Below are 240,689 nucleotides of genomic sequence, written 5' to 3'. Positions count from 1 at the left end.
TTCTCGATTTGATTACAAAAATGTGTGATAGACGGACATGGTTATATCGACTCAGGAGCCGGTCCTAAGCATTATTGACAAAGACGCCATGAGAACTTATAATTGCATGTTCCACAGTGTAGCGTAGGGTATAAAATGTAAATGACGATCTTCGTGTGGGTCGTATATTTATTAAAAAGGGCGATTTGTATACAAATGTTATTGTATAATCAAAAATTACTTATTGTTTGATGTGTTTAGAGGTTCAATGTGTACCATTCGACTATTTTGGGCTTACTTCAGCAGTAATTCTGTAATCAGATAGATCGGAGTTAATTACTAAATTTTCGGCAGTATGTCTTCATCTACAAAATAGCAGATTAACAGCAATATTTTGCAGTATCCCAATAAGTAAATCGAAATCTAATATAGACATATGTTCCTACAGACGTTATACGTTATGGCGGCCGTGTTGGTAACTCTGTGAATGAATGTGGTGGTGAGATTTGTGTATGACAGTTACTATTATACTATTATCCTTGCCCTTTGAATTGAAGAGTAAAATCATGATGTACAAATCCAAACTAATACTTGGACACTCAACAGGTTGAAATTCAGTTTCTAATCAATTCTCGAAGCGGACGGTTGTAAGTTGATAACGCCGAATTAAAAGTCTCACATTCGGTCATTTGTTTAATGTCACATCAAAATTCTATACTTTCAAGTTTATGCGTCTAGCCCTAGGAGTGACAACATCCAAAGAATTTTAAGCATTTGATTGCAAGTAATTAACAAATATTTAGTGCTTTACGTATGTATATCTCCAATGTCAACATACACACAATCGAAATAAAAGTGAACGTTAAGATTTAAAAAGCAGATACTAAGACAATTTTACTATGTTGGGCCTTCTCAGTAAAAATTGAAGTGCAGAAATACTACTAAAGAAAATATGCTTTATCGCAAATTATCCAAAGCATTATTTAAAAAATGTTACCTTCTCTAAAATTAGTTATTCGAAAACTAAAGTCTGTGTAGAACAATACTGCTCTGCCCTAAAAAAACAAATTTATGGAATAACTCGAAGGAAAAAAGTCGGCGAATATTGAACCAGATTACAAAAGGATAAAAAAGGCTAGAAATGTAGCGTACCCATATTCGAATATCCTTTTATTAAAAACATTTGAACATATTTAGATTTGTATTGCCATTGATGATCTTTTTATATTTCTGCGAAAAATATTGCCTTTGGAGCTAATGACATGCTTGAAAAAAAAAAAAACTATTTACACACTGAAAAAACAGTGAACTCACCAGGAAGAAAACTTTTGATTAATTTTAGAAAATTTTGAATAGTTTTAGAAACAGCATTACAAGCGCTGGCATCACGCCGATATCACAAAAATAAGTAAATATTTTTCGACAAATTCAAGAAATTTTATTAGACATAAATAATTTTTTTTCACTTTTTAAAGAAAATTTTGCAGTTAGAAGGAAAAAATTGGAGTTCAAAATTGCAAGAATGTCTTTAGTGACATACGAAGTTCATGATGGACGCTGTTGTAGTAAAATTTACAAATTTAAAGAAATAATGAACTATTTTGTGAGAAGTACGAATTTAGTAAAACTTTTTACTTCATTTGTGTATAATTTTTTCCCGTCTTTTAGTTCATTTAACTAACGTACGCAAAAAATTATTAGAGTAAATGAAACTTTCTCCAAATATAATAATTTCATGAACTAAAATATAGTTAAATTGGCTTTAGTGAAATAGTGAGTTCACTTTTTTGAGTGCATTATCACTGAATTAATTAGGAATCCTCGCTGAAGTAAAGGTTGACTTGTCGGAAACAAAATTTTAGACCAATGAAATTTTGTTTTAAGGTGGGTATTAAGTTCGAGTTTAGCCGCTAAAATCGTCATTTTCACGATTACTTTTCTTTAATAATCCATTTTATAAAACATTAATTTTATAAAAAGTTGCTGTGGGCTATTTCCTGTCAAGATATAATAAAATTTGCATCAAAAAGGTATAATTTTATACGTTTTTACAGATTTATTGTTGATTTTGGCGGCTAAACACGAACTCATACCCACCTTTACTTTTAAAAATTTTCTTTGTGGCTTTACTCTAAACAAAAATTTCTTTGGCGTTTAACACTCAAAATGAGAAAAAATGTACACACAAGAAGTATACATATTATATTCGAGTTTCGTACAAAATACACACAAAGAAAATTTACTTTCCTCCGAACTAAATTTTAGACAAATGAAATTCCCCTTTCTTAAGGTATACTCTTTGAGAGTAATTAAACACGAATTTATGACAAACATTTCAACGATAGTATCTAAACTTTTTTCTTATTTTTCAAGAAAGTTTTTAGTGCCCCTTGTCTAAAAGTCCGTCTTGAAGATATTTTTGGAAATTGTTAACTCCAATTTATATTCAAATTATGAAACTTTTTTTCGTAAATTATAGAAGGTATTTGCGTAGTTTTTATCGCCATAAATTCATTAATAAATTTTCAAAAACATTTTATGAAAGATGTAAATAAAGTGTATACTTCACACACAAAAAAATCAGAGAAATTATACTATCAAAAAAATAATTGAAAGCCAATTAAAAATTTATTAAAAAAATTAATTTATACTGTTCATTTCATCCCTGCCAACATTTTTTGAATTTGGGGACGCTTCTGAGAATCCCCACTACGTTGAAAACAGTCGTATACGATATCCAAAACTCCTCGGAAAAGCGCCGTCACTATTGAGGAGTTGTACCACGCCAAGTTACTACAAAAAAGTATCGCATGAGTGCAATTATTAGGTGCCCTTCTGGATACATTTAGAAGGACGCCAATAAGAGCCCCTTCAAACAATCAGACAAAGTGCATTTTATGATAGTTGTAAAAGAATCATTGTGGTCAAGCAAAACACGATTGTTTAGATGTTTATTAATTTTATTAAACATTTTATTTTATTAAACATATTTTTATGCATTAATAAAAGATTGATGTTGAGTTACAAGTTGCAAGTTACATGTTGGAGCGTCTATCAGCCAGTGCTATTATTCCCAATGGAGGCACGGTGTCTGGAAAAATATTTGAAAAACTATCACTTTATTCCATTTGGAAAGTCAAAAATTGTTCACCAATATATGTACCTTTCACAATTTTAAGCTAAATAACTATGTTTTCAGCACTTCATTATCGTTTTTATTTAAACAAATTATAAGAAGCTAGTTGTGCTTGGTGTTTCACAAAATATAAAATGACTCTTGTAACAATAGTGATGGCAAAATACTATCACAGTTGGCGATTGTTGCAGTGTCACATACGAGTCTGTGGTAGCGATGAGGATGAAATGGAACTTTGAAATGTTGGCAGGGATTTGTGATTGATGTTTGTTTCAATTAAAAAATTATTGAATCAATTAAATTTTTCATTGAATATTTTTTTAAACTCAATTAAGACTTTAATTGGAAAAATTTTCGTAAAATATTTTCTGTGTTATTGACATTTGCCAAGTTCTACGATCTAGAGCACAAATTCAAGAAAAATGGCGATCAATTTATATCGTGAATATACCAAAAACTCTCAGAAGTGGACAATTTCCGTGAGAAATTTGATATAATATCACATTAAAGTTAGACTTTTGTAATTGTACTCCTTTCAATTAAAGACACGCAAAAAATGGCACACGGGTATATTTCTCCTAAAATTTCATACGATGGTCAACAAAACAATTTAGTTATTAAAAAATGTTTATTTTTGCCGTAACTAAAAAAACTGTTTATTCTAATATGTTAGAATATATTATGTTTGGACATCACATTTCCGTAAATATAATATCTCTGGATGCCAAGTTCTACGATCTAGAGCACAAATTCAAGAAAAATGGCGATCAATTTATATCGTGAATATACCAAAAACTCTCAGAAGTGGACAATTTCCGTGAGAAATTTGATATAATATCACATTAAAGTTAGACTTTTGTAATTGTACTTTCAATTAAAGACACGCAAAAAATGGCACACGGGTATATTTCTCCTAAAATTTCATACGATGGTCAACAAAAAAATTTAGTTATTAAAAAATGTTTATTTTTGCCGTAACTAAAAAAAACTTTATTCTAATATGTTAGAATATATTATGTTTGGACATCACATTTCCGTAAATATAATATCTCTGGATGCAAACATATATTAATTCGGATTTTTTTATTTACACAAAATTTTTTACACTTCTCTACAAATTCTCTACAATTAAAATTTAAATCGGCTAACGCCCTGGAACGAAACACAATGTTAGTAAAAAAATATGGGTTAAACTTAAAGCCATTTTTATTCAATTTGGTAAAAGTGCATTTATGATTTATCGGACGATACATATGTATTAGAGGTATACATAGGTCAATTTGGGGCAGTTTTTGCTGCTTAGCAATGCCGATTTTATAAGGATATGGACCAGATCTCGCCAAGATAGGTGGCCAATTGTGGGTTTTGAAGCAATATTTGGCCGAATCGAGCGACATTTACACAAGTCGGGGCCTTATCTAAATCTCAACCGTTCTGTAAAAACTCTAGTATTACAGTGCGTAGGATTTGACTACAATTTGGATAAATCCTCACAGAATTTTGTGTAAAATGTGGGTATTTTGGTCATATTTGCTGGAAGAAGCTTTGAAACACTCAGAAATGTCACCAGCATTACTGAGATGGGATAATCCACCGCTGAAAAACTTTTTGGTATTTGGTCGAAACTGGGTTTGAACCTTCAATCCTGTGTATACGAGGCAGGCATGCTAACCATTGCATCACGGTGGCTCCCTAAATATTCTACCTGATTTCCCTAAATGAAGCGAACATATGTATGGGACTATATGGAAATATTAACCGATTTAAACCAAATTTGGCACATATCGCTAAAATGTTAATAATTAGGGTGAAACTTCCATATAAGCGTATTTCGGGCGGAAGATATATGGGAGCTATATCTAAATGTGAATCGATCTTGACCAAATTTGACCTGCATAGCAAAAAATCAATGGTCACGATCTAAAATGTTATGGTATTGGTCAAAAATGTTTTTTTTTCCAGTTTAAAGAACAGGGTCCCAACCTAAAATGTTTTAATCTTTAAGGTGAGTATTAAGTTCGAGTTTAGCCGCTAATTTTCACTAAAGTGAAAACTAAATCAGTAAAAACAAGTCATAAAATTATACATATTTGTTGTAGATTTCATTATAACTTGATGGGGAATATCCCAAAGCAAATTTTCACAAAGTTTGTATTCCTTAAAATGGATTATTAAAGAAAAGTAATCGTGAAAAAATGACGATTTTAGCGGCTAAAGGTAAGTACTATGTTCGCTTTTCGCGTTGAAATTTTCGTGGTTACTTTATTAAAACAGTTCAATATAAAGCAGACAAATTAACTCAATTAATGCGTAGTTTCTTGTTCCTCTAGATTTCGGCAAGACTTTACAGGAATAAGTTTGTTTTCATTTATAATTTTGGTTATTTAAGGAAAAGTAATCGCGAAAATAAAGTGGTTTTCAACTCGAAAACCGAACATAGTACCTACCCTAAACTCGAACTTAATACCCACCTTTATGAAAAAACTTTTTTCGTCGTCGCAAAAAGGACACCACTTGAAAAAGAAAACACAAAATTAACTTTATTTATTTGTTTTTATTTATTTATAAACGAATTCATTGTTTATTTGTATTTATAATGTCGTGCAAGCAAACATCACATATTTATATACGCTCTATTTTGGTTCAATTTCAACAATTCCATATTTACTTCGTGTCCATTAAATGTACCAACGCAGACATCATGTAACTGCAAATAAAAATAAATTATATCATATATCAAAATGCAGAACAAAAACAGGTACATTTTCTTCAATTACACTTTCCTTTTTTGTCTTCGCACCGCAAAATCTACTCAGAATTTCATTTTTTCTCACAAAAAATACATACGTTTATTCAAAACAAAAGTATATACACCAATACACATTGAAAGACGAGTTGTCTTTTCTGAGGAAAGAGTTTTAAATGAGCGAAGTTTTCTTTGACTCAAAAAATCTCTTTAAAAGCAAATAAAAAAAATGGAGACAATCAGCCCGAAAATTCGAGCTTATTTGCTCATAAAGAAAATAATTTGTAACAAATTTCGTTCAGGAGGAAAGAATTTTTTCTTTGGGTGCAGACAACACAGCCATTGAATAAAGACCTATTCAGTTCAACTTCACTTTAAAGTGCTAGATTTTTGTTCCTACACCAATTAAAATTAAGGACGGCAAAAAATATGTTGCCTTGATGTTACACCACTTTGCATTTTCGCCCAAATGATTGTGACATTCGAAAGTTATTGCTAATTCATAATATTGTGAGGGATACAGGACCAAAAAGCAATGACAGTGTTCTTCATATCTTGCAAACCATTTCGGGAATGTTGCACCTTTTTACCAATCGAAATCGCCATAAAACATTTGGGAAGCGGTATGCTATTTTGGGACGTCTTCGTAATTCTGCCAAAAGTTTAAGTTTTTCACAAAAAAAGTATACATTTCAAATATTTTTGTTGTGCTTACGAAATAGTGGTGGTTTCACTTTTTTGTTTGAATGAAGATATTCCCAGAACTATATAAGATACTAGAATTAGATATATGATGAATTATTCATATCTCTATCCTTTGCAATTATAACGCATTTGGGAAATTAAATTGATTGCGTAAAACATCACTGTGTAAAGGTGATAGGTATTGGATGTGAAAGAGATATTGTTGTGAAAATAAGCATATATTTATGAAGGACATATATATGTATGTAAGCTGGGCTATAAATTACAAGCCCGCGACTGCTGAATGGACTTCTTTTAAGCAAATGAAAAACAATTTTCAATGTTATTGCATTGTGACCGGTAAAGTTGGTAAGCAATCAAATAACGTTTCCTTTTCGCTGTAAGGAATTCTGTTTGGAAGAAAAGTATATACTTTTTGTGATAAACGTTGATTCTTTAACAGGATGTAAAAAGAATTTAATTAAGACAAACTCCAAAAAATGATTTCTGGCTAATTGCATCTTCCCTCACATCTTTCTCACTTCCACAAGTTTTTTTAGTTCTTACACTCAAAAAAAAAAGTTTACTTGGATCCGAAGATTTTGACCTTCTCTTAAGGATTTTGGTATTGATTCCGTGCCAAAGATGCGGCTTCTTTAAAATAAAGGCATATTTAGCGACCTATATTGCCTTGAATCTAGGATCAATAAAATTAAAATTAGATTCAGATCTCATTTATCGAATTTTCATTTTATTTTCGTGGTATATTTATAAAGCTATTCACGTACAAACAAATGCCTGTTTAAAAATCCAAATTATAGCGGATACCTCAAAGTAAAAATGTTTTCTTAATTCCAAAAAAACTTTAAACCAAAGATGCTAAATCCTCAAAATAAGTCTTAGCATATATTTGAAGCTTTTTTATCTTAAATCTAATGATTCAATATATCAGTTAATTTAAGGAAGATTTCTTCTTTAAATCAAAAATGTGTTTCTTTATTTTAAGGAAAATTAGTCTTAATTCAATAGACATGGGACTTTAACGGAGGGACGCCAATTTACAAAATTTGTGTCTAAATTTAATGAAAAAATTTTTGAAGCAAAGATTATAAACTTTATTTTAATTAAAATTGCATTATTTTAAGGAAATTTGTCCTTAATATTTTGTAAATTTCGCATCCTAAAATTTAGGTTGCGTAATCTTTAATATTACGTAAATATTTTTTTAGTGTTGTTGGCAGCTATAGATATATGAAAACAAATATAACAATACAGGTGACGCATACAACGCTGAGAATATTTACAAAAGCTAAAAGAAGTAAGCGAAGAATATTCTTAAGAGAGTACAGAAAAGCATTTATAAATGTCTATGAAAAAAAATTATTCTCCAATTTGTTGGTTTCTTAAACGTATTTGATGTTCGAGATTATTAATAAAACTATATTAATATCGGGATTAGATCCATAATTATAATTTAATCAATTTGTCAATGCACAAATAAAAGAAGTTACAGATCATTAATAGACGTTTAACAAACGACATACAATTTTTTCGTTCAAATTCCAAAATATTTGTTGAGGCATAAACGAAACATTCAACAACAAATATTTTGTAATGTTTGATGCTCAACAAATTACTTACAAATTAGATTGTTGAGAACGCAAATTATTTGTTTCTGATGGTTAAGCTTGTTAACAACTTAGTTGTAGTAATAATAATGTCTTTATTAGTTTTAAATTCGTACTCCCCTAGAAGAAATTCCATAGTAAAATTCCATAGTTTGGCCTATTTAATAAAATAGTTCTTCACTTTATTTCTGAGTGTAGTAAGGTACAGTTTTTGAGGATCTTTAATTTGCGTTAAATTTAAAATTTTGGCAAATAAGACAATCTATATCAAACCTCTTTTGGAATCTTCCACAATAGAATTTCATATGTTATGATTTTATTTAAATGTCGGCATTAAGTTCGAGTTTAGCCGCTAGGTTCAAAATGATGACTCCACTTTTTCAACATTTTGCAAAAAAAAATAATATATGATTGAATAAGTTGTTTGGCAGATATGGAGAACGGTAAAAGATAATTGCACACGTACGCGAACCTTTTTCTAGAGCTTTACAAGTTCTATCCAGCAAAAAAAAAATCATCGAAATCTGTTCAAAATTGCGGTGTTAAAGCTAAAATAAAATTTCATACCCCCGAGGTGACCAACTTTCAACAGGTCAGTACGTGTACCCACAAGTTTGCAAACTTAGAGAAAACATAAAGAAAAATTATGTTGAATCTTTATCCATTCAAAAGTTGCAGAAAAAGCGATTTGGAACCACTGTGCGGCGGCGGCTTGACGGCTAAGCCGATATAAATTCGTCTATTCAGCGGCGCACAATTATCCATTATAAAATCAATTTGGCGTCGACTGCCAAAACTTGGCCCTAATTGATTGTAGGTGAAAAGTTAATAATTTTGGCAAAAAATATAACAAATTATTAATATACGATATATATGATATGATTAATTGGCGGATAAAATTGTGTCGAGGTGTCGGCGTCGACTGCCAAAACTGGTCGCCGGCACGACTCGGCGGCTTCATTCTCTGATAGTATTTATGTTGAGTGCAAGTAGAATATGACAAATGTTGAGCGATTGATTTATTTTTCATACATTGCCAATCACTCACGCAATAACTCACTACGACACTCTTCGTTTCCCTTCTCATATAAAGATGTCACTATTTTATTCCATGAACCAGAAATTTTAATAGCCTTTTAACGTTCTATGTTGTACTAGGATTCCTAAAGCATCGAAACAATATGCTGAACGGTAAACCAGGCGATTCGGCAACAACATTTTCAACTCCAACAACCGATGGCTCAGACAAAACTATAAAGTCGATTTTATGCCACCCAAAATTCAAAACGAACAATAGGGATGATGTGATGAAAGTAGTGGAAGCTAACAAGAATATTTGCCCTGATATGACAATTGCAGAATATGAGAATATAAAGGACGTGGCACAGGAGACAAGTAATCAACAGCTACACTTTGATAAAATGTCCTTGCATTCAGTAAGCTCTGAGGATGTATCGACGTCTAAATATGTACGATGCTGCAGCGCTGCAGCACGCAATCCAGCCATAAAGACCGGGCGACGCATTCAACTGATGCAGGTAATTTACTTTAATGAAAACAAGATGAATCCATTAAAAATTGTTTATTACAATCGGTTGAACACACCGATAGAACAATTATCGACTCAAGCATATATATTTTCAGAATATATATTTCAATTGAATGTAATGCACATATTATTTCACCCATAATAATTTTTTAAGCCAAAATAATTAATTCATTTCTCTATTGTTTAAATAAATCTTTTAATATATTTGTATTGCTCTCCGCTATTTTATTATTTTTGCCCTATTTGTTTTGGTGCCACAAGAAGAATACACAACTAAATGAGTAAATTCAATAATATTTAGATTTAAACATTTCAAAATTTTAGATGCCTCGATCATGTGCCACCCGCATATCATAATGAATGTACGCACATTTATCCACAACAAAATATGCTTCTCAAGTAGAGCACCATTTGCTCTCATTTCATTTTCTCACTGGGTTATGTTGATATCGTTATCCAGTGTTGCCAGGTTAGGGGTTTACCCCCCAAATTTAGGGGTTTTTTCACGTTTAGGGGGATTTTTAGGGGTAAAATTTATTTGGGGGGATTTTTGGGGGTACAAAATTCTTTCAGACCTTATAAAGTGGAGCAATTCTCAAGCAAATTCGGAACAATTCTAGCATGAGTTATGAGAAAAAAGATGCGGAAAGTCAACAAGAAGATCCTAAATACAAACAAGTATCCAATAGCATATTATAACCTAACCTAATATTTGACAAAATTAAAAACAATCGTATTTTAACTTAGCAGCTGAAATCTTTTCAAGAGCAAGCTCGCTTTTTAAATTGATATACATATTGTATTATTACATCCATAGAAAAAATAATTTCCTCAGGGATGAAATTTTAAACAAACGAAAATCTCTTTTGTTTTATTTTCTTATTTAGCAAATTTTATTTTTTATTTACTTCAAACGAAAAAAAAATTAGCATCAAAAGAAAACTTAGTTTTTCTAAAATTTCGTTTCTCAGGAAAGAACTCTTCTTTCAGGATATATATTTGTGTTAAATTTAATTTTTAAAGTGTATCACTACAGGATTTTTTTTCACGTAATTTTGGTACCACTTTTTGTACTTTTATATTCTGAAATTTTTTGGGGGTTTTTGAAAAAAGCTTAGACCAATTTAGGGGTTTTTTTTCTTAAGATTTGGGGGGAAGAATCAAAAATCACCTGGCAACACTGTCGTTATCTATCGTTATCTATCTCTGTCTCTCGCTCTAAAGATATATATTTCTAAACTAACATATGTTTGCATCCAGACACATTTTATTTAAGAAAATGAGATGTTCCACACATAACATGTTCCAACATATATGTCACAAACAGGTTATACTTTTTTATGAACATCATATGTTTGCACTTAAAATGTTAATTAAAAATAATATGTTACAAATTTAAGTTCTATATAATATTCACGCCGAAACATATTTGCGCAGTCATGTGATTCAATTTCTTTTTGGATATCGAGAATTTCTGTACAAATCAATGACTTTGCTTTAAAAAACGTGTGGATTTACAGAATTTCATATTCTTTTACAAAATATGGTATTTTATCAATAGAAGAAAGGAAAGAAATCAATTTAAAGGTAACAAAAAAATCATTCCTTAGTAGAAGAAAAAGTGCAGAGTGCTGCGATCATTGGATCATTGATCCAATTACTTACCAATTGGAATTGTTTATGTTTAAATGATTTGGAATATATTTTATTAAGGACAAATTTCTTTAAAATAAAGTAGTTTATTAAAAGAAAGTTAAAAATTGCGTTAAACATGTTAAAGTCGTATTTCAATGGCATATAACTTTAAGGAAAATTTTTTCCTCAAGTAAACAAAAAATCATTTTTTATTTAAAGACATGTATTATATACATTAATTGAGATATTGAACCTTGGGACTAAATTTAAGAAAGCTTCAAATATAGACTTGCAATTTTTACATCTTTGGTTTGATTGTTTTTATAATTTATAAGAAAATAATTTGTACTTTGAAGTTTACTGTAATAATATGAAGATTAGCTGAATTTTCTTTATAAATTAAAATGAGATATCGCAATTTTAATTTTATAGAGCCTAGATTGATAGCTACACGGACGAAAAGACTGTTTTTCACAGACTTGGTTGAAAAATTATATGTTTGGAACTCAATTTTTTTAACACAATATTTTTGAGTGCAAGTTAATGAACTAGCGTAACATGTCTGGGATATAATTTTTTTGCAAATATTATATATTTGGATGCAAACATATATTAATTTAGAAATAACCTGTAAACATATATAGAGAGTATGCTGCAGGTAAAAGAATGGATGTAACCAATTGGCGTCTTAAAAGCATATGAAAACAAGAGAATGTCATTAATTTTTTCTATCAGTGTATGCCTAAGGTGAAACATAATATATTTGAACAATACAAACAATATTTGGAACAATCCTGAAAATATATATGCTTGAAGCAGAATGTAGATAGAAAATTATTTTAACAACAACCGAATATAATTTAATTTAATTTTTGCACGATGTAGTTAATTCTTCACATAAACAGTTCATTTTTTCTGTGTGGAAAGCAAAAACAATAGAAAAAATGTTGGAATTGGACGAGGTTTACATAAATAACATTTATTTTTAGTATTTATTAACAAGAATTATTTCCAAATTTATCGGGCCCAATATCTTTTATTTTTGGTTTAATTTGTGGTACAAGACTCGAATACGACAAGTATGAACCTATCGTCGGAAAAAAGCATGTCCAGTTTTAAAGATTTTGTGTTTACACTAATGCTTTTGGTATTTATAACGAGCCAAAGAAGCAGATAATTGGAGTAAGGACACATTTAAGACACAATTCTATTTAAAATATGAGTTTTGCGCACTTGATTCTAGGAAACAAATTTTAAATTATTAATTTGTTCAGTTTTTTTCTCGATTAATTAATTTCCAAATTCAGACTCTCAAGTAGAAATTATACTATATTTCAAGTAAAAAACGACTTTAAAATAAAGTGTTTTAAACGCCTTTTAGCTTTATAGTCAAGTTTATTGACTTTTGGACAAGGAAAAAACTTTATATGAGAGAAATGCGTCTTCTATGTTAAGCAAAATTCGCATTCGCATTTTAAGGATATGAAATCTTTGGCCTCACGACAATATTTTTTTCAGTGTAAGTGTGCAACTCACTGTTTCTAATGTTCCATCTTCTTTCTCTATTAATTTTGACGGAAAGTTCCATACATTTTTTCGTTTAAAAGAAACCTTCTTTTGTACCTGGAACTACAGTGGAAAAAAAAGCATGCCCAGTTCCAAAGACTTTGTCTTTACTTTAAAAGTTTTGGTATTGATTCCGAGCCAAAGAAGCGGAGAATACAAGTAAGGATACTTTTAAGGCACAATTCTCTTTTACATTTGGGTTTTGTGTACTTGCTTCTAGAAAGCAAATTTTAATTTTTCGCTTTTTCAACTTTTTTTCTTCATATGCTATCAAAGCCTTTAAAAACGAGTTAACGACAACCTTTTTTTCTAAATTAAGACTCGATTTCCAGTAGAAATTATGCTATGTTTCAAGTAAAAAACGTCTTTAAAATAAAGTGTTGAAAAACATGTTCTATATTTAAACGATTTTTTGCTTTGTAGTCAAGATGCAAAAAGATAACAAATTTAAAGACAATTTCATTAAATTTAAAGAATTTTTCTGAATTATTAAAGTCAAGTTAACCTTAGCCCAAACATTTTTTCTTTCATGTTATGATACGCATTTTTAAGTCAAATATTTTAAAGACATGAAATCTTTGAACTCACGACAATATTTTTTTTCAGTGTAGGTGCCTTTGAGTATCTCCCTAATTTGTTTTCAGTTCCTGTTTCCCAGTTTGGTCAGGCCCAGAATCCGGTCTCCTTTCGTATATTTTCTATTGCTTTCAATATGACAGTTTCCCCGCTTTATATTGGCCGTTTTGTTCACATCCTAGAATAGTCTTAATTTTGTTCCGAATATTATCCAGTCAGAGTGGTCTATTCACTTTTACCTATGGCACTGAAAATGTATATTTGATGAGACGTGACTTTTCTTATGTATTTTGAACTGCTGAATTCGAAATTAGAGGTGTGCGCGTGAGTGAAATTTCACTTACACTCACGCACATTCACGAAGTCAAATATTTATTCACGCACGCTCACGCACGATAAGTGTCGTAGCCACTCCCAGTCACGCACATTCACGAAATGAAAAGCAGTAATCACGCACGCTCACGCACGAAGTACTTTTACAGACTCACGCTCACGCACGATTCACGACAATTCACGTGACTCACGACAAATTCACGAGACTCATGACATTTTCCCATCGGGAATGAGCAAGGGTAATAAAATGCATAAATAAAATATAGTTCGACAACTAAATCCATTTCAGTTAACATACGAGTAAGAATTAAATCTTGATTTTTTTCGTGAGCGTGATTTTGCAAAAATTTTATTCACGCACATTCACGAACCGATTTTATTACTCACGCACACTCACGCACGACATATTTGTTTTAGTCCCATTCACGCACATTCACGAGAGTTGCTTCAGATTTTATTCACGACTCACGTGATTCACGCGTGAATCACGCGTGTCACGATAATTTCGTGTCACGCGCACACCTCTATTCGAAATTACATTTTGTAAACTAGTGTTATTAGTCTACGTGGTGGGAGTTATCGCAGTGACTCTGGACAAAAAAGAAAGCATTTTGGTGGCAAATAATATGTATTAGTATAAAAATGTTAACATGCATACTTTGTTGCGAGTTGTTCAAGGTTTCTGGATCAAGACTGTAGCCAGAGAAAACCTTTTAATACTTACTGATATAAGAATTAATAGCAGCGATTGATACAGCTTCGTTTTCATGTATCTTAACCAACGGGGTTGGCGCATTATTCATAGCAGTATGACCAAAACCCGTGTGGTAACCAATTTTACCGTCCAGGTATCAATATAGAAATTTATAAGGGACAATGATACAGAAACGGTATCAAACGTTGGCGATACTTCCAACACCCGGCGTTATTGATGATTTTAATTCTATGGAATGTAATAATTTAACGATTAAAATAAATATTATATAGAGAACTCTAATTTTAGATGATCGTATTGCCGTTTATACCAATCCTGGCCTTGATTGTTCAAACGTCCATATCACTTCATGATGTTCTCGAATACCGAGTTGAAGTAGCTGACATAGAAACACAGGTAAGTACATAGCTACATGCAGTTCTTCCCAAGACATTAATTTCAATGTACCATATATCCAAGAATGCGCTCAGTATTGGTTTCACAGTTTTCCCAAACTAATTTTAAAATGTTACTGGGTATTAAAGTAACAAGGACATGTTTACATATTGAAGATATTAAATTATGGAAAAATGTCAGATTCCTATCTACATCAGCCTAGATATATAGAATCAATAATTTCAACGTTTATTTCATTTTTTCTTATTTTTTCAAGTGAAATCCAAAGTAGTTAAGTAGCACAACATCGCCGTTTGGCGACGCTTTTTTGCTGGGCAGGTGTATACGTACATACATTCATGTAAGGGTGAATTCCTACATGCAGGGTGTGACCATAATCACTCCATATGTACACTCTTAATGTTTCAGTGAAGGATAAGAAATGCATCAGCATATATTTCAAAATGGACATTATTTGATACTTACTTGGTAATTAAAATTTATCGCATCAATTCAATCATACGCCTTGACGGTGTCACTTCAAAGTTCATTGTGGTATATTCATATCATAGACATAAGCGAGGATCATGCTTAAAATGCTTTAAAATCCTGTATACTATAGGCACGTTTTTACAACAAATCATAGAACTTTAATAACTTTCAGTTCATTTTTCTAGAAAATATTTCTTCCATTCGCATTAATGTTGCCTGAGAGATTGGTTGTAGACGATAAACTTTTTTCCATTAATTTAAAATTCGAGTTCTTTAGAAAACCCTAGATACAATTCCATGTTCTATGTTACATAGAAAATAACGTACCTCGTAATTTATACCAATTTTTGAACTTCACTAGAGCTGTCATTCGGGATCGATTTTTATAAATCCCGGGGTTTCAAAATATAGAATCCCGGGATTTTTTTTCGGGATCCCGAAATATTCGGGATTTTTTTAAATATTCTAAGTAATAACAATCTACATCGCCTAAATCTAGTTGTATATTAAAACAATTTAGTTTAATTCAATTTTATTAACAAAAGAACATAAGAGTAAATTAAAAATCAATTTCAAATTGCTATCATACTTAACGAACACTTGTCCAACCCAACAAATAAACAAAAGAGAAAAAACCTCATGTACAATAAATTCTTACTCAGGGTGTAGCATATATGTTTATAAACTCATTTTATTTTATGAAATCTAGGTTAGGTTAGGTGGCAGCCCTATGTATCAAGCTCACTTTGACTATTCAGTCCATTGTGATACCACAGTGGTGAACTTCTCTCTTATCACTGAGTGCTGCCCGATTCCATGTTCAGTTCAATGACAAAGGACCTCCTTTTTATAGCCGAGTCCGAACGGCGTTCCACATTGCAGTGAAACCACTTAGAGAAGCTTTGAAACCCTCAGAAATGTCACCAGCATTACTGAAGTGGGATAATCCAACGCTGAAAAAGTTTTTGGTCTTCGGTCGAAGCAGGAATCGAACCCACGACCTTGTGTATGCAAGGCGGGCATGCTAACCATTGCACCACGGTGGCTCCCTCTATGAAATCTAGGGGCCGTTCGCACTGAATGAAGACTCCAATTTATTAATTAATAATGCTAATTGCAAATTTAACAAATAGCAATTAGTTTTCGGGATAGTTTTAATCCCGCCCCGAAAATCCCGGGATTTCGGGACGGGATTTATCCCAGGTAACAGCCCTAAACTTCACATTAATTCATCACACTTACAACTAGTTAGGTTAGGTTAAAGTGGCAGTCCATTGGGATACCACATTAACTAAAAGTACCTATTACAAATTGGCATGTCTAGTTTTAACCGCTGAACCTTCTCGTTTATTTTCTTCTGTTGAACCAACCAGATTGTTCCAAAAACACAAGCAGACTGCTTAAGTTAACTTTTTCCAGGTCCGCCTTTAATCTAAAGCTATATGTCCCTAAAATTCGCTTACGCCTTACACAAAAAGCAGGACACTCACACAAGAGGTGTTTAATTGATTCCTTTTCCTCCGCATAATAATGGCTCATACAGTAATCATTATACCTCGCGCCAATAGTTTTTGCAAAATCGCCTATCAGGCAGCGGCCCGTTATAGCAGATATCAGGAGTGAAATCTGACGTCTTGAGCACACAAGCATATCTAGTGTGCGGTTAGTTACTTAAGTTAGGTTAGGTATAGTGGCAGCCCGATATTTCAGGCTCACTTAGACTATTTAGTCCATTGTGATACCACAGTGGTGAATTTTTCTCTTATCACTGAGTGCTGCCCGATTCTATGCTATGCTATGATAAGCGACCTTCTCGCAGTGAAACCGCTTAGAGAAGCTTTGAAATACTCAGAAATGTCACCAGCATTACTGAGGTGGGATAATACACTGAAAAACTTTTTGGTGTTTGATCGAAACTGGGTTTGAAGCCACGACCCTGTGCATGCAAGGCGGGCATGCTAACCATTGCACCACGGTGGCTCCCTACTAACATAGTTACATAAATTTCCAATACATTTTTGCAAATCTGGAAATAATTATTATTTTGAACACTTTTGCTGGACATTCGACTACTTAAATAATTTTGCGACTCTGAAATAATTTAAAATTACAAATTTCAATATATACATAAATTATTGTATAGTGTTTCCTTCCAGTCAATTTAATTTTATTAAAATAATGAAGTTTTACCTAAATGTATATTAACCCTCTAATGCCCCAATTTTTTTGCCGGCTGATTAAATATTCAATGTTAACGACACAAAAGCAAGAAAACGAAACAAGAAAAATTTATGCGGTAAAATTCAGTATATGCTACAAAGCATCTTGACCAGATTTTATTAAGTTTTCTTTTTATTTTACCCATATTTGTTGTCTTAAGGTGTGTTTTACTAAAAGCTTCCTGATTTTACGAAGACCGCCTAAAGGCGGGATTGGGCATTAGAGGGTTAAAATGACCATAATTTGACCCTTAGGACAGTTTTAATCCTAGTTTTAAGTTTTTACTATAGTACAGGAAGTTTCAATCAAAGAAAAAAAATCTACTACGGTTAAGTAAAATCATAAATAAACCCGACATTAAGCTAGTGGAGTTAACAAATTCCAACTCTTCTAAAAAGCGAACCGCCCTAGTACAGGCATGCATACAATGAGCCAACGTCGGGATAATGTGTAAGTAGGACTGTATTTTTATACTATTGTGTGTCCAGAGCAAGCTGTGGAAGAGCAATATCAATTGCGTGCAAATATTTATACACACCATCGCACAACCATTTGTTTTCGTTAGAGAAACAAACGGAAGACGTATATATATACCAATATACCAAGTGGCAGATTTAAGTTGGTTATACGGAGTTATCACATAATATTAAATTTAATATATGTTTAATTATTGGAACAAAAAACAGGTAGCGCATAGTTTTTTATTACATTTTTCATGTTTCTGATCCTTTGTATTCCTTTTCTCAAATTTTACTTTTTATATTCAAGAATTTTTATTACACTTTTATTTTTTATGTAATTTTTAAATTTTAAATAGCTTTTTTACTCAGGCTGATATTTGAACCTGGTTATGTTGGCACTATAACATAACACATTAGCACACTAAAAACGAACCACATCTTGCGTTAAAATGTCAATGCAAATGTTTGTAATATGATCCTAATATCACACCAAGGTATACAATTCTAACTACTTTCCGAAATATCATTAATTTTGAATAAAATATAAAGAACACACACGGACGAAAAAGACTGTTTTTCATATGTTTGGGTGTAAAAATTATATGTTTGGAACTCACATTTTTTAACACAATATTTTTAAGTGCAAGCATATAATGTTCATAAACTATCATAATATGTTTGGGACATATATGTTAATATGTTAGAACATATTATGTTTGGGACATAAAATGTTTGTAAATATAATATGCTTAGACGCAAACATATATTAATTTGGAAATAGCCTATAAATATATATGTGCTTAGAAAGAGAGACTTAGGGAGTATGCTGCAAGAAAATAATGGAAGTAACCAATTGGCGCCTTAAAAATATATCCAAACAAAGACAATTTAATTAAAATTTTTTACTACCAGTGTATGCCCTATATTTTTAAATATTGTTTTTAGTTGTCTTTTCTCGGTGTATATTTTTGTATAAATATTCATTGATATCCTATTCTTTTTTGCTACAATTAATTGTGACGTTTTTCACATTTAAATAGAAAAAGTGTTTCTCCGCATTTCCGTCCGAAAAATAATAATGACCTGTAAAGACTAAAAATCGCCAAGTTGATAATAAAAACCCAGAAATAGCCTAATGTGAAACGCATTCTTCCGCTAAATTAAATAAAAAATTTGGGGAGAACTAAGCCAAAGGGATCCCACTTTTTATTGGGTATGTGAATAATTATTATTTTTACCATTTTCTTAAATTATCTTCAAAGGAGAAATATTTTATTGTATTTTGGAGTACCACACAGCTGTAGTAATAAGTTTGGATTTAAATTGATTAAGTATTTGTTGTTATATTTACAAGTTCTTGGTATGTGAATAATTTTGTTCCTGTTTGTACATATCTAATCCCGTGATGTACAAATAAATTTTATGGTTACGCGAGGATATTTTCTGTTATTTGATTCACATACGAGCAATTACAATTATTGTTCCGAGATGCAAACAAGTAACTAATTAATGAAATAGTTTTCTGGTACCAAAGAGTTAAGCGAATATATCACAAATGATGTCCTAGTGATGTAAAAAGTTTCCTTTAAAATGGTATCGGCGGCCTTTAAAGGGAGGTGAAGAATAAATAATTGATGGTTTCACAATCGTATTGCTAGGTCACGTGCCGAGCATTCATCTTAATTTCAATGTAGGGTCTGCAGAGCTGTTAAATATTGGCTTCGTAGCACATCGCTACCTTCAGTCCACAGAATTCCAAGATGAAAACCATAGCTTTCATGTGGTGGTCAATTTATCAATTTGTTAGTCATTCGCTGACTCAATAAATTGATAAATTTACCAGTCGACTTAGTCGATATGTACATTTTTATGTTTGATTTAAGGTTACCATTGCCACAGATTTGGGAAAAGTTGTTACCCATTTGCAGTTGGAACGGTCAGAGGTGGCATTTTACATATTTACGAATGGTAGCAAGGTTCGGTAAGTTCACTAACTTACACGAACGCCCACAAATATCTGATGTGTTTCCGTTACAGTTCAAATCTGACCCAACGCTTTGCTGTTACAGACCAAGCACTGAGTAACATGACCACCTGGAGTGAGGTTAGCGTACCCACGTCACCAGATGATGACGATTACGAAGTTTTATTAAATCGCACCGAATTTCAATATCGTCTAAATGAATTTAGGTAAATCCTTCACGATAACGATTAGAGTGTCATTCACGCAAGCCTATGTGTCACATGTGGAATGTAATTAAAATGCAAATTTTACCCATTTCATTGCCATGCACGCCACAGAGACAGGGTACGCGCTGAGCCAGAGGATAATTCAATCACCGATGTCATGAACTGGTATACATCGATTAACAAGGCTCTGCTACATCATCTATCGGAACAAATCAAGGAAGCTGACAACAGCGGAGTGTGGAGGTGTGTATTCTGTATGTGTCCTTAGATTTCATTTTGTTATCCATCTCGGTTATTGTAGATATTTGGTGGGCTTTAAAAATCTTCTCAAAAGTATAGAGTGCCAAAACATTGCCTCCTCATATGGCATAAAGTTTTATGGGCGAGGTTCTCTTGGCTCCGATGGATTTGTGAATTTCATACGGTATGAGTTTCTTGCAAGGGAATTCATCAACTCTACATTAAATTATGTTCCATCATTAAGGGATATGTACACGAATATCACAAGAACGGAAAAATACAAGAAGATGAAGGCAATGTAAGTCTCTTGTTCTATTGCGAAGTGAACCAAGTCTATTCCCAGATTTGACCCAATGTCAAATATTTATTCTTTTCTTTCAGGAGTTCAATGGTACTGAAACAAACTGGGCGAAATGTATCTGATGAACAAAGCGCCATTGAATATTATGATTCGATGCACAACTATACCGACGATTTGAGAATACTGCAAAAGGATTTAAGGCTGCAAATCAAGTAGGTAACATTTGATAATACCATGCGTTTCTTTGTATTATTATTAAGTTGAGAAGATAAACATACTGTCTGTGGGACGTATCATAGTTTATCTTCATGGTGACAATATTTGTTGATTTTTTAATTTATGTACTTACATAGATTCTTTTTATAAATTCTTATCAAATGAATAAACTTTTTTTATTGTGTAACAAAAAAATTACATTTCACTATTCATTTCCATTGAGTGAGACGAAAACGTCTCTCAGAAGCTGATTAGCTATCTATCGTTAAATATATTTCCAATCGAAGACTCTTTCATATGAGAAAAAATTCCCTATGAGAAATAAAGTTGTGGTTTTTCTAACTTTCTTTCTTACTGTGACCATCAATTATTGTTTGTCAGTCGCATCTCTTCTCATACACAAAAACAATTTAATTAAATTAATTTAATTCAATTATTTTTGTAATTGATACTATCATTTCTGTGATTGAAGACATTTATATTAAAAAATAATTGCATCAATTAATTTCGTGATTGAAGGCAAAAATATTGTTTGTGTGTAATTTGTTTAGTTAACCCCACACATACTCATAGCTATCTCTTTATATGATTCACCGGTGTCGTTTCTCCTTTTCATTATTTTCTAAGACGATTTTTTTAACAAAAATAAAAATTTTAAATTTTTAATTGATACTATCATTTCTGTGATTGAAGACATTTATATTAAAAAATAATTGCATCAATTAATTTCGTGATTGAAGGCAAAAATATTGTTTGTGTGTAATTTGTTTAATTAACCCCACACATACTCATAGCTATCTCTTTATATGATTCACCGGTGTCGTTTCTCCTTTTCATTATTTTCTAAGACGATTTTTTTAACAAAAATAAGAATTTTAAAGCTTATATTTACACAAAAAATTGGGAAAGAACCCACGAAAAAACACACTTCAAACGATTTGGTCTTCCATAAACCTCTAAGCAGTTCCTCGAAAGTGTGTACTTCTAAACAATTCTAGTACTGTCATAAATGCAACAAATTAATTTTTCGCCGTTAAAGGCCGGTACCATGTTCGGTTCGATAAATCCTAATCAAATCTAGATGAAAAGGACAATGCGTATCAATTGTGTTAAATTATCTGCTTTTGATCGCACTATTTTAATAAAGAAAGCGCTGTAATTTCAACATTGTATTCCATTTTGCGCTATAAAATAATGTTAAATATTTTGGAGCGGGAAAATAAATTAATTACACTGAAAAAACAATGAACCCACCAGGAAGAAAACTTTCGGTTAATTTTAGAAAATTTTGAATATTTGTAGAAAATTTTAACTAAACAGTATTAACATACAAACGTTGGCATCACGCCGATGTCATAAAAATAAATAAATATTTTTCGACAAATTCAAGAAAATTTATTAGACATAACTAAATTTTTTTCACTTGTTGAAGAAAATTTTGTAGTTTGAAGGAAAAACTTGGAGTTCAAAATTGCAAGAATGTCTTTAGTGACATACGAAGTTGATGATGGACGCCTTTTTGGTAAAATTTACAAATTTAAAGAAATTCTGAACAATTTTGTGGAAGACACGAATTTAGTTAACCTTTATGCTTCATTTGAGTATATTTTTTCCTCGGTTTTAGTTAGTTTAACTAACGTACACAAAAAATTAAACTTCCTCCAAACATTATAATTCCATGAACTAAAATAAAGTTAAATTGGCTTTAGTGAAATAGAGAGTTCACTTGTATATTAGAGTGTATATTAGATTAAAAGAGCCGTAGGTGTTTTTAAACATATTCTTCATTTAAAAAAAAATCATATTAAGTGTGTATTAAGGTCGTGTTTCATAGATGAAACCCAAAAATTCTACGATTACTTTCCTTTATTTTTGATACTTTAAACCATTCTCTACAAGTTAAATTAGTTGAAAACGAAAAGAATGTAAACGCGGCCTTATGTAATAACGTTAATCCATAAGATTTAACGTCTATGGATTAACGTGTCTCAGAGTGTTTCAAAGCTCCTCAAAATGGTTCAGCTGTACAAATTTGGTCCCGAAATTGTTTAATAGAAACTTAATTTCATTTTTGCTAAGGAAATACGTTGGAGAAACATTGAAGGAAGCAGCTAAAAATGAAGCCCTTGGCATTTCAATATTGATTGTTGTACTATGTGTTTCACCTATAATAATAGTCCTCGTAAAGAATGCAGCAGCCACCATACAGGTTAGGGGAAAAGATTTAATAAGACAGAAAGTCTGTTTGCATTGTTGTTTTTTCTTTCAGATGTACGCCCTAAACTTGGCCGAAAAAGCCAAGGAATTGAAAAGGGAAAAGCGTAAAAGTGATTCCTTACTCTTCCAGATGCTGCCTCCCAGTGTTGCAATGCGGTTAAAACACACTCAGCAGGTGAGTTTAAGGATAAATTCAATAATATTTTATCCCTCGCGTTCATATTCCTATTTGTATATCTCATTTCTCTAATGCAAATTCGTATTCTTTATGGCGAAACATAAATAAAATACACTTGTGTCATACTGAATTTAGGGACGATTAAAAAATGTAGCCTTTAACATGTAAACTTATTTACTTCAGCACGTTGCATACGATTCAGACCAAAAAATTACCGTACAAAAAAGGTTAGGCATGTTTTGGTGTGCTCTTCAATTTTTGGAATCAAAGAGAAGAAACTGTAAAAATTTTGATATATTGACTCTGATATTTGGCGAGTCTACACTGAAAAAACAGTGAACCCATTTCCATTGCAAAATGAACTAAACTGTAGTAATATTGACCATGATTTAGCCCTTAAGATTTTTTTCAACTTGCCTAGTTTATAATTCTCTTAAATTTTAGTTCATCTATAACATTCTATTTTAGTTCATTTTTACAACACCATAAGATTTATATACCCCTACCAAGTTAAAAAGTCAATATTCTTTTGGTTTACTTGCTTATTTTGTGGGAAACCCGATAATAAAAATTGGTTTACAGCCTCTTTAAAATGTCGACAACTAAACTATTTTTAAATCAGTCCTTCCACAGTACAGAGAAATTAAATAATTAAAGGAACAACAAATCGTTTTACTATTATGAAAATGTTCATACATTAAAATTAAACTTTCTTTAAGCAAAAGTACTTTATTATAAAAACTTATGATGAAAGTTCTTAATACAATGTTTTTTGTGAATAAAAATTATGACCACGTGGAACAGAGAGTAGTTCATTTGAACCCGCTGTGTGGACATTTTGACTTATCCTTTTTTTATTCATCGTAGGTAATTTTTTCACATATCTTGCTGGAAAAAATGGAAGCAATAATGAAAATTGTTAAAAATTAACACCATGTAATGAAATATAAGTTTTTAATTCTTTATATTAGCTTGTAACTTACCATATTTGGGGGCATTTTATCAAATGGTGTAAGGAATTCAACTTTTCTTTGGAAAACGTATCTCATAAAATTTGTACCTGAAACAATTAGAGAAATAATGAAGTATTTTATATAAACTCATAAAACTGTGTTGTTATCGATGTGAAGGATATAATAAAATAAATATTCTAGTTGAAAGAAAGACAAAGTTTTAATATAAAACTTACCAATTCTCTATTAAATTGTACGCTGAGGGGAAATATAAAAAGTTGTCCAAATTTATTTGGGTTACTCTGAAATTAAATATATATTTTTTACATTAATTAAAATTATTAAGTAGGTTTCCAAAAAATCTAATGACAAAAATAATAATATGCATAAAAATATTATGGTTAACCCTAGGCAGTCATCATTTGTCAAAATGACGACACGTAATTTCATTTTCGATTTAAAATGCATTTTAGTCTTTTGGAAAATGGTAAATTTAAGTTATACTAATTCGACCGTTTTATGAATTTTTGTGTTATACTACTTAAAACCAAATTGAATAAGAAAATAAATTCAAGTTTGGTTCACTTTTTCGCTCACGATGAAAGTTATAGCGTCTTGAAATGAGCCGTAGTCAAAATGACGAAGGATGACGTTAATGTACAAAAAATAAGGATGACTGTACAGGGTTAAAAGAAAGTTAAGGAATCCTTACCAATTCACTATTAAATTACAAGCAAAGGAGTACTTAAAATTTTTCCAAATTTTTAAGGGGTTATTCTGAAATTAAATATTTGTTTTTTACATTAAAAATATAACATTGGTTTCCAAAAAATTTGATTAAAGAAATACTAACATAAGGTATTAAAAACCTGTAATTTTGATGATAAAAAGGTCATAAAAACGTAAATATTCTAGTTGAAAGAAAGCCAATTTTTAAAAGAAAACTTAACAATGCTCTATTTTTTAAATTTGTTTGAATCCATCTGGAGTTGCTCTGAAATTAAATATTGCTTTTACAACAAAGAAAAACATTAAACTGGTTTCCAAAAAAATTAATTAACAAATAATAATATACATAAAAAAATATTCTTTTTAAAAGAAATCCATATTAAAAAAATACTTACCAATTTATGACTAAACTGTACGCTGAGATATAACAAAAATTTTCCAAATTCATCTGGAATTGAATATTAATTTTTTACATTGAATAATAAAAATTTCAATACACTTTCAATTTCAACATATTTTCCTAAATATTCTTAATAACTTTTTTCTAAACTACCGTTAATATATTAATAACTTTCATTTAAAAGGTTTAATAAACAAACACCAATATATGTCTCAAAAATCCAAAATATTCCATGCCTTTATATTCCCTTGTTGCATACCTACTTAAAAGATGCAACAACCCACGCCAACGCCAATTGTACAACTGAAGCATGCCAAACAAAACCAAGCAAAGCCAAAACATCCCTACAACAACAAAAACACATGTGCCTTTATTGAAAACAACACCTCATCCAGACAAAAACCATCAACGAATAACAAACACACGCACACACAAACCACTAAATGAACAAAAATAAAAACAACCCCACGCTCATGTATACACAACAAAACTCAAGTAACATCATCTTTACATTAATCACATTCCACTATTCCGATAAAGATCTCTGTACTATGCATTAGTTCATCGCATCTGCTGACAATTTACTCTAAGAATAATATTCGTAAAGGCACACCAGTTTATGAACGATGAAACGTTTAACTTAAAGTTTGCAAAATTTTCATGAAATGTTATCTACCATTTTTGACGAAAATGTCTATAAATTTAATTACATGTGAACTAAAAATATTTCATTGGGTAATTTTTTACCAACAATTATTAACTATAGGAATGGTCAGTAAGAAATTGCTATCCACTTTCAAGTTCATTTTTCGTAAAAAAATATTTTCTCATACAAAAAAATCTTATAGTAAATTGCACTTATTATTTAGAAAATACTTTACATTTCACAAGTAGTTTTATAGCATGACAAACGAATTTTTAACTACCAGTTAAGAAATTTTTTAAGGAAATTTCCATCGTATTTTGTAGGCCATGAACTAAACGATTGCTACTTAGAATTTGTAAAATTTCCTTTCGAGTAGTTAATTTTCGTTGAAGATACGAAAAATGAACTAAAATTCTGGAAAATTCTTGTAATAAATTATTGTAAAAATCTTCTTAAATTTACGAGACACTTTTTTTCTGTGTATTATGAGCAGAACAAAAAATCAAAATTTCCTTTCACCCAACTTTGAAGAATTGTTGAACGAAAAGCTTTTTGCCACGATTGATGAGAAAATCGAACCAAGAGCGTTTGGTTATATCAAAAAGCTCGTCAGAAGTGTTTATATTGTATCTGAGGTTGATTAATTTGAAAGTTATTGTTGAATAAATAAATAATTTTGAAAAAAAAAATAATTTTTTTTTTTGTCAAACCCCGTATACAGGATTTTTTGAGAAATTTTCCTTAGTTATTTGCAATGCAAATTAGCACTATTTTTTGCACAGACAATTAGCTCTCACTGAATTATTTTTTGTTATATTCAATAACAATTTTTAATAAACATATGGTTTTTTATACCCTGCGCCACACTGTGGAACAGGGTATTATAAGTTAGTGCAACACCCAGAAGGAGACGAGATAGACACATGGTGTCTTTGGCAATAATGCTCAGGGTGGGTCCCTGAGTCGATATAACCATGTTCGTCTGTCTGTGAACGCATTTTTGTGATCAAAGTCTAGGTCGCAATTTAAGTCCAATCGCCGTCAAATTTTGCACATGTTCCTAATTTGGGTCAGAATAGAACCCTATTGATTTTGGAAGATATCGGTTCAGATTTAGATATAGCTCCCATATATATCTTTCGTCCGATATGCACTAATATGGACCCAGCAGCCAGAGTTTTATACCGATTTGCTTGCAATTTTGTACAAACTTAGTCGTATAGTCAAGTGTGCAAAATTTGATTGAAATCGGTTCAGATTTAGATATAGCTCCCATATATATCTTTCGCCCGATATGGACTTATATGGCCCCAGAAGCCAGATTTTTGGCCGAATTTGGTTGAAATTTTGCACTAGGAGTACAATTAGTAGTATAGTCAAGTGTGCAAAATTTGATTGAAATCGGTTCAGATTTAGATATAGCTCCTATATATATCTTTCGCCCGATATGGACTAATATGGTCCTAGAAGCCAGAGTTTTGGCCCAATTTTTTTGAAATTTTGCACTAGGAGTACAATTAGTAGTGCAGTTAAGTGTGCAAAATTTGATTGAAATCGGTTCAGGTTTATATACAGCTCACATATATATGTTTCGCCCGATATGGACTAATACGGTCCCAGAAGCCAGAGTTTTGGCCCAATTTGGTTGAAATTTTGCACAGGGAGTAGATTTATCATTGTAACTATGCGTGCCAAATTTGGTTGAAATTGATTCAGATTTAGATATAGCTCCCATATATATCTTTCGCCCGATATGGACTAATATGGTCCTAGAAGCCAGAGTTTTGGCCCAATTTTTTTGAAATTTTGCACTAGGAGTACAATTAGTAGTGCAGTTAAGTGTGCAAAATTTGATTGAAATCGGTTCAGGTTTAGATACAGCTCCCATATATATGTTTCGCCCGATATGGACTAATACGGTCCCAGAAGCCAGAGTTTTGGCCCAATTTGGTTGAAATTTTGAAAATGTTATTTCTATAAAAAGTTTTGTCAAAATTTTATTTCTATAGCAAATTTTGTCAAAATTTTATTTCTATAAAAAATTTATTCAAAATTTTTTTACTATAGAAATATTTTTTTCCGTAGAAAATTTAGTCAAAATTTTATTTCTATAGAAAATTGAGCCAAAATTTTGTTTCTATGGAATATTTTGCAAAATTTTATTTCGGTCTAGCGAACAACATTTCTTAAATTATATTTCTTTGATGTTCCGCTTCAATTGTTTTGGAGAAATTAATGTTAAAAATAACAAAGTTTGTTGTTTTAGCAAACTGACTTTTCAGCAGACTTTTCTGTTTTTCTTTGCAGATAAAAAGAATGAATTTCAATTTGCCTTTAATTTGTTTTCATTCCTTTTTTCCTTTGGTAAAACCCCAAATTTTTTAAAACGTTTTTAATGCAGATTTGTATTCTCGTCCTCCAAAAATAAATTGAGTCAATTGAGTGTGATGATTGCGATTATTGCGCAGGCCAAATACACAAAATCATTGTGAATTGACTTTATACGTCTATACATTACTTTGTCCATGCCTATATCCATTTTAGTGCCAGGAACTATTTCGACGCAAACATTCACGCATTTTTGCGTGAAATTCATACACACAACGGAAATGTCTGTATGAGGTTGTTTATATATGGGGTTATTTTATATGAGGTGATTTTATATATGGGCTAGTCATAGGAGGGAAGTACTCCATTTTCACATCTATAATTCTGGCTTCCGAAGTTGGGCCTTAGCATTTTGCTTGAATTCATAGATATATAATATACACTTTTAACAGAATTATTACGTTCAGGACTATATTGAATGATCGAACAATATTATAATTTTACAGATTAATAAAATGTGTTTTTTATTTTGTTTACAATGTCAATTCTCGTCAATTAGGTTCCAGCTGAGCTCTACGAATCAGCCACTGTTTATTTTAGCGATATTGTGGGATTTACTGAAATCGCTGCGAGATGTACTCCCCTAGAGGTAAGTATTTATTTGCATTTTCGCTAGAGAAACTCGTATCTTCGTTTCTATTAGATATAAAAATCAGTACGGGTTTCAATTTGATATGCAGATTTATAGTTTATTGCGATTGGCAACTGCTAACTCTCTTGAATGCATAAGTGAAGATTAAAACTAAAGGCAGAATTTACATATGGTTGGACATTGTTATTTTGAACAAAACGATCAGAAGATTAAGAGGACAAATTTGTTGAATTTCATAGCGTAAATGTTTTCTCCGTAATGCGCTTTACAGACTATCAGTTATTCCGGACGGAATGTCGGTGTTTGTAAAGAATCTTACAGTGTGTCGGATCGATACGACTTGTCGGCGATGACTAAATAATCGGTAAATGTGTTATCGATCCCATAAACATGCAGCAGTATCGATTACTCCTTCGGACTTAACTTATAATGTGCACAATATATGGGATATGTTCGACACGAGCACTGTCGTCCGGAATAACTGATAGTCTGTAAAGCGCATAAAGTGGACAAGATTATATTCTACTGATATCTAAAAATTCAATTCAATATTCTTGTATTTAAAATAGCCACACGATAGACGATTTAATTTGTATAAAGAAATTCAAGTTATATTTGTGAAGGTTTTAAAAAAACTAGTATACATATAAAGAAAAATTCAATTCAATTCAAAGTCTATTTAGGTTTACATCAAAGTTATTATTTCAAAGGCTCCTATATTAAATCATAAATAACAAGTGTACCGGTTGCAGGTGTATACCTCAACAAATATGAATAACATTATAAATAACATTTTAGTATTTTATCGGAAAGTTGGTAGTACAGAGTTCAACAGTAGTTTCTGTAGACTTGTCGGCCCATATGGTGGATTACCTTGTAACATTTTCAATAAAATCGATGGGGGTATTATATAGTAATATTGCTATATGAATATCGGCAAAGAGGATTGCCTTGTGCTAAATTTTGTAAAATCGTAAGGGATACCTATATTTGATATAATGTTATGTTATGTGGTTGGCTATACTCGTACTGTATTGTTTTTTTTTTTATTTTTATGAAAAAATCTATAGTTTTCATTATAATCGACTGGCGTGTTTACAGAAAGTGAAAATCCTTAGATACACTTCTTTGAATTTATGTACATGTCCGCAACACAAAGAAACATTTATTAAACTAAATCCACAAACTTCTTACCGCAAATAGTTTGTCCTAAAAAATAAACTTTAGTTTTACATTAGAAGGGTACATTTTTCAGATAAAAATGTGAACTGTTTGAAAAAACGAGGACATTTTACAAGATTCCAATATGTTACGTAGCCGTGGTCTACACATCTTAGTTTTTGTCAATACTGGTACATAGAAGCTCGTAACGATTCTATGGCTGTCATTCCCAAAGTGAAACCACTAGGAGCAATTTTTAAACCCTCACAATGATTTTAACTTGTTTTGTAGGTGTTTCAGTACCTCTGATACAAAAGAATCAAAATTCAATAAAAATTAACAATACATTCTTCCATATTCGCACGTGACTCGTCTGTAATATGCTGACTAATGCCATCTTTTCTGTTAATATAGGTAGTCACATTTCTCAATTCCATATATCGTGTTTTCGACGAACGTATCGAGTGCTATGATGTTTATAAAGTGGAAACCATAGGCGATTCATATATGGTGGCCTCTGGACTACCGGTTGAAAATGGTGAGTACACCGAAAAAAAAGTTTACTATTTTTTATGAAAAATGAACTAACCCATAGTAAGAATGACCATGATTTGGCGCCAAAGATTTTTTTCATCTAGATAAGTTCATGATTTTCTTAAAAATTAGTTCATGTATTGCATCGTATTTTAGTTCATTATTACTATGCTGTGGGAAGAATATAGTTAAACTAATTCAAAATATTCCTGCTATCCGGAAAAATGAACAATTTTTTGGGAAACTTGTATTAAGAAATTGGTTTGAAATAAACTGTTTGTCGGTATAATTTTCAAAAAAGTAGAGAAATTGAGGAATCAAAGGTACAACAAGCCTGTATACAACTAAGAAATTTTTCGTACAAAACAAGTCAATTTTCTATAACCACCAGTATTTTATTTCAAAAAATTATTATTATATTACACAAAACTATGGCTTATGATATACAATAAAGGAAATATTTGTATTCGTACGTTGGATGGATATTACTCAAAAGAGTAATATTCAATGTTATTAGGACTAACTAATTAATTTAAATTTCCATGATTCCTATCCATATGAAAGATATATGCGGCATAAGTTGCTATATTCATTCAATTGTTGTCCAATTTCATCGATTTTGGCTAACTTTTGTTGGGCGGATTTGTCTTATAAGCATCTGCAATTGCAAAGTTATACAAAATATAAGAAAAATATTATCGAATTCTATTGTTCATATTTTTAACTTACGGCTTTCAAGAGTATTTTCTAGAGCCAATAAAGATGTCAGCTTAGTTAGCATTAAACAGTAAGAATACTCCAAAAAATTACCATTACAAGGCCTGTCTACCTGCAAATAAAAATAATTATTTTTAATAAATTGAAATTTTGGTTTTATTAAAAACGGACAAAATACCGTTTATAGAAAAACTTACCACATTGAAAAATCCATCCAGTAGGTACATTATTAGAATCACATCCATGGACTAATGGGGCGTTATTGAAATTATTCTCAGAATATATTTGAAATAAAAAATATTATAAAATTAGACATAATTTCCACTTTTCAGTATAGCATTTAATATTTAAGGTGGATATTAATTTCGAGTTTAGCGGCTAAAATCGAAATTTTCATGATAAGTTTTCTTTAATAATCCATTATAAAAAAATAATCTTTATAAAAAACTTGGTTTGGGCTATTCTCCATCAAGTTTTATGTAAATTTGTATCGAAGACGTATAGTTTTACACTTTTCTTAGTGATTTTTTTTTAATTTTAGCGGCTAAACTTGAACTTAGTACTCACCTGTAGGAATTGCTGTAACATAAAAAATATAGATTCAAAAACAATTGTTACATCTCCAACCTGTGATCCAGATGTAGAATAAATATAAATCATCCTATTACGACTCATGTTGTATATTTTTTATGTAAATCAATTAAAAATCCGTACTAATTTTAAACTATTAACAGAAATATACAGTTCCTTAATCTGTTATTTGTTTTTTTTATCAATAAAAAGCGTTTTTGATTACTCGAACATCACATCATTCACTTCTCAGTTTCTAAAATATATTTTCATTAATAAACACCAATACCGCACGTACAATTTTGCAAAATTAAATCCACGTGTGCACTTCATAAATGCATCAACAGAACTGAATGTAGCAATAAAACTCAAAGACACAAATAGTCATAAAGGATACATACCGTAAAGAAAAACAACTCCACACACACACACACACACGATCCCTTTCTGATCTCGCTATTGCAAGAAAACAACTCTCACCACAAAACATACAAACAACACACAAGGAACATTCCATTGTCTCTAGAATCAAAACAATCAACAACAGTATAAATGACGCAATAACAAACACAAACAATCATACGAGATATACACAAAATGTCTCTAAAAACTCCCTCACATGATGCACTCACATTTTCCAGTAGCACGTTTATTGATTAGTTGGAATTCTATCTATAAGTTAAGGTAAAATATATACCAAATCTATGAGGAATCTATAAAAAATTATATACACCCGTCAAGGATTATATTAACTACTTTTTATTCTACTTCATCTAAAATGTTCCATGTGAGGAAAAACACTCCAACATATAATAAAAAGGGAAATAATCTGTAGGAAGTCATTATACGAATCGGTAATGTCGTTAAGTTAATTTTTACTACAAAAATTTTTTTCCATACAAAATTTTTTCTTAGTAAATTGTCCACATTTCACATCATTCACTTCTCAGTTTCTAAAATATATTTTCATTAATAAACACCAATACCGCACGTACAATTTTGCAAAATTAAATCCACGTGTGCACTTCATAAATGCATCAACAGAACTGAATGTAGCAATAAAACTCAAAGACACAAATAGTCATAAAGGATACATACCGTAAAGAAAAACAACTCCACACACACACACACACGATCCCTTTCTGATCTCGCTATTGCAAGAAAACAACTCTCACCACAAAAGATACAAACAACACACAAGGAACATTCCATTGTCTCTAGAATCAAAACAACCAACAACAGTATAAATGACGCAATAACAAACACAAACAATCATACGAGATATACACAAAATGTCTCTAAAAACTCCCTCACATGATGCACTCACATTTTCCAGTAGCACGTTTATTGATTAGTTGGAATTCTATCTATAAGTTAAGGTAAAATATATACCAAATCTATGAGGAATCTATAAAAAATTATATACACCCGTCAAGGATTATATTAACTACTTTTTATACTACTTCATCTAAAATGTTCCATGTGAGGAAAAACACTCCAACATATAATAAAAAGGGAAATAATCTGTAGGAAGTCATTATACGAATCGGTAATGTCGTTAAGTTAATTTTTACTACAAAAATTTTTTTCCATACAAAATTTTTTCTTAGTAAATTGTCCACATTTCGTAGTAAGATTTTTATATTGTCCATGTATTTTTATAATAGAATCAACGATGCATTAACTACTGTGTTGGAAATTTATTTAAGGAAAAATCCTTCCCATTTCTTAGTTAGTGAACTAAAAAACATTTACTGAATTTTTATAAGTTTTCCTTTAGCTAAGTTAATTTTCGTTGTGGTTACGAAAAATGAACTATATTACAGTAAATTTGTTGAACTATGTGAAAGTTACAATGGTCCTTAAATTTACAAGACACCTTTTTTTCTGTGTATTTGATTTTGGCATTTATACTTTTTCATGCGAATAAATTTATCTGTCGTACATCAAAAAATTGTTTACGTAGTTTATAATACTATTAAACAATAGAATAAATTTATAAATTTGTTGGTCAAACTTAGAACCAGTTAGTTTAATTTATGTGTGTGAAGATAAATTTTAAAATTTAACTTTAACAGAGCAATTTTAACAGGTTAACAGAGCTATGTTAACGGTTAACAGAGCTCTTTTATGTAAAAAAATTGGAAATTTGAATTTAATTTTAGATTAAAACTTAAAAAATGGCGTTGTATGTGCATTGCAATTAAAAAAACAAATCAATAATAATAAAAAACACAATGAGTAATAACTAACTTAAAGGAATATTAGGAATATATCTCAGAACTGTTAAAGAATGGCTGGTTGCAAAAATAAATGGTAATAAATTGATTTGTTTAAAGTATGAAATTGGAGATAGATAGGTTGATAAAACTGGTACCACATAAAGCTCTCGTCGAGTGCTATCAGATAGTACAAGAGTTATATTCCAAATTCATTTCAGATGCGAGAAATTTTGAAAGTTTAGAAATCTGGAATAGCCCACTGTGCTGGAATGGAAAAAGATAGGTTAATGAAACTGTTACCACATATAGCCCTCGTCGAGAGCTATCAGAATATATTCGTGTTGTATTCCGAATCCATTTCAGATTCGAGCAATTTTGAATGTAAAGTTAAATGATAAAAATCTAAAGTGGCCCACTGTGCTGGATTACAAATAGATAGGTAAATGAAACTGGTACCACATATAGGCCTTGTTGGGCGCTATTAGAATCTACAAGAGTTATATTCCGAATCCATTTCAGATTCGAGAAATTTTGACTCTAAAATTAAATTTTAAAAATCTAAAATGGCCCACTGTACTGGAATGGAAAAAGATAGGTCAATGAAACTGGTACCACATATAGCCCTCGTCGAGAGCTATCAGAATATATAAGCATTATAATTCAAGTCCATTTCAGATTCGAGAAATTTTGATTCAAAAGAAAAATTTTATAAATATGAAATGGCCCACTGTGCTGGAATGGAGAATGATAGGCCACTGAAACTGGTTTCACATATAGCCCTCGTCGAGAGCTATTAGAATGTATAATCATTACACTCCAAATTCATTTCAAATTCAAGAAATTTTGAAATTAAAGTTAAATTTAAATTTGAAAAATATAAACTGGCCCACTGTGCTGGACACGAAAAAGATAGGCCAAATAGCCCTTGTCGAGTGCTATAAGAATCTATAGGCATTATATTCCGAATCTATTTCAGATTCGAGAAATTTAGAAATTAAAGTTAAATTTTAAAAGTCTGAAATGGCCCACTGTGCTGTGGAATGGGAGAAAGATAGGTCAATGAAACTGGTACCACATATAGCCTTCGTCGAGAGGTATCAGAATATATAATTGCTATATTCTAAATTTATTTCGAAATATTGTCAAAATTAGAAATAAAATAGACATATTTTCCTTTTGAAATTTACCTCTGTGACTGCGTAGCAAAATGTGTTAAACCTCGCTGTTATTAATATAACATAACATACTTTACTCAGAGAGTCGCTCTCTTGATTCGACTCTCAACAGATATTGTGAAAATAACATAGCAGTGGTACCAGTTTCATGTGGTACCAGTTTCATTAACCTATCTTTCCCCATTCCAGCACAGTGGGCCATTTGAGATTTTTAAAATTTAACTTTAATTTCAAAATTTCTCGAATCTGAAATGGACTTGGAATATAATGCTTATATATTCTAATAGCTCTCGACGAGGGTTATATATGGTACTAGTTTCATTAACCTATCTTTTTCGTGTCCACCACAGTGGGTCATTTGAGATTTTTAAAATTTTACTTTACATTCAAAATTTCTCGAATCTGAAATGGATTCCTAATATGATGCTTATATATTCTGATAGGTCTAGATAAGAGCTATTATTGACGTTAATTTCATTCGCCTATCTTTTTACGATTTTGAAAAAATTTAACTTTTCTATTTTAAAATTTAATTTCAAAAATATTTGAGTTAATAGTGAGACACTGCTATGTTATTTTCACAATATCTGTTGAGGGTCGAATCAAGAGAGCGACTCTCTGAGTAAAGTATGTTATGTTATATTAATAACAGCGAGGTTTAACACATTTTGCTTTTGGCAATATTTCGAAATAAATTTAGAATATAGCAATTATATATTCTGATACCTCTCGACGAAGGCTATATGTGGTACCAGTTTCATTGACCTATCTTTCTCCCATTCCACAGCACAGTGGGCCATTTCAGACTTTTAAAATTTAACTTTAATTTCTAAATTTCTCGAATCTGAAATGGATTCGGAATATAATGCCTATAGATTCTTATAGCACTCGACAAGGGCTATTTGTGGTAGAAGTTTCATTGGCCTATCTTTTTCGTGTCCAGCACAGTGGGCCAGTTTATATTTTTCACATTTAAATATAACTTTAATTTCAAAATTTCTTGAATTTGAAATGAATTTGGAGTTTAATGATTATACATTCTAATAGCTCTCGACGAGGGCTATATGTGAAACCAGTTTCAGTGGCCTATCATTCTCCATTCCAGCACAGTGGGCCATTTCATATTTATAAAATTTTTCTTTTGAATCAAAATTTCTCGAATCTGAAATGGACTTGAATTATAATGCTTATATATTCTGATAGCTCTCGACGAGGGCTATATGTGGTACCAGTTTCATTGACCTATCTTTTTCCATTCCAGTGCAGTGGGCCATTTTAGATTTTTAAAATTTAATTTTAGAGTCAAAATTTCTCGAATCTGAAATGGATTCGGAATATAACTCTTGTAGATTCTAATAGCGCCCAACAAGGCCTATATGTGGTACCAGTTTCATTTACCTATCTATTTGTAATCCAGCACAGTGGGCCACTTTAGATTTTTATCATTTAACTTTACATTCAAAATTGCTCCAATCTGAAATGGATTCGGAATACAACACGAATATATTCTGATAGCTCTCGACGAGGGCTATATGTGGTAACAGTTTCATTAACCTATCTTTTTCCATTCCAGCACAGTGGGCCATTCCAGATTTCTAAACTTTCAAAATTTCTCGCATCTGAAATGAATTTGGAATATAACTCTTGTACTATCTGATAGCACTCGACGAGAGCTTTATGTGGTACCAGTTTTATCAACCTATCTATCTCCAATTTCATACTTTAAACAAATCAATTTATTACCATTTATTTTTGCAACCAGCCATTCTTTAACAGTTCTGAGATATATTCCTAATATTCCTTTAAGTTAGTTATTACTCATTGTGTTTTCTATTATTATTGATTTGTTTTTTAATTGCAATGCACATACAACGCCATTTTTTAAGTTTTAATCTAAAATTAAATTCAAATTTCCAATTTTTTACATAAAAGAGCTCTGTTAACCGTTAACGTAGCTCTGTTAACCTGTTAAAATTGCTCTGTTAAAGTTAAATTTTAAAATTTATCTTCACACACATTTTAATTTTCAATTTTAATTTTTCATTTGAACCGATTTGAAGGTTAAGTTTTGTTTGCCTTTATTACTTTTGTTTGCATTTATGCACCCAAAGAAAAATCACTTTTCTCCGCACGCAGAAGAATATAATCACTTGCTGCACTCATAGAAAAAAGTCTGCTAAAAACAGCAGTCGATGTCTGCTGTTATATTTGTGTACTTCAGGGCCAAATGAATAACAATTTATAAAATTTTTAGGTTATAAATTTTTCCACAAAGCATATTTAAGAACCAAAGGTAGTTTTTGGTATATTTTTGCACTGTAATATACTTACAAGCTCCTAAATACGATCAGCAAACATTTTGTTTGCTGTTATGCCTCAATTCGATAAATATTCAGATTTTTGTTCAAATACTATAGATATTCATAAAATATTGGTTTAATTATGTTGGGATAGCTCCTAAGTTGAAATTTTTATTTGTTTTAGACAAAATAAAACATATTTTAGCGTAATCGAGCTTCAAAAATAGCAGAAAATGTTTGCTATTTCAGCAAACAGTGACTGCTGTCCCTTTTTCAGCAGACTTTCTGCTGTTTTAGCAGACTTTTCTGCTGTCCCTACTAACAAATTTCTTTGGGTGTAGAGCAAAATGTTATTTTTGGATAGAGAATGTGGTGACAACTTGGTTACATACTTCTTAAATATGAAAGTTTTAAAAATCAATTTACTTTTTCATTAATATACTAAATTACACTCAAAATGTAAATTTAATAAGAGGAGACTTTAATTTACTGAATTTGAAAATTAAGGTTACACATTTTTTATGGAACAGTTTTTGAGATATCCCGTTGTTTTTAGTTTTTCGTCCTTTTTCCACTAGACAAACCATATCTCAAGCTAGAAATGTCCAATTATATCGTTGTTGGTACTTAAAGGCAAGATATTGTGATGACGAACAAACTTGTACAATTGGATCTGTGATAAGTTAAGTTTATACATTTCCGGCGGCACAGAGTCGCTGTAAAACACTATTTTTTGAAAACTCGCCCTATTTGATAGATAAATTTTAAACCATTTAACTTTGAAATTTTGTGAATAAATTTTGAGGCGCGTGTAGAATGTAAACGTTAATCTTTTTGTGCATTTCATTTGAGTTTTCCCAATTTTAGACCAACCTAATTTGAATCATGGTCAGACCAACTCGTTAAACTTAAATCATGTATTGGCTAAGATAATAGTAATTGATTGGATTCTTCCTTTGGTGTTATTTGGAAGATAAGCACATACCACTTCCAGAGAAAAAGGCTAATTTGCCTTGAAAGAAGCACAATTATGCCCCTGTGTAATGGAAATTTTTTACCATCGCCTATTTGGTCCATACATATTTGAAATGTTCCATATTATAATAAGAAGAAATAACAAAAACGTCCTACACAATCTTTATTCAAAATCGATTCCTATAATGCAACTACCCTTTAGGAAGCTTTCGTTCACAAACGTGCATACAAAAAAATCTTTTTCAAACACGACATTAATTGATCCATTTAATTTTTTAAGTGAAATGTCTTCAATCACGAAAATGATAGATTTAATTGGCATTGAAAAACACTTGATTAAAAATTAATAATAATGACATTGAAAAATACTTGATTAAAAAATTAATTGATTTCATAAGCAAATTTCAATTAATTTATTAGTTGATTCAATTAAAAATTTAATTGATGTTGATTGCAAAACTCAATTAATTTTTTCATTAAAAACGTAACTATTTGCAATTACTTTCTTAACTGACTTATGGTTTTTACTTTGATTACAAAATTGATTATTTGAACTAAATTTTTAGTTAAAAATTAATACAAAAACTTTCTACCACTTCTTTTAATAGGCTTAGTTTCCGAGATTGATTAAAAAGTTAATGGTATGAATTAATTTTTTAATTAAACATTTTAAAATTTTCAATCATTGGCTTAATTAACTTAATGTTTCTTTCTTGATTAAAAAGTTAATTCTATCAATTACTTTATTAATTAAAAAAATTTCAACTTCAATCAACTTTTTAATTGGAAATATTTTATTGATATTTTTCTGTGTATAATAAAATGTTTATTTTTCTTCCCACTGCATTTAGGTAATAAACATATTACTGAAATCGCAACAATGGCCCTTGATTTGCTAGATGCCTCTTCATGCTTTAAAATACCCCGTTCAGTGGAAATTTTACAAATTAGATGTGGTGTTCACACAGGACCAGTTGTTGCCGGTATTTATTCATATGATAGCTTTTTAATTATGTATTTATGTGTATATGTTTGTGCTTATATAATGCCACAGGAATAGTTGGAACCAAGATGCCACGTTACTGTCTATTCGGTGACACTGTCAATACCGCATCCCGCATGGAGTCAACTGGGGAAGCGCACAAAATTCACATAACCGAAGAGATGAATCATGCCTTAATGAAGGTGGGTGGCTTTAGAACGGAGCACCGTGGTCTCATTGATGTTAAGGTTGGCACACGCATTCTGTCATCTTTGTACAAACTCTCTTAAACTAACATGTCTATGTCGTTTCAGGGTAAGGGACTCATGAGCACCTACTGGTTGTTAGCGTGTAAAGATGGTCCTGTTAAAGTACGTGAGGAAATTGCCTGGTTTGCAGACATGCAGCCTGTCTTTTTGGAAAACCTGAAATTGGATCCCACCTACAAGCAAAAGAAACAGAAAAAGTGAAATACAACTCATAATTATTTGATAGATGTAGTTTCATCGACCTCCAACCTTCACCACCGGCATTAACTCACCATCATCTGATTACACTCAAACATAGTAATCATATGATGTGTATTTTCATATGGATTATGAATGAATTCAGTGGGTGATAGTCCAACACCACCCACCGAACCAGACATTTGTCAGCAAAATACAAAACGACGCAACTGATTATTGAATGTTATTGTCAAATACGTTAGAAAAAATTAGAAAGTTAACAATATGTCGTAATTAGGGCTGTCATTCGGGACTGATTTTTAAAAAAACCGGGATTCGGGATTTCAAAATATTGAATGAAATGAAAAACAAATGGTAGCACTTAGTCCAATTAAACTTTATGAAGAAAAGAACCCCAACAAATTAACACAAAAATAAATTAGAAAGTAATTTTATATCGCTATCTTACTCCAAAAAAAATAGGGATTTTCATTATACTTAGTACGTTTTCGTTCTTCATAAAAGTATCAAGCATCTAGAGTTATGCGCTTTTCAGACTATCAGTTATTCCGGACGACAGTGCTCGTGTCGAACATATCCCATATATTGTGCACATTATAAGTTAAGTCCGAAGGCATAATCGATACTGCTGCATGTTTATGGGATCGATAACACATTTACCGATTATTTAGTCATCGCCGACAAGTCGTATCGATCCGACACACTGTAAGATTCTTTACAAACACCGACATTCCGTCCGGAATAACTGTCTGTAAAGCGCATTAATCAAATAAACGCGATGAAAAACATCTCTCACAGTCGACAGTCGTCTAAGGGTCGTTTACACTGAATGAAGACTCCAATTTATTAATAAAAATCTTAATTTATGCCGAATGACAGCCATACATACATCTCATACACACATACACCCCAATGAGTGCAGCTCGATTCTATGTTCAGCTCAAAAAAAGAGGAACTTGAAAAGTGCGAGCCCGCGGTTGAAACCATAGGATTAACCGGGTTAGCATGCTCCGAATAAGGATTCAATCCCAATTTCATCCGAACACCAAATAATTTTTCAGAAGTGGTTTATTTCCTTTCAGTAATGCTGATAACCATAGATTATAGATTACATAAATGATTCACTGCTGTTTGACAGCTCCGAAAATTAAAAATAAACGAAGAAAATTTATTATGCACCCGATGATTGACAAAAACAAAATGCGACAAAAAAAAAAAACAAATGTTTGGAACTTACTCTTTATGCAAAAATTAAAACGTAATGTGAGAAAATTAATCTTTGGAAGTGGAAACATTTTTTTCCAGAGACAAATGAATTATCTACACTCATAGAAAAAAGTCAGCTAAAAACAGCAGTCGATGTCTGCTGTTATATTTTTGTACTTCAGGGCGTAATGAAGAACGATTTATAAAATTTTTATGTTATAAAATTTTCCCCAAAGCCTATTTAAGAACCAAAAGTAGTTTTTGGTATATTTTGCATTGTAATATACTTACAAGCTACTAAATACGATCAGCAAACATTTTGTTTGCTGTTATGCCTCAATTCGACAAATATTCAGATTTTTGGTCAAATACTATAGATATTCATAAAATATTGTGTTAATTATGTTAGGATAGCTCCTAAGTTGACATTTTTATTTGTTTTAGCCAAAATAAAACATGTTTTAGTGTAATCGAGCTTCAAAAATAGCAGGAAATGTTTGCTATTTCAGCAAACAGTGACTGCTGTCCCTTTTTCAGCAGACTTTCCTGCTGTCCCTACTAACAAATTTCTTTGGGTGTATCTAACTCTATTGTTTATGCAATCTATGAATTAGCTAGAGCACTTTCTCCTTATATTTTTACCTTTTTATAAATAAATTAAAAATGTTGATGTTCATATTTGCACTAAAAATTCAAACACAAAAAATTTTTACTGGCTGTTTATTTGCCTTTCAACCTACGCGTTATAGATTGAAAGGGCTTTGAATGGAATGCCTTATTTCACACGTTGATGAACATAAGGGCTTTTGAGTTTGATTTCGTTTGGTTATCGCGCACGTCCTATAGCGCGAAGCCTAAACCTTTCTTAAAGAAAAGACGTTCGTTTAATTTTCTTTTCTAAGAATTTATTGGTCTTCGTGACCTTCTTCTTTGACAATTCAACCGTAACTAACTCTAATAGAGAAAAATTCAAAGTTAATTTACAAATTCCGTTAACACGGTAAATCTTAACGAAAACAATAGAAAAAGGATAAATAAAAGTAGAAAATGAAATTCGATAAACTTAAATAAAGAAAACATGACAAACATTCTCTTAGAAAACAGAATATTCAAAACTTAAGAGAATACGGAATTATTAAATAAAAGAAATAAGAAATTAATATAGAAGCAATAAAATGTGTTGTTGGAGCGGATCCTAGTACGCTCTCCAATAAAATTGAAATAATGTTGTTGAACTCGCTTCAACACTGGCCAAAATCTACCCTCCTCTCACCTACTTGGGTAGTCCATGGCATTTTTCGATGGCTTTTCTTCTAGTTGATCTTATTTCTTACGTTAAAGTATCATCTTTACGAACATGAAGAGAAACCAAACGTTTTTTCATAGACATTATAATACATAGATAATCCACTATTCTTTTTAAAAAAATGTGTCAGTTCCAAAAATTAATTTTCTGACATTTCGTTTTGATTTTTTCGTAAAGAGTCAGTCCCAAACATTAATTTTCGCGCATTTGCATTTGTGTTGTTCGTAAAGAGCAATGCTGCTCAAAATTAAATTTCGTATATTCGCGGTTTTGGTCACAATTTTTTGTTCAACTATGAACTTTTAATATATTAATTTATTTATAAATCCTCTGGTGCATCATAAACGGTGTAATTTTGTGTAAAATTGGCAAACTGCAAAAAGGAAAACGAAAGAGATTGTAAACGTGCCCTTATTTTTCCCGTTTATTCTTAATCTTCGGAACTGTCAAACATAGTTTGACACCCATGGCTCATCTATGTATTATAATGTCTATGGTTTATACTTTTCTGACGGCAAAGAGTCATTTTCATTTTTTTTAATTCGCCCTATTTTCATAGACATATTTTGAACCACTTAACTTGTCACAGATCCTTACATTCAAGTACCAATTTGTTTAGTGAAATAAGGCCGAAAAACTAAAAATAACGGGATATCTCAAAAACTGTTCAATACAAGCATTTTTAACTTTCATTTTCGAATTTAGCAGATCAAAATACGTAAGAAAAGTCAACTCTCATCAAATGCACATTTTCAGTGTAAACTACTGTAATTACTGTTCGGTAATGGAGTAAATTATGACATTTTCTACATGTATTCCTTGGAAAAAGTTAATTTACTTTATTAGTATAAGTATTAGAGTATTTCATTGTATTTAATTAGCCAAGTCGGTCTTTTAAAGGCTTTGAATTGCTTAAATAAATTGGTAAATATTTTGACGTTAAATAATTTAGTTTTAATAGAAATTTAATGAGTGAGTAGCAAAACATCCTTAATAATTTTACTTCAACAATATTCCTTCCGATTCAAGTAGTGGTCATCGTATAGCATGCGGTAATTACTCGTCATATTTTAAATCATTAGTTTCGTTGAGAGGTAATAATTATTTCCGATATTTGGTTACCTGAGACAACGATAAACATGTCCTTTTTGGATCCGGAAGTGGTGCAAAATTGGCACAGAAGCAATGAATTTAACATGGGCTTGTCTTAGGACAGATGTTAAAATTAAGAAAATCTTTGGAAGGACATTTTTGGGAGTGCTTTTAAAGTTGTGCCTTCAGAACAACTACCAATTTTTTTGCTGGGATATTACTTATTTCCTTGGACATGCGTACGTAAATTTAATGCAGAGCGATGCCAATTAATAAGTGGTTATTTTTGCTGGTGCAACTTCTAACTGTACAATGTGCAGTTCGCGTTAGGAACTTAATTGTCAAAATTATATGTCCGCGATGGTAGATGTTTACGCGAGACGCGGGTGATTCACGTGAATCTGAACAAAATTCAAGCAACTCTCGTGAATGGGACTAAATCAAAAATGTCGTGGGTGATGAATGACAATGACATTTTTGCATATTCTCAAACTCGCGAAAAAATCAGACTCCAGCTCGAGGATTGTTTGAATCTTAATGGTTTTATATTGTGAATGTGCGTGAGTTTCTACCACACATATCGTGCGTGAGTATACATTTTAGCTCGTTTATAGACCCAAAATACCTTTAGATTTCAAGTTTCAAGCAAATCCCATGAAAATTGGCGCATATGCGCTTAAGAAATTGGGGAGTTCGGTGTATATAAAATATATATCAGTATATGTAAATAATAATAAACCATAACAGGGACCGTTATTAACTATATTGAACACATCACTGTTGGGATTTAAAGTAATCTAATTTCAGGCAAATCATTAGGATGTGTGTCTTGTCTGCAAATGATCATGGGTTCAATCCGGAATACTACAAGGTTTTAAATCCTTTCAGTAATGATATTTGCATTTCTAAGTGCTTCAAATCTTCTCTTCACTCACGCGTTCGGAGCTCCGGCAGGAAATTTAAGATGTCATGTGGAACCAAAAATGCCTTTATATTTCCAAATTTCCACCGTATTACATAAATAACAAATAGTTACAGGAGTCCAGAATAGAGGCGTGCACGTAACAAAAATCGAAAATTTGGGAACTCACGCGTGAATCGCGAGTCATGCTCATGACAATGTCGTGGGTGTGCGTGAGCGTGTCACGAAAATAATTTCTTCATGAGTGTGCGTGAGTAATGAATTTCGGAAAAATACGCTCACGAAAATAATCCCGTGTGTCATTAAAATTGAGCAAATGGAACAAATTCGTTAATATTACGAAATTGTTCCTATATCTAAAACGAATACCACAAAGGTTTTACAACTCTTATTTGCAATTCCGCACTCTCAAAAGTGAACTTCAACCGTAACATACGACTCAAAGGTGAGTAACTAAAATTTTCTTGAATGAACCGATTTTCGTGAGTCACATTTCTGATAGTGAGTGTGGCTCTTTTTCGTACGTGAGTGAGTACAGATTTATTTTCGTGAGTGTGCGTGAGTCTTCAATGTGGGTTTTTTTAATATTTTGCAGCTTTTATTGAGCAAAATCACTTGACAGGAAATATGATTTAAGAAAACAATCTAAAATTTGAACAAACATTTTTTTCTGACTGGTGTATATGTTTAGGGGTGTGCACGTGAGTAATATTTTACTCACAACCACGCACACTCACGCTCACGAAAAGAAAATTTGGACTCACGCACGAAAATGTCGTGACTCACGAAAAATACCGTGACTCACGAATAATTTTATGAGTAATTTACCTTAGGGATGTGTCTGAAAACTCATAGCATCCCGCCGTCACTAAAATTGAAAATGAATTCAACTCGTAAGCGTTTTATGTCCGTGGGCGGGATTATTTTCGTGAGGGTATTTTCCCCAAATTCATTACTCACGCACACTCACGAAGAAATTATTTTCGTGACTCACGACAATTTCTTGACACGTACACACCTCTAGTCTATGGTATTTCCACATGTGGGTCAGAACAACAAACTTTTTGAAGAATGTGTGTTGTGTGGTGTACTGTGCGGTGAGACCCAGAACAGATGCATATATGGTACTCTCCACCATTGGATTTCGAATGAGGCTTTATTAAAATGGTATTTAATTACATTACACGTAGTCGAATTCGAGATTGATGGAAACAAATTGTGCACATCTTTAATAATCATAACATAATGAAGCCAAGGAAAAAAACATAACCGGGTTTAAATTTCCGGGAGGTTATTTTTTGTTGAGTTTGCAGCAGAACGTGTAACATTTTTATGATTGTTTTTTACGAAAGGACGATGTTTTAGATTTTGCAAATTCGCCAAACAGAAAATAGAGTTGTGTGTATATGCTTGTCTTATGAGAGGAAAATGTTCTTTAGGACATGCAAATATCTTAATGGACATTTCTCTGCAAACGATCTCATCAATTTCTTAGCATTAGAAATCTATCAGTATGGAACATTAATAACGATCAATAGATTTTACATTAAACATTTTATTCTATATATATACAAATATATATATATATACTTATCAAATATAATAAAATATTCTCATGTTCGAATATCTATTTTTACATTTGTTTCACTTAACGTATATAAAATTGAGAAAATATGTAACAATAATAATAATAAAGGTAATAATATAGACGATGTATTTTTACATAATGTTACATTATTGCTATCATCTATAACAAAATTCGAATGCACTACATTTTATATACTTTATATTATTTTAAAAACTACTATATATTAATAGAAAATATATGATGAATAAAATAAAGGATTGATGTTTCACAAAAGCTCCGGTCTTTTACCTTTTGGAACACTTCCAAGAATGATAAGGTATTATATGATATTTTGATTAAAAAAAATATGTGTCTTATGCCAAAAACTACTAGGTGTATACATTGTTCCATGTGTATACATTTATTTATATATCATCACTGGCTTATAATAATCTTAATTGCGATTTATTGTTCTTCAATTGAAAATTATGTACAAAATTTTGCTTGTACACAAAAAATATGTTGGGAAAGGGATGTTATTCATACCTTCTTATTCAAGTATGTGTATTTTGGTTTTTTGTTTATGTTTCTCTCAGTAATGTAGTGCATTGTAACTAAACGTATATAGTATGCAATAATAAATCGAATATTATTATGCACGAAAATAATTATATGATGTTATGTACTTATTTATTTGCTAGAGTTTATGCCTAGTTCATCCATTTACGACAATTGGGAGCACCACACATGCATGGTATTTTGCTACCATCATCTTCTATGTCGAATTTATAGTCATAAGAAAGCTGCGAGTGATGAAAATTATAGGGACATTAGTGCCTGTATTGGATGGAATTATTTTTATATTTACCTCTTCGCTACGGTTAATTCTGCGCTTAGCAAAGATTATAATGCGCAATTCACGGTCGACTTCCACGATCTCTGTAACGCAATTGGGATTACATGAATGATTGATGTATCGGGCCAATCCACCACAAAGGGTTGCATCGACCACGCGGTCTTCATCCAAACGAAACATGTATATGCCACGATTCTGAAAACCAATATCAGATTTTTTTGTTTTTAATGAGCAACTGTTTGTAGAAAAGAAGAGAAATACTTACCCTAGCTTCGTATTGTTTCTCTCGTATTTCGGAAACCTCTGAACGTATGACCTCACCGATATATTCTATAATCATTGTGTGTTTTTCCATGTCGCGAGCAGCATACAAACCTAAACCAGCTATTTTCGATCTAATAAAGAAAAATGAAGAACGTGGTAATTTCAGTGTGGTCTGATTTACGTTGCAATTACCTTGCCAAATAAACATTATTCCGCCATTCCTGCTTCATTTTTTTATATTGAGAACTCTTCGAATGTACAAATTGTTTGCTATATGGACATGTGACCTCACCAGCTGCGGCTACAGATGGTATTGTCCCTTGATGTCCATGGCCGCTTAAAGAGCTGACCGAACTGCAAGTCCTCTGAGGGTGATGTCTCTTCCAGCCCATAAGTTGACGTAGTTTTGGCTCTGTGCGAGCTGCTCCTGAGGGATTTAGGGCTAGTGGTAGATCCAACAAAGGATTACGACCATACTTGAAGCGATAATTTGTTAATGTTTCCACTCCTGGTAGACTCTCAATGATCCGAACTATGGCGGGTTCTGTCAAGCCAAACAAATCTTCGCCACTTATAAATTCGGAATGAAGCTTGACTAAATTATGCGATCTGCGTATTTCGGCGACAGCTTGAAGAACATGATGCCAGACCGACTTTGGCGATATGTCACGAAGCTCAACGTCAGGCTCGGAAGGTTCCTGTACAACAATTCGAAACTCGGGGCGACCAGCCACTTCTGCTATAGAACAAACGTACCGGCAACGCTTGTTGGGACGACGCATTGACCAATAAAATCGGATCTAGGCGGAAATAAACAGGCATTTTATAAAGAACAAAGCATAGCAAAAATTACTTACAATTTTATATCCTATTGGATAAATGCAATTTGTTGTATGGAAAGCTTCCAATTGATGTGGCAGCAATTGACCAACATTCAAGAAAATAAGGCTGCCGACACGCAATACATTTACCATCTCTGAATGGTGCATTATTGCAGCGACCTGGCGATTCTCGTCCCGTTCGACAAAGACTCTGCGTGGGACAGAGAGGGTTAGCAGCTCTTTATCTTTATCACTTCGCGTTGCGTGAGCTTGACAATGAATTGTTTTATTTTGGTAGAAGACACATTGGTCACGTATGGCACAAGGTAAGTGGAATACGGCACCACAGCGAGTTTTGTAGCACTTCACTGTTGCTCCTAACTGCTGGCAAGTGTTGCACGATTGGTTAAGACCAACTTGTAAGGCTGTATGGAAATTCATAAGACCCCCACTTATTGTTTCGTACACTTCCGTCGACCAAAGAGCACAGTTCAAGTGCACCCATTTGTCGACATCATAGTTTAACAGACGTGAAGGTCCATCCGAAACACCATCCCCAATTTGAGAGCACAACACACAAGTTCGACGATCTTCAATAATTTGCTGGTTGGGTTCGTTTAAGGTACTTAAAGTGGTGGAGACAGTCATAGTAATGTCCATTTTGAAAAGCATATCTCGTATCTCTTTCTCTGACATCCGTTTGACTGGTGTTGAGGTTTGAAAACACTTGGGATTATAGTAACGAAAAGATATTTTTTGCGCCTTTTGTTCGTGTTCCGCGGGTTTCACTATGTCCATTGCCTTAACGTCATTCTTTTCTTCCAACAAATTCGAAATATCTGGCTTTATATCCAAAATCTCATTCATGAAGTCACTTTCAAATGATGTTCCTTCTTGTGAAGCTAATACTGATTTTATTGATGAAGCGCTCAGTTGCTTCTTCTGGCTGCTTAGACGAAATTGGATAAAACAGATTTTGCTGCAAAAATACCGCGGCTGCGTTGGATGCATTAATTTCACTTGTATTGAACTCTTGGTATTATCATTGTAATTTTTCAGACAACGACCCTTAATTGCTTTGCCACAGAAACGACACATCTTTGATCGCCCATTAAGGATGTCTTGAATCGAAAGGTTTCTTAAGGCCGTTTCACGATCACTCACTGACATACCAACGGCCTTTTCGTCTAAGTCAGTGTCTGTGTCTTCTACCACTTTGTACGGTATTGGCGTATTTATTTGCAGTAGATTTGCCAAGTTTTTGAGAACATCCAATAGACGCTCTGCCGACGAACTAGGCAATGAGATAATTACGTTTTGACTATTCGGGCTGTTTTTCATGCTGGGCGAAGGAAACGTTATTTAAATTAATAGTTTTGACAAATGGTCTACATTGCCTCGAAAGGGCAACATGTTGTTTGTTTTATCTATTACTTACCCGCCTTTAAAGTCCATCATATCGTCGTGAAGATCCTTCATGTGAATTCCATTATCAGCGTCGTTTTCTAAAGGTTTTAGTGGAGTCTTCTTACGTTTGGTTATTAAAGCCATTGAATTAACCAAAGGTATCACAGGCGACATTCGACCCATACGTTGTTGGGTGCTACTCATAAGGATTAAACCAGGGAAAGTTTCCTGTTGCAACATATTCAAACGCATGGTTTTTACTGGATCCACCGGCATCAAGAGCTTATTGTTCACTATCTCCGGTGTATCTACAGCTCGCTCACGGTAGATCTTTGTCCAGCTGCTAAGCTTTTCATGTTCCGACTTGTAGGTAAACGACGAAAATTCTTGGTCGTAATAGTTGTTTTGAATAGAGGATGATGTACTTGGGTCATCGCTAGATTTATGTCCCTGTATCTTTTTCAAATTGTAAAAAGGCACTTTATTAGGTATATATCCCGCACCAAAAACACCATCTAATTCTTGCTCAAAGAGATTTCCCCGCTCACTTTGTCGGCTTTCCTTATGTGGGGAACTACTCGAGCTAGTACAATTTCGCCAACCATACAAATTGCACACACCATAATTAACATTCAATTGAGGTTCCAATACTTGCATTGGAGGCATTTGTCGCAAATGAAGCATCATGTTCTCAATAAAAGAGTCATAATCCTCTTCCAGCTTAAGAGATTTTCGAGAACGCTTTTTATTGTTGGCCGCATTTAAAGCAGATGTTGTACCTACTGGAGTTGTCGAGCTGATGACCGTCGTTTCTTTGGCATTAACGGTGATCTGTTTGCGTTGCTTCTGTTGGTCACGCTTCCTTTTTTTACGATTGTCACCGTCCTTAGTAACGGGGCTTGGTCCGGATGAAGGGCTATTGGCTTGGGACTGTACTTGAGCCTGTTGCTGCTGGAGCAAAATTTGTTGTTTGTTTATTATATTTATGGGCGGCTGGCACTCGCCGGTGGGCGTTGAAGCCACCGAATTGGAATTAGTTGGTGTAGCCGTCGACGACATGGGACTGGGCGTGGTACGTTGTTGCCGATTTTGATGTTGTTGGTGATGGATCTGCAAAGGCATTTGTTGTTGGTGTGTTTGATATGTTTGCAAAGTGCCTGTCTCATCTACTTCCATTTTAACCGCTTGCATTACCAAAGATTTTGTAGAGTCCTGTTGCTGCATGTTATGATTTGAAGCAACCGGATGAGTTGCAATTGATTCATTTATTTTATTGTTGTTTGTCGCACCACTTTGATCCCCCAAATTTGAATCCACCGTCGTACTAAACATTTTGCTTTGTTGTTGTTGTTGTATATCAGGTATTATTTGCTGCGGCTGTGTTGCATGTGCAACGACCATGTTGGAAGTCGATGAATTTGAAGAGTGGGAGGTGACATGGGTGTTGATGCTGACAGTATTTCTGAAAAATATAGAATATATTTAAACTAATAAATCGGTAAGGTAAATGGATTGGTAGTTTAGCTTACTTTTCTTTGTTGCTGGCTGTACTGTACACTCTAGCAGCAGAAAATTGTGGCTGCACCTGATGTTCCTTCTTTGCTTCTTGAACGTACTTCCCAATCTTCGCACTGTGCGATGTATTCTGGGTAAAAGCTTTGAACGTCGATTGACTGAGTATTTGCTGCCCAGTCGTAGTTGGAGAAGTCAAGTGTTCAAATTGTTGCTGCAGCTGTGACTGCTGGGGTGTTAGTTGCTCACCACTACCTTTGTTATTCGCAGAATCTCCCGATGAAGGCTGAACAGACAAAACCTCAACATTTGATTCATTTGGCTCAGACAATGACTGTGGCTTAGAAACGAAGGACGTTTCTTTCGAAATCAATGGTGAAGAGACAAATTTGGGTTTATCAGAATTTTGAATGAGACCCTTCGAGGAAGCCACGAGGGCAGGAGTAATGTTTGACGTAGCTGTTGTGACTACTGAGCCAATTGTACGCGGTGATGAAGGTGCGGAAGAGTTTCCAACACTCAAAGCGCACAGTTTTGTGCTTTCTAATTTTGAATTTTGAGATAGTGTTGTTGACACCGTGGTTGACTGTGTGGGTGTCGATGGTGTGTGGGTGCTAGACTCACTAGCAGGGACTGGTGGTATAACAGGTCGGGCCAATTGTGCTTCCAATGAACTTACAAGCCCCAGACTGGGAGCTCTTACATTAATCACTTTTCGACCGGGTAAAACATTTGTCGGGTTGCCAACGGGTCCAGACCGTGATGTTTGATTATTAAGGGGCGCACTATTTGAATTCTGCAGAAGCTGTTTTAGAAGAACGTTATTGCTTTCTTCCGATTTAGAAGTGTTTATAGCAGTCATTTGATGTTGATGTTGTTGGACTTGTTGCTCTGTCGTGGGATGCTGTCTCTGATGTGACATCAACTGATGGCGCTGTTGCTGTTGTGGGAGCGATTGAATTTGTTGAACTTGTATTTGTTGTTGCGAGTGCTGATGTTGAATTTGCAAATGAACCTTGCTTTGTTGAGAGGATGAAGAAGACTGCTGATGTTGCAATTGTTGCTGTTGGGATTGCTGTTGCATATGCTGATGTACGCTTTGATGAGAAACTGTTGTCTCCATATCACTTGCCTTCTTTTCCTCTTCGGTTTCAGCCTTCGGCTTAGAAATTTGAACGAAACTACCGCCACTACTGCTATAGAGCCCACCAGGAAGTACTTGGATAATTTTGCGATTTTGTACAATGCTTGTTTGTCCCATTTGTGTCGAGGTTTGTTGTTGATGTGTTGTAGTCACAGAATCCTGCGATGAATTACAGAAATCACTAGAAACGTTGGCTTCTCCATCATTGTGCGCAACAGTTGAAGATGAAGCGGATGCGGATTGAGCTGTATTCGTTACAGTAGATAAAGCATTAGGATTTATGCTCAAATTCATACGTGCAGTAGGGTTAGTTCTGTTCTGGTTGCTATATGCAGAAGTAGTTACACATAATGTCGTTTTAGCGCCTGCATTGGTAAAAACTTGTTGTCCAGTCGAGGTTTTGGCCAGCATCAATGAAATGTTTCGGGGAAAACTTGTTGCCACAGTATTGGCTCCAGATGTGGTGTTTATGTTTGATGAGTTCACATTGGCAAACTGAGACTTGGTCAAAATCAGTTTTTGTTGACCTCCAACGGCATCAGCCATGCTTAGAGACACTGTGGAGACATTGCCTGATGTAGTCACCAACTGAGGCGAATTCTGTCTGACTATACTTATTGTGGGGCAAATGTTTATTCTTTGTGGAGCTTGCGATTGGCTTTGTTCGCCAGCTTCGGTATTAGTTGTCATAGATTGGCGTAAACTAGCCCCGCCGACATTACCAGCCGTAGAAGTGTGGACAACTTTAACGCTAGCTGGCAAAAAATCCGTGGATATAATGGAAGGGCTTGCATTTTCTGCTCCTCCAGATCCAGTAATATTCTTATTTATTTGACATTTTTCTGTTATTAATATGGATTGATCGGATGTGGATGAAGGCACAGTTGTTTGTGAAGAGGTTATAATTTCCTCGACATTCGTACTCGAGGAAGTCTTTATAATGGCACCCGAAGGTAAATCTTTGACGAAATTTAGTTGCTGCTTCTTTTGAGGTGACTGCACTTGTCCTGACATTTGTGTTTGACTACCCTGCTGCAAATCTGATTTTGTGGACGTTATAGTGACAACTCCTGATGTTTGCTGAAGCATGGTGGTTTTATTTGCTTGCACAGTTTGAAATTGTAATGGAATTTTCTTGCTCACTACCTTGGCTTGTACAATTTTTGCAGAGGACACAGGCTTGATTTGAAGTTGTGATAATGATACAAAAGTAGGCTGGCTCATTTTGTGTCCCCGTTTGATATTTAATATTTTACTTAGCTGTGTTTGTGGCGATTGACTTGTATTTGTCTGGATGGTATGGATAACACTCTTCGTGCCATCTGCTGACCCAACTTGAGTCGAGGAATTACTTCCAGTTTGGTGAATAATTTGTGATGAATTTAGTGGCTTTAATAAAGGCACGGATATTGTTGTATTGCCTATTGACACTTTGGCAGTAGTTTGAGTAACCTCTGGCAATAATTTCTTTGAGGAAACTACTAATGATTGATTCTTGACTGGACCACTCTGCAGACTTTTCAAACTAACAGTTTCTCCACCCGGCCCAGTAACGTTGCCCACCGAACACACACGACTATAGGTGAATGTGTTTTGGGGGTTTATGGACGTACTTGAAGCAGTCAACAAAATTTGCTGCTCTGGCTTCTTTTCCCCAGCTGCCATCATTGAAAATTTGCCAGAACCTTGTGAGTCGCCGCTTGTAGATATCAATTTCACATCGATTCCATCTCCAAAACTCTTTTTTGTGGCTTCGTTCATTCCAATTTGTAGTCGTTTTGATGTCTTGTTACTCATAGATGTCATAAATGTCGACGCTGTTGAACCACCTCCTGGATCGCCCTCAAAATGAATAATACGTTCTTCCATGGTGACATCGTTGCAATCATTAGCTTTGCCAGGCACTTGTTTTCTTATAAGGACCATTTCTTCGCCACCACCGGACGAAGAATACGTTTTAGTGTTATTTTCCATGCCACCACAACTTTCCTCACTGAAGGCGCCAGTACTGGCACTGTCTTCGATAATTAGCTGGTATTGTTGTTGATGGGTCCCCGGGGTCCCAATATCTCCGCTAATCATTTTTCTACCCTTTATTTTTTTTGTCGCTATATCTGAAGTCGTTCCAATGCTGATTAAACTTGAAGACACATTTGTGGCAAGGATATTACTACTCCCACTCTTTTCCAATCTAAACTTTTTGCTTTCATCATCATGGGGTTCATTCGAAGATCGCTTCATTGCGTTAGTATGACTCGGTGTGTGAGACATTGCAGCGATATGTGAAATAGTAAATTACTTTTTGTTTATTCCGTCACCAAATATACCTCATTTCTTGCAAATCGTTAATTTTTGTTTATTCCGTCAAAATATATACCTCATTTCTTGAATTAATTTTCGTTATCGATAATCGAATAATCGATAGCACTAAATATGCCAGTGATGCTATGTACAAACATGGACGGATATGCACTATTTTCGCATAATATGCCTCTAGATTTTGAATTTCAACGCATAGAGGATCAAGAATTCCAAACGGTTGTTCCGCCTATATGGGGGTTATATAAAAACTTGGACCAATATAGCCCACTTTCGAACTTGTCTTGCAGACAAAAGGCAAGCAAATCGTTTTAATTTTCCTTATCGATAATCGAATAATCGATAGCACTAAATATGCCAGTGATGCTATATACAAACATGGACGGATATGCATCGATAGCACTAAATATGCCAGTGATGCTATGTCAAACATGGACGGATATGCACTATTTTCGCCATACCGTAATATGCCTCTAGATTTTGAATTTCAACGGATAGAGGATCAAGAATTCCAAACGGTTGCTCCGCCCATATGGGGGTTATATAAAAACTTGGACCAATATAACCCATTTCCGAACTTGTCCTGCTTGCAGACAAAAAACTAACCTGTGCCAAATTTCAACACGATTGCACCATTATTGAAGGCTGTAGCGCGAGTATAATAGACGGATATGATAATATCGTCTTAGAATTTATCTTTTACTAAGAATATATAAACTTTATAGTCGGAAATTGGTACAAATGGCCAATAAGGGAAGTATCATAGGACTGGTACAGGTGCTCCGGTTTGTCACAATTCCAAAATTTGCATATATTTCTTTGTTTTCTTTACTATCATGACCAAAATTGACTGAAGTACAATTGTCAGGAAAATCTGTTGTTCAACATTTCCCACGGTTCTTTCCATACGATTTGATTTCAAGTAATAGTAATCTCTAATTCGTACAATTGTGTATTCTGTACAATTTTATGTACATTTTTATTCGATTTTCGAAATTTAATTCATTTCGATTAATATCGAAAATCGATTTTTTTATTAATACACGCGGTGGAACGCCTTTTGTTTTTATGAAATAACGGTATTTGAAAAATTGATAATCATTGTCGTTCAAATTGTCTGTTGTAAAATCGTTTGGCGAAATTATTAAATTAAATTAATTAAATTTTGAAAAATCCAATTTCAAAAATGGAAGTGGAAAACTTGGAATACGTAATATTGTACGAAGACGACATTGGCGCTTGCGAGTACGTTATTGAAAATGCCAAGGAGGAGTATGTACCTGAAATGGACTCTTACTCACCAGATAATGATGTGCAGGATCAATATTATAAGAGCACTTGTGGAGAGGGTGTGTATATTTTTATTTGTTATAATAATTTAGTGCATACGTTTGCCAGAAGACAATATTGGCAGGGGGTCCCTGAGTCGATCTAGCCATGTCCGTTTGGCTGTGAACACATTTTTGTGATCAAAGTCTAGGTCGCAGTTTTGAGTCCAATCGGATGTTTCTCAAACATGTTTGAAGTCGATTGGATCTACAAGTTGGTGCAGGGCATAACCCTGCCAGCATTTCAAAGTTCCATTTCATCCTCATCGCTACCACAGACTCGTAAATGTCACCACAACCATCGCGAACTGTGATGGGGGAAGCATATCAAAAAGTAAAAAATGTACATGAAAGTATTTTGCCATCACTACTGTTAGAAGAGCCATTTTATTTTTTTTTTTAACGCCAAGCGCAACCAGCTTGTTATATTTTATTTAAATAAAAACGAAAATAAAGTTCTGAAAACGTAGATATTACGCTTAAAATTGTGAAAGGTATATGGTGAACAATTTTCGACTTTCCAAATAGAATAAAGTGATCGTTTTTCAAATATTTTTCCAGACACGCTGTCTCCATTGAAAATAAACAAACTGACTGATAGACGCTGCAATATGTAACTTGCTACTTAAAACTCAACATCATTCTTTTATTAATGCAAAAAATTGTGTTAAATGTGATGAGATAAACCGAAAAATGTTATATTTATAAGAAATTATAAATGTTTAATCAAATCAATAAATATCTACACAATCGTGTTTTACTTGACCACAATGATTCTTCTACAATTACCTTAAAATGCAATTTTTTTGATAGTTTGCAGGGGTTCTTATTGGCGTCCTTCGAAATTGATCTAAATAGGCACCTAATAATTGCACTGATGAGAAACTTTTTTCGTAGTAACTTGGCGTGGTACAACTTCTCAATAGTGACGGCGCTTTTCCGACGAGTTTTTGATGTCGTATATGATTGTTTTCAACGTAGTGGGGATTCTCAGAAGCGCCCCCAAATTCAAAAAATGTTGGCAGGGACAATACTTACCAAACAACACAAAATAATTTTTCTATTTTCCCGGCTTGTACTTTTCTAGCAATAATTATCTAATAAACACTAGCAAAAGAGTAAAATGCACTTTGCTTAAAATTGCAAAAGAGTAAAAGTGAATTTTACTCTCTTTGTTTAAAATTACAAGTGAAAAGTAATCGTGAAAAATGGCGATTTGGCGGCTAAACTCGAACCCACCTTAAAAGTAAATTACCAAAAAGGGTTGTTTGTTCACAAATGTTGTTGCATAATCAAAAAATACTAATTGTTTTTAACGTTTTAAGTTTCATAATGTGTACCATTTTACTATTATCCATTTGATGGAGAGATTTCATAATTTTATTCGGATCAGCAGAAAATTTGAGCAAACTACCCTGCCAGCATTTCAAAGTTCCATTTCATCTTCATCGCTACCACAGACTCGTAAATGTCACTACAACCATCCTACTGTGATGGGGGGCAGCATATCATAAAGTACAAAATGTACTTCATACATGTATTTTGCCATCACTACTTTTACAAAAGCCATTTTATTTTTTGTGAAACGCCAAGCGCAACCAGCTTGTTATATTTTATTTAAATAAAAACGAAAAAAAAATTCTGAAAACATAGATTTTACGCTTAAAATTGTGAAAGGTATATTGGTGAACAATTTTTGATTTTCCAAATGGAATAAAGTGATTGTTTTTCAAATATTTTACAGACACGCTGCCTCCATCGAATAAAAACACTGGCTGATAGACGCTGCAACATGTAACTCGCTACTTGTAACTCTACCTCATCATTAATGCAAAAAATTATGTTAAATGTGATGTGATAGTGGTATAAATGTTATATTTTTAAGAATTTGTAAATAATTAATCAAATTATTAAATATCTAAACAAACGTGATTTACTCGACCACAATGATTCTTTTACCACTATCTTAAAATGTGCTTTTTCTGATTGTTTGGAGGGTCTCTTATTGGCGTCGTTCTAAATTGATCTATAAAGGCACCTAATAATTGCACTCATGCGAAACCTTTTTGTAGTAACTTGGCGTGGTACAACTTCTCAATAGTGACGGCGCTTTTCCGACGAGTTTTTGATATCGTATATGATTGTTTTCAACGTACTGGGGATTCTCAGAAGCGCCCCCAAATTCAAAAAATGTTGGCAGGGTACAGACTTTTCTGCAGTTGTCTACTGTTCCAAAATAACAGATTGTTTGCTGTTTAATGGTGGGTATTAAGTTCGAGTTTAGCCGCTAATTTTCACTAAAGTGAAAACTAAATGAGTAAAAAACGTCATAAAATTATACATATTTGTCGCAGATTTCATTATAACTTGATGGGGAATATCCCAAAGCAAATTTTCACAAAATTTATATTCCTTAAAATGGATTATTAAATAAAAGTAATCGTGAAAACATGACGATTTTAGCGGCTAAACTCGAACTTAATACCCACCTTAAAGGTGAGTATTAAGTTCGAGTTTAGCCGCTAATTTTCACTAAAGTGAAAACTAAATCAATAAAAAAAGTCATAAAATTATACACATTTGTTGCAGATTTCATTACAACTTGGTGGGAAATATCCCAAAGCAAATTTTCACAAAATTTTTAAAATTAACTCAATTGATGCAATGTTTCTTGTTTCTCTAGATTTCGACAAGACTTTACAGGAATAAGTTTGTTTTCATTTATAGTTTCGATTATTAAAGGAAAAGTTATCGCGAAAATAAAGTGGTTTTCAACTCGAAAACCGAACATAGTACCCACCTTAAACTCGAACTTAATACCCACCTTTAGCAAAAAATCTGCTAAAACAGTTTTGTTTGCTGAAAAATAACAGACTGCGTTTGCTATTAAGAACAGACTTTTTTCTGTGAGTGTAAGTGCATAAAACTGGAGAATTAAATTAAAATGAAGAAATGTCTTAATTTTCGTTATCGATAATCGAAAAAAAAATCAAAGCAATACTAATAGCGTTGCCATATTTCCTGTAAAATGGTGAATCGATTACGGTTACAGACGATAATCGATTACCACCGATATCAAACGATTATTCCGTAATCTACATGACGAGGCCTTCGTGTGCGGCCCTTTAGATCATAAGATATGTTTTTTTGTACATAATAGGGCTGTTTTCTTTTAGCACTGGATACCCTAAGCCGTGAAAGACTAAAAGAAAACAGAGTACTCGTTTATCCAGGACATCTCCAAAAATATGCAACACTGTCATCAGCTGTTCAAAAACAATCACAGAAAAGAAGTGAAATCTTGCATTTTTAATGTATGAAATGCTCCAATTAGTAATAAATATGTACTGCTGCGATTATTTGTGACACTATACCACTTTTAATTTCATGTTTTTCGATAAATTATTCACAATAAAGTGCTGTTGTGAATCGATGAAGCGTCACTTTATCAAAACACAATCTGGCAAGATCGGCGCGACTTGCACTGATGAGATGTTCTGGATAAAACACCAGTGCAACGATGTTCTGGATAGCCCATACAAATGCTGTATCCAGTGCAAAAAGAAAACAGCCCTAAAGGCCGGTACTATGTTCATTCTTGCGAAAAATTTTTATGGAAACCATTATTTCGCACATAGAAAGCAGCGTTTTTTTAGGTAGCTTGGAGCGCTATTTTACAGGGAGCGATATTGGATTAAGTTGGTGGTTGTTGCTGGTTTTTACAAAATAACATTTTATTTTTCCTTGGGCAATTGATCTGCTATTCCTTTGATCCTTTGTATAGTTTCGGAACAAAAATATGGTCCGTGTTTGATTTATAAACCCGCACAAATAGTTTTTAATAAATAAATTATTTCTTAATTCACATTGCAAATGGCGCCGTGCTATAAACGTCAGTTTTTCAACACGAAAAAACAAAGTATCACAAATGGAAAAAATTTCGCAAATTTTTCGCATTTTTTGGTTTTGTATGGAGTTTCAACGCGAAAACCGAACAGAGTACCGGCCTTAATATAAAAGATGTTTGTATAGCGTCTAATGCGCATTACAGACTATCAGTTATTCCGGACGGAATGTCGGTGTTTGTAAAGAATCTTACAGTGTGTCGGATCGATACGACTTGTCGGCGATGACTAAATAATCGGTAAATGTGTTATCGATCCCATAAACATGCAGCAGTATCGATTATGCCTTCGGACTTAACTTATAATGTACACAATATATGGGATATGTTCGACACGAGCACTGTCGTCCGGAATAACTGATAGTCTGTAAAGCGCATAATGCGCATCCAGACTATAAGTTTATCCGGACGACAGTGCTCGTGTCGAATATATCCCATATATTGACCACAATATATGTTAAGTCCGAAGTCATTCCGTCCGGAAAAACTGATAGTCTGGACGACGCCTTAACGTGATCGATAACACATTTATCGATATTTTACTTAATTCCGACAATTCTTAAAATCCTGTAAAATTCTTTACAAACACAAAATTCCGTCCGGAATTATTTAAGGCCTGGTTATGCACCTAAAAATGTAGCGTAGCCGTAACATAACGGCAACGTATGATTTTTTGACGATTAGGTAACTTGAAAAAAAACGTACCAACAAACTATCAAAAACTGGCAAAAAAAATATTGTTTTTTTTTACATTTTAAATGAATTTCACGAAAAATATTAACCCTGCCAGCATTTCAAAGTTCCATTTCATCCTCATCGCTACCACAGACTCGTAAGTGACACTGCAACAATCGCCAACTGTAAGTATGTTCTATGTAAATGAAAATGGAGTTGAAATTGTTACTACCCAATAAACACAAACGTTTGAAAAATGCTAAATTTCAACAATTTTTCAAACATTTTTTCAAAGGATTAGTGTAATATTCAAGTTGAGAAATTGTTGAGAAAATCGCGTTCTCAACAAAAAACAGACATTACCCTCAACAGTGAAATTCAACACATTAGCAATAATATCTCAAGTGTTATCCTCAAATTGAAATGCATTGCTACTCAATAATTTGTCAAACAATTTTCGATGCGAGTCAAATTCAAAATTAACATCGTTGCAAATACTTTTCAACCTAAATTTGTATGAATGATATCCCCACTTCAAATTGAAAGTCAAAGCCAAAATTCTATGAATTTTGTATAATTTATTCATTTTTATCAAAATAAAATATATAATAATACACTACACTACATAATATACTACAATACCAATTGATAAATAATAATCTTATTAAACATATCAACAAATAAGAACAAAAAAAACAACAAAACTTTAAATATCTTAAACATTATTAGTAAACACATAAAACGGCATTAAAATTTAATAACATGCGGCCAATTTGGAATTAGGAACGTACTGGACCGCGTGTTAGAATTGATTTCCAGCAGAAGCAATTCACAAAATATCCATTTTAAACTGATAATAGCATATGAATTAAACTGACGATGTGATGCACATTTTCATCCAGAAGTTGTTGATTTCAACAATTTGTTGCTTTTAACAATTTTAATTGGTTGCACTTGTAATGTTTCTGGAAACTTTTTCTTGTGATAAGCCACTCATTTTTCATTGGTCAGCTTCTTATTGTTTGCAAGAATGTAGCATCCAAAGATTTTAGTTTTCTGCAAAGAGATTTAAATTTAGTGACTTCTCTAAAGTGTTGATTTAATTTTTCATATTGATGTACCAATTATTATAAACTATTTGAAGCAGTTCCAGTTAATTGTCCACCATTTTTTCATTGGTCAGCTTTTTAATGTTTTTAAGAACGTAGAATCCATAATTTTAGTTTTCTGCAAAGAGATATACATTTAGTGACTTCCTTAAAGTTTTATTTAATTTTTTATTTTCACTTACCTATATTTATAAACTATTTGGTTATTTGTCTAAAATTTTCCATTTTTTTTAATCTCTTGCAATTGACCACGAACTTCGTTGCACAAATAAGTATTGAAAACCACATGGTTTTTTCGTTGCATTTTAGGGTAGTGTTTTGTCAAAGTTTTCTCATATTATCTTCAACACCTTTTCAAAGATTTCGTCAACATTTTGGCAAATTGGAAGTAATTCGCAAACAATTTGAAGATGTATTGAAGATGAGCTATTTCAAGTCAAGTTGAATTTATGTTGAAAATTATATTTACCCTCAAACTGAAAAGTTGTTGCATTTGAAAAACGCTCATCCTGTGTTTATTGGGATGTAAATGAAAATGGAGTTGAAATTGTTACTTCTTATACCTTAGCATTGAAAAGTCGCACAGAAAGTAATGCCCACAAATTTTCAACAAATAAAATCTACTACATAGTCATCTAATTGAATCTTTTATTGCAGATGTTGTCAAGGCGGAAGAATGTAGACAGAAGGAAGGAAGTGTATATCAGTCTTTCAAAAATTTCAAGGATCGCCATTTCTGGATAGATGTTAATTATTATAATAATATTATAAAATAGCCTTATTCTCAAATGTTATTCTTAAATATTATTACGAAATAGATATTGTTATAACATAGGAAACCAATGAAAAGTAGTGGTTGCGAAAATTTTTTGTGGCATATTTTTAGGAAAAACTAAAAAATGCATCTTCCTTTTATAGCTTACCAACGAATCAGGTGGTAAATAGGGGTGCTTATATGTAGATTACTTTTATAAATAGAAAATAAAATTGGCTTGTTCCATGGTTCCAATTACTGAGTAAAGTACAATATTCAATAATCGGCATCCGAAACCCATAAGCATCGGTAATGACATTGTAATAGGTTATCGTTATGTTTTCGTTTACTTTGTCATGTAGATAGCCAAGTACCTGTCTGCCTATGACACGCCAACGTGAAAGTAATACGGAAAATTGATCGGAAACGTGGAGTACTTGTCTCGACAAAATCGGTGGGATATAATCAATTTGGTAATGACGTTTTTTACCACTGGGAAATATCTTCTGATTCTCTTTTTAATTTTGTTATTTTCGTTTTCTATTTTACTTTTGTTTATTTTTTCTCTCTCATTATGCACAGTGGGGAGCAAAACCGAGTAATATTTATTAAATAGAAAATGTCTAGTTAAGCCCACAAAGATTGGACGGTTGATGTTCAGAAATAAATTATATGGTCAGATGAAACAATAAACAGCTCTCTAACCAATGTAAAAGAACATTACTGGTAACTACCTCAGAATATTACCGTTTTTGGAGACTTTGTCGTTACTAGAACATAAGAAGCCAGGGGCCAAATCACCGCAGTCGAAATCGAGTACTTCGTCTTTGTAATGTAGTTTACGCGGATCACCGCGCAGTCGTTATCGAATTGTTTCTACTCGAAGTTGAACACGATAAGTAGCATGCTATCGAAAACGAAGTATGTAGTGATTTTTGAGCAGAAAAAAGGTAAACAAAAAGAAAAAAGTTGGTGAAAATGTAAATATTATTCCATTTTAGCAAAATACATTTAAGAAAATATATTACTTGCATTTATGGAATCGGATCAAAGAAAGGAATGCTCAGTAGCCGCTTCAAAAAAACTTATTTTTTCAAGAACATATTTAAAAGCTTCTTTTGACATATGAAAACGTCTTTTAAATCTATGGATGTTAAAAACACAATACTCTTACTCTACTTCAGGCAATGCTAAAGGACTGCTTTTGTCACGAATATTTTTCCTTATTAATGCCACTTTGTACTCATCGTCTGAATCCGAAAACGAGGAAAAAACACTTGGATTCATAATATATTTTTACACATATATTTTAACACACAAAAACAATATAAATATCTCAGAAATAACATAATTTGATAACAAAACATTATTTTGAAATTCTACTCTCTTTCAATTTCTTATTACCATACCATATTATCGAATGCGGTGATCCAAAAATTTAATGCGATCGAAATGTTTCTCTATACGAAACAGAACTCGATGACGAATGCGGTGATTTGGCCCCAGATTGGCAGCTGTCCACCAAGGAATGCGATTCAAGATATGCACACATCTGATCCTTAAGAATTATCTCAAACGCCTTAGACAAAGCAGGTAGGACACAAATCGGTCTAAAGTCTGAGCATTCCTTGCCAGAAGTACCCTTCTTCCGTAGAGGAAATACCTTAGTCAGCTTCCAATTCGCAGGGAATATTCCAGTCATAATAATCGTATTGAAAAAATGTAGAAGATGTCGGGAAATAAATGGATAAATCAATTTAATAAATTTCACCGGAATAGAATCATGACCTGTCGCATTCGACTTCATACTAAATAATCAACACATCGAAAATTAAAGTCATCACTACGGTTAGGATAATTAGGTCTACTGAAACTAGAAGAAGAAGACGACGACACGGAAGTAAAACATATATTCATACGCCATACTCCCTTTTCGCACGTCTAATCATTCTTCGAGCCTCAGCTCTGTATCCAATGTATATATCCTTATTTCTAGCAGTCTTATTCTCCATATATGCCCTATAAGCCAAATCCCTATTGGCAATAGCAGCCCTAATCTCAGGCGTGAACCAGGCGCGTCTGCTCCGACTAACTTCTCTAACTCTTTCAGGTACAATGTGTTGAGTACAGTATAAAATGTCGTTTGTACTGTACAAACTGACAAAATCCGCATTAACAACATCCTCCACCAAGATATTCATATCAATTGCACTATAGTCTCTAAATGTGGTGTAACAGGAAGCGGTATTGTTAGGTAATTCGTACTGGATTAATAGAAAAGCGTGATATGAATTCACCGCCGGGAAGTAAAATTGATTGCTTCTCAAGACAAGAAACTAGAGAATAATCGATTAACGACACAGAGTCACTACTACAGTTATAGTGAGTTGGCTTGTCATTATGAAGAACTGTGAGATTACACCTGGTAAGAAAATGCCTAATGCTGTCTGTTTTCTAAAAAAAAAATGTACATGTTTTGTTGCTTACCTTTCTTCCCTAGCACAGAGTGCTTGAACCGTTGCCTCCGCAACTATTTTGCTATATGGTAAAGGCTAGAGACCCATAATAAGTAATATTTTTTGCCCAAATAGATTTTTCATGTTTAATAATATTTTATTAATTTTTATAATTCTTCATTTGTCGTATTATCATTGTCGCCATCGTAGTTATAAGCGGTCATTTATTTTTCTTATTATGAGAGATAGTAAAATTTGTTGCTGCTGTGTTATTGAAATGTTTTCTTAAAAAGAATACAATTAGTGATTTTTTCAAGGTTTGTTATTGTGGTTTTATGTGTATATGAGTGAGAAAATTGTAATGAGATAGGTTTGAAATCCTGCAAGAACGAAATTCAATGGCCTCAGTTTATAATAACTGGGCCCTGATTTTAGGATAAGATCTCACGAGCGGTATTCTTCCGTCTGCTTTTTAGTTTAAAAGAAAGTGGCATTGATGTATGGCTAGCTCTTACAAATCTATGGTGATTTTGTTTATTTACTTTTGTTTTTTTTTTTTTATTTCAATATTTTCACAGGTTTTCACATACAACACAACAATTAAATTAACATATTTAGTTTCTCTTATCTAAGGATCGTTATGTCCCATGTGTTATTATTCATTTTACATATATTTTGTATGAAATATCAAGAAAGAAATCAATATTCATATCCTAACAACTTACATATCCGCCAGTTTAATGTGTTCTATCAATTTCAAGAATATTTCATCGCTGATATTATATTTCGTAAATTTCACTTTGGAAAACTGGTTACGAATAAAATTAAACATTGGAATACGTGTAGAGTTTTATGTAGTTTGCAACAATTTTTTTCTAATTACTTTTCATGTTCGGAAAATTATAAAAACATAATAAAAAAAATACACTTTAAACTGAGGGACACTTGCGTTTACTTCCAGAAATAACAAAAGGTACTTTAATACCAAAACATAAGTTGATATTCCCATAGAGGTTTTAATCGATTTTTTCTGCAATTAAAAGTGAAAATGTTAACGTAATTTTTTAGCACAGTTCGTCCTTTTCCTTGAAAGGAACACACGTGTTAATTTCATTTGCTATTCGTAGAGCGAGTTTCAGTGTGTATTTTCTGGAAGTTGAATGTATATATATATATATATATATATATATATATATATATATATATATATATATATATATATATATATATATATATATATATATATATATATATATATATATATATATATATATATATATATATATATATATATATATATATATATATATATATATATATATATATATATGTGTGTGTGTGTGTGTGTGTGTGTTATGTAGGATTGAGTTTCATAGATGAAGAAAATGTCCAGCACTTTCATGTTTATTATAACATTTTTGTTTTTGAGTTATATAAATATATATATAAAGCTGCTCTCTACATTTCAGAATATTATTTTTAGGAAAGCAGTAATTTCTTTATATATGTTTGTTTTGTTTTTTGTTTTTTTTTTTTGTTATACAATTAAATTCCATAGATAGTTTCTTCTTTTCATCATACTTAAAGTTAAGAACATGCACGTTTTAATATAAATATTATTTTAATAAATTGTATACTCTGTCTTCTTTCAAGAACACAAAATATCAATATCGATTACATACATACACATATGGCCATAGCGTTTTTGTTTTGTGCCACAAATTTCTCTTAAAGTGTTATCGTGTAGATTTTTTGCTTTTATATAAATGCTTTGCCTTTTGAAAGCAGTTAAATATGTGTAATGTAAGTATTTAACCTTATTTATGGTTATAGAATTTTACATAATTTTAAGTCACCATTACTAATCTGTATGAAACTACAAGCAATGATTTCATACAGTGGGACTATAATTTCCCATCAGCTAAAGGTTACTCATATCATATAACTATCAAAAGCAATATTCATCACTATATTCTATATATTGATTGGTCACTGTTACAATTGTACATTCTGAAAGTTGGCCGACAGATATTCAAAATTTTTAAAATACTGAATATTGAATACTTAACAAATTCACATATTTCATCTGTGAGTTAATTGAATTGTTTTATGTCTATATGGATAAACCATCTATATTTTGCCAATATGTATGTATGTACTCATTAAATGGGCTAACTTATTTGTTTGTGTGTGCATTTTTTGCTTGTTTTGGAAAAGGTATAATTAGTAAGCTCTTTCATATCAAGTGGAGGATTAAGTAAAATACATAAAGTTAAAAATATACAAAAGAAAACCAAAACAGATTCTCTAAAATATCCTCCAAACTTTGGTTTATAATTTAGAAATTTGGTTAAGACAACATAAAAAATATTGCTTTTTTCTAAAGACTTTCTTCTCATCAATAGGATACTCTTTACTATAATAGTATTACAATATGAATGTATATTAGCTATAATGATATTGTTAATTCTTTTATGATTGTGCTAACATGTGGTTTTCTACTCTCTTTTAAAGACTTTTAGCTGTGTTCCCATTATTGTTTTTTTATTATGAAAATGAAAATATACTCATAACTTTAATTTTCATTATATCTACATGTAATCTATGACTACTAAGAGTAGTTGTTTGGATGTGGGTATGAATTTGTAGAATTGCCATTATCTATGATAAATATTTGGTAGAATACTAAACTTTATTCGTGTATGGCTCCTTCGTATTTTTGTCATTCTTATTCTATTTTGGTAGTTTTTTTATAATGAATATATGTATATTAACATGACTGAAAACATCTAGCTAATTAGATCTAACATCATAAAACATTTATATTTGCTTGTGTTTGTGTGTATCTATATGTCTGTTTTTCTGTGAAAATATAGTACTGGATTGGTTGCAATAAGGGAGCAAAGAATCGAAGAACTTTTACAACTGAACTTAATTTACAGCATTGTGACGAATGGTTGGCAAGTATGTGATCGCGTCGACAAAGTAAGTATGCATGCAAAAACTTATGGTTTCGCTGTTTTATTATAAATGTTCTATCATTATATAGTTTCAGATCGAAGAATTGTTTATCAAGAGTTAATGAGAAAGTTAGATAGGATTTGCAATCGTGATAATTGTCGATATAGGAAAATTGAATAAATCAAATGAATGATGTAGAAATAATGAAAAAGGATTAGCAATCGAGAGCAAAACAAAAACTAAACTTTCTTTGAAGTCCCTCAGGTTATAAAGGATTGTTTCTTTTTTTACAAAAAGCGAATAAATACTGAGATAATAGCTATATTTTAAATTTTGCTGCCTTATAGGACTAAAAAATTTGCTTTCTTGTAGCTGTACAATCTCCTTAATATTTGATGCATTCCTCTTCATTTCGCACAGTTTTGTATATATAATACTACACATGTATGTAAATGTATTTTACTTTGATACCTTATAGTAAACTATTAAATACGTGTAATTGTGCTTACATTGTTTTGTCAGTTTTGCTATTGTTGCTTTTAAAATTTCAATATTTACTAAAAAGAGCAGAGTTAAGATGTGTTTTACAGTTTCTAATATTTTCAAGGAAGGGTTGATGATTTCTCTTGGGGAAATCGTTTTTGGTTCAATGGCTGGTTGCTGGGGGTCTTATTTATTGGACTTTGATTATATTTTTCAAATCATGATCATGTCAATTCAATGCTTGCACAGCTTGGTTTGTGTAAATTGTTAATGTACTTGACGTTGGTTGTTACTCTCAAGCATCAGACTTCTTATCGTGTATCGGTGATATTGTTTTTGCTGCCAAAGATTTTTATCAATTGTGTTTCGTAGTCATCAATGTTACGTTTCATCAGATCCATACAAGGACCAAGCAATCTCTCAAACGCCTCCACCTCAAGAACTGTGATCAATGAGAACATGAAAATAAAACATGAATCATTTTGCATTCAAAACAATTTTTTAGGTTAGTCACAATTTAAATAAAAACGAACATATGAAAACACGCTTAATTAAAGTATTAAAAAAATTATCAGCATGCAATTTATTTTATATACATATATCCCGCCTAAACAGCTATGTTACAAATGTTTGTATACCATGTAAAAAATTATTATCAAGGAATTTTACTCTAATACAAACTAAGACCAAAAATATAATTTTGGTCTTATATTTCTCAAAACGATGGAAAATCTTCGAAGCCTTACCGTGAAACAATTACAGGCGAAATGCAGAGATCTAGGAATTGCAACTTCTGGGAAAAAGAGCCAGTTAATCGAGAGAATTGGAAATCATGAATTCAAAGGATTCCCGAACACGAATGAAATGGATCAACGAGTACAACAACTGGAGGATCTTGTGACAAGCATGAGATCGCAAATTGATGATTATAGGTCAGCAAATTTTAATCCATCATGTGCGTCATCGCCTCAACCACCATTCCTAACACCGGAACAATGACAACCAGTAAGTAGTGTGGTTAACGGCACACGGCAGGCGACTACAACGACAACTACAATTGGAGATATTGTGGTACCAACGATACCTCAGACGGAGGTGGTTCTAACGAATGTTCCATACGATTATCCAATGGGTCAAAACGTGCCAGGTGGAAATGTTGTAACAACGATACCCCAGATAAATTTGCTACCGACGACGTCATACTTTTGTACGACCAACGATAAGATTACACGATTGGTATACAGCCACCAACAGGTGACAGCCTGACATTCGATGAGAACGAAAGATTGTTGGAAGTTGTACGTAGACACAACAAATGTTTTACCGAGAAAATTTCTGATTTGGGAAAGTTCAATCTAGTGCAAATGGAAATAAAGGTAATCGATTATCGACAATTGAAACGCATCATTAGCAAGATACCGTATCCGATGCCAGTAATGGACGAACAATTCGCGCGCCTCTCCGGCAACTCGTATTTTACAATGCTAGACCTAAGGATGGGTTATCACCAAATTGAGATTAAGTAGGATTCTAGAAAGTATACGACTTTCCTAACAAACGACGGACATTACGAATTCAACCACATGCCATTTGGACTTGTGAATGCTCCGGCAGTATTTCAGTCGGTTATGAATAGCATTGTTGCGATGATGAATTCTGGTGAAGTCTTAGTTTATCTAGACGATATAGTAATTCCAAGCAAAATGATAGATTAAGAAATTGAGCGATTGGAAAAATTTTTGCAAATTATTGAGAAATGTGGTCTCACGTTACGTATGGAAAAATGTGTTTTCCTGGCCGACGAAATTGTGTATCTTGGCCACAAAATAAGTAAATTTGGAATCGAGCCTGGTGAAGCAAAAACGACGGCTGTAAAGAATTTTAAGATTCCAAAGAACGTTACCGAGGTACGCCGCTTTTTGGGATTGACTGGATTCTTCAGAAAGTTTGTGGAAAATTATTTCCAAATTTCTCGTCCTTTAACCAATTTAACAAAGAAGAATTCTGTGATTTTTGAATGGAACTCAAAACATCAGGAGGCGTTTGACAAATTAATCTCCGTTCTTTGTAATGCGCCAGTGTTGGCAATTTTTGATTTTAGTGCTGAACATGAGGTTCACACCGTTTTATTGCAACGTGGTACAGACGAGCGATTACACCCAGTGTTTTATTATAGTCGTCACTGCAGAGACAGAAAGTAAATACCACAGTTATGAGATTGAAGTTCTCGCCGTAGTCGAAACGTTGGAACAATTCCGAATATATCTTCTTGGGAAAAGATTCCGTCTCATAACTGATTGCGACGGCGAAAATGTGTACGAGAATATATTGCCGCATGCACGGAATGTTGTTATAACAAGGCAAAAGTAGGTAAGCCTGAGGGAGAGTTGCATTGTGATGAAGTAGAGCCTCTTTCATTTCGAAAAATACATATTGACCATCTAAGACCGTTTACTAAGAGAAAAAGTGGTTGTACACACGTACTGGCGATTTCAGATGCATTTACAAAATATCTCGTGGTAAAAGCAGTTAAAAGTACAAAGACAGCTCCAGTACTCAACGTTTTAAATGAATTATCAAGTTATTTTGGCCTTCCCCGATGTGTAGTAACGGACCGTGGCACAGCTTTCACTTCCAAGAGTTTTGAGGAATATTGCAAATGCAACGATATAAGGCATGTTAAGACAGCTGTGCATACACCAAGATCGAATGGGCAAGTAGAACGCGCCAATCAGATAATTCTTTCGTATCTTAGAACTGCCGATAATGAACCGAGGGACTGGGATATAGATTTGCACAATCTACAGTGGGCTGTGAATTCCCAACGAAATATTTGATTTTGAACCGATATTTGATTTTGAACCGATCGATTTAGTACGAAACCGAATCGCTGCTGCTATTCAAGACGATTTGCCTAACGACATCAAGGTACCAATCGAAGAAAAGAGAAGACTTGCTATGGTCAACATCGAAAAAGAAGGATAGAAATGGAAACAACGATTTGACGAAAGACATCGATCACCAACCATTTATAAAGAAGGAGATCTCATCGTGTTAGAGAACGAGCCACAAGCGACTGGTGACTCCAGGAAACTTGAGCCGAAGTATCGTGTCCCTTACATTATTTCTCGGGTGCTTGAGAACGACAGATATCTCGTCGAAGATATCCCTGGAATGCAGATAGTGCATGAAAGTTTTGCTCAGTCTTTAGCTCTGATAAAATGAAACGGTGGTGTCGAGATGCTCCTGAATTGGACTTCCAAGACGATGAGGAAGCTGAGGACAGCTTTATGTCAGGATTGGCCGAACTGTCAAGTACGAAATAATCATCGCTGCGATGGTGCAACTCTGTGCTGTCAAATTTGAATAAAACCGTCAATAGAGAAGAAGCTACGAGAGCGTCAACAACGAATTGAGTCACGTACACATATTCTTGTGAAATTGAATTACTTTATTAATTGTTTTACTTAAATAAAACCATTAGTTTATATAAAAAATACATTTGGGAATCCACGTTTATTAATTTTGGTGATTGTTTTCATCAAACGGCCATTACTTTGACACAATATTATTAAATATTTTGCAATATTATTATATTATTATATTATATGAATGCAATTGCTACCGTAACTAACAATATACAAACAGTATCCATATAAGGATCATGAGTTATTTAAAATATTTTTGAATATAATGTTAAGTAGATAGAGAATCTTGTTAGTAGTAAGTGATGTTTTATTTATTTTGAATTCTATGTGTAACAAGTATCACATCAAGTTGTAGTTCTTATGAGCATTTTATTTAATAACACACACTAGTAAATTGCAAATCTACATGATATAGGGTTAGTACTTTACCTCCAGAAAACCAGGAAATTAAATAAAATTAATTAAAAATATATACGCGAACTTGAAATGAAAATCAATTTATTATAATTAGTTTTAAGTATTTGTTATGTGAACAATATGAAGAAAAAAAATGAAAAAGAAATTTGATATTTGTATAGGACAAACTTGAATAAAAGGCAAACCAAACAAGATTTTGCCTAAAGTGGAAAAGTGATATACAATACGGTAAAATTTGATTAGATCACAAAATTTTTATTGGTTGGAATGCATACTTCCCACGAATATTCCATGAATTTCAATAGATGTCCACATATATTTATTTATATACATATATCATGAATAATTGAACCTTTTCTACACCTAGTAATGCATACATTTAATTTTCATGTTCACTAATTATGAAGATGTATATCCTCAAATTAGTCAAATATATATACAAAATCGGGAAAGTAGATACATTTGTTCTTACCATACATTTGTATCAACAGAGCCATTTCTTACATATAAACAGCAATTTGCGAGTTCAACCTGGGCTATTGTTTGTGTATTTTCTTTTCTTCCAGTTCGTTAAACAATTCTTCTTAAAATGAAACTACAGATATTGCATTTTATAAATTGTATCTATTAAATGTGGTGATGTGGAGATAAAAATAAAATAAAAAATTGCCTCATATACATATTGCTTGTCTTGCGAGTTGTTTTAAACGATACTCATAAACTCCCACCTAATATTTAAAGGCATCTTTTAAAAATCCCAAAATTCTTTCAAAGGCTTCCGTTTCCAAATCGTTTAATAAACAAAAACGGTTGTTACAAAATAATCTTGCTATTCTAAAAATATAATGCGTAAAACTTAAGCATTAACTATGTGATAATTTCAAATTTTCCAATTTGTTGAGTTCATAGCAATAAGAACGTATATCGTCGTCCAAAAAGCGATACTCGCGAATAGTGCGTTTAATAAGATTCGTACATGAGCCCAACAAGCGTTCAAAACATTCAGTATCTAAAACTAATTGTATGCAAAAACAAAGAACATTTGGAATATTTGGTTTGTGGTATCATGGTAGAATGTTTATTTCATGGAGAAAAGAACGTATCGTGTTAAAAGTGAATGAAAACAAAGAAGGAAAATAGAACTATTAAAAAATCAAAGGAATACGACAAATGAAACAATAAGCAGTACAACATATGAAACAAAAAGCAATACAATAAAACTACATAGAAGCTAAGGGACATTTGGAAAACCATTCAAATTCTGTACTAATATTGTGCAATAAAAAGATACTCACATGCGACTTTAACATCATCGCTGGCTGCATATACAGATGCTGCACGAGGGCGGTGTGTTACCAAGGCTAGCTCTCCGAAATAAGCACCTTTGCCAAGTTTAGAAATTTCTATCTCAGAACCATCTTGATCCATTTTGATAACCACCGTACCTTCCTCTATGAAATACATGCCGTCAGCAACATCGCCTGCAAATCCAATTACAAATAATAATAAGGATGCCAAAGTGGGGAATAACATGTATATCTTGAAATTATATTATGAAAGTTTCTTATTGTATTCGATATGTGTTGAAATTTTTCCAATTAAAAATTTTTTGAGCTCGCATTTCCATTGAAAGTCTTCACCAGAAAAATTTTTTTGACAATACAAAAAAGAAAAGAGAATATATACACAAGCTATTGAAATACGTACAAATTGGAAGTTACATTAAAAACACTTACGAAAAGAACAAAAAAAAAAAAAAAATAACCCAACTGTTGAGAAAAACCTAACGACATCTTCTGCTCTTTGGTTTTCATAGTCAGGTTTCTGTAGCTTTGTGCTAAATTGTCAGTGGCTCTGACAGACACTGACAGTTTGGAGCAATTTATTTTTAATGTAACATTCAATTTGTACGTATTTCAATGGCTTGTGTATATATTTCAGATAGATTTTCCCTATGTAGTCTTTCAATGAAAAGATGAAATATTGAATAAATATCGTTTTTATCAACAAGTTTTTAATTGGAAAAATACATCGAATTTATTTATAAGGATTAAGTAGTAAGTTATTTATGAATTTCAAATAAGTCTATAAAGTTGTGATGAATTCCTTTTTTCTCTTTTCTTTGTTTCTTCCTAATTATCATGATATCTATACTTCATCTATCTTATTATTTATAAGTATATTTTATAGATCTCTAAGCTGCTTTGATCAGCTTATATATAAGTATATTTTATAGATCTCTAAGCTGCTTTGATCAGCTGTACTTTAGAACAAGTATATACAGCAGTAAGTTCGGCCGGGCCGAATCTTAAATACCCACCACCATGAACCCAATATTAGAGTTTCCTTTGAAATTTCAGAAGGGCTTGAGGACTTGAGGACACTTCCCGAAGATAAATTTAAAGATTTCACCTATGAGGACTATATCAGATTCTGGATTTATAAGAACCATTTTTGTTTGGGTTTTAGAGGAATCATTAACATCTCTTGTAAGTGTGCATTATAAAATAACGTCTTGATTTGAAATCTTAAATCTGTAGATTTTCACCCGAGAAGTAAAATCTGGAAGTTTTATATTGGGTTTTAAGCAGTTTTCATGATCAGTGCGCCTTCTACACCCTCAAGAAGTGAAGTCGGTCTATATGGAGGCATTACCAAATGGACCGATAAAAACTTAATCCGATACACGTTTTTGTGAGCCTAAAATACCAGAATATTTACAATTTCAGGCAAATCAGATAAAAACTACGGTTTCTAGAAACCCAAGGAGTTAAATCGGGAGATCGTTTTTATGGGGGCTATACTAAAATATGGACCGATCTCACCATTTTCGGCACACCTCTTTATGGCCCGAAAATACCTCTAGATTTCCAATTTCAGGCAAATTGGATAAAAACTTCGGATTCTAGAAGCCCAAGAAGTAAAATCGGGAAATCGGTCTATATGGGGGCTATACCAAAATATGGACCGATACTAACCATTTTCGGCACACCTCTTTATGGTCCTAAAATACCTCTAGATTTCCAATTTCAGCCAAATTGGATAAAAACTACGGTTTCTATAAGTCCAAGACCCCAAATCGGGAGGTCGGTTTATATGGGGACCATACCAAAACGTGGACCGATGATCTCCATTTTTGGCACACCTTTTTACGGTTCTAAAGTACCTCTCGATTTCCAATTTCAGGTAAATTGGATAAAAACTGCGGTTTCTATTAGCCCAAGAAGTACAATCGGGAGATCGGTCTATATGGGCGCTATATCAAAATATGGACCGATACTCACAATTTTTGGCACACGTATTTGTGGTCCTACAATACCTCTAGATTTCCAATTTCAGGTAAATTGAATAAAAACTGCGGTTTCTATAAGCCCAAGAAGTAAAATTGGGAGATCGGTCTATATGGGCGCTATACCAAAACATGGACCGATACTCACCACACCTTGGCACACCTCTTTATGGTCATAAAATACCTCTAGATTTGAAATTTCAGGCAAATTGGATAAAAACTACGATTTCTATAAGCCCAAGACCCCAAATCGGGAGGTCGGTTTATATGGGGACTATATCAAAACCTGGACCGATATAGCCCATCTTCGAACTTGACCTGCCTGCAGACAAAAGACGGGTTTGTGCAAAATTTCAGCACGATTGCTTCATTATTGAAGACTGTAGCGTGATTACAACAGACAGACAGACGGACATCGTTATATCGTCTTAGAATTTCTCCCTGATCAAGAATATATATACTTTATATAGTCGGAAATCGATATTTCGATGTGTTACAAACGGAATGACAAACTTAGTATACCCCGTCACCATTCTATGGTGGTGGGTATAAAAAGGAAATCATAGTTCCATGATTTATTGCGATTACATTGTGTCACCTTACTTATACCTGTACATTTGGTTCCCCACCATATTATTATGCTTAGTATTTTTATGTCAATTAATCCTAATTTAGGTCCAGTTGTTAATAGCAACACATATTTTGCAAATGTCCTGCGTCCTTGTATAGGCAATTTTTCCGTTGCGCATATGAATTGTTGTAGTATTAGGCCCTCTTATAATGATGAACTTAAAGCCGTCTTCTGCGGTTCGAATTTTGATATCATTGGTATCTCTGAGACATGGCTAAATGGGAGTGTGTCTAGTTGTGCTATAGGGTTACCTGGTTATAGGCCGATTAGGAATGATAGGGCTGGTACGTGTAGGGGTAGTGGAGTTTGTATGTACATATCATGCAAGTTTGCTACTAAGGCTCTGTTCTGGGACCCCTTTTATTCATTTTGTATATAAATGATCTGCCCGATTGTGTGGACGACGGATTTTGTACCCCTTTTTTGTTTGCAGACAACATATTCTTACATTTCAGGTCTGGGAGGAATGACCCTGTTCTATTGCGGAATAATATACAATTTTGCCTTGATAGGATTTCTCAATGGTCTGCCGTGAATAATTTTGCCTAAATCCTGCCAAATCCAATGCTATCGCATTTGGGTCTTCGCATAGTTATTTTAATTACGATTTGTTAATTAATTACACTGTTATCGAATTTGTTAGTCATTTTAAGTGCCTTGGTGTTATTTTGGATCGGTTACGTTATTTGCCCCATTGGAATCTGTCCAACGTAAGGTCTTGAGTGTTCTATGGAGAATTTATTCTACGAACATTTACTTGCCTTTTAATGTCGCATGTACTGTACGGACTCGAGGTATATTCAGGCACTGCATAGAACAATATTGACTTTCTTGGACGTATTGTCAATTCTGTGGCAATATTTGTTTTTAGCATTAGGAGAAGGGAGCATATATCTGGTTTTGTTAAAGAATTGTTAGGTTGCTCTTTCAGGGATTTCATCACACTTCGTCCTTTTTTATAGGACGCTTAAGTGCGGAGTTGTTTTACCACTGTGTAACGACGCGTTTTCTTTTGTTCGGTCTGCAAGGGTTAATCATATTGATATTCCTCTGAGTAGGGGTAGTACCTTTGATAGATGTTTTCCAATTCGAGTTGCACGATGTTGGAATTATTTGCCTATTGAGTTCCAAACATTTTCGCACTCTAATAATGCTTTTAGGCTTAAGCTTTTGGAACATTTTGCCGGTAATAATGATTGACCTTCTACTTTGTGTTGCTTTAACATGGTTAATTGGGCATAACTTAATTATTATTATTTTTTATGTATTTGTAACGGCTGGGGAGCCAAATATACTATGGTTAAGTAATCGATTTAGTAATTCAGATAATCTATTGTTAAGGTTTTGAATTTAATTATTTCCTATAATTCAGGCATTTTGTTTTGCTATGTAATACATTTTTTTGCCTTGAGGCTTATGTATTATTTTGTGGATAAATAAATTTCGTACCTTGTTTAATAATCCTGTCATTTGTATTAAAGCGTTTTGTAACCAAAGCGTCTGCCAAGTTCATGCGCTCATAACTCTAAAAGTATAGACAATTACGTTAATTAATAGCATTGGATCAGCTGCATGGACGAAGATAGGGAATGTATTTCAAAAATAATTCAAAGATAAACTTCTTTGATCCTAAAAGTAATAATTTTGCAAAATTGTTTTTTCTTTCTAACATACCTGCAAAGTTTTTAGCATTGGTACACTATCCAGTAAAGTTTCGTACATTTTTCTCTTTTTAAATGCTGACTTCAACAATATCCGACGGAAAGTTTGTCGATCCATCGCCCAAAGCAATCCCTCCGAATCGGCTTGAATAGTAGCAGCTCTAGAAAACACCGTAATTTTTAAATTCTAATAATATTTATTAACGAAATATTTTCGTTCACGACTTACCTAGGCATATTGTAGAGCAGAGCCAATTCTCCAAATATTCCACTGTTTGTGTATGTGTGTACATGATTGTCATTTACAATAACTTTGTAGACACCCCTGTCGAGTAAACAAATTTGTGGAATTAAAGTAACAGATTAGTTGTGATTCTAATAAGGTGGCAAGCCAAACATTGCATTTCGCGGCCTTGGTATTCGGCCAGCGTTGCGTATGCGTATTACTTTGCTACACTGAAAAAATATTGACCGAATATGAACCTTTATTTAATCTAAATTGTATTAATACTAAATTATGTAAATTACGTGCTCTAAATTTATTTTAAAAAATATTTCTGGTTGATTATAGAACCGAAATTATGAATAATACGACTTAAAAATAAAGAAATTGTATTTAAAAGAGAGAACTTTTTTAAGATAAGTTCAATATTTCAATAGAAAATTGTCACGTGTTACCGCTTAAACCCTGAACGTGCAATAACAGCAGGAGCCAACGTACAGTAACAGCAGGACAAAAACGAACCAGAATTAGATATGTACCAGCAGTTAAAACGAGAAAACCCCTTCCTTATCTCACAAAAACATAAAATCTTATCTGAAATTCTGTAAAAATCACCGGAATTGGACGGTGGAAGATTGGAAACGATTAATTTTCCTTGCGTCAGACCAAATTACCCGTTTCCAATCCCACGGCGGCGGGTTCTGTGTACCGGATTGACCCGATGGACACCATCCATTGGTCAGCGGCTGCCACATCAGTGTACGTGTTGTTTCGTCCGTCTTTTTGTGTTGGAGAAGGTGCGTCCCGGGGAGCCTTCTCCGTTTGCTGTTGGTCCGAGCCGGGATAGAGGAGAACCCCGGACCATGATATTGTTCAGTCTGCCGAAACCTGATCCACCACCGTTCGGTATCGGTCAAGTGTAACCTGTGCTTGGAGTGGGTGCATTACCGGAACTGCTCCGGCTTAACATCGCTGCGGGAGTATAGTCATAGTGACTACGTGGCAGGATGCTGTGCCAGGGAGAAAACCCCTTCCTTATCTCACAAAAACATAAAATCTTATCAGAAATTCTATAAAAATCACCGGAATTGGACGGTGGAAGATTGGAAGGTTGGAAACGATTAATTTTCCTTGCGTCAGACCAAATTACCCGTTTCCAATCCCACGGCGGCGGGTTCTGTGTACCGGATTGACCCGATGGACACCATCCATTGGCCAGCGGCTGCCACATCAGTGTACGTGTTGTTTCGTCCGTCTTTTTGTGTTGGAGAAGGTGCATCCCGGAGAGCTTTCTCCGTTTGCTGTTGGTCCGAGCCGGGATAGAGGAGAACCCCGGACCATGATATTGTTCAGTCTGCCGAAACCTGATCCACCACCGTTCGGTTTCGGTCAAGTGTAACCTGTGCTTGGAGTGGGTGAATTACCGGAACTGCTCCGGCTTAACATCGCTGCGGGAGTATAGTCATACTGACTACGTGGAAGAATGATGTGCCAGCGATAGCAGCAGTCTGACTATGCGACCCCCCGACATCTCCCGTACAACAATATTCTCCGCCGCAGCATCTTACACCCAATATTGTTGTTCCAGTTCCGGATAGTGCATCGTTTTTGCAATTTAACTGCAACGGGCTCCGAGGTACGATTAGCGAAATCGTGGACTTTATGAATCGGAAAAGGATAAGGGTCGCGGCGATCCAGGAGACTAAGCTGAATTCCACCTGCAGTCTACGCCATTGTGATGGATACAATGTGCTTCGAAAGGATCGCACAAGTGGAGGTGGTGGCCTGGCTTTCATAATACACCGTTCCGTGCAGTATAGACCTATCCCGCTTGTGCCAGACACTAGTGACCCATATATGGAATGTATGGGGGTAGCAGTCAAGTCTGGGGCTGCCGAGATAGAGCTATACAATGTGTATATACCGCCGGTTGGTAGCTGTGCTCCAGGTTATTGCCCAAACATTGAGTGGCTATTGTGCGGGCATAACCGATTAGTTCTAGGAGACTTTAATGTCCACCATGAACTTTGGCATTCACTCCTACACACAAAAATTTTTTTTCTGATTCAATCACGAAATTAATTGATCCAATTAATTTTTTAATTGAAATGTCTTTAATCACAGAAATGATAGTATCAATTAAAAAATTAATTGACAGTCAATTAAAAAATTAATTGATCCAATTAAAAAATTAATTGATACTATTAATTTGTGTGATTGATTTTTGCTTCAATTAAAAAATTTGTTGAATCAATTAAATTTTTAATTGAATATTTTTTAAAACTCAATTAAGATTTTAATTGGATAAGTTTTCGTGAAATTTTTTTCTGCGTAGGTAATGACCAGAGAGGCATAGCTTTGGCAGAGCAGATAGATGACTCCACATTTTGCACGGTGAACGAGAGGCCCCCACGAGAATTATGGGTGACTGCAGCAGTTCGCCAGATTTATCTTTAGCGTCGCCTGGTCTGATAAATGACGTTTCCTGGCAACCCGTCATTTCATTGGGATCTGACCACCTCCCCATAATTCTCACCATTAACCAACCCTCCGATTTCATAACCTCTGAACGCCGGACGTTTATCAATCAAAAGAAAGCCATCTGGGAAGGCTTCAGAGAATACACCGATCGCCGCTTCAGTGAGCTCCCGTCCCCCTCTCATGTTCATGTTGCCCAGAGGGCGTTCCGGGACATAATCAACGCAGTAGCCGCTCGCTTTATACCCGCTGGTCGAATTGCCCAAGTGAGGCCCAACTTCCCAGCCGAAGCGGCGGGACTCGCAGACGAGCGTGATGAACGCCGTCGTGCTAACCCTGCTGATCCTAGAATCAGAGAACTAAATCTAGAGATTAGTAAGATAGTCGACGAGCACAAGAGGAACACTTGGTTAGAGCACCTGAAGCAATGTAACTTAGGCACAGGAACTGGTAAATTGTGGTCAACAGTGAGAGCCCTCTCGAACCCCGCTACAAGGGACGATGGGATTTCAGTCACCTTTGGCGACGTGACTGTGACTGATCCGAAGAGATGCGCCAAATACTTCAACCGACAGTTTGTCGAGCTTCCCGAGAGTGATAGAGCGAAAAGGAGAGTCACTCGTCGCATACGTGGTCTCCGAGCCGACGACACACCACAATTTACCGCAGCCAAAGTTACCAATGTCATCAACAGCGCGAAACCATCTAAGGCGCTGGGCCCCTACGGAATTTCAATGCTAATGCTGAAGCATCGGGGAATACTGGGAGTTGAGTACCTAACCAGACTCCTCAATTTGTCCTTGGAATCACTCATTATACCCGATGTCTGGAAGATGGGAAGAGTGATTCCACTACTGAAGCCAGGCAAAGATTCGAGTAAAGGTGAATCGTACAGACCGATATCCCTTCTCTCGCCAGTAGCCAAGACACTTGAGGCACTACTCCTCCCCAGCCTTGTGGAGAATTTTCCAGCTGCCCACCATCAACATGGATTCCGTAAGGTACACAGTACGACGGCACCCTTACATCCCATTTCGACACATATCAATAGGGGACTTAATCAGCCCAAGTCGTGTCCTAGGACGGTCCTCGTGGCGCTTGACCTATCGAAAGCGTTCGATACGGTCAACCATGCCACATTATTCGAGGACATCGAGATGACATTGTTGATGACATTTGCGATCGATTAAATGTCTATATCGCTGATCTTACCAGTTATTTCACTGCAAAAAATTTGAGGATATCTCCCACCAAATGCTCAGCCACACTATTCACTACATTGACGGCGGAAGTACGCAGGCAGTTGAATGTCAGAGTCGATGGCGAAACAATTCCAACAAAAATTACCCCAAGATTCTCGGGGTCACATTCGAAGCCTTATAAGTCGTCCGCCCATGCCACTGCAATTTGTGATAAGCTCCGCGGAACGCTGCCCTTAGAACTGCAACAGGATGTCTCCGTAGTACACCCCTGGATCACCTTTATGCGGAGACCAGTTTCATCCCAGTGCGTCGACACAAGGTTAATCCTGTTCTCGGAGTCCGACCGTCGCCCATAGCACCGGAGGAGAGAGACCTCCCTCGGCAGACAAGGGTAGTTTTAGTTATTACAATTTCATTTTGAAGTCTCTTCAAATAATACGTTTTGTTTTCAAAATAACTATTATTTTAGCTGATGGCCTCAGTTGTCGATATCAAATTGTTGAAAGGTAAGTTTGATTTTTTTCTTTTTATTTGTATAACATTTTAATATATTCTCATTTTTTTGGAGGCATCCCAGCAAAAATAAGGTAACCATAACTCATTACAATTTGCATTACCAGAAGTAAAACTCTCATTACATTGCGATGTTATAACTTATAATGACAATAGTAAATACTTCTCACTAATTTGTGACGATTATTCTCAAAATGTAATGCAGTTGACCGATAATGAGTTCATAAAATGGAATATATTATGGCATAATTAACTATAAATATCAGCATAATTGAGCATTTATATGTAATTTATGTAATCTAACGGTGATTCTGAAGATTTTTCCAAGTATTTCATAATAATTGTATTTTAAATTAATGTATGTACCCAGCTAAAACTCTCAATACCCGGTAATATTGTTGGTGAGCCTATTTAGAAAATAATAACCACTTATTAATTGGCATCGCTCCGGATTACATTTACATACATTTCTTTAAAGTGGATAGGAAGATTGGTGATACGTACGATTCAATGACATAGAAATTATCGCCATCGTCGCCTTGGCGGATAATATTTTCACCAGGCAAAACTCTTCTTTCGAACATGGCATCTAGAACTTGGTTCATCTGTAAAAGGAAGTAAAATATGACATTTTTAAAGATTGAATTTTTTCTATATTAAGGCGTAAAAAATAGAAAAACTAACCAACAAATTTCACAAAAAATTTCCTAATATTTTTATTCAAACGAAGTGAATTTTCTTGACAAAATCAGACAAGAATTTTTGAATTGAATACGTATCATCAATGCACTTATACAATTCTAGAAATTTCCCTTTGAATTTTACAGTTATTAAAGTGATCACAGTGTAGTAATGACTAAGGTTCACTGGAATTTGTGACTACTCTGTTCTTTAGTTTTTTTTTATACCCACCACCATAGAATGGTGACGGGGGTATAATAAGTTTGTCATTCTGTTTGTAACACATCGAAATATCGTTTTCCGACTATATAAAGTAACAGGTTGGCTGATAAGTCCCCGGTCTGACACATAGATGGCGTCGCTAGTATTAAATGCATATTATTTTTATATAGTACCAACTTTCAAATGATTCGTGTCAAAATTTGACGTCTGTAAGTCAATTAGTTTGTGAGATAGAGCGTCTTTTCTGAAGCAACTTTTGTTATTGTGAAAACAATGGAAAAAAGGAATTTCGTGTTTTGATAAAATACTGTTTTCTGAAGGGGAAAAATACGGTGGAAGCAAAAACTTGGCTTGATAATGAGTTTCCGGACTCTGCCCCAGGGAAATCAACAATAATTGATTGGTATGCAAAATTCAAGCGTGGTGAAATGAGCACGAAGGACGGTGAACGCAGTGGACGCCCGAAAGAGGTGGTTACCGACGAAAACATTAACAAAATCAACAAAATGATTTTGAATGAATAAAATGAAGTTGATCGATATAACAGAGGCCTTAAACATATCAAAGGAACGTGTTGGTCATATCATTCATCAATATTTGGATATGCGGAAGCTCTGTGCAAAATGGGTGCCGCGCGAGCTCACATTTGACCAAAAACAACAACGTGTTGATGATTCTGAGGGGTGTTAGCAGCTGTTAACTCGTAATACACCCCGAGTTTTTCCGTCGATATGTGGCAATGGATGAAACATGGCTCCATCACTACACTCCTGAGTCCAATCGACAGTCGGCTGAGTGGACAGCTACCGGTGAACCGTCTCTGAAGCGTGAAAAGACTCAAAAGTCCGCTGGCAAAGTAATGGCCTCTGTTTTTTGGGATACGCATGGAATAATTGTTATCGATTATCTTGAGAAGGGAAAACCCATCAACAGTGACTATTATATGGCGTTATTGAAGCGTTTGAAGGTCGAAATCGCGGCAAAACGGTCCCTTATGAAGAAGAAAAAAGTGTTGTTCCACCAAGACAACGCACCGTGCCACAAGTCATTGAGAATGATGGCAAAAATTCATGAATTGGGCTTCGAATTGCTTCCCCACCCACCGTATTCTCCAGATCTGGCCCCCAGCGACTTTTTCTTGTTCTCAGACCTCAAAAGGATGCTCGCAGGGAAAAAATGGTATCAAAAAATTGGAAGGTCGTTATAATCGTTGTATCGCTCTTGAAGGGAACTATGTTGAATAATAACAACGAATTTTGACAAAAAAAATGTGTTTTTCTTTGTTAGACCGGGGACTTATCAGCCAACTTGTTATACTGGAATTTTAGACCCATAACAAAGTGTATATGATTTAGTTTTATCGGTCCATTTGGTAAAGCCTCCATATAGACCGATTTCACTTATTGAGGGTATAGAAGGCGCACTGATCATGAAAATTGCTTGAAACTGAATGCAAAATTTCCATATTTTACTTCTCGTAATCATTTAAATAATTGGGATGAAAATCTACAGATTTTAGGTTCCAAATCAATTTACTTCATATTTTCCATATCGTTTCACAATTTATTTCACATTAATAGGTGTACAACTTTTTGGCTGACTGTACATGTAAACGTCTACATTGTTTTTTTTTTTAATGTGGTGTCATACATTGACTTTCCTGACACTAAGATGTATTGTATGTATTTTTTATTGAGCGGTTATGACATGCAGTTTGGCATGTTGTGTCGTTATTGTCCATCAATCAAGAAATTTACGTAGTTTTTCCTACATACTGTATGCAAAATACATCACTAAATTGAAGTAACATAATTAAACTTACCTGTTCTTTCTCTAATGAGCGAAATAGCAAAACATTCTTAACAGATTCTATGAGTCGAGCACGCTGCTCATCAGATTTAGGAAATACGGCAGTGGCTCCCTCATCGTCGTCGGCGTCGTTTTCAGGATCGTATGCCTCAGCGAACACAGATTTACGGCGATTGGAAAAACGCGGCACAACTGGTTCTGAAAAAGAATTAAACAAAATTAAAAATGGTCCTAATACTGTAACAACTAATCACGCGAAATTTTGGTTTCGTCGATTTTATTGGGTAATTTTGACGTCAAAAATTCAGCATGCACTAGAAAGTTAAGTGACCAACATGCCGATAAAAATGCAACAAAATGGATATATTCTTACTACACCATTTTCATAGCTATTATTATCATCGATTTATACACAAAGTCTTTAATTTCACATAAATAATCCAACAACAACTTTAAAAGAAGCCTACACTAAAAAGAAGCATACTCGGCTCCAAAGATTTTGTGTTTTCACTAATGATTTTGGTATTGAATTGTAGAAGTAAGGATAAATCTAAGACACAATTCTCTTTTAAATTTGAGTTTTTCGTACTTGATTCTAGGAAACAAATTTTAATTTACTCGTGCTATGACAACTAAGGTACACTGAAATAAAAGTACAGCATCAAATTAATTAAACAAAATCATCAAAAAATCTTCATCAAATTGATGTAGAAATTACATTGTTTTTATGAAATCGGTATTCAATTTGATGTTTTCTGTTTTCAGTTGAAAAACACCGTCATCAACTCAATGAAGAAACTTACATCAATTTTTGGTCATCATTTTGATGAAAATCGTTCATTCATTTATAATTTTCCGCCGTGTTGTAAGTGTAAACGGAGTGCTACACGCAAAAAAAACAATTCTTTCCTCCCAAACGAAATTTTAGACAAGCAAAGTTCGTTTCTCATTTGCTTTTCGCTGTAAGGAAGTGTATTTGGAAGAAAAGTATATACTTTTTGTGATAAACGTTTATTCTTTTCCAGGATGTAAAAACAATTTCATAAAAACTAACTAAAAAATTGTTTTCTTGCTAATTGCATTTTCCCTCTTAACACCTTTTTCTGTAATGCCAACAATGTAGAAGAAATTATACGATTTTATAAATTTTTAAATTTTTTTACCTTTCGCCTGGACGGAGAATCGAACCGCGGACCATGCACTTTGTAAGCCAACACACTAACCACTGAGCTATGTACCTGTTATGGTCATCAATAGATAAATATCCACACACACAAAAAAAGTTTTTTCTGATTCAATCACGAAATTAATTGATCCAATTAATTTTTTAATTGAAATGTCTTCAATCACAGAAATGATAGTATCAATTAAAAATTAATTGACAGTCAATTAAAAAATTAATTGATCCAATTAAATATTTAATTGATACTATTAATTTGTGTGATTGATTTTTATTTAAATTAAAAAATGTGTTAAATCAATTAAATTTTTAATTGAATATTTTTTAAAACTCAATTAAGATTTTAACTGGAAAAATTTTCGTGAAATTTTTTTCTGTGTATAAGTTATATTTATATAGCATAGCTTGCGGCGCCCACGAACCGTATAAACAAAGTTTATTTAACAGAAACAAACATTTTGTTTGGCACCGTGGAGCAGTGGTTGCTACGTCCGACTTGCATGTCAAGGATCGTGGGTTCAATCCTGCTTCGCCCAAAGTTTTTTTTTTGTTTTTTTTTTTTTACATATATTCCAGATATGTTCGGAAGATTCCGAAAAAATGTTCAACATTACATTGTAGTATATTAAATTTTGAACTGTAAAATGTGTCTTATTAAAGGCCTAAAGTCAGAAAAGAACAGTGTTTTATATAAACGAAATTTTTGTTTCAAAAATAACTTTTTTTATTGAAGAAATAAACATTTTGTAACAAACGAATTTTTTTGGTGATAAAAGTTTACAATTTTCGAAGCAATTCAAAAAACTCTAACAAAAGAAAAACGTTTTCGGTACACGTTTTCCAAACGTTTGTTTTTCTTTGCGTATATATAGTTCGAGAAATTTTAGCAATATATAAAAATATTTGTGGCGTTTACAAACATTTTAAAGGTTTCCAAAATAGTGATACGATATGTAACAGCGCATTCACATAAAAATTTCCTGTAAAAGACATCTTGCAAACGGTCATATATTTATGGAAATACATTGCTGCTCCAAGAGAAACTCCAACGGCCTGCGAGTTTAGCGATTTGGAAAAAAATATAGTAAACAAGAAGTATATACCACAAGAAGTAAGTAAGAATACGTCCAATATTTGACGAACACGATAACCATAGTTTATTGTTGTTATTGGAGATATCAATTTAGAAAATGGTGACTACAATTATTATATTTATCTAGACCAAGAGTGCTTTTATAATATTAAATCAGCTAACACAAAACACTTTTCGAAAATACTAATCATTTTAAGCGAATAATAATGACTTATATTCCAATAGGGCCAATAAAAAGATTTTTCATCTATAAGTATATTTATGTTAATATTATATGAAACGCTGAAAGCGTCTTATGTTTATGTAAATTTTTGATCAATATTATATGTATACTTTTTCCATTCACAAATCTAAATTAATATTGGAATTTATAATTCATTAATAATCGCAAGTGTAATGAATAATATTTTTAAGATTTTTTCTTAAATATAATATTTCCTAATTCACTTAAAATATTTGTAATTATATTGGATATTGTAAAATTTAGAACTAGTTTCTAAGGCGGAAACCAAAGTTCAATTCGATGTCAGTGTTTCATTGGTTAAATGTAAAATATACATTAGTTTGATGCAATGTAGTCATTGAAGTAATGTAATTTTAATGAATAAATTACGTACTTTTGATGAATACCTTTCATTGGAATGATGCAGAATACTCATTGTATAGAGACTATCGGACATCAATTTGAATACTGTTTTCATCGAAAGGAAGAAAAAAATACATCAATTAAATGACACTTTTTCTTCAAGATGATGAAATTATTTAATTAAATTGATGAATATATTTGATGAAAAATTGATGTAAAATTCTTCATTACGATGATGAAATGCGTTGTAAGCTCAAAATCGAAGAAACATTTCATCAAATTAATGTTGAAATTCATCATATTGATGAAGTTTTTTCGTTCAGTGTATTAAGCTTGCAAGGTGCATTTATTACATTTATTTTATAAAATTTTAAGATTTTAAAACCCCAAATAGTTAATTGCAGTTTCTACTTAGTTGTTTGGCTGCAGGAAAATGTCTTAAATACAAATAGTATGTCGATAAGCAATCATGAACGTTTACTCAGTAACCTACACTTTTATTTTCAATAATCAAACTGTTTTACATATCTTTAAGTTTTTCGTTATCTATCTTCGTCGCCATCTATATCTATTCTCTCTATTCTATCTCGCTCTCTCTCCCAAATCGGAGGCGCGCCCCAAGATTTTCGGGCGTAGAGTCATTTTTGGTTGAGCAGGTTTTGTGTCATTAAATTTGTTAAAACAACACAAATTTGTAAGTTCAACGAAACATCAATAATATACAACAAAAGAACGTACCATTCGTACATTTCGAAATGTTAACTTATAACCAGAGAGAGAAAAGCGTAGAAGTTGCATGCAGTGCTATAATTTATTGTAGGCTTATCATTATTAGTCGTTCAGTACCTTTATTTGCTACGGCTAAGTTTCTTGCTAAAATATAAGAACTACACCTTCAAAAAAATCGCTTCTGTAACATATACCCCACACACATTTTGCTTTAAGCACACATATTTTCAGGATTGGTCCAAACAAAATATTGTTTGCATTGTTTGCAGACAAGCCTTTGCGGCTTCGCGGGGTTGTGTATATTGTAATGAATTTTATTATAAATAAATATATATTATAAATTGGTTACTTCCATTATTTTACTTGCAGCATACTCTCTAGATCTCTCTTTCTAAACACATACATTTTTATAGGCTATTTCCATCTAAGCATATTATATTTACAAACATTTTATGTCCCAAACATAATATGTTCCAACATATTAACATATATGTCTCAAACATGTTATGCTAGTTTATGAACATTATATGCTCGCACTTAAAAATATTGTGTTAAAAAATTTGAGTTCTAAACATATAATTTTTACACCATTGTCCCTGTAGTATCCAATTTTGTCTTCACACATTTTAAAGAATTTTATATAAAATTTTATATTAAAATTCATTAACACTGTTATTTTTAATCATTGTTATTCATATTTTTATGGGTTTGTTAAAATGTTTTCTGTTTGTTCGGATTAAAAAAATAGTTTTAGGTTGGGGGCACAACGATATCGATACTGTTTTTGGGGGGCGCAAAGCAAATTCGGTTGGGAAGCTCCAACCGCACACCCACTCACAGAAAAAAAATGTCCGCAGTTAAAGTAACGCTAAATTTAACTTATTTTTATTGCAAAAAAAATTATTTGTTTGTAGTTAAATTTTATTATTATTGGCGAAATTTTCCACAGCCCAATGGAATTTTTGTTTTTTAAGTATGTGAGTATAAAGTTCAATGACCGCACACATAAGTTCAATATGAACTAAAGCAAATGAAGATTTGCGTACGATTCCCAAAAACAGTAAGAATGAACTACTGTATGCTTAAAATGGTCATGATTTGGCGCCAATGATTTTCTTCTTTAATTTTAGTTAGGTTATGTTAGGTTAGGTGGCAGTCCGATGTATCAGGCTCACTTAGACTATTCAGTCCATTGTGATAACACATTGGTGAACTTCTCTCTTATCACTGAGTGCTGCCCGATTCCATATTAAGCTCAATAACAAGGGACCTCCTTTTTATAGCCGAGTCCGAACGGCGTTCCACATTGCAGTAAACCACTTAGAGAAGCTTTTAACCCCTCAGAAATGTCACCAGCATTAGGTTAAAGTGGCAGCCCGATTAAGATTCAGGCTCACTTAGACTATTCAGTCCATTGTGATACTATTCAGTCCATTGTGATACCAGCATTAATGAGGTGGGATAATCCACCGCTGAAAAACTTTTTAGTGTTCGGTCGAAGCAGGAATCTAACCGACGACCTTGTGTGTGCAAGGCGGGCATGCGGGCATGCACCATGGTGGCTCCCAAAGTAAGAATGAACTACTGTATGGTTAAAATGGTCATGATTTGGCGCCAATGATATTCTTCTTTAATTTTAGTTAATTTCTTCCTCTATGAGAGGGCGTAATTTCGTGATCTGCAGTTGAAAAGTATAACAGGGCATTAAATTTCTCTAATATGTTATCATGCAGTATTTTCGGCGCTTCTCTAAAATATCATAAAGTTTGCGTCGGCTTGACCCAGTTCAGTTCTCTGCCAGCTTTACGAAACGTAAGAAAAATAGGTTCTAAATAGAACCTACTTTGTAATAACAAATGTTCTTTTATATAAATCTTTTCATTCCATTAAATTTTTGGTAGACAATTTGAAATTATAACTCCCGATTCCTTTATAATGAATTCATCAAAATAATCGCAACGTCGGTAATACCAAAGCTGCAGGCATTGTGCACATCTATACGGTTGACATTTGTTTTCTTCGCAGAAGAGAACATTTCGTCCTCTTGTATTTTCATTCTCTCTGGCAGTGTTATTTGCTGTGTTGCCAGATTGGGGGGTTTTCCCCTCGAAATTTAGATGTTTATCCACGTTTGTGGGTAATAATCCCAGCATGAATTTGCAGAAAAAAAGATGGGGGAGGTCAACCCAAGTTCCTAAGCAAGTATGTATTAGCATTACTTTCGCTACACTTTCAAATGCTTCTGTTGAAAGGGCATTTTCAATGTTCGACACAGTATAACAAATTAAGAAATCGTATGTTAACTTCAACAGTTGGAAGCATTGTAAGAGTTACACCTACAAGTTAAATTATTAAATTATTTACTTCCAACAATTTGTACACTGCAACTGCAGAAGATTTTGAATTTTTGGACTATTTTGGCGATTGTGTATAGATTTACTGAATTTTATTTTTGGTATTTTGCTACTTTATAAAGCGAATTTGTAGTATTTTCTTAATATTGGGGGTAAGGTTCAATAATTACTTAGCAACACTGGTTATTTGGAGAGAAGTTCACCAATGTGGTATCACAATGGACTGAATAGTCTAAGTGAGCCTGAAATATCAGGGTGCCACTATACATAACCTAACCTAACTTAACGCTGGTTTTTTGGTACTTTCTCAATTCTCTTAAGGTGATACCCACTAATGGTAGTTGTCGTTGTTGTTATTGAGTCCAGTCGCACTCAGTATGTGTACGGCCATACACGTTTTTGTGTCCGAGCATTGCTGCGTTGCCGATTGGTTTAACACTGCTAAACACCAATAATCAATATTGGTACACATATACTAGTGGTGTTTTGTTCCTGCATTTGTACTAATGTTAATGATCGCATTATAATTGGTGTCTTACTCACTCCTACTTACATTTGTGGGTAAGATTGCAATACGAAAAACAGCCATCGATATCGATTTATCCGAAAATCCAATCGTTGTCATTTTTTATATTACGCAAAAACCGGTTAAAATACAAATTCGTTAAAAATGAGCGCACCACAGCCGACATGAGACAAGAAAACCAAGATTCTCTCATCAACCTAACTTAGCCTTATTGCTCCATGTTTTGATTTTATACTCAAAGATATTTGTGAGAAGACTCAATGAAATTGAAAATCATTAAAATAACAACATAATCTTTGGATTTCAGTAAAGTAGCTATGTTACTTAGTTTTGCTTACCGGCTAGCAGAGATCCAGACATATGGGACGTCATAGTTATTAGTATTTCAGCAGGACCAGATATTGATAACGAAATTGGTCACAAAACCACTCTTTACCTCGCAGAGATACTATAGTAATGTTTATGAAAATTGCGGCCAATACGCAGTATTATTCAGTTGTCACTTTTCTTTAGAAAACATCTTGTTTAGTTCCACACTTATTTCAAATATTCTATTAAACTTATTAAAAAAAAAAAGCAAAAAAGAAATTAGAAATCGTTGCCCTAGCGCAATATCTTTAAATAAATGCCCTCTAATTATAAGATTTATTTGAACTTCAAAGGAAATTCACATTTCGGATTTTCAACCTCAGCCACACACATACCTTCACTACCCTGTAGGAAGACTGGGGTCTAGTGTCTCAAAGTCACCACTTTTGTAAACTATTATGGTGACATAGTCAACAAATTGTCAACACTTGGTAGACATTTTTGACAGCTGTAAAAAAATAATATGAACAAAAAAAATTAAAAAGACTAGTGAAAAAAAACAATCGTATATAAATATCGCAAAAAAAAACTTCGGAGAGGACAGTGAGCCTGTGCAGAGTATGGAGGACATTTTATCGCGACTTTGATGGATAGGACGAACAGAAATTAGAATTTTGGAGTTAAAATAGTTGTTAATCGAAACAGCATCAACCAGAAATTGGCCAGAGGAACTACTGGTTAATTTAAAGAAGGAAAACCTAGATATTTGCGGGTATGATAGGTAAAATCTGTTTAAGCAACGTATTATATTATATATTATTAATTTTTCTATTTTCAGTCGTTATTTCTAGTTGTGCAGAATTGTCAGATAAATGCCACAAAATAAGAAAGCTGGAAGCGATGACAACGGGTCAACTTGATCTATTTATTGAACTAGCTATAGGACCCATGTGTGATTTGATTTTATTGTATGTTAATCTTTTGCAAAAACACAAAATAAAAAACATAAATTAAATCAAAAACGTAAACTTACTTTTACAAAAAAAAAATCCAAAAGTGTTGACTAAAGTAACGATAAAGAACTACTGACTCATTACTTCCAATGTCTCCATAGGGCCCCATTAGTACCATCTAGTCAGTAGTTCTATTGTCAGTAGTGGATTTTCAATGACAAGCATATGTTAAATGTCTATAGCAAAATATATTGTGTGGGGTATACTTTGTCAGTAGTACAGGTGACATAGTCAATAGTGATTCATTACAGTTTCACTATTGACATTTCCTACAGGGTAGTTTTCCAAAAACACTTTCACACACAACATAAAAAATAAAAACAATAAATTTAGCTTTGTTCTGTTTCGCATTTACCAAATATCAAATTTTCAAACTATCATCCGCTTGATATTATCCTAAAAAATAAGTGTTAAAACTATTTTATTTAAGCTAGTATTTTTTCTTGATGTACTTTTTATAGTATGAATATCCAAAACGACACTCCTGAACTTTTAAAGCAATTTTAATAGCAAGATTATGATGATTCCATTGTTGGTTATGATGCTAACCAATGCTGCGCGAGAAAAATGTCCATGGATCAATGCAAGTCCATGCTCTTTTTTGAAGTGAAACGAAAGCAAAGTCTTGGCACACAACCCAAGGAACCAACCATCATACGATGTTTGGTCCTGGTGAAATCATCACAGAAGACGTGAACGTAGTGGGATAGTTATCGACGAAAAATTTATAAAATGAATTTGAATTGGTATTGAATAAAATAGCAAGAACTCTAAAGATATCAGGAATATGTTACGAGAAAGTTCTACACGCAATAAACAGTGACCCCACTAGGAAGGAAAATTTTGTTTAATTTTAGAAAAATTAGGATGCAGATGTCACGCCGATTTTACAAAAATAAGTAAATATGCTCGCTGGGAAGTGATGATCACAGAACTTGACGTTGCTTCACTACAAATATATAAATCAAAAAGTAATGATCCAAAAACTATCGCATTTATACATGCGCTATATATATATTTTTTTTTATTGTAAGAAATAGTTTCAAAGTTCGAGTTCGATATTGCTATAATTTTCTTAAAAACGTTACTTTTTTCCCTTCGAATCAAAGACCTGACTATATTTAGAGTTGACTTCAAGTTTGTATCATGTGGCAGATATTAATATTTTCGTACGTACTATATATTGTGACAATAGAATGCAAACATCTGTGTCATGTGAGAATAGACACAAAGAGAAGATGGTGGTAAAATTATTTTGATTAAAACTTTTAGAACAATCACACAGACATACACACACGGCATATATGTAGGACAAACGCTCAACCACTAACACACATTCAAACATCCATATTTTCTCCACTATATAGTTTAATGGTCCCAAATATTTTCATGACATGAAATTAAATGGCTTGGCACAATGTGATAACCGTTCGTTCTTTCTGCACACGCAAAACACTTTTGTAATAGAATGTGCTCTTCTGTATTTGGTTTGGTATATTCGGAAAATTTAATTATTAAATATTTTTATTGTATTTTTATAATTCGCCACCAACAATCCGTCCACTGTCGGGAGGGATGATCCTAAGGCCAAGAGTGACAAACGTTGACTAACTGAATCATTTACGTTGGCTATTACAGACAAAAGCTCATATGAGATGTAAAAGACCTATGAATATATCACATCACAGCACATCTACACCGTGCCTGCCTGTGTTGAATTGACCGACTAACCAGACAGAAGAACATATTTAGACTCATGGATTCAACAAGTCATCATTAACAGCTTGTTGCACACAGAAATCTACTCAAAATATGCTGAAACACTCACACACAATCATAAACATACTTGCATATACATAACTATGCTTCCCAATTTTCCATCAATGGAAAAAGGGAGGTTTAAAGGAAGGCCTTTCTGGGACAACATCCACACTGAAATTCAATGTATGTCACCAAGGGGTTAAATTTGATATTGGGTTTGGTTTCTCGTTCATAAACCTTCAAACAAAGGATTCATTCTCAATTTCTTTCGTTGTTAAAGCGACGCTAAAATTGGTTTAAAAAAAAAATATTTTTATTTTATTTTTGAGACAGTGAAATGTCTCAAAATTTTTTTAACTAAACATGCTTATCTATTGCAGAGACCGTACATTGATAACTAAAGCAGAAGAACATGTTGGTGCAATTTTCAAGAATAGTTAATTTTTGCTTTTATCATAAAGAAGAAATTCGTAAAAAATCCAAAAATGAAAGTACAACAATTTTCGCACGACGTAGTTCATTTTTCGTTAAAACAGTTCAGTTTTTTTCTGTGCAATTTGGCAATGACTACACAACAAAAAAATAATTCTTTCCGAAATTTTAGACCAATGAAGTTTTCTATTTAACTTTATTTAATTTGTGTTTTAGTTATATTTTCCCCAATATGAGAAATTTCACTTTGGTTACGTGAACTAACAACCGGGAAAATCATACACAAATGAAGCGTACAATTTTACTAAATTCGATTTAATTTGACCAAAAATTTTTCCATCTTGAATGGGTTGAGTCCGAAAGAAACAATTTTAGCAACAAACGAAAAAAGAAAAGGAATTAATATTTTGCGTGTAGGTTATTGTCTTCAGAATGTATATATACAGGGTGGCTCATATGTAATGTAACAAAGTAAAGCTCTATATTTTTCCATCTCTTTTATTTTATTGTTCCAAAGCAAAAATGTCGGAAATAACATCAAATTTTAGAATCAGTTTAGATTTGTTCGAATTTGGCACAAATTATGTCCCAAACCATCAAAATCTTCAAGAAAGTGGCTCTGCGGTACATTGAAAAAACAGTGAACCCACCAGAAAGATTTTTTTTTTTTAGAAAATTTTAATTATTTTTAGAACATTTTAACTAAGCAGTATTACTAACGCTGACATTACGCCACTATCACAAAAATAGGTAAATATTTTTCGACAAATTCAAGAAAATTTATTTGACATAGTTAATTTTTTGTAGTTTGAAGGAAAAAATTGGAGTTCAAAATTGCAAGAATGTCTTTAGTGTCATACGAAGTTCAAGATGGGCGCATTTATAGTAAAATGTACAAATTTAAAGAAAAAATGAACTTTTTTGTGAGAAGTACAACTTTAATAAGTCTTTATGTTTTATTTGTGTTTATTTTTTCTCCGTTAGAGTAAAGGAAACTTTTTCCAAACATGAACTAAAATAAAGTTAAATTGGCTTTAGTGAAATATAGGGTTCACTTTTTTTGAGTGTAGTTTGGTCCATTCCCGGTGAAGCGCCGTCTTGAGATGATCAACACATTGGTATACATTCTTGGTTTACAAATTTCAGCCAATGATGATAATTAAAACGAATCTAAATTATTTCCCAACAACTTCATTATTTAAATCAGATCAGATAGAACATACCAAAAGTCGGTTGGGCGAATTTGAAGATTATGAAAAGTCGAATTCGACTAGGACAAAATATCAGACATATTTTTAATTATCTAAATGAATTACTTTAGAATAAATTATATGGGTACCATTGGTGGACGTTAAATTTGACATTACTAAAAAGGCCTACCTAAATGATTTTATGTGGCCTAACTTCACATCTAGGATTATATGACATATTCGGCCAAAACATTGGTAAATACACACTGACACGAAGCGTTCTCTTACTAAAGTGGATGGACAGACTGAACTGTAGCAACCTGTTACACAAAACAAAAGCATCCGGCATCGGTCATATCCGACAAGTAGAGCAAAAGATGTGATGATGGTTCTCTGTCACATAACACAAATGAAGTTTTGTTTTTCATGCGAATATATCGATAGAACTACTTGATGGACATTTCACTAATACCCACTGACATGGGTGGACATCAAAGTCAATATTGACAACAATAGAATAGAAAGCGAAACTATAAGGCAGTATAGTATAATCCAGAGAGTGAAGAAGAATATGCAGTAGCGTGCAAAAGAGAGCACATGTTTTATACTTTTGAGTTGATGAGCCTATAAAAAAAATTATCAAACTCAATTTTTCTCTTTGCATTTTACTCATTACGAAATTCTAACAAATCTGCTGTGTAAATTCATTAAAAAAATAACTATGAAAGCTAGTAAAGTTTTATAAGCCCATGATGTTATAAGTACATCCCCCGCAGGTTTTTTCGATAGAAATTAATAATGAATGGCTATACCAGCAATATATCCTAGTCGGCATAATCCCCCTACCTCAATCAATCCCATCGATTCACGATCGATTCTGAAAAGACGGCTAAGAAAATATCCACCAAAAGTTCCGGCAACAAAATGCAACAAAATTTACGTTTATACAAAATCTTATTAGAATTATGAACAAACGTATTAAGTGCCCAAAAAGAATCATTGAGTTTGAGTACAGCTATTTTAACTCAAAAATACAAATCATGTGCTCTGTTTTGCACGCTAATGTACATATTACAGTATTCGTTACATTGAAAAAAAAAATATTGAATTAAAATAAAGAAATTATTTCTGAGTCTTTGGATTAAAAAAGAGCTTCAAACGTACACACAAAAAAATTTTTTTCTGATTCAATCACGAAATTAATCGATCCAATTAATTTTTTAATTGAAATGTCTTCAATCACAGAAATGATAATATCAACTAAAAAATTAATTGCCAGTCAATTAAAAAATTAATTGATATTATTAATTTGTGTGATTGATTTTTGTTTCAATTAAAAAATTTGTTGAATCAATTAAATTTTTAATTGAATATTTCTTAAAAGTCAATTAAGATTTTAATTGGAAAAATTTTCGTGAATTTTTTTTTCTGTGCACATTAAAGTTGTGGTGCTTTCTGAATATATCATTATTTTAAATAAATCGCGCTTTTGGTCCGCTATCAAAATTAAAATCCTTAAGCGAACTTTTTGAGTGGATCTTTGGTGTTTGTATGAAAACATAGCCAAAATTTCATTATACCACCACCACCATTGTTTCATTGTTTTTGTGTGAATCTACAGCAGTGTTGCCAGGTAATTTTTGATTCTTCCCCCCAAATCTTAAAAAAAACCCCCTAAATTGGTCTAGACTTTTTTCAAAAACTTTCCAAAAATTTTAAGTATGTAAAAAGTACAAAAAGAGGCCCAAAATTTCGTTAAAAATCCTGTAGTGACAGACTTTAAAAATTAAATTTAACACAAATATATAAACTGAAAGAAGATTTTTTTCTGAGGAACAAAATTTTAGACAAAATAAGTTTTTTATGCTAAAAATTGTCTTTTGAAGTAAAAAATAATAAAAATCATTAGATAAAATCATTACACCACTTGTCACAAATTCGTGTTCGACTCCTGCTTCGACCGAACACCAAATAGTTTTTCAGCGGTGGATTATCCCACCTCAGTAATGCTGGTTACATTTCTTTTCAGCTAAACTTCAAATATGCCTGACTATATACTCATATACTAACGGAGCTGTATGAAAATGGTCAATAAAAAAAATCCACAGATATTTTAAGAAAAGTGAAAAAAGAGAAATAAAAGCTGAGGTCCAAACACAATTACACTCAAACATTCGCAAACATGTATACTATTTTTAGATTTTTCAAGTATTATATATATGATGCTGATACCAAGAAGGCACAGTTTAACACAAAAGTCATATTCTGGACATTCGTTTTTGAGTAATCTTGAAAACATACCTCAGTAAAAAATAAAGTATTAATTACAAATTGGACCTCAGCGAGAACAAACCACAGAGGATCATTAACTTTACAATATTATGATAGTTTTACAGCGCTCATTGTTGGGGTTATTGTGAGGAACTGAACGTTTGATATTGAACTGAACGTTGGTCCAGATGACGATCTCGATGTTCTCCATGACATCTGAAAACGTTCGGGGTCACCAATTATAAAATTATATATTCCAAGCCTACTCGATTCAAACCAAGTAGTATGTGGGAGGTACCGCCTAAACTATAAGGTGCTGTCTGGACAACTAATAATGTATATTATGTGTATTATAATAAAATAAGAAATATTTTGTAATAACAAAATACAAAAAGCTTTTACAATGGACAGTCTCTTCCGATATAGTGGGATTTTGTTGTAACATTAAAACTTGTATAGAAATGAAAGAAACTTATTTCGATGTCAGTCACTATCGTAAAACAGAGTCACTATATGCACATGTTGGGTCAATATTCCCAGAATAAATACACCATCTATATTTGAAATTAAAGTAACTATCATAATAAATGTTGTCATTTTAATATTTCATAAACACATCCTTGCAATAATTATGAAAATATTTTGAAATTATACAATTGCAAAAGTGGTTATATACGATAAAATGACCCATTGTTTAAAAAAGGTTTACTTAGTCTAACAGTCTGTTGGAATGCCGGTATACAGACAAATATGACGATAAAAAATTAGGAAGAGCGACCTTCTTTTAACCGATTGGTAGGCCGTTAGAACCTGGGCTAGAACCCACGACTATATATATCGGACAAGGCAACTATTACTACTTCGTACCATATTTAAATAGGAGAATGCAACTTCCAAAGTAATTGAAAAATTTTACTTAAATTATTTAATTTCATAGTTTATTTTATCCAAACAAAAATATCAAAAATAAATAAATTATATTATATATTCTTCTCTACTTAGGCTAAATTATACCCCATTCACATGATACTCAAAATCTACTGAAAATGGGCTTGAAGTCCCTTATTTACAAATTTGGCCCAATGCACATTGGGCCAAATGACCGAAATCTCACGCATAAAATCAATTTTTGAACTTGTGAAAATTAAACATTTGGAAAACGAAACTACGAAAAAGTGGACAACACATTGCCAAAAGCAAATCCAAAATGTTAAAACAATATGACAACCCGTTTGGCCGTTTCAGTCCGACGAAGTGGCAACTCTTTGTTATTGATTTTTTTCCTTGAATTCATAGTTTAGCAAGGTGCTTTAGAGATTTTGCTTATAAAAAGTTTTTAAAGTTATAAACTTAATTTGAAATGTAAAATTTAAGTCAAGGTATGCACTTTTAGTAAAAATTAACAGCGATTGTAAATATTGTTTGGTTATTTAAGAAAAATGTGTGACAAAAAACATATTTTTTCTTTGCATATGTCCCATGTTGTCTGGAGTAGAACTTACTATATTGGAACGAATTGGTAGAGTTAGAAAGGTTGAGATGTTGTCTTTCTTGAAAACGTAAATTTGTCTGCTTATAAGTGCTAATGGAGGTACCCCATTATAATTATGGTGTTACAATCGAAACGCAAAAATTATTAAATATTGGATAGAAAACAACTCCCAGTACTGTAATAATAATGTAAAAAAGAGAGAAGTCTTCCGTGACAACTTGAATAAAAAAGTAAAATAATTGTCCAAGGAAATATAATGAAGTAGATTACTGAATTGAATTCATATATGGAATAATTTTATTGAACTTTTTTTCATTCATTTGGACAAATCTTACATATTTGAGGTAAACCTTTTACTTCAAATTTAGAACCGCTTACCTTCATTTTTAAGTACAATTTTATGTATTTATATAAGCAATTTTTTCTTCAATAAAAGACATGTTTTATTAATATATTAAATATATTTATTTAGAATCAACAGCATCGACTGGCCTTGAAATATTAAAACACATTTTTTTCTTCTTCTAGTACCTTTCACTTTGAAAAAGTTTCTGCCTAGCAATTTTGTCCACCTTTTACAATTTCAATACCTACAAATATAAACTAAAAAATCCTAAACCAATTTTTTCACAAAAGGTTAGCGTCACTGCCTATTACCTGATAATTGAAGATTCCAAAATGAAGTCGAATGAAGGGGTTGTTATACTGCTGGTGTTTTCTTTTTTTATAAACCAATTTTCAAAAAACGAACATTTTTCTCACTAATTTAAAATAACAAATATTTTATATATTTTATTTGTTTTTTATTATATTAATTTACTATATTATTTTTAACAATCTCTCAGTATACCATAACAACGCGATTCCAACTAAAAAAACAACCCACGCTCAAACAAATCGATTACATCGATGACAGGTATCAATTACAGGTAGATACAAAAAATTTAGGAAATTTTCCTAAATTCTAATAAGTGTGTTTTCTTAAGTTTTGAAAGGATTGAATACTTCTTAGTACGAAGGAACTAATAAACCATAAAGCTCGAAAAATAATTGTATAATTAGATATAATGCATTTGGACGTCAATTGCCTGTTTCGGTATCAGGCTAACATGAAATATAATATGAACTAAAATATTTTTCTATGCCAAGTGTTATTCGTAAAGCTTTCTATAATAAAGGAAGTCAGAATTATCATTTTATAAGAAATCTTACTAAATTTGAGGAAACTTGGTTTTAGTTCGGTTTTTGTTCATTTTTACGAATGCTTTGTTATCAGTGAATAAAATTTTCTTTTTCAGTAGTAAATTCTTATACCCAGAGAAGAAAACAGTATTAGTAAAATGCCATGCCTTATTCTAGTTAATGAACTATTCATAACTGCTTTCAGTTTAGGATTTTTTTACTGAAATAAATTTTATTATTTCACACAAAAATTTATTTGAATGGAAAGAAAATGGCTAAACTAAATTGATGAACATTTTTTCCTTTAGTTTCGAAGACACTTTTTTCTGGGTGCATCCTCCATTAGAAAGTGGGCGGATCGGTCCGAAATATTGATCATACTTTATTCTCATCCCCAGTGGTACATGTACAAAATTTCAGAGCTCTAGGCACTTCCTTTGGGTTGAAATACGCCCTTCACTTGAAAGTGGGCGTGGCGGATCGGACCAAAATTATGATTATACTTTATTCGCATCCTCAGTGTTAAAGGTACAAAATTTCAGATCTCTAGGTGCTTCACCAGGGATTGTCCATAGAACAAGGTACGATTCAGAAGAAGTACAAGTGTTTGTTTTGTTAGAGCTCACTCTTCTGAAGGACAAATAGGTAGTCTAAATGAAGATACAATTCGCGCCATGATATCGGATTCAATCACAGAGATGAGAAATGAACTAGCATCTTGTGGGCGCCAAGGGTCTACGTTTTCCGAGTGTAGAATGATTCGTAGGCCGTTAAATATTTGATTGTGGCTAATCTTTTTATTGTTTTTGTTTTACAATAGGATTCGAATGAATGAACTAAGTAAGAAACAATATTTTCAATGTCTATCTGTTACAAATAAAAATATTTGATTTTAAATTCTAATATTGCTAGTCAAATAGAATATTTAGTTCGAAATTTAAACGTAAATTCTGCTGTGGAAATGAAGTCCAGAATCGTTCCCTTTCTCATGATACTTCTGAAAGGACAATGAATATCATAAGGAATTTGAAGCTCATATTTTGAGGACACAAAAATTAAATTGGCATAGGGGAATTCATATATATATGACTACGAACACGTTTGGTGGGAACTTTGAACTTCGGTGTAAATTCGCCTACTTGCTGTTTGAAGGCAAAGTGCAGTATTGGCTCTGGAGATATAGACGGATACATTATTTAATAAACTGGGTCGATCTGACCGATTCCCTGAAAAGGCAGCATAAATCGTGTTATAGTGACTATGGCATAAGGGACGACATAAGACGACGTAAACAACGAACCAACGGATCATTTGACGATGTTTACGATGCGGTCGCGTTGTTGGCGGACAAACTGAATACACATACAACCGAAGAGGAGTTATGCGAAACATTAATTTGTAACCTAAAAACCGAATAATACAATTTTAACTAATATGTTTTGTACATGAATAGCTTTGTTAATATGTATATCGCAAAAAGAGAATGAAAAATGAGATCTGTATCATAATTTTAATTTCATAGAGCCTAGATTTAAAACTAAACAGTCTTTGGACAAAGGATCTACTTTTTATAGGGGACAACGGTGTCTCTCATTACGGTGAAACCACTTAGAGAAACTTTGAAAAACTCAGAATTGTCACCAGCATTACTGGGAGGAAATAAACCTTCGCTGAAATTGGGATTATACCCATGGCTCATTCAGGCTAGTCGCAAATATATAAAATACTAAATAAAAACCAAAACAATAGCGATGAAAGCAGTCATCTCATAGCCAATGAATTTCATTGTAAAAGTGACGATAAGAACTATCTAATAAAAATATTCACAATGGCAATATTTTGGAGTGGTATATTTAGATCATGTTGAAGTTTTTAAGCCACATCCCAATAAATGAAGCTGGACTTTGTCAATATGTCTTACAATTGAAGTAATAATTTATCCTATAAGGAAACTTATAAGAGAATGTGGAAATACGCGATACCTATCTTCCCGACAGAAATAAAAAAGTATTATATCTTATTTCAAGGACATCATTACTGCCTGTTCATGAAACACAAAATCGACTCAAGACGAATCGTTCGTCTAGATTGAAACTAAAATAACTTTAGATATATTTTCTAGAAAAATCCTGAATTTTGTCATGAACTCATTATTTATGATTTACTATCGAACATCGTATCAATTGGGATTTCACAGACTCTGGTTTTCGAGATATCAATATGTGATTTTTGACGAATCGTTCGTCTCGAGGCGAACGAAAATTCCACGAACATGCAGTTATATATAACCCTCTAATGCCCAAACCCGCCTTTAGGCGTTCTTTGTTAAAACTGGAAGCTATTTGTAAAACACACCTAAAGACAACAAAAATGGGTAAAATGAAACCAAAACATAGTCAGAACTCCACAAGAGAGTTTGCAGCACATACTGTATTTTACAGTATTGAGTTTGCTTGTCTCATATTCTTGCTTTTGTCTCATGAGCCTTGATTATTTTATCAGCTGGCGGAAAAATGGGATATTTTAGGATTAAACCTTTCTGAAGTGCACACCCATGCACTCAAAAAAAAGTGGTCCCTATATGACTCTAAAGGAAATTAATTTCTATTTTAATTCATGTTATTAATATGTTTTAAGATTTTTTGTATACGTTAGTTAAATTAACTGAAACCGTAGGAAAAATATTCACAAATGAACCATAAAGTTTTACTAAATTCGCATCTCCCACAATTTAGTTCAGAATTTCTTACCATACTTCGTATGGTACTAAAGACAGTTTTGCAATTTTGATTTTGCATCAATTGATATTCTTCAAATTTGGATGTCATGTTGCGAAGTACACAATGCAAATTTCTCTAATACAAAGATTTTTACTTGAATCATTGATTCGACTTTAAAATGGCTATGTTTACATAAAAAACAAAAATTCTATTGAACTGAAGTCGATTTGATTTTTTTTTTATTATTCTTTGGGGTGAGCTTTAATTTGATATTTTAAGTGATGAAAACAGACTAAAATACAATTGAATTAAAATTTGTGTATAAGGTACACAAAACCTAAATTTACAAGTGAATTGCGTCTTTAATGTATCCTTAGTGTAATTTAATGTGTCTTTGAATCGGAATAAATGCTAAAATAATTTAAGTGAAGACAAAATCTTTGGAACTGGGTAAGCTTTTTTCCAGTGTAGACATACATAAAATTTGTACATTAAAAAACAGTGAATCCTAAATTCATTTATCGCATTCCATTTTTGTCCAAACTGAAAAGAATTCCACTAGGTTATTAAACCCATCGATTTATAGGTGTCATCTTCATGGAACAAGAGTAGAAGACCAAGTGAGGAAATTAGATTAAAAACCTCATCAAGTGAATACATCCATTAAGGTCTTATTTTAAATACATCCTTGTTTGTTCCAACTTAAAAATAGACACAAAAGACCCAAGTACACATATAAAACCACATGGGGTACTTCTATGTGTGTATAGAATATTGCGGTGACGCGTGCCACCTTTGTTTCCATACTTCACGAACGTACTCCGAGTATACAAGAGAACAGTATAACGTGTTGCTGTTCATGTGGATGGGAAAAGCATTTTATGAGGTATTCAGCATCAATCAATATAAATATAGAAGTAAAAGGATATACATCCCCACCCACCTTTGAGTCTTACAAAAAAAAAACAAAAACAATTTCTATTCTGTAGCTAGGGCCCCTATATTTTACCAGAATTTATACTTGGATATAACCCATCATAGGACGTTTTTTGGAAACCTGAGAATATACTTTGTATCCTCTTACATCAGCTCAAAAATCGAATCAAATCGAAAGTAAAAGTAAACTGTTTTATAGAAAGAATAAAGTAATCAATATCGGAACCCTATATTGCTACGTCTGGAGTTCCCCAAGGTAGTATTCTTGGTCCTTTGTTATTTATATTATTCCTTAATGATGTTATATTTTGTTGCCATTTTGCTAACTGTTTGATTTATGCAGATGACATTAAGATATTTGCAAATATTAAGTCCTTATCTGATGTATTCTTGCTACAATCTGATTTGGATAGAATATTCTCGTGGTGTGAATTGAATTTATTGCCTTTGAATGTGTCTAAATGCGTATATCTATCCTACTCGAGAAGAATTAATGACCTGAATTCTTCATATTTTATAAATAATCAGGAGCTGCTAAAGGTTGATCATGTTCGTGATTTGGGGGTAGTTTTTGATGCTAAATTTTCCTTCAAATTGCATATAGATTATATAATGCCAAAGGCTTATTCGATGTTGGCATTTGTTAAACGGAATTCTAAGGAATTCGTAGATCCATATACAAGAAAAATACTTTACACTAGCTTTGTGAGATCTAGGCTGGAATATGCTGCCATTGTTTGGAATCCCATATATACTGTCCATTGCGATCGAATTGAAAAATTGCAGAAAAAGTTTATAAAGTTTGCATTATTGTCTGTGCCTTTTACTGATCCTTTGCCTTCATATGAAGCTAGGTGTAGGCTAATTCATTTGGATTCTCTTCAATCGCGTAGATTAAAGTTTTCAGTTTTGTTTATTTATAAAATAATTAATGGATTTATAGATTGTCCGTCTCTTTTAAAGTTGATTGATTTTAATGTACCAATACATTGTTTGCGAAAGCATGATTATTTTGCAATTCCTGCTCATAGAACAAACTATGGATCTTCGGAACCTATTTTAAGATCTCTTAAAGAATTTAATAATTTAAATAATAACTTTGATTTAGATTTTTCAATTTCCCTAAATAGTTTTAATTCTATTTTAGACTTAATTTATTTTAAGAATTGCTAGTCTGTAAGGAATGTATTCCATAGACTGAATAAATAAATAAATCGTGCGAAAATTTAACTAAATTGTACTTCACACTTTTTGAGATTTCAACAAAGTTTTGATAGAACCTGGAAAATTTAATGCCCTGTTGTAGAAGAAAAATTAACTAAAAGTAAAGAAGAACATCATTGGCGCCAAATCATGACCATTTCAACCAAAATGTAGTTCATTCTTACTATTTTTGTACTCCACTTTTTGAGATTTCCACTACATATTTTGTTGTCGAGTAATAAATGAAGATATACGCTATGTAGCAAAAACATTGTTAACATTTTCATGAATTTCCAGACCAAAAAATTTAAAATACTCATTTTTGATAATCAAGTATTTTCATGCAAACGAAACGAACTTTCAAAAAGAGAAAACCCCAAATTCTTTCGAATTGGTTTTCGTTCGATATACAGCAACAGGGCATAAAAGTCTTGGACTAATCAGTATTTTTTTTTTTTTTTTTGCTGACTGGCTGGACAGTTACTGTAATGGGAATTGGGTTATAAAAATTATAATAAATATTTTTGGTGCTTTTTGCCATAAAGGAGCTGGCATCACTGCGTTGTTCATACAAATTTACCAACATCGGGTAAATACTCAAAAATCATAACCAAAAATGAAATGTATCAATGACAATACTAGGGTTGGCGATCGATTGTCGATTTTATTGTTTCTCTCATCGCTTTTTTCGATTTTGTATTTTTTATACATTAGCAACTATCTCTTTGTCTCATAACTGCGTCATTCATCATGAAAAATAAAAAACGTTGAAAATAAAACGATAACTAATAACAGTTGGCATCACATAAATAGAGAGAAAGAGAGAACTTGGAAAAAAACGTAGAATTTTTATAGAATGGGTTTTTACTCCATTGTTATCAGCATCTCGGCCAGAGAATGAATCCGACTTATTTTTGTCGGAGGCAGCTGACACTAAATTTGTGAATCCGGCGGCGGCTGCTTGACGGTTAAGCCAACATAAATTTGTCTATTTTGCTACGGACAATTATTCATTATAAAACCAATTTGAAGTTATCCAATCGGTAATGAGATTAGTTGTACAACTAATCTTATAATCAAATTTACATTTCATTCAAATGTTCTGTGCAAAATGAGCAAAGTTATTATAGGAGCTTCATATTGATTGATTTTGTTTGGAAGGTACAACAATTATTATTAAATAATTTTTCTTATTTAAATTAATATTTTAGAATAATTGGCGGCTAAATTTGAGTCAAGATGACATATTCGGCGACGTTGTCGACTGGCAATAAATCAATCCCACGTCGGCGGGTTCTTTGCACCGGATTGACCCGATGGATTCTATTCACCGGCCAGCGGCTGCCACATCAGTGAACGTGTTGTTTCGTCCGTTTTTTTGTGTTGGAGAAGATGCATCCCGGGAAGCCTTCACCGTTTGCTTTTATGAATAGGAAGAGGATCAGGGTCGCGGCGATCCAAGAGACGAAGCTAAATGACACCTGCCTGTATCTGACGCCATTGTGATGGATACAATGTAAGGATCGCAATATAAGTGGAGGTGGTGGCCCGTTTCCAATCCCACGGCGGCGGGTTCTGTGTACCGGATTGACCCCATCCATTAGCCAGCGGCTTCCACATCAGTGTACGTGTTGTTTCGTCCGTCTTTTTGTGTTGAAGAAGGTGCATCCCGGGGAGCCTTCTCCGTTTGCTGTTGGTCCGAGCCGGGATAGAGGAGAACCCCGGACCATGATATTGTTCAGTCTGCCGAAACCTGATCCACCGCCGTTCGGTTTCGGTCAAGTGTAACCTGTGCTTGGAGTGGGTGCATTACCGGAACTGCTCCGGCTTAACATCGCTGCGGGAGTATAGTCATACTGACTACGTGGCAGGATGCTGTGCCAGCGATAACAGCAGTCTGACTATGCGACCCTCCGACATCTCCCGTACAACAATATTCTCCGCCGCAGCATCTTACACCCAATATTGTTGTTCCAGTTCCGGATAGTGCATCGTTTTTGCAATTTAACTGCAACGGGCTCCGAGGTAAAATTAGCGAAATCGTGGACTTTATGAATCGGAAAAGGATAAGGGTCGCGGCGATCCAGGAGACTAAGCTGAATTCCACCTGCAGTCTACGCAATTGTGATGGATACAATGTGCTTCGAAAGGATCGCACAAGACCTATCCCGCTTGTGCCAGACACTGGTGACCCATATATGGAATGTATGGGGGTAGCAGTCAAGTCTGGGGCTGCCGAGATAGAGCTATACAATGCCGGTTGGTAGCTGTGCTCCTGGTTATAGCCTAAACATTGGGTGGCTGTTGTGTGGGTATAACCGATTGGTTCTGGGAGACTTTAATGCCCACCATGAACTTTGGCATTCTCTCCTGGGTAATGAACAGAGAGGCATTGCTTTGGCAGAGCAGATAGATGACTCTACATTTTGGCCCCACGAGAATTGTGGGTGATTGTAGCAGTTCGCCAGATTTATCTTTAGCATCGCCTGGTCTGATAAATGACGTTTCCTGGCATCCCGTCATTTCATTGGGATCAGACCACCTCTCCATAATTCTCACCACTAATCGACCCTCCGATTTCATAACCTCTGAACTCCGGACGTTTATAAACCAAACGAAAACCAACTGGGAAGGCTTCAGAGAATATACAGATCGCCGCTTCAGTGAGCTCCCGTCCCAGTCTCATGTTCATGTTGCCCAGAGGGTGTTCCGGGACATTATCAACGCAGCAGCCGCTCGCTTTATACCCGCTTGTCGAATTGCCCAAGTGAGGCCCAACTTCCCAGCTGAAGCAGTGGGACTCGCAGACGAGCGTGATGAACGCGTCGTGCTAACCCTGCTGACCCAAGAATCAGGGAACTGAATCTAGAGATTAGTAAGATAGTCGAAGAGTACAAGCGGTTAGAACACCTAAAGCAATGTAACCTAGGCACATGAACAGGTAAATTGTGGTCAACAGTGAGAGCTCTCTCGAACCCCGCCACGAGGGATGATGGGATTTCAGTCACCTTTGACGACATGACCGTGACTGATCCGAAGAGATGCGCTAAATACTTCAACCGACAGTTTGTCGAGCATCCCGAGAGTGAGAACGAAAAGGAGAGCCACTCGTCCCATACGTGGTCTCCGAGCCGATGACACACCAATTTACCACAGCGGAAGTTACCAATGTCATCAACAACAGCGCGAAACCATCCAAGGCGCTGGGCCCCGATGGAATTTCAATGCTAATGCTGAAGCATCTGGCACTACTCCTCTCCAGCCTTGTGGAGAATTGAGGCACTACTCCTCTCCAGCCTTGTGGAGAATTTTCTAGGTGCCCACCTTCAACATGGATACCGCAAGGTTCATAGTACGACGACAGCCTTGCATGCCATTTCAGCACACATTAATATGGGACTCAATCAGCCCAAGCCGCGTCACAGGACGGTCCTCATGGCGATTGACCTATCGAAGGCATTCAATACGGTCAACCATGCCACACTATTCGAGGACATCGAGAATACGTCCCTACCGGCAGGAACCACGCGTTGGGTTCTGAATTATCTGTGCGGGCGCCAGTCGTACGTTGAATTCAGGGACAAGATGTCAAAACCCCGTAGAGTTAAACAGGGAGTTCCCCAGGGTGGGGTGATATCTCCGGCACTGTTTAATCTCTACCTGTCCTCAATTCCACCCCCTCCTGACGGCGTCGAGATTGTATAATATGCGGATGTACAATCCTCGCATCCGGGCCCATTGTTGATGACATATGCGATCGTTTAAACGTCTACATTACTGATCTTACCAGTTATTTCACTGCTAGAAATTTGAGGATATCCGCCACCAAATCCTCAGTCACACTGTTCACTACATGGACGGCGGAAGTACCTAGGCATTTGAATGTTAGAGTCGATGACGAAATAATTCCGACAGTGAACTACCCCAAGATACTCGGGGTCACATTCGACAGCCTTTTTAAGTCGTCTGCCCATGCAATTTGTAAAAGGCTCCGCGATAGAAACAATTACCTCAAGTCACTTGCCGGCAGTACATGGGGTGCGGACAAAGAAACCTTTTTGACTACCAATAAGACAATTGGTCAGTGGTAAACTATGCAGCGCCAGTGTGGACACCTCAGACAAGCGACACGCAGCGAAATAACATCCAGACCTGTCAGAACGCTGCCCTTAGAACTGCAACAGGATGTCTCCGCAGTACACCCCTGGATTTCTGGCATTTATTTCTGGCATTTTATGATTAAACATTCTCTTTGTGTTTTATTTGTTTGGTTCAAGTCGATCTGCATAGGTGGTTATTGTGAAGAAATACAAACGATGCGATTGGGATTCTGGGATTCATAAAACATTGCCTTATTGTTACCTACGATGTTATGCCTTTGCGCTGGCTTTTGAAGTACAATTTCACAACTCACTTGCGACTTACCATCATCATCTTCTTGAGACATCACACTGTCATCGACAGAACCACGATCATTATCACGGCTAAATCCAGTTTGTCTGCGTGATTCCTGCAACTTTGTAAAATATTCCACAGCAAAATCAACCACATCGCCCGGCTGTTCCAGCAGATAGGCAATGGAAAATTCTAGAAGAACTTCGCGTAGAGCATCGGGTACTTGGATGCGTTGCTTCTGTTCGTTCGACATTCTCACTTGTATGGCGATCTGAAAATATAATTATAGTCAATTAATAGAAATTATTAAATTAATAGCAAGATATCAATTCAGAATAGATTTATGGACATCAAAACATTTACTAATCATAGAAATATGTGGAAATTCACGAAATAAAATTATCTGTTATAAAAAAGCTTTAATCTAAGTCTTTCGAAGATTGTTATAAAGACAAAACCTGCTTTTCGATTTATTATTGGAATAAAACAACCCATTGTGAGGTTGTTCTTATTAGTTTTGGGGTTTCTTCGAAAATGCAAAGATTTTAATCTATCTGGTATCTGCTGCAAAACTTAGGGTTTGAAAAACAGTTTTTCGGAAGGTTCGAGTGTAGTTTACATTGGGTTTAGTGAATTACCCGAATTTATTCTGATAATTGGTTGATAGTGTTGTCAAATTTATTTGAGATATTAGCGAGTCCCATAGTGCAGAATTTTTTGTTCTCAAAAATGGTATAGCCTAAATAAAGACTTTCAGAAAACAAGAGCATTCTACTTTGCCAAAATGGACGATATACAGCTCAAAACTTTTTGACAAAATTTATTTTTATAAAAAGATGATTTTTTAAGGTATGTAGAAATAAAGAATCCATGTATACACGTATTTTCCAAAAATGTCCTTCTATGTCCAAAATACTCCTCACTGAGTTCTCAAATTTTGCAACAAAAAAACATTTCATTAAGTGATTAATTGTAGATTCCCAGTCAGAAATTTACGATGGTTATAAATATTGAACGTTGTAACAGCGTTGGAAGCCAACATTGAAACAACGCTTGCTAAACAAATTAATTGACGGTTTTTAAATAGTAAATTTTCCATAAAATTATCGTTGAAAATGCATGTTCCATCAATGTCCAATGGTTTTTAATGAGTAATGGATGTATTATCATATAAAGTGAATATGTACATTAACAGTGAAACCACTAGTAACAACAATTTTGGTTAATTTTACAAATGAGGCAATTGTAGAAAGTTTTAACTAAACTAAACGCTGTCATCACGCCAAAACCCAAATATAAGTACTTATTTATCGACTAATTGAAGAAATTTTGTTAGACATAGTTACTTTTTTTCACATGTTAAGGTGAGTATTAACTTCGAGTTTAGCCGCTTAAATCGCTAAAGTGAAAACTAAATCAGTAAGAAAAATGCATAAAATTATACATATTTGTTGCAAATTTTATTATGACTTGATGGGGAAAAGCCCAAAGCAAATTTTCACAAAGTTTGTATTCCTTAAAACGGATTATTAAAGAAAAGTACTCGTGAAAAATTTGCGATTTTAGCGGCTTAAGATGGGTATTAAGTTCGAGTTTAGCCGCTAAAATCGCAACTTTTTCACGATTACTTTTCTTTAACAATCCATTTTAAGGAATACAAACTTTGTGAAAATTTGCTTTGTACTATTCCCCATCAAGTTATAATGAAATCTGCAACAAATATGCATAATTTTATGCCTTTTAAGATTTAGTTTTCACTTTAGTGAAAAAATGCGACTAAACTCGAACTTAATACTCACCTTTAGACACTGATAAAAGGTTGGACTCCATTGGAACGATGCCTTTCGTAGGAAGAGAAGAGGTACATTTTGAAATCCTGAATTGATATAATTGTTTTAATTCATTTTTCACTTTACAGAAGCTATAGATGATAATTTGGATTTTTTTCGAGACGGAGAATCACAGTATACCATCCCATTCCGTAAATAAGGATGACGAGAGTAAGGAAATGTATTTCGCGCAATAGAGGCCATTATCAACCAATGTTATTCTTTATCTTCTGTGTAGCTTCATTCAGGGATGAAGTTAGAAGAGAGTTAAGGGCTATTAAGGACGAAATTGGAGAGATAAAAAATGAGTTGAAGAATGAAATTTGCAGTTTACGGAGAAGTTTACTTTATAACTTCAAAAAATGGAGGAGTCTATTATTTCCAACGTGAACTTAATATTAAATAACCATATTAAAATATTTTTTTTACCAATTAGAAATGTCAATTGTAAAACACTAATATAAATATAACAATAAAATATTCAACGTATTTTGTTTTGTTTCAATAGCGGTTTTAAGGTACTGTAAAATTATAATTCTAACCCTCCTAAAGCATTCTAGAAACAATTGGAAAGACGTATGAAATATATTTCAGTGCTTTTTAATGGTTGTAAAAACCATCGATACACCGTATAACGATGTTATCATTTTGGGGTTGTCAAAGCGTTCGTTAAACCATCGGAAAAGCGTATAAAATATTGTTTTCATGACGCTTTGAAAACGTTGTTAAATACAATCGATACACTGTGGAATGATGTTATCATTTTGGGGTTGTAACAACGCTTTTTCCCACCGTGTATCAACCGTTCACAACGCTTTTCCGATGGTTTTTTTCTGACTTGGTTGGTTCATAATTGGCGATTTGACAGCTACAGAGGTTATCAAAAAACATGTCGACTTATAGAAAACATCTCAACTTTCACACAAAAACATTTCGTGTTGATATCTTTACCCATTCATATGTTACCGAATTATTTTAAAAAAAATGCGACTTGGAACCACAGTGCGAAATAATTACGATGTTCCTTATTATTAAAACGAAAATAGAATCCAGCTGAACACAATAGGGTCGTTGCGAAATATCTATGTGTTTAGTTATGAGTGGTGCATTTCTAATGGCAAAACTTTAGCTGACATGGTCCCAATGACAATTTTTGAATAACTCATGTACATGAATAAAACGTAGTGAATAGATCCGTTGGTGTTATATCGAATTATTTTTAATACCCTTAGGTGCTTTTATACACATATAAGAAAGAAAATTCCCGTGTAAAAATTGGGGGATCGAGTACAAATTTAGATATATTTACATACGATTAAATATGAAGAAAAATGGTAAGATCTCTTCATATCAAATGGAATTAGTTCTGATCATATCTCAATATTGGCATATATCGAATGTCTTAGATATAGTATCTGTCCGTTTATGTGGTTGTATTTGATGTTAGATCTCATCAGATCTAAGTCTACCTCAGCATATCTGGGTATATTTACTTAGATCTTAAAGGTGCTATTTTGAGATGTAATCATATCTAATTAGATCCCCCAATTTTTAGATGGCTAATTATTTTTTATTTTGTTGAGACGATACGCGAAACTGCAGTCTGAAGAGCATACTCTCTTTCATCAAGGCCTTTGGGAGGAGAACCTGGGCCAAACTGAGGGGACATTACGAAAAAACATGATATTAACTCACTACAGAAAAGAAAATACTTTCCTCCTTAAGAGCAAATAAGTACGAATTTACGGCAATATTTCTTAATACCAAAAGAAAACTTCGTTTGTCTAAAAATTTGGAAGCTCAGTAAAGAAAACTCTTCTTTCACTGTAGGTTTACGACGTCGTAAATGTATGTCGAATGGGTCGAAATTCTCAGCAGATCGTCTTTGGCTTTTCGTAGCATTTTCTTAAATTCCATTAAAATGTTATAGAAGCATTTCATTAAATATATCTACGATTAATAGTTTTAATTGCAAATTTCGAGTAGCGGGTAGCCTAAAAATCTATGGAAAAACTCTCAATATTCATACGAGGTATAATAAAACAGTTTCCATATGGTTTTTATTCCTCGTTTTTTAGTTTTTGCTATTTCTCCAAAATATTTGTGAACACTTGTCAACATTTGGGTTTATGACAATTGCCGCTTTGGGCGATAAACCCTCGCAAAAGCTAATTTATTCGATAAAAATCGATTAACAACAAATACTTGCAATTCGCCTTAAACAATTGAGAAAATTCTGCTTCAGTCGCATATAACTTTTAATATGAAATTGTCTCGGTTTTGACATTGCAAAACTGTTGCTTTGTTGTTATTGCTTTGTCGTTTCCAAATCGATAGCCAATTTTGCTGTACGCATTGGGAGCCAAACCACCTTGGCCTATAAAGCCACATTAAGGCTATTTGAGTTTGTTATTTTAGTCGTGCTAGCTTCAGTGTAGTCATGTTTGGAATTGCCAACAAATGTAACTTCGATTTTAAAGCCCACTATAGATTGAAAGTATTCGTATTTAATTGAAATTATTTTACTTAAGTTTCTATGTCAAACGAGATCTTTGAATGAAACTTTTAACATGTTGGATACACAGAATTTATTACTATAAAGTGAAACTTCAAATTGAATTTATGAACATAAAACAATTGGTTCGGCTGAACAAGAAAAGTCTTTCTTCTTTATTCGTCCGCGACAAAATAATAAAACATTTTATAACATTTTATTTTATTCTATGCTTTATTATTTTATACTTCTCTCGATAAAAGTTATATAAAAAATATTTCCTTCTATGAGAAATTTCATGGGACATTCGTTTTCGAATGTAAGAATGTAGTGAGATTTTTTTAACATTTTATATAATTCACTACAAACAACATCATGAACTTTGTTAGCATTTGTAAAATACACGACTTAGTAAGTATACATACATGACCACACACAAACACTTTTTTCTGATTCAATCACGAAATTAATTGATACAATTAATTTTGTAATTATATATTAATTTTTTAATTATACTACCACTTAGTCGTAGTAGTTAATCTTACAATACATGTATTATAGGCCTTTTTAGGCTTCCTATGTATTGAATGTATTCAATCACAGAAATGATTAATTGAAAGTCACTTAAAAAATTAATTGATACTATTAATTTTTGTTTCAATTAAAAAATTTGTTGAATCAATAAAATTTGTAATTGAATATTTTTTGAAACTCAATTATGACTTTAATTGGAAAAAATTTCGTGAATTTTTTTCCTGCGCATGCATGGTTTGCGCACTTTGTGTAAGTATGCTCTCAAACCAAAATTTATTGTTAACAAGTAAGGAAAGTCTAAAGTCGGGCGGGGCCGACTATATTATACCCTGCACCACTTTGTAGATCTAAATTTTCGATACCATATCACATCCGTCAAATGTGTTGGGTGCTATATATAAAGGTTTGTCCCAAATACATACATTTAAATATCACTCGATTTGGACACAATTTGATAGATAGAATAGAATCTATAGACTCAAAATTTAGTTGGCTAATGCTAATATGGGAAACATTTAAATCTGAAGCAATTTTAAGGAAACTTCGCAAAAGTTTATTTATGATTTATCGCTCGATATATATGTATTAGAAGTTTAGGAAAATTAGAGTCATTTTTACAACTTTTCGACTAAGCAGTGGCGATTTAACAAGGAAAATGTTGGTATTTTGACCATTTTTGTCGAAATCAGAAAAACATATATATGGGAGCTATATCTAAATCTAAACCGATTTCAATCAAATTCGGCACACATGCCTATATTACTAATTGTACTCCTAGTGCAAAATTTCAATCAAATTGGGCCAAAACTCTGGCTTCTGGTTCCATATAAGTCTATATAGGGCGAAAAATATATTAGGAAGCTATATCTAAATCTGAACCGATTTCAATCAAATTTGGCACACATGACTACACTACCAATTGTACTCCTTGTGCTTCAAGCTAATCGGGATAAAACTCTGGCTTCTGGGTCCATATAAGTGCATATTGGGCGAAACATATATATGGGAGCTATATCTAAATATGAATCGATTTCAACCAAATTTGGCACGCATAGCTACAATGCTAAATCTACTCCCTGTGCAAAATTTCAAACAAATTGGGCCAAAACTCTGGCTTTTAGGACCATATTAGTCCATATCGCGCGAAAGATATATATGGGAGCTATATCTAAACCTGAACCGATTTCAATCACACTTGACTATACGACTGAGTGTTATATTTGTACAAAATTTCAAGCAAATCGGTATAAAACTCTGGCTGCTGGGTCCATATTAGTGCATATCGGGCGAAAGATATATATGGGAGCTATATCTAAATCTGAACCGATATCTTCCAAAATCAATAGGGTTCTATTCTGACCCAAATTAGGAACATGTGCCAAATTTGAAGGCGATTGGACTTAAATTGCAACTTAGACTTTGATCACAAAAATGTGTTCACAGACAGACGGACGGACGGACAGACGGACATGGTTATATCGACTCAGGGACCCACCCTGAGCATTATTGCCAAAGACACCATGTGTCTAACTCGTCTCCTTCTGGGTGTTACAAACATATGCACTAACTTATAATACCCTGTTCCACAGTGTGGCGCAGGGTATAAAAAAGGATTGTTATTAGTGTCCTCAAAGTGTTAATTAAAAAATATTGTTGAAAATTTCTGCGTACACAAATGAAGCCATACTTTGCTCTTCCAAATCGAATTTCTGGACAAACAAAATTTGCTTTTGTTGTTTTTTTTTCTGTAAAGCCAAAGTAAATCCGTATTAATTAGAAGCGTAAGTTTGTCTCTACCTCAATTACAAAAATCAATCACAAAAATTAATAGTATCAATTAATTTTTGAATTGGATCAATTAATTTTTAATTGCACCTCAATTAATTTTTTAATTGATACACGAATGATTACTGTGGTCTGATTCTGTGATTGAAGACATTTCAATTAAAAAATTAATTGATTCAATTAATTTCCTGATTGAATCAGAAAAAAAATTTTTGTGTGTAACAGCCAACTGCATTACATTTTAAGAATAACAATTCGAAAATTACCAAGAAGTATTTATTATTGTCACTACAAGATAGTCATTAGGGTAAGTGCAATAAATGTGGTATACCCATTTGTTTTTTGATAACCAATTTTTTTTATTAAAAAACTCATTAAGCTCGAATTCATGAAATGTGCAGTTAAGGTGATACACCATAATGTAGATTTTTTTGTAAAAAAATAAATGCAAAATATATATCGTAATTGTGTTCATTTTATGCTTACTTAGTACTCGTCAGTTATTTACATTCGAAAATTAATAATTTGAAAATATACCTTCACACAAAATGTATTTTTTTTTTTTTGATTTTTTTTTTCAACTGGCACAAATAAAGAGTTGCAAAAATCAAACTGATCTTTGATTGCTTCATTCTCTGACAACCACAATCTATCCAGTTTGGTTTAGTTATTTGTTAGATAAAGAAAAAAACTACTATACCACATTACCAGCCTGTACCACATTTGATGCACTTACTCTATAACTCACCGCAATGTAATGCAATGTGTAATGACAGCTTTACTCGTGGTAATGAAAATTGTAATGAAATGTTGTTACCTAGTTTTTGCTGGTCACCTACTACTCAACGATCCACGAATGATTACTGAAGTCTGATTACTGAAATACTAGAGAATACTAGTACTTAAACCGGACACTAATATGGTTTAAGTTTATAAAGGGTGATACGGTCAAAATTTGGTCAAGGGAAAACGCGTGTAAATCGGTGAAATCGTTTATTTAAAAAATCAAATTAAATTTCTTTTTCAAGTTCAATTAGTATAAAATTCATGAAAAATATTCAGTTAGGCTTTCGCTTTTCCAAATCCGAATTGCCGGGCCTCACGCTTGACACCTGCCATCAGATTTTGTACAGCCACCTTGTCCACCTTCTTCGCCGCAGAAAGCCAGTTTGCCTTGAACTGCTGCTCGTCCTTAGCAGTTTTTTGGTCTTCTTTAGGTTCCGCTTGATAATAGCCCAGTATTTTTCAATTGGGCGGAGCTCTGGCGTGTTGGGAGGGTTCTTGTCCTTGGGAACCACCTGCACGTTGTTGGCGGCGTACCACTCCATGGCCTTTTTACCGTAATGGCAAGATGCCAAATCCGGCCAAAACAGTACGGAACAACCGTGTTTCTTCAGGAAAGGTAGCAGACGTTTATTCAAACACTCTTTCACGTAAATTTCTTGGTTGACAGTCCCGGAAGCTATGAAAATGCTGATTTTCAAGCCACAGGTACAGATGGCTTGCCAAACCAGATATTTCTTTGCGAACTTTCACAGTTTTAGTTTTATGTGCTTGAAAATATCTGCTACCTTTCCCCTTCCTTTTGCCGTATAAAACTCCTGTCCCGGAAGCTGCTTGCAGTCGGCTTTAACGTAGGTTTCGTCGTCCATTACCACGCAGTCAAACTTCGTCAGCATCGTCAGCCTCCGGGATCGCGCTTTGGCCGTCGTATTTTGTTTATCATCGCGATTTGGAGTCACTACCTTCTTGTAAGTCGATAGTCCGGCTCGTTTTTTGGCTCGATGCTCGATTGTAGACGATACACCCAGCTTATTTGCGGCATCTCGGAGAGAGAGTTTAGGGTTTCGCACGAAACTACCGGCAACTTTCTTTGTCGTCTCAGCGGCTTCCGGTTTTCGAATTCCCCCGATCCAGACTTCCTGGCTGTCGACAAACGTTCCCCAAACACTTTAATTACATTTGTAACGGTTGATTTGGCAACTTTTAGCGATTTTGCCAGCTTTGCGTGCGAGTAGCTCGGATTTTCGCGATGCGCGAGCAAAATTTTGATACGCTGCTCTTCTTGCTTGGACGGCATTTTGACAACTGAAGAGTGAATTCCAAAATCAAAATAGGAGCAACATTCTACACACACACACCTTCAAAATGGGGGGTGTTCAGGTTTTTTAAATGCAAAATTGAAAGAAACACGTCAAGTTTATATTGACCAAATTTTGACCGTATCACCCTTTATGGGGTCATATTTTCTTTGTGTCGTTAACTTCGCGGTTCCCTGGTGTGTTCTTAGGTATATTAGGAGAATACTGCACTGCTCAGTCATCTCGTTGAGAGATTTGAGCCAGTCATCTCTCCGAATGCAGTTCGAAACCTAAAAACATAAAAAGAAAAAACTGGCCTAAATAGTTTTCGCGTATGGACTTATTCTGCCACCATCATCTGCACTAGAAGTTTGATGATGACATCTTTTTTAAACGATTCGCCCTGCTGATCAGAAATATTTTGATATCTTGTTTAGTTTTCGTAAATGCTACTATGAGCGGTATCAGAAAACTTTGAATATTTCTCCAATCAAATTAATTCTTTTGAAATTTAAAAGGTTTCATTTGAAAATGTTATAGATAGAATTTCAATATATACATTATGTACGCCCAATTTTGGCAAATATTGTATATATAATCTCAACAATGAATGCTTCATATCTTACACGCCGTAATGGCCAACATTCCTCAAAATCCAGAGAGAATCGTTGCAACCAAGTGGGAGAGAATCGTTGCAACCGAGTGGGAAAAATAGAAGCAACTTTAAAAATCGAGTTTTGAAAAGTGTTTGCGAATATGATCCAATTTTCGTACAGATAACAGAATTAATACCAATGTTATATATAACGAATTTAGCTGAGATTTTAACATAGCCTCCAGCAAATGTCAACTATATATGGGGTTGGACCAATAGTGTATGTTTGCAATGAACATTTTATATAATTGTCAGGAAAATTTTTCCAATTAACATACCACATTCTTTTCTGTCCATATATATTTGGAACTCAAGGATTCACTTTCGTTTCGTTCCTCCAGATACTATTAGGCAGATATGTAGGTTCATAGCGCCCGGTAGGCTTTTAAATGAATATGTTAGTGGTTACAACGTCAACAATATAAAGCAATAACCAACCTTTCTAAAGTCACATATGGACGCTGCTTACAGTCGCCGTCACGTGATGAATTTTAAACGCTATTTTCTGTACGTAACTACAAAACCATATTTGAAGCAAGGTTTGTCACCAATATATGCAGCACCACGTTTGTAATTGTATGGGACTATTTCATCTTCAGTTGAGATGTAATTTCACCGTTTCAATAAAAATTAAATAAATGACACGATGGAGAAATATTGTTAACTGTGAACATGAAATAACATTTTTTGTTGAGTTATTTGCATAGTGGTTGTTCTGGTTTCTATCTCCATGTCACTTGTTAAAGTTCTGAGGCTTATCTAATGAGTAAAGATGATAAACCATATACCAGTGGAAATATCGTGAAATGTTCGGTGTTGCCAAGCAAATTAATTATTGATTATTGGTGATTTTATATCCCGAATACTTTCGCAAAGCAAAAAGCCATACTGGCTAATATTCAGATGTCATACCGATAACATACCCTCTAAATAACAAAATTCGTCACACAAAATAGTCTTATATTTTAGAAATTTTATAAATGTGTAGAACATTGCTTCCCAAATGAGGGGCACCACGAGGTTCACGTATTTTAAAAATTTTGAAACCATTTTCGTCACTTCTAGACATAAAGTCAAAATATCTCTGTCTTGCCTTCATGTTGAAACTGATTTGATGCATACTTTATCAGTAATAGTACCAAATATTTAAAATCTAACTAATGAAATGGACATTTGCCAAATTTCCCCCTAATTGATAAACTATTTTATATTAACATTCATTAACATAGTTATTTTTAATTATTTAATAAATTATTTTTAATCATATTTTTAGATTTGTTAGTATTTATTTCTGTTTGTTTGGGTAAACAAAATGTGTTTTAGGTTGGGGGGCGCAAAGCAAATTGGGTTGGGAAACTCTAGTGTAGAATACCATAAACAAAATGGAATTTGAGTGGGGAATAATAAAATTAACAATGTGAAAATTTTCTCTCCCTATTAAAAATTGGGAGTTCTAACTTGATATGATTAGAGCTGAGCAGATCGAAAATGATAAGACATAATTGTATGTAATTCCAATGAAATCAGACCTGATAATATCTCAATATTGGCCAATCTAATAGTTGCGATCTAAAGAGGTAAATTTTGCAATACAGATAATCATATTTAGTTAAGTCATGGTTACAACTTCTGGAGACGGTATATATAAAAGTCTGTACAAAAGACTTTTGAAGTTATTTAAAAGGTCGGTTTTCATACTCGATGAATATTGTGTTGTTCATTTCACAACTTTTTGAACTGAAGATACCTGTACTTTTCTTCTGTTGAGTCGGTTGTATTTAATGGACTCAATAATTTCAATTTTTTCTCAATTTTACAGGGGAGCGAAAATACACCTATATGGGGTCTCAAAAACTTCTGTTGAAAAGATTTGGAAATTTTTTAATATTTATGTGATAGATCTTTTCGAAATCTTATTTTTAGAGAAAATTAAGAATTACCGACTTATGTTGTTTTGTCATATGATATTTTATTTAAAACAAAACAAAAAAATTAAAGCAAAAAAAAAAGAACGATCTATTTATGTGTTTTGTCGCATTGAATCTTGATCATATTCTGACTAAAAACAACACAACTGAGGTTAGGTATGCTTTTATTTTTATTTGTTTTTTTTTCACAAAACACCATGACTCGAAATATGTTGTTTTGTAAAAAAAATGTTAATTACACAAACCTTAACATATGTGGACATATGTTGTTCTGTCAAAAGTATCATACAAGTATTTCGATTTTATTTTACAACATACTTATGATGAGATATGTTGTTTTACTAAAATTAAACCTAAAAAATTCGAGACACCATTCCATATCTCCCGATCTAGGGCAGATATTGCATCTGTATCTGTAAACACAGAAAGATGCGCCTTCAAAAACTACACACAACATAAAATTTTTGAGAAATTGTTCTATCTCGTCTTATGGAGTTTTGTCATAAGTCCACAGATATTTTTCGACTAATTCAAGAAATTTTTTAGACAAAATATTTTTTTTCACATTTTAAAGATAATTTCGTTGTTTGAAGGAAAAAATTGGAGTTCAAAATTGCAAGAATGCTCTTTTGGCGCATTTGGGGTAAAATGTACAAATTTTTAAGTATTTTGTTTGAAATACGGACATTTGTGAATAACTTTTCCCCTTTTTTAGTCCATTTAATCAACCTACGCAAAAAGTTATTAATGTAATTCCCCTACTTTCACAAAACACAATAAGTTCATGAACTAAAATAGAGTTAAAGTGACTTTAGTGTCCTCGAGGGTTCACTTTTTTAGTGTACCTTTGGTTTTTTTGAATGGAAAATGTATTGTCAAATTAAAAACTTCAACATGAATTTTCAGTGCTTTTTATTGGTTGAAAAACCATCGATACACCGTAGAATGATGCTATCATTTTGGAGTTGTAACAACGCTTTTTCCCACCGTGTATCAACCGTTTACAATGCTTTTACAACGTTTTTCCGATGGTTTTTTTCTGACTGGGGTTTTTTTGTACGCGTAGCCAAGTTACCTCACCATCATAAAAATTTCTCAATTACTCCTTTTACACTTTAAAGGAATTTTCTAAATTACTTATCAACTATATAATGCGATCTAATCATTAGCAATACACTGCCAAAATCAAACTCCTCATATGTTTTAAATTCTTCTTTACTGTAGATAAAAGGTTGTGCGCTGGGATGTTAATTTAAAGTTTCAATGGAATTGGAATCATTTTAGGTGTTTCTTTTTTGGAACTTCGTGTCGTTTGTATGAGATTACACAAGGCATATTTAATAAGGTAATTTCAGTATTACAAAAACAACAATGTCAGCCGCTATATTGCCATTTTGATTTTCAGTCAAATTGAAACATAGCTCAACAAGTGGCCAATGTAAAACAGGGAATTGTAAAGTTATCCATGTTTGCTTCGAAATATGGGAAAATATGAAACGAATCGCATTATTAATTAAAGGAATTCTTGCCACCAATAATATTATCAATGTTATTCGAGTAGATGAGAGGAACACAAGGATATATCATATATCATAGTTCAAAGAAATTATGTAACTTATTTAGTAGGGGGAGGTAGCAACTCAACAGCAAAATGTGAACTGACTTGCCTCTCAAAATAGAACCAAATACAATATTCTCTCTTCCTTGAAATACGAAAAAACGCTTTTGTATGAGATTGGGGATAAGGAACAACTAAATTTGTCATTTACTCAATGTATTTGGAGGCAACATTTTGTTTTGCCGATGATATGTTTCCTATTTTTTGCGACTACTCAAGCATCTATCAATTGCCGTCTTGAATATTGTTTGTTTGTTTATTTTAGTTTTTAAGATACAAAAGATTACGATCCCATAAATACAGTATGTGTTTCAAGAAGTTTAAACAAAATATTTAGGATATCATAAAACGAAATAAGGATTAATAACATATAATTTGATATACAAAGATAACATAATATAATATTAAAACGAAAATATTTTGACAAAAAAATGCGGTAAACAAGAACATTTAAAACATAAATAAAATATAATAAAAAAATAATTGCGTTTAAACAATGTTTAAACAAATCCGTTTTGAACTTATTGGACTTTTGAATACAAATGGTCTTGTCAAAAATCCTTGCAAGACAAAGGCAATACTTCTCCTTTCCAGAAATCGTTTTAATGTTTCCCCTATAATTTCAATTGGAGGTCAGATGATAAGTTTTGTTCATTCTTCAAAGTGCCTCCGAACCATCCTCAACTCCAGCCTTTGACAACCATGTTGATCAGATAATAAGTTTTGTTCATTCTTCAAAGTGTCTCCGAACCATCCTCGTCTCCAGCCTTTGACAACCATATTGATAACATCACGAATAGAGTATGTCTAGCATTGAGGGGACTCTATGCTTTACGTGCATATACGCCAAAGCTCTTTTATATTTGCAAAAATCCCCTTTCTAGAGCTAAATTTTGAACGAATGGGAACTACCTTTCCATCATCATCCCAAAAATCATCAAAAATGCATTGGAAATATTTAAACAAATATTTAAAAACCAAAAATATGTATATTTTGTAAAGATCCTATACTTATCAGTGGGGGAGGGTGAATCCCAAAATAAAAAGAAAGTGTGATATAAATGATTTCTATTCAATCCATATCATACTATTCAATATTGTTATTTGGGAGAAAACTAAACCAGAATTTATATCATAATAAAAAGAGCGAACAGTCTCATTTCAAAATGTTCAGTTTAAAATGTTCCTTTGTCCTCTTATCAACTTGCCTTATCCTAGTATCATCTAACCCAATTGAATGGAATGAAATCTGGGCCGAAGAATTTGATTCAGCACCATTGTTACGTCAAGTGCGATCTCCCCAACATGGAAGCGTCAACATTGAGTATGGTCAAGATCAACAACGAGGTCGTGAAGCAACGATTCAATACAATCACAATTTATTTACTATCTCAGATGGTCGAGGAACCATAGATGCTTATGCTAAGGGTAGCCGAAACTTTTATCATAATCGCAATGATTTTGGTGGTGGCATTCAAGCAAAATGGAATTTTTAGAAATTTTACAAATTAAATAAAACAAATGATAAAACTAAATAATACATTGTAATTTATTCAAAAGCTAATTTATAGTAAATGCATTGCTATACTTTTATGTGGACGAATTTGCTATAAAGGTGGGTGTTAAGTTCGAGTGTAGCCGCTAAAATCGTCATTCACGATTACTTTTCTTTAATAATCCATTTTAAGGAGTACAAACTTTGTGAAAATTTGCTTTGGGCTATTCCCCATCAAGTTATAATAACATTTGCAACAAATATGTATAATTTTATGCCTTTTTACTGATTTAGTTTTCACTTTAGCGGCTAAAATCGAACTTAATACTCACCTTAATAGTAAAATCACTCTTATTCGAAAACAGCAGTCGGTTTTTTATTAATTTATTACCTACACTTAAAGTAAACCGAACTCGAACTTATTACCCACCTCTAGAAGGAATAAATTGGAGTTCGAAACTGCTAAAAGTGGCTTTAGCGCCATTCGAAGTTCAAAATGGGTTCATTCATTGGCGTTGCCAAGGGGGGTGGGGTAAGACGGGGAGCTACCCTCTCGCGGGTAAGCTCCGAAACGGCTGAATCGATTTACTTGAAATTTTCAGAGAACGTGGAGGTTGACCATGTAGTGAAAATAGGGTACGTCATTTTTTTGATATCTGATCGGGGAGGGAGGCTTTGGCCAAATTTTTGAATATTGGACTTAGGTTAAGGTGGCAGCCCGATGTATCAGGCTCACTTAGACTATTCAGTCCATGTGATACCACATCGGTGAACTTCCCTCTTATCACTGAATGCTGCCCGATTCCATGTTGTTTTGGAACCGTTTTTTTGATATGTTTTTTTGTTTTGGAACCGTTTTTTTTGTTTTGGAACCGTTTTTTTGATATGTTTTTTTGATATGTTTTTTTGTTTTGGAACCGTTTTTTTGTTTTGGAACCGTTTTTTTTTTTTGATATGTTTTTTTGTTTTGGAAACGTTTTTTGATGTGTTTTTTTGATATGTTTTTTTGTTTTGGAACCGTTTTTTTTTGTTTTTTTAACTGAAAAAGTGAAAAAGTCGGGTAAAAGAGAGGTTCCCCGCCCAAATAGCGAAAAGTAAAGCATCGGAGTTTTGTCTAGAGGCCACGCACGCCTAACGTTCAAGCAAATCTGAGAACTTAAGTTCAATTTGGGAGTCACCGTGGTGCAAGGTTAGCATGCCCGCCTTGCATACACAAGTGGTTTCGATTCCTGCTTCGACCGAACACCAACAAGGTGCAAGGTTAGCATGCCCGCCTTGCATACACAAGTGGTTTCGATTCCTGCTTCGACCGAACACCAACAAGTTTTTTCAGCGTTGGATTATCCCACTTCAGTAATGCTAGTTACATTTCTGAGTGTTTCAAAGCTTCTCTAAGTGTTTTCAATGCAATCTGAAACGCCGTTCGGACTCGGCGTTTGGCACATTTTTTGTTGATGTCGCAGCTTAATTATGGTATTGAGGTTTGTTTCGGAATAAATTTGTATTGGAACGAGTAGTAATAAAAATTGTCCAATTCGGTGTCCATTTAAGAGTTCGGGATTACGTTCTAGTTTATCTGCGTAATTCTGACATTTTGGAATGTTCCTTCAGAAATTATACTGAAGCCTGTTTTCACTTATATAAATGAATTTATTTCCTGGAAATTATTTGTCAAATAGGTACATATTTAGATTTAACATTCATATTCCTCTTATGTATTTATTAACATTTGACGCAATTTATTATTTTATTGTATATACTACACTTGTAAAAAGTCAGCACAATTTTTTCAGATTTACGTCCAATATGTGTGTATCATCCGATTCTTGCAAAAATGGATATATTGTCCTCATTTATTTTTACAATTTGATACAAAATTACGTACACTAAAGGCTTTTAACCATGCGAAAGCTGATAGAGATGGGATTGTTGCAATATTTCGTCAATTTTATGATGAGAAATATTGATGAGAAATATTGCATTTGTGCTTAAATTGACACAATATTATTATTATCAAGTAAACTGATTTGATTTTAAGTAAACTGCTTGGAGGATTAGTAAATTCACTTATTAGTGTTTCTAAGCAATGTACAGTATGTGGCGAAAAGAAGGGTTTTAGCATATTATACGTGCCAAAACTTTTGTCGTAGAAGTATCTTTTTCTCTAAAAACATTCTGGGCGAATAGCTTCAACTCTTAATAATCTCGATTGTATTTGATCCGTGTATTTCATGTCTTGGCTTAAGTTATTGTTAAGAAAATACTTTCGGATGTTATCAATCAAAGGCACATATCGTACACCATATACACTCTATGAGCATTAAAAATGTCTGTTCTTAAGTATGATGCCCCATTTTCGTCGGTAATGCAACAGTATTTTTCAAAGGACACATTAGGTTTGCTTTGGTCGCACGTTATGCACTGCACGTAAAATCCGATTGCTTCGGCAGTGGTAATTGCCGTTTGTATGAGATGGGCGAGTGTATTTGCTTTTAAACCCTTTTTTGTTCTAAAATATCAATCAATATCAAATTTCAAAAATATCAAATCAATCAATACATTTCTACCAGCGATATATGTATATCTAAATATATACCTATATGATTTATGTTAAGCGAAAGGAATGAATGAGACCCCTTATTCCTAATTCACAAGAAATTTTGCTATAAAATACGACAGCGCATAGTGCGAATTTGGCTTACCTCTATTCAAATCTGAACAAGCACAAGAGCGAGACGCTTGCCTGTCTGGTACTCTTAGACGTCAACAGCAGCTGTTCTGGTACTTGCGTTTTACTATTACGATTCAAATATCTCGATAAAATTTATGTCTCGTTTTTGTAGTCCTTTATTCACGGCTTCCAGAAGCAATATATAGCGAAAATCAAAGATATCACACTCGCGCCAATCCACGTCACTTTCTATAATTTAAAATTTCTCTCTTGTTTTAATGCACCATCGATCAACGATCTATGATTTATTATCTGTTATTATCTATATTATATTATCTATTTATTATCTGTTATTGTTTTTAGAGAAGAGAAGAAACGGAATAAAATTTCTTATCTATTAGCTGTGATAATATCTATTATTAGTTAGATAATAATGACTATTTTGATTTCTAAAAAAAGATTTGTGTGATGTGACCCACATACATATGTATGTTTATAATGCTTCATAATGTACCGAACCCAAAATTTATGAAAATTTATTTAAATATTAAGAAAATATATGAATATTGTGAGAATTTGAAACACGAGACTTCAAACAGATTTCGCCTGCTCCCTTTCCCCCCACAAATAGTAACGAATTGAATTGTTTGTTAGCCCAACGTCTAACGTCTAATTTGGAGGTTATTATTCAAGTACATACATATATATATATATAAATACATGTATGTATATTTTTTTCGAATAGAAAAATAAAAGAAAATACCACACGTAATACACCACTGCTCACCACATACACCTCTTCAATTTCACACTCTCCACCCACTACTGCCACACAATTCCAATGTAATTTAAACCTAAAACAGAATTAAAAAATTTCGAAAGACTAAAAAATGTATATATTCACTCCGACGCGACCCCCTAAACCGTATATATCAAACTTTATATTTCAATGGGAATAGGAGCAAGTCGATTTCTGTGTATTGATTTAGACAGGTACACACACATTTTTTCTTCACATAAAAAAATCTTCTTTGACCCACTTCGACGAGAGTTCACGGTTTTTATTTGTAAAAATACAAAAGAATTTTTCATACTATTACAAATTTTCGGCAATATTCTTTCTAATATTTATTTTTTGAATAGTTTTCATTGACTCTTCGACTCCCCTCGGATAGGATTAATGTTGAGAGAATCGAGAAAGATTATCGATACTTAACAATTCGATAAATGATTCTATTGTCAATCGGTTTCTTTAAAACACTACTAAACCGATTTATAAGACTGTCAAATGCGCTGTTCAATACATGGTGTAATAAGATGGTGACATCTCTAAAACAGGTGACTACAATTTTTTAAGAAATCACTGTCTAAACGTCACTCCGACGCATATAGTTTATGCACTAGCTGGTATAACTCCACCAAAGCAAAGAGCGCAGTACTCTCAACAAAGCCATCGACATCATTATTGAAGACGGGATTGATAAAGCTGCCATTTTCACTGACAGCAAAAATGTTTGCATTCTCATGAGAAACAATACTGCCCACAATTATCTGATTAATGATATAACCCTGCCAACATTTTTTGAATTTGGGGGCGCTTCTGAGAATCCCCAGTACGTCGAAAACAATCATATACGATATCAAAAACTCGTCGGAAAAGCGCCGTCACTATTGAGAAGTTGTACCACGCCAAGTTACTACAAAAAGGTTTCGCATGAGTGCAATTATTAGGTGCCTTTATAGATCAATTTAGAACGACGCCAATAAGAGACCCTCCAAACAATCAGAAAAACCACATTTTAAGATAGTGGTAAAAGAATCATTGTGGTCGAGTAAAACACGTTTGTTTAGATATTTATTAATTTGATTAATCATTTACAAATTCTTAAAAATATAACATTTATACCACTATCACATCACATTTAACATAATTTTTTGCATAAATGATGATGTAGAGTTACAAGTAGCGAGTTACATGTTGCAGCGTCTATCAGCCAGTGTTTTTATTCGATGGAGACAGCGTGTCTGTAAAATATTTGAAAAACAATCACTTTATTCCATTTGGAAAATCAAAAATTGTTCACCAATATACCTTTCACAATTTTAAGCGTAAAATCTATGTTTTCAGAACTTTATTTTCGTTTTTATTTAAATAAAATATAACAAGCTGGTTGCGCTTGGCGTTTCACAAAAAATAAAATGGCTTTTGTAAAAGTAGTGATGGCAAAATACATGTATGAAGTACACTTTGTACTTTATGATATGCTGCCCCCCATCACAGTAGGATGGTTGTAGTGACATTTACGAGTCTGTGGTAGCGATGAAGATGAAATGGAACTTTGAAATGCTGGCAGGGAATTAATAAAGTTAACAACTCCTCACTATCGCAACTAGTAATAGTCTGGACTCCTTCTCATGTAGGAATCCAACCTAATGAACTGGCAGATTACTACGCCAAACACGCAGCAACAAATGGCTCCATAATTAACTTAAATTTTTCAATAAAAGAGGCCCAAAATGCCATTAATGATTGTCTATGGAAAGAGTGGAAAGAAGCATATCAAAGTACATCTCTTCATAAAGGAACATACTTTTACCAATTTTTCAACGAGCCACCAAAAAATCCATGATATAAAGACTCTTCATTAACACCTCCAAGCATTAAACTGATAAACAGATTACTCTCCGGTCATACATACCCTAAACAATTCCTTTTTAAGGGTAGGTACTATGTTCGGTTTTCGAGTTGAAAACCACTTTATTTTCGCGATTACTTTTCCTTAAATAAACAAAATTATAAATGAAAACAAACTTATTCCTGTAAATTCTTGCCGAAATCTAGAGGAACAAGAAACTACGCATCAATTGAATTAATTTGTCTGCTTTATATTGAACTGTTTTAATAAAGTAACCACGAAAATTTCAACGCGAAAAGCGAACATAGTACTTACCTTAATATGAGACTAATTGATAGCAACACATGCGAAACTTGTAACGCTCTTGAAAACGAACACCATCTCATCTTTCACTGCAACAAATTTGAACAAACCAGAAAGAACTACATCATCTTTAAAAAATTCTCCAACTTACCAACATTACTGAAAAATGCGAAGACTGCCGACTTAAACGAACTTATCAGTTTTATTAAAATAAACAACATCAACTTATAGAAAAGTTTGTCGGAGATATGCGCAAATACGATAACCAGTACTGGTGTATGAATACTAGGTATTCGACCAACCCCACTAAAGGTAAGTACTATGTTCGCTTTTCGAGTTGAAATTTTCGCGGTTACTTTATTAATACAGTTCAATATAAAGCAGATAAATTAATTCAATTGATACACAGTCTCTTGTTCCTCTAAATTTCGGCAAGATATTATGGGAATATGTTTGTTATCATTTACAATTTTGATTATTTAAGGAAAAGTAATCGCGAAAATAAAGTGGTTTTCAACTCGAAAACAGAACATAGTACACACCTTAACGTGGAATCTAAATCCGAAAAAAAGTCTAAACGGCATTTGGCCCTTTTTTATTATTTTAAGAATACGCGACCGCAAAAAATATTGTATTAGCAGTGTATAATGATAATGGATAAACAATATTCCAATTCAAATATTCTAAATTATGATTGCTTCCGGTGCAACAGAATGTGAAAATTATTGTTTTTGTAGAACTATTTTATCAATATTCAATATATTAGATTTTTGTCCAATACTTCCGCCATCCAACTTTGTGAGAAAAAATCCCACATGCTCGACGGCATAATCGATACAGCAGCTAGCTAATTCATTTGATCGATGACACAATATGCGTCTTATGCGCTTTACAGACTATCAGTTATTCCGGACGACAGTGTCAAACATATCCCATATATTGTGCACATTATATGTTAAGTCCGAAGGCATAATCGATACTGCTGCATGTTTATGGGATCGATAACACATTTACCTATAATTTAGTCATCGCCGACAAGTCGTATCGATCCGACACATTGTAAGATTTTTTACAAACACCGACATTCCGTCCGGAATAACTGATAGTCTGTAAAGCGCATCGATGCTACTGCATGTTTATGGGATCGATAACACATTTACCGATTATTTAGTCATCGCCGACAATTCGTACCGATTGGCCACATTGCAAGATTCTTTACAAACGCAGACATTCCATCCGGAAAAACTTATAAACGACGCATAATACTAAGTTCACATTATGATCGAAATCTCCCATAGTGTGTAAATATAACCATAGCGATAGGCGGTAGGCGAACACTTATTTACGTGTATTTCTTATGGAAGCCCAAAATCCGCGACGGAATACCGTGACGGCTAGCGGCGTGTCGCTAAATTAAAACTTATTCTAACTCCTTGGCGAAAACTGGTATAGTGTTGGTATAGTGCGATGTGTGCGTAAAAGTTTTAAAAGGTCTGTAAATAATAAACAATTTATTTGAGGAATATTTGGAACATATATTAACAATTTTTAAAAGCGATTAGCTGGTTTAAAATTTGTGTACACAGCCCTGTTTTTTTGTTGTAGACTTAAATAAATTTTTGTTACCGAAAATTTCGCTAGAGGTGCATACCGGCCTTTAGTGAAAAAATGCGTCTAAACTCGAACTTAATACCAACCTTAAGACTCAAAATCTACATTTTAGAAATTTCAAATCTACTTTTTATAAGGCAAATGACAGTTGAAACCTAGTAGAAGTGGATTTCGAAAGTGTAAAGTGAATGAGGTATTATCATTTTATGTTTTTGTTCAGTGGATAGAGACTGGGACAGGATATTTAGGCGAGATAGGACTTTAACATATTTAGGCGTCATCATCCATATCTCCGTCGGATATTTTAGTTATATTCTAACGGTCTTTTGATTACTAAAATTAATTTTTAGACTTGAAATTAATTATTTGAAAAACATTTTAAATTTTAGCATTTTTCAAGCGGTTGTGTTTATATTTATTGAAGATATTGAGACTGATTTAATTGTAACGAGTACTCAAAAAATTAGTCAGTAACGAGTACTTGTAATCAAATACTCCCTACTTTCCCAACACTATTATTGAGTTAAAGCAAATCTAGAGTAGGTTAAAATGAAGGAGTAATATTGTTTATCGTCTATTATATATCTAAAAAATATACCTTTATCGCTGGTTAAAAAGTGCAAAATCTTTTCACTTCACTCTATTTTGGAACGGAATTCAGAGTTCTAAAAATTGCAACATTTTTTTGTGTGTTTATACTAAAACACATTTCAGTTCTAACTGTTGTCATGAATAATAATCCTAAATAAATAAGAATAGACCCATTGGTCCCATAAATTACTAATTTGAGTCGGCAACTTTCCATGAATCATTGATTTTCTACTTGGTTTCTACCTTATCGGATCACTGAGGATAAGAAATAAGACGGAGTTTTATCGGTGAGATGAGCAACTATGAACGGAAGAAAACGCCCTGCACGGGTTGTATGCAAGCTATTAAATGGATTCCCGTCATATTCATAGGATCCGTGATTGCGTGGTCATATTATGCCTATGTGGTTGAGTTGTGCGTGCGTAAGTTTGATTCCAAATCCTAATCTCGTAGTTCTCTTTAAAAGTATGTGTTTTTATATTTCAGTTGCCATCGAAAGTACTTTCGAAAAGATAGTTTTCCTAATATTTTACCACCTCATTTGTGTTCTCTTCTTTTGGTCATATTGGAACACGGTATTTACACCTGTTGGTACTGTACCGTCAAATGTGAGTATAATCAATCTACAATGAATCAAAACCATCAACTTTAGATAAACAATGTGATTGATGTTTACATTAGCCATTTTCGAGTTTTCTATCCCAGGTGTTTTGAAATGATTGGAAAATAAAGTTCCATATTCGATTTCTATTAAATGATTGCGAAAGTATATTACTCCATTGTTTAAGAGATATTTCACACTAGCTAATAATTTGAAGAAATTTTCAAGTTTTTTTCTCGCAGGTATTCTGAAATTCTCGGAAAAAAATGTTCCATATTCGATTTCTGTTATTTTATTATTGATTTCTATTACTCCATTAAAATTAGTACTAAGTTCGAGTTTATTCGCTAAAATCAAAGATTAATCAGTAAAAACAAATCTAAAATTATACCTCTCATATAACATGATGAGGAATAGCCCAAAGCTATTCCCCTATCAATAAAGTTTATATTCTTTAAATGGATTATTAAAGAAAAGTAACTGTGAAGAAGTGGCGATATTAGCGGCCAAACTCGAACTTAATACTCGCTTTTAAAGCCGGTATTAAATTGGCAATTTTTCACGGTTACTTCTCTTCAATAATTCATTTCACCGAAAAGAAATATTTTCAATTTTGCATTGTATCATTCCCAATCAAGTTATAATAAAATTTGCAACAAGAAGATATAAATATAATTTTACTCTGTTTTTGCAGTGAAGAAGTGGCGATATTAGCGACCAAACTCGAACTTAATACTCGCTTTTAAAGCCGGTATTAAATTGGCAATTTTTCACGGTTACTTCTCTTCAATAATTCATTTCACCGAAAAGAAACATTTTCAATTTTGCATTGTATCATTCCCAATCAAGTTATAATAAAATTTGCAACAAGAAGATATACATATAATTTTACTCTGTTTTTGCAGATTTAGCTTTGATTTTAGCTGCTGAACTCGAACTTAGTACCCACCTTTATTTAAAAAATAGTTCACGTTATTTCAAAAATGATAAAGAAAACTGCGAAGAAGTAAATTGTGAAGAAGCTCAGTTGAACTTAAAGTATCTAAATTAGAGTAGTACACACTCAAACCTTATAATATGATACCATCGTAATCTGTGTCATGGCATAATTTGACCCAACAGGTAGGGACCCTACCTTCAAATGTCTGAATTTAGTGTTATTCTAATATTCTATATAGATTTAAAATTTAATATAGTGGCCTCATTTGGCTTATTGTAATATTTTGATAAATTGATATTGAAATGTATAACATTAATAATAACAAAAAAATCAAAGTTACATCAATAACGTAGTTTAAGTAACTGTATAAGGCCTTTGTAAGGCCAAGTTATATATGAAAATAAAATAAATTAATATTAAATTAAAAGCAAAGGAGTTCAGGTCATGAAAAAATCTATAAATTATTCTGAAGAGTTTGTTAATAATGAGCTTATTCCGCTTTAAGTATGTTGCTACTCACTTTGATGGCGAGTAGGAGAGAATTTACAATTTAGAAAATTGCAACCGAAAAATATGGTAAAAACTTAAAACGGCCAAATGTTATAAATTAACAACGCATTGTAATACTTCGCATAGTTTTTAACTTAGATCTATAAATTTTTGAATTAATTAAATTAAAAAAATCATAAAAATAAAAAAGTAATAAATTTTATTGCAGTGGCGTATCCCCGAAGCAGAGATTGAGCGTTTATTCAGGGCGGAAAATCAAGAACAGCAAAAACGAATTTTGGAATATTGTGCTCGAGATTTGCCTGTAACAAATCGGTAATTGAATTTCGAAACAATTTCTGATTAAATAATGATATTGGATTTTTTATTAATTAGAACACTCAACGGTTCGGTACGGTTTTGTGATAAGTGTAGAATAATAAAGCCAGATAGATGCCATCATTGCAGTGTCTGTGGTAAATACTTCAGAATATGAACTAACCTTTATGACAAAAAATAAAACGAAAAAAATGCTTTTTATTTGTAGGTACTTGTGTCCTAAAGATGGATCACCACTGCCCTTGGGTGAACAATTGTGTCTGTTTTAACAATTACAAATTTTTTGTCTTGTTTCTGGGTTACGCGCTACTTTACTGCCTTTACGTGGCCTTGACGTCTCTCGAATATTTTATTCGTTTCTGGAGAGTAAGTTTTATGGTACAATTATATGCATAAATATCGGGCACCTAATTTTTAAACAAGTCTGAATTTCTTGAACAGGGTGAATTAACGTCTGGCGGAATGGGACGCTTCCACATTCTTTTCCTATTCTTTGTCTCTTTAATGTTCGCCATCAGTCTGGTGAGCCTTTTTGGGTATCACATATATCTTGTTTTAAAGAATCGCACCACATTAGGTAATATGAATGCGTCCTAATATAAATGCATACTAATATATTGCGTTTAATTTTACAGAAGCTTTTCGTGCACCCATCTTTCGTGTGGGAGGTGCTGACAAAAATGGATTTAATCTAGGAAAATTTGCAAATTTCCAAGAAGTTTTTGGAGATAATTGGAAATTATGGTTTTTGCCAATCTATTCAAGGTAATGATTTGTCTTTCCACCTTTTTTGTATTGTTGTTGTATTTAACTGTGTTCTGTCAATAAGCCTTTCACGTAAATGTCCTGCTTTCTTTTAAAACAAGTATTGTTTTTCTTTATGTTTGTCTTATTTGGCAAATTAAGAGCATTTATGGCCTACTCTATATTGTTAAGATTTGTTTGCCCTACAGAATTATGAAAAACGATTAAAATATTGGCAAAGACAAGTGAATACAAGTCTTCTGTATTGTAAAACTAACTTCCCCATATTTTTTTTTTGTATTTATCGTATATAAATAAATATTGTCATATTGTTGTTAACACATACTTTTACCGTGAAATCAATCAATTGCATATCGTGCTCTTAACCTAACTAAAAATGAGACTGCAACCTCTTATGGCCCTAACAAAGCGCTTGGTTTATTCTGTGAAAATTACAAAAGTTTTTCTACTCTGCTCTTCTTAGTACTGGTATTGGTGATGGTCTGCAATATCCAACATCGCCAATACATCAGCATCACCATCAGCAACAGCTACCATCCCAACAACAACTTCACTCAAATGCGACATCATACCATTCTATGGATGATTCAAGAAGTGTACAACCTGCCAATGCCACTGATAAGCTAATAGTTTATGAGAATACACCACAAACAACAGAAACTGAAGTGTCAAACCATAAGCACCAAAATGATAGTATGTTAAAGGGCAATTATAATGGAATTATTCCTGCTGCCAATGAAGATGTCATTATTAGTATGGAAGCTCTGGATAGAGGACATAATAAAGCGAAGTCAGATGATCAAAACACAGATATTATCAAAATCCATAAACTAGCCTAAAGATTTGTTTGCAGAACAAAAAATTAAAAGGGAACTCTTCATGCGCATATATCTCTACGCGATTCCTTACAATATATGTACTATATTCAAGCACTCCTATTGTCCCACAAATCAAATTCATGATTTCCTTTCAATCATAACGATTTTATATTTGTTTGCATTTAATGAAATTAATATGACAATGTGTACTATGTTTTTAGTCTAGATTTATGTCATCGAAAATTAGGTTCTAAGTACTATTTATCACTTTTATGGGACCAAAAGTGTATAACTATTATTATTTAAAATTAGTATAGTTGGTTTGTGTTTCGCCTTAATGTGACAATATAAATGTGAATATATAAACAAACAATGACAAATTATTGACCAGAACATCATCAATATTTTCGAGGCTATTCTGGACCGACGTTAAAAGGTTTTATGCAAAAGAATTTTCCGAGTGAAATCCACAAACGCCCGATTGTAGTCAAAATAATTTTATTTTAAGTTTGCAATACATTTCCCAATTGTTGTTATAAAATAAAGATATTATTTTTATTAAAGCGTTAAAATGTTTTTAATTTGCCATCAACTTGTTATGCCTTGTTGTCTCTTAGATCTAAAATGAAAGTAAAGTAAATTTGTTTTCATACAAAATATAATTTTATATATTTTTAGTTTTGGTGATGGTTTTAGCTACCCAATGCGTCACTGCGACGAAGATGCCGAATCACTTCTGGGAAATTCGGATACACGCATCGAAATGGAAGAGGATGTCTTTCCAGAAACACGATTTCACGATAGTATAATACCATAGTTAATAATGACAGAAGACAATGTAGCCACTTATTATATATAGATTGCATAATGGTAGGCCTGAAAACGATATGGTTTTTCTAAAAAGTATCCAGTGGAGCATATACAAGCATATAGTTTGTCAAAAACAACACAAAGTGAAGATACTATAGCTTTTTCCTAGTAGACATTCGATAAATTGCAAAAAACCCAACAAATGTCTAAATATTTGTTGATGTATACAGAATTCGAACTGAGAATTTCTTGAGATAATAATTACCGATTTTAGCCAAAAAAAAAGAATGATTTATCAAATATAATTCTCTTTATGAAATGTCCCAATATACAGAAAGGAATTTTTGGAACAATAGCGAACATTTTATCCGAGATCATACTATTACTATTATTTGAAGGACTTTATTGTTATTCTTTTAATCATAATTTTCCATCGCATTATTCAGAAGGGTACTCGTTGCATTTAAAATTATTTTTCGTTCAATAACCAATTGCCAAAAACAGATCTATGTTGGATGTTACCAAAGAAAGTTTAAAAATACGGCAGAGGTACGCGTTGGTCCAAGTCGTTGCAAATATTTATATTCTTTATTCTGCATTTTATCTATATTGGAAAATGTAAATAGAACATTTTATTTACATCGCATGTCGCATTATTTTTTAAGTAGCGGATACTGGAATCATGTTGCACCTATGGACACACGGAACGTTTGTTTTTGTTCCTAATAGGATTTTCTTTGAAAGGGTATGTATGTAAGTCCACATTGGGCAAAGAAATTCGATGCAACTTAGAGTATATAGTCGATATCATTTATTTTAAATACTTACTTTTTATACACGACAATGATTTTTACGGACCTTGTTTTCCTTTTTTTTTATATAACTGTAATATTAACATTTATTAAAGGGTAATTCATGGGAGCAAATGTAGCCGGTTAAAATTGCATAACCATGTTATAAGAAGAGTTACAGTTCTACAAGTAAAGAGATATAACTCCAGGTTTAAATCTAATTCTACTTATAGCTTTAAAGATCTATATTTCAACGGAATCATCAAAACTCGACAAGTTGCATACGCGTCGAAATTCCATTAATAGTAAAAATTGAAGAGTCGACATTTCCAAATTTTTACAAAATCAACTTTTTCAAGTGAGGGTTTGACACTGATGCTCTTAGTAAGCAACTTTTCACTTCATCTACTTACCCAGCGTTGTGTCATTCCAATCCACACTCATATCAAACCCCCGCACAAGAAAGTTGTAAGAAAATTTTTGCTTAGGTTTAGGTATATTGGCTGTTCGCTACCTGCCGACACATTTAGACTATGTTTTTATTGCAAATGAATTGATGAATTTCTGAAATCTAGGATTATCAACTCAACATAAAAACACTTGGTTTTTGAGGTAGCGATATACTTTTCAAAATAAAAACTACAAGCCTTAATTAAACTATCCCAACTACCGTCATACATTTCTTGATTAATGGGGATATCTATCGTTGCTACAATGTTTATCTAAGTTAATGACGATATGGGCCAATAATACTTCCATACTCCACTAAAATTCTATTTAAGTTTAGCCGTCAAAGATTCTAGTCCCATGTAGTGTAAACATCTATAGTCTTATATTTTGCTAGAAACAATTGTACATAGAAAATTTGGGCTAGCCAAACCGTTTTTTATGGGTTAAGTTTTAATTTTAATATATGTAAATAAAATTTTGAATCAGATATTTAAGTATTTTGTTTTTGGTAACTTAAGAAATTACATTTTAATATAATAAAGAAATGTAAACAGAAAAAATAATTATGTAAATGAACTGTAATGTTTAAAAGAAAATAAAACGAAATGGATAAATGTTTTCTCAAATTACTGTTTTTCCCAAAATTTTTGGCTAAAATCTATGGAATTTATAGATTTATTCTGTTTCAGTAAACATTATGTTTGCTGTAGAGGTGTGCGATTATGTTTGCTGTAGAGGTACGCGTGTCACGAAATTGTCGTGACACGCGTGAATCACGTGAGTCGTGAACAAAATCCAAACCAACTCTAGTAAATGTGCTTGAATTGGACTAAATTTACTGCCTGTTGGTGGAATTTTTGCTCGCCCCGAGACGAACGATTCGTCAAAAATCCTAAATTGATATCTTGAAAATAAGAGTCTGTGGAATGCCAATTGTTTCGGTGTTTGATAGTAAATTATAAATAATGATTTCATCACAAATTTCAGGACTTTTTAGCAAATATATTTAAAGTTATTTTAGTTTCAATCTAGACGAGTTGCTCCCTAAAGGTGAGTACTACGTTCGGTTTTCGAGTAGAAAATAACTTTATTTTCGCCATTACTTTTCCTGAAATAATCAAAATTATAAATGAAAACAAACATATTCCCATAATGTCTTGCCGAAATTTAGAGCAACAAGAAACTGCGCATCAATTGAGTTAATTTGTCTGCTTTATATTGAACTGATTTAATAAAGTAACCGCGAAAATTTCAACTCGAAAAGCGAACATAGTACTTACCTTTAGTCGTATGTTAATCACTATTATCTGAATAACTGAAATTAATTTATCTGTCGAACTATATTCCACATTCTAATTTATTCCAGGTGTTCAAATGCCGTGAGTCTCATGAATTTGTCGTGAGTCACGTGAATTGTCGTTAATCGTGCGTGAGCGTGAGTTTTAAAAAGTAGTTCGTGAGTGAATAAAAATTTTGTTCGTGAATGTGAGTGAAATTTTACTCAGGCGCACACCTTTAGTTTACTGTTAGACATCACAGCCTAAAATAAAGAAAACAATTCTAAAGAACCCAAGATACGTTTACTACCGAAGATTTTTAACACAAATAAATAACATATTTCGAAACTTTAATGGAGTTATTATACATTTTGCTCATTTCATTGAGAAAAATCAGTTGAATATGCAACTAAATAAAATTTTATAAAACTAAAAAATTTGAATAAAAAATCAAAATAAGTTTATTTTATGATTCCTGTCTGCGCATAAAATATATTGCAGAAAAAATCAGCTGTTTACATCCAAACAGTTTTCTCACGTGTGAGTCAGAACAACTAACTTTTTGAGAGGTGTGAAGAATGTGTGCTGTGTGAGTACAGTGCGGTGAGACTCAGAACAGGCATGATTAACTGAGTTTTTAAGACATGCATACGTTGATGCAATATTCCCTTGAACATTGTGAGTAGCAGTTTGGAGAAGTTGAGGTGATAGCCATTATGTTCGTGCTTCGACGCGGCTTCAATACTGCCGATCCATTTAAAAGTTGATGTTATTTGATGAAAGGATTTCTATTTTTTTTTTTAAGCATATAGCACCACATCTGTAAAACTAATACAAAATCAATGCAGCCGATGCTTAAAAATTGAATTCCGCCCTATGACAAACGCATGTACAATTCATTGCTTCTAGGCCAATTTTGCACCACTTCCGCATCAAAAAATAACATTTTTATTGCTTTTTTTTGGTAGGAAGTTAGTTACTATATCTCACCGATATGCAATGCAACGTGTTTTACTAATGGTAATGCAAATGGTAATGAGATGTGTTTACCTAGTTTTTGCTGGGTATAATAACACTCCACACTGACCATTAACACTTTAAAGTTTAATAAAGTTTATTTTCGTAACTTGAATAAACATAAAAATCACCAACAAACCTTTAAACATGATACATTATTTATGTTTGCACTGTTAAGAACCATTTTTCTAAATTTACAATAATATAACGAAATATTAATGAAAATTAGGTAAATGAAGAAAAAATAGACTTCGATATTTATTCGAATACAATTTATATAAATAAAACGTAAAAAGGCCAATTTAAACATAAATAAAAGTAAATTATAGAAATATGTAGAATATATTAATGGCGTTCGTTGCATACATGCTCATCCATTTAAAATTTTCATAAAAAAAAAAACTTACAAATATATAGTGTCAGGATATCCAAGTGTGAAAATAAACGCTCAACCCGTTAAGTTTAATAATTCATTTTATTCGTCTCTTCTCGTCAGCGGTTAAAGTAAGACTTCCCAATAAACACAGGATGAGCGTTTTTCAAATGCAACAATTTTTCAGTTTGAGGGTAAATATAATTTTCAACATAAATTCAACTTGACTTGAAATAGCTCATCTGCAATACATCTTCAAATTGTTTGCGAATTACTTCCAATTTGCCAAAATGTTGACGAAATCTTTGAAAAGGTGTTGAAGATGATATGAGAAAACTTTGACAAAACACTACCCTAAAATGCAACGAAAAAACCATGTGGTTTTCAATACTTATTTGTGCAACGAAGTTCGTGGTCAATTGCAAGAAATAAAAAAAAATGGAAAATTTTAGACAAATAACCAAATAGTATATAAAAATAGGTAAGTGAAAATAAAAAATGAAATAAAACTTTAAGGAAGTCACTAAATGTATATCTCTTTGCAGAAAACTAAAATTATGGATTATACGTTCTTGAAAACATTAAAAAGCTGACCAATGAAAAAAAGGTGGACAATTAACTGGAACTGCTTCAAATAGTTTATAATAATTGGTACGTCAATACGAAAAATTAAATCAACACTTTAAAGAAGTCACTAAATTTAAATCTCTTTGCAGAAAACTATAATCTTTGGATGCTACATTCTTGCAAACAATAAGAAGCTGACCAATGAAAATTGAGTAGCTTATCGACAAGAAAAAGTTTCCAGAAACATTACAAGTGCAACCAATTAAAATTGTTAAAAACAACAAATTGTTGAAATCAACAACTTCTTGATGAAAATGTGCATCACATCGTCAGTTTAATTCATATGCTATTATCAGTTTAAAATGGATAGTTTGTGAATTCCTTCTGCTGAAAATCAATTCTCACACGCGGTCCAGTACGTTCCTAATTTCAAATTGCTCGCATGTTAATAAAAGGAAGGAACCAAAAGGAAGGAAATCGAATTATAAATGCAAAAGTGTTTACTAATAATGTTTAAGATATTTAAAGTTTTGTTGTTTGTTTTTTTTTTTGTTCTTATTTGTTGACGAAAAAACCACATGGTTTTCAATACTACTTTGGACAACAAAGTTCGTGGAAGAAATAAAAAAATGTGGAAATTTTTTAATAATCAATTGAAATTGCTTATAATAATTGGTAAGTAAAATTAAAACACGAAATGAAAACTTTAAGGAAGTCACTAAAATCAAATCTCTTTGCAGACAACTAAAATATTTGGATGCTGATTCTTGGACACATTAAGAGACTGGCCGATGAAAAATGATAGTGGCATATCGAGAAGAGAAAGTTTCCATAAATCAAAGTGCAACCAAAAACACGTGGTATTTATTCTTTTCCATATCAACAACTACTGGATGATAATTCGCATCACATCGATAGTTTAATTTACATCGCATCATCGGTTTAATTTGTTATTTTGTGAATTGAAATTGCTGGAAATTTATTCCAATTATCTAGTCATCAAGTTCCTGAAAATTGCCAGTATTTTAATAACAACAATTTTGTAAAACCAACGTTCTTGAGGAAAACACGAAGTACGTGGTCAGTTGGAAGAAATACAAATTGGTAAGTCAAAATAAAAAGTGAAATGAAAACATAATGGAAATCACAAAACTCGATTGTTTTGCAGAAAACTAAAATAATTGGATGGTATATTCTTGGAAGATGTTGGCCGATGAAAAACCGATGAAGGGAACAACAAAGAAAAGTTTTCAGAAAACTTACAAGGTGCAACCAATTAAAACAAAGTGCAACAATTCCTATATCAAGAACTTCTGGATGAAAATGTGCATTACATCAATTTACATCCCGTCATCAGTTTGATATTTTATGATTTCCTCTTGCTGGAATCTATTCTAACACACAAGCCAGCAAGTTCCTCGATAGTAATTATTTCAAATTGCCAGGATATTAATTAATAGTTATTTGACACCAACATTATGGAGGAAATGGAATTATACATGTAAAAATGTTTAAGATATTTAAAGTTGTATTCATAGTTTTATTTATTAATACGTTTAATAAGATAATTACATTTTGATTGGTATTATATTATTATTTTTATATATTATTAATGTTATTTTTAAGATTATTATATTTGTTAACGAAAAAAATAATAAAATTTACAAAATCTCTAGAAATTTAGTATTGACTTTCAGTTAGAACTAGGATTGACTTTCATACAAATTGTGGTTTGAAAGTATTCGCAACAATGCTATTTTTTTATTTTTATCACATTGAAAACTGTTTGAGAAATTATTGAGTAGCGATGCATTTCAATTTGAGGATTACAATTGAGAAGTTATTGCTATTGTGTTGAATTTTACTGTTGAGGGTAATGTCTGTTTTTTGTTGAGAACGCGATTTTCTCAACAATTTCTCAACTTGAATATTACCCTAATCCTTTGAAAAAATGTTTGAAAAATTATTGAATTTTAGTATTTTTCAAACGTTTGTGTTTATTGGGTTATTTCAAAATATATATCAGAGTTACCATATCAATACAAAAATTAATATCAAATATGATGCAGTTAAAAGAGACGTATCGTATGATACGTGACAACTCGGCCCTTCCTGATGGACTCGCCCTCGAGTCAGTCCTCGGTTGACTCAACCCCAGGATCAAAATCATCATCTACATCTGGGTACAAGGAACACCATGGCTTCATTCCATCACTACTTGCAATTGTCGAGAATTTACGCTGATTTCTGTGAGCATCATCAATGTCCTCCACAACATATCGGTCAAAACGAAGAACCCTCTTAATCATATATGGCCCCTTATATCGTACTTCGAGTTTTCTGGACTCACCGGTACTTGGAATAGCACCTCTGATCAAAACTAAATCACCTTCTTCATATTTATGCGGCCTCTTGTGTTTGGAATCAAACCTTGCTTTCCATGTCTTCCTTGCTTGTTCTATGTTCTTGATAGCATCTTCCCGTTTTTGATTCATAGTTGATTCGGCATCACATTTTGCTTCTTGTGCTGCCACTAACAATTTATTGCCAGAAATATCACGAACAGGAAAATCCAATACTAAATCAATTGGTGCATACTTCGTTGTGCTGTTAATATGAGTGTTCAGATTCCACTGGAGACTTCTGACTAGGGTATCCCAATCTTTTGCATCGGTCACAGACGATTTCAAATATGACAAAATCGATTTGTTGACTCTTTCGGCTAATCCATTAGCCCTTGGTGTTCGAACAGCAACTTTTATATGTCTCATATTATTTTCCAAGCAATACTTCTCGAAACTTTGCGAAGTAAACGCAGTACCACGATCTGTGACGAGTATCGCCGGCAATCCAAAACTCAGGGACAACTGATCCAAAGCATCCAAAACTGGTTTTGTCTTCGTTGATCTTACTGGGCATAGAATAGTATATCTTGTTAATGCATCAACAATGACTAAAAGATATTCAAATCCTTTGCGGCTCTTAATAAATGGACCCAGATGGTCTAAATGCAAAGTCTCAAACGGAAACTTTGGTATATCCATACCATATAGTTCACACTCCTTCGGACTTGTATCTTTAGAGTAGCAACATTCAACACATGTTTTCAAATAATTTTTGACAAAATTTCTCGCTCGCGGGAACCAAAAAGTTTTCGCGATTCGTTTCAACGTATTCTCGAGTGCCGGATGTCCTGCGTCATCATGACACAATTTCACAATACGCCATCGCAAACCCTTTGGGACTACTAGCTGAAGACATCCTCCTTCACCTTTTCTCATTAATCTGTTATTTGCCAAAGTATATTCGTTTCTATACGCCTTTATTTGATCTGATTGCTTTCGTCCTTGCATAACATCAATTATTTCTTTCAGATTATCATCTTCCCTCTGCATCATATACACCCAATCATTTGTTTCTGGCTTTATGAGCATGATTTTGTCACTTATATCTTGAATATTATCAACTATTTTTTCCACAGGCGCACGACTCAGTGCATCGACGTGACGCATTTTGCCCCCTTCACGGTGTACCAGTTGATAATCATACTCCATCAATTTTAAATACCATCTTGCCACTCTTGGTATAATTGGTTTCGAAACTTTGAGACTTGATATTGCGGAGCAATCCGTTACGATAGTAAATGGTTTTCCAAGTAGATAGATGCGGAAACGTTGACATGACTCTACAACAGCTAGCACTTCTAGTTCATATGAATGATATTTCCGTTCAGCCTCCGAACATAATCTGCTGAAATAAGCTATTGGCCTCAAATCGCCACTATCACCCCTTTGCATCAATATACCTGCTATCCCCTGAGCACACGCATCCGTATGTAGCTCATGCAGTTTCGTAACATCGTAAATATCAAGTACTGGTTTGCTCGTTAATAAATGGATCAACATCCGATACGACTTCTCACACTCATCTGTCCAGACAAATTCTACATCTTTTCTTGTTAATCTATTCAATGGTGCGGCAATCAATGAATAATTTTCTATGAACTTTCTAAAGAATCCGGTTAAGCCCATAAAACGTCTCACATCTGCCACGTTTCTCGGAACTGGAAAATTCTTAACCGCAAGCGTTTTTATTTTTCCCGGCATCAATCCATCCTTATTAAGTTCATGACCCAAAAATGTAACAGAATTTCTCAAAAACGAACATTTGGACAAGCGAAGAGTTAATCCATTATTCTGGCAAACTCTCAAAAATATCTCGAGCCTCTCAATATTATCTGCTATTGTATCTGAAGCTATGATAATTTCATCCACATAACTCACAACATGCTCTTTAATTGGCTCCAAAACTATCGACATCATCCGTTGGAAATAACACGGAGCATTTTTCAATCCGAACGGCATTCTATTAAACTCATAATGCCCACTATGAGTCACAAAAGCTGTGTAACATTTCGAGTCGTCCTTTATCGGGATCTGATAATACCCAGACATCATATCCAAAATAGTAAAATATTTCTTACCAGACATTTTCTGCAACACGCCTTCGACTGTTGGCATCGGCCATGGTTGTTTCTCCGTCAATGAATTCAATTCACGATAGTCTACACATAGCCTATCTTCACCATTCTGTTTTGCCACGAGCACTATTGGCGATGCATATACCGATTGTGATGGACGAATTATGTCCGTTTCCAGTAATTCACTAATTATACTTTCCACAACCTTCTGTTTTGGAATTGGGATGTTATACGGATTTCTAGATACAGGTCTTTGTGAATTCACTTTAATTTCCATTTCCACCACATTACACTTGCCAATGTTTTTCAAATTTTCGGCGAAACATTTGGTATGTTTGTTCAAAAGTTTCTGCAGTCCATATTTTTCACTATTACAAAGTGTATCATCCACATCCAATTCTTGACCGTTTATTGCCACAACACTACATGATCCATTTTCCATTACCACTCGATTTTTCGATAGAATGTCTCTTCCGATTATAATTTCATAGTTCATAATTCTATCCTCGACAACTAAAAATTCGGAATCGATATGAACACTATCAATCTTTATGTTCGTTTGCACTTTTCTGCGACATATATATTCACCACCACCGAAACCACATAGTTTCTCTTCACACATTATTATCGGCCTATTTATCATTCGAGAAACTTTTTCTGCCATTAATGACTTACCACTACCCGAATCTATCAATGCACGAAATTTCATATTTTCAATGTTCACTTCTTTAAAAATTTCCTCATGGTTCACAGATTCGTTTCTTTCCTCAATCAAATTCACCGATGATAACGGGCAACTGTCTGAATTATGACCACTCGCGTTACATCTTGTACATTTATTTTTCTTTGCCTTGAGACTACAATTTTTGGCTATATGCCCTCTTTCACGGCAATTAAAACAAATCGGACCCGATCTTTGTTGATCATTTTCCTTATTGTTAATATTTGTGCGAACACTTGCATCATCGCCTTTCACAGTTTTATGATATATTTTTCTCGATCCACCACTAGAGAAATTCATCAGTCTATTCTCTTCTTCCACTTTATTTAATGTTTTAAATAATTCGGAAACCGACACAAAATTCATAGCACTTAATGTTTTCCGTAATTGTCCATCATTGAGACCATTCACAATATATTTTATTATACCATCATCATTAATGTTTCCCCGACGACCAATCGATAACATTCGATAATAATATTCGGTTATTGATTCATTTTTGTTCATTCGCGAATTCATCATCTCTATGTGAGCATCAGCTGAATTACTAACACTAGGAAAATCTCCTAAAAACGCACTCACAAACTCTGTCCAACGACAAAATACATTTTGGCCATCAATCCACAATTTCGCAGCTCCTCGCAAATTGCCCTGTACCGCAAAAAGAATTATCGAATCATTCCATCCATATGCCCTTTTCAGTTGCTCAATCCGCTCCACAAATTTCACTGAGGAAATGTCCGATTTACACGGATCAAATTCCGGCAACATTCGCATAATCTCACTTATAGAATGACTTTGAATATTTTCCTGTGGCACAAATTCTGGTGCACTGCCATTCAATTGGTATTGGTTTGCATTCTGTTGAGCTGTCGCCCTCGCATATGCGATTGTGTTCGTGTACATCGACGCAGCATTTGAATCTAACGAACTTTGTGCATGGCTGCGCGACAATGTCTCGACTTCGCGTGGCGTCATTCTTATTTGATTTTGCCCATGTATTGCATCAGCCAATGTTGTTACAGACATGCTCGTTGTTGTAGTAGTTGTGCACGTTGTTTGGGTATTCACACATACTGTCACAGGTATATCAACCAACAATTCGTGCGAGCATGATCCTGCTTGTTCAACTATTTCACAATTTTGATTAGATTTTTCAATGGATTCTATTTTCTTTGTCAATGCACCAACTACCTCCATCAGGCAATTCATTTTTCTTTGCATTTCTTCCATTTGTAGATTTGGTGACACTTCTTCCAATTCTTCGAATCCTAACAACAAATCTTCTGACTCCACAGACTCAATATAATCGGGATTTTTCACATCAAACTCTTGCAGTCTTGCCACCAATTCTGCTTTATTGCCCGAAGTCCTCAAATTACGAATTTTGAGTTTTGTTTTCAGCTCCACAATTGTGCACCGGCTGTAATCCATTCTACCCTCAAGAATTTTAGTGACACACACTCCAAATTCTTCGGCAAACGCTGCACTCAAAGATAGAACTACCCCAGCTTCCAATTAATTCCACAGCTATTCTTGAAACAAACTCCTCGTCGATTTTTAACCACTTATTTCGTTCTGTAAACGCTTGATATACTCCACTGCTAGTTGGGCTATCCCACTTCTGAATATTTGTCAGGATATCCAAGTGTGAAAATAAACGCTCAACCCGTTAAGTTTAATAATTCATTTTATTCGTCTCTTCTCGTCAGCGGTTAAAGTAAGACTTATTTCAAAATATATATCAGAGTTACCATATCAATACAAAAATTAATATCAAATATGATGCAGTTAAAAGAGACGTATCGTATGATACGTGACAATAGGTTGATACCTTCGACCGCTAACTTTGGCCCTTACAAATTGGGAGTAAAACTAAGAAGTATCCATTTAAAATTTCATTTTATTTTTACACTTCAAAAAAAATTTAATAGTGTATTTCCTCCATAATGTAGGGCTTTTGACATTATCTCTTACGATTTCATTTATTTTACATGATATTTTATGATGTACTCTGTCGATATCTTTTTACATATGAGTTATTTGCACTTATTTAATAATATTATAATATTTTCACTTGTTACATATTTGTATATGTTTGCAAAAAAGCTTTACTCCAAATTAAAAAAATAAAACAAGTATATATTACTTCGAACTTTTCTGATTTGGTGGGTATTAATATTTCAATACTAAAATCAATATGCATTCCCATAGATAAAGGGCGCCAAACTGGAAGATGGTGATGAATTTAAACAGGTGTGTGGTAATAAAAAGTTTATTACAAAAAATGTTAAAAGCATTTTCTTTCTTTGTGATTTTTTTATTAAAATATAAATATACAAACTTGTGGTGGAAGACCTACAAAATATTAAATTTTAAAATTATTCAATCTTGAAATGTTTCCGTTTTGGGGTTTTGTCCAGAGAGACTGTCTCAGCGAAAAATGTACGTAGCTTTTCAGCCTATTAACAGTCGCTTTTTAAAAAAAACCTTTGTTTTTAAAATAGTATTTAAAAATTACAATTTATTTCCTTTTGTTTTAATTTCGTTTTTAACTCTTCATTTAGCAGATAATGTTCCATCACTCGATCGACAAATGAAGCATCAGTGACGGCATTAACACCGATTACAAGGATTATAAAACACCCTCATATTACATTATAGCGTTTTGTTTATATTTATTAGTATACGTAAAGTATAATTCCTCATTCATCAAACAATATTTAGATTAATTTTGTTTGAACGCATGGAGGGCTAGATAGAATGTTTCCCAATATTTTTCCTTCTAAAAAAAATTGTTTTATGTATCATTTAGTAAATGAAAAATGCAGCATACACTCTACTGGTAAAAGGAACCATACAACGAATACGATTTTTGACAGAAATCATTTGCAATATAGGATATGTAAGATTTCCTTATCTCCTACCCTCCCCCAATCACGTTAACTATGGGATGTGCGTGCATGTGTCATGTGTAGTGGGTTCATATAAAATTTATTAAAAAAATTTATCGTTTATTCTTTATACACTTAAATAGTAAAAAAGAAAATATATTGGTTTTGTTGATAAATACAGTATGAATACAAAATTATATGAAAATACAATGGACTTTATTCAATATAAAGATGGACAGTAAATTTGTGTTTCACAGTGAATATTTTTCCCAATGACATTTTTTTATCGTTTTAAAAAGATGCCTTGGTTCAGTTCCTATTCAAACAAAAGTGAGTTTTGTAAAGTAGTATTAAGGTTCATCTATAAGCGAATTTCTGCAGTCCTTGACTGCAGTTCTAATAATTTTTTCTTAAAGCAAATGTAATGTATTTTCTCTATGATCAGTATCTCTGTAACCGTATATGGCCATTTAGGCTTGGTTGTAAAATGAATTAAATGAATAGATAATTTTTTTTTAATATTTAGTTCCGATTTGCAGGTGCGAAACACAAACTTTGTACACACTTTAAAGTATGAATGCATAAAAATAATAATGTGTTGTGTGGATGGTGTGGGGCATAGTAGGATGTATTAATTTATGATTTTGTATAAATAGGAACAATTTTTCCCCTCGTGTTTATCAGTTTGCTAAACATGTGCGTGCAGTTTATAAACATGTGCTATAAATGTGCGTGGTATTCGTGAAGAGGGTGGGAAGGTTATTGGTGTTTTAGCGATACATTTGATGATCGCCTCGAAGGGTGTAATGTATGGGTATCGATCGAAGCTCACATTTTTAATTATTTTGTTATCTTTTCGATCAGATGTTTTTATAGATTTTAAACGGACAGTTTACATCGATATTGAATCTTGATTGGAGATGAACCTATAGTTACTATTTTGCATGTCCATTACTGAGTACAGCGGGCAAAACATTGGCATTTATCACTTCTATTTCCTTTTTTAAGAAAGCAGCACTTTCGTCTGTCTGTGGCTTGCCAGTTGCACCGGCTACTACATCACTCATTGTGGATGCTAATGAAGTTCGTTTTCGCAAACTATTGGGAACACTGTCTCGCATCAAATCATTTTTGAACTCTACGATTCCTGTAACCGTTTCTGTGACAGTCTTATCAATAAATTCTTCAATATTTTTTGTTTCTGCTTCAATCTTCTCCTTTAGTTTGCTGGACAGTTGATCCATTTCGCACTGATCGTGAGGGACAGTAACAGCCTCTCTCGCCGAAGCTATAATTGGCAACTTTCCAAACAATATGATGTCCTCATTCGAAATATTAGCAGGTTTTGGTCCCACCTCGAGTAAAACTTTCTTGTCTTCATACCTATCGGTGTTTGTTCTATTTTCGTTGCCAAGAGCTTCCTTTTCCTCCGTTTTATCGGAAACTTTTGAACTGGAAGAACGCCTTTCTCCACGTATGAAGTTTGGTAAAACATAAATTGTTGTAAGCGCAACAATGTGAAGGCACAGGTAAAATTTCAGGTACAATTTAATACTGCCCTGTTAATCAAATAAATAAACACGTGAAGTTTTCAACAGATCTTTGATATATAAGGAATTCTAAACTCGTACCATGAATTCAAGTAGAACAAACGGGAATGTAGTGTAACCCATTACAACACGTGTCGTAAGACAAGTGGCAACATCATACAACATTCTTGTCATTCTTGTCTGTTGGAATCGGAAACGGAATAGTCGACGTGCCTAAAGTTACAAAGAAAATTAGAAAATTAGGAGAAAATTTTAGAAAATTTAGAAAATTAGGAGAAAATTTAAGTAGAACAAACTATTTAGATTTTTGTCCCAATTATGTATATCAATTTCAACCAACTTACCATACGTGCTGAAGTTACCATTAATGCCCCAGTGGCAAACGTCAAGTAGTAACCGGGATAGAAACCATGCCAAACGGCACTCAGAGCAAATGTCAATATGGTTCCATATTGTTTGGGAACCCGTTCATAAACAATGGTTCGTAGCCATCTATTTGTCCCACAGTTCCAGTTATTAATGGCATCTCGAATATTGGTAGCGAACTAGGGGTAAATAAATTGATTAAATGTTAGGTAGATGTGAAACCAGCTTGTTCTTCCTGTTTTTGTCACAAATCTGGGATTAGGATCCGAATATTTTTGACTTGGGTATGTGTTCATAAAACAAAGCGGACGAAAGCAACATTTATCTAGAGAATGAACTTTTTTTCCATATTCACACTTCTTTTTACTTACCTCAAAGCCTAAAACATTTATGTTAGAAATTAGATCCCAATTGGCGTTACCATCTTTGTCATAGCCAGTAAAGCCCAAGCCGGAGTTGTTAGCAATAGCATCTGCTAATAACCAAGCATGGTAGTATTTAAATCGTGTGGTAGTTGTCGACATCATGGCATACCAAATTTTATATAAGACTGAGGTATTCTCGACGAAATCGTCATCCTTCATATTCTTTATTGGATACATTTTGACAAACTTCATGAAAATAAACGCGCATATGAAACTGCCAATGACTTTTTTAATCACAGTTTTCACAGGAGAAGGTTCCAAAACTAAATCTGATTTACTCCGGTCTGCTGAGGCCTGAGAAATATGTAGTTTCGATTAGTAAATTATTCAGAAATATTGCCTGGATAAACATACATTTACTGCTGGTCGTTTGAGTAGATTATATCCTTCAATGAAATCTATGTAATCTTTGTAGAATACTAATGGACCAGCCATCAGTCCTTGAAAGTGCAAAACGTACGAAAAGAACTCCAGTGCTGTTGGAAGTTTACTGACGGCATGATACTGTTGAGCCTTTGTCAAATCCTATCAGATGTAAAAAAATATCCGTAAATTTATGTGGTCAAAATGAATTTGCTGGCATATGGAAATCACCTTCGTTTGTCTCACAAATCCATCGTGTATACTAAACGCCAGGCTGGTAACTTTCTGAGTGATAATCATCAAAGGACCCGTTATATCCAAAGAGCATGAACCATCGTCATATATTTGGCGTAAAACATGTATTATTAATAAATAGGACATGGCCACCACCATAACAGTCCTGAAATAAAAGAAAGGCTGTGACTCGAAGCGAATTTTCCTATGTAATTTTAGAAAATCTAGAACTCACCTTTGGACGAATTTGGGGCTTTGTGTGCGTATGGCAATATAGCATGCCGCAGGAAGAAGAGCAATATGTATGGCTTGCATTCCAAAACAAAAATAACCGAAAATGAGGCCAACGCCCAGAGCTACAACATGGCGTGCATTGGAAGATACCTTAGATGGATGCAACACAGAACGATATAGTGATGCTAGGAAGAGGGCGGATATTTGGCATATTAAAAAATTCACCTAAAATGGTATAGACAAATTGTCAAATATTTTAAATCAATGATCTAATATATTTCACAAAGTTTTTTTGAAGGACATAATAATAAATAAAATATAAATATAATTAAAAAATAAAGTTAGCAATATACAATCTTAATTACATGGTATTCAGACCATGCACATTCCTATAGACAGAGCTTCCTAACCCAATTTGCTTTGCGCCCTCCCAAAAACGTAATGGATTTTGTTGTACCCCCTACTTATTCCAATTAGTCAACCTACAACATATTTTGTTTGCCCAAACACACAGAAAAAAATATTTATAAAAACAAACGTTTTTTAATTTAAATTCACAATGTTATATATTATTAAAAACAATTAAGAATTTTAATGAATATTAATATAAAAGAGTTTATCATTTAGTCGTAAATTTGGCTATTTTTCTGTTCATTAGCTAGTTTTTTAATATTTGGTACTATTACAGATAAAGTACATCTCAAATCAGTTTCAACATGAATGCAACACCGTTATTTTGGTTTTATGGCCGAAAGTTTCGATAAGTTCTTTTGCATGGATAAGTTGAAAAAAATTGTATCAAAATTTGTGAAGACAAAAGCGAGTACGATTTCCGATATTTTAACCAGAAATTTTGCCTTTGCAAATAAAGGAAATGAACTAATGTACTAATAATGGAAAACCTACAACAAATTATTGCGTTGATGTAACTTCTACTCTTTTTTCACGGTGGTTATAAATTAACATTTCGAAATATTTCGTATGTTCTTTTGCAGTTGTTGACTGCTCAACTAAAATGACTCGGCACCCAGTCTCACTCTTTCATATGAAAGAAGTCCTTATTGTCCCGGTATGATCTTTATGGAAAATAAAGGAGACTCCAAAGTAAAACCATACAATTTGGCTTTTGGCGCAAAATTTATTTTTATATATTTTGTAGACTGTGGAGTGCAATGTATGCAAACAAAGAATATGTACGTACATATATGAAAGGCGAGGTAATTGTGGTTTACGATGGTTTCATTTTTTTACTGTTCTGCCATTGGGTGATTTCCACTGCTGTTTATAAATCGGGTCAATTACCATCAATGATAACAATATGTTGATAAGGGTCGTATGATTTTGATTATAAATTTACAATCCCTCGCACAAAGAGCATATGTACAAATGACCCTCAACCTAGCATGTCATGTTTACGTTTGGTCCTGTTTTCTGTAGTCGGTCTGGGCCTGATATTTCTTCCATTCATCTAATAATTTCTCGGTTAATAACTAATGGGTTAGAATTGTTATTGAGAATTATTGTGTATTTAATAATTGCCACTTTAATTTATGGGTGGTAAGTTTTTGCATTTTGTGAGAATTAACGAAATTCTCATATTCATATAAGAACTTTAGTATTTGTAGTTAGTCATTTTCCCATTTCCATTTCATTAATGTCTAAAGTAGGTTGAGCGATATATCATAATTGCTATCTTTATGATATATGGCTTGTACAAAATCAAATTTGCTCAACACAAAATTCATAGAAATATGTGTGTAGTTTAAATATTGGTTTTCTGGTTTTTGTTTTTATACAACCAATGAACACATCATTGGAAACATAATTTCTATCCAGCCTATAATTACCATCAATACATAAATTACTTCGACCGGCATTAATGTACGTACACAACTTGTATCAGTATTTGTAAAAACTGGAACAATGTGACAGTGGCTACTGAAACACATTTACTAATACCTCTACGGTATTGATAACATATGAACATATGCACATTTAGTTTTATTTTATTCGCCAAGGTCTGCGCAAAATAATGACAATCTTATGCCTTTAATTTGGTCGAAATAATAGTAACTTCAAAAACTGATTTATAGATTTTGTAAAGGTTTCCAATCTCAAGTCAAATTTAAAGACAATGTAAAAAAACACGAGAACTTTGAAATTTGTTTACAAGATTACATCATTTGAAAACCAATACATTTCTTTAAATCTGAAATAATTTATGTAAATTTTTTACAAAATTGATAATAGCTATGGCTAGAATTATCTTGCGTTGCCCATCATCGTTGGCCATCCGATCGAAATCGATTTAGGCGTTGTTTTGATTTTATTTCAGTGTTCAGTTTGATTCGATTGATGGTTGGAGAACGGAATTATGTAATTTTTTCCATCACATACAAAATTCAATCCATTTGCAATGGCTTACAAGCGACATTGTGTTGGTCACTATAGACAAATATTGGACTACAATGAGTGACAAACTTGGAACGCTTTTCGGACTCGGCTACAAAAAGTAAATCCCTTGTCATTGAGCTAAACATAGAATCGGGCAGAACTCAGTGATAAGAGAGAAGTTCACCACTGTGGTATCACAATGGACTGAATAGTCTAAGTGAGCCTGAAATATCGCGCTACAGCTATACATAACCTAACCTATTTGTAGGAATGATAAAAGCTCGATTCTTATCTCGTATAACTGTGCCGTTTTCTTTACATTTCCTGTAATTACATATATTTAATTTAAATAATAAAGCTGATTTTTCTCAGTTCCATCTTCTTTTTTGTTATTAATTTTTCTAATGTTTGTAATCTTTATAACGCTAATGAAATTTTAGATACTCATTGCACCACGGTGGCTGTCTATCCCAATCCTATTTTATTCTACCACAATGTTAAATTAATAACAATTGTATGCGATTAAATCTTATTTATCAGCCACCAAAATTCGACTACGTTTTTTTAACGGATTTACATGGGAGCTACACCGAGCATACATTCCGACCTAGCCCATTTTCAATACAGTCCGACCTACATCAATAACAACGGATACAAATAGACAGACTCTTAATATCACCAAGACCAATAATAAAACAGTCTTTATCACAATAGTTAATTTTTATTTATTTGGTTTGCATTCAAAAATTTTGTTTTATAGATCCCTATTTATAAACATCAGAAGTATTGAGAAACTTAATTTTATGCAAGTCTATGTTATAACGAGTTAGAATGATGCAAGAAATTCTAAAAATTGCAAAATAGTTTTATTTTTCTTGTTCCAAAGCCAATCGAAAGTGTTTCCAGTTTTAAATCTTTTGTTTACCCATAAGTGAAATTTCAATATATGTACATATACGGCAAGATTAATAAATGGCAGTGATGACTACTTTTTTTGTAAATTAGCATAAGAAGCACAATAAAACAAAATTAATCAAGAATGTTTTAATTAATTAATCAATTAACTAATTAATGAATAAAAAGTAATCGACAAATTGTAATGCGCAACATATACAATTAATTATTTATACAAATGTTTGTATTGATTGGAAGGTAATATATTTATTTACACTTTTATAATAGATCCCAATTATACATGCATGTATCTTATATATTCGATTTTCGATTTCTTACACCTACCCTGTAGGAATTTCTCGAACTCACTCAAAATCAAACTAACTTTTTACTAACTAATTTGAGGCGACTTTTAGCTAACTCAATATTTATGCAGTCTTGAGTCAGTTGAATTTTTTCCAAACTCACTTTTTCTCGATCAGCAATGAGTTACCTTTTCGTTCACTCTAAGCTGATGCATATTTAAGTCATGGAAACAATTCAAATAAACAAACAAAAAATATGTATTGACTTCCATAATTGTCAATTTGGATTTGGCTTTCTATATTTGTTTCAATTTAGCTTGTAATTTTAGATAACTTTTGTAATTTTTTGTCACGGATAGCGGTAAGTATAATTAAAATGCAATTTAGTAATTAAACTTTCCTTTTTTCCACTAGAACCCATCATTATCAGTGACGGAATAAATGCAAACTTCGAATAAAAGTATTAAATGGCTATTTGAGGACGATGATATTGGGAAGTACACTTAAGCCTTTTGGACTTCCCTGACGAATGCCACTTCCATTCATTGTGCGTCATTACAAAAGTAGGTACAACTCCCTCTGAGCTAAACGAGAAAATTAAGACAAGACTCAAACTCAAGACATGATGAACTAAACTAATATTACCCGAATTTTTATTTATGTTATATTTTATTTATTGTAAAATAATTTAAAAAAAATCTGAATTGTTATTATTTTTTAATTAATTCAAAATAAAATGAGTCAAAAATAATAAAACAAAATATTTTATTATCCACAGAGAGCTCACCATAAACTCATAGTATGCTCATATATTATCAGCCTAAAGCTAACTCACTTTGAGCTAACTTTTGGTTAGTTGAAGCTTATTCAGGGTTGAGTGAGGGCTGACTCGTTCCAATGACAACACGTGTTAAAAGTTTTGAGTCACCTGTGACTCAGTTATGACTAACAATTTATTAACTTAAAGTTACCTCAATTTCCTACAGGGAACTTATAGACACACATGTACATGAATGTATTTACACAAATCATGCATCAATAAACGTTTTCAAGGTCATATGAGTGCATAATACATGTGCCGAGTTTTTGGCAGTTTGACGGACTTCTTCAAAGCCTTAATAAGAATAGAAATATTGGAATATGGTACATGAAAATGCAAACTAGCGCAAATTGCCTTTAAGAAAATGCTTGATTTAATATCATGAGTTCAATGCGTACAATTATTGAAGAGTTGAAAATTCTCTTTGAAATCAACAGCTCGATCAAACTGCCGCAAACAGAAAAAATCAACCCTTCTATCAACGCACGGTGTGTAATTCAACCTTAAAGGTCTAGAAAATTGTAATTCCCAAAAATGTAACGAATATAAGGTAAAATAATTTAAAAAAGAATAATGGCATAACTTGGAGGGAACGATCCATACACGAACATGGTACCGGCTTAGACTCTACATCATTCGAGGAAAATTTGTGATTGGTTTAAAAGTTATAAAGGAAAAAGAGTTCCAAACCCAAAACATACTTGGCTTGAACGACATACATATAAAACCGTAGTATAATTGTATTAAAACTGCAAAGGTAATAACTCAAATAAATAATTTAAAAACTACTTTCCTTAAAATTTTCTTATAAAAGAAAAATAATCATGAAAAATTGCTATTTTCGGTAATGCGAATATAGTAGCGGCCTTTATACGAAATTTTTAGAAACGATGTGAAAAGTTCTGACATAAGCGTACGACATACATTAAAAATATCAAAGTATGAGTCAACAACAAAAATTGTTTATTTACAATTAAAACCAAAAACACCCATACGATAACACAAAGCTTCTTTATAAGGTGTACGTGTACATACATTAAGACGGGTCGGCTTTTTTGCTTTCAGAATAATCCGTAACTTCTAAGTTACGGATTATTCTGAATTTCTCAAAAAATATCATTTGCATGCCTTTCTTAAATTTACTAGCGTATAATTTTTTTGAGAGAATTCATGAAGATCTGCATAAAGATAGCCTTTAGAGCACAATTTGTAAAATAAATGGTTGTGGGTGTAAGGTGACAAAACACCTGTTACATAGAATCTTATGTACCTACATTATGTTTGTCACATATTTTTGTTGCCACAATAATTAATAATTACCACTATTACTTACCAAATCAACAGAAAGTCCACTAAGATCCGCCACCCACGCGAAAGTTCGGCTACCCCCGTAATTGTCCATAATGGTGGGCTGCTATATTTGTTGTGTTGTCTCGTTGGTCGTGCTTCAATATTCAGCTTTCAATATTTTTATTTTTGCCTAATAATAATGGACTTTGTTCAAGTTAAACTCTGTAACTTTTTTATATTATCGGAAAGATTGGATAGACACAGATTTGGAAGCAGACAATAAAGGGACCCGAGGGAGGAAAAGGTTTGTAAACACATAAAAACAAAAGTATTGAGAACAGAAAGCGAATTTATTAATTTAGGTTTTGTACACAGATTTTCTAAAGAGAGAATTGTGCCAGCTTTAAACTTTGCTCAAACTTGCTGTATATTAATAACTTTTACATTGCTTTGTTTTGAATTTTGTTAGAGGTCACAAGCATCACATAAAAAACTCTACATGAGCACAAAATACTTGTGGTATATGAAAAAAATCACTTTGTTCACCTTCTAAATTTTATTATTATTTTTATTACATAATAAAATAACTAAATGATTGATCTTCTTTTGCCTTTTGTTTGTTGACGAATGAATTCTTTCTTTTGACACCCATAGAACAAAGCCGATAGTGATTTTCGGCAGATGGATAAAATTTGCAACCGCCGTTTGTCCGGTTGCGACGTGCAACTAACGCCGTCCATGATATACAAGTGGTGTTGCCAAGTCTTCGAACCTTTACCCTAAAGGCCGGTATGCACCTCTAGCGAAAAATTTCATTCCCATAAGAAATGCATTGCTATTTATGCTAACGAAATTTTCGGTAGCGTTCAATTTTGTAAGCTGGTACGCACCTCTAATGAAAATAACAGGGTTGTCAAAAGTATATTTTGGCAGCAAACATTTAATTTATTACAATCATTGTGTGCGTAAAAGTTTTAAAAGGTCTGTAAATAATAAACAATTTATTTGAGGAATATTTGGAACATATATTAACAATTTTTAAAAGCGATTAGCTGGTTTAAAATTTGTGTACACAGCCCTGTTTTTTTTTGTTGTAGACTTAAATAAATTTTTGCTACCGAAAATTTCGCTAGAGGTGCATACCGGCCTTAAATAGTAAAATCCCAAATTTTATATTTGATCAAAAATCCCCAATATCATATTAGAAATGTACAAAAAATGTTGGTTTCAATTCGATCATTACAATAAGGAGATAATGATAGTAACTTATTTTTTGTTACACGAACAATGTTTTGATTATTTCAAATAGAAATTCCGTTCGCCTCTGATCTCTGCTCTTATAAGGTTTTTTGTCGTTTTTTAAGCACTTTCGAGTCTTTTTCGAGTCTACTTGGCGATTAAAAAGGCAGAATATGAGCTCATTTTATGAACATAAAAGACTCTTTTGTCGGGAGAAAAACGTGACTACCCGCGACTCTTCTTTATAAATCATTTATGAGTCTTCTTCTATATTATTTTAGAGTCTTTTTCGACTCATTTTTTAGTAGCATTAAAGTCTTTTTTGAATCGTTTTTTGATCAGTTTTAGTCTTAATATACCTCATCTGCGATTTTTTTCCGAGTCGTTTTTCAATTATGATTATAATCCCTTAAGGCCGGTACTCTGTTCGGTTTTCGCGTTGAAACTCCATACAAAACCAAAAAATGCGAAAAATTTGCGAATTTTTTTCCATTTGTGATACTTTGTTTTTTTGTGTTGAAAAACTGACGTTTATAGCACGCTGCCATTTGCAATGTGAATTAAGAAATAATTTATTTATTAAAAACTATTTGTGCGGGTTTATAAATCAAACACGGACCATATTTTTGTTCCGAAACTATACAAAGGATCAAAGGAATAGCAGATCAATTGCCCAAGGAAAAATAAAATGTTATTTTGTAAAAACAAGCAACACCACCAACTTAATCCAATATCGCTCCCTGTAAAATAGCGCTCCAAGCTACCTAATAAAACGCCGCTTTCTATGTGCGAAATAATGGTTTCCATAAAAATTTTTCGCAAGAATGAACATAGTACCGGCCTTAAGATGACATATATCTAAAAATATATAAGTGATTTTCTTGTAATGAAATGTAATTATTATTTGTATTATAAATATTTACTTACTTTTAATTAAAGTTATTATGAAAGATTTTTCAGCACTGGGCTTAGTGCTAGTCCCCTTCCAGCCATATAATGTAGCCAGTTCATCGGAATATACTTTCCGAACTGAATATCTTAAAAATTGCGCGTGTCCTTCTCCGCCGGTTTTTGCTGTTACCTCGTTCTAAAAAATTTAAACAGTGTTAAGAAAAATTATAAATTATCAATTTTATTTGTTAATTTGTTTCGTCGTCTTTCATACGTACAATTTGTTTCAGCTTTTCTTCATTTTCCTGTAGCAAATTCTCAAATTCATTTAAATCGTTTTTATTATTAAATAGAAGTTTCTGACAATATTATAGAGATTGCCCCGTTAAAATTGTGATATAAATAAAAAAACACTTGCAATAACTCTGTAAGATCATTATTTGATCACCAATGACTCCTCTAGACGATTTTAAATCGAACACATTTTATGCCCATTAACGCGAGCCATTTTCGTGCCATTTTTTGGTCCCGTAACTGTTTAAGCAGTTTTTGATTACCAAAAGTACTCGAAGATGACTCCTCTAGACGGTTTTTGTTAGATTTTTGTTATTTTTTGTTGTATTTTATAACGAACTCATTTTACGCCCATTAGCGCGAGTCATTTTCGTATCGTGTTATAATCACATAACTGACATATCAGTTTTTGATCTCCTAAAGTACTCGAATATGACTCATTTGCATGATTTTTGTTAAAACAATCACCCAAATGCTAGCTGGGAAAGAGAATAAATTACCTTTTAATTGTACAATAACACATCGAAATAATAACATGATGATGCCAATTGAAGTTGTCAAGTAATTGTTACAAGTATTGCAAATATGACATCGTATAGCCTTTTGGAGAAGCAAATTTCAAATAAGTGATGTAAGTATATGGCCTCTAAAAATCATTCTAAAATTGATCCATATCCAACCGATCCCCAGGTTAGTCATATGTATGCAACACCCAGAAGGAGACGAGATAGACAAATGGCGCTGAGTCCTTCTGTCCATCCATCTGTCTGTGAACACATTTTTGAAATCAAAGTCTAGGTCGCAATTTTAGTTCAATCGACATCAATGGCGGTTGGTGGCGTTTCATTTGTAGTCATTCGGTTGTTCTCATGATGGGGATTTTTGAGCTCGAATTAAGGTCGACTCATTTTCTTGAAAATATTTTTCACATTTGTTCACAATTATAAGGCATGTCATGAAGCATGCATGCGATTTACCATGCTCCTTTCCTTCATTTCATTCCATGGCTTTAGAATGTTTCTTCATATCATTGTCTTGCCGATGATGAAATTCTTAAAAAGATGCGTGCAAGTGCTGATATCTATTTGTTTGTAGTTTTCCTATACGATCCGCGTTTGGAAAAGCCCGGCATTTTCCTTCCTAATTAATTCTCCCACAAAGTACTTTCCTAAAGACAGACACACTCGATTCAAATGTCTCGGTGAGTGAATGTCGTTTCTTGAGGCATGTTAACCTTTATTGTTTGAAAAATGATAGAAATTAGAATAAATAGGAGTCCCATAAATTAGTTTTTAAAACGGTTCTCTTTATATTAAGAAAATTTTGTTTTCTTATAGTTTACGATGTCGTTTTATGTTTTTGTTCGATGGATAGAGACACATGTGGGTACTTTAATATTAAGGCATCATGATCCAAATTTCCGTGTGATATTTTAATTATATTTTAACGTTCTTTTGATTACTAAAATTAATTTGAAGACCTTAAATTAATTAATTAATTGTTTGAAAAACATTTGAATTTTATCATTTTTATTAAATTAAGAGCACGAAATAAATTTCCATAAAGGTGGGTATTAAGATCGAGTTTAGCCGCTAAAAACGTCATTTTTTTCACGATTACTTTTCTTTAATAATCCATTTTAAGGAATACAAACTTTGTGAAAATTTGCTTTGGGCTTTTCCCCATCAAGTTATAATAAAATTTGCAATAAATATGTATAATTTCATGCATTTTTCTTACTGATTTAGTTTTCACTTTAGCGATTTTAGCGGCTAAAGGTAAGTACTATGTTCGCTTTTCGCGTTGAAATTTTCGTGGTTACTTTATTAAAACAGTTCAATATAAGGGTAGGTACTATGTTCGGTTTTCGAGTTGAAAACCACTTTATTTTCGCGATTACTTTTCCTTAAATAATTAAAATTATAAATGAAAACAAACTTATTCCTGTAAAGTCTTGCCGAAATATAGAGGAACAAGAAACTACGCATCAATTGTGTTAATTTGTCTGCTTTATATTGAACTGTTTTAATAAAGTAACCACGAAGATTTCAACGCAAAAAGCGAACATAGTACTTACCTTAAAGCAGACAAATTAACTCAATTGATGTGTAGTTTCTTGTTCCATTAGTTTTCGGCAAGACTTTACAGGAATAAGTTTGTTTTCATTTATAATTTTGATTATTTAAGGAAAAGTAATCGCGAAAATAATGTGGTTTTCAACTCGAAAACCGACCATAGTACCTACCCTAAACTCAAACTTAATACCCACCTTTAAGGGGAAAATGTATTTTGTGTTGCCTAAAATTTAACATTGTTTCATTAAGAAAATTACATTTTTCATTTAAAAAATAATAACGAAAAACAACTAAAATATTAAAAACATGTATTAAACTAAACTGGTAAATGCAACATTTGGTACGACGCAAGCCGATTTCCTATCTTCCTCAAGTAAGTAAGTACTCAAGTTTATTATCTTTGGTATTGAGTACTCATTTAATTGTAACGAGTACTCAAAAAATTAGTCAGTAACGAGTACTTGTAATCAAATTCTCGTTACTTTCCCAACACTACAAGAAATATCATTTGTGCACGTGGGTCATATATTTTATAAACAACGTTAAAAGGAAGTTTGTAAAATGGCTATGTTAGCAGAACCTCGTCAGCGTAAACGCTACAATCTTGTGCCAAGAGGGAAAGCCCTATATGAAGGTATTCATTCCTACTGTTTATTGGTCATTCTTTTTCTGAAATTTTTCCCATTTGATTAGATGAATCGCGTTTTGGGACAAAAATGTTGGAGAGGATGGGTTGGTCTAAAGGCAAAGGTCTCGGTGCTAAAGAAGATGGTAGCCAAGACTTTGTAAGAGTACGATATAAAAACGATAGCCAAGGTTTGGGGTTTGAACATCGGGACGACCAGTGGACACAACATGAAAACAGTTTCAATGGCTTACTCAAATCTCTTAATGGAGAAACAAATGAAGAAATAACACAAAATAACGAAACTGACGACGAATTACCTAGAGTAGGTTTCGGTTTCCAAGAAACTTTTTCAGGAGATGTTCCGAATGTCGCGAAACCAAAACTGAAAGAAAATATTAGCGGTATTTCTCTGGAGGAGAGGTCGAAGCAGAGCAGGGCAAGAGTGCACTACAAAAAATTTACAAGAGGCAAGGATCTCTCTCAATACAGCGAGAAGGACTTGGCAAATATTTTTGGCAAAAAAGCTGCAGACAAAGTAGAAGGACGCGAAACTTTGAACACTAGCATTGATCACATATATAAAGCTGTGAATAATGACTTCAAAGTGGAGAAGCCTAAAGAATCTGATAATTTTGCTGGCGTACAAACGATTTGTACCGGTCTATCAGTATCAGAATACTTTAATATGAAAATGGCGCGGTTGAAAAAGAAATCAGCCCAACCTGATCTGCATTGTGGAGACGTCCATGATGCCACTAGAATATGTGAAGATCAACCCCCAAAGAAGAAAGTCAAGAGTAAAGATAAAAATTGTGCTGATGGAGGCGTTGCAAATAATGCAACTCAGGAATGTATCGATATAACCGAGTCTCACATTAATGAAAGGGGTGTCCAGAGTAACGAAGTCGAAATTGAGGGACTTCATAAAATGAAGAAGAAGTCCAAGAAAAGGTCAAAAGAAAAAGATGGAAACATAGGTGGTTTTAATGGTGCTTTATCTACAACAAGTTCGGAGGAGTCAAAAAATAATGAGTGTAAAAATGGAAAGAACGATAAAAAGGGCGTCTTAAATAAATCTCAAGTACATGACGTCTCAAAGAAAATTGAGACAATATCAAAGGCTGACACTTCCACCAATCTAGCATCAAAGGATAAAAGCAAAAATATACAAATTCTAAGTGAAACGATAGCGGAAGATATTCATTTACCTGAGAATAAAAGAAAGGCAGGTGACGCAACCCGAAGTCCGAAACTTTCTAGGCGAGGTTATTTGAAGGAGGAAGACTCAGAAATCACCATCGAGACTATCAAGCTCTTATCTTTACAAGATATTAAAGAAAAGATAAACAGTTTTAACATTTGTGAAATTTCCACGTTCACTGCAGAAAAATTCCGAAATGTTGATCTAAACTATTTTCCCAACTCCACATTGTCCCACGTCGATGGTTACCGATACAACAAAAATGACATTCAGTTGAGAGTATCAGTTGCAAAAAACGACGAGGAACGCATCAACAAACTATGGAGCAATACACTTTGCAAATACGCAAATTTAGAGATACCGAAGAAAACATACAAAAAATATGTTAAAAAAGTCATAACTGCCCGAAAAAACAAACAACCGAGGCCCAAACTTAATGTAAAAACGTGGAGCAGAAAAAATGTATTTTCAAACTTATAGCCTTGTAAATAAACACCCCACGAAAACAAACACATCCTTGATATAATTTCTCCATAAGAATATTTTTACTCAGCTAACTTCAACGGTTAATATTAAACTAAAATTAAGAACTTAAGAGAATTCATAGCCGACAATATACGATACTAATATAGGGGATATATTAAAAAAATGCTAATGGCGAAATTTGAAAATATATGTATGAGTGAGAAAAGAAAATTATTTACACACTAAAAGAATGTTTTAATTTTAACTGTATTAGAAGCCTACGTCCTCGTCCTCATCCTCACCTTCCTCATCTAATTCTCCTTTCCGATGGGCTATGCGACGAGATCTCCGTAAGGGCTGCATATGATCCGAACCTCTTCTAATGATATTGGGTTTCTTTTTGTACATATTTAAATTTACATGTGCATCCAACTGCAAAGGTTGAAGGTTAAAAACTTTCTATAATTGATGCTCGAACTTACCGATGACGAAATCAATTCACTTCTTATAGGATGCCAATCCAAATCGCGTATCGGCAATTTGTGGCTCTCAATAGCTTCTTTAATTTGACCAGTGAGAACGTCATAAACTGAAATGTAGGAATAATACATTTAATTTACGTTTAGTACAAATTACTTTTTTTAAGAAAATTGAATAATTCAATATGCTTCTTTAGCATTGGCAGTAATAAAATAATCTATGGTAGTAAAAATAACTTGTATATGAATTGTAAGAGAAAACGATACATTTAATATCAAAAGTTCACATTACGTTCAGTATATAGTACTTTATTTAAAGATGTTTCTTTAGATTTTACATTGTTATATGAATAATTGTTGGTACATATATTTTTTTTTTTGATTCAACCACATAATTAATTGCATCAAATTTTTAAATAAAATTATTTATTAATATTAATTTTACCTTTAGATGAAGTTATTTTCTTGTAATCTTCATTCGATTTTACGTTTGTAAGAGTTTTTTTTTTTGGATTTGGGTCACAATTATTATTAATTTACCTGAGGGACCTGATTGAAAACATGATCATGATTAAAAAATTGAGTTATGTCAAGGAACCAACCAAGGCATTCGATATCGAACGTGAGTAACACAACGACAAATACAGGATAATAAAATGTCGATATCGACTCTCGTGATTCGAAAAAAATTAGATATCTATCAAAAATTTTCGATATCCAATTCCCTGATTAGCCCCTAAATGGAAATCCCAAAAGTACTGAGCATAATGATTGAGATGCTTTGGTGTCAGGGAGATAAAATAAACTCTTGTAAAAAGTATGATTTAGAGTTCGATATCGTACGTGAATAACACAGCGACAAATACAGGATAATAAAATGTCGATATCGGCTCTCGTGATTCGAAAAATAGATATCTATCAACAATTTTCGATATCCAATTCCCTGATTAGCCCCTAAACGGAAATCCCAAAAGTACTGAGCATAATGATTGAGATGCTTTGGTATCAGGGAGATAAAATAAACTCTTGTAAAAAGTATGATTTAGAGTTTTACTAAACTTGTTCTAATAGACCAAGTGTTTTTATATGTGTATGTATTATAATTGAAGTAATTATCGAAATTTAACTTACTTATTATCCTGCCCGTAGTGCATCCTGTATATATGTAACGTTGTCCCGTTTGAAAGCTTGGTGAAAACTTAGCTCTTAAAAGTGTTTTGGTAACTCGATGTCCTCGATATGTCATAACACTTACATCACCTTCCAATGTTTTTTTGGGGTTGTAATCTACATGGTAGATAAATAATTATAATTACTAAATAAAATAAATACAACATATGCTTACATTCCCTTGGTACTTGGCTGAAACGGTAATCCCACTCTATGAGTGGTCTGTTAGGATGTTTTCGAACTTTGGAGTTTGGTGTGGGATGACGTAAATCCCATATTTTTATGCTCTGGTCTCTAGAGTTTGACAACACGTAATTACCATCTTTTCTTGGATCTATATAGGTGATACCATCAAAGTGGCCTAAAAATGTACTTTGACACTTTGCAGAACGGTAATCGTTGCCGCCGCAGCATCTTAAATCCCAAAGCTTGAGAATGCCATTGTTACAACCGCTTACAATTAGGTTGGGATCAAGGTCGCTTATATAGGACACAGCGTTAATGTCCACTGAAGAAGATGATTGTGTACGTAAACTGCTTACATGTCTTGTTTCGCGATTACAAATGTAAATATGCGAGTCATTGCAGCCGCCAATTAACGTCCTTCCACGGTCGCATGGTGAGAAACGGACAGAAAACATTCCAGCTTGATATCTTTCAATACCAAGGCCGTAACTTTGACAGTCATTGCCACCATCGCTGTCAATTGGTAAAACGCGAACTGCAATTTAGAAAAATAATTCATTTTATCTTTCTATGAGCGATATTCGTTACAGTTTAGTGTTACTAATTACATTTGTTTTCAGCTTAACATTAATGTGATATATTAAAAAATAGTGAAGCATTTTTGATTTCAGTATATATATATATATATATATATATATATATATATATATATATATATATATATATATATATATATATATATATATATATATATATATATATATATATATATATATATATATATATATATATATATATATATATATATATATATATTATATACTGAAATCAAAAATGCTTATATATATATATATATATATATATATATATATATATATATATATATATATATATATATATATATATATATATATATATATATATATATATATATATATATATATATATATATATATATATATATATATATATATATATATATATATATATATATATATATATATATATATATATATATATATATATATATATATATATATATATATATATATATATATATATATATATATATATATATATACAAATATATCAACATTGAGCAATTTAGTACCTAGAAACTATTTTAAAAACCTTAAGGTACATGGACAAATGAATTAACACAAAAATAAACTTCAAAAACATCTAACCTGCTTCTAGTTTAACCCCTTTACTTACACGAGTCGGTCCATGTTGAGTAAGCAAAAAATCGTCCACATGGGCTGAAATCGACATCTAAAATGCTCCAATTAACGTCCCTCACTTTGAGACGCTTTATACGATGATACGTCCCCCTTGATGCATCAAATATACGGACTGTTGCATCTTGGGACGCAGTGATTAAACGGCTTCCGTCGTGGTTAAATTTACAAACGTATATTTTGGAGTCTAACGACATCAAGCGCTCAACCTTTTTATTGGGCACAAATAAATTTGCTATCCGACGGTGTTGGTTCGATGTGAAAGATCCACTCGGAAATCCTGCGAGCCCATTTTCTCTTTTCATTAATCGTCGCGCCAAACACCACCTTTCGTTCGGTCTTTTGCTGTTCGCAGGAAGCCCACTTAATGCCTTTATTTCTTTATACATCATTGTGTGCTGAAAAAAAAATGTTAAGTCACAACTCTATTTAAACGCCCTTATTACTACGGCTCTTTCGGTTCCAAAAATACAACTTTTATAAAGAGTTTCGAAAGCCATGAATAAGAGATGTATATTGCTAGGTTCTTACGCGGAATACCGTTAGGTCAGGCCTCTTTCTTATAACTGGAGGCATTTCATTTGTCTCTTGATTTACAACTTCCTGTAACATAGATCCCAATGATATATGTACTCCTCCACCTTCGCTGTCATCACTCAGAAAGTCCTCGTCGTCTTCATCGTACTCAAATTCATACGTTATAGTATTACCCATTCTCCAACGACCTGACTTCTCCGATCTACTAATATTTATCAAAAAGTATTCACTTGTAATTACTCCAATTATTTTTGATGAAAAGAAAACAATCAACAACAAAGGGAATATGAGAAACAGCTGATATAGTTTAGGTATAGTGTAACCAATTGTTATAAATAATAATATAGTCAAGACTTAATTAGTTGATGTAGTAGGGTAGCGTAAGCTTTAATTTAGTAACGTCAGACGGCACAATTTCTCACCAATGGTGGTGCTATCCCTGGCAACATTTTTTAATTTGAAGACACTTTTTACGATTACCACGAATTTCATTGGAGCAGTGGCGAATTTCTGAAACATTTAAAGGACCTTTAAAATTTATAAAAAAAAAGATTTTATAAAATATAGCTTTTCGATCTTTACATTTACTAATCCTCAATTTATTTAAAGAATGCAAATGTCACAGATATCCTTTTAACCCAATAAACACAGGATGAGCGTTTTTCAAATGCAACACCTTTTCAGTTTGAGGGTAAATATCATTTGCAACATAAATTCAACTTGACTTGAAACAGGTAATTTTTAATAAATTTTCAAATTGTTTGCGAATTACTTCCAAACCGCCAAAATGTTGACGAAATCTTTGAAAATGTGTTGAAGATAATTGGAGAAAACTTTGACAAAACACTACTTTAAAATGTAACGAAAAAACAACATGATTTTCAATACCACTTTGTGCAACGAAGTTCGTGGAAGAAATAAAAAACATTTTTTGATAACCAACTGAAATTTCCCTAAATATTTAATAATAATTGGTAAGTAAAAATAAAACACGATATGAAAACTTTAAGGAAGTTACTAAACTCAAATCTCTTTGCAGACAACTAAAATCTTTGGTGCTTTGGATGCTGCATTCTTGGAAACATTAAGAGGCTGACCGATGAAAAATGATAGTGGCTTATCGAAAAGATAAAGTTTCCATAAATCAAAGAGCAACCAATAAAACTTGGTATTTATGCTTTCCCACATCAACAACTACTGGATGATAATTCGCATCACATCGATATTTTAATTTACATCGCATCATCGGTTTAATTTGCTATTTTGTGAATTCATGTTGCTGGAAATTTATTATAACTCTCTGGCCAGCACGTTCCTTGCAAATTGCCCGAATTTAAATGTGTTTTATAACAATTTTGTGATACCAACGTTCTTGAGGAAATCGAATTTTGTGGTTTTCTATACATTTTGTGCCATGAAGTACGTGGTCAGTTTGAAGAAATACAAAAATATGAAATATTTTTGACAATAGACTGAAATGAATTCAAAAAGTTAACTATGATTGGTAAGCCAAAATAAAAAGTGAAATGAAAACGTAATGGAAATCACTAAACTCGATTGTTTTGCAGAAAACTAAAATCATTGGATGCTATATTCTTGGAAGATGTTGGCCGATAAAAAAATGACGAAGGAATCAACAAAGAAAAGTTTCCAGAAAACTTTCAAAGTGCAACTAATTAAAACAAAGTGCAACAATTCCCATATCAAGAACTTCTGGATGAAAATGTGCATTACATCAGTTTACATCCCGTCATCAGTTTGTTATTTTGTGAATTCCTCTTTCTGAAATCTATTCTAACACGCAGGCCAGAAAGTTCCTCGATAGCAATTATTTCAAATGGCCAGCATATTAATTAATAATTAATAGTTATGTGACACAAACATTATGGAGGAAATCGAATTATACACACCCAAAGAAATTTGTTAGTAGGGACAGCAGAAAAGTCTGCTGAAAAAGGGACAGCAGTCACTGTTTGCTGAAATAGCAAACATTTCCTGCTATTTTTGAAGCTAGATTGCAGTAAAACATGTTTTATTTTGGCTAAAACAAATAAAAATGTCAACTTAGGAGCTATCCTAACATAATTAAAACAATATTTTATGAATATCTATAGTATTTGACCAAAAATCTGAATATTTATAAAATTGAGGCATAACAGCAAACAAAATGTTTGCTGATCGTATTTAGGAGCTTGTAAGTATATTACAGTGCAAAAATACACCAAAAACTACTTTTGGTTCTTAAATATGCTTTGGGGAAAAATTTATAATCTAATAATTTTATAAATTGTTGTTCATTAGGCCCTGAAGTACAGAAATATATCGGCAGACTTCGACTGCTGTTTTCAGCAGACTTTTTTCTATGAGTGCATGTAAAAATACTGTTTTGATTGGTATTATATTATTATTTTTATATATTATTAATGTTATATTTAATATTATATTTTTTACCGATAAAAATTAATAAATTATACAAAATCCCTATAAATTTAGCGTTGACTTTCAGTTAGAACTGGGATTGACAAATTGTGCTTAGAAAATATTCGCAACAATGTTAATTTTTAATTTGTCTCACATTGAAAACTGTTTGAGAAATTTTAGAGTAGCGATTCATATCAATTTGAGGATTACAATTGAGAAATTATTGCTGATGTGTTGAATTTTATTGTTGAGGGCATAGACATTATAATACATAGATGATACACTATTCTCTTTAAAAAAATGTGTCAGTTCCAAAAATTAATTTTCTGACATTTCGTTTTGATTTTTTCGTAAAGAGTCAGTCCCAAACATTAATTTTTTTTGCTTTTGCTTTTATGTTGTTCGTAAAGACCCTGCCAACATTTTTTGAATTTGGGGACTCTTTTGAGAATCCCCACTACGTCGAAAACAATCATATACAACATCAAAAACTCGTCGGAAAAGCGCCGTCACTATTGAGAAGTTGTACCACGCCAAGTTACTACAAAAATGTTTCGCATGAGTGCAATTATTAGGTGCCTTTATAGATCAATTTAGAACGACGCCAATAAGGGACCCTCCAAACAATCAGAAAAAGTGCATTTTAAGATAGTTGTAAAAGAATCATTGTGGTCGAGTAAAACACGTTTGTTTAGATATTTATTAATTTGATTAAACATTTACAAATTCTTAAAAATATAACATTTATAAAACTCATTACATTTAACATAATTTTTGGCATTAGTGATGATGTTGAGTTACAAGTAGCGAGTTACATGTTGCTGCGTCTATCAACCAGTGTTTTTATTTCATGGAGGCAGCGTGTCTGTAAAATATCTGAAAAACAATCACTTTATTCCATTTGGAAAATTACCAAATTGTTCACCAATATACCTTTCACAATTTTAAGCGTATAATCTATGTTTTCAGAACTTTATTTTCGTTTTTATTTAATTAAAATATAACAAGCTGGTTGCGCTTGGCGTTTCACAAAAAAAAAAATGGCTTTTTTAACAGTAGGGATTGCAAATTACTTGCATGTACTTTTTGATGTACCTTTTCATGATGGTTGAAGTGACATTTACGAGTCTGTGGTAACGATGAGGTTGAAATGCAACTTTGAAATGCTGGCAGGGGAGCAATGCTGCTCAAAATGAAATTTCGTATTTTCGTGGTCTTGGTCACAATTTTGTGTCAGTCGTGTTTTAGTTGACCACAATGATTCTTTTACAACTACCTTAAAATTCTTTTTTTCTGATAGTTTGAAGGGGCTCTTATTGGCGTCGTTCTAAATTGATCTAAAAAGGCACCTAATTATTGCAATGACGAGAAACTTTTTTGTAGTAACTCAAAAATTGTTCACCAATATACCTTCATTATCGATTATATTTAAATAAATTATAATAAGCTAGTTGCGCTTGGTGTATCGCAAAATATAAAATGGCTCTTGTAACAATAGTGATGGCAAAATACTTGCATGTACATTTCATACTTTTTCATATCCCCATCACAGTTGGCGATTGTTGCAGTGTCACTTACGAATCTGTGGTAGCGATGAGGATGAAATGGAAGTTTGAAATGCTGGCAGGGATGTAACTTGCAACTTGAAACTCAATATCATTCTTTTATTAATGCAAAAAATTATGTTAAATTTGATGTATAAGAATTTATAAATGTTTAATCAAATTAATAAACATCTATGCCCATATGTAAAATAATTTATTGACAGTTTATCGAAGGAATTTATATGGTAAAAGTAGGCAAATCACCATGATTCTTTTACAACTACCTTAAAATTAATTTTTCTAATAGTTTGGGCTCTTGGGCTCTTATTGGCGTCGTTCCAAATTGATCTAAAAAGGCACCTAATTATTGCACTGATGAGAAACGAGTTTTGGATATCGTATACGATTGTTTTCGACGTGGTGGGGATTCTCAGAAGCGCGGGCAAATTCAAAAAATTTTGGCAGGGTTGTTGCCAGGAGAAATAGCCAGCTATTTTACGATGTTTTTAAACATTTTTAGCAAAAGTTGTTGCTAATTTAGCAGTATTTGTTTGTTAATTCAGCATATAAAAAGGTTTTCAGTTACAACACACCGATGTTTGTTGCTTACCCTTCTTCAACAGACAAATACTGTTATTTTAGCTGACATTGGTGTTATGAATACCAATTTTTTTATTTTTTTATTATATTGTACATATTATCGACGAAGCGGGTCGTTATATGTGCAATTTGATTGCCAATATACGACTTTTGAAATGTCGTGTTGGCGGAATAGGAACACTACATTTTCTGCGTTGTAAAATAAAGTCAGATTTTACTTTTTCAATTTTTGTTTTATTCTTTTAAGATAGCTCTTACACCCAAAGTAATTTTTTAGTAAATACAGCAGCAAAGGCTGCTAAAACAGCAGAAAGTCTGCTGAAAAGGGGAAATCAGTCACTGTTTGTTGAAATAGCAAACATTGTTTGCTATTTTTAAACCCTCCACCATAGGATGGGGCTATATTAACTTTGTCATTCCGTTTGTAACACATCGAAATATTGCTCTAAGACCCCATAAAGTATATATATTCTGGGTCGTGGTGAAATTCTGAGTTGAGCTGAGCATGTCCGTCCGTCCGTCCGTCTGTTGAAATCACGCTAACTTCCGAAAGAAACAAGCTATCGACTTGAAACTTGGCACAAGTAGTTGTTATTGATGTAGGTCGAATGGTATTGCAAATGGGCCATATCGGTACACTTTTATGTATAGCCCCCATATAAACGGAGCCCCAAATTTGGTTTGCAGACCCTCTAAGAGAAGCAAATTTCATCCGATCCGGCTGAAATTTGGTACATGGTGGTAGTATATGGTCTCTAACAACCATGCAAAAATTGGTCCACATCGGTCCATAATTATATAAGCCCCCATATAAACCGATCCCCCGATTTGGCTTTCGGAGCCTCTAAGAGAAACAAATTTCATCCGACCCGGCTGAAAGTTGGTACATGGTGTTAGTATATGATCTTTAACAACCATGCAAAAATTGGTCCACATCGGTCCATAATTATCTTGCGGAGCCTCTAAGAGAAGCAAATTTCACCCGATCCGGCTGAAATTTGGTACATGGTGTTAATATATGGTATCTAATGACCATGCAAAAATTGGTCGAAATCGGTCCATAATTATATATAGCCCTCATATAAACCGATCCCCAGATTTGACCTCCGGAGCCCCTTGGATGAGCAAAATTCATCCGATTCGGTTGAAATTTGGTACGTGATGTTAGTATATGGTATCCAACAACCATGCAGGAATTGGTTCATATCAGTCCATAATTATATAGCCCCCATACAAACCGATCCCCAGATTTGACCTCCGGTGCCTTTTGGAGAAGCAAAATTCATCCGATCTGGTTGAAATTTGGTACGTTTTTTGTACCAAATTTTTTGTTAAGTATCATATACTACCACCAGTATATGATACTTAACAACCATGCCAAAAATGGTCCATATCAGTCCATAATCATATATAGCCCCCATATAAACCGATCCCGAGATTTGGTTTTGGAGCCTCTTGGAGGAGCAAATTTCATCCGAGTCAGTTGAAATTTGGTACATTGTGGTAGAATATGGCCGTTAACAACCATGCCTAACAAGGTCCATATCGGTCTATAGTTATATATACACCCAGAAAAAAGTGACCCCTTCTTTAAGTTAAAATGAACTCATTGTGAATATTATCAACTGTAAAACGCACTTTTTCTTCTTCTTGTACTTTTCACTTTTAATAAGTTGCTGCCTTACAATTTCAATACCTATAAATATAAAAAATCATAAACCATTTTTGTTACAAAAGGTTAGCGTCACTGAATATTACCTGATAATTGAAGATTCCAAAATGAAGACAAATGAAAGGGTTGTTATTCTGCTGGTGTTTTCTTTCTTTATACACCATCACGAACATTGATAGATTTATTGTCAAAAAACGAAAATTTTCTCACTAATTTAAAATAATAAATATTTTATATATTTTATTTGTTATTTATTATATTATTTTACGATATTATTTTTTAACAATCTCTCCGTATACCACAACAACGCGATTCCAACTAAAAAACAACCCACGCGCAAACATATCGATTGCACCCACGCGCAAACACATCGATTGCGATGACAGGTATCGATTACAGGTAGACAATAGAAATATAAGAAAATTTCCTATATTATAACAAGTGTGTTTCCTTAAGTTTTGAAAGGATTGCATACTTCTTAGTACGAATGAACTAAAATATTTTTCTATGCCAAGTGTTGTTCGTATGTATGAAAAACTTTCTATTGTAAAGGAAGTCGCAATTATCATTTTATAAGGAATTTTACTAATTTTGAGGAAACTTGGTTTTAGTTCGGTTTTTGTTTATTTTTACGAATGCTTTGTTATTGGTGAATAAAATTTTCTTGTTCAGTAGTAAATTCTTATACCCAGCGAAGAAAATAGTATGAGTAAAATTCCATGCCTTATTCTAGTTAATGAACTATTCCTATCTGCTTACTGAAACGAGTAAATTTTATTATTTCTCACAAACATTTACCTTAATGGAAATAAAATGGATAAACTATATTGATGAAAAAATTTTCCTTTTGTTTCGAAGGCACTTTTTTCTGGGTGTAGCCCTCAGATAAATCGATCCCCAATCACACAAAAATTGGTCCATATCAAGTTCATAATTGTATATAGCCCCCATATAAGCGACCCCCATATTTCCATTCTGGCTCTCTACGTACCATGCAAAAGTCCATATCGATTTGTAATTATTTGTAGACTTACCTACACATACCTTTTTTGTCTAATATATACCACGTATGGACTAACTCACAATTTAGAAAACGATTTATGATACCACAACCCAAGTAATTCGATTGTGGATGACAGTCTTTCGTAGAAGTTTCTACACAATCCATGGTGGAGGGTACATAAGTTTCGGCCTGGCCGAACTTACGGCCATATATACTTGTTTAAACTTGATTACCTCTAAAGTTTTGTGGAAACAAAGGAACATTTTAAACTTGGGGCTATCGTTACAAACAATATATTAAAAATATATCTTGTATTTGTCAAAAAGCCTGAATATTTCTTAGATTAAGGCATAATAGCAAACAAAATGTTTGCTATTCGGATTTGGAAGCTTTTAAGAATACTATAGGAGAGGAATATACCAAAACCTATTTCTGGTTCTTGGAAACACTTTGGGTAACATTTTACAACCAACAAATTTTACGAGCTGTTATGTTCACTTGTGATCGTTTGTTAGTTGATTTGGGATTTCAAATGGAGCTCACTGCAATTGTTGTCAATGACAATTAAATTGTACAGGGGGGTACTAAGTTCGAGTTTAGCCGCTCAAATCAAAACTAAATCTGCAAAAACAGAATAAAAATTATAGCTTCTTGTTGCAATATATAAAAATTACAAAGGGATCTTCAGAAAAAATAAGTTTAGTTACTCTTTATTAATAAGTAGTCCAAGAGGAGTTGACGGAAACTTTCAGAAATAAAAGCGGGCATTAAGTTCGAGTTTTGCCGCTAAAATTATTTTTCATTATAGCGGCAAAACTCGAATCTATAATAACATAACATTTGTGTCAAATTGTATTATAAGTTGGTGGGGAATGATCCAAAGCAACAATTGAAAATGTTTATTTTCTTTAAAATGAATTATTAAAGAAACGAAAACGCGAAAGCATAGCCACTTTAGAGCAATAATGCCAACTTAATGCCGGTCTTAAAGGTAAAAATGAAATTCCGAAATTAGTCGTTTATAAATATTCATATTTATTTGTATTTCTAAATACGATAAATTTTTAATGCATTTAAAATGGCGTTAAATGCTAGTAAAAACTAGTTCACGCCTAAATAAATCTATGTTTGTATTGTAAAATTATTTATGTTTATACTCGCTTTCTTCTTTTGTTTGAGTTTTTCGAAAATTTCAAACTTTTATACCAAAAACATTTTTTTGTTACAAAATTGTTATTTTTGCAATAAAAACATAATATTTCGTTTATATCAAGCACTGTCCTTTTCTGACTGTAAATCTTTAATAACACACATTTCGAAGCTTTATTGTAAAAATTTAATATAGTAATGTATAAATATATAAATTTGGAAAAAAATTGGTGTTCGGTCGGAGCAGGGATTGAACCCAGGACCTTTTGCATGCAAGACGGACATGCTAACCATTGCTCCACGTAGCCAACAAATGTATGTTTCTGTTGAATAATGTTTTGTTTTCATCGGTTCGTGGGCGCTGCAAACTATGCTATATAAATGCAACTTATAACGATAATTGTCTATTGGTGACTATAACAGCTACGTAGCCCAGTGGATAGTATGTTGGCTTACAAACTGTATGGTCCTCGGTTCGATTCTCTGTCCAGGCAAAAGATAAAATTTAACAAATCTATAAAATTGAAAATTTTCTTCAGCATTGTTTGAAAAAGATGTGAGTGAATATGCAATTAGGTAGAAATATTTTTTTTGAGCACAATCTTCTTTGGGAGAAAATTATTCCAAGCTATAATATTTTTGGGCTCAAAATGCTTCCAAACCTATAATATGTTCACATAAAACAAACATAATAATGCTACGGCAATATCCAATAATATATGTGCTTCCTTCAAAATAGGTTTGGAACATATGTTAGAGAAGCAATTTTTTTTGAGGGTGTAGATATCAATTGCGAGCATGGAATATCACCACTAACTCATCAAAGAGCCCAACATCCTCCGACGGCTCCTAAGAGTGGGTAAATGAATCAACCTCAATCTAGAGGTGTAGGGAGGAAGAACAAAGTTACTGCTCCAATGAAGATGCCTCAAAGCCATCAAAAGAACTGCTTCTGCACCGTTTCTATCCTATCAATGTAAACATCATATTGAGGATCCCATTAAAGAAAATTAAAGAAAAGTTACGGTGAAAAAATTGTCATTTTGCGCGACAATGCCAAATTAATACTGGCCTTAAAGGTGGGTATTAAGTTCGAGTTTAACCGCTATAATCGAAAATAAATCAGTAAAACCCGTATAAATTTTTACATCTTTGATGCAAATTTTATTAAACCTTAGAGAGAAGTAATCGTGAAAAATTTGCGATTTTAGCGGATAAACCTGAAAAGTTGCTTTGGGTTATTCCCCATCGATCTATAATAAAATTTGCATCGAATTTGCATCGAAAAATATGTTTTTCATATGTTCCAATATAAAAAAATGTGTTTCGGGGACAATTTTAAAATATATATTTAAGTGCAAACATGTAATGTTCCTAAACTAACACTAAATGTTTGGGACATCTATGTTAATATGTTAGAATATATTATGTTTGTGGCATGAATGTTTCATAAAAATCATATGTGTGAATGCAAACATGTGTAAATTTACAAATTTCGAGTAAACATACATATGTTGTGATGTTTTATTCAAAGTGACAGAGAGAGTATAGAGAAAGAAATAGAGATGGAAACCGGGAGAGTTGACGAAAGATATCAACATAACACAGCGAAAGAATCAAAAGAGAACAATTTCTGTGAAACCGCTTGTATGTTGTTTCGGAAAACTGTTTTATGAATAAAGAGAATAGACGTTCGGAACCAAGAGAATAGACATTTGAAAAACAAACAGCATATGTTTTCGCCTTGAGAGCAGCATATTATGTATGGGTGGACATGTGTTTTGTTTATCATTTTGGCATTGTGGGCACAACCATGGCTGAACAAGAAGGTTAAATCATGGGCGCATATGATTACAATTTGTTTATTTCGACAAAATTTTAAGATGTCAAAATCATATGTTTATGGTGATTGCAGCTCTCCAAATGACACTGCATAGCAAATGCATCTCAAACAAACTCGCGCATTCATAGCTGGAGAATTGTTCAAAGATGACTTGAGTATCTTGATAACATATTCCAGACTCAAAATACCACGTACATCAGTTTTTAAACTGCATCATAAACTGGTTTTGTTAATAGATGGCGAAGATCCATTTGACTGACTTCCATTCTTAACTTTGGTGGGTAATTATAGTCTTATTTGTCTCATATCGGCGTTCCTCGGATGAATTATTAACTTCACAATCACTCATAGGTGACGCAATTAAATTTGAACCTTTATTTTTCTCTGGATTTTAATTATTTTTTCAGGACAATTGAAAGTATAAATAATTGCCACTTTTACCAATACCATACGATTCTTTTATCAGCTGATTTTGACTTCTTAAAATTGTAAACAACATATTGAAATTTGTTGTTTTTGTTATCGTGATTCAACCTCCTTATTCAGCCATGGGCACAATTTTTTTCTTGGTCCGTTAAAAGAAATCAAGTGTCTTCATAAAAATAACGAAAGTGCACTATTCTCTTTTTTAGAGCTGGGACAGTAAAATGAAATAAGGAGGGAATAGTGAAAAACTACACAGTAAAATTTATAAAAACAAAGTTTAGTTCCTCTTTATTAATAAGTAGTCCACGAGGAGTAAAATGAAATAAGGAGGGAATAGTGAAAAACTACACAGTAAAATTTATAAAAACAAAGTTTAGTTCCTCTTTATTAATAAGTAGTCCACGAGGAGTTGACGGACACCTTCAAATATAAAAGCGGGCATTAAGTTCGAGTTTTGCAGCTAAAACAATTTAAAAAGTTTATTTTCTTTAAAATGAATTATTAAAGAGAAATAAAAGGCATTTTAGAGCGATGGTTTTAAATGCTAGTAAAAAATTGTTCACGCCTAAATAAATTTATGTTTATATTATAAAATTATTTATGTATGTTTATACTTGACTCCACGTTTTTCTTTTGTTAAAGTTTTTGAATTCCTTCCAAATTCCTTATTTTTGCAATAAAAAAAATAATATTTTATTCAAAAATCAGTCAATTTCGTTTATATCAAGCACTGTTATTGACTATAAATCTTTAATAACCCACATTTCGAAGTTTCATTATAAAAATTTAATATAGTATTTAATAAAATTTAATATAGTATTTAATAAAAAAAATGTGTTCGGTCGGAGCAGGGATTGAACCCACGACCCTTTGCATTCAAGGCAGACATGCTAACCACTGCTCCACGTGGCAAACAAATGTATGTTTCTGTTAAATAATGTTATGTTTGCATGGGCTCGTGGGCGCTGCAAACTATGCAATATAAATGTAACTTATAACGATAATTATCTACTGGTGACTATAACAGCTACGTAGTCCAGTGGATAGTGTGTTGGCTTACAAACTGTATGGTCCTCGGTTCGATTCTCCGTGCAGGCGAAAGGTAAAATTAAAACAAAAATTATAAAAGTGAATAATTTCTTCAACATTATTTGTATTACAGAAAAAGGTGCCAACAACTAAAATATTTCGTGGAAGTGAAAATTACGAGTATGTTAGGCAATGAGCACAATCGTCTTTGGGAAAAATTCTTCCACGCATATAATATCTTTGGGCTTAAAATGTTTCCAAACATATAATATGTTCACATAAAACAAACATATTAATGTTTCGGCAGTATCCAATAATATATGTGGTTCCTGCAAAAAATGTTTGGAACATATGTTAAAGAAGCGATTTTTTTAAGGGTGTATAAATATGTATGTAAATAAAAATTCAAAATAAATTTAAAAAAAAAAAATATATATATATATATATATATATATATATAAAGGGTGATTCTTTTGAGGTTAGGATTTTCATGCATTAGTATTTGACAGATCACGTGGGATTTCAGACATGGTGTCAAAGAGAAAGATGCTCAGTATGCTTTGACATTTCATCATGAATAGACTTACTAACGAGCAACGCTTGCAAATCATTGAATTTTATTGCCAAAATCAGTGGCAGAAAATCCGCTTTTTTATCGACAAATTTTGTTCAGCGATGAGGCTCATTTCTGGTTGAATGGCTACGTAAATAAGCAAAATTGCCGCATTTGGAGTGAAGAGCAACCAGAAGCCGTTCAAGAACTGCCCATGCATCCCGAAAAATGCACTGTTTGGTGTGGTTTGTACGCTGGTGGAATCATTGGACCGTATTTTTTCAAAGATGCTGTTGGACGCAACGTTACGGTGAATGGCGATCGCTATCGTTCGATGCTAACAAACTTTTTGTTGCCAAAAATGGAAGAACTGAACTTGGTTGACATGTGGTTTCAACAAGATGGCGCTACATGCCACACAGCTCGCGATTCTATGGCCATTTTGAGGGAAAACTTCGGAGAACAATTCATCTCAAGAAATGGACCGGTAAGTTGGCCACCAAGATCATGCGATTTGACGCCTTTAGACTATTTTTTGTGGGGCTACGTCAAGTCTAAAGTCTACAGAAATAAGCCAGCAACTATTCCAGCTTTGGAAGACAACATTTCCGAAGAAATTCGGGCTATTCCGGCCGAAATGCTCGAAAAAGTTGCCCAAAATTGGACTTTCCGAATGGACCACCTAAGACGCAGCCGCGGTCAACATTTAAATGAAATTATCTTCAAAAAGTAAATGTCATGGACCAATCTAACGTTTCAAATAAAGAACCGATGAGATTTTGCAAATTTTATGCGTTTATTTTTAAAAAAAAGTTATCAAGCTCTTAACAAATCACCCTTTATATATATATATATATATATATATATATATATATATATATATATATATATATATATATATATATATATATATATATTAAATTTGCTATAAATATATATATATATATATATATATATATATATATATATATATATATATATATATATATATATATATATATATATATATATATATATATATATATATATATATATATATATATATATATATATATATATATATATATATATATATATATATATATATATATTAAATTTGCTTTAAAAATATGACCGAAAAGTGTCGTAAAAATTGTCCTCATAATTGATGGTAAGAATTACTTCAATTATTCTTGCGAACCGCAACATATTTCCTCATATTTCGAAGCATACATGCATAATTTTCCAGATTTCATTTGTTTTAAATTTCCCACTCATTGGAAATATACAATATTTCTATTTGTCTGACAATCAAAATGGCGGCTTACATTGTTGTTTTTGTAATAATACGAATCTACACAGAAAAAACTAACGCTAAATTTAACTTTTATTGGAAAAAATTATTTGCCCGTAGTTAAATTTTATTATTTTTATCGAAATCTTCCACAGCTTAATGAAATCTTACTTTTTTTAAGTATGTCTCAAAAATTTTATGAACTAAACGTGAGTATAAAGTTCAATGACCGTACATATAAGTTCAATATGGATTAAAACAAATGAATATTTTCGTACGATTCCCAAAAATAGTAAGAATGAACTACTGTATGGTTAAAATGGTCATGATTTAGCGCAAATGATTTTCTTCTTTACTTTTAGTTAATTTTTTCTTCTATGAGATGATGTAATTTCGTGAACTGCAGTTAAAAAGTACAACACGGCATTAAAATTTCCTGGTTTTAACAACGCTTTGTGGAAATCTCAAAATGTCGGGTAAATTTATTTAAATTTTCGTGCGTGGTAGTTCATTCTTCCTACAGTTCACTTTTTTCGGTGTATAACGGATAATTCAGAGAAATAATTAACAATTATTCCACACGAACTGCTTGACAAAATTAGATACACACATCATTTCCGAGAAAATAGCATGGTTGCGACAAAAATATCCCATGTTCTCCTCCCAAAAATAATAAAAAAAAACATGTTTGAGATGATCACATTCCTTCTTTGCGTGTCATTGTCGGACTCCAATTCTCAGCAATCATTCTTCTGGGTGTACCTATTTTTGCAAACGAAAATTCCATCCGGCATTATTTCCAATTACATACATTTTGTTTCCATTTTAATTAGAATTTTGAATTTTAACAATGTGTCTACTGAATAAAACACCAACACTTTCTTTCTAATTTCCTATAAAAATTTAACAGCCTTGTTGTGGTTTTAAGTGTTTTGATGCGTTTGTCTTCCAATATCGTTTGTACTGTATTCAATGATTAGCCACAAAATATTATTCAAAGTTTATGGAAATCAATCTTGGCTACGCAATGGAGATTTGTGAAATGATATGAATTTAAAATTATTATATCTCGCACGTTCGTATCCCTGTCCTGTGCGTCTTGTGTGGCTGGGTATGTCATGAAGACCTGTAAACCTGTTACAGATGTCACTTTACTATTTTACGAGGACGGAATGCACCATGCGAGTACAAGCGGAGTGGGGGGCAGTTAATCCAAATAAGTGATTTAAGTGTGCACACACAGACTCACGTCTTTCCTATTTGATAGTTAATAAGGGTGACCTACCACCTAGCTATCCTAAAAAAGAAGTAAACAAAAATTCTAGCAGAAAGAGCAACGGAAACAAATCATTCCGATGCAGTCAGGGGCGGTCGTGCTTTATATTCATTACGTGGTCTGTGGTCTGCCAGACATTTAGATTGGTGAACAATCAGAGTTTATGTCAACTGGTGAGCGTCCACAGCGTTATTATTGTACCATCGGAAGTGAAAACGGAAACATTTTGCGGTTTATTAAAATCAAACCATTATCGATTGAAACAGCAAGATGCGAGCACCCGCTGGGACATTGATGGTGATACACTGTCAATGTCTCATTCGAGCTTCGTAAAAAACAGGACACAAATTGAAACATGTATCATCTCACAAGGCAGGACTATGGACTACACATTTATGTATGTACGGACAAAGAGAAGAAAAAGCGTCAAGTGGTAGTGTTGCCACCGCCATGCCATCCTTAATTCCATACCAGTAATTGAGCAATGTGTTCCTTTTCAAAATCTATTTAGCTTTAATACATATAACATCATAGAGGATTTATCTGTTAACTTTAGCTTTAAATGAATGTAGGGTACGTTAGTCTTTGTGCCGACATGAGGCTTGTGTACCGGTTGATTATGCGCGCTTGTGTTTTTCTTGTTTGAATCAACACCAAGTTTTTTTTAGACCTTTCGACTTATGCAAAATTTTGAAAAGTAAACTATTCAAATATTCTACTTTTTCAAAAGTTTAAAAATTCAACTTTTAAAATTTTTTAAATGTTTAAATGCTTTTTGTGGTCAGATGATCATCATATCTTTATTTGTACACTCAAAAAAAGTGAACCCTCTATTTCAAAAAAGCCAATTTAAATTTATTCTAGTTCATGAAATTATTATGTTTGGAGAATGTTTCCTTTACCCTAATAATTTTTTGCGTACTTTAGTTAAATTAACTAAAAAACTAGAAAAGCATAAAGATTTACTAAATTCCTACTTCGCACAAAATAGTTCATTATTTCTTTACATTTTGTAAATTTTACTACAAATACGCCTATCTTCGTATGACACTAAAGACATTCTTGCAATTTTGAACTCCAATTTTTTCTTCAAACTACAAAATTTTCTTTAAAAAGTGAAAAAATTAATTGTGTCTAGAAAATTTTCTTGAATTTGTCGAAAAATATTTACTTATTTTTGTTATATCGGCGTGATGTCAACGTTTGTAATACTATTTTGTTAAAATTTTCTAGAAATGATCTAAATTTTCTAAAATTAACCAAATTTTTTCTTCCTGGTGGGTTCACTATTTTTTCAGTGTATGCTACAATTTTAAACAAATAAAATGATAAGTGTTGGAACTGTACCCTTGTGATCATAACTTGGTTATGCAATTACTGCTAACCGGCTACATTTGCCCTCATATAATAACCCTGCTCCAGAAAAAAGTGAACCCATCGTGAAAGAAAATATAGTTTTATTTTAGACATTTTTAAATAAAATATTTTACTGATTCCAAGAGTTTAAAATTTTTGTCAAATCGAAGAAAATTTATTATAAATAATGAACCTAAAATGGGATAAATTTGCTTAAATTGAGTCCATAAGTCTCTCAAATGAGTAAATTGTACATTTCTTGAACTTCGTACGGTGGTAGACATTTTAACAATTTTTAAATGCAAATTTTCCTTCAACATATGAGTAATGAGTTATTTTTAAACACCATTCATTATTTTTAATATTTTTTTTTCAATTTTACAAAAAATATTAACCTTTTTGTAACATGTTGCAATTAGAAAACTTTTTAACTAAAATTTTCTAAAATAAACTTGCATTTGCTTTCATGGTGGGTTCACTTTTTTGGTGTATTTACCGTGGAGATAGTTTGACTATAAACCCCCTCTTCTATCTTCCTTCGAGGATTTTGCTTATTCTAGACTCACATAGGCAGTATAAATGAAATGGGACAGATTTTATGTTTATTTTCGTAACCTTTTTTTCATTCTTTCTTAAACATATATTGTCAAAATGGAAGGCAATATCAGGTCTTCCTTTTTGTGATAAACTTCGCCATGTTACTACAGCTGACATCTTCAACCATCTTATTAACCTTGTTGCCTTTGACTTGGCCACTATGAAATATTAACGTTTTAGCTCCCACAAGTCTTCAGGAAATTTAATCGTGCCTGTTTACTGTTCATCACTGCCTTAAGGCCACAAGTACACTAGATAGGGTCGCGAAAAAAAGTTCATGCAGTCACCCCCCAGTTTTGTAGCATAGCTGAAGACAATTTCAGAACACTAAAAGTTTTTTTTTCCGTGCACCCTACGACCCCCCGAAATGCAATTTACTGTACTGTGACGTCATTTGAAGTCCGATCGAAAAGAAACGCATATCGTTGTTCATGGTTGATCAGGGGCTATATTTCGTGCATTGGTCATTTTTGACTCCGACGTCAAATTTGAATTTTAATTTTTTTATTTCGCTTCGTATACCCCTATGATGCCCATTTCTTATAACCATTATAAAGATCTTATCAAAATATGAAACTTTTGCTTTGGAAGTATTTAATTATATTCATAAACAAAAAAGTTACAGACATTTTAAAAAGTCAATAGGTCACCCTACACCATCAAATAGCTTTTGCTGTGTTGTCATGATATCCGATCGAAACCACATGCACATCGTTATTCACATCTACGAAATTAATTTGAAAGGTATTTAATATACACAAACTGTTTATCTGTAAATTTCTAACCGTATCATTGTATACATACTCGTTGTGTGCACTACGGCATTTTCTGCGTTATGCAAAGTTCTTGTGTTTTTGCTTGAACAACTTGAGAGCCTACTGTTTTAAAATCTAACAATCAATCTAACAATAAAAGTAAGTGGTAACGGAATTGTGGAAAATTACGAAGATCGTTATGCTGCTTACACATTGGTTAAATTTCTGCCTTTCAACATCTGACTACGCCGTATTTTTTTTTTTTGCGTTTTCTTGTCATTTTCACAATGGTGAGCAATGTTGTCACATGAGTAAATACTTTAAACAAGAAAATATTAGATTAGATTTGAATTTGATTTGAGTACATTTCATGTTTATTAATTGTACAATTTTATTATGCGGCTAACAACTTTTTAGAATTAATTTATAACAAATCCTGTCTAGAATCAAGTTTACTATGTTGTTGGCGACTTTTAATTTTGGATATTATATAACCCAATCGTTTATCGTCTGTAACATGACTAGTAGATTCATTTTTAACACTTGTGGTGCCTGCTTTCTTTAAATATAAAAGGAATTCAATAACTTGATGATTTGTTGGTAATTTAGTTTTGTCGATAACCCGAGCTTCGAATTTCATTTTGTTTTCACTTTTTTCAAATACTATCAACAGCCTTCTCTCACAAAAATATGGACAGACTTAAGAAATCATGTAGCGAAAGTGTTTGTTAGATTTTTTGCTAGAAGAATTTGAGAGCCTACTGTTCTCAAATTGTTCTAGCAAAAACACATGCACTTTGCATAACGCAGAAAATGCCGTAGTGCACACAACGAGTATGTATACAATGATACGGTTAGAAATTTACAGATAAACAGTTTGTGTGTATTAAATACCTTTCAAATTAATTTCGTAGATGTGAATAACGATGTGCATGTGGTTTCGATCGGATATCATGACAACACAGCAAAAGCTATTTGATGGTGTAGGGTGACCTATTGACTTTTTAAAATCTCTGTAACTTTTTTGTTTATGAATATAATTAAATACTTCCAAAGCAAAAGTTTCATATTTTGATAAGATCTTTATAATGGTTATAAGAAATGGGCATCATAGGGGTATACGAAGCGAAATAAAAAAATTAAAAATCAAATTTGACGTCGGAGTCAAAAATGACCAATGCACGAAATATAGCCCCTGATCAACCATGAACAACGATATGCGTTTCTTTTCGATCGGACTTCAAATGACGACACAGCACAGTAAATTGTATTTCGGGGGGTCGTAGGGTGCACGAAAAAAAAAAAGTTTTCGTGTTCTGAAATTGTCTTCAAATATGCTACAAAACTGGGGGGTGACTGCATCAACTTTTTTTTTTGCCTTAGGCCGTGACCCTACCTAAAGTACACACAATTTTTTTTCTGATTTAATCACGAAATTAATTAATCCAATTAATTTTTTTATTGAAATGACTTCATTCACAGAAATGATAGTAGTAATTAAAAAATTAATTGAAAGTCAATTAAAAAATTAAATGATCCAATTTATTAATAATTTTAGATAATTTATGCTGATGTTTGCGGTATTTTTCATCTATCTGTTTTTTTTACATTTAGCAGGAATATTGCGTGTAGCGATTTAATTTTAAACTCGCATTTTTTCCGGCATCACCTGGTTGAAAATTTCTTAAAAAACAGAACAAAATGTATTGTTTTTAATAACTTGCCTTCAATTTGACAGAAATATTAAAATTTGTTGAATCAATCAAATTTTTAATTGAATAGTTTTTAAGACTCACTTAAGACTTTGATTGGAAACATTTTTGTGAATATGTTTTTCTGTATATGTGCGCTTTTCGGGTTGATCACTATATTGTGTGCGGCTGCTTACTGATGTTTGCGGCCTTTTTCATCCATCTGTTTTTTTAGATTTAGCAGGAATATAGCGTGTAGCGATTTAATTTTAAACTCGGATTTTTACTAGAAAAAAAACGGAACAAAATGTATTGTTTTCAATAACTTGCCTTCAATTTGACAGAAATATTAACTTATTTGTATCATGTAGAAATTTGTAAAATATTTTATTTACATTTTCTATCGGAGTTTAATTTTTTTTGAATTTGAAGTTGATCGAGGTAAGTATTCTTCAACTAGTCCATTTGAATAAATCCAGGTTTTTCATATTAATGGATGGCAACACTGAAGACAATAATAAGGAACACCCAACCACCCACATATAATTTTGGAATAGAACGAAAAAAAGTGGGTGAAATTGTGGTGACATTGCGAAAAAGAACTTAGAGACACAAATAAAAACAGAACCTCAATAAAAAATATCCAATATGTTTCGATGGTCTTGGTAGTCGAGCAATTTATGTACATGCATGACTATATGTAGCAATATAAAATACAAAGTCACTTCATCTAGTCTGCCAAAGGCACTACTGTCAGCGAATAAGGAGTACCAAAGACCAACTCCCCAAGAACTCCAATGGTCGCAATCAGCATATTTGCCAAAAATGTTAGGCTACACCCACTATTTCGTTTCCGCAGGAGATATTGAGCAACTTGAAATCCATTCTACTCATCGCCATGTCGATATTATCGCTTTGGGTCTTTTATCCATATTTCCCTTTCCATTTATATTTTTTTTCATAAATTTGGACCTAAAAAATCGCAATGGCATGTTTAATATCAGTCAATGACACAATTTAAATTCTTAAATTCCTTTGATGTCCACTAGAGAGGATATTTAAAGTCGACAACATAAACTAATTTCCCGCTTTGTTTCGATTGAGGTAGGGCCTATACATTACAAATGTTTTCTGTACCCAGTAAAAAAGCGTCGCCAAACAAGTGGTTACAATGTTCTTTTTGGATCCGGAAGTAGTGCAAAATTGGCACTACGCTTTTTTACTGTACCCAGTAAAAAAGCGTCGCCAAAAAAGTGGTTACAATGTTCTTTTTGGATCCGGAAGTAGTGCAAAATTGGCACAGAAGCGATGCACTTGTCATAGGACGGATGTTCACCATTTCAACAGCCGTCGCACTGAATTTTCATCATTTCCTACTCTGTGATTCAAATTCAATGTTTTGGATGTGAATTAAAAAATGTCATATTTTGACAAATAAATAATTTTTATAATTTGTAATGCATTCTAACGCTTGTCCGAACGTTTGAATTAAAATATTTAAAAAAATTCGCAATATTTCTTGGATGGAGTTGGAATTTTTTTTCGACAAAATTTCAATAATTTGTACCATTTTATTAAAATTTACTCGGTTTTTAACTTTTTGAAACAAAAAATTTTCCTATTAAAAATAAGAAAAAAACGAGTTATAAATAATTGAATTAAATGAACTTCCTGTGTAGTTAAAGTAAATAACATCTTTGGGAGTACATCTTTTGGAAGTGCTTTTAAAGTTGTGCCTTTGGAAGAACTTCAAATTTTTTTGCTGGGTACGTAAAAAAGTAGAACAATAAAGCAATAAAAATTAGCCATATACTCGTTTTTTACTAAATGATACTGGCTGCCCTGCGAAAATTTCTTTCGCATAGAAATGTTTGTCGATTTGAAAGCCCCTTCTTCCTCCTTATACATTAGGGGAGCTAATAAATTTTTCCCAATTGAAATTTTTGACTTACAAATTTCAAATTATAAAGTTGGCCTGACTAACTAAATTATACGTACTTAATGTGTGTTTAAGGTGGGTATTACGTTCGAGTTTAACGTGGGTACTAAGTTCGAGTTTAGCGAGTTTAGTTTAACGTGCACCCTAAAAAAAAAATCGCTTCTTTAACATATGTTCCAAACATATTTTGCAGGAAGCACATATATTATTGGATACTGCCGAAACATTAATATGTTCGTTTTATGTGAACATATTATATGTTTGGAAGCATTTTGAGCCCAAAGATATTATATGCGTGGAAGAATTTTTCCCAAAGACGATTGTGCTCATTGCCTAACATACTCGTACTTTTCACTTCCACGAAATATTTTAGTTTTTGGCACCTTTTTCTGTAATACAAATAATGTTGAAGAAATTATTCACTTTTATATTTTTTTTTAATTTTACCTTTCGCCTGCACGGAGAATCGAACCGAGGACCATACAGTTTGTAAGCCAACACACTATCCACTGGACTACGTAGCTGTTATAGTCACCAGTAGATAATTATCGTTATAAGTTACATTTATATAGCATAGTTTGCAGCGCCCACGAGCCCATGCAAACATAACATTATTTAACAGAAACATACATTTGTTTGCCACATGGAGCATGGCATATCTGCCTTGCATGCAAAGGGTCGTGGGTTCAATCCCTGCTCCGACCGAACACTTTTTTTTATTAAATACTATATTAAATTTTGTTAAATACTATAAACAAAACACATGTCCACACATACATAAAATGCTGCTCTCAAGGCGAAAACATATGCTGTTTGTTTTTCAAATGTCTATTTTCTTGGTTCCGAATGTCTATTCCCTTTATTCAAATTAAATAATATTTAGACTTAAGCATATCAAATTTTTGGCCTTATCATAAAATAGTTTTTACTCTCTCTGTCGTTTTAGATAAAATATCACAACATATGTATGTTTAGTCGAAATTTGTAAATTTATATATGTTTGCATTCACACATATGATTTTTATGAAACATTCATGCCCCAAACATAATATATACTAACATATTAACATAGATGTCCCAAACATTTAGTGTTAGTTTAGGAACATTACATGTTTGCACTTAAATATATTATGTTTAAAAACTGTGCCCGAAACACATTTTGTTTATATCGGAACATATGAAAAACATATTTTTATAACAGTGTATAGTTAGCAAAGTCTTCCTAAAGGGCGATAGCCATAATGTGTGGTATAAGATACTTCAAAACAAATTGTTTAATACAAGGATACACTCAAAAAAAGGGTTACGTTGATCTAAAGATTTTGACTTTCTTTCTGGGTTTTGGTTTTGGCAAACATTTATAAAGCTCAAGAGCAGAGCACTACAAGACTTATTATTACCATAACTATTTAACAGAAATTTATCATATTTATAGTGTGAATGAGTTCACCACTGGGTGAGCACCATTGATGTAAAAAAATTACACTAAGAATAATGTAAATATCGAGTTTAGATACAAGGCATTAATAAATATGAATTAGAAAAAAATATATGATATAACATTTCCCAATTCTCATATAATTTCAAGAAATATCTTAACGAATGTGACTCAATCATGGAAATTAAAACCGATGCCAGGAACATTCGTTGGTGTTGTAACAAACGAAAAACTAATTGACCATGATTAAACTATCAAATGTAGTGCATGAGTAAAATTTTCGGAAAATAATACTCACGAACATAATCACACAGTTTAATCATGCTTACAATTTCGTTACATTCACGATGTTAATCAAGCTCACAATTTTTTCAACTTTTATTCACTTTATTAGACCTTGAGTGTACGTTAGTAAAAGTTTTTCACAGGGAATATGTATATCCTGTATGTTTTACTATTACAGCTTTACACCGACGTGGAACTGGCACTATAACATTTCCAGCACACAAGTTTTTCCACAATCATTTCTTTTAAAGCACATCCCGCACGGATGAAAAAGACTGTTTTTCATATGTTTGGCTATAAACATTATATGTTTCGAACACACATTTTTAAACACAATATTTTTGAGTGCAAGCATATAATGTTCATAAACTAGCATAACATGTTTGGGACATATATGTTAATATGTTAGAACATATTATGTTTGGGACATAAAATGTTTGTAAATATAATATGCTTGGATGCAAACATATATTAATTTAGAAATAGCCTATAAACATATATGTGTTTAGTAGCTTGGAGCGCTATTTAACAGGGAGCGATATTGAATTAAGTTGGTGGTTGTTGCATGTTATTACAAAATTAACATTTTATTTTTTCTTGGGCAATTGATTAGCTACTTCTTTGATCCTTACAAACTGTGTGGTCCGCTGTTCGAATCCCCGTCCGGCAAAAGGTAAAATTAAAATAAAAAAATCATACAATTGAATAATTTCTTCTACAATGTTTGTATTACAGAAAAAGGTGCTAAGAACTAAAAAATCTCGTGGAAGTGAGAAAGATGTGGGGGAATATACAATTGGGCAGAAACAAAATTTTGAGCATTCAGGTCGAAAACCTATGTTGTTAGCACCTATATTACCTGTTTATTTTCATAATTCATTATGATTGTAAATATATAAATAAATAAATAAAATTTTGAGCACAATATTGTTTGGGAGAATTTTTTTAAGCATATAATATTTTTGGGTGCAAAATGCTTCCAAACATATTATATGTTCACATAATAACATATTGTTTTTTGGAAGACAACATTATTGAATTTGGATGCAAAAATACAAAATGTTTGGAACTTAGACTACCCAAACATATATTGTTTAGACCAATATGCTTTCAAACATATTATATATTGGAAGAGATCAAACATATAAATGTTTGGGCAATACCCAAAAATGTATATGCTTGAAGCAAAATATGTTTGGGAGTATATGTTACAGAAGCGATTTTTTGTGAGCGTGCGGGATCCTTTGGGAAAAGTATTAGAAAATACGTCTTTCGGCCGTTTAAAGTTAAAATTTAAATTTTGGACAATTAAATGTCCCAAAAAAGAATAGAAAATCAATAAAAAACAATGAAAATAAAATTCAAAAATTTTACCCCCACGAAAATAACAAAATAAAAACGATGTTTAACATAAAAAAAATATTTTTTTTTGAGAAATAAACCACTGGTCAGATTCTCCATTTTTTTATTCATTATAATAAAGAACATCTCGATAAGTAGTTAGAATGCACTGAAAAAAATTGTCGTGAGGCCAAAGATTTCATGTCCTTAAAATACGAATGGAAATTTAGCTTAGCATTTTCCTTGTCCAAAAGTCGATAAACTTTTCAATGAAGTCGTATTGTCCTTATAATTAAGTGATTTGACTTAAAAATGGGTATCATAACATGAAAGAAAAATTTTTTGGGGTAAAGTCAACTTGACTTTAATAATTCAGAAAAAATCTTTATAATATTAATGAAATTGTCTTTAAATTTGTTGTCTTTTTGAATTTTGACTACAAAGCAAAAAATCGTTCAAAAATAGGATATGTTTTTCAACACTTTATTTAAAAGGCATTTTTTACTTGAAACATAGCATAATTTCTACTGAAAGTCGAGTCTGAATTTGGAAAATAAAGTTGTCGTTAGCTCGTTTTTAAAGGATTTTGATAGCACATGAAGAAAAAAGCTGAAAAAAAAACAAAAATTCAAATTTGCTTCCTAGAAGCAAGTACACAAAACCCAAATTTAAAAGAGAATTGTGTACCCAGAAAAAAGTGACCGCTTCTTTAAGTTAAAATTAACTCATTGTGAAGAAAGTTGAACTTCGTATAGCGCCAAAGACATTTTTATTTGTTTGAACGATGTGATTTTCGTAGAAATTAGGTATAATGCATTCCATATATTAGTTAACATTTTCCTATATTTATGTACCACTATACTACAGAATGAAAAAATTTAACTGATTTGAATTCATATATGGAATGATTTTATTGAAATTTTTTCATTCATTTGTACAAATCTTACATATTTGTGGTAAAACTTTTACTTCATAATTAGAACTGCTTGCCTTCGTTTTTAAATACAATTTTATTTATTTATATAAGCAATTTTATCTTTAATAAAAGACATGTTTTATTAATATATTGAATATATTTATTAAGAATCAACATCATCGACTGTCCTTGAAATATTAGTTTATTATTCCACTATTTCCAATTTCCATGCGATATTATCAACTGTAAAACGCACTTTTTCTTCTTCTTGTACTTTTCACTTTTAATAAGTTGCTGCCTAACGATTTTGTCCTCCTTTTACAATGTCAATACCTACAAATATAAAAAATGATAAAACATTTGTGTTGCAAAAGATAAACGTCACTGAATATTACCTGATAATTGAAGATTCCAAAATGAAGACAAATGTAAGGGTTGTTATTCTGCTGATGTTTTCTTTCTTTATACACCATCACGCACATTGTGAGAAAAACGAAAATTTTTCTCACTAATTTAAAATAACAAATATTTTATATATTTTATTTGCTATTTATTGTATTATTTTACCATATTATTTTTTAACAATCTCTCCGTATACCACAACAACGCGATTCCAACTAAAAAAACAACCCACTCGCAAACATATCGATTACACCCACGCGCAACACATCGATTACGATGACAGGTATCGATTACAGGTAGACAATAGAAATATAAGAAAATTTCCTATATTCTAACAAGTGTGTTTCCTTAAGTTTTGAAAGGATTGCATACTTCTTAGTACGAATGAACTAAAATATTTTTCTATGTCAAGTGTTGTTCGTATGTATGAAAAACTTTCTATTATAAAGGAAGTCGCAATTATCATTTTATAAGAAATTTTACTAATTTTAAGGAAACTTGGTTTTAGTTCGGATTTTGTTTATTTTTACGAATGCTTTGTTATCGGTGAATAAAATTTTCTTGTTCAGTAGGAAATTCTTATACCCAGCGAAGAAAACAGTATGAGTAAAATTCCATGCCTTATTCTAGTTAATGAACTATTCCTAACTGCTTACAGTTTAGGATTTTTTTACTGAAACGAGTAAATTTTATTATTTCTCACAAAAATTTACCTTAATGGAAATAAAATGGATAAACTATGTTGATGAAAAAATTTTCCTTTAGTTTCGAAGGCACTTTTTTCTGGGTGTGTCTTAAAAATATCCTTTCTTGTATTCTCCGCTTCTTTGGAATCAATACCAAAATTGTTAAAGTAAAGAAAAAAAACCGGGCATGCTTTTTTTCAGTGTGTTATGTCTTCGTGTAATATTTCATATCACACCCATTTTAATACAATTGTTCAATGACGTCTGTGGCTGAGTATGCCAAGGCATTCTGTTATGGTGCCAACATACCCAGGTTCAACCCCCGGTCGGAGCGAAAAAAATTTAAAAAATAGAAAATAAGAAAACAAAAGTGTGTCAAAAATATTGATAAATATAAAAAGTGAAATTGGTGAGTGAATTGAAATTTCTTCATTTAAATGAACTTCCAAAGCACAGCTTCTAAAGCAATCTAAAGGATTCAAAACGGAGCACTTCCGCCATATGACAATCCCATGTAAAATTCATTGGACAAATTACTTGGGAAAATTATTGCAAGATTGTGATGTGACATTTTTTGGTGTTTTATATGTGTATATTCACACATATCCATGCAGTATGTATGGGCATGCATCCCAATTGGGTAAATGTGGCATTCATTTATTCAAAAAGTGAATGCTAAAAGGTTCCCCACCACAAAACCTTGAAATTTTTTAAAACTATCCAGACATCCGGACACCCGCTTTTAATAATGCCTAATATGCCCGTCTACTCATTCATTTTTGTGTGCTTGAAATACAACGCCATTAAGTAGTTAGTTTTTCTGCTCGACCCTACAAATAAGCAAAGAGGTATTGAAATTTATACAAAAAAGCCTGTGCACCCACTAATATAGCAATTCACTCATACACAAACAGCAAAAGAACAAAGTTCAGTGTTATCGCTTAAGACTTTTGATAGACTAGGAGAAGCATTGACAAATGGTTTCCTCGACAATAACAATCGAAAGGCTCCTCATTCAATCCCCATACCATTCTTCATCACTGCCGCCCATCTTCATTGATCTATTGATATATCAATAAAAATGAAATAAAAATATTTTTATGAATATTTTATGAAAATAATTAAAACGAAATTTTTCAAAAGTGATGTCGGCTCTTTCATAGACTTTCGGCTAATTCTTCACATTCAAAATGCCTCGACATAGTTACGTACATGTTCATATCTTTTTGAAACAATCGTGCGTACGTGCGTGCGTTTGTTCCACAAAGTACGAATCGAATGGTTTCAGACACTCAAGGATTAAATAACCGGACAGTGGGTACTCTATAAAAAATAATGTGCAACATCGAGATATTGCAGCATAAAAATCAAAACTGTTACCGATATTTCATTGTGTTAACGTTTGACAGTTTGGTTCGGTTTATGGTTCGATGATATTCATGAACCAAAATAAAGTTAACTTGGCATTAGCGCCCCCTTTTTTGAGTGTGCCCACACTGAAATAAATGTCTTGAGGCCTAAGATTTAGTGTTTTTAATATTTGAATGCGATTTCCGCATTTGTCTGATATAAAGATTTTTTCCTTGTCTAAAAGACGACCAACTTTTCTATAAAGTCGTTTTGTCCTTATAATTAAGTGATTAGACATAAATATTGGTATCTTAAAATGAAAGATTTTGTTTGACTAAGGTCAACCGTGGTGCAATGATTAGCATGCCCGCCTTGCAAACACAACGTCGTGGGTTCGATTCCTGCTTCGACCGGACTCCAAAAAGTTTTTCAGCAGTGGATTATCCCATCTCAGTAGTTCTGGTGACATTTCTGAGCGTTTCAAAGCTTGTCTAAGTGGTTTCACTGCAATGTGGAACGCCGTTCGGACTCGGCTATTGAGAACATGGAATCGGGCAGCAATCAGTGATAAGAGAGAAGTTCACCACTGTGGTATCACAATGTACTGAATAGTCTAAGCCTGATACATCGGGCTGCCACCTGACCTAACCTGAGGTCAACTTGCCTTTAATAACTGTGAAAAATTCTTTAAAACTAATGAAATCATCTTTGAATTTGTTGATTTTTTTGCATCTTGACAACAAAGCAAATATTCGTTCGAAATTGGGGCATGTATTTCCAAACTTTATTTTAAAGACAAATTTTACTTCAATCATAGCATAATTTGTACTTGAAGTCGAGTCTGAATTTGGAAATTGAAGTTTTTGTTAATACGTTTTTAGGGACTTTGGCAGCAAATGAAGAAAAAAGCTGAAAAAATGAATATATTGAAATTTGTTTCCTAGAATCAAGTACGCAAAACTCAAATTTAAAAGAGATTTGTGTCTTAAATGTGTCCTTACTTCAGTTCTCCACTTCTTTGGCTCGGAATCAAAGACAAAATCTTTGCAACCCGGCATGCTTTTTTTCAGTGCATGTTCACATATGCACTACCAGGTGAAAAAAATATTGAAAAATTTGAATCTAAAGTAATTTTTATGAAATTTCGCAAAAGTGTATTAATGATTTATCGATTGATAAATATTTATTACCGTTATGGGAAAATTTGGTTTTTTAGAATTTTTCGATTTTGGAGTGGCGATTTTACAAGGAAAATGGGAAGATCATAAGTATGGAAGCTATATCTAAATCTGAACCGATTTCAATCAAATATAGCCCACTTGACTATACTACTAAGTTTTCTCATTTCACGCAAATCAGGGTGAAACTCTGGCTTCTGGGGACACATAAGTGCATATCGGGCGAAAGATATATATGAGAGCTATATCTAAATCTGAACCGAGAATTCTATTCTGACCCAAAACAGAAAATTGTGCCATATTTGAAGTCGATTGGACTAAAATTACGGCCTAGACTTTGATTACAAAAATGTATTCACAGACAGACGGACATGGCTAGATCGACTCAGGGGCTGAACCTGAGCAATATTACAAGGAAAATGGGAAGAACATAAGTATGGAAGCTATATCTAAATCTGAACCGATTTCAATCAAATATATCCCACTTACCTATACTACTAAGTTTTGTCATTTCACGCAAATCAAGGTAAAACTCTGGCTTCTGGGGACATATAAGTGCATATCGGGCGAAAGATATATATGAGAGCTATATCTAAATCTGAACCAAGGATTCTATTCTGACCCAAAACAGAAACTTGTGCCACATTTGAAGTCGATTGGACTAAAATTACGGCCTAGACTTTGATTACAAAAATGTATTCACAGACAGACGGACATGGCTAGATCGACTCAGGGGCTGACCCTGAGCAATATTACAAGGAAAATGGGAAGAACATAAGTATGGAAGCTATATCTAAATCTGAACCGATTTCAATCAAATATAGCCCACTTGACTATACTACTAAGTTTTCTCATTTCACGCAAATCAGGGTAAAACTCTGGGTTCTGGGGACATATAAGTGCATATCGGGCGAAAGATATATATGAGAGCTATATCTAAATCTGAACCGAGGATTCTATTCTGACCCAAAACAGAAAATTGTGCCACATTTGAAGTCGATTGGACTAAAATTACGGCCTAGACTTTGATTACAAAAATGTATTCACAGACAGACGGACATGGCTAGATCGACTCAGGGGCTGACCCTGAGCAATATTGCCAAAGGTACCATATGTCTATCTCATTTCCTTCTGGGTATGCACTATCTTATAATACCCTATTCCACACTGTGGCGCAGGATATAAAAATGCAAACACGATTGTAATCTGAAAGGCGCATAAGTGTGGTTGTGATATGCTCTCAGTCCACAATGATAGGTTCCCCTGTTTTCCTAGGCGAATTAGTTACAAAGAACTTTTACGCATTTTCCACCTCGAAAGCGGCCCACTAGCAAAGTTAAAGAAAACCATACCATAAATATCTGAGGTTACTCCAATGGCATCGAGCTATTAACCACTACAAAGTTGTAAAAAAATGAAGTCATTAAATCGTTTACTAAAGCAATTTGTCTCCAAACATCAACTTACATGTCTTGTGAGGCGATCACCGCCGTACGTGTCCATACCCCATGGGAATCTTTTACGTTGTTCTTCGTGTTTCCCCCTTTTCTTGATTTCGGTTGATGAGAAAGGCTTGTTTAATGATCAAAATATTCTAATTAAATGCATTTAATATAATCATATTGTAATGACATGTTCATCATGGATTGTGTACAATAAAATAATAATAATAATTGGTCAATTCATAAATAAATATTTATTGAGTCTGTGTGTGAATATATCGAGTCACACACTTATATATGTATGTATGTATGTATGTACGTACATTAAAATCGTCGACAAGAGCCTACTGAAATCACCGTTGTCGTTCACTCAAATCGTTCAATAAGACCGCTTCGCTGCACGACTGATTATGAATTCATGAAAAGTAACCATCGATATTTTTTGGGATTTCTGTAGAATTCCAGACAAGTGCAATCTATCCTTTGAATAATATAATGAAAGGTATCCTCATGCCACCAACTTCTATACCAATTCTTAGACATTGTTTAAAATTGAAACCCGAAGAGTCGAATTTTTGGTGCTTAGCTATGTTTCTTATTGGGATATTCATCTACACACATACATACATATATCACATAAACCTATGCGCAATGTAATAAGCCATTGAAGAACATAGTTTTCGAGATAAGTCAATTGTTTACAAAATATTGTCTGGAACTGGAAAATTTGCTATTAAAGAAAAAGTTCGATTTTTGTAAAAGTACCAAAATTAGATCTTAAAGCCAGTACTAAACTTGTGTTGTGTTTGAAAACCAAATTTAAAAGTGTAAAATGAGAAAAAGAAGATAGGGCATTCGTTTATCAAAAACTTTTTGATGTTTACCACAAAAACAGAATTTATTCAAATTTATTATTTTCTATCAAGTTTCCAAAAAAAGTTTTGTTCTGCTAGTGTATTTGAGGATTGTTTATACCCTTCACCACTACTGTGGTACAGGGTATAATAAGTTTGTGCATTTGTATGTAACGCCAAGAAATAGTGGTCATAGTGGTCGATTTAGCGATGTCCGTCCGTCTGTCTGTACACGGATGAAAAAGGCTGTTTTTCATATGTTTGGCTATAAACATTATATGTTTGGAACACAAATTTTTAAACACAATATTTTTGAGTGCAAGCATATAATGTTCATAAACTAGCATAACATGTTTGGGACATATATGTTAATATGTTAGAACATATTATGTTTGGGACATAAAATGTTTGTAAATATAATATGCTTGGATGCAAACATATATTAATTTAGAAATAGCCCATAAACATATATGTGTTTAGTAGCTTGGAGCGCTATTTAACAGGGAGTGATATTGAATTAAGTTGGTAGTTGTTGCTTGTTATTACAAAATTAACATTTTATTTTTCCTTGGGCAATTGATCAGCTACTTCTTTGATCCTTACAAACTGTGTGGTCCGCTGTTCGAATCCCCGTCCGGCAAAACGTAAAATTAAAATAAAAAAAATCATACAATTGAATAATTTCTTCTACAATGTTTGTATTACAGAAAAAGGTGCTAAGAACTAAAAAATCTCGTGGAAGTGAGAAAGATGTGAGGGAATATACAATTGGGCAGAAACAAAATTTTGAGCGTTCAGGTCGAAAACCTATGTTGTTAGCACCTATATTACCTGTTTATTTTCATAATTCATTATGATTGTAAATATATAAATAAATAAAATTTTGAGCACAATATTGTTTGGGAGAATTTTTTTTAAGCATATAATATTTTTGGGTGCAAAATGCTTCCAAACATATTATATGTTCACATAATAACATATTGTTTTTTGGAAGACAACATTATTGAATTTGGATGCAAAAATACAAAATGTTTGGAACTTAGACTACCTAAACATATATTGTTTAGACCAATATGCTTTCAAACATATTATATATTGGAAGAGATCAAACATATAAATGTTTGGGCAATACCCAAAAATATATATGCTTGAAGCAAAATATGTTTGGGTGTATATGTTACAGAAGCGATTTTTTGTGAGCGTGTATATGTAATTTTGTGTACAAAGTACAGCTCGCAATTTAAGTCCGATCGTCCTCAAATTTGGCATAGGGCCGTTTCTTGGGACAGAGACAATCGCTATTGGTTTTGGAAAAAATCGGATCAGATTTAGATATAGCTGATATATATATTTATCCCCGATGTGGTCATAGTTGGCGTGTTTATCAACCGATTTTCTTGAAATACCGTACATCCAAATATTTTATGAATCTCGAAAATCTTGCAAAATATCAGCCAAATCGGTTCAGATTTAGATATAGCTCTCATATATATCTTTCGTCCGATTTAGACTCATATGACCACAGAGGCCAAAGTTTACTACCGATCTTCGTGAAATTTTGCACAGAGGGTAGAATTGACATTCTACCAATGCTTGGTAAATTTGATTGAAATCGGTTCAAATTTAGATATAGCTCCCATATATATCTTTCGTCCGATTTGAACTTATATGGCCACAAAAGCCAGAGTTTTGCCGTGATTTGCTTCAAATTTTGCACAAGGGGTACGTGTAATAGTATCGTTAAGTGTGTCAAATTTTGCTAAAATCGGTTCAGATTTAGATATAGCTCACATATATATCTTTCGCCCGATTTGGACTTATATGGTCTCAAAAGCCAGAGTTTTGCCCTGGCTTACTTCAAATTTTGCACAAGCGGTACTTTTAACGATACTATTGTATGTGCCAAATATAGTCAAAATCGATTCAGATTTAGATATAGCTCCCATATATATATTTCGTCCGATTTGAACTTATATGGCCTCAAAATCCAGGGTTTTGCCGTGATTTGCTTCAAATTTCGCACAAGGAGTACGTTTAGTAGTATAGGTAATTGTGGCAAATTTGGTTGAAATCGGTTTAGATTTAGATATGGCTCCCATATATATCTCCCGTCCGATTTGCACTCATATGGCCAGGGGGCTAAAGTTATACTCCCATTTACGTGAAATTTCGCATAGATAGCAGAATTATTATTCTAACTATGCATGTCAAATTTAGTCAAAATTGGTTCAGATTGTATATAGCTCCCATATATACGTACACCAGAGTTGGGGAAATATTTTAGACTCCTTTTCAATGGAATTTTCCTCCAATTGACTGGATAGTTTCCTCAGAGAATACAAATATGGCCAAAATTCTAACACTTTACACAAAATTCTGTGATGATTTCCCCACATCTTAGCCATATCCTACACACTGCAATGGCAAAATTTCCACAGAACGGATGAGTTTTAAATAAGGCTCCAAGTCGCCCGACTAGACCAAATAATATATATTAACCCACACTTGACCACATATCTTTGCGAGATCTAACCAATATCCTTGTAAAATCGCCACTGCTGAGTAGCAAAAATTGTAAATATTACTCTAATTGTCCTATATCTCGAATACATATGTATCGCCTGAAAAATCATAAATTTCTTTTGTACAATTGCATTAAAATTTCTCTCGCTTCATATTTCCCACATTTTTTACTATCATTGTGTTTCATCCCAGGGGGTTAGCCGATTTAAATTTTAGTTCTAGAGTTTTTGTAGATGTACAAAAAATTGTTTCCATTAAAAGTATTTGTACCTGGAAATGCAAACTTTTGTATAGCTCCCAGCAAATCTTAAGTAGTTGAGATGGTAACACAAATGTTTGTCTACATAGTGGTGAAGGGTATAATATAGTCGGCTCCGCCCGACTTTAGACTTTACTTATTTGTTTTATTATGAGAACGATTTGCATCGAGTGTCATTTCTTTGCTTACCATATTTACAAATGTTGACTTAACCTTTGTCGATATCAGGGCTCTTGTTTACTTGATTTTTAATCGGTGCAATGCCAGGAATAACAGACATTTATCAACGTATGCGAATTGCATATAAAGGGCAAACATAAATCCAGATTTGGTAATTTTAATGTAGAAAGTTTAATCGTTTTGCGATCACAGCTCCGAGCCATCAACATCGACGTCGCATTTTATTTGACGTCTCATTTGAGTCGTCGTTTGGCTAGAACCTCATAATCTTGCCTTTTTATTGACATTGAAGTCTTTTTACAATGGCCATATTCAGTTTTGGCTTCTATGGCAATCATCTTTCTGATGGATCTGCTAGAAGGATTTGCATATTCTTGTAAATACCTGCAAAGTCATTAATATTGAATTCTTAATGAATTTTCAATTCATTCTCCCGTAGACAACAGTCATACAAGTGCATGGGTAAATGGTGGGTAGGCTCATATTCGGTGTGTTAAATTTTATTGACATAAATATCATGTGTATGAGTGCCTTCGACATGTTGTATCGAACTATACATTAATAAGGTTTAATGATTCCAAGCGGCGCTCTTTAATCTTCCAACGATTGCCAATGTAATTGTAATTCAACATGATAACTGACAAATTACTGCGAATTATCGTTGTTAAAGGACTTAAGAGGAGTTTATGTTGGAATACCGTTTTACATATATGTATAGGGAATAGCTATAGACAATATGACAAGAGTATCATGTTATTTTTAGACCTGGAGCATGGAACATTTTTTGGCAATAATATTGTTTTCTCGACAAACATAAAAACGCTTGCCGAAATCAGATATATTATTTCCGAGAAAACATGAACATTTTTACTGTCCAAAAATAAAAATAGCATGTTTGAGGTGATTATATTCTTTCTCTACAAGCATATGTACACTCAGAAAACAGTGCCTTCGAAAATAATGGACAAATTTCATAAGCCGATTTGTTTCCATTACGTTAAGTGTTTTTTCAAAATAATATAATTCACTTGGTTCAGTAAAAATTTCCTAAAACTGATAATAGTTAGAAATGGTTCATTAACTAAATTATAGAATATAGTATGACATTTTACTAACACTGATTTCTTCTCGGGAAGTAAGAATTTACAACCAACAAAGTCGTTTTCATTCACTGATAATAAAGTATTCACAAAACAAAAGCTGCAAATTTAGTCAAATTTCAAAGTGTTAACTCGGACAACCTTTATTTATGCTTTGTAGTCAATATACAAAAAGTCAACAAATTTAAAAACAATTAAATAATTTTGAAGAATTTTTTTGAATTATTGAAGCCAGCTTTACCTTGGTGGAATGGAATTTTCTTTCATGTAAAGATACCCCATTTTAAGTCGAATCGCTTAGCTATAAGGACAAAACGACTTCATTGAAGAATTTATCGACTTCTAGGAAAGAAAAAAAAAAAAAAAACAACTTTATATCAGAGAAATGCGTCTTCTATGCTAAACAAAATTCGCATTCCTATTTTAAGGACATGAAATCTTTGCCCTCACGACAATATTTTTTCATGGTACAGAGAGCATTGCAAAATCTACCGATTTTTTTCTATGGATGAACATTATTTAATTTACTGGCTTCTGTAAAACTAAAACGAGCGACTTTATTACAAATGATTGGGTATGCGAATGGACCTAATGTCAAATAGCTGATGTTCATTGGCAGTCGCGTAATTGAATATCATAAAACACCACTCTTTGTCTGACAATTTAAAATTGAACTAAACGTTATAAAGTTTAGTAGGCGTTACCATGCCTAACGACAAATTATGACAATCGCCACCCAGGGTGCTAGCAATAATGATAGATGTGACGAATACCCCACCCTGATATTGATCATCTCTCAGATGTGTGTAATACTTGCTAAGCGATTGCAATACATTACGCAAAACTATATTCTCGCACCCATAAATGTTCAATTTCTTTTTAATTTTTCTGGAGATCTACGACAAATTGAATTGACGGTCATGTAGTGGAAAATACTGTTAATCTTGAATGTAATCTGTGATTGCTGGGCATTAGTGGCGAGAGCTAAGCAAGGGGTGCAACGGATGGATATTTTCGATGTATAAACAATTAATTGTAAAATAATGCTAAATATCCATAATCACACTGACAAATCTGTTCGAGAATACGTTCCGACAAAGCAAATAAAGAGAATGCCATCTGTGGTGCTATATGAATCACTTTAGAGAGTAATGTAGTTTAACCACGGCGGTAAAAGTGAAGAGAAAGGAAAATATCATCAACGGACAACAGAACCAGCAGCCCTTCGTTAAAAAGCCATTACAGAATCCTTCATAAATTATGCCTGTGCTTGATTGTGTGAACCGGCTGGTTGCGCTTGAATGGGGTGTGTCGCTGTGATGGGGGGAAACTAACGACGACGGTGGCAACAAATTATTCAAAAAGTATCCTAAAGAAAGGCAAAGGAGGCCCTAGCCTTCTTTTCACTTTTATTGCCGATGTATCATTGTGTATGTGCTGGACGAACATCCAGAGTTATGTTGAAATAAAATCGCTACAATGTTTTCCTCGTTTCTGGGGGCGTGTCTCGCAACATGATCGCTACTGTTGGTTGTAGCATAATGGATTGGTGGCTTTGCCGCGATGTTGTGGCAATGCGATTTGAGGGTTGACAGCAAGCTATGGCACTGCGTTTGTTGTTGTTTTTACGTTTGTTTGTTCACGAGTTTCCTTCCCAAATTACTACAGCTTATTTTGTCACAATGGAAAACGAGGTAAGTATAAAAATTATGTAATTATAAAAGGTATAATAATCTGACAACTTTTGAAGTTTGTTAACTCCAGTCAAAAAGATATGTATGTATATAGATTTTGTATAAGTTTGCTTACAGCTTTGGCTCTATTGTCTTGAAATAGGTAAGATGTCTCCTTTTCTCACTGCACTGAAAAAAATATTGTCGTGAAGTCAAAGATTTCATGTCTTTAAAATACGAATGCAAATTTTGCTTAGCATAGAAGACGCATTTCTCTAGTATAAAGTTTTTTTCTTTGAACAAAGGTCGATAAACTTTTCAATGAAGTCGTATTGTCCTTATAATTAAGTGATTTGATTTAAAAATGGATATCATAACATGAAGGAAAAAATGTTTGGGCTAATGTCAACTTGACTTTAATAATTTAGAAAAAATTTTTAAATTTAATGAAATTGTCTTTAAATTTGTTGTCTTTTTGCATCTTGACTACAAAGAAAAAAATCTTTCAAATATAGGACATGTTTTTCAACACTTTATTTTAAAGACGTTTTTTACTTGAAACACAACATAATTTCTACTAGAAGTCGAGTCTTAATTTGGAAAATAAAGTCGTCGTTAACTTGTTTTTAAAGGACTTTGATAGCATATGAAGAAAAAAAGCTGAAAAAGCGAAAAATTAAAATTTGCTTCCTAGAAGCAAGTACACAAACCCCGATTTTAAAAGAGAATTGTGTCTTAAAAGTATCCTTACTTGTATTCTCCGCTTCTTTGGCTCGGAATCAATACCACATTTTTTAAAGTAAAGACAAAATCTTTGGAACCGGGTATGCTTTTTTTTTCAGTGTTCTTGAAGCCACCCCCTTTAATTCGGGGGGTTTTAAACCTTCGGCTAAATATAATAGATATACAGAAATGCTATAAAAAAATAATAATTTTAATGACAAACAATTGACAGTTGATTTCTATAGGAAATTTTGTAAAAAATTCATTTCTATAGGAAATTTTGTAAAAATTTTATTTCTATAGGAAATTTTGTCAAAATTGAATTTCTATAGAAAATTTTCTCAAAATTTCATTTCCATAAGAAATTTTCTCAAAATTTCATTTCTATAGGAAATTTTCTCAAAATTTCATTTCTTTAGGATATTTTGTCAAAATTTCATTTCTATAGGAAATTTTCTCCACATTAAATGTCCATAGGTTAGGTTAGGTGGCAGCCTGATGTATCAGGCTCACTTGGACTATTCAGTCCATTGCGATACCACATTGGTGAACTTCTCTCTTATCACTGAGTGCTGCCCGATTCCATGTTAAGCTCAACGACAAGGGACCTCCTTTTTATAGCCGAGTCCGAACGGCGTTCCACATTGCAGTGAAACCACTTAGAGAAGCTTTGAAACCCCCAGAAATGTCACCAGCATTACTGAGGTGGGATAATCCACCGCTGAAAATTTTTTTTGGTGTTCGGTCGAAGCAGGAATCGAACCCACGACCTTTGCACCACGGTGGCTCCCATAGTCCCTATGAGTCTTTTGCACGGAAATCACCAACCTTGTCGTTTTCTTAAATATTATTAATTTCTTCGCAAAGTTCGAAGAATATTTTTTTATATCAAGCACTGCTCATTTCTGTCTTCATATATAAGATACATTTTGAGATTTCGTAGGCAACATTTTGAATATACGTAAAATTACGTTTTTCCCCGATTCCCAAAATATCTATTTGCTACATCGTTTGTAAGAAAGCCATCAACTAAAGTGGTTTGTTATCATTAAATAAAGTTTCTTTACATCGGCTTGTGTGTGCCCAACAATGTGTTCTATGAATAGAACTGGTATGCGTTGATGGCGATAATCGATGAGAGTAAGAGCTACAGACCCAGTGGAAAAAATAGTCTATATTAAATGGTTGTGACATGCTGTAAAAGAGTCAACGTTTTTTTTTCAAACAAACTTTCTTACAGCGAAAAGTAAACGTTGGTTGTTTGTCTAAGATTTCGTTTAGGAGAATTCTTTTTTGCGCGTGGTTAAGCAACCCCAGCAAACATATACTGAAACCAAACAGTAATGTGACCATTAATACACAAAAAAAAATATACTGTGTTATGCGAAAAATAAACTAAATTGTATTCCAGCTTATGAGATTTTCATAATGTTTCGGTCGCTCAAGTTTAATGACATATGTATTTCGTAAATATTCATAGCTCCAATTCAAGAATCTAATCTTTTACATGCCATATGAAAAGAAAGAAAACAATTTGAAGATTTGATTTTTTAATTTGCCATCATCACACATCCATGCCTCGTTGATTTGAATGTGCGTATCCTCTATGGTCGGAACATAAAAACAATTTGTCGCATTTACTTAAAAGTCATTTTGTCACCAAAATGAACAACGACAACAACAGCAGGAACAGCACAATGACTATTAATAGATCCCTCCTCGCAATGACACATTCACCCATCCATTTGTGCAACATTGAGAGTCGCAATTAAAATGAAACTGATGATATTGACTCCAGTTCCTTGGGCTCAGCGAATGTGCTAAATGCGAGACTCTTGTTTCAGCTATTGTCACAGCTATTATGTTTTTGTTCTTTGCCTCGATGAGGGTATTGAGTAAATTGCTTGGCAGCAAAATGCTTGAATGTGGAACTCAACAAATAATTCACACAACGCCGGAAACCACGAAATTAGGGGTTGCTTTTTAACGCTTGATTTGCAAAAATCTCTGAGATTCTATAACAGCACACACAAACACAGACATGTGTGTATATGTCGCAATGCTCTCCCTCCCTAGGGGTAGCTGTCAACGAAAAGTAGGCAGAAAATCTGTTGAAGAGGCGTGACACGTGATACACCTGGAATGACTGTTTATTTGTTTGTATACATCACTACTTAAATAAATGACCATGGAAAGCACACCCAGTTGGACAATTGGACAATTAAATTGATGCCAAATCCTGTCGATGCAACTTTGAAAAAAAAAAGAAAATTAAGAAGCTAACGATTTTAAGCTTTTCTTCACTTTTATGATTTTCCTTTTGACTCCAAATCAAAATAAATATTGTCATTGCCAAGTCTTTCACTAACGCGTCAATGACAACTCGGATTTTTAAATTCTAGCTCGATCCAAAGCATACATTGTTTCTTTGCATTTTTGAAATATCAGCATAATATTTTTGGAAAACACTCTTATGGTGATGTTCCATATCCAATCCATTATAAAGGGTAATTTTTCAAAAAAAAAAATCTCAAAAAGAAAAAAAAAATTCAAGCTCATCTATCATCTCACCATTCATAGTTACGATACGATTCGCGTCATCTTTGAAGACGTATGGCTCAATGACCACCAGCCCATAAACCGCATCGGTAGCTTTTGTAATACTCCTGGCTGGCCTTCACTCCAAAATCTACAATTTTGCTTATTTACGTTCCCATTAAGCCACAAAAATGAGCTTCGTTCCTAAACACAATTTGCAATTTGATAATAAAACTCAAGTTAGCTGATTAAAACTGTGTTGGCAAAATGATAAAACGTAAAAACAATCACCCTCTATATCGAATGACTAAAAAATAAATTGTTATTTAGATATTCAGCGACTTTTAGGCAAAACGGCTTCTGCTTTTTCAGCGGACAAAAACTGCTGAAACATCTATGTTGCTTGCTGTTTGAAATGTTTATTTCTGCAGCAAAAAAATCTTGACATTCAAAAACAATGGCCAATCATCCTTTTACATTTGAGCATCAATATAGTTGTGAATATTTGGTCTACTGGGTAAACAAACACACACATTATGTGTGTAGGCCTATTACTCACACATGTACTCGTCTCTACAAATTCGTGCATTTGATCAATGTGTACGTGTCAATGCCGTCTACATTCCAGAATTAATTGCCGGTCGAATTGGCAATTGGCAGTGTCAATGGCCATATTTAATGCTGGCTGATTGTACCATAAAATTGTCCTGATTCGTTATAGTAACGATTGTGTCTCCCATTCAATGCAAAAGAGTCGTGAAAGTAGTTCAATGGATGATAGTTCAAATGGATTTGTCACACAGCATTTGCTGTAAGGGCATCATTAAGTGTACATAACCCACTGAATTATAGTTTAGAATACGGTAAGATACCATCATTGGTACAAATTTTGAAAAAGTCGAAATGTTGACATTTTTTTTTCATTATAAGCAAACGAATTTTGCTGGTCTTTTTTGCTATTCTACTACCATTTACAAATTCAAAGAAAAGTAAAAAATTGTTGACAGAAAATCCAAAATAAATACACTCTCCTGATGAAGCTGAAAACCCATACCAGCGAAACGTCGAGAAAAAATAAAATGAAAACACATCGTTTTATTTACTAAAAAATTAAAAACTACTGACCAAAAAGCCTATTAGAAAAAAATCCAAAACTATAATAAAAAATGATTGGCTCTAAGTAATGTCTATATCGTACACCGAAAAAATTCCGTAGTTAAACTAACGCTAAATTTAACTATTTAATTATTTGTTTGTAGTTATATTTTATTGTTTTTTCGAAATTTTCCACAGCCCAATGATATTTCCCTTTTTTGAAATATGTCTTAGCATTTTATGAACTAAATGTGGTTATAAAGTTCAATTACCGTACATATAAGTTCAATATGAACTAAAGCAAAAGAAAATTTTCGTACGATTCCCAAAAATAGTAAGAATGAACTACAGTATGATTGAAAATGGCAATGATTTGGCGCCAATGATTTTTTCTTTACTTTTAGTTAATTTTTTCCTCTATGAGAGGTGTAATTTCGTGAGTTGTAGTTAAAAAGTACAACAGGGCATTCAATTTTACTGGTTTTAACAACGTTTTGTATCACAATAGACTGAATAGTCTAAGTGAGCCTGAAACAAAGTATGGCTGCCACTTTAACACTTTAAGCTGAGTACTATGTTCAGTTTTCAAGCTGAAAACCAGCTATGTTCAGTTTTCAAGCTGAAAACCAGCAATTTTGTTGCAATAAATTCAAGTTGTTTTTATACCCACCACCACAGAATGGTGATGGGGGTATAATAAGTTTGTCATTCCCTGTGTAACACATCGAAATATCGATTTCCGACTATATAATGTATATATATTCTTGATCAGGGAGAAATTCTAAGACGATATAAGTATGTCCGTCTGTCTGTTGTAATCACGCTACAGCCTTCAATAATGGCGCTATCGTCCTAAAATTTGACACAGATTCGTTTTTTGTTTGCAGGCAGGTCAAGTTCGAAGATGGGCTATATCGGTCCAAGTTTTGATGTAGTCCCCATATAAACCGAATTCCCGATTAGGGTCTTGGGCTTACAAAAACTGTAGTTTTTATTCAATTTGCCTGAAATTGAAAATCTAGAGGTACTTGAGGACCATAAAAAGGTGTGCCGAAAATGGTGCCCATCGGTTCATGTTTTGGTATATCCCCCACATAGACCGATCTCCCGATTTTGCTTCTTGGGCATCTATAAACTGTATTTTCTATCCGATTTTCCTGAAATTGAAAATATAGAAGTATTTTAGGACCATAAAGTGGTGTGTCGAAAATGGTCCGTATCGGTCCATATTTTGATATAGCCGCCATATAGACCGATCTCCCGAGTTTTATTCTTGGGCTTCTATAAACTGTATTTATTACCCGATTTGCCTGAAATTGGAAATCTAGAGGTATTTTGGGACCACAAATAGGTGTGCCGAAATTGAGGTGTATCGGTCCATTTTTTGGTATAACCCCAATATAGACCAATCTCCCGATTTTATTTCTTGAGCGTCTAGAGACTATATTTTCTAGCCGATTTGCTTGAAATTGAAAATCTTCAGGTATTTTGAGATCACAAATAGGTGTGTCGCAAATGGTGCCTATCGGTCCATGTTTTGGTATAGCCCCCATATAGACCTATCTCCCGACTTTATTTCTGGGGCTTCTAGAACCCGTAGTTTTTATCCAATTTGCCCGAAAATAAGAAGTCTATAGGTATTTTAGGACCATAAAGAAGTTTGTCGAAAATGGTCCGTATCGGTCCATGTTTTGGTATAGCCCCTATATACTGACTGATCTCCCGATTTTACTTCTTGGACTTCTAGAATTCGTAGTTTTCACCCAATTCGTCTGAAAGTGGAATTCTAGAGGTATTGAGGAACATTAAGAGGTGGTGAGTATTGGTCCATGTTTTGGTATAGCCCCCATTTAGACCTAATTCCCCAATTTATTTCTAGGACTTCTGAAATCCGGCTGACCACAAATAGGTCGGCCGAATATGGTGTGTGTCGACCCATGTTTTAGTATAGCCTCCACATAGACCAATCTGCATATTTAACTCCTTGGGCTTCTAGAAACCTTAGTTTCTGTATCGCATTTATTTTTACCGGTCGATATAGACCGATTTAACTTCTTGAGGGTACACCCAAAGAAAAAATATTTTCCTCCGGAATGAAATTTTAGACAAACGAAATTCCCTTTTCGTATAAAGTATTTTCGTTTAGAGCAAAGTAATCCGAATTTTTGATAAGTGATTTAACGATTGTCTCTAAAATTTGTGTCAAAAGAAAACTTTGCTTGTCTAAAATTTCGTTCCTCAGAAAAGAAAACACTTCTTTCAGGGTATAACAGGCGCACTGATCATGAAAATTGCTTGAAACTGAAAGTAAAATTTCCACATTTTAATCATCGTATTCATTTAAAAAATGGCGGAAAAAATCTACAGATTTAAGATTTCAAATCAAGGCGTTATTTCATCATATATGTTACACGATATGTTTATGATTTCTCTAAAACTCAAACAAAATTGGTTCTCATAAATCCAGAATCTGATCTAGTCTTCATAGGTAGAATCTGGTTGAACTGATTTGCTTTGTAGAAAATTTGTCATCAAACCCCCTAAAATTCCATATATTATCAAGAAACCCGCTACGACGAAGAGTTTTCAAAGTAAACTATTATATTTGATTCGTGGTGGTGGGTATTTAAGATTCGGCCCGGCCGAACTTACTGCTGTATATACTTGTTTCATCTGAATTCATACTTCAATAATATTGATATCGTACTTAAATTTGTGGAAATCGTCCTCAAATTAGATCTTTAGAAACCAGTATACTTTGTTTCAGTGTACTGATAACCTATTAATTTCTTGTACTAATATAAGTCAGAGTCTAACTACTTTTGATAGGTTTTCAAAATTGAACCGAATCGAATTTTCATGTTTTTCAAAACCCTCTAATCGACTTCCTATGTTCTTTAATATCGATTTTCAACTGACATCTGTTGTTTGAATGCCATCACAGAGTGCAATTGAAATTTACCGATTTAATGCATTAATTGTCAAATAGCAATCAATATTTCCGTTCACTTCATTTTATTGAATAACTTACTCACAATAAAAAAAAGGTTATCGTGAAAATGGGAGACATATGGAAATTACATCAGATTATGGATTTATCATTTTTGTTTGAGTTTTAGAGAGATCTTAAACTTCTCGTCTTAGCGGGCAATGAAATAACACCTTTCATTTCAAATCTTCAAATCTAATTATAAATGTAAAAGGGGGTGTAAAAAGTAATTTTGTTTGTTGCACATACATTTAATTTGTTGACTCTTTATTTATTTATTTACAATTCTTGTGTGTCTTAAGTTCTAGTCTGTAAACTTTACTTAGGATTGAAATTAGGAAAAGGGAAATACCATAAAGAAACGAACTTAACAAACTATGACAATATTTTCTATTTTCTAAAACTAGACTTCACAGCACTTGCTGTTAATAAATACTACGTGCAAGCGTGCTCGTTAAAGCGGTTAGGTTTGGGGCTGCAGGTGTGTTGACCGTATTTGGTGGCAATGCTGGCACATTAGAATTGGGAACATTGGAATTGAATTTTTCAAAACCACTGTTGTCGGAGGTGATCTTTTTCCTTAAGTCGGGTTTGGGACCACTGAGGCACATCTTCTCCATTTGCTGGTGCTGCGAACGAACTGCGAAACGATTTACGTGGACGGGAATAGGTACAACAATTTTCGTGCCGGACGTTCCGTTCCGGCCTAAACCGTGAGAAGACAAGCCAGCTTTAACACGTTTCCATTTCGCCCTCCGGTTTTGAAACCATATTTTAACCTGTGGAGGAAATAAAGTGATCCATTAAATGATGTTCTGCAATTTTCCTGCGAACCCTAGTTGAGGAAATACACTTACTTGAACTTCACTCAGCTTAAGACTTGTCGCAATTTGGCTTCTTTCGGTTAGACTTAGGTACTTCTTGGCATGGAATTCTCTCTCTAATTCCAATAGCTGCTCGGAGGTGAATGCTGTTCTCCTTCGTCTCGATTTGGAACCAGCCATGTTATTTGAGTCTTTGTGGCCACTCGAATTCCCCTCATCATCGGAGCAGTCTTCGCTATCAGTGTGATTGTATGCTAAAAAAAGTAAAACAAAATGAAAACATAGAGAGGCTAGCAAGAACTGTTTCTGAATGAGTTATTCATAAAAACATCGAAGGGTGGGGTGCATCAAAATCCGCCAAAATCTTTAGAAAAGAAATTATGGGGAAGATGAAAAAACCATTGAGGAACGTATAATGCTTTAGGGTCCACCAAAAATATTCTGATGTTGCTTTTATTTAAAACATTTCGCATGATTTGGAAAGGATGAATTAGTATTGGCGTTAAGTATTTCATTTCGGACACACAAAGAAAATTTTATTAGAATTGAGCCAGCTTTACTTTTTTAAACAAAACTTCTTCATTAACTCAATGAATATTTTCGTTAAAAGACGGCTCATTTCGTTGATTATCGGAAAAATAGTCATAGTAATGAGAAATTTTATTATATGTATATATGCTGAAAAAAGCTTGCCGGTTCCAAAGATTGTGTCTTAACTCTTATGATTTTGTTATTAATTCTGAGCCAAAGAAGCGGAGAATTCAAATAGGGTTACATTAAAGACATAGTTCTCTTCAAAATTTAAGTTTCGCGAACTTGGTACTAGGAAACAAATTTGAATTTAATCGGTTTTTCTGCAAAGTCTTTTAAAAACGAAAATCTAAATTTCCAAATGCAGGTAGAAATTATGCTATGTTTCAAGTAAAAATCGTCTCCTATTTCCGAACGCTTTTATGCATTGGGGTCAAGATACAAAAAGCCAACAAAGTCATTCATTTTGAAGAAATTTTCAGAATTATTAAGACCAAGTTGACCTTATTCAAACAAATTTTCTTTCATGTAAAGATACCAATTTTTAAGTCGAACTACTTAAATACAAAGACAAAACGATTTCATTGAAATTTTATCGACTTTCAGGCAAGGAAAAAAACTTTTTATTAAAGAAATGAGCCTTCTATGCAATGCAAAAAAAACTCATAAAAATCTGCTGAAAACAGCAGTCGGCGACTGCTGTTATATATTTTTGAATTTGGGGGAAAATCTATTGTAATTTTTGGTAGGTTTTAAAATGAACATATTTATTAACAAAAAAGTATTTGGTATATTCTTGCTGCCGAAAGACATTACATTTAAGAAAATGCAATGTCGCACATAATATGTTCTAACATATTAACATACGTGTCTCAAAAAAGCCTTTAATTAATTTAACTACACACAAAAAAAATCCAATTTAAGTCTTAACTGAGTTTTATAACATATTCAATTAAAAACTTAATTTAATTTTTTAATTGAAACAAAACTCAATCACAAACATTAATCGTATAAATTAACTTTTAATTGATTATATCATTTCAGTGATTGAAAACATTTCAGCTAAAAATTAATTGGATTTTTTCATATTTTTAGTAATTTTTGTTGTTTTTTTTTAATAAGTTAAAAATTAATTAAATTTAGCGGCAAAAATGTAGCTCCGTTAGTGCTTCGTTAGCTAATAGTATTCCATATAGCAATTAGGAACTTAACTGATGAAAATTTTTCAGTTAAAGTTAACCGGAGAAAAGATATTTGCAAATTACTTTCTGTTAACTGGCAGTTAAAGCCTAACGGAGCTACATGAAAATTGCCGTAAAACTGAAATGTATTAAACATAAATTACATCCTCAAAAAAACTCGCTTCTAAATATTCAAAATATTGTTTGTATTGTTCAAACATATTATGTTTTACCTTAGGCATACACTGGTAGAAACAAATTTTGATGAAATTTTCTTTGTATATATATTTTTTTTATGGCGCCAATTGGTTACTTCCAATCTTTTACTTGCAGCATACTCTCTAGGTCTGTCTTTCTAAACACATATATGTTTATAGGCTATTTCTAAATTAATATATGTTTGCATCTAAACATATTATATTTACAAAAGTGTTATGTCCCAAACATAATATGTTCTAACATATTAATATATATGTCTCAAACATGTTATGCTAGTATATGAACATTATAGGCTTGCACTTAAAAATATTGTGTTAAAAAAATTTAACATATAATTTTTACACCCAAACGTGTGAAAAACAGTCTTTTTCGTCCGTGTATGTTACAAGTACTTGTTATTAATATTTATTTACGCGATCCAAGTATATGCTCCGTATTAACCATGTAAAAATTGATCGATATCGGTTCATAATTATATATAGGCCCGGATTTCTCCTCCGGAGCATCGGTTGCGGTACATGATTTCAGTATATGATTTTTAATGATTGAGGTGGCAAAGCTTCCTCCCCAGAGGCCTTCCTAGGCCTATGGAGAAAGATAACACAGCCACAGAATCAAATGACAGCATTTTTTCGGATAACTGTTTACTTTTGGTATGCGTCTGATGAAACATAATATGTTTACATAGCACAAACAATTTTTTGTTGGAACAAATTTTTAAAATATACGCTGACAGAAAAAGCTTCATAATATTAATGAAATTTGTCATTAAAATTGAGCCAATGAAAAAATTTCATAAACACATTGAATATTTTCGTTAATGTAATGTTTTTTTATTAATTAGCGAAACATTTCATACTATTAATTAACATTTTCATTGTATCAACGAAAATTGTTCACTATAACAATGACAAAATGTCATTGGCTCAATTTTAATGAAATTTTCTTTCGGTGTATGTGTATGCTTTCAGCAGAATATGTTTGGGAGAATATATTACAGATGCGATTTGTTTGAGAGTGTAGTAAGTACTAAAATTATTTCTTAGGAAATTAAATATCGATAACTGAACTTGATTTCGATGAGTAGCGCGTTTGTGCAACAGTTTCCGAATTTTTGTATTACTCATCAAACAAAGAAAAAAGCAAAAGTATACCATGGACGACTTTAGGTCCAAAGTTGTCGTATGCGAGTATTGGTCCACAAATAAAAATAGAATTTACTGGCAGGAAAAACATAGTGCAAAAATATTACCGATTTTCTTCATTATTTGTGTATTTTGGATTTGTAAGAAACAAGATAACAAGAAAAACGATCAGCAATGTAAGTAATTGTTAATTACACACAAAAAAAATTGCAAACTAATATGAATATGAACGTTTACCTACTCATTTCCTACCTTCTTAATCCATTGTTGATACTTTAAAAATGTAATTTGTTCAATGGAGACATTTTATTTAACGCAATGATATTCGAATAAATCATTCTTTTCATTTCACATTTTAACGTCAGTCGAAAGTCCACAAAAAATTAAACTAATTTTAAATAAAAGCAAAATATTTTTAAAAATTATCCCCATTTCAAGTTTGTCAGATTTAATTACGATATTTTCGCGACCACAATGGCTAAGGACAATAAGCAAAACGAAAATTAGCATAAAATGGCATTAAGAACCCAGTGTTCAATGTCAATCAAAACAGAAAGGAACTGTAAAAATCAAGTACGACGTAAACGCTTTTCACACAATCAACTGACATTTTGACACATGCTAGCTACTCTTTGCCATCACCCCATCTCTTGCCATCCTATAGGAGTTGGGAAAACTCTTGGGGGAGTAAAAGTCAACCAACAACTTAATCTCCATCCAGTTTTCACATAATTCATAATTTTCAAAGACTTCTTCATCCATGCCGAACAATGGAACTCATTCCACTGAATGCAAAAAAGAGTATGACGACAAATTTTTATTGAAGATGTCTGTATTTGCTGAGTACAATGAAGTCAGTCTATCCCGTCCATCGTCCATTCACAAATAAAAAGGTATTTGCAATTTGTAATACAATGAGTAAGAATTTATTTTTGTTAAGCACAGTGGTACAAGGTATTAGACTAATGTGATTCAGCTAACAAGTATATACGGCCGTAAGTTCGGCCAGGCCGAATCTTATGTACCGTCCACCATGGATTGCGTAGAAACTTCTACGTAAGACTGTCATCCACAAGTTTCAACTTACATGCACTGAAAAAAATATTGTCGTGAAGTCAAAGATTTCATGTCTTTAAAATACGAATGCAAATTTTGCTTAGCATAGAAGACGCATTTCTCTAGTATAAAGTTGTTTTCCTAGACCAAAGGTCGATAAGCTTTTCAATGAAGTCGTATTGTCCTTATAATTAAGTGATTTGATTTAAAAATGGATATCATAACATGAAAGAAAGAATGTTTGGGCTAAGGTCAACTTGACTTTAATAATTTAGAAAAAATTTTTAAATTTAATGAAATTGTCTTTAAATTTGTTGTCTTTTTGCATCTTGACTACAAAGAAAAAAATCTTTCAAATATAGGACATGTTTTTCAACACTTTATTTTAAAGACGTTTTTTACTTGAAACACAACATAATTTCTACTAGAAGTCGAGTCTTAATTTGGAAAATAAAGTCGTCGTTAACTTGTTTTTAAAGGACTTTGATAGCATATGAAGAAAAAAAGCTGAAAAAGCGAAAAATTAAAATTTGCTTCCTAGAAGCAAGTACACAAAACCCGATTTTAAAAGAGAATTGTGTCTTAAAAGTATCCTTACTTGTATTCTCCGCTTCTTTGGCTCGGAATCAATACCAATTTTTTAAAGTAAAGACAAAATCTTTGGAACCGGGTATGCTTTTTTTCAGTGTGGTTGTTAAATATCATATACTACCACCACGTACCAAATTTCAACCAGATCGGATGAATTTTGCCTCTCCAAAAGGCACCGGTGGTCAAATCTGAGGATCGGTTGATATGGGAGCTATATATAATTATGGACTGATAGGAACCAATTCCTGCATGGTTGTTGGATACCCTATACTAACATCACGTACCAAATTTCAACCGAATGGGAAGAATTTTGCTCTTCCAACGTGCTCCGGAGGTCAAATCTGGGGATCGGTTTATATGGGACCTATATATAATTATGGACCGGTATCGAGCAATTTTTGCATGCGTGTTTGAGGCCATATATTAATATCACGTACCAAATTTCAACTGAATCAGATGAATTTTCGTCTTCCAAGAGGCTCCGGAGGTCAAATCTGGTGATCGGTTTATATGGGGGCTATATATATAATTACGGACCGATATGGACCAATTTTGTATGGTTGTTAGAGACCATAGTCGATAGCTTGTTTCGTTCGGAAGTTAACGTGATTTCAACAGACGGACGGACGGACGGACATGCTCAGATCGACTCAGAATTTCACCACGACCCAGAATATATATACTTTATGGGGTCTTAGAGTAATATTTCGATGTGTTACAATCGGAATGACAAAGTTAATATACCCCCATCCTATGGTGGAGGGTATAATAATCCACCGGCTAAGGTAATGTTGTACACTGAGAAAAGCATGCCCGCTTCCAAAGATTTTGTATTTACATTAATGATTTTGGTATTGATTCCGAGTCGAGAAGCGGAGAGTTGAAGTAAGTCTACATTTAAGACACAAATATTTTTTAAATTTGAGTTTAGCGTACTTGATTCTAGGAAACGTATTTTAATATATTAGTTTTTTCAGCTTTATTCTTCATGTGTAACCAAAGTAATTTAAAAACGTATTAACGAAAACTTCGTTTTTTTCCAAATTTAGACTTCTAGTAGAAATTATGCTATGATTGAAGTAAAAAGTAGTCTTAAAAATAAAGTGTTCAAAACATCTTCTATTTTTAAACGCTTTTTTGCTTCGTTGTCTAGATGTAAAAAGTCAACTAATTTCATTAATTTTGAAGAATTTTTCACAATTATTAAAGATAAGTTAACCTTATTCAACCAAAATTGTCTTTCATTTTAAGATACCCATTCTTAAATTGAATCACTTAATTATAAGGACAAAATGACTTTATTGAAAATTAGACCGTCGTTTTGTCAAGGAAAAACACTTTGCATCGGAGAAATACGTCTTCTACGCTAAGAAAAAAACGCATTCGTATTTTAAGGACACAAAATCTTTGGTCTCACGACAATATTCAGTGTAGAATCCGGAATAAAGAAGTGGAAATTTCTCTAGCAATGGGTTCAGTGTTATGGCATAACCTTCATGTTGCCGAATCCCTACGGGGTGTCATATAGGTTTTACCACCACTTATATAGAAGTTAAAAATATTTAGAAGTGGTGACAGCACTGCTCAGAAATCTTAAAATAAGTACATAGTAGCGTATTTTTTCAAATCTTTTCTATTTTTAATGCTAAGAGTCAAACCAAAAATGTTTTTCTTCACTTTAAGGACAATTTACCTTAATTGCACCAAATTGAACTAAACTAGAATAAAATATTCGTACGTCTTCAAAAACATAGGAAGAATGTATTACGCCATTGTTAAAGTGGTCGTCATTTTGGGCCAGCGATTTTCTTCTTTATTTTTAGTTCATTTGTTTTTTATGGGAAGGAATAAATTCATAAATGGTAGTTAATTACCTTACATGGCAATTACATATTTTTGTTTTAACAGCGAACGGGAATAATTTTGTTCAAGTAGTCCAGCATACGCCCACATTGAGATTTTCATCAACATTGCCCATTGTGCAATACACATAGAGAGCATTTAAAATCTATTTCAAAATGATCAACAATAAACCCAAAATTTTCGAGACGTCTGTATCACAAGTTGCTATATTTGTGAATACCTTTGTGTTTGTGTGAGTGTCATACGAATGAGTAAAAGCCATAGCGAATCGATTGAATTTTCGTTACAGAAAAAAATTAAATATTCATAACTGACATTACGAGTGTCGTTGGATGAGTCCATTCTCGTATGCGGCGGAGGTTATGATTTTTCATTTACAACAAAAGCAAACATTATTCCACCCAACAACTTCGACCACATCATAACTAAGTCAGTGAGTAACGGCGATAATTTGTGAACGTCGTTCATGCTCAATAAAGCCTCGTGGGGGAGTGCAATGCGATGTTGTTGGGTTAATTCATTCCAAATGAACATCCTCTTTAATGCCATATGGATGTTTTAGGCAAGGAAAAACATTATTGGTGGTGATTAGTGGTTGGATTATGACAGAGCAAAACACAAATACACAAACAAACAAACGTACATGCATATGTACGCCATCCAAATTGAATATAAATCTCTGCCAACAAAAGAAGTCATCCGTGTAAGTGTGAATAACTGAAATGAAGCGGGGATACATTTCAAGACAAAATCACTTAGGACACAACAATAATATCTGATGACGTGCTAGGGTCGTTGTCTTCATTTTGCCAAGGGGTAGCTTTTTTATGCTCACATTTTAAAATTGAGATTCAATGGAGCGTTGAGAAGTTCTGCGACACTCTTTGTATATCGTTACATTTTATCTAAGTTTAAATAACTTGGATACAATTTAGAGAGTACACCCTCAAAAAATGCGCTTCTGTAACATATACTCCCAAACACATTCTGCTTCAACCATATATATTTTCAGGATGGGTCCAAACAAAATATTGTTTGTATTGTTCAAGCATTTTATGTTTCACCTTAGACACTGATAGAAAAAAAAAACTTTTAATGAAATTTTCCTTGTGTGTATATGTTTTTAAGGCACCAATTGGTTACTTCCATTTTTTTACTTATGTTTATAGGCAATTTTGAAATTATATATCTTTTATGAATATTTAAAAAATTGTTATGTCCGAGACATAATATGATCTAACATATTAACTATATGTCGCAAACATGTTATGCTAGTTTATGAACATTATATGCTTGCACTTAAAAATAATGTGCTACAAATTAAAAATAATGTGCTACAAATTTTTACACCCAAACATATTAAAAACAGTTTTTTTTCGTCCGTGTAGAGAAAATGTGCACTGAAAAAAATATTGTCCTGAGGTCAAAGATTTCATGTCTTTAAAATACGAATGCAAATTTTGCTTAGCATAGAAGACGCATTTCTCTAATATAAAGTTTTTTTCCTTGTCCAAAAGTCGATAAACTTTTCAATGAAGTCGTATTGTCCTTATAAGTAAGTGATTTGACTTAAAAATGGGTATCATAACATGAAAGAAAAAAATTTTGAGTCAACTTGACTTTAATAACTCAGAAAAATTCTTTAAAATTAATGAGATTGTCTTTAAATTTGTTGTCTTTTTGCATCTTGACTACAAAGCAAAAAATCGTTCAAATATAGGACACGTTTTTCAACACTTTATTTTAAAGGTGTTTTTTACTTGAAACATAGCACAATTTCTACTGGAAGTCGAATCTGAATTTGGAAAATAAAGTCGTCGTTAACCCGTTTTTAAAGGGCTTTAATAGCATATGAAGAAAAAAAGCTGAAAAAGCGAAAAATTAAAATTTGCTTCCTAGAGTCAAGTACACAAAATCTAAATTTAAAAGAGAATTGTGTCTTAAAAGTATCCTTATATGTATTCTCCGCTTCTTTGGCTCGGAATCAATACCAAAATTGTTAATGTAAAGACAAAATCCTTGAAACCGAGCATGCTTTTTTTTCAGTGTGGCAAGGAAAAATTTTTATAAGGTAAAAACCAAAAGGAACCATTGTTAAATTTCAGTGAATCAAAAAAATCTTTAAAATCAAATAAAACAGATTGAAGTCAATTGTTGAATCGCTTTTCATAAATTCGGATTTGCTTTAAAAGAAAATACTTTATAAGAAAGGGGAATTTCGTTCCGGAGGAAAATATATTAGATCAAATTGAGATGTCAAAAAAATCGTACTTTTAACGAAAGTCTTCACATTTCATGAATTTTCTGAAGACATTTTTATGAATATTTTACGATAAATTCTTCATAAAAAATACAAAACATTTTCGTTGAAATTAAGAAAACGATTCATTGAATTTGTGACATAAAATTGAGTGTATTGCTTTCTTCATTTATAATTTTTTTACTGCATCTATGCTATTTCTCATTTGGGCGAAAGGATGTAAGGAATAAAAGGCAACCAAACTGAAAATTATTCAAAAAGTTAAGGTTTGAAGTAGTGATGATATTTTTATAATATAAATATTTTTCTAACAAAAACTTTTTCATAACAAGAAAGAAACTTTTGCATACAACGATGAAGGAAAAATTTCGTTAATGAAATGTTTCTTTGGTTGTAAAACAATGACAAATTTCGTTTTTTTTATGAAGAGCATTCTTTCGGTTTAGCTACACCGAAAGAATTTTCTTCGTAAAAAGAACGAAAAATTTCGTTAAAAGTACGAAATTTGTCATTGTTTTACAACCAAAGAAACTTTTCATTAAAAGTACGAAATATTTCGTACTTTTTACGAAGAAAAGTTCTTCCAAAATTTTCGTAGTTTGTAAGAAAAAAATTCGTACTTTTTATGAAGAATCTTCGTACTTTTTATGAAGAATCTTCGTACTTTTTATGAAAAATCTTCGTACTTTTTATGAAACAATTTCGTTCTTTTTATGAAAATGTTTCGTACTTTTTATGAAAAATTTTCGTAGTTTTTATGAAAAATTTTCGTACTTTTTATGAAAATATTTCGTACTTTTTTCTGAAAAATATTCGAACTTTTAGAAAAAAAATTTATAGTCGAAAGTGCATTTGGTTGTAGTTGCAAGTGTGAAAAATGACATCACTACTTTACATCTTAAGTTTTTGAATAATTTTTAGTTTTATTGCTTCACTTTTATTCATAGCGCGCTATCACCAAAATGAGAAGTAGCATAGACTTGCATAAAAAAATAGAATAAAGGAATACACTCAAGCACATTATAAAAGACAATTTAATGCCGCGAACGTAAATTTTACAACTTCAATGAAACTTCTTCGTTATTTCAAAGAAAATGTTTCGTACTTTTTATGAAGAAATTTTAACGCAGAATGTTTCGTAAAATATTCGTAAAAACTTCTTCACAAAATTCATGAAATGTGAAGAAAGTTTCGTTAAAAGTACGAACTTTTTACGAAGAAAAGTTAATGTAGAATGTTTCGTAGAAGTTTCGTACATTCGTAAAATGTTCTTCGTAAAATTTACGAAAATGAATGAAAATTTCGTTATTTTAATGAAGAATTAAGGAAGAATAGTTAATGAAGAATTCTTCGTAAAATTATCGAAGAGAATTCTTTCGGTGTATCGGTGATAGGGGCCAATATCTTTATGGCTGTATTGGCTCGCGCCGCGAGTGAATAAAATATTTGCACAATCATGCTCACGATCAAAATAACGTTCATAACGATTTAAACTTGCTCATATCACAATCACTTCTATTATTTAAATAATTGAGAGGCATGAAACAAGTCCCCATGAAATATTTCCCCAATATGAAATGTATTCCCAATTTCCTCTATAGAGACTACGAGGGCAGTTCGGAAACTTCTTAGCCAAGCACAAAAAGCGCGGTATAAACAGAAAAAGTTGAGTGTTTTGGAAACTTCCATCTCTGTTATGAACACATGTTAAACACATGTTTCGATCTGGCAACTCCTTCATATAGAAACAGTTGTTCAAAAAAGACGCATCCGCAATTTTTTTTACAATGGAAAAATTAGAAATGCGTGCTGTCATTAAATATTTACATAAAAAAGATTTATCGGGACAAGAAATTCATAATGATATGGTGAATGTGTTAGGTGAAAGTGATCCTTCATATGCAACAGTAAAAAATTGGGTTGCTGAATTTAAACGTGGCCGTACAAGCATTGAAGATGCACCACGTAGTGAACGCCCAAAAACAGCAACAACAACAGAAATTGTAGCCAAAGTGCATGATATGGTATTAAATGATCGACGAATAAAAGTGCGTGAAATTGCTAATATCATGGGCATCTCAAATGATCGAGTCCATTTTGCATGAAGAACTACAGATGAAAAAGCTTTCTACAAGATGGGTGCCGCATTTGTTAACAGTCGATCAAAAACGCATAAGAATGAACATTTCTCAAGCCTGTTTGGATCGTTTTAAGCGAAATAAAATGGATTTTATGCGTCGTTTCATAACTGTTGATGAGACATGGATCCACCACTATACTCCAGAGACAAAAGAACAATCCAAACAATAGACTGAAGCTGGAGGAAGTGCCCCAAAAAAGACAAAAACAATTCAATCGGCTGGTAAGGATATGGCAACGGTTTTTTGGGACTTCAAAGATATTTTATTGATTGACTATCTGCAAAAGTGTAAAACAATAAATGCAGAGTACTATTGTAACCTTTTGGATCAATTAAATGTACAAATTCGAGAAAAACGTCCTGGCTTACAACACAAAAAAAATTTTCATCAAGACAACGCACCAGCGCACAAGAGTATTTTAACAATGGCTAAAATCAACGAATTAAAGTACGAGTTGCTTGACCACCCACCTTATTCTCCTGATTTAGCTCCCAGTGACTTTTACTTGTTCCCAAATCTGAAAAAAATTCCTTGCTGGCAAGCATTTTACATCAAATGAAGATGCAATTACAATTGTAAACCACTATTTTGAAGACCTTGAGGAAAACTATTTTAATCAAGGTATAGAATTGATAGAAAAGCGTTGGGCTAAGTGTATTGAAGTTTCAGGAGATTATATTAAAAAATAAAAATATTTTTGAAGAACTAACTATTCTCTTGCATTGATAGGCTAAGAAGTTTCCGAACCGCCCTCGTAGTTGCTTATACGAAATAAGTCCCCAAAAAATGGGGATTTATTTCATTTTGCATTTTAGGTATTTAATTTTTGAGGTGTAATTTAATTTGAATAGGGAATCATATTCAACTTATTACACAGATAAGTTCAATGCTGCTAGCAGAAGAAATATTTCGTAGACTTTTCAAAAATAGTAAGAATGAACAACAGAAGGGAGATTTTTGTAAATGGTACTTAAAAATCCTACAATGTATGTAAATAGTCGTTACTTTAAGAACTCATTAAGTAAAAATCAAATAATGGAATATATCGTGCTATATTCAAGTTTTGCTATTATTTGCTATTTGTTTGTACTTGTACTGATTCAAGTTTAAATATAACGCGAATTTTTTGTGAATCGTAGGTGAGCGTGAGTGCCCGAGTAAACATAAAAGAAAACAAGTAAGGGCAGCCTAAAGTCGGGCGGGGCCGACTATATTATACCCTGCACCACTTCGTAGATCTAAATTTTCGATACCATATCACATCCGTCAAATGTGTTGGGGGCTATATATAAAGGTTTGTCCCAAATACATATATTTAAATATCACTCGATATGGACAGAATTTGATAGACTTCTACAAAATCTATAGACTCAAAATTTAAGTCGGCTAATACACTAGGGTGGAACACAATGTTAGTAAAAAAAAAAGAGAAACATTTAAATCTGAAGCAAATATAAATATAACGCGAATTTTTTGTGAATTGTAGGTGAGCGTGAGTGCCCGAGTAAACATAAAAGAAAACAAGTAAGGAAAGCCTAAAGTCGGGCGGGGCCGACTATATTATACCCTGCACCACTTCGTAGATCTAAATTTTCGATACCATATCACATCCGTCAAATGTGTTGGGGGCTATATATAAAGGTTTGTCCCAAATACATACATTTAAATATCACTCGATATGGACAGAATTTGATAGACTTCTACAAAATCTATAGACTCAAAATTTAAGTCGGCTAATGCACTAGGGTGGAACACAATGTTACTAAAAAACAAGTAAGGAAAGATAGACTTCTACAAAATCTATAGACTTAAATTTTAAGTCGGCTAATACACTAGGGTGGAACACAATGTTAGTAAAAAAAAATGAGAAACATTTAAATCTGAAGCAATTTTAAGGAAACTTCGCAAAAGTTTATTTTTGATTTATCGCCCGATATATATGTATTAGAAGTTTAGGATAATTACAGTCATTTTTACAACTTTTCGACTAAACAGAGGCGATTTTACAAGGAAAATGTTGGTATTTTGACCATTTTTGTCGAAATCAGAAAAAACATATATGGGAGCTATATCTAAATTTGAAACGATTTCAACCAAATTTGGCACGCATAGCTACAATGCTAATTCTACTCCCTGTTCAAAATTTCAACTAAATCGGAGTTAAAAATTGGCCTCTGTGGTCATATGAGTATAAATCGGGCGAAAGCTATATGTGGGAGCTATATCTAAATCTGAACCGATTTCAACCAAATTTGGCACGCATAGCTACAATGCTAATTCTACTCCCTGTTCAAAATTTCAACTAAATCGGAGTTAAAAATTGGCCTCTGTGGTCATATGAGTATAAATCGGGCGAAAGCTATATATGGGAGCTATATCTAAATCTGACTCGATTTCAATAAAATTTGGCACACTTGACTACACTACTAATTGTACTCCTAGTGCAAAATTTCCACCAAATTGGGGTAAAACTCTGGCTTATGGGAGCTATATCTAAATCTGAACCGATTTAAATAAAATTTGGCACACTTGACTATAGTACTAATTGTTCTTTTATACCTAGACTTTGATTACAAAAATGTGCTCACGGACAGACGGGCATGACTATATCGACTCAGGAGCCCACCCTGAGCATTTTTGCCAAAGACACCATGTGTCTATCTCGTCTCTGGGTGTTGCAAACATATGCACTAACTTATAATACCCTGTTCCACTGTGTGGCGCAGGGTATAAAAAAACAGTTACTACGATTAGTGATTGGTACTAAACAGAGAATGAAGCCGACCCATTTTTGTCGGCGGCGGCTGACACTAAATTTTTGCCTGCGGTAGCGGCTGTGCGCCTAAGCCGATATAAATTTGTATTTTCGGCGGCCGATAATTATCCATTATAAAATCACTTTAACGTTACCCGAATTACAATGAGATTAGTTGTACAACCAATTGTACAATCAAATTTCCATTCTATTCGAATTTTCTGAGCTAACGTTTTGCAAAATTATTATAACAACTTGATACTGATTGATTGGTTCAAAATTTTAGCAAAAAATACAACAATTATTAATGATTTTTTTTTTTCTAATTTAAATGAATAATCTTGATTAATTGGTGGCTAAATTTAAGTCGAGATGATTTCACATATTCGGCGGCGGCGTTGACTGGCAAAAAAATGGTCGGCGGCGGCTAAAATCGCCGGCGCGACTCGGCGGCTTCATTCTCTGATACTAAGTTTGGAAAAATATTGTTTCATACAATTTAGTGGTTTTGCACGAACACCAAGGGAAGTATTCTACATTTCATGATCTTTATTTAATTACCTCTACTTTTATCCACATCAGCTCTGCAGTTTTGGGGCGACATTGTCAGACTAATATCGCTACATGAATCATTACTACAATCATAGTCCTCGTCGACAACATCGACGGACGCTTCGTCGGATGGATGGTGTGAACTGCTGTCGGAACAATCTTGTCTGGCTTGCAGGTGAAAAGAAGAGCCTGAAATCGAATTCGGGTTTACCGCACTTTTAATGGCCGCCTCGCTGAATACCTTGTGGGCAAATCTATTTGCAATTGATAGATTTTGCACATTTTCTGATGTCAACCCATTTGTCATAAATTCCGCAAGTTTTTGATGTGATGTTAGGTCGTTGGCAAAATTCATTGACTGTTGCAAAAGAGACTCGTTCAAAGACGTAATTGTTGGTGGAATCGATCCCAAGCCGAATGCTGGTATTAAAAATCTTGTTTGCAGTTTCGAATCCAAATCGACCGTTGGATTTGAGTGATGTAATGGTGGTGAGCTGTGAGGAGCCGGTACATTGATAGGTGTACTGGAATCCTTAGCATTTGGTTCTTTGGCCAGACTATTAGCAGCGTATTCTCCATTGTTGGCAAGAAGTTGGGAGATCCTATCATGATTTTGGGCGAAATACCCATGTAGCCAAGGATTGTACAGAGGGAAATTTGTTAACCCCAGAGCCGACGAAGCCACCATTGCCCGGGCATTGAGTTCTTCCGTTATTTCATAGTTGCTTGCCACATTGTCGTTGGTTTTTTGGACTGCTTGATGATGTGTGGCTATGAGGCTGTCAATAGAGAAGGGCGTTGGGAATTTACTTATTTTCGTAGGTACGTCTGCATCCATTTTATTATCCATATTTATTCGGTTTATTCACTCTTTTGTAATCACTTTTTACTTCTTTTGATAATTAGGGTATCTTTGCTATTTATACGTACATAGCGTATTTCTATTCTTAAAAACAAAATTAAAATAATCGATAGACAATTACAGCACTATTTTTGATCAATTTTTTACATTTCTGAGATAAAACACAACGGACACACACAATCTTCCACGCAGACGAAGCACTGAACCGTTTTAAGATCTTCGGCGTACTGACACTGTCCCCGTGTTTGTATAGACAGAACTCATATCAACGCATCACGTACTACCAAAAAAATATATTTGTATTCCTCCAGCCCATCAGCCTGGTGCCAGACAAAAACAACCACCAGACAAACGACCCAGTCGCACAGAGTCATTTACAAATTGGACCTTCCCCCTTATTTTCGAATTCAATATGGCGGCGCATGACAAAATAGAATAACGAATAGCATGCCGCTATTCTCGACCGTATCAGCCAAAAAGAAAAAGCTATGTTGGCCATCTATGAAAGAGTGAATGAGAGGCATATATAGTTTATGTAGTAGCTAATTGCCCCCCTTCGATTAGTTTGCATGAAATGTTTTATTGGCATTGTGGTTGATGTTGTTGTTAACTGTGCTATCATGAATCATTGTTTGTTGTGTCATTTTCTGCTTGTACGACGACGATGATTGTTCGGTCATTCGAACGAATGTAGCGAAGAAATCTTGTTTAGTTAATTGCGTTCCGCATGATTCCTTGTCCTAATGGGACATATACACGACACCACCATACACACTTCCCACACACACACATGCCGATATGTGTATGATAATTGTGGCATTGCCACATTCAACAACGACACGCCCATACATTAATAACAACAGAAATGAAGTGCTCAAAGTGACCAATTTGTAATGAGACAAAAACAACGTTGGTTGTTATCACTTTTTGGACACTTGTTTTATTTTATTTAATTTCACATTCATCCTCTCTCTTAATCAATGGCGAATACAGATACATTGCTGTCATTATATCGGAAGATTTGTAGGAGTTTTTAGCGTAACGAATTTTATAGATATGTTTATTTGGGTATAGAATAAAGCAAACAAATATGAAATCACGAAATTTGTGTAACTTTGCACCTGATATTCGAAAGTAGAGATAATCGTATCGGAAGCCATATATTTTATATACACTCAGAGAAGGAATATGATCATCTCCTAGAGCAAAATGTTATTTTTGGATGGGAAGAAAACAATCTTTTTGCCTCAAAAATGTTTTTGTTTCTCGCCAAACATAAAATTGATGTCGCCAAACATAAAATTGTACATAATGACCGAGAAAATAATATGATAACGACAAATATGTTACATGTTCACCGTCCAAAAATAAAATTTTACTCTACACCCAGAAAAAAGTGCCTTCGAAACTAAAGGAAAAATTTTCATCAATATAGTTTATCCATTTTATTTCCATTAAGGTAAATTTTTGTGAAAAATAATAAAATTTACTCGTTTCAGTAAAAAAAAATCCTAAACTGTAAGCAGTTAGGATTAGTTCATTAACTAGAATAAGGCATGGAATTTTACTCATACTATTTTCTTCGCTGGGTATAAGAATTTACTACTGAAAAAGAAAATTTTATTCACCTATAACAAAGCATTCGTAAAAATAAACAAAAACCGAACTAAAACCAAGTTTCCTCAAAATTAGTAAAATTTCTTATAAAATGATAATTGCGATTTCCTTTATAATAGAAAGTTTTTCATACATACGAACAACACTTGGCATAGAAAAATATTTTAGTTCATTCGTACTAAGAAGTATGCAATCCTTTCAAAAGTTAAGGAAACACACTTGTTAGAATATAGGAAATTTTCCTAAATTTCTATTGTCTACCTGTAATCGATACCTGTCATCGTAATCGATGTGTTTGCGCGTGGGTGTAATCGATATATTTGCGCGTCGGTTGTTTTTTTAGTTGGAATCGCGTTGTTTTGGTATACGGATAGATTGTTAAAAAATAATATGGTAAAATAATATAATAAATAACAAATAAAATATATAAAATATTTGTTATTTTAAATTAGTGAGAAAAATTTTCGTTTTTTTAAATAAATCTATCAATGTTCGTGATAGTGTATAAAGAAAGAAAACACCAGCAGAATAACAACCCTTTCATTTGTCTTTATTTTGGAATCTTCAATTATCAGGTAATATTCAGTGACGTTTATCTTTTGCAACAAAAATGTTTTATGATTTTTTTATATTTGTAGGTATTGGAATTGTAAAAGGAGGAAAAAAAATCGTTAGGCAGCAACTTATTAAAAGTGAAAAGTACAAGAAGAAGAAAAAGTGCGTTTTACAGTTGATAATATCACACGGAAATTGGAAATAGTGGAATAATAAACTAATATTTCAAAGAGATTCGATGCTGTTGATTCTTAATAAATATATTCAATATATTAATAAAACATGTCTTTTATTGAAGATAAAATTGCTTATAGAAATAAATAAAATTGTATTTAAAAACGAAGGTAAGCAGTTCTAATTATGAAGTAAAAGTTTTACCACAAATGTGTAAGATTTGTCGAAATGAATGAAAAAATTTCAATAAAATCATTCCATATATGAATTCAAATTAGTTAAATTTTTTCATTCTGTAGTGTAGTGGTATATAAATATAGGAAAATGTTAACTAATATATGGAATGCATTATTCCTAATTTCTACGAAAATCACATCGTTCAAACAAATAAAAATGTCTTTGGCGCTATACGAAGTTCAACTTTCTTTACAATGAGTTCATTTTAACTTAAAGAAGGGGTCACTTTTTTCTGGGTGTAGTAAGTGATTAATATTCCTTCTATGGGAGTTGTTCGGTGGTCCATAATGTTTGAATTCATTTCATGTTACACTAAAAAAAGGCTTACACCCAAAAACAAGTCAACCCACCTTGAAGGAATATGTAGGTTTATTTTAGAAAATTTTAACTAAAACAGTTATCTAATTGCAACATGTTACAAATAAGTTAATCGTAATAATTTTTTCTGTTATTTAAGAATATTTTCTGTGTTGAGAGAAAACATTGTTAAAATGTCTTTTGCGCTGTACGAAGTTCAAGACAGGTACAATTGTAGTAAAGTTTACTCATTTGAAAGACTTGTGAACTCAATTTATGCAAACTTCTCCCATTTTAGGAAAATATGAACTATTTTATTTTTTAGTAAAATTGTGAACTATATTTGTATACAACAATTATTCAAATGAGGAACATTTTCTCACATTGGGCAAAATTTAACTAAAATCAACTAATCTTTATGAGTTCAGTTGCCATTAGCGCCCCCCTTTCATGAGTGTACACAGCTCCAATGATGTTGTTTTTATAGAAATTATTTTGGTATTGATTCCGAGCCAAAGAAGCGAGTATTTATTTAAGACGCATTCAATTTTACATTTAGGTTTTGCGTACTTGATACTAGGACAAAAACCAGAATTTATTGATTGATTGGCGGCTACATTTCAGTCGAGATGAGCCGACTTAATCGGTGGGGGTGACAACTGGCCAAAAATATAATTCTCTCCCCGCAAACGAGAGAATATTAAGAATATTCGTGGAAACATATTCCTGTTCAATCTGAACGAAAACGATTCTGTCAATAAACTATGCTAGATAAACTTGAAATTAGTTAAGAATAATTAATTAGAAATCACACTGTAAAAAGAAACTTAAGTTTGTAGTTACTCTAATGATTTTAATATTTAACATATTACAATTACAATTATAATACGAGAAGATTAAGGAATTGATTGGTTATGAAGCTACTGAATAAAAAACGCCAGATACCAATCTCACAAGCCTAACTAGGCATTTGTTTCTTTGCTGGCTAATGCAAGTTTCCAAGAAATAAAACAACAAGACATTGTCCGATCGTTAACCAATCAGGCGAATTCAGCAATGTCTCTAAAAATAGATTTCGATTTGTTGTTGCATTAGTGTAGTAACAAACCGAAATCAAAAATAAGATTAAGGAATTGTATCTATTTAAAAGTGATGACGCAAAGTGGTGGTGATAATGGTTCAATTTGAGAGGAATAATTCTCGTATGTAATTTCCATAGAAAATTAACATACAAAACCCTAATAAAATCATCTCACCCCTCCAGATCTAAGCTAAATACTATGAAACTTGCATTAGCCAGCAAAGAAACATATGTCTAGTTAGGTTTGTGAGATTGGTATCTAATGTTTTCGTTTCAATAGCTTCATAATCAATTAATTCCTTAATCTTCATGTCCAATCGTATCAAAATTTTAATAATAATATGGTATGTAAAGTGATTAATTTGGACGAAGAACCAGCCTGCATTGGTATCAGGCTAACATAAAAATTTGAATATTGATTCCGAGCCGAAGAAGAGGAGATGTACATATTTAAAATATAATTCTGATTTAAATTTCAGTTTGATTCCATGTTTCAATTAAAACGTGTTTTTAAAATAAATTCTTGAAAGGCATCTCCTATTTTTGAATATATTTTAACTTTATAATCAAGGTAAAAAAATCATCGATTAGAGCAAATTGACCACAATTAAACGGAATTTTCTATTAGATAAAGATAATCTTCTAAGACATATCACCTTCATGGAAAAGTTTATCGACTTTTGCTCAATGACAAACACTTAATATCTGAGAAATTCGTTTTCTATGCTAAGCAAAACTCATGTTCGTATTTTAAACACAATAGATCTTAGTCTCAACAACATTTTTTTTTTTCAATGTACATTATTAATCTGATTTCCGCTTCAAATGCCAAACATAGTAATGACCTCTAAAGACAAACAGATATTCTTCTCCCAAATATACAAATTAATAGGACCTTGTTTTTAACCTAGGACTTTGTTTGTTCCTTCATTTTGTTTTTAACTCCATTCGGTTCTATGCTTGAGTCCACGTAATTAACTGGTAATTGAATTACGTAAACAAATGCTTTCGTTATGCATACCACTAATTACAACATGTCATTATTTGGTAAAACTCAGGTTGTCGTAGCCCCAACCCTTTAGTCACGTTACAGCATAAGGCAAACTGTCGTTCTAGGTATGACTCCAAGAACTGCTGTACAATTATGGGGCGGTGGTATTCCTGCACATCGTAATCGTTTACTTGTGGTAAAAGTTATGAAAACTGAACAGGAGTAGGCGTGTCGTTTGTTGGTTAAACATTGGACATTGGAAGGCAGATAAGTATGTATTCGATAATTGCCAACAGAAGTGTGGTTAGTTTTTATTCTACTCCTGTAAATATTGTTGGTATTTAAGTGTACGTCTCACGTCAACTGCTGACCTAACTCGTTCGTTAACAAAGGTCATATGGCAGAATTCACATGACCGCACTGTGCCATACCGCATCGATTATTCCAGTTGTCCCTCCAAGCAGCATGAGGGTTTGAATGTTCAATGAATTTCCGTTTCGATAATTTGATTAATATTTTCCTGCTGGTCCAAATAATCTCAATAATGATAATTATATATTGAGTATAAGGTAATTTATATGCATAATTCAGAGTTCTATTTCCGAGACTTGCATGTTTCTCATGGGATGTTATATGGCCAGAATATACATAGACACGCTGAAAAAAATGTTTACTTGAAGGATTTTGGTATTAATTTCTAGCCAAAGACGTGGCTGCTTGAAAATGAAGGTATTTTAAGGAAGCAACATAACCTTAAATCTAGATCGTTTAACATTTAAAATAGGTTAAGTTCATAATTATCATTTTTGGGATATTTAAATATTTAAATTGCAAAAACGTTAAATCAAGGATGCTTCATCTTCAAGATAAACCATAGCCAATATATGAAACTTTATTATCTTCAGGCCAAAGTCTCAATACCTCACATAATTTAAAATGTATTTCTCTGAATCAAATATGTTTTGCTTTACATTAACGAAAATTTGCTTTACTTCAAAGCCTATTCTAATATAGTGTAAGTTTAGGTTCATATTTTTATTCATCTGTCACATTATTATTTTTTTAGTGTAAATTTCTTATAAGGTGATGAAAGATTATGTAACCTAAAGTTTAAGGTACCAAATTTACTCAATCTTAGGGACGTTACGTTTGAAGTTAGGTAAAATTTCCTTAAATTAAAGAAAAACATTTTTATGTAAAGAAATAGTCTAATAAATTGTTTCACTTCACACAAAAAAAAAATTTTGATTCAATCACGAAATTAATTGATCGAATTAAGTTTTTAATTGAAATGTCTTCAATCACGAAAATAATAGTATCAATCACAGTTTTAATTGGGCATAGAAAAAATTCTTGATTAAAAAAATTGATTTCATTAGCAAATTTCAATTAATTTTTTAATTGATTCAATTAAAAATTTAATTGATGTTGATTTCAAAACCCAATTAATTTGTTAATTAAAAAAGGTCAATATTTTCAATTACTTTCTGAACTGGCTTAGAGTTTTTATTTGGAATAACAAATGATTGTTTGAAAAACATTTTTAATTATAAAATAAAAAAAATGTTCATCACATTTTTTTACTGACTTAGTCTTTCGAATTTGATTAAAAAGTTAATTGTATCAATTAATTTTTTAATTAATAATTTTAAAATTTCCAATCATTTACTTAATTAACTTAATGTTTCTACCTTGATTAAAAAGTTAATTGTATCAATTAATTTTTTAATTAAACATTTTACAATTTTCAATCATTTACTTAATTAACTTAATGTTTCTACCTTGATTAAAAAGTTAATTGTATCAATTAATTTATTAATTGAAAACATTTTCAACTTCAATTAACTTTTTAATTGGAAATAAATTGGTGATATTTTTTCTGTGTTCTTCAATTCTCCGCTTCTTTGGCTCGGAACCAATAATGCTTTTTTTCAGTGTAGAAAAAGCACATCTGAAACAGAGTTTTAAGAGGTTATCCAAGACTGGTTCATAGGTTAAGGACTGGTACAACTAATTTACTGCTCAACTTGTACTTTGGAAAGAGTCCAAGTCATGTCCTACAGTATGAATTTATCCCACCAATGACAAGCCCGTGGTTTGCCCAGAACTGGGACAGGTCCATACACCCCAGGGACTAGTCTTGTACCCGTAGGGAACCGACAGACATAATTTTATCGTCTAGGAATTACACTATGATCAAAAATATTTATTATTATTGATCATCGAGAATCAAATTTTGTACTCCAACCAAAGACTATACAAGTTAGAAGATGGGAAATTGGCTGCTGAGAACGTCAAAGCATTGACGGCGCTAGGTCCCTACTTGTCTTTTACGTGTTTGGTTCGACACATTAAAATGCAAATAAAAAGAAATTAAGAGTTCGAACTATCTTGGAACAAATGAGAAAATATAATTTTTAATTTATTGCGCAAAATTTAATATTGTTCAGTTAAAAAAATTAAGCTATTCATTAAAGAAAAAAATGCAAATACAAAAATTAAAAACATGTATGGACCTAGCGCCGTCAATGCAACATTTGGTATCACGCAAGCCGATTTCCCATCTTCTAAAGTGTATTGTCTTTGACTCCAACATTGACTTTTCGATTTTAAATTTGTCGAAAGCCTTTTTGGCCCAAAACGATAAGTCGATAATCAATGATGATCAGGAATATATATTTTTATTAATCATGGAGAATGGCCCAAAACTAAAAGTCGATAATTCATTTGATTAAATTTACTTTTAAAATGACGAACACCCAAAAACAAAGTGTAACCACCATGAAACAAATCATGAAAAAGAAATTTTTAACTAAAATATCTTACTAATTGCTACATGAATTTTGTCGAATGAAAGAAATTTATTACAAATAATATTTGTTCTGCTGTTTAAGAACATTTCATATTTTAAAGGAAAAAAAATGGAGTATTGGAGGAGTAACATCGTATTTCTAATGCAAATCACAAATATTGTTTGCTATAACTATGAATTCGGTATAAACTTACTCATTTACAAGGAAAATTCACGTTTTAAGCGGTTTTCATTATTAACGTGTTCGACTATATTAATTTTTCATATCGATGTTGATCTCTCAATTCAATACAAAATGCTAAATGGCATTTTGCTGTTGGTTCTATGGATGACCCCATCCCTTTCATATATGTGAATACGTTTATGTGCAACACGTACTACATATGTTTTTTTCTCAAATTAACCAAATGCAACGAAGCATTTCATATGTTCGAATAAATCAGAACACTGCTGACAGAAAGGGTCTTGCCCCTGGCGATACATCTTTAGTTGAGAATTTGTTGGCAGAGGTACTGCGATGTGGTCGACTATCGGAAGATGGCCTCCTCCTCAGATATTTCGTTTCGTCTGTGAATTCGAATGCTCTCCCTATAGCTTTATTGCACTCCGAACTCGCTTGTCTGGCAATTCAGATGCTAATGTGACCACATCATTCACTGTTCACGAGTATCGATGCGTGAAAACACTCTATTATGGGCAAGTGAAATACAGGACAGTGTTTTCAATTTCATAAAAGAATTTTCGAATTTTGTTACTTTATATTGTTTACAATTAATGTTATAATTCTAGTGTAGTAAATGTTTTTTTTTATAGTGACCTCTATAAGGAATGTATTCCATAGACTGAATAAAACCAACAATGATTAATCGGATTCAATTACACGAACCTAAATCGGATAGAGAGAAATCTATCACGTTCAGTTAATTGCGTAAACCAGTTTTCGACCGTAGGTTAACCGGCTTTCTGTACTTCAATGAAATTTTCATCTACTTTGTCTGATGTTTCATCCGTAAGCCGAACTTTTTGTAAAGAAATGCTAAAGATGAGAACCAACTGACTGCCTCCAACTTTTCACCATTATTACACCATTCTCTCTACGACGATTTTGCATTCATCGATAGAAATGATGAGATGTATTGTGTGTCTTGCACAAAAATAAAAATATTTCCCTCCTGAATGACATTTCAGTCAAACGTTGCTTTTACACCGAAAGAATTCTATTCGTTAATTTTACGAAACATTCTGCATTAACTATTCTTTGTGAATTCTTCATTAAAACAACGAAATTTTCATTCATTTTCGTAAATTTTACGCATATACGAAACGTCTACGAAATATTCTACATTAACTTTTCTTCGTAAAAAGTACGAAACATTTTCTTTGAAATAATGAAGAAGTTTCATTAAAGTTGTAAAATTTCCGATCGCGACACAAAATTGTCTTCAGTACCGTGCTTGACTGTATTCTTTTATTCAATTTTTTTTTAATTCATGTCTATGCTACTTCTCATTTGAGTGACAGCATGCTATGAATAAAACCAAACTAAAAATTATTCCAAAACTTAACATGTAAAGTAGTGATGACATTTTTCCAACTTGTTACTATAACCAAATGCACTTTGGACTATAAATTTGTTTTCTAAAAGTTCGTAAATTTTTCACAAAAAGTACGAAAGTTTTACATACAGTTATGAAGAACAAATTTCGTTAACTCTACACGCAAAAAAATAATTCTTTCCTCCCAAACGAAATTTTAGACAAACAAAGTTCGTTTCTCATTTGCTTTTCGCTGTAAGGGAGTGTATTTGGAAGAAAAGTATATACTTTTTGTGATAAACGTTTATTCTTTTCCAGGATGTAAAAACAATTTCATAAAGACTAACTCAAAAAAAAAATTTTTCTGGCTAATTGCATTTTCCCTCACATCTTTCTCACTTCCACGAAGATTTTTAGTTCTTAGCACCTTTTTCTGTAATACAAACAATGTAGAAGAAATTATACGATTTTATAAATTTTTAAAATTTTTTTACCTTTCGCCTGGACGGAGAATCGAACCGCGGACCATGCACTTTGTAAGCCAACACACTAACCACTGAGCTATGTACCTGTTATGGTCATCAATAGCTAAATATCCATATAAGTTATATTTATATAGCATAGCTTGCGGCGCCCACGAACCGAATAAACAAAGTTTATTTAACAGAAACAAACATTTAGTTTGGCACCGTGGAGCAGTGGTTGCTACGTCTGACTCTCATGCCAAGGGTCGTGGGTTCGATCCCTGCTTCGACCAAAGTTTTTTTTTTTTTTTTTTACATACATTCTACATATGTTCGGAAGATTCCGAAAAAATGTTCAACATTACATTGTACTATATTAAATTTTGAACTGTAAAATGTGTTTTATTAAAGACCAAAAGTCAGAAAAGAAGAGTGTTTGATATAAACGAAATGGACTCTGTTGTTGTTTCAAAAATAACTTTTTTTATTGAAAAAATAAAAACTTTGTAACAAACGAATTTTTTTGGTGATAAAAGTTTAAAATTTTCGAAGCAATTCAAAAAACTCTAACAAAAGAAAAACGTTTTCGGTACACGTTTTCCAAACGTTTTTTTTCTTTGCGTGTAGAAAGCTTAACCTACTGAAAGTCACGGATAAGCTAAACATACATCTGTTGGACGTATCATAGTTTGTCATCATGTGGACAAATTTTGTGGGTTTTTGTTTTAAATTTTTTCACTTACAACTATATACAAATTCTTATCATTTAAACACGTTTTTGGCTAAACTTTTATTTATTGTGTAACAAAAAAATTACATTTTCCGTACTCATTTTCATATTCTTTCAATGAAAAGTTTCTTTGGTTGTAAAACAATGACAAATTTCGTACTTTACCGAAATGTTTCATTCATATGAATGTCATAAGAAATATATATTGTACTTGTTAACTATTTCACTAAAGCCAATTTAACTTTATTTTAGTTTATTATGTTTGGAGAAAGTTTCCGTGGCGCCTTTTCTAAAAAACGTTATCTTGAATTTCTTAAGGTTTACATCTAAGGCCCACAAAGTTCAGTATTAATCATTATTTGTAACTCCGATGGAGAATGGGTTGCATTGTGCCCACCAAAGTATTGAATAAACTTTAAATTCGTATACTCCGAAATATGTAATCTAATGTATGCAATAGTTGTATGTTTGATTTTATATCAACCCACTGTACATTTGAGATAATCATGTTATTTACTGACAAATTGTCTCAAATTGTTTAAATAGTTTCAGGCATGTAGAACATATGGATGGATGAACCAAAATGCATTTTCCCTTCAATATAGAAATGTTTTGCTCCTGTGAATCGTACATAATTTCTTTCATTGCCATTTTTGTCTTTATTTACCAAATAATAAATGAATTCATTTAGTACATTAATAGGCGACATATTTCTTCTGGAGTTATAAGTACAATAAATTTTGCGGGTAGCGATAGCGATTGCTATTGATGTAAGAAATCCAAACAGGCGTTCCACAAAAATTCTTCATACACCCAAAGAAAATTGTTAATTGACACAGCAGAAAAGTTTGATAAAACAGCAAATAGTCTGCTAAAAAGGGAAAGCCGTCACTGTTTGCTGAAATAGCTATTTGTTAAGTTTGATTACATTAAAAACATATTTTGTCTGGTTGAAAAAATCAAAAAGGTTAAATTAGGGGTCATTGGAATACAATAATAAAAACAATATATTCAGA

General features: G+C 32.9%; 9 protein-coding genes and 9 long non-coding RNA genes across 32 annotated transcripts; 9 read left to right on the top strand and 9 right to left on the bottom strand.

Annotated features, from left to right (window-relative positions):
* The first annotated feature begins 9,321 nt into the window (after positions 1-9,321).
* Positions 9,322-40,682, top strand: LOC142240526 (uncharacterized). Its single transcript, XM_075312228.1, has 14 exons — positions 9,322-9,711; positions 14,836-14,943; positions 19,979-20,076; positions 20,133-20,285; positions 20,397-20,528; positions 20,587-20,823; positions 20,907-21,038; positions 23,122-23,251; positions 23,312-23,434; positions 29,053-29,142; positions 30,721-30,844; positions 39,651-39,782; positions 39,854-40,029; positions 40,096-40,682. Exons 1-14 carry the CDS (start codon positions 9,355-9,357, stop codon positions 40,249-40,251), a joined length of 2,148 nt encoding a protein of 715 aa, XP_075168343.1. The 5' UTR covers positions 9,322-9,354; the 3' UTR covers positions 40,252-40,682.
* LOC142240527 (uncharacterized) lies at positions 39,566-40,426 on the bottom strand. The gene is made up of 2 exons (XR_012723299.1): positions 40,293-40,426; positions 39,566-40,223 (listed from the first exon to the last, which is right to left on the bottom strand). It is a non-coding gene; the product is annotated as an uncharacterized LOC142240527 (long non-coding RNA).
* Positions 40,683-46,313: 5,631 nt separating the features above from the next.
* Positions 46,314-54,963, bottom strand: LOC142237437 (uncharacterized). The gene is made up of 7 exons (XM_075308748.1): positions 51,219-54,963; positions 49,721-51,151; positions 48,319-49,624; positions 47,654-48,261; positions 47,463-47,592; positions 47,210-47,392; positions 46,314-47,144 (listed from the first exon to the last, which is right to left on the bottom strand). Exons 1-7 carry the CDS (start codon positions 54,614-54,616, stop codon positions 47,052-47,054), a joined length of 7,149 nt encoding a protein of 2,382 aa, XP_075164863.1. The 5' UTR covers positions 54,617-54,963; the 3' UTR covers positions 46,314-47,051.
* A 1,434-nt stretch (positions 54,964-56,397) lies between these two features.
* LOC142241699 (uncharacterized) lies at positions 56,398-56,763 on the top strand. The gene is made up of 2 exons (XR_012723764.1): positions 56,398-56,486; positions 56,554-56,763. It is a non-coding gene; the product is annotated as an uncharacterized LOC142241699 (long non-coding RNA).
* A 645-nt stretch (positions 56,764-57,408) lies between these two features.
* LOC142241451 (uncharacterized) lies at positions 57,409-57,964 on the top strand. Its single transcript, XR_012723641.1, has 2 exons — positions 57,409-57,669; positions 57,737-57,964. It is a non-coding gene; the product is annotated as an uncharacterized LOC142241451 (long non-coding RNA).
* Positions 57,965-61,383: 3,419 nt separating this feature from the next.
* Positions 61,384-61,953, bottom strand: LOC142240738 (uncharacterized). The gene is made up of 3 exons (XR_012723369.1): positions 61,863-61,953; positions 61,693-61,798; positions 61,384-61,627 (listed from the first exon to the last, which is right to left on the bottom strand). It is a non-coding gene; the product is annotated as an uncharacterized LOC142240738 (long non-coding RNA).
* Positions 61,954-62,141: 188 nt separating this feature from the next.
* LOC142240739 (uncharacterized) lies at positions 62,142-62,694 on the top strand. The gene is made up of 2 exons (XR_012723370.1): positions 62,142-62,269; positions 62,338-62,694. It is a non-coding gene; the product is annotated as an uncharacterized LOC142240739 (long non-coding RNA).
* A 3,559-nt stretch (positions 62,695-66,253) lies between these two features.
* On the bottom strand, positions 66,254-128,586 carry Pka-R2 (cAMP-dependent protein kinase type II regulatory subunit). 11 transcript variants are annotated; one of them, XM_075312455.1, is made up of 11 exons: positions 93,856-94,277; positions 92,699-92,971; positions 92,061-92,173; positions 91,695-91,915; positions 84,902-85,086; positions 82,681-82,781; positions 77,990-78,085; positions 77,774-77,921; positions 77,549-77,624; positions 73,475-73,660; positions 72,784-73,194 (listed from the first exon to the last, which is right to left on the bottom strand). In XM_075312455.1, exons 4-11 carry the CDS (start codon positions 91,726-91,728, stop codon positions 73,043-73,045), a joined length of 978 nt encoding a protein of 325 aa, XP_075168570.1. In that variant the 5' UTR covers positions 91,729-91,915; positions 92,061-92,173; positions 92,699-92,971; positions 93,856-94,277; the 3' UTR covers positions 72,784-73,042. The 11 variants fall into 11 exon arrangements, with proteins under 11 accessions (XP_075168569.1, XP_075168570.1, XP_075168565.1 ...); XM_075312454.1 differs by lacking the exons at positions 72,784-73,194; positions 91,695-91,915; positions 92,061-92,173; positions 92,699-92,971; positions 93,856-94,277 and adding exons at positions 66,254-68,776; positions 110,291-110,531; positions 127,382-127,697; positions 128,391-128,539; XM_075312450.1 differs by lacking the exons at positions 91,695-91,915; positions 92,061-92,173; positions 92,699-92,971; positions 93,856-94,277 and adding exons at positions 110,291-110,531; positions 127,382-127,599; positions 128,445-128,586.
* LOC142241076 (uncharacterized) lies at positions 111,829-112,503 on the top strand. Its single transcript, XR_012723476.1, has 3 exons — positions 111,829-112,121; positions 112,179-112,260; positions 112,328-112,503. It is a non-coding gene; the product is annotated as an uncharacterized LOC142241076 (long non-coding RNA).
* Positions 124,351-124,680, top strand: LOC142240190 (uncharacterized). Its single transcript, XM_075311888.1, has one exon. It carries the CDS (start codon positions 124,351-124,353, stop codon positions 124,678-124,680), a length of 330 nt encoding a protein of 109 aa, XP_075168003.1.
* Positions 128,587-129,172: 586 nt separating the features above from the next.
* LOC142237731 (uncharacterized) lies at positions 129,173-129,664 on the bottom strand. The gene is made up of 2 exons (XR_012722556.1): positions 129,443-129,664; positions 129,173-129,375 (listed from the first exon to the last, which is right to left on the bottom strand). It is a non-coding gene; the product is annotated as an uncharacterized LOC142237731 (long non-coding RNA).
* A 2,754-nt stretch (positions 129,665-132,418) lies between these two features.
* On the top strand, positions 132,419-139,120 carry LOC142237699 (palmitoyltransferase ZDHHC15B). 3 transcript variants are annotated; one of them, XM_075309095.1, is made up of 8 exons: positions 132,419-132,913; positions 132,978-133,099; positions 134,751-134,857; positions 134,918-134,997; positions 135,069-135,226; positions 135,302-135,437; positions 135,496-135,625; positions 137,122-139,120. In XM_075309095.1, the coding sequence occupies exons 1-8, from the start codon at positions 132,784-132,786 to the stop codon at positions 137,258-137,260; spliced, it is 1,002 nt and encodes a 333-aa protein (XP_075165210.1). In that variant the 5' UTR covers positions 132,419-132,783; the 3' UTR covers positions 137,261-139,120. The 3 variants fall into 3 exon arrangements, with proteins under 3 accessions (XP_075165210.1, XP_075165209.1, XP_075165208.1); XM_075309094.1 differs by lacking the exon at positions 137,122-139,120 and adding an exon at positions 136,089-137,006; XM_075309093.1 differs by lacking the exon at positions 137,122-139,120 and adding an exon at positions 136,089-137,006 and having other exon boundaries at positions 135,284-135,437.
* A 2,204-nt stretch (positions 139,121-141,324) lies between these two features.
* LOC142241285 (uncharacterized) lies at positions 141,325-143,407 on the top strand. Its single transcript, XR_012723556.1, has 5 exons — positions 141,325-141,642; positions 141,707-141,812; positions 141,878-142,403; positions 142,469-142,832; positions 142,897-143,407. It is a non-coding gene; the product is annotated as an uncharacterized LOC142241285 (long non-coding RNA).
* Positions 143,408-148,814: 5,407 nt separating this feature from the next.
* On the bottom strand, positions 148,815-159,297 carry oys (lysophospholipid acyltransferase 6). 3 transcript variants are annotated; one of them, XM_075313023.1, is made up of 9 exons: positions 159,245-159,297; positions 158,742-158,926; positions 152,997-153,220; positions 152,759-152,927; positions 152,519-152,689; positions 152,111-152,458; positions 151,718-151,918; positions 151,455-151,586; positions 148,815-151,382 (listed from the first exon to the last, which is right to left on the bottom strand). In XM_075313023.1, exons 2-9 carry the CDS (start codon positions 158,808-158,810, stop codon positions 150,759-150,761), a joined length of 1,938 nt encoding a protein of 645 aa, XP_075169138.1. In that variant the 5' UTR covers positions 158,811-158,926; positions 159,245-159,297; the 3' UTR covers positions 148,815-150,758. The 3 variants fall into 3 exon arrangements, with proteins under 3 accessions (XP_075169138.1, XP_075169139.1, XP_075169140.1); XM_075313024.1 differs by having other exon boundaries at positions 158,742-158,888; XM_075313025.1 differs by having other exon boundaries at positions 158,742-158,920; positions 159,245-159,262.
* A 4,376-nt stretch (positions 159,298-163,673) lies between these two features.
* Positions 163,674-165,536, top strand: LOC142238030 (uncharacterized). The gene is made up of 2 exons (XM_075309528.1): positions 163,674-163,831; positions 163,891-165,536. Exons 1-2 carry the CDS (start codon positions 163,759-163,761, stop codon positions 165,504-165,506), a joined length of 1,689 nt encoding a protein of 562 aa, XP_075165643.1. The 5' UTR covers positions 163,674-163,758; the 3' UTR covers positions 165,507-165,536.
* Positions 165,537-165,549: 13 nt separating this feature from the next.
* Positions 165,550-169,404, bottom strand: LOC142238031 (DDB1- and CUL4-associated factor 11). Its single transcript, XM_075309529.1, has 6 exons — positions 169,096-169,404; positions 168,542-168,962; positions 167,316-167,861; positions 167,102-167,257; positions 165,974-166,080; positions 165,550-165,923 (listed from the first exon to the last, which is right to left on the bottom strand). Exons 1-6 carry the CDS (start codon positions 169,276-169,278, stop codon positions 165,762-165,764), a joined length of 1,575 nt encoding a protein of 524 aa, XP_075165644.1. The 5' UTR covers positions 169,279-169,404; the 3' UTR covers positions 165,550-165,761.
* Positions 169,405-194,283: 24,879 nt separating this feature from the next.
* LOC142241685 (uncharacterized) lies at positions 194,284-194,826 on the bottom strand. The gene is made up of 2 exons (XR_012723760.1): positions 194,604-194,826; positions 194,284-194,541 (listed from the first exon to the last, which is right to left on the bottom strand). It is a non-coding gene; the product is annotated as an uncharacterized LOC142241685 (long non-coding RNA).
* An 18,624-nt stretch (positions 194,827-213,450) lies between these two features.
* On the bottom strand, positions 213,451-229,411 carry unpg (homeobox protein unplugged). Its single transcript, XM_075312837.1, has 3 exons — positions 228,328-229,411; positions 214,058-214,278; positions 213,451-213,979 (listed from the first exon to the last, which is right to left on the bottom strand). Exons 1-3 carry the CDS (start codon positions 229,166-229,168, stop codon positions 213,626-213,628), a joined length of 1,416 nt encoding a protein of 471 aa, XP_075168952.1. The 5' UTR covers positions 229,169-229,411; the 3' UTR covers positions 213,451-213,625.
* Between the last annotated feature and the right edge of the window lie 11,278 nt (positions 229,412-240,689).

This window comes from Haematobia irritans, chromosome 5 (assembly GCF_050003625.1).
Source record: "Haematobia irritans isolate KBUSLIRL chromosome 5, ASM5000362v1, whole genome shotgun sequence".
NCBI classification, from domain to species: Eukaryota; Metazoa; Arthropoda; class Insecta; order Diptera; family Muscidae; genus Haematobia; species Haematobia irritans.
The sequence above is the reverse complement of the archived record's forward strand: the minus strand, read 5'-3'. Positions and strand labels throughout refer to the sequence as shown.

Coding starts and splice junctions, on each gene's coding strand:
- LOC142240526 (XM_075312228.1), top strand. CDS start 9,355: ATGCTGAACGGTAAACCAGGCGATTCGGCAACAACATTTTCAACTCCA. Junction 9,712..14,835: donor GACGCATTCAACTGATGCAG/GTAATTTACTTT, acceptor CTCTAATTTTAG/ATGATCGTATTGCCGTTTAT. Junction 29,143..30,720: donor CGAGATGTACTCCCCTAGAG/GTAAGTATTTAT, acceptor CTGTTAATATAG/GTAGTCACATTTCTCAATTC.
- LOC142237437 (XM_075308748.1), bottom strand. CDS start 54,616: ATGTCTCACACACCGAGTCATACTAACGCAATGAAGCGATCTTCGAAT. Junction 48,262..48,318: donor ATCCAATAGGATATAAAATT/GTAAGTAATTTT, acceptor ATTTCCGCCTAG/ATCCGATTTTATTGGTCAAT. Junction 47,393..47,462: donor AGAAACAATACGAAGCTAGG/GTAAGTATTTCT, acceptor ATTGGTTTTCAG/AATCGTGGCATATACATGTT.
- Pka-R2 (XM_075312450.1), bottom strand. CDS start 110,513: ATGTCGAACGAACAGAAGCAACGCATCCAAGTACCCGATGCTCTACGC. Junction 85,087..110,290: donor GTCTCAAGAAGATGATGATG/GTAAGTCGCAAG, acceptor ATTCTTTTTCAG/AACCAGTTGTGCCGCGTTTT. Junction 73,195..73,474: donor CGATGATGTTAAAGTCGCAT/GTGAGTATCTTT, acceptor GCATACAATTAG/TTTTAGATACTGAATGTTTT.
- LOC142240190 (XM_075311888.1), top strand. CDS start 124,351: ATGTTCAGTTTAAAATGTTCCTTTGTCCTCTTATCAACTTGCCTTATC.
- LOC142237699 (XM_075309093.1), top strand. CDS start 132,784: ATGAGCAACTATGAACGGAAGAAAACGCCCTGCACGGGTTGTATGCAA. Junction 135,227..135,283: donor ATTTTATTCGTTTCTGGAGA/GTAAGTTTTATG, acceptor TTTTTAAACAAG/TCTGAATTTCTTGAACAGGG. Junction 135,626..136,088: donor TTTTTGCCAATCTATTCAAG/GTAATGATTTGT, acceptor TGCTCTTCTTAG/TACTGGTATTGGTGATGGTC.
- oys (XM_075313023.1), bottom strand. CDS start 158,810: ATGGACAATTACGGGGGTAGCCGAACTTTCGCGTGGGTGGCGGATCTT. Junction 151,919..152,110: donor TAAATGTTTTAGGCTTTGAG/GTAAGTAAAAAG, acceptor ATTTACCCCTAG/TTCGCTACCAATATTCGAGA. Junction 151,383..151,454: donor TTGTTCTACTTGAATTCATG/GTACGAGTTTAG, acceptor TTTGATTAACAG/GGCAGTATTAAATTGTACCT.
- LOC142238030 (XM_075309528.1), top strand. CDS start 163,759: ATGGCTATGTTAGCAGAACCTCGTCAGCGTAAACGCTACAATCTTGTG. Junction 163,832..163,890: donor AGGGAAAGCCCTATATGAAG/GTATTCATTCCT, acceptor CCATTTGATTAG/ATGAATCGCGTTTTGGGACA.
- LOC142238031 (XM_075309529.1), bottom strand. CDS start 169,278: ATGGGTAATACTATAACGTATGAATTTGAGTACGATGAAGACGACGAG. Junction 167,862..168,541: donor CTCAACATGGACCGACTCGT/GTAAGTAAAGGG, acceptor TCTAAATTGCAG/TTCGCGTTTTACCAATTGAC. Junction 165,924..165,973: donor GTGAATTGATTTCGTCATCG/GTAAGTTCGAGC, acceptor CAACCTTTGCAG/TTGGATGCACATGTAAATTT.
- unpg (XM_075312837.1), bottom strand. CDS start 229,168: ATGGATAATAAAATGGATGCAGACGTACCTACGAAAATAAGTAAATTC. Junction 214,279..228,327: donor TGATGTGGATAAAAGTAGAG/GTAATTAAATAA, acceptor TACTTTTTTTAG/CATACAATCACACTGATAGC. Junction 213,980..214,057: donor TTAAGCTGAGTGAAGTTCAA/GTAAGTGTATTT, acceptor TTTCCTCCACAG/GTTAAAATATGGTTTCAAAA.